This window comes from Mastacembelus armatus, chromosome 4, assembly GCF_900324485.2.
Source record: "Mastacembelus armatus chromosome 4, fMasArm1.2, whole genome shotgun sequence".
In the NCBI taxonomy this organism is placed as follows: Eukaryota; Metazoa; Chordata; class Actinopteri; order Synbranchiformes; family Mastacembelidae; genus Mastacembelus; species Mastacembelus armatus.
Genome location: NC_046636.1, coordinates 11,127,680 through 11,416,037, shown reverse-complemented (window position 1 = coordinate 11,416,037; position 288,358 = coordinate 11,127,680). Strand labels below are relative to the sequence as shown.

General features: G+C 38.2%; 3 protein-coding genes across 5 annotated transcripts; all 3 read left to right on the top strand.

Moving 5' to 3' along the window:
- Positions 1-68,644: 68,644 nt before the first annotated feature.
- On the top strand, positions 68,645-81,081 carry adgrl4 (adhesion G protein-coupled receptor L4). Its single transcript, XM_026322925.1, has 16 exons — positions 68,645-68,735; positions 69,150-69,299; positions 71,403-71,552; positions 72,316-72,465; positions 72,812-72,882; positions 73,697-73,876; positions 74,129-74,312; positions 74,481-74,594; positions 74,860-75,059; positions 76,783-76,962; positions 78,197-78,400; positions 78,747-78,967; positions 79,444-79,510; positions 79,650-79,741; positions 79,930-80,098; positions 80,618-81,081. The coding sequence occupies exons 1-16, from the start codon at positions 68,690-68,692 to the stop codon at positions 80,678-80,680; spliced, it is 2,241 nt and encodes a 746-aa protein (XP_026178710.1). The 5' UTR covers positions 68,645-68,689; the 3' UTR covers positions 80,681-81,081.
- A 4,819-nt stretch (positions 81,082-85,900) lies between these two features.
- vtg3 (vitellogenin 3, phosvitinless) lies at positions 85,901-96,231 on the top strand. Its single transcript, XM_026323366.1, has 28 exons — positions 85,901-85,940; positions 86,229-86,249; positions 86,340-86,491; positions 86,960-87,211; positions 87,347-87,508; positions 87,605-87,753; positions 87,844-87,994; positions 88,298-88,455; positions 90,082-90,247; positions 90,360-90,485; positions 90,586-90,804; positions 91,068-91,285; positions 91,364-91,461; positions 91,539-91,663; positions 91,750-91,851; positions 91,946-92,065; positions 92,178-92,367; positions 92,457-92,544; positions 92,674-92,859; positions 93,337-93,439; positions 93,548-93,716; positions 94,115-94,224; positions 94,316-94,399; positions 94,719-94,925; positions 95,302-95,447; positions 95,628-95,766; positions 95,890-95,999; positions 96,202-96,231. Exons 1-27 carry the CDS (start codon positions 85,901-85,903, stop codon positions 95,992-95,994), a joined length of 3,786 nt encoding a protein of 1,261 aa, XP_026179151.1. The 3' UTR covers positions 95,995-95,999; positions 96,202-96,231.
- Positions 96,232-136,099: 39,868 nt separating this feature from the next.
- negr1 (neuronal growth regulator 1) lies at positions 136,100-271,679 on the top strand. Of its 3 annotated transcripts, XR_003296605.1 has the most exons (9): positions 136,100-136,447; positions 180,640-180,878; positions 203,936-204,061; positions 220,273-220,404; positions 230,846-230,966; positions 234,414-234,562; positions 243,934-243,975; positions 268,575-268,756; positions 269,628-271,679. XR_003296605.1 is itself a non-coding variant. In XM_026323566.1 (8 exons), the coding sequence occupies exons 1-8, from the start codon at positions 136,278-136,280 to the stop codon at positions 268,673-268,675; spliced, it is 1,080 nt and encodes a 359-aa protein (XP_026179351.1). In that variant the 5' UTR covers positions 136,100-136,277; the 3' UTR covers positions 268,676-271,679. The 3 variants fall into 3 exon arrangements, 2 of the variants coding, with proteins under 2 accessions (XP_026179351.1, XP_026179352.1); XM_026323566.1 differs by having other exon boundaries at positions 268,575-271,679; XM_026323567.1 differs by lacking the exon at positions 243,934-243,975 and having other exon boundaries at positions 268,575-271,679.
- Positions 271,680-288,358: the final 16,679 nt, after the last annotated feature.

The following is a 288,358-nucleotide window of genomic DNA, read 5'->3' as shown; positions in this document are numbered from 1 at the left end:
CTTTCCTCACTTTTTCAGCTCACTAGCAACTGCGAAGCTAGCAAGAGTCAGTGTTAAAATTATGTCACTATCCTGTATTCATCCATTCATTATCTATACCGGCTTATTCCTAACCAGGGTCACGGGGATCTGCTGGAGCCTATCCCAGCTCTCTTTGGGTGAAAGGCTGGGGTACACCCTGGACAGGTCATCCTGAATTTATATTGTTATCCTATAACTGAAGCCTTCATATCTAGCTACTTATTCTACTTATGAAAGTTATATCTTGTTCCATGTATTTATTTTATTGGATATAAAACAAATGTTTTTATTTTTTTTTAACTTGGGACTCTGTGGCCATTGAAAATATTTAATTTTTCAAGTAGATCATCTCACCTTTATCATATTATTATATATGTTAAGTTCCAAGAAACTCCTAGCTTTCAGATATTTCATTAACTGGAAACAGCACTGACAAGTTACAAATTTATACTTTGATGAATGGTAATTTTCCATTATAATTTGGGTCACATGTATTCTAATTAGAGGCATTATTCAGTAATTCCACTAATACATTTGAACAAGTGTTTTGTAGCTGTGTTACAGTGTTGGTTCAGCATCTGCACTCACATTCCACTCACTTGTCCAGGAATCTCTGCCTGAAGCAGCTCCAAATCGAGTAGTTTCGCTGTGGCATGAAACATTGAAGACAGGTTTAACAACAATGTCTAGCGAGACATGAAATCACATTGATTTCTCTATGACTGTTTGGTAGTATCTACTTAAGCTTTGAAAACAGAGTCCATATTTCCTGCAAAATCTGAAAAATGTCCTCATTTGGTTAGTCAGATAATGACCGGTCTGACTTCAAAACGATCTATTCTAATTAAAGTCCTGTTACAAGGCAAAGGCACATTCCACGGGCAGTAATCTGATGGAGTGGAATGATTCACATAAAACAGGCAGCATTGCAACAGACTTTGATTACTGAGGTATTCACTGCATGTCAATCATTCAGCATACCTGGTTTAGTCTTTTGATGCATATTTGATATTTGATATTTCTGATGTTTTGCAATATCCATTTGCAGCACACAGTATACCGCAGCACTATTACCATTTGTAGGTAATAAAAGTTTTGAATGACTGTTGATTACTGTCTTTTGGGAAATGACGAGAAAGCACATAATAACTGGGTTTCACCCAAGGCAGTGATACAAAACCAACACTGAAGTCGGTGTGTGTTTGAGGTCAGTTTTATATAATACTATGCATATGTCACGGAAATGTTATGGAGAGTTTGGTCATGGGCCAATGAAATGCTTAGTTTTTGGTGAGAATTGGTACTGAATAACACCCTTGATGTGGACATTTATAAAATACTTTAGTTTTTGGCTTGTAACTCTAATTACTAAGTAACTAATTAAAACTGCAAAATGTGTGTTGGGAATAACTCGCTGGTCATGAGTTGGCCTGTAATTTTGCAGAACATGCACCTTAAACATTTTATGTTATTAAAATAATGTATACTGAACTGTACAACTGACGGCACAGTGGAGCAAGTGGTTGGCACTGTTGCCTCACAACAAGAAGGTTCCATCCCATGTGCCTTTCAGTGGAATATGCATGTTGTCCCTGTGTTTGTGTGGGTTTTCTCTGGGTACTTACTTCCTCCCACAGTCCAAAGATATGCAGATTAGGGTTAGGTTAATTGGTGACTCTGTTTCCCGTAGGTGTGAATGTGAGAGTGAGTATTTGTCTCTGTGTCTGCTCTGTGATAGACTTGTGAGCTGCCCAGGTTGTGCCCTGCCTCTCGCCCACAGTCAGCTGGGATTGACTTCAGCACTACTGCGACCCTGAAAGGATAAGCAGTAGATAATGGATAGATTGAGCTGTACAGCCTTGGTAGACGTATGCACTCTCTGAATGTTTTTTAGTTCTTAGACTTGTGTCATGCTTCAAAAGTGAATCTGCAGCTACGATACAAGCAAGGCAGTGCAACTTAAGACTAATTTCTATAGTCTGTCTGTCTGCTTCCCACACTAACTGTATCTGCAGACACAGTGGTTAACCTTTTCTTTATACAGGCTTTACATACCCATCATCTTTAGCTTCACGGCAGAGCTATCAAAACATTTTTATACAGTGATGTGAAAAGGTGTTGGTCCCCTTCCTGATTTCTTATTTTTAAGTTAAGTTATTACCCATATAAGTCTGCATTACACCGTAAACACACACCCGGAGCAGTGGGCAGCCATTGCTGCGGCACACAGGGAGCCTTCGGTGCCTTGCTCAAGGGATATAAATGGTGAAAGCATGAAACACTGGATAACCTACCCAGGAGAGGCCGGCCGACCAAAATTACCCCAAGAGCGCAGTGACGATTCATCCAAGAGGTCACAAAAGACCCCACAACAACATTCAAAGAACTGCAGGCCTCACTTGCCTCAGTTAAGGTGGCATGACTCCACGATTAGAAAGAGACTGGGCAAAAATGATCGCAGAGTTCCAAGACGAAAACCGCTGCTGAGCAAAAAGAACATAAAGGCTCGTCTCAGTTTTGCCAGAAAACATCTTGATGATTCCCAAGACTTTTGGGAAAATACTCTGTGGACTGTCGAGACAAAAGTTGGAAGGTGTGTGTCCCATTACGTCTGGCGTAAAAGTAACACCGCATTTCAGAAAAAGAACATCATACCAACAGTAAAATAATGGTGGTGATAGTGTGATGGTCTGGGGTTGTTTCGCTGCTTCAGGACCTGGAAGACTTGCTGTGATAAATGGAACCATGAATTCTGCTGTCTACTAAAAAATCCTGAAGGAGAATGTCTGGCCATCTGTTCGTGACCTTAAGCTGAAGCAAACTTGGGTTCTGCAGCACAATCCGATTGAGATGCTGTGGCATGACCTTAAAAAGACGGTTCATGTTCGAAAACCCTCCAATGTGGCTGAATTACAACAATTCTGCAAAGATGAGTGGGCCAAAATTCCTCCACAGCGCTGTAACAGACTCATTGCAAGTTATCGCAAACGCTTGATTGCAGTTGTTGCTGCTACGGGTGGCCCAACCAGTTATTAGGTTTAGGGGGCAAACACTTTTCACACAGGGCCATGTAGTTTTGGATTTTGCTTTCCCTTAATAATAAAAACCTTAATTTAAAAACTGCATGATGGGTTTAGTTGTGTTATCTTTGACAAATATTTAAATTTATTTGATGATCTGAAACATTAAAGTGTGACAAACATGCAAAAAAATAAGAAATCAGGAAGGGGGCCAACACTTTTTCACACCACTGTAAATGGGCAGTTAAGGTTCTTAACAGCTTCACACCACATGTTAAGATGTTTGCAACATAATTATATACTGTAGTATTTTGAAAATAGAAGCATACACCAAAATTATGATTTTTATCGCATATCCCCTCCACTTCTCAGTATGCCATCCAGTTCAAAGAAATAATTTGAAAACTCCAAAAAGAAAAACAACCTACTGTGAGCCATTATCAACCAAAAGTGATGCCAGAATTGCTTTTTACAGCACATAAAAACAGTACTTTCAGTTATCCTATCTGCATTCACACACACACATACCCACACATGCACTGGTCTTCTGCTCAGCACACTGAAAAGAATACGTTTCTGATTGATCTGAAGAAAATATAAGTTTCTGGAAATAAAGCAAACTTAAATGTGTCCATTATGTATCCTACCCTAATCTGAAACGTTAACTTCCGCATAATACATTTTGTTGGATTTCAATGAAACTGTTAAAAGGTTAGCACAGTGGGTGAGTGGTTAGCATTGGCATTAGCACTGGGTTCGTAACCCGGCCTTTTTGTGTGGAGTTTGCATGTTCTCCCTGTGCTTGTGTGGGTTTACTCCGGGTACTCTGGTTTCCTCCCACAGTCCAAAAAACATGCATGTTAAGTTGATTGGTGACTCTAAATTGCCCATAGGAATGAGTGTGAATGTGTGTGGTTGTTTGTCTATATGTGGCCCTGTGATGGACTGTTGGCCTGTCCAGGGTGCACCCCTGCCTTCCACCCGAAAGAGAGCTGGGATAGGCTCCAGCAGATCCCTGTGACCCTGGTTAAGGAATAAGCAGGTATACATAATGGATGGATGGATGGATGTCACAAGGTATGCAATTATTTAGTTTGTGACTCACTATTGTTCTTGGTGGACATAAAAATATGAACTGGCCAAAGCACGCAGTTGGCACACATTTATGACATACATTATAAATCAACCTAATTTCCATGTTTGTGTACCTGAATGTATCTGCACAATTGCCTAATAGAAATTGTGAACCAAGTCACTAGGTTAATGTTATCCTCAGACACAGGAGGGACGTGTAAAGTGGAGTTACAAAGTCCATGAGTTTGAGACCAGGTTTAGTGTCCACGTCTGGCTTGTCAGATTAAAAGCAGAAATTTTTTCAGAAAGTAATTAAGATTTGTCCCTTACTTTAACCCATTTTATAAAGTACATTACATCTCTGAAATATTACTGACAACCTAGGACTATTACCATTACTGAAACATTCGAATATTGCACAATTACTACTTTATTTTACAGCTGTCTTCTTCCTGTGTTACTTATGAATTACTGTATCACTGGTAATGCTAATGCTGACTTAATAACACTTATTGCATATTGAGGGATGCCTCTTGAATCTGGGTTTGGTAGTATTTTATTGAATTTGAATCCAGTTCTGAATCTGCTTATCAAACCAGAATCATTTCTTCTGAATCTGTTCAAGTAGTTTCTTTGTAAAAATATGATGCTTTTATTTCAGTCAGCAGAATAAAAATAAATAAATTTGTTGGGCAGAACAATCTAACTCAACATTTCAGAATCAAGTGTTTTCTAATCATATTAATAACATGATTTAAGAACAATGACCTGACAATCATGGCACTGACACTAATATAAACTATGGTAATTAGTTGTCAAAGCTAAACCATGGTCATGCTACTGTGCTGAAGGATTGTAGGGCTTTCACCACACGTTAGTCACTGTTCCATGGCATTCATTAACTCTGTCCTTAGACATTTTCCTTCTGCAGTTAAACAGTGTTTGCTTATCACTAAGGAATTGATTTGCAGCTGCAAAACTTGCAGGAACTAAAGAAGAAACAACACAAAATAATTATTCTAATGTATCATGCAGTGAATATCTAATATATTTGATGTTTTGCACACAGTGCACTTAACATTAACTGAAGGTGAACTCATTACACTTATGTACATTATAAAATATACTGCAAGGCTGGCAAGCTGAGCATCAAAAATAGCCCAAAGCTCCTAGTTTATCACTGGACAGCAGATAAATGACACGTGTTAACTTCACAACATTTAAGCTCATTCCTAATGATTTCCCAGTGAAAAAACAACTCTTTCTCTTCTCAATTGAAACAATGTTCACACCACACAATTTGGCGATTGTACTTGTTGTGGCAGGTTATGTCAAATCTTGCCTTTTTATAAGTATTTTAATCAGCCGTGGCAAAACTTTCAAGATGTGTTAGCAAGTGAAGTGTGAAAATACTTGCCACTGGGTTTTGATTAATTTTGATATATGAAAACAGAAACCACAGTGTGAAACACATCTCTTGCAGTACACTCTGCTTCTGTTTTGAAAAGATTTTACTGGCACTGTCAACTTGTGCCACCTGACAAGCCAAACCACATTTCTGTGTTGCAGCCACTCCAACCATCATAAATGTTCTGTACAAATGGAGATATTTTATTAATACAAGTAAACAACAACCCCAGCTTTACTACTTAACCAATAACTACTGAGTGCAGGGTTGTCTCTTTGTTCACAAAGGTGCTAATGATGCCTCCTGATTCTGTCAGGATTCCAAAGTACCATACCTATACTGGAATTGATCTGAAATAATGATATGTGTAATATTACGGTACATGTTCATAATATGAGCAGGTAATGGACTATAGTTACAGCAACCCACACAGTTCATTATTTTTAATTAGCCCCACCTTTTTAGTCCATTAACACCAGCTGTCCCAATATGTGTTCAACTTCCAAACCAACCTTTTATGCTGCTGATTAAAATTACATAAAGACCATTATGTTTTCTGTTTTTTTATCGAACATTCCATTCTGAATAGTTTGCCAGAACATTGAGAAATTCATAGACAGTCTCCACTTTCCCTCATTCGTTCTTGTAATATAGAAAGAAAACCAGTGATCCTATGCTACATTTCAGATGGGAAATACTGATGTTTATGCACAATTTAAAAGCTAACACAATGGCATCCCTCCATACCACAAAGTTCTGTAACTAAAACATATATGTATAGCTATTTTATTTCAGTCACTTTAGAATTCCCTTTTATTCACACATTCATACACTGGCAGCAGCTAACAGGCAATGTACGGTACTGGCCTAACCCTAAGTAAGAGTCAAGGTTCAGTGTTGTGCTCAAGAACACTTTGAGATAAGTCTACATGAGGGAAACGAAGAACTGAATAACCAACTCTGCTGAACAGCCAGAGTGAACTCCAAGCAGGAAATTTTTCAGAGTACAGTCTTTCATGGAATGAAATTTAAGTTTTAAAAACAAGTGCCACCTGTAAAAGTAACAACACCTGTAAATATTCATTGTCAGAAGTGCCATGCTTGCGCAGCACAATAATGTGACTTCTGCTGTGTGTCTGGGCTAAAAAGCCGAGGGCACTGGAACTACACTCACCACAAAAAAAGACCTGTCATTTTATGCAGCACTGTTGTTTTAATAGCAATTAGCTCCACTGGATAGCTCCACTGAAGCTAATGTATTCGGCATAGAGCAGGTGACAGTCATTTTAAGGAAAGTGTTAGACATGTTTCTGTGGTGTTAAATGGAATATTTCCCCCAAACCAATAGCCATTCCTCATACTAAGTAGGATCATCTACAGTACATGGTTTAAGAGCTACAAAAAAAGTTTAGAAAGACCACAGCAAATTATATAATCAGGTTTCTTTTTTCTTATGCAATCTGTACTAGAATATTTAATTATTGCTGAAAACATAAAAAATATTTAATGTCCTATTTGGTCCTGTTCAATTAATCTAAAACATTTTTAGGTCCACCCATTTTTTCATCCTTGTAAACCCCACAGGGAGATGTCCGTCTACTTTTGACCTCTCTCTAATATGGAAAATATTTCTACGTAGAGGCCTAACTAAGAAAACACTGTATTTGTTCTCCAATGGGAGATAACTTGAACCTGCATAATTTCCTGAATGTGTGTTTTTTTTTTTTTTTGTCTGGATGATGAATTGGGAAACATGTTGTTGCTCATACCTGCCCAACTGTAGCTCATCCTTCTTCCTGTTACCTTGGGCCTAATTTAATAACCTAAAACTCACTCAGCCAACTGTGATCCTACTGTGCACCCTGATGGCAGAAATATGTGTAAACACCTGCACTAATTACCTTCTCAGGCAGATTATTTATGAAATGCATTAAAGCATGTGTAAAACGATTCATTGGTCAGAATTCAGGGCAATTTTTCAGTCGACCATCCAAATATCATCCAGCCCAAGGGAAGCAGAGCATGTTCTCACTGAAACTAAACAGTATTATCTCTTTGTGACTGTTCATTTTCAGGACTGTTTGTTCGCAAGGGGACTAAACAAGATTATCACTTAGATAATAGATGGCTATTCCTGTGTTCTCTAAATCAGTCCATAATATTTATGTTTGATGCAATCTACTTAATGTGTTTATCGTCCTGTGAACATTCCAGTTTTTCATGAATTTCCCTAAATAAAATGATGACAATACCTATTCCTCAAAATGGTCTCTCTTGTGAATAACCCATGCAAAGATATGTCATAAATATTTTCTTGTTATACAGTTTGAGAGAGAGCGCACTGACTGCACTGCAGGTGCTGACGAGAGGACAAAATTAGCAAGGCACTCAGCCTCGAGGGTTCAGGAGGACTAATTGAGTCAAAACTTCTCAGAGATAGACATCTCTGATTACATTACATCAGTGAAATATTCTTGTTTCACAAGTGTGCTGACACTGGAACGACAATGAACAAGACAAACTTCCACCATGATTAACAGCGGGTAATAATTTCTCATATCTACTAATTATCCATGTTTGGTTATCTTGTACCAGAAGTTACTGGGAGGGAGCCAAATTGATCACAAAATTTGTATTAATTTTCAACCATAATGACAAATGAATATAATTTCAAGAGTCAAGTCAAATCCATTGCAACCTCATCAGTGAAAATGACAGCAGAGACAATAGATTTTCCGCATTCAATTACGTAAAAGTTTAGGGCTGCACCTACTGATCATTTTTGGAGTCGAGTATTCTACTGAATAGTTCAGCGATTACTCAAGTAATCGGATAAAATTGGCTTTTGCAATTTAAACAATAATACTATTGTATAAATGACAGGTTACCTTGAAGTGACATTACCTTGTGTCAGCTCCGCTGGGTGAGCAGGTTTGATTCACAACCAGATGCTTTCTGTTCAGATGTTGAAGCATTGACTAAGTGTTGTTGTGGTTCTCCAGTTCTACTTTACAATACATGTATTGCACCGTGTTGTCAACTTTTTTAAGTTTGAAATAATCCCAGACTTTGGACATTTCCTGCCTTTTACGGACGGTTTCGTTCTCTGCCATAGCGCCAATTTTTGAACAATGATCCCTAGGGGGAGCAGGTCCGATAACGCATGGGATAATAATTAAACGAATACTCGAGGCAAAGAATTTATAAAAAAAAAAAACACACACACTCAAATGTAAGAAAGTCGAGACAGTGGTTCAATTCATTACCTTCAATTCTGAGTTAAACTATCAATGGGTGAAGGAAGGAGGAGGAGAATTATTATAATTTGTCTTATTTACCTGTGACAAAACCTCACATCAGCCAGAACTCCAGGAGTCTACTGTTCTTATTTAAGTTGCATTAAGTTTTCAATCAGTGTGTTTCTTGTGTGTTAAAATGAAATAAATTTCAATGTATTTTTATAAGTGCTCACACCAAGCAATTTGTGTTTCTAATTTTGCACTGATGTCACACATTTCTTGGTAACATGCTGAGAATCTGTCATGAGAATTCTGATATAATAACTATCCAGAAATGCAATCTTCAATCATTCAAAAAAAATATATTTTTTTTTTCATGCACATGCTAGTTTTGCACAATATTGTGCCAATGTATGGAAGGAAAGGTCCAACTCAGAGCCAATATGTACTGTGGACATGCAAACACAAAATCTATGGAGAAGTTAAATTTCAAACCATTTACACTGAATGTCTTGGGAGTGACCGTGGGAGTAACAGGATGGCAAATGAAACACTGATCAATAATGTGCCACACCAGCAAACATCTTCAATTAATTTAAGTAGAGAGAATCACAAAATGCCCAGATACTGACAGACTGAATAATCTGAGATGTTCAGAACCAACCTGCAAAATCACACCCACGGCTGATCCTGCAATTTTGTTCTTGAAATCGATAGTATCTTCTATCAGCTAGCTCACTTCACTATTTTTTGCTGTGCCAATTGGCAAAAGCACACTGCTGCACACCCTTGGAAACACTGGAGCCACACTGCACTGTGAGGGAGCGAACTGTGGAATGCGCAAACAAACAAACAGCAGCCAGCAGCTTCAGGTAATGATAAGACAGCATGCACCAGAAACCTAGGTGAGCAAAGCCACATTGAGCTTAAAGAAATTTGTGTAACATCTTTTCAGATTTGAGTATTTTGACCATGGTGGGGTTGATCAGAGGCTGTCAAGGCTCCGGTGACAAAAGAACTCCAATGGTGCCCTACAAGCATAATTAAATTGTTTTAGTAATTTTAATGATGATTAAGTGTTTGCATACTGCTGTATGCAAAAAGGGTTGGATTAGGGTCGGTGTTGGCAAATACGCAATAATAAAGAATTCTGGTCAGTCGGGGCATCACTAGAATTTTATTTTCAAGACCACACCAGCAATGTATGCTGCCCCCCTATACCCCACCCCCAGTTTACGCTACTATTTGAACATTGTAGCACTTTCTGCTACAGCCAGCAGTTACTGAAATGCAAAACATAAAATGTGCATACTTTTACTGCATTTATTAGTTAGGTGCAGCCATACTCTAGTAGACGACAGCTAGTCAGAGTGCTATATTGTCCCTCAGACAGTCTCCCCCAATCTCAGAAAGATTGGGGGAAAGGTACATCATGAGAGGATGATGTGTTTGAATTATTGATACATTCTCAAGGTTGAGTGCATCATGCTTTTTAAGGAGCCCTGAAAGCTACGAAAAAGATTATACAAAAAAGGAGCACATTCAAGTCTAAAATCCAACAATTAGGCTGATATAAGAACACAAGAGCTACAAAATAATAACCCCATCTAGGCACAGGAAGACTAAGAGCTGCAGCTCTCAATGACCACATAGGGCTTTGGGTTTCTGAAGACAGAGACTTGTGACAGATGCTTATATATTTTCACTGCCGTAATAACATTTGATCCCTGTACACTGAGGAGCATGAAGGGAGAATTTGTTATAATTAACTTTGAGGAGTGAATATATCCTACGTAGATTATACTAATTACTTGAGCTATCTTGGCAGTCCACTATAGGATCAGAGCACTCCATGTGTATTTATGTGTCATTAGGTTCTCTAGGAAAAACAAACCTATGTTGTTTGTTTTCTATTAAGGTAATAGTGGAGTACTAAAAAACTCAGGAATGGAAAACTGCTAGCAACTATTTCAACAGCGATAGTTTATTTGTCGTTTGTTTTAATGCAATAGCTAAATTTGCAGGGAAAAGGTAATTATTAATTGTTTCTGAGCCTTCTGTCATAAGGACTAGTTTTTTTTGCTTTATGAAAAAAAAAACATTGTAATTGTTCCTTTAATAATTTACACTGTATTTTTAGTACTTAACCCAATCATCACTCGATACCCACCTGCCCTGCCCTGTAGCTAGCCCCCAGGCAAGAAGCTATTTGAAAAATTATTTGAAATTTTGTGAACTTATCCTTGAAAGTGACTCTTCATATTGAAGTCACAACAACTCAGAGTTGCAAGCATAATGTGTCTGTGTTGTCAGCCATATTAACAAAGTGAACACACCATTAAACAATGTCATTAACTACCGACTCATGCTAATGTCTTCCTTTAACTATCAATGACGCTTAGCTTACTGGTCTGAAAGGGAAATCTGTTTTCTGGATTATTAGTCCAAAATAGAAAGTCACTGAGCACTTCGAATGTTGTTGTGGTGCTTGTAAGGGTGGGGCACTGCAGTTAAATTGAATTGAAATAATTCAAATGGCAAGGATGGGCAGTGTAGGACTACTCATGATTGTTTTTATTGATGTATTTGTGAGTGGTTAACACAGAGTCAATGAATTTGATGTTGCTTTTATATTGTGTTCTGTGCAATATCCCATTTAACATACCCATTTAAATGCTAATAAGATGAAAGCTGTTTTAAAATTGCTCAGTATAACTGTTGTGGTAATTCACTGATTGCTAACTAACTGTAACTTTGTGGCAACTTACATTCGACATGACGCCTCAAATTCTCACAAAACCACTTTGTCAAGCCACTTATTTTTCTAGAAAATATCAAAAATCACTTTTGCATTCTAGGCCTGGAGCCCTTTTCTCATGTTTTGATTTTCATCATACTGATCGATTCTGACCAAACTTTGGTCATTTATCGCTGTATAGATCTACGCACACCTTTCTTGTCAGGGTGAGCGTCTCTCAAATACAATCCTGTTGATGCCACAGCATACTTAACAAATATGACCCTGAAAGCACCCAACGCAGATTTTTTTCACAACACATTTTTTGCTTGCTCTGCAATGAGACATGACAGTATGACATGGAGTCAAGCCATTCTTGATGCCACCTGGGTGAAAGCCTGACATCACGGTGTTTGGAGTGAGGCTTTAATTACATCTACCACTTTAAGAAATATTGTAGTCCATGCCTGTGACTTTGGTTCCTTTGTGACATTGTTGTTCCATGGCTGTATTAATCAGCCTCGGCCCGTAGGCCCAAACAGATGGCTTTGATAACTTGCCTAAAGCAGTCCAAAACTCCACAGATAGCGCTACAGTAAACTAGACATCCATCTTTGGCTCTATTTGTTCCATTCCCCATGCAAACAGAGTCATTATACACTTGGCTTAAGGGAGAGATTCCCTGTTATACAGCCTAACCCTCTCCTCTCAAGGATTTGGATCCCTGTCATCTGTATTTCTAAAACCAGTCAACTGATACTAACATTAAGTGAGTGTAACTGGTTTCAGCCACCTTGAACATTCTGACATTTCTTTTTTCTCATCAGTTCAAAGTGACATTCTGTATGCAAACTTTTTGTAATAAATAGGACCTGTGTATCAGGCGTGAGCTTTGACACTTAGTCATTCTGCAAAATTAATGCATCAAATAAGGTACATTTTTTAAATATACCATCAAATAAGATACTTTTTAAAATATGTCCCACTGAAAGGTTATAGATGCCTTATTGGAAAATACTATAATAGGATCTTTAAAAAGGGTAGCCAGCAATGGGAAGCAAAACACAGGAGAATATGGTTTCTTTAAACACTAGATAAATGTAAGTGTACAAGATACTGTCACTGCATTAAACAAGCTAAAGCTTTATTCAAGTCACAGACAGTTTCATACCAAAATGATTATCTGGCATGAATAGTAGAATAATTTTTACCTGAAGTCAAAATAGGGACTTGCAGTAAGCTCCAAACTCATTTAGAGAGTCACTGTAAAGACGTGTGTTCTTATTTCTTTGGTGTTCATGACTTTAGTGATCAGACAGTTGGATTTAATTTAATGCTATGTTCATCCATTACAGAAGAACAATTATACATTTCCAGCACTTTTAAAGATAGTTATATCATTTCAAGGTGACTCAAGCATTTGAAAAGTATTTAATATAGCTTTGCAAATGGCACTTCCATATCACAAAAATGTATGCTGTGACTTGAGTCTGCAACACTCATTCACCATGAAGTATATCTTATTTTCAGGTGGCCCTAGAATTAAGGACAGCATCTCTTTGCAACTGGTTGAGCACAATGCTTTATACTATTTTCTGTTTATTTTATTCCAGTGTGATACAGAACTAATGAACCCTAAAAGTAAACATCTGTGATACCAAGTTTGCTCAAAACCACAGAATTAACACGTTTTAAGACACTAATCAAATAGACAGTGATTTTCCTGCACTTAACAGACTTGAGACTGGCTAGACATGTGTCAGCCTTAAGGCTTCCATATGTTGTCAGTGTAGTACGTTTATCTGTCATGTAGCATCTCAGTGTTTTCATATAGATAATGCAGTCATTACAACCTGATAATCAGACTGAATTGATATTTTGTACAAACTGGGAATGTGTGCAGTCATTCAGTACTCTGGAGCCAAGCCTCACGTAGTACAGATTGATGCTGATCAGTATTGAATGCAGGCAAAAACAGCATCACAAATAACATATATATTGGGGTATTTAGGACCGGACTCAAGGTCCATTTATACTACTACTATTACTATGCCTACTATTATATACTTGTATCTTAGTCACTACTTACTTTTGTCCTACATTCTGCTTGTGTGTCTAATTATTTGCAGATTCATTTCAATACAAATGCCACCATATCTAATCATATTCATGCATAAAACCTTGAACAGGCCAACATACATGCTTGCGTGCAAACTGGAAATCGTGATTTATTTATTTCTTCTACTTCTGTTATATTGTATTTTTGTATCCTTTGCTTTCTGTAAAGCACTCTGCAACAAAACACAATATAAATAACTCTGGCTCAAAAGGAATTGACCCAGGAAGGGTCTAGAAACAGATTTAGGACACGATAAAAGGCACCTAAAAATTCTATGAAATGTAAGTAAAAGAAATTAATAGACTACTGAAAATCAATAAAGTATTATAGCAACTGAGCACCGGCATTCACTTTTAATAGAGCTTAAATTAAAGCAATTTCAACTGTCATGCTGTGAAAAAATGTATGTACGTCAATGCACGGTTACCTCAAAGCAGAAAACATCACATTCTAATAAATACTGTTTTGACTATTTCAACAGTCACACATTATGTATCATCAAGCGGTATGGGTTGGTTTTCTGGAGTGTGTTCGCTCAAATGTAATATATGTGATGCCAATTTTCAAATTAAGTAAGGAGAAAAACATACATTTGGGAAATTTTGCACTAGAGTAGACGACACCCTTGCACTAATATACCCAGAAATAACCAAGTGAGCACTCAATCCTACTCCTTGCTGATAAATAAATGATTTTAGATGGACGCTTTATAGCTAAAAAAGTCATTATTTCTTTGGCTAGCAAAATAAGTAGCTTAGTGCATATGCTGACTGACCTGACTGATTTATGGGAACAGGCTTTCACAAAGGCAGTAAAAAGTAGCAGAGAGTCAACAAGCAGTATGTAAAATTACCTGACCATGATTCAAATGCTCTAGTGGTACAATTTTTTAATCTGTACTACTACTTCTCAAACTCTGCTATACAATAGCACTATCCTTCAGACAAACACTTACAATGATATGATGCCAGTGGAATCAAAATCAGGGTTTTGAGCAAGCTAAAAGCCATAAAAATGACTTCAGAGATTTCCTTAGGTTTTCTTTTTTGATTAAACTATCAAAGATCTGGCTTTATATACAAATCCTTTTAGTCTGTTCAGTGTTATGGTTGCACCCAAATAATACAACTGCAGCTAGACCTATAGATTAAAATACATTTTATGACTCCAATTTATTTTTCATGGCAAAAGCTGTTAGGCCAGTGTTCAAATCAGACATTTGCCAAAAATATATTTCTCTCAACAGACATTTTAGTTGCTTTTTTAGACCTAGCTATATACAATGATTACAAACACAAATGGCACATAGCTTCATGAAATCCCGAAAACTGAACAGTGTGACTAGTGGGCAGATGGGCAGTGGATAAAGTCTTTTATTTCCACCATTGCGCAGCTCCACACCTTCGATAATAGGAGCCAATTGAGTTCAGCCCATAAAGAGGTTTATCAGTTCCTGTCAGCGTGCCCTGCAGGGGTGATGCTACAAATAACAAGGTAGTGAAAAAGAAAAGTGGTAGGAATCCAGCTCCCTAACCTGTTTCCCCTCTGCCAGTGGCCATCTGCATTTTCAAAAAAACACTCATTTCCGCTTATGACTCAAGATAGGAGATAGGAGAGCTCAAAGTCGAAGTCACATGATTCAAATATACTGCACATCTCAAACGTCACAAAATGTCAAGCACTGCATAGGCTCCCTACTGAAAGATTACATCACCTACAGTAGTCACATCTCACAAGATAGTTTATCTTTAAAAAATCCACACTATTGTTGGATACTTCTAATAATTTTTGCAATAAATAACAACACTCTAGCATCAAGGGTATTTTTACTTCTATCATAAGGTACCTAAAATGTCTTATGAGCAATTGCTTTTAGGTCAGAGAGTCTTCAGTATTTCAGAATGTCTATTTCTGGTAAAAAGTCCCTATTTAAGTGCTAGAGAATGAACAAACCATGTCAAATTACAGCCCTCAGCCCTGATTCGACAGGCTTGTCAGATCCAAACTACATTTCTGTCTCATACCTAAATATATATTTAAAAAAGTGACTATCTCCTGAATGAAACCTCTGTAGTTGCTGTCAAAATAATAAGTTATATTGTTGAAAATGGTTATACTATTGCACATTTACTGAGACAGATTTAAGGAATAACTACACTTCTCTCATTAAAAAACTGATTTTTTTTTTCTCAACTATTAATGAAATTTCATTAGAAACACCTTCACTGATATTTGATGAGGAGAAGCAGAACACAAGATGATGTGTGGTGGTGTGGTGTTCTAAGTCCTAAGCATGCTTCATGTGCCGTACTAACCTGCATCACAGTGGCTAATATAATTTTCCAGGCATTAAAAAAAAGAAATGGAATGAGGGAACATTTTAACACTATGTCCAGTGCAAACATATGTATATATATATATATATATATATATATATATATATATATATATATGTATATATATTCCCCATCATTTTCAAAGTGTTGGAGACAAAATAGAGAGAGCTCCTCCACTGAGTTTGCCTTGTGCTTGGTAGAATAAATTGGTACCATATGGCATCATGACAGGATCACTCAATCTTCTGTGTACCTGAACACCACATTAATCATTTTTGGGGGATATTCTTTCCCTTTTTTTGGGGGATATTCTTTCCCTTTCATCACACAGGAATTTCCAAATAGCCCCTGCCTTTATTTTTCTCACACATGTAGTGAATTTACATACATAGGCTACACTCTGCCTTTGTTAGGAGCCAGACCATTTGACCAAGTTCAAACTGGAGCAAAACAAAATGTTGAGGTTATGTGTCAGGTGAGACTTCCTTCCTGCTCAACATGTTGACTTACTTTCATTTTAATGTGGAACTTGGAACATGTTTCAAATGAAGTAACAATAATATTTAATAAAAAATATATACATTTTATATAATAACCACAAATTTCTCGGCATTGTGAATCAGTCCTGTATTTAAAACACATAATAATGAAATGACTGAACATAAAAATATTACCCAAAAATTTACTGTGCAAATATATCACATAAGTAATAGCAAATAAGAGGAAAAACAACAGCTAATCTAAATGTCTAGTGATTATATTTGCACCTACCTTTATTAAGGGGTTATGTTGCAGTTCCATAGGTATATGTGTTGACATAAAACTCCTTCCAGTAATTCAGGCTAACAGTTTTTAGGCAGAGAAAGGTGAACAGAGTAAAAAATGGGTGAAGTGGCCCATAGGTGAGAGTGAGAGTGAGATAAATAGAGAGAGAAAGAGAAAGGGTAAAATGGGACAAAGGAGAAAGAGTGGTCTTTATAGCAATGTCTGCTTGATGAATCAGACATGTCTTATTTGTTGGCCCCACTGCCAGGGAATTTGCATTGATTATTTTCCCCTCAACAGATACATTTAAATCAATGTGGCACAGCGCAGCCAGAAGAGTGTGAGAAAATGTGCGAGGCACACAGTGAAGCCCGGAGCAGTAACCTTGACAGGAGGAGCCACAGCTCCCCCTTCATGCCAAACAGATGAGATCAGGACTAAAAGCAAGTCTGAGGACAGCACCATCTCTGATCTCCCCATGAAAAAACAATCCCCTCCCTACACCCGTAATAATGTTTCTATGGGCTAATATGTCTTCATTACTCTGCAATTTTTCATATGCAGATGTACCAAGTAGTGTTTTCCCTAAAAAAGAGGCAGAATATTGCCTAATGTTTTCCTTTTGTTGTTTTTATGCAAAGTTCCAAGAGCTTTTTCTTAAAGAAAAAAAAGTATTTTTGTTTCATACTGAATGTCTTTAAGGGATACAAAGCTCAAGGTACCATGCAGAACTTTCAGTTGTTAGAGTATAAGTAGGTAAATCTAAATCTGATTTTTACGTTTTCAGTCTAGCTCCATATTTCAATTCTAAAGATGAATTTAAAAAAAATATCTGCTTTAGTTTTACATCTAATTATATAAATATAGTTTGAAAGAATGGTCTTATTAAGCATTTCCATTTATAAGCATCTTTTCTAAAGTCTAAAATGAACGTTCAGTCAACTAGGCTATATAAAAATATTTTTGCATGTTATATTTGATCTGCATTATCTTTTTTTTTATACAAACCAAGCACGAAGGCTTACAATATTTTCATATCTCATTCATAACAGAAACAGTAGTATGTCAACACTGTTTGAAACACAAGATCAAAAATGTACTTTAATTTGCAAAAACTGGCTACTCCTGTTTTCAATGAATAGATAAACAAGAATTGCATCATCATTTCACCATCCAGTGATGACAAATAATCCATGTTGCTGAAAAGAAATATGTTTGATCATCTGATATTTGCCAGTGAAAAGTAGGTTAGATTATTATTTATACTGTGACAGATCCACTGGCTTTTACGCAGACCGAGTTCAGAGCTGGCTCACTGCTAATGTTTCATCACAGGGTTTAGCTCTAAATGAAGCTTTCAAAGAAGTTGAGCAGTTAGAGGTCTTTGTCTCATCTAATGAAGTCCTGTACTGCCCTCTTGCATACACTCAAGGCTCAAGGTTTGCAGAGTGCCACTTCTATTGTATGTTTTTAATTTAAAGCACTGAATAGCAAATAATAACTTTTTTTTACAAATAATGATTTTTTTTAAACATTCGCCCAAACTCATAAGCCTTGGGCACTAAAATAATAAATGTCTAATATTGAATTAGATTGACAATTTTTAATACCTGCACTACAAATGCATAAAGTACACTACACCACCATGCACCACTCCCACCTACTCTCTTTTCCTGTCTCTCTCTCTCTCTTGTTTCCCTCGTCTCATTGATAATTTCTCCTGGAGCTTCAGCCTCTCACAGTAAGATCAAAGTGGTTGTCACACACACTGCCAGTGGAGGACGGTTCAGGAGCATCTCCTACAATATATTATTCCTCTACGGATGATGAAAGAGTGTATACCGGGGGTGGGGCTGACGCTGTTACAAGTCAAATGCAGCAGGGGGCATAACATTAAATAAGCATAAGAGATTGGTTTACGGGACAGAAGAAGTAACAAATGGTTTATGTTTGGGCTGTCCTGCACATCTTACCACTGCAGGGCTGATCGTTGAATTAGTACTCAAAGTTAAAATTAACCTTATGTCAAAGGTGTGTTAGTGGCACATAATCTGATGTCAGTACACACACACACACACACACACACACACACACACACTTCTATGATAAGGTGATTCATCAAAAAAAGTGTAAGTCCTATTTTGAATTAATTTTGACTATGGTTTCACTTTTGTATATGGCATAAAAAGGAGCAAAAAATTATGCTAAGTTTGCTTACTACCTTCCTTTGTATGCAGTTGTCTTTCCTCTGCAGAGAGAGAAAAAAAAAGATGCTTTCCGATATCTCCTGTCTCTTTTCTCTGAAAGGCACATCTTAAGGCTGAATAAAGCGTACACTCGTCTCTCCCCTAGGGTGCAGTGGCAGCGGTGCAGAAAAAGTGAACTGCTGAGGACCCCACTGTTTAGCAAACACTCCTACAGAGGGGAGGAATTAATTATTCAGAGCCAAGGACCAAGGCAGCACCATTTGATTGCACCACAAAAGAAAGGTCATAGCTTTGTAAGGAACCTCCTGGTTCTGCAACCCTGTCAGCTAAGGAAATGTGTAGAAGGCTGAACGGCAGTCTGACTAACAGCTCTATTAAACGGACAAGGATTTCTCGTTGAGGATGCGTTCACAAGACTGATTAGCAGCTGGGAAGAAATTTGGGTATTGTGGAAGCAATTCCGTGAACTCCATAGGAGCTGAAGATCTGTAAAATTGAGAGATGTCTAGAAAGAATCAAGATAAGATGACAATGATTTAAATCTTATGGCCACTGTAAACAGTTTTTGTTCAAATCTGATGAAATGATATCATTCCCTCTCTAAGTTAGCAAAATGTCTACTACAATAGGTAGTAATCGAATTTATCAAACAAATAACATTATTTTATCTGGGTAAAATTGGTTCCTAAAGCCCAGATCATTAGGTTAATTATTATTCCACAGATACATTATGGAATTTTGTGGCAGTTGGAGAAAGTTTGGTGTCAGACTTCATTCCCCTTAGTGTGATCAACTGCATACTGGAATACTATCAAATTTCACAGTGAAAGGCCAAAGCTTTTGTTTCCAGACATGGTGAAAATGCCTGATTTTCATCAAGTCCTTTCTCTGAGCTCACAATGCCTACTTCACAGAACAGATGATGAACATTAGCACAGTAGCAGTGGAACCAAATCCAGCTACGGAATCCTCTGGGTGTATGTCTACCATTACAGTGGAATACTGTTGAGGCCTCACAGCATAGTGGTCTGTTACTGTAGGTCATAATCTCTAAAAACTGCAGACTAGCGAGCCCCAGCAGGGCTGAAGATGGAGCCAGGAGAGCAAACTCTACAACTGCGCAACAGGGGGTGCTTCTTCACTCACTATTGGTACGCGTGCACTCCACACATAAAGCCTAGTGATTCTATTGGCTCTTTCCAGTGCTCTGTAAGCCAATCATCTATGGCCCAGCTCTACCATTCCATAGAAACCAGGCCAGCACCAGTAATGACATCAACTACATCTTCATTGAGCTCCAGTCTTCCCCCAGTAACTCAAACTACAGTTTGAGTATATTTACAAAAGGTCCACAAATTTATTGACAATAAATGTAAAACAATAGAATGAACATCCATATAATTGTAAAACATTTATTGCTAATTTCAAACAGTAATCACATTTAAAAATTATGAGAAACTCATTAAGCCTAAAAAAATTAAAAAAATTACAAAATGTAACTTCTAACATAATGTAACTTCTACTAAACTATAATCGCAGGTAATCGATCATTATGTTGTGTTTGCAAACTGTGCTGTCTTCACCTTAACAGTATGAATTAGTTTACTGATTTATGTTCCTGAAGCAGTACGGCTGAATACACAGATACAGATAAGAAAGGGGATAGGTCCTTTCTAGGATGATTTCTTGCAGATGGTTTAGTCTCTCATATCATTAATTTCCCAGGTAATAAAGCCGTGTGTTGTTAGCAGGTCCCCTTATACCCCATGCCGCAGGATGCAGCAGGGTGTAGCATGTGAGCAGTTGCCAAATGGAGATGACAGTTTGCTCTACTGTTCATCAGTGAAACCATGGAGCCATGCTGAGTCTATAGCACATGAATGAAAAATTAAACTCAACACCAAAAAATTAACGTACTATAATACAGCCTGTTATTTGTCCCCACAGAGATTCGTATCACTGCTTCAGGTCTGCTTCAAATGCACTCAGTACGGTCTGACAGATATATATTTGAGTTTTTGCAGAGATATTTAAATTGAAATCCATAATAGACAATATTTTGTATTGACATTCACTATATTGCATTATTTTAAAAAAGCACAGAAAAAAGCCATTAGATAATAAATAATGTTAAATGTGAAACCTGCATTTTAAAATGTAAATAGAAACAGAATTTTCTTAATTTCAGTAAATCATGAGATAACGGAGATGCAAATAATCTGCAGTGTTTTTTTGTTTCTTTGTTTTTGGGTTAAAGTGAAAAGTGATGTTTCCAATGTCCAGAACGGTTGTGGTCAGAGAGGAATTTCTATTGAAATTTCTATCCATTACCATTATCGGGAGATGGGTGTCTTAAAGCAAACAATTGGCAGCACTAATTCTCCAGTCAGTGCCATAAAATTACTGCACAAGCTGAGGCCAAAAAGGGATTGTGTTATTAAAAGTGCACCTTTCAAACCTTAAATGAACAAAAACAATGTGCAAAACATGATTTATGTGGAACTGACGTTTGTTTCATGTATTAATTTGAAGCTTGTTACTGTCTACACAGATCTAATGTTTTAGTATATTGCAAATTTTTGTCTCTTCTATGGAGTGGATGTGCTTGACTTAAGTTACTTTAGTGATAAAAGCAAAATACAACACTCAGATATTTAATTTTATTTTTTATTTTTTATGCACAAATTGAAAATGCGCATAAAAGCAAGTGGATGGAAATATAAACGAGTTTTCCTACTGTTATAGGCTTACTAAATTCTGTATGTATTATGATACAGTTCATGTTTTTTACACAGATGTAGTGCAGTAAAGAGGCAAAAGTGAGAATTATTCAAGACAGCCCAGGTATTATCCGTAATAGTGAATGAGTATGGCCCTTGTGAACTTTGAAGTGAGGCAAAAGGCATGGAAACACGAACGCTTCTCTTTCTGATAGCACAAGGATATACTGTACTATTGGCTACTCACAGCTCTCCAAATCCAAAGACTATCTGCTGTGGACAAAAATAAAAAAACAAAAAACAACCTAACCTTGATTGTCAAACACTTCAGTGTTGTGCCAGCCTCATGAACTTCTATGAGGCAAAACAGCAGCACAGTCTTCCCACTCATAACACATGCGAGGATCTCTGGAGCAATAAACGGATTCTGAGAGCTCTCATCAATCTTTAATCCTTCCTCAGGCTCAGTGGGGCCACAGTGAGTAAAAACCTCCCTGCAAAACTAGAACAAAGTCTGAATTCAGCGCATTCAAGGTTCAAGCAAAGGCCTAGAAGACTTGTTGACAGTCAGTGGTACCAAATCAAATGAGGAGACCTTTTAACTTTCTACCCAATAGCTAGGACATGTGCCAATGCCCATCTTCTGGCTGAAGCAAAGGTTTATCGTAAGACCATTTAGAGTTTTGTTACATATAATATATTGCAGGTTTTAAAGGAACAGTGTGCTCAATTTAGCCTTGGTTGTGTTCTACAATTCAAAGGAGGTAAGAGAAATTTGAAATCTGTATTTTACACATTCAATATATTTGAAATGGAGTTTTGATAATGTGCTCAAAAGGGCAAATACTTTCCATTTTGTAGTTTTATTTGTTTTGCTTTTTGGTAGACATTAAAAGTGTTACGCCCCAGCCTAGGGGTTGCCGGAGCGTAACACGATTGTGGAGTTTTCCTCCAAACCTCTTCCACTCTCAACTTACACGAACTAGACGAACTACAATTAACAAGAATATTTATTCTGTCTAAACACAGAATACAATACAGAATGTACAACACAAACAAAACGCTAATTTAGCCCTACTCAAAACAAAACGCTCCGTGAGCCCTACAATATCAAACAAACGAAAATCAATAACAGAAACGCTACAATAGCCCTACGATCTCAATCAAACAAAAGATCAAATAACAAAAACGCTAAACAGCCCTATAATAGCAATCAAAAGAAACAACACAAAATCACAGGTCGCTAGCCTGGAAACTCCTAAAACAAACAGGAGAAAACAAAAAAACAAACGTAGCCTAAATCTCTAAATATTTCTAATCTAAATAACGAAAATACTATCAATACACTACCTACAAAACCTAATATCTAACTAACTAACTAACTCGAAGTCGAAATCTCTATCAAAATAGCTGGGAATGGCAAAGGTGGGAGAATAGCTCTCCTGAGCAGCAGTCCGTGGGCTTCTTATCTTCCTTCCGGGAAGTGTTGGACCAATCCCGGAAGTCCAATCCACGGTCCTCGAGTCCACGCCCACTCCAGCATCCGATACACACACACACTCGAAATGGGGAGGGGAGAGCCCACAACACAAATAATGACCCCTAGGGTCATAACAAAAGAAAAACTTGTTACCAATAAAACGCAATGGAACATTTGATTTTAAAACTAAAGCTTCCTGGTATTGGGTGGGCCAAGCATCCAAATGCCAAAGACATACACTAAGCTGCTACAACAGAGGACAATCTAAATCAAACTATCTGTATCAACATACCAAAGTCACAAACATAGCACCTGGGTATAGCTTGTGAGTTGTTGCCAAACAGATATGACAGTTTGCTCTACTGCAGATCAGTGAAACCATAGAGCTTCGCTGAGTCTAGAGCACAGTGATGAAAAATTAATTCAGACACAAAAAAAATTAAGTGCCCCAGGAAGTGTGTGTAGTCTGTCCCCAGAGATCGGTCTCTCGGCATTGAGGTCTCCTTTAAATGTGTCTACTCCAAGCGGAACCCGGCAGCCTGTAATGCGACCTAAGTAACTGTCTGCTGAATGATAGTCTGCGCCTTAGTCCCACCATATGTTTTCTCACCAGCATATCACAACTCAGTAAATTCAGGCAAATTATAACATTGCAAACAAAGAGTAGCAAGGTGGCCTAAGAGTGAGAACAGCTTGGAGGGTCTGGTGAAATATGTGCATCTATATCTGTCTCAGAGAAAAAAAAAAAAAAGCCCTATTTACACTGGCTACGGTAACTTAGGAGGGCTGAAAAAATGCTGGCTCTGTGCTGTTTTAAAAGTACAGCTACTCAGTGTGTGGGCTTTGGCACTACCATCTACAATCCCTACGTCAAGGACACAACCTAACAGGATATGGCAGGGGCCAGTCTAACCATCTGCATTAGCAAGCTCAAGCCACAAACACACATATCAGTTTACTTTTAATATTAGATGAAAACTACTAAATTCTTAGGAGTCAAGCCAGACAACCTCCACTGACCTTTTTAGCTAATTTATATCAAAATTTTCCTTGCCCCTGAATAGTTGAATTGCTTTGTTAAAGCTTGTTTTATAAAAATATTACAAGTTGGACTGGGGAGACGGCAGTGGGAGGGATCTACACAAATTATCTACTGCAAAAGCAAAGCAGGTGGCCAGGTTGATGACAATGAACAGACAGCATTGGTGGCCTAATTTCTTCATGTCAGACAACACCATATGGCTCCTCTGCTTCCTTCTACCTATTTAGAAACTGCGTCCACATAAGTATGCAAGCATCATAGTCTTCACAATTAATTAAAAAGAGGTGGAAAGAGGATGCACTTCATTCTATATACTGTAGAAAAGGGTACTCTTAAGGAGAAAAAACATATCCCCCAAGGTATTTATGTGTTATGTATGGCATGTCCTTGAAAGCAGCACGATTTCAATAGACAGTGCACTTATTTCTCTCGAAACATCCTCAACTTTAGTATAAAACAGGCAAGAGCTTTCACTTTTGATATTAAGAATTGGAACATATTCAAAGAATCCTTCTGACCTTTAGTGAACGTTTCAAACAATAAAAATAAAACCTTGCTTACCTGTTTTTTGCACACCCAAATTGGTATCAGTGTACACAAAAATTGTTAAAGTGTATTGTTTTAGACATTGTAATGATATTTATTAATTTTGATGGATAAGCCAACCTATCCAGGGTGTACCCCTGCCTTTCACCCGAGGAAAGCTGGGATAGGTCCCAGCAAATCCCTGTGACCCTGATTAGGAACAAGTGGGTATAGATAATGGATAGATGCATGGATAAGCCAACCTCTTCAAAGTGTTTTTACTGATAACAGTTCATGCTACCATGATATCTTTGTTATGGCTGTCACTTGTCAAGCTAAATTACAACAATGATGCAAAACTAAAAAATAAAACAGTTACAAGGAAAGCATTAAATCTCAGGCCATTGATTGTTTCTAAAAATGAAACTTAAAAGTGTTTTGTGACAGCTTGCCTGCACACCACCCAGAGAAATGAACGGTTCAAAGTGTTACCACCGAAATTTATTCGTGACTCATGACAATGACTGCTGACACGAAGCCTCTCAAAGCTGAGGCGGTGACAGTTAACAGGGTAAACTATATGCAGTATGAAGACAGCCCAATCCCTTCTGTGGCCGCAAAAGAATATGGCACCATATGGCTCATATGGTAAACACAACACTGGAAACTAGAACACGTGATTTATTACTGTTCATATTAAATGGAAATTGTTTCGATTGCAATATGATTTTTGCTGATGATTTTTTTGGGTCAAATCAATTATACATCCATCCATTTACTATACCTGCTTATTCCTTAACCAGGGTCACAGGGATCTGCTGGAGCCTATCCCAGCTCTCTTTCGGGTGGAAGGAAGGGGTACACCCTGGACAGGTCACCAGTCCATCACAGGGCCACATCAATTAAAAGTTTTTAAAATAACATTAATTGGGGTAATAAGTCTGACTTCCTTTTAAAGTATTTTTTAAGTACAGATTTATTCCATTCCTAGGGTGTTTTTCAAATATCTAATAAATGATTCCATTTACAGCTTTTCTAAAATACATTCCTTTATTCGAAGCTGAGCGTAAAAAATTGTGAAAATTTAATGAGGGACATGATCAAAACATACTTGAAGTTGTAATAGTCATTATGCCTGCTATGATTATAGCATTTAATCCAGTTAATATGAATTCCATTTATGTCAAAACCCCTGGGATTATTCCCAGGTGTCATATTAACACAGAAATAAGACCACAGACAACAACAAAAAGTTTTCAGTGAGAAAGTGGTGAAGGGCTCTTGTCACGCCTCCCCGAATGGGTTCCCAGTAACATCATGCAGCGGGAGACGAATAAAGCGGAAAATAGGTCTGTGCAGCATACAATAGCATGCAGATAACAAGAAGGACAAGTATTGAAAATGTCCTATGGGGACGAGTTTGCAGAAATGCCTTGTTTTTTTGTGAAAGTGTGGAATGCTGAGCTCTTAATGGTGCACTAGTGGGGGTCACCATTAAGTGACAAAACAATATCAGTGGGGAAACATTTGCATTGCGGTGTACAAATATGCAAGTTGTCAGGCATAGCAAACCTGGCCTTTTCAATGTGACAGCAATCCCTTTAGGTGTAAGGCGAGTGCAGCTCAGTGGCGCAGGGGACGGCAAGAGATTTGGTGGTGAGGGACCGGTGGGACTGCGGAAGTTGCATGCAGTGAGGTGTGTGTCAGGGCACCAGAGACAAAGCAATGATTACACACAATAAGGAGTGCAGAGCGCATGTTGACACTAATGCAGTCCAAGGGGAGACACGAGACAGAGCATTTGTGACAACTGTGAGAAGGGCGTCACACCTCTGACATTATGGGTACCAAATAAAGCAAATGCTGTCTTTTTTTTCTTCGGAATACATTCTGATAATTTAAGTTAACAATAAATAACCCTCAAATGGTGCAAATATTTAAAGATAATACAAGAATTTATCATATACATACCTTACTATTTGGTGCTCTCAGCACCACAGCCCGGGTTCGATTCCCGGTCAGGGAAACCTTACTATTTCTATTCTGCTCGTCAAAATAAGCTTGTGAATGTTTTTATTTCTAGGTATGTTTATTTTTTGTTTCACCATTTATACATTAAGGCAGCAGGTTTCTACATATATGTGATCAAAAAAATATAAATAGAGTTCTTGTTACATCAAACAGCTAGAATCCTAGTTCAATTCCTCCCTCAGCCTATACTGTAATTTCATGTTTGTAGAAGCTGGTGGTTCTATTCACAACAAAAGCTTTTTTACAGCTTTTTCAAAGAGAAACTTATCAAATAGGTTTCAGTTACTCAGGTTCCCAGAAATGTAGATACTGTACAGACATACAGGCAATGTTTAGTTTGTTTATTATGACCTGTCTGAGATTCTTTACACTCTCAGAAATGTAATATAAGACATACTTGTAATTAAAAAAAAGAGTTTCTTAAGCTTTGAATAGGCAGTTCCAATATCACTATAGCCTTGAATGTTTTGATCAAAGGAAGTGTGTGGTGAAGCCTTTACAACTTCTAATTAAATCTGATTGGGAACAAATGAGGATGTTGCACCATTATGAAGCCTGACAACACATTACACATGCAAAGAGAGCATTATTATTGATTTTGCTCAGTCTACCTGTGTGACTTCCTCAGGGCCAGCCTCCATCCTTTTATGACAGATGGGGTATCCTGATGCGTTCCTGACTGCATCTCACTTAAGGAATGTGCTTAGCACATGCTGTTTGTTAAGACAACACCAGTCTACATCTGTGTGTGTGTGTGTGTGTGTGTGTGTGTGTGTGTGTGTGTGTGCGCGCGCGTGCGTGTGTGTGTGTGTGTGTGTGCGTGAGGGTGTGTGTGTGTGTGTGTGTGTGTGAACTATTGTATACTTCTACACAAAATCACCATATACGACACTGGTGCAACTGAAACTTTGTCATTTTTGTTCCAAGTAGTCACCTAATTACATTATTAATCAACACACAAATATCAACGATTTGGAAATAATATATGCAACAGAAGTTTGAACAGATATGTAAGTGTGTGAACTGAATATTCAGATTACAGATACATTGCAGTGAATAATTAGCTCACGCCCTAAAACCCTAAAACTGGTATTACAAATCCAACATACTACCAACACATAGCCTTCTTTCTATCCTTAACATCTGATCTTACAATGAAGAATTACAAGAGATGATATCAGACTTATGCACTTCATCGACATTAAAAAGGGCTTGGCAGAGAGGTGCAGCTGAAACTAAGGTGGCCACTCAAGAGTATCTGGCTTAAATTCTCCAGACTCATTGGTACAACATAAGAGATAAAACAAAAATTATTAAATGTCTTTTTGCTCTTTTCTTCTGTGTTGAACACAAAAATGCCATCAGCAATGATAACTCGGCTCAAAAACACTGTATACATTCAATAAAACAAACACATAGAGGACAAAAAGTATTTGGATTTTAGACAAGCCCCCATCTATCTATGAGTCACATGCTGGCATACTAAAAACAACAGTAGATCACAGAAACTGCACTGAAAAATCTCATGGATATTAAAATGCATTGTAGAAATAACTCTAGTCTATGCAGGTACAGCTGGACACGCATGCTCATCCTTGGATGGAGGGAATTTAACTTTCAAAAGCACAACTTTACTCTCCAGAGTTTATGTTACTGTTTATATGATAATCAAAATATTCAGAAACTCTACGGTTCCACACATTAATCACTTTTCAAATTTTAAACGACAAGCAACATCTTCTGAACACCTTGCATCTTCTTGTGTGGGTTACTGATTGCCTACCGCATTCCTTAAGGAAAGTTTAATATATTTACAAATACTGTCATACAGTAAGCCCAAAGGCAACAATGTCACACTGAGGAGAGGAATTACCTCTGCAAATGACAGAGAATTCCTATCAAAACGTAATGATATTCTTTATTTTAAAACACCCATAAAGCTTCAAGAATGGACTACCTCTCCCTGATTGCCAGTCAAGGTGTCACTGTAAGCTCTGCTCTCTTATGACTCCTGACTGGGAGACACATTTGGGAAAATCAACAAAGGAGAACTCTTCATCATCTTGGCAGGTAGGTCTCTTCACAAATTACCTTTTCCCCTCCATCCGTCACACAGGGGAGTTCACCTGCATCTGTAGCACAATGCTCTGCTGTTCACTTTTTTCACATCCCACTTCTCCACAGCTCATCTCATAAAATATTGCTTCATTATGTCTTAAAAGAATGTCACAAATGCTCAGAATTTTAAATAATGTGCAAAAATGTTAGCTGACACACTTAGAGCTGTCACTGGGGAGAAATGAGATTGGCTTTCTTGCTTGCTTGAGAATTAATATAATGAATGTCAAAGCAATAGCCCTCTTGTATTTAACAGGGTTTCCTAAATATTTCTTCAAACCAGTGACCTATTAAATTGCATTAAGAGCGGTTTTAATAGACGCTCAAAGCAGCTGTTGAAGTTACCAGAGGTTACCACACTTTGGTTTCATTTGCACTTGAAAGGAGGCCTGTGTGAACGCTCTGCCAGGTTGCTCTGCACCTCATTCACGTACTGCATCCAATGATTAAGCCAATGTGAAACACTAATAAGCAGCAAGCATCACCCAGTGGACTCACCTAATTGGGTCAATCAAACATGATCTACAGAGAATCACAGCAGGGAGAGAGCGAAAGCTTTCACTATGCAGCAGATTTGCAAGTCTGCAGACCACTGCAAATGAACAGGCAGAGGCTTGTGGACAATATGATCGGAGCCTTTGATTAGAAAGAAAGAGTCTCCAGATAGCCTGGCAGTGACATTGCATATCTCGTTCCCCCCCCCTTATATTTTTAGAATCTGACATCTCTTTACACAATTCCTTTTTCTCCATGCTCTGAGCAAAAGAATGATTTAGTTAAAATGTGAGAAAGGTACTTGCTGGTCCACAACCCTTCTGTAAGGAGTCCCATAAGACTTGTGATTCTAGAGCGTCTTGTCCAATGCTTTGCATACTAATGGGTGGAGGCGTGCAGCTGCCATTCGAGAAGCACAGTATACAGTGATGTATTCGTTTTTCATTAGGTTTTATCTGGCTTCTGCAAGATGAAATATTGCATCAGTATTTCACTCACACTTTTATTTTTAAAACCCTTCCTGCCACTTACAATTGACCTCCATAAATTTCAATCCGAGCACCCAAGGCAGGGTGTAGTGTCAGTGTATGATGACTATAACATGACAGAAATCACTGTTTGGTTATTTAAATATCTGAGGTTTATCTATAGTAAGGCTAATTGGCAAGGGTTAATATACTCTGCTAGCCGGCAGCATAATAGATTAAAACTCAATTATGTTATAAGATGGATACATGTACACACGAATCACATGTAAATTCCTATGAAAGTGTTAGCCTCCCTTAAAATTTAGGATATAACAACAGTAAAATCTATTATTACAGAATTAACTAAAGTAGATATAAATATAAAAAACAGCTGCAAGTAATTACTCTAACAAGTCAATATTTAATAAAGGCACTGCTGGAAGCAATTATAGGCTGAAATTATATGAAGTGTTCTGCCACAAATTTGTGTTAGGGCAAAGTCTTCACTATGGCTTGGCTACCTTAGGACATTTAAAGTTTGTGTTTCTAACCCATTCCTAATGTCTGGAATTTTTGCAAATAGACTTTCTCACTGCAGCTAGTTTCCCTCCAGGATTTCACTGTATTTTGCATTTACCTTCTCAACTCTTCCTGGACCTGCTGCAGAGAAGCATCCAACAGTAGCATTTACCACAACATAATGCTTCCATCACTATGCCACTATGGAAAATGCTAACACAAAGTGACATATGTTTTATAGAATTAAACAGGATGGATACAAATTCATTTGGCTACTAGGCACCACAAACAGACAGGAAAACATCTGATCTAATGTAAGGTAATGTGAGTGATCACCTCTGAGAAAGAGCACATTCCATGAAATGAAAACAGACAATAGACAAGTCAGGCAACTACATCCAGCTTGGGCCAAGTTTAGTTTAGAAACGTGAAACTGAAGCACAGGTGCCATCCGTAAAAACACGACAACACAGATGGTCCTCCTGTCCACAGGGGAAACATCATCCAGACTGTACTGGGTTTAAATATAGTATACATGATTATATTCACAAAGTAGGAAGCCATTAATTACTCCAGAACTGTACAAGGAAATATACTTTATGCTTCATACAATGCAGCCAATTAAATGGCATTTATGTAGCATAAAACCTCAATAATTCCATTCCTTAATGCCTGAAGAAAGACAGTTGATACTAAGAATCAGATCATAGAAACTCTCAGTTTGATCATGAAAAGCAAAGGTTTTAAAGAGATTAATTGGTTATTAATTATAATAAAGGTTTACTAATTACAAAACCCAAAATGACCAATGTGGTTAACAGAAAAGGTAGTCAATACCAATCTAATTCCAGTAAAGTCAGAATGTTTTAATGCACTTTGACAGTGATCTCGCTCTTACATTACCACAAACATATGTCTATCTACATTATTGTATTTCGCACATATGTTTTTTGAATTTGAGAAAAAAGATACTTCACAACATGTATGGCGAGTGCCAATACAGCCCTTTGCACTGACTAGGTTTAATAGATGTACTGCCATTGTCTGTGTAACAACTCACATCTGTCACAACTCTCACATTACAAATCTTCAAGCACACTAACAAGTACAGTTTTCAAACCTATATTACAATCCAACAATAACAACATATAGATTATACAATTCAATTTACTGAGGTAAAACATGCAAAACAGTGATAGCTGCTAGTTACAAAGAAATACCAAAAAAAAACAAAAAAAAAAAAAAAAAGACACGTGCAGTAATAAATATGGATACTGAAATTAATGATTTAAATAAATTAAGCTATACTTAACACTATAATACAACACAGGTTTTACCACAACACAGTAACATTAAAAGATGTGCACCAATATTATGTCAAGTAATATAAATCATTGGTTGTTGTATACTAAAGACTACGAACAGCTTGTTTGGACTACGAAAACAACACTGAATTGCTGCACAACACAGAGGAGTAAAATGCGCTTGTGCAAATTTTCAAAGAAATGTGCAGTACTGTCACATATGACCTGTCAGTATGCCAAAAAGAATGTTTAAATTAATGAAATCATCCATGTAACATGTTTAAATCTGTTTAAAGATGTGTGTACAGTAAACTCCATGAACCAATCCCCTCCCATACAAGTCAATACAAAACAATTTGTAGTGAAGAAATACAAGGCTTAAAATCCTTTGTGTGAACTTGGAAAAATGTTGAATGTAAAATTGTATTAGACAGGCCAGTCTTAATCTCTGCAAAGCTAGCATATAAAATTCCAAAACTCCACATAAGAATCTTCATGTGTAAATTATTTGTAATTGTATTGTAGATGTGTATGTAAGTACTATATGAATTTCATGTGGAGCTACGTACACAGTCTGCAGGAGTGATTGAACTGTCTCGACATCTGACTACAACTGTCAGCCACAAGGATGTTAAATTTTTAACCACACCTTTTGTACTCCAAACCAGTAAAAAATTAATCACTACTTGAATGTTTTTTTTTTTTTTTTTTTTTGCTTTGGCTGTGGCCATTAAAAGCAAATTCACCATTGCCCAGACAGCGTGTAATTCTTTTTGACTTTCCCTTCCATTTGCCTGGAGGATAGAGCAGTTTAAAAACATTTCTGCACACAGAAGCATGGATAACAGGTAATCTATCTAATTGTGGCAAGGGAGGGGTTCCCTTGTAAATTATCTGAGCTTCCATAACCTCTGTTTCACCCTCCCTGTATACAAACCTCTGAAAGAGACACACTAGCTATGTGCTGAAGCTTGGAGCCATTTCAAAGCCCAGAAGGCAATAAGGGAACTTTTAATAGCCCATTAATCACATAAAATAATGAAATTACAGGGGAAAGTGAAGTAACAGGAACACCTTTTGATGTAACGCAATCAAATAAAACAGCCTGGCAGTACAGTTTTGATAGCTGATGATTTAACTCTATAACAATTCTTGGGGACACATTTTCTGTTGTCATTGGACAGCATTGCACTGTGATGAGTTTCTGTCATTCTATTCGTCTTCAGTAAGTTCAAGGGCCGGAGAGCACATCTGCTTGTCTCTGAAAAAAATGTGTCTAGTGAAAGTGAATTTTTGTGGCCAAGTATGGTGACCCATACTCAGAATTTGTGCTCTGCATTTAACCCATCCCGAAGTGCACACACACACCGTGAACACACACCCAGAGCAGTGGGCAGCCATTGCTGCAACGCCCGGGGAGCAGTTGGGGGTCCGGTGCCTTGCTCAAGGGTCTCACCTCGGTCATGGTATTGAAGGTGGACAGGGCGCTCACTTCACAACTTTCGATTTACAAGTCCGACTGCCTATCCATTAGGCCACAACTGCCCCATATGTCCCGTGCAGGGATACTGTTTTCAATTAAAGGGCCACTGTTAACTCAGGGTATCTGCAGGTTTCTAAGAGCTAGATTTAAGACCTTTTAAGACCTTTTTAGTACCACGCTGAATGAAATTTAAGACCAATTTTGTAGAAATAAAATAAAACATCCCACAATACAACCAATTACCATAACACACTGTTTATTGATATAAACTGTTTACACACCGTTTGATTTATTAAAACAAAAATAAAATGCCAGGTGTTTTCCGACAGGTTTCCGCAGCCGCTTTGTGTTATTCACACCGCATGTGGGTCTCCAAAGCTTTCCTACCCATTGTCAGGAGTTTTACATTTTTTTGCACAGCCTGCACCGGGCCTCGAACACGTTGCCACTAACTGGACTTAACCACGGCGCAAAATTAGGGTAACCAATTGTCATTAAATTTACATTTACACATGGCAAAAGACTAATGCTGAAACTTTCCCGCAGTTCACGCAGCTGCCGGAAAGCATGTGTTAAATGAACTCCCCTCAAACGCGTATTTTAGTTGGTTCCGCCTATTTCGTTCTGCGTAACAAATACGCGAAAGGCTTTCAAATTGATTTCAAGATGAAAATAAAATCTTCTTTATGGGGTTGGTTAGATTTCATTTTAAGACCTTTGAAACGCGAATTTAAGACATTTTAATGCTAATTAAGGCCTTAGTTTTATAATATGGAATTTAAGACTTTTTAAGACTTTTTAAGGATCCACGGACACCCTGTAACTGTCAAGAGTTCTTTTCTCTCTCCTCTATCCACTCACCCCAACCGGTCGAGGCAGATAGCCGCCAAAACTGAGCCCAGTTCTGCTGGAGGTTTTTTCTTCCGTTAAAGGGAGTTTTTCCTCTCCACTGTCACCAAGTGCTTGCTCATAAGGGATTTGTTGGGTTTTTTGTTTTTGTAAAGTGCCTTGAGATGATTTGTATTGTGATTTGGTGCTATACAAATAAAATTGAATTGTAATTTTGTAATTTTTGTAAAAAGAAGTTTTGGAAACAAAGTCACAGGTGTTATGTCTGTATGCAGTCTCTATAGATGTCTGAGGTCCAACAATACCCCATGGTCTACATTAAAAAAAGTCCGAGCCAAAAAAGTATTTGGTTTAAATTCCTAAAATAATCCATATAATGGATTATTAGTTAGTACTTACAGTAAAGTTTGGATAGTTAAAGTAATTCTAAAACAAATTGTTGTATTACTGCAACAGGACAAATTTAAGGAATGCTAACTTTAGACTAACACGTACAAACTATTAAATTCCACATCTTTGGGTGTCCAGGTACATAATAATACATAATACAATACATTGACACAGAATTGCATAAAATGAACAAATCTTATTTTCATTCAACCTATGTGACTTCAGTGACTGGGCAAGTACATTAATGTTGAATCATAGCAGCTTTTAACATAAGCTAAACTGTTCCTGTACTATATTTGTATTTGAAACCTGAATTAACATCAATTTGACACAAAGAAAGCACTGACATTTAGTAATGTAAACACCTATAGTTAGGTGTTGATATTTGCTGGAAAGATCACAGTGGAAATTATGTATATGTGTGTGTGCGTGTGTGTGTTTTCAGTCTTAACAAGAGCTCGCTTTGTAGTAACACAAATAGCAATAGACAACTTGCAAAAAATGCTGGTATATTTCTCTTCCCTCGAGCAAGGCCACCTGTCATGATGTGTAATCACTCTGAAAAGAAACTATTAACTTTCTGTGAAATCACATGACACTATTGTTCTACTATGACTTGTTAACAAGCTCCTATAATGATGAGACACCAATTATTTCTATATTCTTAATATATGAAGACATTGCAGCTGTCACATCTACAGTATGCCAAATGTTCTCAAAATACATAGATAAAGTGATATTACTTTATTTTTTGTTTTGGTCTCACACTAGAATGCAATGAATAGATTTTTTTTATTGCACTGGCACGTGCATATAGTATTGTTTTCTGTTTTGCCATAGCAATGACTAAACTGTATTTTCCTCAATCCCAGTTATTTCTGCTGGAGGAGGAGCAGGTTTGATGGGGTGATGCTAGGGTTCAGATCAGATGTAAGTATTTGACCATGCACAATGGGAGTCTTCCTTCCTAAGATAAATGGGGATGACCTTGTATCAGTAGGTCATGTGTAATAAGCATTCATGATTAATGTCTTTAAAGAAGAATTACCTAAGGGACACTTTAAGCTGATCAGGAAACCAAGCTATGATATGATGAATGCTCACTTTTGAGTAAAAATACACACTCTGAATCTTTTGGCACATGGGAAAATCTTCTTGGTTGCTTAATTACCTCAGCATACAAAGATGATTCATTTGATCTTTCTGAAATGTTTTTAACATTAATGTATCTACAAATACACATTTCATATAAACTTTGAGCTTTTTGTTTTATTATTTTTGACCAGTATTGATGTCTGATGTTTACTAATGAAAATAGAATGACTATATGTGTATATTTATGCTATATGAGTTTTGTAACATCGTTTTACACAGCTAAAAGATTATGAAGCAGTCAAAAAACTGCAATTACCTCCGGCAATCTGCCGAGGGTTTGGGTTTTTTTGTCTTTATGTAAACCACAACGGCTCATTCATTCTGGTTCCAAGTCATTCCTCAGGCTCAGTGTGGCATGGCACAAACTCATACATCATCCACAGAGCTCAACCACTCTAAATACCTCTTTGGTGGTGCACCTTTCATAATGAGCAAAACTCAAGCTCCCCAATCAAATGTTAATGTTAATGTCCCCAATCCAAGCGATAGTCAGTGAGAAGAAATAGGGAGATTATCTCTGAAAGCCAACATTCACTTTTCTGAAGCGTGAGCTATGTGTTAATACAGAACAAGACATATGGATGGATGATTTATGAAGCTTTCTATGTATAGTGAAGTCATACTGAAAAGATAGTTGACTAACCCTATCTCCTAAAAAATATCTTCATATATACGACTTATCTGTAACAGTAAATACCATGTTGATCTGAAAGTAAGACACTATTTTTTCTGAAAATATGTCATTTTAGGAGGAAAGTGATTCATAATAACAGAGTTTCTAAAACCTTTTTTAATCCACCTTGAATAGAACTGACACCCATAATGGCAAAAAAAATTAAGGATACAAAGTCAAATGTGCTAAGTAATCATGGTGAATATAAACAAGTTACATCACAAATATTTAGACTCTAGTTAGTTACATCCTGGTTTGAAACCCGGCAGAGGCCTTCCAGTGTGGAGTTTGCATGTTCTCCCCTGGGTTTCAGTGGGTTTGTAGATTTACTACAGCATGACAAACAAGAACTGATAGGAGAAGCTACAAGAAAATGAAACCAATGTACAGTGCTATGATACACCATTGCCTAAACATTTTTAGTACATTTTTTCAGGCCTAAAATTCAGATTAGCGCACTTCAAATTTTTTAAAGACCTGCAGAAACCCAAGAAAACTATATCAACACGTCTTCCAAGTCAAGTTGTCAAGTTCAATTCAATTCAATTTTATTTGTATAGCGCCAAATCACAATACAAATTATCTCAAGGCACTTTACAAAAACTAAAAACCCAACAAATCCCTCATGAGCAAGCACTTGGCGACAGTGGAGAGGAAAAACTCCCTTTAATGGAAGAAAAAAACTCCAGCAGAACTGGGCTCAGTTTGGGCGGCCATCTGCCTCGACCGGTTGGGGTGAGTGGATAGAGGAGAGAATAAAGAACAGCAAACAACAAATAAACACTGAAGGTTGGTGGGGCCAGTAACTGCACATCAGCGATATACTGGTCCAGGACCGGGGACACCTGCAGAAGGTACAGAGAGAGAACAGAGAGAGAGGGAGAGAGCACAAACTAGGGGAGAGAGAGAGCACTGGGTTAGTGACATTCAATGGTGGAATATACATGTGAGGGTGGAGGAGAGGAAGAGAGGGGATGGGAAGGGAGGGGAGGGGTAGGGGAGCTCAGTGCACCAATGGTCCTCGGGCAGTCTAGGCCTATAGCAGTATAACTAAGGGATGGTTCAGGGTTGCCTGAAGCCAGCCCTAACTATACGCTTTGTCAAAGAGGAAGGTTTTAAGTCTAGCCTTAAAAGTACAGAGAGTATCTGCCTCCTGAACCCAGACTGGGAGCTGGCTCCACAGGAGAGGAGCTTGATAGCTAAACGCTCTGCCTCCCATTCTGCTTTTGGAAACTCTGGGAACCACAAGTAGACCTGCACTCTGAGAGCAAAGTGGTCTATTGGGATAATATGGTACTATGAAGTCTTTAAGGTATGAAGGAGCTTGATCATGAAGGAATCTGTATGTGAGAAGAAGGATTTTAAATTCTGTATTTTACAGGGAGCCAATGAAGATAAGCTAATATAGGAGAAATACGATCTCTCTTGCTAGTTCCTGTCAGGACTCTGGTTGCATCATTCTGGATTACCTGGAGGCTTTTTATGGGGATACTGGGACATCCAGATAGTAATGAGTTACAGTAATCTAGCCTTGAGGTAACAAATGCATGGACTAGTTTTTCTGGATCATTTTGAGACAGGATGTTCCTAATTTTGGCAATGTTGCACAGGTGAAAGAAGGCAGTTCTAGAGATTTGTTTTATGTGTGAGTTAAAGGACATGTCCTGGTCAAAAATAATTCCAAGGTTTTTCACAGTAGTGCTGGAGGCCAGGGCTATACCATCTAAAGTAGCTATAATTTTAGAAAAGTTATTTCTGAGGTTTTTAGGCCCAAATACAATAACTTCTGTTTTCTCTGAATTTAAAAGTAGAAAGTTACTGGTCATCCAGGCCTTTATGTCAGTTAGACACGCTTGAAGTCTGGTTAACTGGTTTGTGTTAACAGGTTTCATAGATAGATATAACTGAGTGTCATCTGCATAGCAGTGGTAATTAATAGAGTGCTTCCTAATAACACTGCCTAAAGGAAGCATGTACAGGGTGAACAGAATCGATCCTAGCACAGAGCCTTGTGGAACTCCATAACTAACTTTTGTTCGTGTGGAAGGTTCATCATGGACATGAACAAACTGGAATCTGTCCAATAAATAGGATTGGAACCATTTTAATGCTGTTCCTCTGATACCAGTCACATGCTCCAATCTCTGTAATAAGATGTTGTGGTCAATAGTGTCGAATGCAGCAGTAAGGTCTAGGAGAACAAGTATAGAAACAAGTCCATTATCTGAGGCTAAGAGAAGATCGTTAGTGACTTTTAACAGTGCTGTTTCTGTACTATGATGTGCTCTAAATCCTGATTGAAAATCTTCAAATAGTTCATTCCTGTGTAAGTGGTCTGATAGCTGCTTAGCAACAGCTTTTTCAAGAATTTTATAAATAAATGGTAGGCTGGATATTGGTCTATAATTAGCCAAGACTCCTGGATCAAAACTAGGCTTTTTGAGTAGGGGTTTGATTACTACAGTCTTAAAGGCCTGTGGTACGTAGCCTGATACTAGAGATAAACTACTAAGTCCAATAAAGAAGAGTTAATTAATGGCAGGGTGTCTTTAAGCAGTCTAGTTGGGATGGGGTCTAAGAGACATGTTGATGATTTAGATGAAGCAAGTGATGTGAATTCAGAGAGATCTATGGGAGAGAAGCAGTCTAAACATAACTGAGGTTTTACAGATGATTCAAGATCTACTGTAGTAGAAGATTCATGTATTGCAGGTACAGGAAGCATCTGATGAATTTTATCTCTAATAGTTGTGATTTTATTTGTAAAGAAACTCATAAAGTCATCACTGCTGAGAGCTAAGGGAACACTGGGCTCAACAGAGCTGTGACTTTTTGTCAGCCTGTCTACAGTGCTGAAAAGAAACCTGGGATTGTTCTTATTTTCCTCTATTAGTGATGAATAGTATGCAGTTCTGGCTTTACGGAGAGCTTTTTTATATGTTAATAGACTGTTTTTCCAGGCTAGAAAAAATTCCTCTAAATTTGTGGAACGCCACTTCCTTTCCAGCCTTCGTGATGCCTGCTTTAAGGTACGAATATGTAAATTATACCATGGGGCTAATCTCTGATTCACTAACTTCTTTTTCAGAGGGGCCACAGTACCAAGCGTTTCACGCAGTGAGGCTACAGCACTGTCAACAACATGATCAATTTGATAGGGAGTGAGATTGAGGCAGCTGCCCTCCACTGTGTTGGCACATGACATAGATGTAAATAAAGATGGAATCATTTTCTTAAATTTATTAACAGCATTGTCAGATTAACATCTGCTGTAGTTGAATTTTCTTCCAAATGCTGCATGATCCATTATCTTAAATTCAAAAGTTATTAAAGAATGATCTGACAAAATAGGATTTGGGGGGAAAACTATTAAATGTTCAATTTCGATGCCATAGGGGTTTATTAACATTTTGAGTGAAACCAATTGAATCTAATATAGAATTAAATGCAATGCTGAGACTATTATTTTCAACATCTACATGAATGTTAAAATCTCCCACTATAATGATTTTATCTGAACTAAGCACTAAATCAGTTATTCAGAGACAGGTGGACGGTACACAGTGACAAGTAGAACAGGTTTTTGTGTTTTCCAGTTTGGATGTGAGAGACTAAGAGTGAGGCTCTCAAATGAGTTTTAATTGTTCTGAGGATGAAAGTTTAATAAGTTTGAATGCAAGATTGTGTCTACTCCTCCACCTCGACCTGTGCTTTGAGGAACATGAGAGTTTAGTTAGTTTTTAGGTGTGTTAGACTATAGCTAGTCTGTTGCTAATCTGTAGACAAACTATACAACACACACGGCACGACACACTTGCAATAGGAAGTGAATCACTTACCCGGAAACAGTTCCTAGTTCATCGGGTCTGTTCATCGCCTTGTCTTGACAGTGATGATTTTTTGGAACAAAGAGCCTCACCAGGTTACCAGAAACTTTCAAAAAACTGAAAATGCTGTCAAAATTATTCTAAGAGTCTAATGGGACAGTGTAAGAATGTGACAAGTTACACAAACAATGTGGGGTTTAAGTATTCCACACTTTACTTTAAGAAGCTTCAAGTATGAAAACTGCTTAAACTCCTTAAACTCTATCTCAGGAAAGCTTTTCCAGCAGGAGTAATATGGAGCTGTTTCACATCTTTAAAATCTATTGTTGGAAAAGGGTGTTGTCTTATAATGATAGTCAGGCTACATTTGGGACGAATCACTATATTTTAAAGACCGCCCAGCACTAAATATTTTTTCTTATGCGTATACTCCATAAATATAAACAAACACGTTCACATTCCTCTGTTGAAACAGATGTCTATTTGCCCATGTATATTTAAGATTTCAAGGAAAAAACAACATTTATGACACCACTAATCTGAAAGCCAATCGTGATTTACCATGCAAGTATATGCATATTTCAGGAGTTGCAGTACAAAACCTGAAACCTCTGGCCTCAGAGCTGCCAGAACAAACTTTTCAGCAACCTGAGCAAAAGTTTTGTTCTATTGACAACAAATGTGGCAGTGCACAGTTTTTGGATGTAAACCAGACCCTGGAGCCTCTTTCTTCCCATTTTTTTAATGCTGAACCAAAATCACAATATTTCCCCATAAGATTAACCACAAGTATTGTAGTATCTTAAATCTTAACGCGTAAGAATGAGAATGAAAATTCTGGTGCTGGAGTCCTGTACATTATACTCCTAACACCTGATGCCAACAACTTCTGTGGACCACAACATGCCAATTCCGTAACTCGAAAAAGCTCCCTATGAATATAATGCGGGCATGGATTACATTATAGTATATTGCAAAAAAATAAATAAATAAAAGTTAATAATAAATAAATGTAATTTGTAGGAAACCAGTTTTAATGTACATTGCTGGAAAAATAACTTAGCAGTCATGCCTAGAGAGTTCATGCCTCATAAAAAAGGACCACATGCAAAAGAAGTGAAGAGACGTGTGCAAGCAGGTTGGAACGGGAGGAGGAAAGTGTCAAGTGTGATGTGTGACAAAAGAGTGTCTGCAAGAATGAAAGGAAAGGTGTACAAGACAGTGGTGAGACCAGCAATGTTGTATGGTTTAGAGACAGTGGCACTGAGAAAAAGACAGGAGGAAGTGCTGGAGGTAGCAGGGCCGAGGTTAGAGGATGGATAGGATCACGAATGAGTATATCAGAGGGACAGCTCATGTTAGATGTTTTGGAGAAAAGCCAGGGAAGCCAGATTGAAATGGTTTGGACAAAGGAGGGACAGTGAATATATTGGTAAAAGGATGCTAAGGTTAGAGCTGCCAGGAAGAAGGCCTAGAGGAAGACCAAAGAGGAGGTTCTTGGATGTAGTGAAGGAGGACATGAAGATAGTTGGTGTGGATGAGGAGGATACAGAGGATAGGGTTGAATGGAGGCGGATGATTCGCTGTGGCGACCCCTGAAGGGAGCAGCCGAAAGGAAAAGAAGAAGAAAAAAGGACCGCATGCAAATGCAAGTCTGTAGAAATATAGAACTATTATTACTTCCCCTGTCCTATGCACAAATTCAGCAAATTCTGTTCCATCTATTTCAAATAACACTTATATCTCTCTCTGTGTGTGTCTCTACCTCTCTTTTCTTTAAAAAAATTAATAAATAAAAAAGAACAAGATGTATTGTTTGCACATCTATTCCCATTTCTCAAAATGCTCGGCCTCCTGTTGGTTTGAGGGCTGGGGTTCTTTGACCACCGCCATGGCTGCAATTCCTCCCACACAGGAGAGAATGGTATGACATTTACAGAGCTGGAAGGCAGTAATACATTTTTTTTTTTAAATGGCAAGGCTGGAATATACAAGGCTGAAAGGACCCATGCTGGGCCCCACTGGGACTCCTTCACACTAGCCCGCTAAGCCCATTCAGATGGGGGCAGTAATTACAGGCAGGGAGGCAAAGCTGAACTAATTCATACAAGGTGTAAAGCATTCGCAGACCAAATGTCGTTCACTTCACTGTTGGAACAATGTTGTATTAAACCATAACTATTATGGCTGAGATGTTTGTGACAGTGTCACTGATTTACAGTGCCTACAATAACCTCTCTTCAAAATGATCAATCTCATAATGAATTCATCACCACCGATTTAATTTGATGTGATTAATTACACATATTTATATACACCATAGACCTTATGATTCCATTCAACAGTAGAAAAAGTTTTATCAGTTCATCTCTACTGCATTACAAAACTAACAGATTCACAATTGCAACTACACACTCATCTTTGAAGAACATACAGAGTTGAAATGAGGCCTGCCATCAGAGTCATAAACACAAAGCCACGTAATTTAGCTAAGACAGTGAGGTGTATTTATTTCCATCGACAGACATTTGTCCATGAAAATATAGTTATCAGAAAACCACTGGGAGCAGTAACCTCAAGCTCAAAAGCCATATTTTTTTATTTTTAATTGGCTGACTTCACAGTAGCAAGGAGAGAGGTCTCTACTGCAATACAAAGCAGAAATATAAGTATACCACTGCCCTTTCAATATTCCCATAAACACTACAATTGTTCTACAATAGCATGAGACCTTGTATAATACCACACACACACTAATTGAAGTTAGGTTTGAAAGGTAACTAATTAAGAGATTTGTTTTACTCCTTTGGCTGCTGTCTGGAATGTCTGTCATCTGACAGTTCATTTTGTTGTTTAAACAATTTCAAACGTCTGAGACAGCAACCAAAAACATCATCTCAGTAGGGCGGCACTGGAGCAGTCATAATCAAAATTACATCTCAGCATCTTTGATATGAAAGCTGACCCCCCTGTGAACATGGAAATCAATCTCCTTGACTGGCACAGAGCCGTTTTCTTTTTTTATTATACAAGTATAAAAACATTATTTTCCCAAGGACCTTCCTTCATTCTTGCCAATTTTTTTTTTGTTCCATTTCAGAGAACCAACAATTTGTGTTTTTTCTTTGACACACTAATTTAGTAGCACAAGCTACTAAGCAAGAATGCAGGTATGTGTGAGAAAGTATGCATCGGCCAATATGAAAGACAGCAAGTGATCAAATGAAAGACTAATGACACAATCAAGCAAGCGAGGAAAGAAAAAGATTTTCTTACAGTTGCAAGTATTTTGATAAAAACTCAGATCTTGTCAGTTTTATCCAAAGCCTGTGGTAACTGTGGTATCATGCAGTGGTGGAAGAAATACTCAGATGTGTTACTTAAGTTAAAGCCGCAATTCCACAATACTCATCTGTTATAAGTAAAAGGCCTGTATTCAAAATGTGATTTTGAATGTAAAGAAGGGCCCCTTTAAATCAATTCTGCAACTGACCGGTAACGAATGAAAACAGGTTATGAGAGTGATCTTGTCGATTTCTATTTGTTAAAAGTCAAGCAGCATTGTTTTGTTCTAAATAGAATGATCTTTTGCTTACCCCTGAAAACAGCAAATTGCAATGCACAGCAAAATAAAAGCACATATGACTTTCTAAAAATATACCCCAGAATGTAAGATCTTGATTTTAGAGATTATCCTCAGTTGGAGGAAGCATGACTGTGAAACCTTTAACAGTTAGTTGTCACTACAACAGTAACTGTCAAAAACTACACACAGATTTCTATCGATATGACATTAGCTGACAGGGGGCCACAGGCTGTAGGAAAGCCTTGGACGCTTAAGATCGGAGACATAAGATAACTGTTAGTCTAGCCAGCTGTCTTCAGTTTTTAACAAAATATGTGTCAGCTGCATATAAATGGTAGTGAATGCTGTGTTTGCTAATATTGTGACATGGAAGCTTCAAAAGAATAAAAAACAAGGTAAAGGATATATCTTGGGAGTACCACAGGTCAGAGGAGCCACAGATTAAGAAATATCAGCAAACCCAAAAAAGGATGTCCTTTTTGATAAATTCAATCTAAACCAATCTGAGGCAGTATCCCTAAGGGCAATCAATTTTTGAAGAGGGTCAAACAAAACAGACTTAAAACCAAAGTGAAATTAGCTCAGAACACGTGGTTGCATCAGCTATTAATAAGAGAGCTCTAATGAGAGCTGTTGTATGCTATGGTGAGTAGGAAAACCTCTTGGAAATATTAAACTATCGAACTATCGAAAGATGCCAGTAGTAATAGAGCTACTTACAATGAATAAAATAAAAGAGTCAGCACTGTTATAGCATCTAAAAGACTGAAAGATTTAGCTCTTGAAAGTGAAAGCTGGAACATTTAACTGAGTGTAAAAGTGTAAAAGATAGCTACAGTTGTAACTATGGTTCTCAAATACATACAAAGTACAATATTTTCTTATGTTATGTAGCAGAGCGAAAGGATTAAGGTGAAAGACCCCTCACGACAGTACTAAAGTACTCTACTCAACTAAATGTACTAACTTAGCTACTTATCTTTCTTGTGGTGACCTGCAGTAAAACTTCTGACTTTGCGAGAGTCGCCAAAGAAAAATATTAAATTTTACATGACACTGGAAATTAGACACAAGTCTAACCCTGACACTGATCCTCTGCTGACAAATATAATCCTGTCAGTTCATTCAGTCGAGTTGTTATCCATGCTAAGTTATGCACTTAATGGCTATGGTACTGAGTTTCAAGTTCCTGTTGTTGCGGAGGTTGGAGGCCTTTAAAAACCACCATGAGCTAGTTATTCAGCACTAATCCCTCCCTGGCTGTAATGAATCTTACCATGGGACTTCTCTGGACAGTAACCCAAAACATGGTGGCTTCACAAGGAGTAAAGACAAAACCATCTCTTGTCATGGCATCACTGTGTCTGAAGAGCAATAAAAGTGAAATAAAACTGATAAATAACTACTTTATGTTGTGGTGATGATAACTGGCACATGTCAGAAAGAAAAGAGAGTATACTGGGTATATACATTTACATTACACCTTGAATGATTAGTTGGCAAACTGATTAATTGAGCAATGAAAAAACACTGACAATGCAAGTGATCAATTCATTTTTAAAGCAACAATTTTAAACATTTTCCGGTTCCAGGTGTCAAATGTAAAGACTTTCAGCTTTTCTGTGGATTATATAACTGGGCTTTGAACTATTGGTCTGACAAAACATATGAAAATTTCACTATGGACACCTTGGATCTTCAGACCACATTTATTACATTACATACATACGTTCTCTAGACCAGAAAACCTAAAAACTATATGGAAACTTTATATATATGGAAACTTTTAAAAAATTATTAGTTGGTGTCTTCATTTAAAGGTTTGTTCAGAACTACTTAGAATTTATTCATGATGCTTGTTGCTTTTTATCTGAACAATGTGCCATTCAATCTATTATAGTGGATCTATTTAGTATTTAATATCCATGTTATCCAGACTATATAAATGTACTTAAAAATACTACTGACCTATTGTTAAGCAATATACAATGTGGTACAATTGTTAATTCACCATATGGCTCCCAAACACTACAAATTTCAGAAAAATATGTAGTTCTAACCATCTTAATGTCTTATAAGTTTGCTGAAAGCAGAAAAATACCTCAAAATTTTAATGAAAGCTGTGTATCACATAACACCAGATACTGATAATCATGATTAAGTGTATATGAGTCCTTTTGGATGCAGTATGAATCAAATATAATGAGCAATAAAAAATTTATTCTGTCACAAAAATCTTTTAGCATTAAGACTAGAACTGCAGCATAAGATAATCCATAAAAACACATGAAATGTTAATAGATTTTAATGATTGATGCAAAGATAATTGGAATGTCAGAAATGAATAAGAGTAGAAGAGCAGAGGTGTTTTGGAGTATAATGGTTCAGCTGGTTGAAGAGATGAAATCACATATAGACACAGCAAAACATATGCAGAAATGACTCCTTTTGATAAAACCAAATGATGAAACACTGAAAACTACAATTAAATTATTTTTTATCTTTCTTTACCCTGAAGCAACTACATAAAAAATGAATGACGGATGGCTACTATGAGATATTGTATCTCACTGCATTGTAAATGCCATAAAAATTAAATGTTAGCAACTATTACTCAGGTTTTAGAACAGTCCAGACACTTGAGTAGATGATTTTACTCTCAATAATAAATGAATGTTTAGGTATTCAAGAAGGTTCCAACTACAAAAAAAATCTTGCTAAAAATCACTGTTAATCACTACAACTGCATTAAAACAGGATGTTGTCAACAACCTCTAATACAAAAGCAGAGAAACGACTTTTATGCACAAAACCTTGGGAAATACTGTGTGAAAACAGGTATAAAAATGCAGCATACTATAGTTATAGAACAGAGTGTATGTGCTGCAAAACGAGCCTTCTGATGCTGCTAAGACTACTGGCAGATATTTCTATGAGAACAAAGAGCCACAGCTCCAAGGCCTACTCAATCGTCCAAGGTGAAACAAACATCACCTCTCCAGTATTTAAGTTAGCTTTACTTCTTTACTCAGTGTAATGCAATAAAAACTACAGTATTTTCGATGAAACTACAGTATTTTAAAAAATCCCAACGGTTGTTGGAGTAGCTCTGGTTTATATGGCAGTCACCAGTGGTCACCCAAAAAAGTTATAAATAAATCTATTTACTAACTTACTGTGGTCACAACTTAATGAAAACCCAGGCCTGAAAAGCTTATGACCTGCTCGAGCTTTGAACAGACTTACAACAGGGCAGAGGTTCTAAGATTGGACTAAGTGGAGGATTGAATCAATAAACATATACCTATTCACTAAACCTGTAAAGACCCTGAAAAGCAGTTTTCTCTATATGCTTCTTAAAGAGAATTCTTAAAGATAAATGGGTTTGTACAAGAACACACCATGACATGTTATGTCACAAATGTTTGTGCTCATTGGTTTAAAATGGGTAGGAAAAGGAAAGGTGATGTCATTTAACTCCGTCCGCAAATGAAATTTTGAGCATTATATTTTTCAATTTGAGCATTATATTTTTCAAAAGAGATTTAAAAGTAAACATCAAATTCATGTTAGACATATTAATGGAAATGTCTCATACAAAGGTTCACACTTTGGTCTGTTGTTTTTCAGTTTGCCTGAGTTACTGGTTAGAGGCTCCTTTATTAACATAAGAACACGGCAGACAAAACCTGACCTTAAGAAATTCCCCTAAAAACTTGGTAGATGCCCTGCGAAGAGCACGCACAAACATGCAGCAGTATACTTAATAAGAAGTTACTGTCAGTCACATAGCAAAGTGCCTCCTTGAACAAATTGCTATTCTTGTCACGTCACGCTTTTTGTACTGTACAATAACACTGCAGAGCAGAGCGGCAGGCTGCACAGTCTGTCCTACTTTAATAAATGAGCAGAAGCTTATATTGCAAAGAAGTCACTTGCTCCAGAGCATCAGAACTGCAATTTTCCTTATGTAACTACACAATGTTATGACAAAGTCAATTTGAAGCACATTAGCAGGTTCAAGGTAGTAGGATTATGAGGCATAATTGCTGAATTACCTTAATATTTTCTGCATATACTGTAGTTTACTCAGGGGTACACCAAAACTGTCTTCAAGTGTTTTCCTCACAGAAGTTCCTAAACACTAATTATTTTTAGCACAAGTACAAATTCAGGAATATCAACACTGAGTTCAAGGAGGAACTGAGTGAGATGTAGTTCCTTCCCATGCTTACAATATTGACTCATGTGTCTCTATATCTAAATTTAGTTAATAACGTTTACATTAACCTGCAATGTGTAGGGGCAGCATAGCAGATGCTCTAATGGAAATTGATGATTGGTTTAGGAGTCATTAGTAACAATGCTGTATGGTAGCAGAAGTGCTAAAGTGCAGCCCTGCGAGGGTGATCTGCTATATTGGCTGTCTTTGAATCTCCTGGAAACAAAATGTGGCAGGGACCTTCAGTGAAACGCAGCATAAAGCCATCGATATGTGGTAATTGTCTGCACTGCCAGTTCAGAAGATAGTATGATCAGTGCTGGTTGTTGAGCAGTATTTTCACTATGCCAAAACTATTAGAGTCATTAGTGGCTCTGCTGCAGTGCAATCTTTAGTCTATCCGGAGGGTGACCATTTGGGAAATGCAGTAACACAGCTAAGCTGTAAAATTACATGCCATATATTTGCTTAGATATTGTCTTGATTCAAAGCTGAATTGCTTTGTGGAAGAGTTTCCACTGACAATAACAATTACTTTTTACAGTTGAGCTGTTCAGAGATTTGTTGTTATGTTTCCTTGACTGTTTTAAAGACTTCACTTGATGTTATAGCTCCATTCAAGAGACATTTTGTTGAAGGACTTTATGGCCCTCTAAGCAAACAATCGTTTAAATTCAATTAAGACTATGAAATGGTACATTTGAAAACAGTCCTTTAAAAGCTTTGTTTGTGTGCAGTTGTGACCTCTGTGCAATGACTATATCCAGTATAGTATACATATTGCACATGATACTAGGTAAACTCTTCAGTGTATGTGCTGTGAATAAAATGGAATCATTAGCACAAACCTCAACATAATGAGGAATAAACAATAATGGGGTGAACCCACTGTGCTTCTGCCCATCAGAGAATTTCATAATTAGCAATTAGTGGTCATTGTATTATAGTTGGTGGAACTAAAATCTGGCTGAAGTGTCTACACTCACTTACCTATCCTGAGGCATTGCAAATAAAATATCCCACTGGATTCAGACATGATTAATATCTGTCACAAGAAGGTCTGCAATGGCAGATTAGGCATGATTATGAGTGGGCTCATTTATTTTCAACATGTCATTATCTTTTACTACATTGACTAAGCAAATGGCCAGAGTGTATTTATGAGTATGAACGTAAGCATTTCCTGATCATTAGTAATTTGCCAAAAAAAGTTGACGTTAAGAAATGAGACAAGAAAAGCTATGTTACACACACATACAATAAAATGTGTAAATATTTATTAAATAGTAAGTTGAAATTTAAAAGTAATTTAACTATTCTGCTAAAAGCTTTTGTTATCAAATTAAACCTGTACATTGTTATTAGAAAATGATATATCACAAAGTGATAAAAGCCAGAAAGCCCGGATAATATAAAATGCTACACAAGAAAGGTTAAATAAAATAAATAGAGATATGGCAAAAAAAAAACCAAACAAAAAAAAAACAGACTTAAGGAAAAAGTGATTAAATAAATTAAATAAATGATCACCATCATGACATAAAAAATAACATATTTTAGATGAAAAAAAAAAATTACAATTCTAATTGTATTCTATACTGTATTTGCTAAAATTACCTAGTGATCATTCTCACACATCATTTCTCCTTGTTTATTACATCCCTGATCCAACAATATTATTTAACATTGTGCATCTTGTCTTCATTAATTCTTTCATGTTGTCTTAAAAAACTTAATGAAAACAAAAATGTTCAACAGCTTTTTTTCCTGTATTACGGATGTCTTATCATTTGATTATTATGATAAATTTTGATGAGCCTATTGAGCAAATGTGAATTATTGATAACTGTTTTCCAATAGCTTGATTGTCAAAAACCAAGACAAATAGAGTGAAATAGAATCATAAAATATTCAATAGAGCGTTGAAAATATATTAATACCAAAGTAATTTTTTATGTGTCCTCATCCAGACAAGGTAACTTGACCATGAACTCTAAGAGACAACAAATAATAAGTGCACTGAGAAATTTTTCTCTGACCACATGCGTTCTGGCTGGTGTTTGCTGATCAGATACTATCAAGGCATCCAGGCCTTTGAATGTACTGCAAGAAACAGATTCATAGAAGTCTTCAGGTAAAGGTTCAAAGATTATTATTTCAAACAATTACAAACCTCCACTCTGTCCCTGGCATGTCTTCTGGTAGTTGCTGCAACATGTTTTACATTCATCATATTTTGATGCAGTTGTAAAACCCTCAGCAGCCTGTCTTGTGAGTATCTCACATTTAACAACAAACAATAAGCTTTCAGCTGAAATGAACATCAACTTCATAACAAAAATAGATTCACGGTTCCTCCCAAATTGTATCAGGCTGATCTGATAATAGTTTTTTTCTTTCTTTTTGCAAATAAGCACTGGTCTTCAATGTACCCATTTCTGGATATGCAAGTCTGAAATACAACAATAGTGTAGAAATTATTTCATCCCATGGATTTGGATGGCCAGATTTCTTTGCTTTCTTTCCCCCCAATTATTCATGGTGGAACTGGATTTAAAATAATTGTTGAATTAAATCTCACCCACTACATCACAACGACTTGGTGCCATCTACTGTTAATACAGAGATCATAACAACTGAGAACTTGACAGCAGAGGAAATAGAGAATAACTATTTAAATGCACTCTTAATTGATTCTTATTTTGTTTAATGTGTATTTTTACACTAGTCCAACACAAATTACTAACCATATCATGATAAAAAAAAAATGTATGATCAATTTTTACACAAAAACACATATATACATTTTACACTTTTGCTGAACAAGATTAGGGTCATACCTGATGTACAGGCCGACAGAATAAATATAATATGTATCAACAATCCATCCTGAGAATTTCAACATGTCACCTCCTCCCCACGAGAGTGTGTTGCCACCATGGACAAGTTGTATTGTGGGCGTTAGGTGTTCATTAGCATATCAGTGACACAGATTAACACACATTAACATACATTATGGCTGAATTAATCATGGCATGTAGTAGAACTTGGAGAGGCATCTGAAAACAGTCTGCTCTGAAGTTGATTCAAAAAGAAAGCTCAGTGTTCTTGCATAGTAATCTTGCAGCTCAAATAGGCTCATATAGCATGTACGTTAGCAGTCTATGATATCTGGGCTATTGGATCCAGCATCATTGATTTTTCATATTCAGCGTATTCTATTTCCTTGTTGTGGCTGGTTTTCTCATTAGTGAAGAATTTAGTTGTAATGCAGTCTTAAATTATTCCAATGGAGTTTATATTGATTTATGATTCTACTTTAAGCTGCAGTATGGCGGTGTGTACCATTTATTACAAAAAAAGTCTTTAGAAAATGGAGGCACATCTCAAAATTCACATACAGAAATAGTTATTCAAGTGAGGTTTCTCAAAATAGAAAAATAACAGGCCAAAGTCTCAAATGTCCATCCTTTCCCTTGGGGGGCAAAAAAGCTATAAACACAGAATTAGGACATATTTTATATGAATAACATATCAATCAAGATGACACCTGCAGCCACAAATCCAAACCGCTCTCAGCCAAGGTGGGGGAAAAAAAACACAAAATTAATAGATAAATAATGTGAGGAAATCTCAAAGTGAAAACTGGGGGATTAAACGAACACATCAAAAGTCACTGATTCCATTATCAGTATTTTGGTCATGGCTACTTTTGTGGTTTGCTATCTTAATGGAACACACAGCTGGGACCCTATCTAGGTAGGAACACAGATTGTGCCTTGGGCACAGGTAGCACATTATGTGGCAGCGCTCTCGGAGATGAACAGTAACCAGATAATGTCATTCCTTCCAATACTCATCATTAACTTCTGACTGCCAGGCATATTGTTACAGCCCTTATTTAGGCAAGGCCATATCAATGGTAGTATGACCTGAACGCCTGTTCAACTCAGCTAAGAGTAATAGAGTCTCCTTTTAAACACTATTTAAACAATCCTCAAACTGCTCTTAAAATTGTAATGTAATGAAAAGTGCCCCACACGAAACTGGAATGCAAATGCCTCAAAGGCTAGTGTCACTTGAAAAGGGCCATTTAAAATGCAAGCTCTAGTACTTGATGGACAATTTCTTCTCTGTGTTGCAATGTGGAAAGTAGCTGACAACTCAAATTATATGGATATTACCTCAGTCCAAGGTGACTGTATGGACCTGCTGACACCTTCACAATAAACATGACCAATCAAACAGCCAAGCTTTTTACCAGTCAAGAGCATGGGCATAACAAAAACAGCCCTAACTTTACTTTACTCTACTGTAAGTAATCACACTATCATACTATCAACCTCATTTCATATGCACCAGCAAAAGCAGGACATATTGATTTGGCATAAGGAATGTCGGGTTAAAGTATATATAAGTCAGCCAAACAGATAAACCTGCTTCAGTTCGTACCACTGTAATCAGAAAACATAAAAAATAACATACTAACATACAAATGCTTTTCCACGCCAGCTTGATTTACAATCTCTTGAGGAAAGTCAACACTTCAAGCAAATAAACTTCCTTGTAACAGGCTTCCAACTGCTGAACTTATTCTTGTGTGTTTCTGAGAAATGCAACAAACATTAAAATGAGTTTGTTTTAATGTTTCACATATTATAATACTCTTCTAAAATAATACTAATTAGGAGGAAACATACAAAATAAGGGCAGAAAATAGTGATAGACATTTCTTACAGCACCTTCAAAGTGTGGATTCCCCTAGTCTGCTTAAATGCCTATGTAGGATAATTAACATAGGAAAATAAAAAAAAGTACACAAAATTGCTTGAAGACATTAGAACAGAGTGGACAATGTCCCTCTAATCCCTCTCATGCTCACTAAATAATTCTCAAACCCTAGTGTAATTGGAGGTTTTAAAATCATTATTTATAATAATAATTGATGACCTGAGGGGCCATGTCTCATACTATTAGCCAGGTCAATTCAAACACCTTTGCTGCCTGGCACAGTGTACCATTAAAGACCATTTATATATTCCTGCAAGCAGCAAAAGCTTAAATATCTCATTCAGAAACAACACTCTTAAAAAAAAGATTATTTAGATTATTTTCTGAAGGGAGTTGCAACTCATTGCATGAGTTGACTTGAGATAATGAATTTTCTTTGTCTTTTTTGCCACATGAGATACAGACATTTTGGAGCAGAACCATTCATTTCATTATTCAGATCTAAGTCCAGATAGAACAGCTAATCAGTGACATACAGAGAATCAAAGTATTCCTCTTTATAAATGTACCCTGTTGTTTAAAACGTGGAAAAGCCACCCCCCCAAAAAAAAAGCTGGATTTCCTATTTTTTATTGAAGTACTTGGCCCTTCAGTAGGCTCTGCGTGTCCCTGTTGAGATGAGTTTATTAGTTTTACTCTGGGCTACTGGACAAAACATTAATAATTCATTATACTATACACATTACTCACATTATATATAACTGAATAAAACAATAATATAATGACTGTGAAAATCAGAGGATTGTATGAATATGCTAATTTTCCTAATGATTTGACTGGAAACATAGCAGACAATAACTTCTACTACACTATACAGTTTTGTTACTGAAAGTGTGTATTGAGTAGTTGTGTATCTCAGTATTGAGAATTTTGGTGATATTTGGAATGAATGACTCTTTTCTGAGATACTATAATTCAATGTCACCTACCTACCTACCACCTACCTCAATACATCTCAGCAAATCTTTTCATTAAATTTTGGAAAATATGCATTTTGGTAGAGCCTGATGGGTTCACGTTGAACATGGTGAATGGAATCTATGGTGTTTTGAGTAACAGCACATCCTTAGGGAAACAATTTATACATCACACAATGCCAGAACTAGGAAAAAAACTGACAGCCTTAAGAAATGAGAATGTCAGATATCTGAGTGAGGTTTTATGCCAGTTTTCTGGTTGTACTGAGTTCTGTGGTTAGGACCAGGGAATACTGAAGCCTTAGGGAGATTCAACACAGACATTTTGCTGATGTTCTCAGAGATGGTCTGGTTGACATTTTGACACCACTTCCATTAGTTTTGTCTACTTCCACCACTGGCATGTCAGTCAAAATCAGAGAGATACTGGAACCTCAGGTTTGAATATCTAATAACGGTTGATTAATCATGTGTGAAGGTCCGTCAATTTATCATCTGACTATGGACCTTCATAAATACCTAATTTTCCTAAAAAGTGTAGGGCCTAAATGAATAATGTTTACATGTTAGCCACGGTTGCTTAGAATTGACATTTAAGTTAAACAGTCTTAGACAAGCAAGTAAATAGTATTATGTGAGTAAGAAGGCAATAAGTGGCTTATTGTTGTACTACAACTACACTTTAAGGGATGGTGCCACAGAAAATTGAGTTGTAGCTAGATTACCACATTGGTCGATCATTGGTAGATTCCTGTCACAACATCTAAAATGACTCAAATGTCAAAAATAGTCTCCTTATATTATCCAGTGATTTCCCAAAGGCCTGAGAAGTAAAAAAGTCTTCTAAACACTCTCGCACAACGTAAAATGCAGCCTTACTCATGTGATGTCACTACAGTACATGCCTCTGTAGAACAACCCTGTGGTCTCTAAAAGCCAGGACAGGAGATGGGGGAACATCCCCTTGATTGTTCATATTGACTGAAATTACATGCAAGGCCACAATTCTGCAGCATTTAACAAAGTGGCCATCCAGAAGCATTGCATGGCATTGAAAGGACAGGCTTGTCCTTGCATTGTTTCACATGTCACAAGATGGCAAAGCAGTATCTCTTTAGTTCCTACAGGTCACAGAGGATGGATGCCCCACTAATCTCTGACACTCACTCTGGGATGGCAGAGGAAATCGACACAAACTGGGGCTTTAGATAAGTTTGCTATCCACCAGTGACCTCAAATGTGGAGACATCTCTGGGCCCACTGTGCTCTGTCAACCAAATCCTTCTTACTGCTTGGTGACTTCAGACAAGGAGACATATCCTGCCCCACAAGGATAAATCCCAGCCAAGACTATATATTAATCTGATATTGTTCTTTTAGTGTTTGGGGAATAATGCAGTGGAAAGCAATGACTGATTGGAGAGCTTGAGAGACATTTATATTGTCAAATCAGTCCATTTAGAGATCAGTGGATGTTTCTCCAGAGGACATGATCTCACAAATCTGAATAACTATAGTGGCATCATGTACGACTGTTAGAGTGTTTCCTGACAGCTCTAAACAATAAGAAGCACATACAATAAAATCAGAAATTATTGTTTATGAATATTGGAAAAATGGTGGTAAATATGCAAATTTGGATATTAAGTACAGTTCACAAGCTGGGCTTACAAACCTCTCCAGCATAGACTCTCACTAAAGGATAAATAGTACCCCAATTATATCTGCCACTGTACCCCAAGAGGGAATATTATCAGTAAGGTTTGTGGTTTCATTGATTTCAAGGCCAGAATCACTCCCATCTGATGTAGTGGGCTGAGGGGTGGATAAGTGAGGCTCCAGAGTCTGTGGCTATGCTCTGTTTGATCATAGGACAAGTTTGACTTTACTTAAGGAAACATTCTACCACATAAGTTTAATTTGTTATTTATTGTAATCACCAAGTTTCAAATCATTGCCAATTTTGTTACAAAAAAAAAAACTGTCTAAAACTGTGCCTAACAAAATGTGAGGTAGAAACTTGCCCTAGATGCCACTACTTGGTCTATTTATTTGCTCTTTATCACAAAATTTATACATTTTGTTTGTTTTTTTAGTGGTTTCCAGAATTGGTTCTTTAGTTCTGCTTTAAATTGGTTTATATTTTCTTTTCTGCATTTGTCCAACAGCGCACAATTGCAGGATGACCCCATTTTAATACTCTTCAGCAAAAAACTGCATGAAGTACAAAACATCTCTAATGGCCCTCAATGGAAATTATCTCTGTACAAGTCTCTAATGGTGCTGTCAGGAGTGAGTTTCAAACCATTAAGCAATTTGCGGTGAATCAGGGCACACGGAAATAAATTGAATTCACACTTGCTGTGTTTGAAAGTTCGCAAGACAGATGGAGAAGAATATGCTTGCACTGTTGAAAGAAAAGGCTCATGGAAAACCAAAGCACTACCATATTTGGTTTTATAAAGGCTTAATGAATGATGATGTTAACTTCAGTGCCCTTTCCTCTTTTTAATCTGCCATGACAGCATAGACATTTCAATCGACTATGCGAATCCAAAAAGAAAAAGAAGGAAAAAAAATCCATTGTCTCTTTTCATCCTTCATTCATCATGTGCGTATTTAGGTTTTGGGTCAAATTAAATGCAGAAAATATGCCACAGAAGCCCTCAAAATGTTTGGCGCCTTGATATTTCTATGATTACAGGAAGTGTGTGTGTATACGTGTGTGTGTGTGTGTGTGTGTGTGTGTATATAAAGAGCGAGAGAAAGAGAGAAACAGAGAGAGAGAGGTCATAAGACATCCACTATGAAATAAACATGATGAATTAATCAGCAATGCTTTAAATGGTATATATTTATGGAACTGAATTCTTAAGCTTACTACATCTGTGTGCTGTGTCGTGCCACACCTTAATTCACAAACCCCTGGGAACAATGGAGAGGATCCTTGTTTGTCTCCTTCAGTATTGCTCATTATTATTATTACTTTTTGTCACTGGCACAAAAAGGAAAAATCTCTGAAACTTCTCCATGGCATTTTCCTCCATGAACATAATTACATTAAATATTACCTAAAGGTATATTACCTAAAGGTGATCACACAAAAATATTAAATTTATTAAATCACACATGAGGGACAAGTTTTGTTTCCCAATGAAGGTTTTACTTAAATACCTTTTCCCTAAAACTGGGGTAGTCTATCAACATTACTACTAGTTGTCCTATTCTCAGATATCACATTAAATGTTGGTGACCAAAATATATTATTAACAACAAAATACATTATTAACAATACAAAATATAACAAGTTAACCAGCAAAAGTTAAAGTTGCATTATTTAATTGCATTATTTAACACAAATATAAGTTTATTATGAAAATATCTCAACAATGTAGGTTTTTCCTTGATGTGTCTTTTTATTGGGATTATTTCTAAATTGTTACATCCATCCATCCATTCATCCATCCATCCATCTTCTATACCCGCTTATTCTTTAACCAGGGTCACAGGGATCTGCTGGAGCCTATCCCAGCTCTCTTTCGGGTGGAAGGCAGGGGTACATCCTGGACAAGTCACCAGTCCATCACAGGGCCACATATAGACACACAAAGACAACCACACACACTCCTATGGGCAATTTAGAGCCACCAATCAACCTAACATGCATGGTTTTGGACTGTGGGAGTAAACCGGATTACCGGGAATAAGCCACGCAAGCATGGAGAGAACCACACAGAAAGGCCGGGTTGCGAACCCACGACCTTCTTGCTGTGAGAACAGTGTTAACCACTCAGCCACCATTCTGCCCTATTGTTACATTATATTAGACCTTTAAAACAATTAGATGAAGTTTTAGCTTTTGCTCTGGAAATGTTTCAGTAACACTCCCTGAGGAAATAGATTAAATTCTTTAACTTTTAGCTTCAGTTTTTCTTAATTAGCCTAATGAGAAAGCATATTATACAAGAAAAAAAAGCCAGAGAATACTATACACATGAAACATTTTTCTGGCAAGAAATATTATGTCAAGGTGCCCATCCCTCTACCAAAACCACACACATGCACGTACGCATGCATGCACGTACGCATGCATGCACGGCACACACGGACGCACACTTGCTACAGTTACAGAGCATTCACATTTCACCACCATCACACTCAACATCACAGTATCGTAAAAGCAACCCAAACATCCTGCCTGCATTTTATCATTGTATTAAGACCCTGCAAGCAGCTCCTCACTAGTAATGAACTTCTTAAACTAACAGTAGTCACCCAGCTTAGTGACAATATCACCAGTCAACAGAAACAATCAATCGCATCTGCTGCAATAACATTGAGAGGAAGTGCCTCCAATTTATCTTCATTAAATCAATAGGGATTTGATAGCCTTACCTGCAGTAGAGTGCTTTGCCTGGTGCTGGAGCTGTAAGTGTCTAGTGCATTGGGACAGGGGGAGATCTCTGGTTCACTTGGTGTTTGTCGGGGATGGGGTAGTTTGCTGTGTGGCTGGAAGCGACACTCCTAAGGGCCCACTGTGAATAGAGGTCAGGATAATAGACACAGTCACACAACAAAGACTGATAATCCTGTCTCGCCCCACAGCTCCCGTGTTGCAATCAGACATTTTAAGGGCAGTTAAGTTGCAGCGAGGGGTGGCTGAATGAACTGCGGTTAGGAAAGACTCCCAAGCTCCCATTATGGACAGTAACCGGTGTCAATTCACTGCAATTAGACCACTCAGATGTGTCAGTAGACAGGCCTCAAATTAATAAATAAATAACGTCGACCACAAGTGCTCACTGATATAGCCTTTTGAGTCGTTTGAGGCTCCCAGTGGTCTATTTCAGAGCAGAACACTTAGTCCTTCAAAAAAGTGACGCGGTGCACTGCCTCCTCCCCACTTATCCTGGATGACCTTTGAGTGAAAATAGTCCTCAGTGAGCAAGTTGCTGAAATCTGCTTCCACTGGTCATCAGAAACATTTTGTTGGCATGGTACAGATACTTTAATGTTAGTTCATTATCAGTTCAAGCTGCTGAGATAAACAAAACAGTAAGCAAGAGAATACCTGCAACATTTAGTCAAATCTGACATGAGCCATAATTTGAAGACCTTCAGAAAACAAGAAGTGAAGGCAGTTGATTCATATATCTCCCTGCTGATATTAAAAGTTGTTGAAATGTAGGTTGATGCTTCAGGCTTTGGAGTAAGGAGGAGAAAGAGTAGCCTGAGGCTCACCACTTTACCTATAAAAAGTGTTTTTCTGAAGACCACCACAGTCTGGGGAATGTAACCCCAAAGTTAGACCTGAGTGTTTGTGTCACTTTTCATTTCTTGTGAGGTCCTGTAAAACAAACACAATATGGGCAAGTTATTTCTGCAAGTCTGTATTACAAATCTCCACTCCTCTTGAACAATTTGGTAGGGAGAAAATTATTTTAACGAATTTTTGTTAAAACATGCTCTGATAAGAAATGTAATGACATACTGAAGATAATTAATTTTTTGAAAATACACAATATTTTTTCTCAGGGCCTTTTACACAGTTATAAAGCCAAAGAAAAGAAGGCAGAGCCTCTGAGTTTGACTTGGACCATTCAATCAAGAGGAAGGCATTACTATACAATAAAGTGTTGCTATTCTTTGTTGTCTGACTACAACTGAATATCCCACCCTACAACAATGCATAAATAATGTGCCAACTGTCTTTCATCTGTGGGAGGTGATAATTTCACAAGCATGTGGACACCTTCCTGATAGAAGAGGCTCTGCCCTGTCTAAATATGTGTTAACAAGCATCACTCGGTCACTCTGATTTCAGGAGATTAAGATGGTGACATGAAACTAGAATCTCTGCACTTTTGCTTTCTTTTGCTGCATATACTGCTTATTGCCACTGTTACTGAATCTGCTTATTTTCTTGATTAATGTTTTGGTTAAAATGTCAGGAAACAGTAAATGTCTATCACAATGTTGCTGAAATATCCAAAGGTTTTATATGACCCACAGTAATATATCCAAAGGTAATCAGTTCACATTTACATCAGACCATAACAACTAACAAAAATTGACATTTCACACACCAGTAAATTGTCACTAAAAATTGGCATAAACAATTACTTGTTACTGAATTAACAAAATTTTAAATTATTTTGATGCATGTAAGATGGAGTAGACTGCTTTTTCTGTTAACACAAATAATGTTAATGACAGCTGTCAGTGCCTTTTCAGTCCCCACACACAAAAAAAAGAAAGGTCTGTAAAAGCCTGACTTTCAGCAGGCCTGCTCTACTCAGTGTGCCCAAATCATGTGAAATGAAGGGTCACCATGTAATAATGGAAATATTAAAAAACGTTGTAATTGCCTCTCATTTCCATTTCATATTTAAGCTGCAAAAGTATAACCAGTAATGACCTAGCCCTCACTGAGTCATTTTATTTCATCCGTATTCACCGCTGTGAAGTGGTGAGTAGAGCGAACACGGACACTGCAAGAGACAGTTTTGAACTTCTGAAATGTTTGCTTCATACATTCTTTTTTCCATATTTTATGATATAAATACTCAATTTTTAAAGTCCAAACTTATGCAGCAGAATATTTAGCATGAATGACGCTGAAAACAGGTTGGGTTTAGCCCAGGGAATTTATTAATAGAGCCTCCCTAATGGGTGAACTTCCAGGAAAAAAGGAAGAGAGGCTCCTTTTCTTCAGAGTTGGCTCTAATGCCATGAGCATCCTCTGCTGGTAAAGAAACACTTCAAACACGAAGCCTCTAATGAAACACTCCAGAGAGGCAATATCCTAATTAATACACAACCTGCATGAATAACTCATATGTGAATAGTCAGTGTTACATTATAATCTTATCTTACATTGCAGATTACACTAATGAGCACATACATGAACTGTCAGGAAGAGTTGGTTGAACGGCACTCAATGCCAGAATGTGCAGTGTTTGCAGATGACAGTGTGTAATATCTGCCTATTTTTATGCAACTTTCAAATAATAACAGGGGAAATTAAGCTAGGCATAATGTATGAGCCCTTCAGTTTGAATGTGCTAAGTAAACAGCGAAGTACATGTACATCAATCAATCTAAAATTATAGCAGACTTCTTTAATTTATTACAGTTGTTATTTGGAGTCAAGACCTAAAAATGATTTGACCAGACTGACATTTTCGTGTCATAGACATGTCCAGGGAGTACCAAGAAACTGTAGAACAGAAACAAAATGTTTTAGAAATAGCATCTACATTGTACTGTTTGGCCACTAGAGGACACTAAGACGTTTTTTAAAACTGAAAAATCTCCCATTCAGCACATATCTCTCAAATTTAAGGTATTCTTATCTAAAATGTTCATATGTTTAAATATCAGCCCATAAAACTGGCAAACACTGATGTCATTATTGCCCACAAAAATCCAATATTTATCAGGATTTCACCCAACATATGCGGCAACTAGAGTGCAGTAATTCCAGGCAGATAGTGGTTTGCTTTTCTTATAAAACAAATGCTTTGCCCAAAAACTATTCAAATTCAATGTCTACTTCCAGCTCACAACAGCTTTGAAAAATGTCATCACTTTGCCAAAATGATATTCCCAAAACAATCCTGTTCTACTGCCAGCAAACAGTTCCAAAACTTTTATCAGCTGAAGGTTTTTGAGCAAACATTAGATAATGTATACCTGTATACCAAAATGAGAACAAGAATCACTTCCAGTCTTGCAGCTGTCATCACATGTACTATAGTCACAATTCCAGGATCCATGAAAGAAAAGTTGTTTGAGCCATAATATAGATTGCTGGCCTATGACAAACCACTATGAGGGTACAATAATAAGTCATTGTTCACAGATACAAAGCTTGTAACAGTAATCTTCAGATCTCCTCAGTGGGAAAATATAGATATTTTTCAAAGCACTGAAGGGATTAGACAGGGTTTTCGACCTCCTGCGGTACATGGCCTGAGTCATGCTGCGAGCACCAGGAGCTCTATGGAAGTATGTTAAGGACAGAGAGGATTTGACCTAGCTACTGCATTATTCGGATGTGACCCAAACAAAGCCATCGGCATGAGACCAGTGTAGGGGGTACTGTCTGTCTCTTGTCCTCACTCGTCTCAATGAAGATGAATATATAAACAGAATTAAAAACAAACCTTAGTCACATAAAATAAAGTCAGAATGAGAATAAAACAACATTGTTATGTGAACAATTAACATATTATAAAGTACTCTTATGCTATTATACACATCATCAATAATACACTAAGGCATGTACTAAAAAGGCACACAAAATGAGACCATTATTTTAAAAAAATGTACAGGTCTTTTGCACAGGTTCAAACCTATTACTTCACATTCCTGATGTACACATACTGCTATTAACCCTCTCAGTGATTCCCCTGAGTTAATTCCTAATGAAAAATAAATTGAGTTGCTCCCTACACTTTCATAATATTTCCTCCTCAGAATAAATGGGCACCTTTATGAGGAAAGACACACTGTTGTTAATGATTTTATAAGCAGGGAGCCCACCTGACATCCTGTTTTCTATTACTGTTCTTTATTCAATTTGCAGGGCACGCTGCAGGTGACCTAACCTATAAAAGGGCACTCCAAATTAAATTATCAGAGCTCCTTGAAATTTTATAAATTCTGAATTGGCCTCACAGAAGGATCTCATAGAAGAAACTAATGGCTTCACCTTTAGCTTTGGAAAAATCAATTGCACCAAAGGTTAGAACACATCATGTCAGGATATATAAATGCACTTTTTAACATCATAACATGTAGTCATTTTGGAAGTGTGAATGGTAGGTTTATGTGGTCATATGTGAGAAATGTAGTGTTTGTATGCTCTTGCATATATATATATATTTATATGCATTGTATGGATGTACATACTTTCAAAGACTAAATCAGATAGAAAATAATTGTTTTAGTTTATATAGATAGATAGATAGATAGATAGATAGATAGATAGATAGATAGATAGATAGATAGATAGATAGATAGAAAATACATTTTTTAGTAAAAAAGGAGGATATAATATTGTTGCACTGATCCCTTACTGTGATTAGTAAGTAATTAATTCTATTTGACTGCAGTTGAGAAGTTTATATATAAGCAATATGGATCGTTTTATTTAGTGCTGTTGTGAAAAGTGGCTGTGTAAAGCTATATCACCTCAGCAGGACCCACTTTATCCTTGAAAGAACATGAGCTCCTTCCAGTGTCATTTTGTTCCAGTCAGCAGCCTAACAAGAAGTTGGTGACAGAAAAAAAGGACCAATCAGTAACACTTGTTGCACCTGAGAACATGGAAATTTTGGACTTCTGTGTTTGAGAAAATGGAAAACATATGGAATATGGATAGGATCATTCAACTGTGTTCAATCTGAGTCAGGACAAATGCTTTTATGAAGCAGTCAAGCGTAAAGGAAATTCATTTGTAAATTGCACCACATCTTTGGAGAAATTGCTTCTTTTTCAAATTCAAGTCCAGATGCAGGATTGACAGAGAACAAAGTCTATTTCATATAGTCTTTTTCATGTACTGTACAGCTATGTTAGTGCAATGTGCACTAACTAATCTATTTAAACATTAGCATTTCACCTGAGTAGTCTCACACTGTATTATTTATTATTATCGGTGTGATAGCTGAAATTAGTTGGATAAATAAAAAGACCAGAGGAATACAGATAGCTCCAGGGGTCACATATTATAGAAAGCGAAATGGATATGTAAGTCCATATACAAAAATCATTTTTAAAAAAATCTGACAAAAAATATTTGAGTGCAAAGAGACAAGAAAAATGAAACATATTGTACAACAGCCTTAACTTAATACTTTTTCTTCTACCAACAAACTTAGATTTCAGAGTGACATACTGTTGAACAGCAGCCAGATAAAAAGTGTATAGTTGGTAACTGAGCATCATTAATTCCCATTAAGAAGTTATGTACATTGATGTTTAAACTTAGAGAAAATCAGGGTGTGATTATTTTTTCCCACCCCTAGTTAAAGAAGGTATTTAATCAGTCGGGATCCATCCAATTCCCATGAAAATTAAGCAACTAATGACAGATATTGGGGGAGAGAGTTTAACTTTCCCTGCCTTGTACATTGAAGCAGAGATGTCCCCAAATTTCTCTGGTGATAATGCAGTCCACCTCAGGTACATTTAATTGCAGATAATTTGGCATTTGAAACATATTTAGCTAGAGGTGAATCTTGTCACCCTCTGATTTGGAATATCAGAGAACTAGCAGCTAAAAAAAATCAGAACTGATCATAAATGCTCATTGCATAACTGTGACTTGCAAAACCAACCAGTGTACTTTACTCTATACTGACTTGAATTTGACCATGTCAAATAAAAGGTAGAATATATCATACAAGGTAAGAAAAATTATGTTTTTGTAAATGAACTGCAGTCAACCTTCAGACTAAGTTAAATAAAGCACCTTTTCAATTTGGTCTTTGTGTTAGACAGTTGACAGAATATTAAATGCCCAAACTGCAGACCAAGGTAACTGATCCGATTTCATTTCAAAATTAAACACAAGAACTTTGATCTGGCAATCCATTCAATTACTTTACGAGTACACCAAGTAGTTTCAAGTGTGTCATTGAAATCTGTCTGTCTATTTTCAGACATCCACTTTGACTCTAGGAACAATTTAGCATCTAATACTGGCCTTCAGCGCTTTTACACAACAAATAAAAATGTGTGGTCTCAAAAACCTTGCATCTCTTAAACCTAACTTGGTTGTATACTGGCTGTTTGACACATTCCCTGGATGAGCAGGAAAATGCCTTCTGCCGATCCATTGCAATTGTACGGAATGTGAAAGGAACGAGAACCTAACCTGGCTCCTGACCACCATGCCTGAAGCCAAGGCACAACCCTTGTTTTTCCACTACATCTCTAAATGTATGGGAACAATACAGCATGTGGGTGGCAAAGACACACTTTTGTTCAAACGTATCTGACTATTATTCAGTCATTATTCTGGATTTGATGTCTGTCCTGAATTATATAGGGCAGAAGCTTTCACACTGCAAATATTGACAATTATATATTTGATATTTGTAATACAGCCTCAATTTCTGTATTTTGCTGTATTCATGCAATATTAGCAGAATGAAAATAACCATGTTAGCCCTAGTGCTAATCTTGTAGTCACATCAAATACACTGCCTAAATTAGCTACTTCTGTTGCTACCTATTGTCGTAGTTCATTATCGTTTGACATTTACAAAACAGTGTATAGTTCTTATAAAATTTGCTGAATCAACCATATGTTAGCATTCACACTGTAAGCTTTATCACTAGCGTTAGCATTGTTTTCACATGCAATGGGTGAACACAAAATTAGCTAGCTAGTTATTGTTCTAAGCAGAATAGATAGTTTTGGTATATCAACCTAAATATGTGTGGGTGAAAATATGGCAATATTGGGCTGACAGCTGGTTTCTGCTGTCCTTGTGTGAAGGAAAAAAAAAGCAGTTTTAACTAGTGTTAGTAGCTAAGATTTAACACATGATTAATTGTAGCTTATTTTTACATCACAAAATTAACAGCAATAAACCATTAACATTATATTTAGCTATGTGACTAGTCATATTATTTAGCTAAATAAAAAACAAACACGCTAGCCTAGTGTCTTAAAAGAAAAATGCCTGTTAGCTAGCTAGTGTTTTAGTCTTACCGTTTCCTAGCATTACCTTGGCTGCTTGCAAACTGCTCTGTCTGGTTATTTTTTCTCTTCCCATTTGTTATTACCTGTAGGAGAGAAACATAAACCAGCAAAAAAAAAAAAAAAAAAAAACGTGTCATGTGTTCATAGGTGCCGTTAACACTGTGAACTCACAAAATAAAATGGCACAGCAATATTCATCAGGGAACAAGCAATGCTATACTCTTGATGACGACTTACTCGGCTAACTAACGTTAACTAACGTTAGCTTAGCTAGTTCAATTAGGTAAGGTAACTGACGTGCTAGCCGAAAACATGCTAGTATTAGCCAGTCACTCAAGCTAACATTTCATGTGTTTTATTTATTTATTGGTTCTGGCCTGTTTACTCCGGCTGGCATTTTGCTCTCAGGAATGTAACGTTACATTTTTAAAATTATGACCAAATGAAATTAGAAAAAGATACTCCAAGCTTGCTATCTAATTCGCTAGGGTTACTCAGCGTTAGCTATAGCTAGCTACGTTAAGTTACTGTTAATTTACCATCAACTCCCGTGTGCAAACCTTCATCTTCCCTCGCTTGTGGTGTGATTTTTACTCCACCGAGAACAAAAAGATTAAGTAAAAATATAGGTTACAAGCCAAAAAGCTCAAATGGCTTCCAGTGTTGACTCCTGGTGTCCACCCTGGTTGAAATACATTAAATCCACTGTTTGCAATACGTTCTGTCACAAAATGTCAAGATTTAAATGCTTGTTAACCCCCATCAGACAGCTTGCTGTCTAGCTTTGGTGCTAGTTATTTTTGGAAAACTGCCTTTTAGAAGTAATATTAGACACAATGTGGGGCTAATTTATAATTTTATGTTTCTGTAGCTGATATGTTCAGGGAAACCCTCACAGTATGTACTGGGCGTGTACATCCAGTTGTTTTTACATATGCTGGTACACTATCTTCTAGTTTCTGGCAGTTTTCAAAGGAGTGTACATATTTGCTAAACACCTTCTATTTGTGTGCTATTTTCACTTTCTCATTTAGTAGTAATGTTTATTTTCATGTTACATAAAATAAGTTATATATGTATGGAGGAGTGTGATGAACTGGTGACCTGTCCAGGGTGTAAGGGAATAAGTGGGTATAGAGAATGGATGGATGGATACAGGAGATGGTTTTTGATCTCCAAAAGTAGGGTTTTGAAACAGGCTAACAAAATAGATTTTACTCCTTCTTTACTGATCAGCCAAATGGCTTGTAAAAGACTTTTGAAACTGTGGTGAGTTGTTGACTTTATAAGAGGATATTCCTGATCCTCTTATCCTGGCCAAATGCTGACAAACAAAAATGACAAAATCTCACTTTCAACTGAAATTAAAGACAGTAAGCCTTTTATTCTTGTAATGCTTGACAGGTGTTATTTGAGTTTCAGAATGGATGTTCCATCTGAAAGAAGTGGAAGCTGCTTTGTTGAAGTTGCACCACCTATATTAAGTGTAATGTAACGGCTGTAGCTCTCCACAGAAGTAACAGCTGGAATCTTTGAATCCAAGCAGAAAGTGTACTCTGTCTCTTCAACCTTGTGTACTGAAATATTCAAGAGCTCCAAGTTCATGAGACAGTTACTGCCATCTGTGCTGTGGTGTTTGGTCCTCCTATCATGGCTAAATATAAGGCCAACATCAGAACAAATATATGTGAGAAATGTCAAAATAGATTCTCCAGTGAACTCTGTATTGCAAATCTCAATATCGCCTGAATAGCATAAACAACGCTGTTCATTTGTTTGCATACCATACATACCCACACACAAACCCACGCAAAACTCTGCTAGTGCAGAGTCAAAATTTCCATATCCATGAGAGGGGAAAGGAAAAGAGGAAACATTTACACAAGAGTGCCTCCAGACAGTTGAAGAGATCTTTTCTTTTAGGTGTCTTTTTTACAATGTCATTGTGGAGCAAGCAAGCTCCTGGGAGAGCTTTACGAATTTCTCCCTAAATGAGAGATTTCCTGAGTCAAAAAAGCGGAGGAGGAAGGGTGCAATCAGTCCAGGTTTGTTCTAGACAACATCACTTCCTTCCTTACCGTTAGGAGAGTGTCAGAGCGAGACATTCATATGTGGTTTTCACCAAGCACTTTCCCAGGACAGTAATGCAGAGCAATTCTAATGGTGTCATTCAAAGCAGCTGCCTTTCTCAGCAATAAACTGAACGCCTTGCCTAAGCAATTCAAACCGCCTCCACAGATTGCAATACAGTCAACAAAGAACTTATCTTCCAAGTGAAACTATTCATCAGTGAATGTGTTTGTGTGCCAAAAAGTAGATGGCAGTTTGAAAAGACCTCAGTTACACCTGAATGGCTGCTTCTCTTTTTTGACTATTGTCACTGTTTCACATTTGACATCACCTGTTGCCTAACTTCTATGACCAGTTAAATTCTGCCTTAAAATAGAGGATTGATATTCATAGGTGTGGTGGAAAAGTGAAACTGTAAATATCGGCACTTGAAATGTTTGGTAGTGGCTTTTAGTAAAGATGGAACATTTAGATCTGGCATGTGCCAATAGGAAAGCAGTAGTTTGTCTTGTGTGGGTCAGTAACCCATCAGTAAAAACTAAATAAAACCCAGACCTGCTCATTTCCCTCACAGAGAATGGGGCCATTAGTCCATGACAGGTGTCAAAGTGCCAGCAATAAGATGTGTTGTGTTAACGCTTATCTTCAAAGGCACACTGGCTGCAGCACAAAGGGACTTATATATCTGTTTATATAGCTATTTTTATAGAACACAGTTATTACTTCAGTCCTGCTGATAGAAGTGTGCTGTCTTTTAAGGCATTATGTGAACAGAAATGTGAACAATAGTAAGCTGCATGATATTTCAACACGTTTATAAATGCCTGCTCTATGTCTTCTGTAGATCACTTTTTCAGAGGAAATAGGACATTTGAATGCTTCAGCAACAAGAATCTCTGCCTGAAGAACCTGTTCACTTGAAGACGCACAGTGCTGGAATGTGTCTGTGAATTTGTCTATGGTTCACTGCGGAAGGGAGTGGGGTCGTCCTTCAGTGAAGTTACTCATAGTTGTTTTGGCCTGTGTTACACAGTGCGGTATGTGTTCCAGTGAGAACAATGGAGGCTTTTTCAAAATGGCGACATAACTCATAGTATCAACAACACTACATAAGAGAGGGGGGAAAAAAACAATGCTGCTAAAACTCTTTAATATTTGGTGTAAGGCGCAGCCAAATTAAAGAAAAAAAATGTGTTGGGTGCCTTATGTGAGAATAGTTGGTGAAGGGGCCAGGCTGCTTGTTTTTGAAAGCAGATTAAAGATCAAGACAGGAAGGGCCAGGTTTAGGGAAACAGGAAAACTGATGCAAGGAAATGAACTACGTCACCAGCCAGCCCACTACAGTCTGTGCTAAAAGTAAAATCCAGACCAAGCGCAAGTATGGAGTCTTTTCTCAAGTCGCCCATGAAACTTGTACTTTTGACAGGTATGTGCGCTTACGCTTATCTAAACTACAGCAGGAATCTGTTGTGGATGACAGTTGTAGATGTGTTTGTATTTACGGGGGTGTCCATAGCTATGATAGGGATAGGCTACATAACATGGACAGTTGAGCTTCATATAAGATTTCAAAATTATAATTGTTTATCTTTTTAATATTTTTTAATTTACAGAAGATCTTTTGTATTAGATGTATTAGACATAAGATGTATTAGATTATGTCATTAGCGTTGTTCCTGTGTTATGTGAGTAGTACAGTAGGTTGATGCTTCTACAGATAATGGTACAGTTCTTAAAGTCTTAAAAAACAGCAGTGGCATCACAAATTGGTGTGTATTATTATTGTCATGGTTTATGTTAAACTTACACACTCTTGTGTCTTGTACTTATATCTACACAGCATGGCTCTCCAGTCTGATGGACCCATGCAGCCTCTCTGACATTTGTGATTCTTGTCACAGTCTTGCAACATGCAAGATTTTGAATGGATCAAACAATGCCTGTTTCTGTAACCATGGATATACCGGAGATGGAACAACATTTTGCAATGGTGAATATAGATGCATAAATCCACAAATATATTACAGAGTATTTATAATGATGCAATAGCATGCCCAACCTTGTGGGTAGCTTCCATGAAAGTCTAGTAAACTAGAACTAACTGACTATGAGTTAGTTCAAGTAAGATCTCCGTAAGAGAGGTCTCTGTTTTCATGTCTCTGTGTTTTTGGGGCACAGTTAGTTTAAATTGTGGTGGTATAAACATTTGGTATTGCTTACAACCTACCTGTCATCTCCCCTCACTGGGAGTTAACACAGAGCAAATGCTGTAATGTGAAAGAATATCGCCATAATACAACTTTGCTGTAGCATCATTAGGAACATGCATTTCAGTCAGCACTGTTAAATCCTGTTATGTTTTTATGCTGTTTAGAATTCCTGGAACGTTTTTTGTTTCCTGACCAAACTTGATCACAATCACAGCACAGAATACATATTTCAAAACCAAAAGTAGACCAGAATATGAGGAATATAAACACTACAGTGAATGACAAAACAAAAAAGCATAATTACAGTACGTTCAGAGTTTATAGAGTTCCTTTATATTTAAAAATAGTTTTGCTTATCTGATAAAGTAAAAAATGTTAAATGAAGTCTATCTGGGCTAAAACAGAAGTGATTACCAGTACATTTTTACTGATTGTTAAATTAGGTCAAAATTCATTTACTTGATTGTGTATGATCTGACCGTTTATAACCAAATTTCTTGATAAAGTTACTCAATGACAAAATATCCATTCCATGGCCCATATACTGCAGTGATTTTAACATAATCTTAACAGACAAATGCAGTATTAACTGTCATACATACATACAGATGGGTGTGAAATGTTTGTTTCAACAATGATAGTTCAAGGGTCCTGCAAGTTATGGAGATATTTCCCCTTTGAATCAAGTTACCTCCCTCATCAGGGCAGAGGATTTCCCTTCCAGGATAGCTTTTGTGCAAAAAGGTACAGAGGAGAGGAAGAGCAAGGCGTTCATCATGCCTCGGCAAGTGAAAACAACAGAGGAAAGTCTTACCAGGTTATTTCCAATAAACTGGGAGACCAGAGACGGAAGGTGTTTTTGAAAAACATAGCTGTAACAGCAGTTTCTATAATGAGTAGACCAAAGCAGCATCTGCAGAAAACTGCTCTGTATCTAGTGTTTTGTAAACCTGGGCAACAAAATGAAAAATATTTGAAGTAATTTGAGTTCCTTGAAATCAACAGAGGAAAACAACTACTCAGCAATCACAAATGTGAACAATAAAAACTGCATGTAAGTCTGAGTCTGCCAGGGCTTTAACTAAGACTAGACCATAACTGAGCTTCAAGTTCAATCTACAGCATTTCCCAGTATAAGGATCAAATGTCGGTATTCTTAAATGGTAGTCTAATTGTGGTTAACAGGTTAAGTCAATATCTGTGTGAACATGAATTTGGAAACATGCTCTATGGTGATAATACGAAAGTCATATTTTGGACATCATGACATGGATTAATAATTCACATTGTTACTCTAGAAATAATTCCACCAAATCATTGCTCATGAACTGATGGCTAAAACTTGCATCACAAGTTTGAGAACTAGCTGTAATTTCTATTATTTATTATAAGAAATAACATCAGGAAGGGAAGCTGAGATAACTTACTGCAATATTTTACTTAAACCTAAAGGATTCTGCAAGTTCAGATTAGTCCAGTAATAATATTCGGTGGTCAAAGGGAAAGAAATTCATTGTAGAGCAGTTTCTACAGACCATAATTCTACTCAATCAGCAGCTTTCTGAATCAGAAAATAAACACATTTAATTCATCAACTGTATGCTTTATCATTACCAAGTAAAATTTATATCTCCAAAAGTAAAGCTACATCATACACGCTCAGGCATTTCTCTAGGGTGTGTTAAAAGGTATTTTGGTAAGTGCAGGAAATAAAGTAAGAAGCCAAACTAGGCACCGTGAAGGGGTATGGAGGAATAACTCTGCATAGTTGAATGACTTGTTCTGTTCCTGCTTTAATCACAACAACATAAAACATAAATCTACAAAGATGCTGCATTTTCAAATAGGACAGTTTACGCTCTATCCTCCTCTTCTCACGATAGATGACAATGAGTGCCAGAATGTGACTGATATCTGTGGGGACAGAGGGACTTGCACCAACATACCGGGCAGTTACTACTGTACATGCATATCTGGATACAAGTCGACAGGACAGGACAAGTTCCAGCCCAATGATGGCACTGAATGCATCGGTAATGTCATCACTCTGTATCCTACATGTGCAAAATATTGTCTTGGTGACACAATGATCAGTAAAAATTATTTAAATTTTACTGACAAAGGCCATCACATACAAGTGGACAGGAACTCATGCAGCCTATACAGTGTCAGTGCATGTGGAAGCAGTTCCTACACAACTGTGGGGGCATCAGGATTGTATGTGTGCAAACTGTTTTCTCTTTGACTTACTGAAAAAGAAGAACATGTTGGAGGTGATTTCTTCCACAGCCCTTTACTTGCTTCTCATCTGCTATTCTCATAAACCATGTGAGATCTTTTCCTGCATTTGCACTAGAAGAACATCTTCATCCTCAGATGAAGCACTCATAGATTTACAATCGATTACCTCACACCTTGTTAATGTAATGTAGAAGCATGTCGCTGATTTTCATAGCTGATTTATGATTATTCACGTATAACATGCATACGAGAATTACGGGTCCTCTACCAAAAGCTGTTATACAGCATATTAAATGTAATGAGTAGTATATCCTCTGCCAGATTATAAATTTGCTTAAAGAAAAACATTAACATCACTTCATCTTCCAGTAGTTTCCAGTAGAGATATAGACTTCTGCAAATAGAAAAAGTGTAGTGATTGTGTCAACCAAGAATTTAGATTATCAAATGAAAAATGCATCCTAACATATATATTTATTGGCTATTTATTTTGCTACTGGTGATTAAATTATGTTTATCATTACTGCAGCTGAGCCCTTCATTTGCATCTTTCAGATACTGATGAGTGCAGGACAGAACAGGTCTGTGGACCAAACTCACACTGCCATAATACAAATGGATCTTTCTATTGCACCTGTCAGCGTGATTACATCCCAACTTCAGGCAGTAAGCACTTTCAACCAGAGAGAGGTGTAAGCTGTAAAGGTCGGTATGAGGAGGAGTGCAGCTGCACACACGGCGCACACCACACACACACAGACACACACTGGTACTTACATCCAAGGACATACATCTTTCTTCATCTTTTTTGTAAAACTTTCATGCATGCTCACAGAACAGAGAACCACCCATTTTAAGCATTTTTTGAGCGCATGTATTATGCAATACATCAAAAACACAGTGCAATATTAGATTTTTTGATGTTTTAAACAATATATATAATAAGAGATTTGATGTTATGCCTTGTGCAGCTCTTATATTTCAGTTGATTATTCTGCTGAAACCATGGAAATAAACTCAGCACTCAGAGATGCTAATTGCTGTTTTTCAGAGCACCCCCAAAAACACTGCCATGACAACACTGGATGCATCACACAGGCTGTCAACAAAACACTTGAATATGTAAGTAACCCTTCTCCAAATAAGACAAAAAAAAATTATAATATAATACTGCCCTCTGTTGGAGAGAAAGACAAACATGAAATGAAACAAGATGAAACTATACTGTATTGTAAGAAGGACACAGCACCTGGTACTGTCAACCAACTGCTTCCACTACAGTTCTGCCACCTACAGGCAAGAAAAAATATAGCATGCAACAATGTAGGACTGACATTTCAGTGTATGCCATCTAAAGGCAAAGAAAGTAATAGTTTTTGCATCCTTCATACACAGAAAAGTAAAAAATATGAATTTTTAACATGAATATGTGATTTTCAGAATGTTTCTGTAGAAGGAAGTAACCTTTTGTATAGCCAAATGTACACTAACTGCCGTAAAACTGAACGTTACACTCAGTATTTAATGACACTCAGTACATATTATTGAAGAACGATTAGTATGTCATATCATATTATTATATTATTTTATCAAAAAAATATATATATGCAAAACACACCAACAAAACAGCGCTTGTCGAAAAGAATGTCCAAAAGCAGTCACCCTTGCGGGTAATTGCCAACTTCTTAAATATGAATTGTGTGCATGTGTAAGTTTGTGAGTGAGCTACACACCAGTTTTATCTAAAGGAAAATGTTAGCATTGGCGCAACGTTTGGTCATATCACAGTCAGGATTCAACAAAAATATATGTATATCAGCAATTTTTAAGTTGTCATAAGGGATTACATGTAATACGAGGACAAATCTGAGGTCATTCTATAATCTTACTCTTTGAAAAATACTTGAATACAAATACGTTTTTTTCCTGTACCTAGATGAGCAACCTCACAGAGCCCCAGAGTCTACTGAAGGAAATTGCTAAGCAGACGTCCGGTGAACTCACCTCAGTGGAAGTGATTGCATATGTTGAAGCCTTGTGTCATTCTGCATCAGCCCTGACTGCAGGAGAAAAGGATTACACTGTCAAACCCTCCATCATCAACTCAACTCTTTCAGTAATCTTTGTTTACCATTCTTGTTTCTCATACAACATTTGGAGTTCTGTCTGTGCTACAGTTATGCTTTGAACTGATTTTGTGTGGTCTGGTCTAGTCTTTGCATACAGTTCAGTTCCTTACTGCCTACTATTCAATTCTGCAAATTTAGAGACCTTAACATTTTTCAATTGAAAGTTTAGGCTGATTATATTTTGTTATTTTGTTACAACTTATTTACATTTCACACTAAAACAATCTTCTTGTCAACAGAAATTAGTAAAAGCAGTAAACAACCTAGTGGAGAAGGAGGAACTGGTGGCTTGGAGCAGGATAAAAGAAGAGCGTCGGGAATACACTATCACCAAGCTGCTACATACTGTTGAAGAAAGTGCTCTGACATTGGCTAACAGCTACCGAACTCCAACTGAGCTCGAAATTAAAGCCTCAGAAATGGGTGAGAGAATTATTAACATAGAGAGCTCTTAGGACACTTAAATTATTATAAATGAAATTGTCCTGCCATTTTTTCTGCACCTGTGAGGAGAAATTGAGGATGTGTCATTTTCATACTTTTAATTTCTTGATCTCCTTTTCTTTTCTTTTTTTTTAAATCCTCCACCAGAGTTAAAACTTTTCATCTTTGATGCTCGGCATGTAAAACCTAAACTATCTGCTTCCATGGGAGGAGATCACATAAACCTTACTCCAAAACTGAGGCCACATGAGGAAATAAATGGTAAGATAACCTAGTTTAAACAGAGAAATGAAAAATGTAACCATCTGGATGATCAGGTGTATAGGGAGTATGTGTAAGCTACAGTATGTATTGCTATTAGGCACATATGTTACTAAATTGTGTCTATTTATTCACTATTTTTGCTGAGTGCATTTCAAGATATATTTTAAATTTTGTCCAACACACTGGCATTACTAAAAGCTTGATTAGAAATGCAGTAACTTTGACTCCATCCTGTCTTTGTTAAACTTTTTTTGCCCATCAGGAAGTGTGTCAGTGGTGTTTGTGAGATATGACAGCATTGGTGACATCCTGAAGCCGAGCACCGACCCAGGTGTCACTGACTACTCGCGGTATGCAGGAACAGGGGAAATCACTGTCAACTCCCAAGTCATAGCAGCAGCCGTCAAACCTGCTGACATTTACCAACTTGACCATGTCACCTTCACTCTGAGACACAATGAGGTAAACGACCGTACAGAGTGCACCGTGCATACATCAAAGTGTATGCTGCTCATGGTGTTAGTGTTAATGTTTTTTTTTTTTTGTTTGTTTTTTTTAAATGTGATTGTGGATCTTCTGCATTATTTAGTCTGTTTTCTGAAACAAGCACATTTTACATTATATAAATTTTATATATAATTATATGTAATATATTTTTTACATTATATGAATATATATTTCTCTTAATTTGTTAAGGGTGCATTTTAAAACAACAGATATATTTTATTTTAAATGTTTTTCTGCTATTTGAGAGATCTGAACATAGTTTAGAAGCAGTTTTTTCTTCACTTTCTCTGTATTATATCTGATTCATTTATCAACTTAAGCTTCCAATAGGATCTTGTTCAGTTTGAAACATCAACACCCCCATCCTTGTCATATATCATTGTCAGACTGGAGCCATCTGTTACAGTTGTGAAGAATAGCTTCCTTATTCCCAGATTGACTCTGACGGTAACTTGATAACTGCCAGAGTTTCCATTAAAGTCAAATTTAAACTAACTCACATGGGAAGAATGGTTAGTGTGAAGTTTTATGAAATTTTATGATTTTGCTCCATGTATTTCTGCAATGACCTCTCAGTTAAAGGGAAATGGAAGAGGAAAGGTGAATAGATGATGAAGGAAAACAGGTAATGAGGGAAATAACCCTAAAAGTTAATGTACTGGTATTTTCTGTTTAGATAATGAAAATGTATGAGAAAGTGAAATCATTATTTTTGTAGGACCCTTGAGGTTTAAACCTAATAAAGGGGGTGCTGATTTATGTTGAGCTGTGAAAATTCTCAGTAAATTGCCTTTAAAGAGCAACAATCAATAATTTGGACTCCATTGTTATGCAGACACTTTCTGCTAGTCAAGTGGTATTTTCCCATAGGTTTTTTTCTTGTTGGCACCTCTTCAGGACATATTATTTATTTGAGGAAAAACTCCAAGTAGTTATTGAAATACAATACAAGTTCAGATGCAAATTAATAATTAGTACACTCAAATATTAAAAAAGATACGCCAAATATATTACAACTATAACAAACACTAAACTTCAGTATATACTAGGCTGCTCAACCTATTGTTTTATTTTTTTAACAATTAATTATTAATAATATAATCAATTAATTACTGCTGCAAATGTGAATATTATATGGATCATTGCAATTTATCTATGGAAAATAGGCTGACCTCCATTTTCAATATATTAATATGAATTTTAAAGAAAAAAAAGCATATCTGGATTGCTAAATATTTGTACATCCTAATACAATCCCTCCCTGAAGAAAATACATGCAATGAGCTGTGACTGCAATGGCAAATTGTACCGTGTGTCATTGATTTTGACCTAAAGTCATGTATGATAGCTATCTGGCATTTTAGGTTTCTAGCAGCAAGTCATAAAGTCAAATAGTTTACAAGTTTAAAATTAGAAAATCCAATGCAAACACAACAATAAGGAAAGAACCTGTAAAATTGGAAGCTAAACACCAGCAAATTATAAATTTTATTCAAACAATACCTCATACACTCCGAGGTTAGATGGACCATAATTAATTTTCACTGCTATTTTGATGAAGCCTGCAAAATCAGTTTTTAAACCCCTGGTGATGTGGTAGCACAAAGCGGCACAGAACAAAAACTAATAAAAACAGCAGCATCCATAGTTAACAGCATATTTGTTCTGTCTTCTAAAGCCCATAGACACTAAAGCTGATGTGACGAAATGCGCCTTTTGGGAATACAAGCCGGACAGCCTGCAGGGCCATTGGGCCACTCACGGCTGCAAGACCATCCACATCAACAGCAATGCAACCACCTGCTCCTGCAATCACCTCACACACTTCGCTATTCTCATGTCCTCTGGAAGAGCCAATGTGAGTGGTCATACATTAAAAAAATACAACTATACCAGTGCAAATATGCTAAAGGTTGAGCCTGTGGATTTATCTTATGAAAATAATTAATTCGTTTAAATATTGAGCCTTGGATCTCATATTAACTATACTTCTTTTAAAATAAAACCATTGTTAAATGAAAAAACTGTGGGCATACGTTTCACTTTTTTTAGTAAGCTATTTGTCATCATTGTCTTGTGTAAACCATCTCCAAAATATATGCCCTTTTTTCAGATAATCTGACTGCTTTTTCAGTTGGTTTACTTAGCTGTATAAGTTTGACAGTGTTCTCAGCCTTTGAATTATAGTTGAATTCCTCTAAAAAACTCAATATCACCAAAATCAGATATATATTTTTTATTATAATTGTTATATAATTAACACCTACCTGCTCCCAAATCTGATCGTTGCCCCGGAGCTGACTGTTGATGTGAGCTGGGAGAAAAATGAGCACTGAATGGTACCCCACAGATTCAGACTTGTTTTCTAGGAGTAAATAGTTTTGAAGTTGAATGTGTTTGTCAATTTTATGCCAGTTACAGTATAGTAACTTTTTCAGTCACTTTTAAAGCCAAGACTATTATGTTACACCGAGGATAATATTATTGATACTTTGTAAGACAGCAGTTCTTGCAGCATAAAATGTCCCTACTGAAATGAAAAAAATAAAATAAAAAAATGAAACTCTGGGTCAACAGACGCCCTACAGACAAGATGAATCACTACACATATTGAATTGCAAAGAAACTGTGGGATCTGTCCACCCACAGCTTTTAAAAATACACTCTTTATTGTTTTATAGCACTCAACACTATCCCCAAATTGCTCATTTTTCTCCCAGCTCACATCAACAGTCAGCTCCGGGGCAATGATCAGATTTGGGAGCAGTGCTTTAACAAAATCAGGGAGTGTACTTATACATGAAGAATTATTTTACCATCAAATTAATAATTAAGTTAATTAAGATAAATCACACACAAAATAAAATAAAAAAAGATTCTGGTCTTTTATGTAACAATAACCCTTACTGGATGATATTTAATAGAGTGGGACCAGAATAGACTTGGTGTTTTCTACAAGGCAACACATCGGTGTGGCCCCAGCCTATGTCCATGTTAGATCAAATGTTTCCAAGCAGACAACAAAACAAATTACTACCTCAGCTTACCATGAAACTGTGAATGAGACACCTTCTTTTCCATTTGCTTCTCAGCTGGTGGCTCACTATACCATCCTTACTCGGATCACCCAGCTGGGGATGATCATCTCCCTCATCTGTCTGTTCATGTGCATCTTCACGTTCTGGTTCTTCAGTGAGATCCAGAGCACCAGAACCACCATCCACAAGAACTTGTGCTGCAGCCTCTTCATGGCTGAATTCATCTTCCTGGTGGGGATCAACATGAACACACATAAGGTGAAACCTCCTGTTTGTGTGTGTACACCTGACCCGCTGTTGTATCATTTGACTTCAAAATCACCCCTGTCTGAATTGTATGTTACTGATTAGCTTTCTGCTAGTATGTTATATAGAACACTTAATTTTCCCCACTATGTCCCTTGATTGGTATTCATTTAAACATTCTCAGTTATTTTAGGCCATGCAAATGCTTCTTTCACATGAAAATTTCCAAAAATAAAATAGCACATTATACCTCCTTACAAAATGGGCTAAACACCATAGAGAATGCAAGTGACAATTCTTACTGTACATATTACGATGCTATTGTAAAAATTTCTTCTTTTGTCTTTTTTCTTGGCAGCTTTTCTGCTCTGTTATTGCAGGGCTGCTGCACTATTTCTTCCTCGCAGCCTTTGCCTGGATGTGCATCGAGGGCATCCATCTGTACTTAATAGTGGTTGGTGTCATCTACAACAAAGGCTTCCTGCACCGTAACTTTTACATTTTTGGCTATGGAAGCCCAGCAGTGGTGGTGGCCATCTCAGCAACACTTGGCTCTAAATATTATGGCACTGATAAAGTGTAAGTACAAAAGAACAGAGCTGTTTTTTTGTTTTTTGAAATGAGCAAGAAGGGATGAAAAAAAAACAGTACAATAACATTTTATAAAACTCATTCAACATATTTCACATCAGCAAGACAAAATTACATTGATTACAAATACAAGAGGACTGAGGTTAAATCTGGCCTACAGGGATATAAAAAAGTCAAAGTTGGTTAAAGTGCTTGGCAGAAAATAAGTTAACTACATTTTTAAAAAATTCTGAGGGGTTTGGCTACCATTGCAGAAAGTTTGAATTGAAATCTATAAATTGCTATAAATAGCTCTGTCCCACTATTCATTTTTGTAATGCAGGATAAAGAGAGTTTGTTCAAGCTCATATGACACTGTCATAATTAAGATTAGAGAAAGCTAATTCGCAACAGGAGGTGTTATTGCAACAAATGGAACTCAAAACACACAATCAGTCAATGTGTTTGTTTATTTTATATTATAGGTGTTGGTTAAGCACAGAAAACCACTTCATATGGAGTTTCATTGGGCCTGCATGTTTGATCATCCTGGTAAGATCAGACATTTTTGTAACATACTGAAAATGACTGTTAAGAGTATCATCATCATCAAACAGAAATTGTTCCAAACATAAATATTAATTTGATCATGTTTGTGTTTTATGTTTGTCTTGTACTGTCTCCACTAAAGGTTAATCTCTTGGCTTTTGGGGTAATCATGTACAAAGTGTACCGGCATACTGCTGTGAAAAAGCCTGAAATCAGTCACTATGAAAACATCAGGTAGGATTATATGTACTCATGTTGAATAGGTAAAATATTGAAAATCAAGCCATAAGTTTCTTATCTGGGGGATTATTGTGGTGTACTTGGAGGTATTAAATCATAATTTGAAACCTCAAAAAAAAAAAAAAAAAAAAAAAATTGTTGTGTTCACCCACACTGTTGAAGTCAGCGTGATCTCCCCTCAGGTCCTGTGCCCGCGGTGCCTTGGCTCTGCTGTTTGTTCTGGGAGCCACTTGGACCTTTGGAGTACTGCACATCCTCCATGAGACCACCCTCACTGCCTATCTGTTCACCATCACCAACACTTTCCAGGGAATGTTCATCTTCATCTTCCTCTGTGTGCTGTCCAGAAAGGTAAAATCACTTGAGAAGTGGCATTATCATATTATATTATATTAACTCATCTATTAAGTACCAGCTTGACTATGCGACCTAAGTACTCAGTATAATAATTATGCAAAATAGGCTGCATTCAGGGTGTTATATTTATCATATTACTTTATTGTTACTGGATTTGAATATTACTACTACCTCACTGAGTTAAGTGTAAGCAGCACTTTAATGTTGTCAAAGTGGATTTAATTTTATAAAATGTTGTTTTAGAGTAGGAATTTTAAAAACTGTAAAATCATTTACAAACTGAAAATACTTTTAAATATAAATCCTCACTCTGAAAATTAACTATTAGCTATAGCTGTGAAATAATTATAATGGAGTATGGAGTATAGTATTTCCGGTTGAAATAAAGTAAAAAAAAAAGTCAAAAAAGAGAAATACTTACATAAAAGTACCTCAAAACTGTATATAAATAATTGTAGTTAGTTCTATTACAACACTTACATTTCTCTAAATTCATCATTTTTGTTGTTCCAGATTCAGGAGGAGTACTACAGGCTTTTCAAAAATGTTCCATGCTGTTTTGAATGCCTGAGATGAATTATCACAGCCAAAGCCTGATCATCAGCCCTTGTACAGTAATCATTGACACTTACAGCTTTGCAATATCCTGTGACTCATGCTTTCAGATTTAGAAAACACTGTGGGAGGAATTGTTTAGTACAGATGCCTAATAAATAAGAACATTTAGCACTTGTAATTTCCAAACATCTTGTTTCCCCGTTAAAAGACTGAAATCATCTATAGAGCATGTTTGTTTTATAATCAGAAACTTGTTGTTCAACAAAAAAAAAAAGCATACAACTTCAACATTTCACAAATGTTGAACAAAAAAAAAACATCTCAAAGTGATACTGGAAAATCTTTAACATATTTTCAGTTACCTGCATTACATTACATTCATAACCTACACACACACACACACTTATCTTTTTTTCCTTTTTTGTGTTTGAAGTTCATTTGTAAATTATTAAAATTAATGTGGCAAACAAACACATATCTCTGCTTTTATTGGCAAAAATCAATGGTTGAGGTCTGTTTTCTTCCTCTCACGCATGGCAGTCAGTAGGTAGGCCAATGGCCCCATCTACTGGACATCTTAGAAAACACACATCCAACTATAAGACTTGATACACAAGCTCATAGGTGGTACCGTGACGTGACCACACAAATGCTCCACTTTGTTCATCTTTGCTTGTTTTTTATATTTGTTTGTGGCATGTTTGTTTGTATCATGTACAGATGATGCGTGGTGTAGCAATCCTCAGCAGTCTGGCCACTGGGCTGCTGGATAAGTTTAAGAAGCATCTGCCTGGGTTTGTACAATAAATTGAATTAATCAAATGCCTGACATTACAGGTCTCTTCCCAGCTACCATAAGTGTGCTTGTACTGTTACTTCACTAAATAAATTACCTGTCTCCCAAGAACTTAAACCAATTAAACCACACTACAACAACTAAGTTACTAGTAAACACAATAGAATGTGCCAAGAAACAGACGAGCCTTCATATGGAAGAGACCTATTTAGACTCCCCCGTCATGTGGCCCCAAAGAGGGAGGGGTTATCAGTCCATGCCATCATAAATCTTCAAGTCCCCATGACAAGATTGTGCTCCAACCCTCCCTATCCTAAACCTGGTCCCATAATATATCCCATGTTGCTTTTGGCCGTCTATACACTAATCTACTAATGCTATCGCTTTCATTACTTCAAAATACACAAACCCCATAGAGCCTCAGCGTGGGTGTGAGAGTGCAGTCAAGTCCAGGGCCTCAAGGGTATGGTGGCCGGCAAGGCCAAAACACCGCAACAGCCAAAACACATGCAAAAGAGAAATGCTGCAACAACGAAAACACATGCAAGAGAGAAAACACAACGGAAGTGTGCCAGGCCTATAGGGGGACCCCGAACTGAGGGATGCTATGAACAAAGTTTGGATAACTTTTTCATATTGGACACTTTATTGATCAGCAAGGGGACAAGAGGAAAATCAGAGAGAGGTGAAACGGATAGCAAAGAAGGTATGTAAAAAGAAATCTAGGGAGAGGTGCCAAAATAAGAAAAATCGAGATGACAAACCGAGTGCACAGGGCAGGGAGATGACAAGGAAAGAGAAAAGGGGTGAAAAAAGGAGACTGCGAAGAAGAACAACAAAGGAAATCACAAGAAGCAGAGAAAGAACATTAAGACCAAATGGGAAGGTGTTAAATAGAAGTGAATAGAGCATTAGGTATGCTCAAGCAGAAATAAAAAGCAGATAAAGGTGACAAGTAAAACAACGCACAAAAAATGACCTATTCCTCTGATGTAGCCTTTGACTTTATTTAGCGTTGATTACTATTCATGTCATTTTCAGTTGAGTTCACTAAATTTGGATTCATCGTGTCATTGTCTATCTTTCCAGGCTGCCATGTTTTGCCCTTTCTGTGAGCAGGATCTGGAGACAGTACAAGTGTTCTGTAGCTCATGTGGCAAAAATGTACAGTTCTTGGCACAAGCTGAAGACAACAGTAGTCTTGATTGTATGTGTATTTATTTGCAGATAATGAGGGTTCAACACACCACACTTTACAAGACAATTATTGTTGGGATTGCTGTTGAGCAAACAGCAAGCCCAACATATGTTCTTCGTTTTTTCTCTTTATTATTATTCTTTTTCCACCGCTTTTCGGTCGCTATTTAGTCCTACACCGTTCGATGTAGAAACGTCATTCAAACACCGTCGCCTTCAGCTCGATGAGGAGAGTGTTGCTTCTACTTTTTCGGCGATATCTTTTATATTTTCCGAGATGTTCCAGCTTTTGTCTGGAAATTTTCCCATACAAATGAATGGGGGGAATGTTCAAATCCTCTTCAACTTTGTCCTCTTTCAGCTTTAACTGTGTCAGCATACTTTCAGCTAGAAACATCATTTTAAATGGGCCAGAAGGCATTAATCTATATTCAGCTTTTTGGTATCTATTACAGTTTTTCTTCGCATTTTACATTTTATGGGTTTTTTTTAGGCTTTTTCTGAATTTTACATTGGTGTGTATGGTCTTCAGCTTTTTTCAACCTTTTTGTTTCTTTTCTTCTCTTCTTGTGTCAACTTTCAGGTATATAAACAATTTATATATCAAAGTAGTAGAAATTTTTGTCTTCTTTCAGGTAATGCTGTTCTCATTTTGATAGGACCTATGGTTTTTCCACCAGATGGCCAAACCCACAGAGTGACTGCTCAATCTCTCATTCACTCCCATTATAAAAGAGCTCACCACCAATCCTTCATTTTTTAAATATCTTCACAAAAAGTGGATCACTCTCTTTGTTGAAGCCTCCCACAGTAAACTAAGAAAAACTCAGGATTCCAGGTTTCTGCTCTGAAGTGTCAATAAACTTTAGGTAACTTAACAGCCTTCATGCCACTGCACTAAATAAAATCTTACCTTCCACATTCAGAAGGCAAATAGGCCTAAATTGTCCTATCTTAATGGAGTCTTTCTTCTTAGGGATAAATATCCCTCCTGCTCACTTCAATGACTTAGGAATAAGCTGTTTTCTTCATGCTACTCTAAGAAACCTCCATAGAAACAATTGATGTTACATCTGGAACATATCTGTGCAGCTTGTAGGGCACACCATTAGGCCCAGGCGCTGATTCTGACCAAACTACCAATTCCACCTCTTAATATTAGTGCTTTTACAATTATAAGGTGTTCGACTGATTCAGTGGGGCATATCTAACTTCCTGTCCTTGTCTTTATCTGCATGCATTTTTTCTAAATGTGCCTCCAGTTTCTCTCTTACACACTCTCTCACGTTTAATGTGGCACTTTTCTCCTTGTTGAAAAGAGTCTTGATGAACTTATATGGGTCCTTGTAAAAATTTCATAGCTTGTTCCTTTTTTCGCCTAGCTTTAGACTTGAGTTAACATTCGCCCAGTGTGCTGTTCTCACTATCTTCATTGATTTTGATGAGAACTTAAATCAACCAAAAAGCCATGAGCATCTCTAACGGGAAACACCATGCAATGTAGTAATTTGTTCTTGAATGAATGAGGCACTGAGATCCTACAATAATCCTAGAAAGAAAGTAGCCAGAAAGCAGAATGTGCTCATGTGGTGCTATATGTAATTTCAGCTCACAAGATCAGCCTTGACACTGTTGTTTTAGTGGACAGATTTGAAGCCTTTAGGCTCTGACTAACAGTCTTTATCTTAAATATGTTTTTTCTGTGTATGCGTTTGCACAAAAGCATGTCAAATGTGCACTAATTTAAAGTCTGGGTGATAATTTGTTGGATGCTGAAAGATTTAGTAGAGTTTCAGAGTTTCTCAGTTTAGTATATTTTGAGATTAACTACTAAAATTAAAATGAACTTTTAAAAAAAGTTTCATCATATCTCAGTACTGTAAAACATGGGAATTTACTATAAATATGCAAAAGCTTTGACTGATAAAAGTCACATTATGACATGACCCAATAGAACACAAAGGGTGACAGAGCCTTTGCTGTAAGGGTACAAAGAATCTGGAATGAGTTGCCCCTGGAAATTAGGCAGGCAGAGTCACTGTTTTCTTTTAAGTCTTTGTTAAAATCATACTTTTACAGAATTACCTTTTCTGATTTTATCTGAAACCACTTATATTGTTTTATGTCTATGTTTATTTTATGATATTTTATTCTTTAATGTGTACACTTTGTAAGAAAAGTGCTTTATAAATAAATATTTATTATTATTATTATGTTCAAGAGTGTTCTTCATTCTTTTTTTTTCTTACTGTTTTTCCTATAATATTCAAAACTATTCAAGTTTCTAATCATTTATCCAAATGTAGTAGAAATATATGGAGACCTCTGCTGGCTGTTGCTGAAATTTCTAAAAGCAGATGAGGTGAATTAAAGCAAGAAAAGTGGTATGATGGCTCAGAGGATCCTTAAGTACGATTACACAAGTGACTGTCATGTTGTGCAATCTGAATATAACACTCAAAGGCAGCCAGAACAGGCACGTAGACTGATTGCTGCTTGATGTCATCACCCTCAAACTGCATGTATAAACTGTTCTGTTTGTGGAGCCCTTTAGGGTATGGCAGATTCTTAAATTTGGCTAGAAGGGCAGTGATTAACAACAGTATTTGACTTTGTTCTATCCAGGAAGAGAACTTAATGATGCCAAGGGACAATGGATAAAGTGTAAGAGCAGGTGCACAAGTATTCAATATGTAAAAGTGCAAAACCCACCAACATGTTCTCTTTCTACACGGCATGTGTCTGACCTTCACTGAGGGAATGGATGTGGTTCTCACTGAGTTCATCTATAAATCTCGTTTTTTGTCCATTTTCTAAGTAATTAAAAATGAGGCACCAGCTTTAATATACAGTATTTCAAATATTCGAACCATGTAACAAAAAGCATAACATAAACATAAATTTCATCCATAATGTATATAAATCAATTTTTGGCAATATTTTTTTTAAGCAGTCAAAAGGCCATTATGGAGTTCATTTTAGTTTTACATAACTATCAAAACTGCTCACTCTTTTTTCTACAAAAAACTGTTGAAACAGTTATCTTACTCAGGTCACTGTGACAATGTCACAGGACAACATGGCTCTGGTGCAGAGAGCACATGTTTACTTTAAATCGGTCAGTTGTTTAAACCAGACTTTTGGCCTGTTTACAAGAATTAATGCAACCAGTTTTCCCAGTGAGCATCCACACTGGTATATAAAGGACAAATCTGAAATGTTAGCTCCCAGACCTTGGTTTCATCATGCGGGGGATCCTCCTCACCTGCCTCGTGGCCCTGGCCAGTAAGTCTTTCTTCGATTTTTTTCATGTTACTTTACTTCAGCTTATCACAATTCATATCAAATGACTCCAAATGCTAATATTTTTTTATGGCGCATTCAATAATTAAGATACTGTTAAATGGATTTTTGCAAAGGTAAATAAATGAGTCGATTTGCAGTTGATCATTGAAGAGTTAAAAAAAAAAAGAAATGTCCTGTGAATTAGAAGAGCCATAAAGAAACCAAATGAAATAAAAAAAAAATACCCATACATTCACAAAATTTCTAATACTGACTTTTTTTTCCTAGCATGCCAAAGTGTCCATTACGGTGAGTCTTTTATCTTCATTGTTACATTAAAAGAGATGTATCAAAACCTTTCATTACAGAACATGATGTAATTTTGGAAACATTTTCCAGAGTTCAGCCTGAATCCTAAGAAGACATACGAATACAAATATGAAGGACAAGTGACTTTTGGGCTTGGCATGCCGCACCATGCTGAGTCTGGTGTGAGAATGATGTGCAAGGTCAAAATCATTGGTGTGTCCGAACAAACATTCGCTCTTCAGGTATGAGACAGCAGAGGTGCCAAGTTAATTAGTTATTTTTATGTCTGATTCATAAAACAGGCATTTGGAAGTTGATTTAATAAACATTATTTGAAAGGTTATATGGGTTTTTGAAGCATATAACCTTATCTTTGTAAATTATTCATACTTTGAAACTTTTGAGATTTTTTTATGAAATAAATTGTTCTGCAATACTGTATATGTTGCAGAACTCAAAAAAAGTATAAAAAAATCTCAAAGCTTCTTTTGAGTTCTTTTTGGTCATAAACAGAGGCTGTGTTCTAACTCTGTTGGAATGTGGTGTAAATATAATAAACAAGGCTTTAACAATGCATTAAACTAGTGCTGACAAATAGAATAGTGTTTCATCTGACATGAGTTCAAGCATATTTATGTTTTCAATGTACAAATTGTTAGAAATGTGGCACCAGAACAATGAAACTGCCCGTTTTCATGTCTGGTTTAAAGGTTTCTGATGTGTCCTTTGATGAATACAATGGCTTTCCGGGGAAAAGTGGCTTTACCAATGCCCCAAAGCTCACCCAGCGTATTGCAGCCCAGCTTGTCAAACCCTTCACATTTGACTACGCCAATGACCAAGTGGCTGACATCCATGCCGCTGCAGAGGTTTCTGACACTGTTGTCAACATTGTGAGAGGGATACTAGGCTTTTTCCATGTCACTGTTAAGACCACAGACAGGATCTATGAGCTGGAAGAGGTAAATTACTGGCTTATAAATAAACTGTTCCATTCTGCACAATCTTCATTTATTCTACATCAGTACAATCATGCATCAGTAAAACTGTAATAAATGTTCAGTAAAAAAGTAAAAAAGTAACATTTTTTTGTGCAGGTTGGCATCCATGGCATGTGTCACAGTGTCTATGCTATCAAAGCAAATGGTGAAGCAAAGGACATAACCATCACTCAGACTGTAGATGTCAGTAACTGCAGGGAGGGAGCAGTGAACTCCAGTGGACTGGCTGCTGCTGTGCTGGACAAAGTATCCAGACAGGTTTGTTATTTTCACTGCAGATGCTTCAGATTCCACAATGCTAAATTAAACAGACCAAAGACTGATCTACTTCTGTTTCTGTGGCCTCCAATCTAGAGAGGGGAATCTGTTGCCTCAACAGTGACATATGTTTACACAGTTACACCAACAGCACAAGGGGGTCTCATTACCAGGGCTTACGGCCTGGAGCGACAGCACTTCACTCCTTTCAATGTGAAGGGTGGCAGTTTCAAGATGCAAGCAATGTAAGACAAGAAAATATCTACACATTGTGCCTACTCATCCCTAGTGCTTGTCTTCAATACAAATCAGTTGCTTTAAATAACCTCCCACAGGAAGGAGCTGGTGTTGCTCGATGTGAGTGACACAAAGAGTGCCATAACATTTGAGCAAATGGGAAGCAGGGGCAACATTGTGTACAAGTTTGTCGGTGCTCATACTAATGTTCCAATCATGATGCAGAATCTGGAAGACCCTGTACCAAAGGTAATAATAACACACTGGTTACATAAAATTAATATCTTCTCACAACTTCACTTCAGAGCTAAAACTAAAATAAATACAGAAACAATGGAAAACAGTCCAGTGAAATTCATGAAATTCCTGGTTTTTATGAAAACATATATTTATATATATATATATATATAATATATATATTTACATTTTTCAAATCAGCTGAAATGAAAAGTATTTGTATTTGCACTGAAGACCTAATACCAGAGTGGCATTCTCTCTAAGATTCTTTTTTTTTTTTTTTGTCACCTATGTACCCTCTAATTTTCTTTACAGGCTATTGAATTAATTAAGCACCTGGCTGAGGCTAATAAATACCATATTGACAATGCAGTGACTGAGGATACTATAAAACTGTATCAGCTGCTGCGAATGATACCTTATGAAGGATTAGATGTTATGTGGAAGCAATTTGCAGGAAATGAAGAACATAGGTAAGTATGTAAGAGAGGAGATTATGCTTCTCTGTGTTGCAACATAATGTGCATAGGATATGTTTGCTTGGCGGTTCTGGCAGGAGGTGAAAGAAATGATCGACTTGCTTGATGTGCAGGTCTTCAAGACACATTGTGTAGAGTTGTGGGGCATTCACATTGGCTACTCTGTGAACCTCTGTGACATCCAATTACTCATGACATCCTGCATGCATATTTTGTTTTTAACAGTCTAGCCATGCTTGCAGGTCTATGAGGCTGAGGTCTTTTGAGCTGAATGCTTGCTTCAGTATGCTAACAATGACAATGCAAACATAATGCTGTTAAATGTGTAATGTTTGCCACTTTAATGTTAGCACGCTAACATTAATTATCACTACAGTAAACAGAAAGTGCAACAAAGGCTGATGGATGAGTAATTAGTTTTACAAGGTATTTAATCATACATAAAAGGATTAGTCTTGAGCAGGAGTGGGCAAGTCCAAGGCCCAGTATCAGATGAGGGTGGAGTCTGGGAAAACAAAGTGAACTGGTATCTTCCAGCTTCTGCTAGACTAAACAAACTGACCCAGGTAATCAGCAGTGGGTAGGGCTGGGACAGTCGGAAAACAATCTGGACAGTGACCATTGATGGATAGTGACAGTATAACCAACAAGATTACAACTCATCTTGAGGGAAACATGATTGTCTTTAGCAAATTGTATGTTAGACATGTCAGTGCAAAGCACATAGTGGTGCTAAAGTAAAGGGAGCACCAATTTTTAGGGTTCATCATCTGAGAACCTCGAATGTCTGTATCAAATTTGGTTCCCAGTCATTTAAGTTATTGCATCCAGAAGTAGAAATGTTTCAGTTCAGACTTGTATTCAGAGATGGTGCCAGCATGGACAGAAAATGCACACTAGCAGCCATGACGGGACCTTGAACTGGACTGCCTTGTCACACTGCACATCACATTTATACATACATTTATACATTATATCTGAAGTTATGCATATACATTAAGAATGCTCAATTGCAATTTTCAGTTCAACAAGTAAAAACATAGTGATACTGAATGTGCACTTAATGGCTTTAAACATTTGGTCTTTCAGTGGCCTCATTAGTTAAATTAAGTATTTATCCCACCAAGTTATAAACTCAAAGGTTGCACAGTTGCAGTTTTTGAATCCACTGAGATCATTATACTTATGTTTGAACTCAAAGTGAAAATTCTTCCAAAATAACCTTTCATCAAGCTTTTCATTACAGTATTATAGGATGTCATTTAAAATAGTCCAAGGCCACCTTTAAAATCTGATACTGATCCACTTCAGCTGATTAGGTAATTGAAACATATCCTCCCATTTAGTTCAAGAAGGCTTTAGTCTGGCACATTTCCAGTGATGAATGATTTATTATCATATAAGGCATGATGACAGAAAGGTGATGCCCAAAAGACAGCTTTCCCTGCTCATTGAGAAGACACCTTGTATTTCATATCTTACAAGTGCAATTAAATGGGACACCTGACCTTGTCTTCCACACGTTTACCTTTTACTTTTCTTCTTTTTCATTACTTGAAAGATAATCCTTATCTTAAGTGTAGTCTGATTAATCCACTTTCTCTTCTTTCTCCTCTCCAGACGTTGGTTTTTGGGTATGATTGTTGAGGTCACTGATGCCAGAGTTTTGAAGTTCTTGGAGATGAGGTTTGGGGCTAGAGACATTTCTGTGGCTGAAGCCCTGCAAACTCTCTTGCTGGCAATGAATCATCTCCAGGCTGTTCCCGACCTGGTTGAGATGGCTAAAGTGAGTTAATGCTAAAGATGTAGAAAAGATGTTTGCATGTCCAATAATGTTACTGTGCAAATTTTAACAAAAGTGTTTCTCAAGATCATGTTCATCTCTCTGTCTTTCGAAGATGTTCTTGAGCATGCCCTTCAGCAAATCCAATATCCACCTGTGGCACACTGTGGTGCTTTCCTATGGCTCTCTGGTGTACAAGCACTGTGCAATTTATACACCGTGCCCAGTAACTGCTGTTCAGGTAATTAAAACCAAGAAATGAATCAATTTACCTTGTTGAATGCTTGAGAAACCTTTTCCAAACAAAAACATTTACAGTAACTATACCATAACTGCGCTAGCCTCTGCTGGACATGGCTTTGGATGGTCTGAAGAAAAGCAATGAGGCAGACATGATCATCGCTCTGAAAGCTCTGGGGAATGCAGGTCATCCAGGCAGCATTAAAACCATCATGTATTTCCTCCCTGGTGTTGCTGCCACCCCTGTGGACCTGCCACCTCGTGTGCTGAGTGCTGCTGTGCAGTCTATGAGACTCATAGCTGCCAGAGACCCTCACACTGTAAGAAAACCATATGACACATAAGTAGACAACTTTTTAGCTTCTCACTGATCATAGCTAAATGATAAAGTTTTATATAAAACATGTTTATAATAACTGTATGCAGTGTGTTTCATAGTCAAGATAAGAATTTTTTTTTTTTAAAAAGTATTATTACTCTTTAGAGTATAATACTGTACAGTACTGTTCTGGTCGTGGAAAGTGTATTAAATATCCTTCCCTTTCTGAACTCCTATAACTCATTATAATATTTTTGCTTTCAGGTGCAAGATATTGCCATGAGCATGTTTCTGCAGAAGGACCTTCTCGCTGAAATACGTATGCAAGCCTTTATGATCCTGTTTGACACTAAGCCATCAATGGCTCTGGTGTCCGCAGTGACTGCTCATCTAGAAGAGGAAAAAGACCTTCAAGTTGTTAGCTTTGCATTTTCCTACCTGAAAAGTTTGGCCATATCCAGAACTCCAGACAATCACTTCCTGTGAGCGTAACAATGAAAAATGCATTATTTTATTGTTTATACTGTACAACTAATGCTGTTTCCTGGTCTCTGCAATAGCTCGACTGCCTGCAGTGTAGCTGTGAAAATCCTGGCCCCTAAGTTTGGTCGTCTCAGCTATCACTACAGCAGAGCATGGCGCATGGACTGGTTTAATGGTATGATCAAATAATGTAGTGAAGTGCTGGTGTTCTCTAAAAAGATTATATATCAATTTCCTATTGCATCTATGCAGATGATTTCCTAAGTGGCATAGCAGCAGAAGTCTACATGCTAAGAGGTGCGACAGATATCTTACCCACTGAAATCCTGATCAAAAGAAAATTACATGTTATTGGTAGAATTCTGCAGCTTTTAGAGGTACAGCATCATATCTTACTATTTAAACTTTAACTAAAGATAAAAGTCATTGCATTGAAATAATTTTCTCTTTTTTCATTTTAAAGTGTGGTGTCCGTGCTGAGGGAATTAAAGAGCTGTTTGGCACCAACATCCCAGGATTTAAAGGAGATCTAAGTTGGAGTGACATCCACGCTATTTTCAGTGTGGTGAGATGTATAACTGGAACATTAAGGCAAACTGATCACACTATGATGTGTCCGTTTGTTTGTTTGGGTGACAGTTATACTGTGTCATTTTCAGTTAAAAAACTGGGAAAACCTACCCGACAACAGGCCTATCCTTTCTGTCTTCTCACGCCTCTTTGGACAAGAGTGGTTCTTTGCTGATATCAATAAAGATTGGGCTCAGACCATCATCAAGGTGAGAGAATAATTGAACAAAAACCTGAATTAGAATTTATGCCAAACTCTTTGCAGTCAGCAACAGTACTCGTGTTATGTTATACACTGGCCTCCTGTGATCCTTCATGCAGGCTGTCAGATCTACTGCAGGGAAAGAAAGTCCTGTGTGGGGGATGATTGAGAATTTACAGAAGGGTCTTTCCTGGCATTGGACCAAGCCATTCTTCATCGTTGAGGCTCGCTACTCTCAAGCTACCACCCTGGGTCTCCCAGTGGAGATCAGCAAATTTTATCACACAGTCACTGGGATAACTGTCAATGGTGAGGAGAGAAATGATAGAGGACAGCTGTTTTACAAATCAAATGGGTCTTGAATAATGACAAAACATATATTAAACTCATTTATGCAGCCAAAGGTACAGTAAATCCACCACCAACTGACCATCTTGGACAGCTCTGGAATTCTGAAATTTCAGTGGAGACTGATGGTTTTTTTGGGTAAGGATATTTTATGTTTATTTTGTGGCATTTATCTTATCTTTGCCAGAGTGCTTTTCTATTTCTAAACCATTTCTATTCATACAGTGCATGTACAATATACAAAATTTTGCCTATTCTTTTTTTAAGCTTCACAAAGGATTTTTGGATTTTCCATGGGATCAGCACAGAACTGTTCCAGTGTGGCTCTGAGCTAAAGAGCAAAATGCCTCTTGCTGTCCCATGGAAGTTTGCTGCAACGATCAATGTCCAAGAGAAGAAATTTGAACTCAATTTCCCTCCATGCAAAAATGAGCTTCAACTCTTTGCGGTCAGGTATGTTCGAAGGTGTTACAGCCCAGGACATATAATACTGTGCTTGCTTTGTGCCGTTTGGCGTGTTTGTGTTTTTGTGTGCGAAAGCTCTATATTCCAAACCTCTCTGAGAAATTTATGAATTCTGATTCTTCTACAATTGTGAATTAAATCACAAATCATTAAAATGTATTACTGTACGCTAGTGATAATTCTGCATTATACTGCTTTGCTAATAAACTGACTTTAGGCCAAACTCCATTACTGTTTGTTCAGTCAGACAATGACCTTCATCCAGACTATTTGAATGAATGGTTTAGCATGGATTGGGCACCTACAATTGAAATTACATCTGAACTCTGCGAATAAGTACAATACCTACTACAGTTTGTACAGTGGTTATGTGATAGGGTACTATTATACTTTAAGCTTTATACTTGCCATTCAAAACGTAGCCAGAATACTTATTAAACAGTTATTGTTTTTTTCAACCAACAGATCCAATGTGTATGCAGTCTCCAGAAACACTGAAGATCCAGCTTCAGCTAAAATGACCCCAATTATGCCAGACACTATTGACTACAATGCTGAAGTTAACTGGGTACAGTGAACAGCTGTACAAGATTAATGTAATAGTAAAACAAACTTTGTGGGATTTACAGAACTCAAAGGGGATTAATGTCCTTGTGTTTGTTTTCTAATCGAACAGACCATGCCACCAAACACCTGGCATCCAAGATCCAAAATGTGTGCTGAGAGTAACGTTTATGGGGCAGGCGTCTGTGTGGAAACTGAGTTGAGGAGAGCATATTACAATGAAGAATATCCCCTGTACTACGTCCTAGGGTACACCAACTTTGCAGTAAAAGTAGTCCCAGGTATACACAGCAAATCCAATGTTTTACATCATACAGTTCTGTGCAGTCCAAAACAACATCACAAACCACAGTGGCAACAGTGTATTAATGTACATTGAAATGCATATATACATAAAAATTAACTCTAAAAGGCAGCCAAAACAAAACATTTGTGGATATGTTAAGTTAAGAATTAATAGTTTACTTATATTTTGGGGGTGGTGTGTTTGGGTGCAACTAAGAGATTCTGTCATTTTTCTCTGATATAGAGTTGAATCAAATAATTCTTGAGAGTGTCCATGAACATCTCAATAGCTGTTGCAAAGCTGTAGTATTGGACTGAATTGCTAGTTTTCATTGTATTGGTTCTGCCCAGCTTTCTCAAAGTTCAGCTAACATAGCCTGTGCACTTTTATTAGCCCAGGCCATCAAGGCCATTAACAAAATCCACTTGGAGCTAAATGCTGGCCAAAGCAAACATCCTATGAGCATACGCCAACTGCTTGCGACTCTGAGGAGGCTTTCCGAGGTATTTGGCTACTGTTGCAATCTTATCACCTCCACACCTGCTCTGGTGTTTTATTCATTCACATCCTTCTGTTCCTAAATTGTGTTTACAGGAAGCTACCCAGAGAGTACGTCTGTCCTCTGATTCAGACTCAAGTATCAGAGGAGCTTATAACAGGCAACATGACAAAATAATGGTAATGTGCTACACCTGCTCCACAGTCACCCAAAATTAGTCTATACCGAGCATTCTCAATGTAAAATGTTTTAGAGTTTAAAATTCATAACTTCACCATCACCATGAAAAACATGTTTAGACTTGAGTGCAAAAAAAACAGTGTATGCAGTGTGTTTCATCAGACGTTGTGAATACAGATTGCAAAAAAGATTTTACCAACAATCACACTGATGTATATTCACTTAATCCAGACATGACCCAAGATTATCAATGCTACACATGGACATGCACGCAACACCCTTACAATATAATGGACTGCATTCTGTCTCATTCCTTAGGGTTTGGACACAACTCCTGAAGCTGTGTTCAATCTGAAAGTGTTGGCCATTAGCGGCAACCAGAAGCCTGAGGGATATGACACTACCATGTACTGCACACCTGAGACAAACGTTCAGAACACTCAACTGATTGTGTCCCAGGTTGGAGAGGCCACCAACTGGAAGATGTGCATTGACACCATCCTGAATACCGAAGCCGAGGCAAGGGTAAATATGAAACACACAGAAATGGCACATGAGTTAGTGATATTTATCCGGTTGTATAAAATCATTGAAATGATTGTTAATGACTAGTGCTATAAAATCCCAAATAATCACAATCTGGTGCTGTTGTTATAGAGACTGTAAATTCCTACTGCACAGTATTAATCTGTGTGTTAATTTGGGAGTCAGAGCATGTCATAATTTAGTGTTAACCTTTTTAGTTTATATTATCACTGACCACTGTCATTTTATCATCAATGTCTGTAACAAAATAGCTTTATAATTCCATGTCTAGCTTTATAAGGAACCACCCATTTGCATTATCATCATAGTGGGGCAGTTGTTTTCCTTCATTATTGGTCTCTTGTGTTTCATCTAGGCACACATCAGATGGGGAGCTGAATGCCAGTCCTATGAAATGTCAATTAGAGCTGCAGCTGCACATGTACCTGGTTCAAAGCCAGTATATGAGGCCAAAGCACACTGGACCAGGATCCCAGAAACCATGGCAGATTGGGGCAGAAGGTGAGCATCTGTTAAAAAAATTTACAATTTACACCAAGAAACATAAAATGTAAGTAGAGCAGGACTTCCATTCACATTACTGAGGAAACAGCTGTGTAGAGCATGGTAGAAACATTTTCAGTGTGATGACACATACTGACGTGCATTATTTAAGGAACTTTTGTTTTTTTAACTTCCCAGAATTGAAAGCTACATCCCAGGCATGGCTTTGCTTCTCGGCTGGTACCAGCAACACAAGAGTAATACCATGCAGGAGGTTTCTGCAGCAGTTATTGCTGCCTCAGCAGGCAGTGCTGATGTGATGATTAAATTCCCAGAGGTGCTGGAGGAAACATTCACTTCTTACTGTTTTATGCAAACCATCTAAAGTCTTGCATTGCACATAACTAATCTTGACTGCTGTGTTTACACTGATATGTCATTTCTTCTCTCTTGTCATTAGTATACAGTCTGCTACAATGGTATTCCAATTCCACTGCCACCTGCCAGTTTTCTGAATTTTCACCCTGATGCCCAAAATGCAACGAATGGATACGGATGTGCATAAAACCTGTGAGCCACGTAAATCAGTTCTACTGAGCTTAACTGAATTTTACACAAATTTTGTGTCTTTTGGAATACAGTGTTTTTGTGTGTGTGTGAGTGCATAACAGTGGATTGTTTTGACATATGTCTTTGTAAAGCAGATCAGCAAAAACAAGGAAGGAATCTGTGCCATTTTTGGTTGCTTTATATAATATGTTTTGTGCTGCAGGAAGATGACAAAGCCCAGATGGGAGCCAGATGCCTCTTTTCAAAGTGGTAATGTTGCAACCACAATCTCACCGCAGTGATGAAAGTGAGGATCATAAAAGATGTATCAATAATCCCTCAGATGTCACCAGTTTGGAAATGACCTGTAAAGGTCCTGATTTATTAATTTAAAAACACGTGAATATTTGAACAACCTCCTTTGAAAAATTAAGGTGTAAATATGTGCTTATGTCCCAGAATATTGTATCTTAATAATACTGGATTGACCAAATAAGTATTTCAGCAGGTATTGTGTTTTATTCTGTCACTATAAATCCTAGGTTTATCCATCAATGTCTGTAACATTGTCTGTACTGAAAACATATATCCCATAATTAAAATACAGAGGAACCAGGTTCTTTCTTTTTCTTTACCTTTGAAACATTTAATGATTCTACTCCAAAAACTACTTGTTAATGCACTTGAAAGCTGGACTGTAGTTACAATATAATTTAGAACCAAATTAATGATGCATGCTATTATGCTATTTAGGGTACAGCGTAAGCTCATTAATAAATATCATACGCTATTGTAAAGTCAGTAATGATCAGCAGTACTGATGAAATCCCTGGAAATCCTGATTCACATCAGGTTTAAAATTAATTTAACAGTAAGAACCCTGTCTGATGCAAACATTTCAGCAGTCTTTGCTTTTGTTCAAAAAGAAAGCAATTTACATAACATTATATTTCCCTAATCTGATTGTCCTTGCAATATGTAAGAGGCAAAGTGGAAGTGCACAAAAAAAAAAACCAAAACATTCCAAATGGCTGGCAGGTTTGCCTACTCCAGCAGCCAATTTGGCATAACAACTGCCTTTGCTAACAGGTCGTGTTATACTCTATAGATAGATATCATTTTTACTGTTGGATTTAGGAAATTGCAACATAAATGTTCTTTTTGAAGCATTTCTATTGACAGAGACGCTTGTTTACAAAGTCTATATGACCTGCTCTGTTTGGTTGGTCAACTGACCCAACAGTACTGTTTGCAGATATCAGCACACAATATTAACATGCATGCCCTTATAGTTCACTGCCTCTGCCACACAAAGCACACTGTGCCCTTTGGTTAAAAAAAAATCCAGTGTTCCTTAAAAGGTTGTAATACATCATGCAATATTAAATATATTTAGGCCTTTAAAAGAAGGCTCTCACATTAGAGTTAATATGAGTAAAAGATCTGATGAATATTAGCTCCTGAACTGGGCCCAGGTCTCAAGTTTGAATCATAACAAGTAGGTTGTGTCACTCGCCAAAGATAATGATTGCATCTTAACCAAAGACTGCTTGTCCTAACTGCTCCTGGCACTGCTTCTCCTGCCTACTCTGATTTAGCCAGATGGCGTTGAATTACTGAGAAAAGGCATCGCCATCAAAGGCTCAACAGGATGAGCACAATTATAATAGCATCATTATGTTTCATTTACATCTCTAATATCCTGCAGGCTTTCAAGTGCTGGTTGACAGGCAGATAGCTGATCTGGTGTGCCTATGTCAACATCCACATCACCTGGTGTTGAATAGAAGCTCAGGATGCCCTGACCTTGTGTTGACATGACTTCACGAGTTGAAATCAGCTGGTTAGAAAGCATTAGTGAAAGATTGATCAGGTCATTTGGAGGAGGAGGAATAAGCCATCCCCTCCTTTTTATTGCTGCTCGCTCTGTAATCGAGATGTGCCTCATTAGGCAGACTATACCAGCCCAGCTAATAGCCATCTTAGAGTAGCTGATAATAAAACCATGGTTACACACATTTATGTCCAATTGGAGCTATTATTCCATGCCATGTTTTTTTCCATTTCTAGAGGCACAAAAAGTCAATGCTGCTGAAGAATTTTGTTACAAACCGTACAAGTTCAACAAGTGACATTTGAGGGAGTTAGTGGCCTTTATAAATTAGCAGCATTTATGTGGATGAAGTTTTAAAGAGCCCCTTATAGTCATAGTAGCCTTACCGTATTACATAATCCCTCCAAGTCCTGTTCCCTACAAAAGAAAAAAAAGAAAAAAGATGCAAACAGGGGCATAATCTTGTGAAATTCATGTGTGTGTGTGTTGTGCCTAGTGTGAGCACTAGAGGACAGTGTTTACCAGACATTAAAATATGCCTGGCACAGTGCTAAAAGCTTGGCACCAGTATTTGTTCAGTTCACAGAGAGGACTACGCGGTGGATGTTGACAATTTGAGGATAAATAAACATATGACTTGGCACAGTCAAAGTGCTGCTGCAACTACGTCAGCTTGCATAGAGAGGACACAGATTAAAAATACAAAATACACAAAATACAGATTAAAACACAGTAATACAGTATCATATATTTGAGTAATGTTTCATTAGTAACATAGAGATAATGGGGGTCTGTTGCTAAAATGTCTTTTCAAGTGTTTTAACATACACAGAAATAAAATTTATATGCAAGGAAAAATGAGAGTAGGCTAGACTGGTTATATCATTGACATTATCAAGAGTGCACACCTAATCACGGACCCCTCAGGACTCTTCCAAAGGGCTTGAAATCTGGGGTTGCTCCTGCTGTTAGACCTCCACCGAGCTCACATCATTCCACCCAATAATTTCACCATCACTCCCTCCAAATCAGGTTGTTGCCATGTTCCGCCAATCTTGTTGCTCCGCTCTCAAATACCTGTGCCATGTTTTAGGGGAAAGATTTAAAAAAGATAATTTGTTTTCAGACCTTACTCTTGAGAAGTTTACAACACAGGTCTTCATTTCACATTACTGTCATCTTAGGAGTATGTTTTTGATAAGAATAATGACACATTATGGTCTGTTATGCCAATATTAGCATATGATTTCCATAATTTGTTACTGCTGAGCATATCTAAGCAACACCAGACATTGCAGCTTTTTTTGGGGCTTTTGTTAAAACAAAACTGCCAACTGAGGTCAGCTGGCTGAAGTGAGATCTTCATGCCACAGGCCATAAGAGCTGCACCCATGGCTGAAAAGAAGAGGTTGAATCAGTGCAGAACCTGATCATTTGAGGTGCTGTAAGCTTATAAAGTGTGTAATACCAGCCTTAAGGCTTTACAGAAATATATTTCCACAGTAAGTAGGACATTCAATCATAATGCTAAATTTAAGACCCCACATTAGTCAGCAGTGAATATTTAATTCTGTGTGTTTTTTAGCTTTTCCTGTTTCCATTTCGCTGACTGAAGATGAATGCTGCAGTGTTTTTTGCTTTTTTTCCAGATGACACACAGAAACTACACTACTTTTGAACCAAGCTTCCAAAAAGAGTTGTGCTGATAGAGTTGCGCAGTGTTTTTACTTAGTTACTTTGTTTACAGTTAATTAAGCTAAGTTGTTTATTGTTAACTACACAATTAGGAATAGTTCTTGGTGCATGTGTCAAATTAGCGATCTTTGTGGTTTTCCCTAAGCTGTCAAAGGTGCAGCAACTGCAACTGTTTTTAATTTAGGGTGTTTGTTATTTGCTTGCTGGAATAGGCTACACACCCCTGTTAAACTGAAGAGTATAAGCTTTCTAATCACATGATGTAGAAAATGATTCTAGATACCTGAGTTTTCTGTATTTGCTATATTGAGGCAATAGTGGTCCGAGATTATTCCCTGCCATAACCAACTATAGTCATACTAATTAGCATGTATATTTCTAGCATATATAGCAAGCTGATTTAGTGTTTAGTTTCTGTCAAAATGCAGACAGACAAGACTTACAGTGAAATGACCATCAGGGGGCACTGTTGGTCTTACCAGTAATGTCAGGAGTCTTTACTTGCGGAGCTTTATATTCTATTTTTACTTGTGAAAATTTTGTCTTCCTGTACAGATCAGTGCAATTCTCCTGTTCCATCCATCTGACCAAGAAATTTAAATACACACAACAAAATGAGTGTCATGTCACAGAATGATGCAAATCTTAAATCATACTTCACAATGGATTGCAAACAGATTATATGTTATAGAAACATATCTAACATTTCTGAACTTTGTATATGAAGCGTTTTACAGACAACATAGCTCATCAGAGACCGGCCCATTGTACACTTTCTTCAGGCTCCTGCAAACTCCCTATGATGAAGATTTTTTTGTCATAAATTTTAGACAAAAGAAAAAAGAAGCTAGGTGAAAATCCCGCCCATTGCCAAAGTATGTAACTCAGTTTCCTTCATTCTCTTCTGAAACACTGTGATTCTGCCAAGAAATCATTGATAACTGAGCAACCAAAATTACACAGTGAAAGAGTGATGCAGGAGCATTCAGCAGCCAAGAATACAGTAATTCTTCATGTGCAGTTGCACAGGGTCGGCACTGCATCTACCGCAAAAAGAAGGCCACTGATCCTCCTGCCTGTGAGAGTGGTTGCCATGGCAACTTTACAGTTTATAGTTTATCAAGGTTAAAGCAAGGGAAAGAAGGCAAGCGTGTTGTTGTGCTAACATACATGTAATTTGCAATAACATACAAACACTCACATACAGATACATTGTTAGATAGCATGACCACATTATGCGGTGTGATGGATTTAGTTGGGATCTAGTTTTGATCATTAAACAGCCCATATGCTGGAGCAGCATAAATAATTCTACCAGGCAGCTTATATTGTAGTTAGTAAACATATACATACTGGGGTGAGCAGGTGGCAGGGTGACAGGGTGATTAGAGATTAGTTGCATGACCGGAGGCTTGCAGGTTTTATCCCTGCAAAGACCAGAATTAACACTGTGTAATACACTGATGCTGTGGGTCATTCAACCATACCGTAACAAGATGCAATTAAGATGCAATTTCTTACAACAGGAATGGTTAACACATCTGAACCAAAAGCTCACTGTACAAAAACTACACATGGACCAGATTAGAAATCTCATAATTCAATATAAATCAATAGAACATTTGAGCTCAGTCACAGTTATATTGAAATGGTTAAAATTGGATGTACAGTTTAAATATGCTTAATTATGCCAGTCAACACCTCTTCAGTACATACAGTATGTGTAAAAGCCCCTCACCCCCATGCAAAGGCTGAGACACAAAACATAAACAAACAATGTAATGGAACTGTTTTTTTAATATTTCTGTCAATGTGTTGAGTTTCCCTGTAGTTTTTTCTTTTTTTTTGTCTCTTTATAGATGATTTGAGTCTCTTTGTAGTAGAGTTGCATATTTTTTATTGTTTTTGTTTTGTCATATTTGCTATAAGAAATGTTAATTTCAAACAGAGGTTCTGGCCCCTCAGCCAGTGCCCAATAGACCTATTTAATAATCCATCCATAAAGGTAGTATAAAATGTGATGATACTGCAACTGTTGCCCATATTTTTACATGCAAAACAGGACAGCGATTTTTGTCAACTTCACTTCAGTTCAGACCCTTATTGTCCTACTAGAGGAAATTCTTTTGCTGCATAGAAACAAAAACAGATAAACATAGCCCTCAATACAAATACACTTTTTGCCTGCAGTTGTCTAGACAGTCATTGCCCTCCTGTCATCCCACATTGACTCCAAATGATTACAATGAAACTCTGCCTCGGTTTTGTCCTTGAATCGCAGTTTTGTCTTTTTTTTTTAAATTGCAGATCTAGTCCATTTTTTATTGTCTCCGTGTAAACAATGCAAGAAAGCCCTCCGCCACCTCTTCAGTTCATGTCTCACTGATCATGAGAGAAAAGGTTTGGCGTTTGGACAGATGTTTGCATGTTTTGTTGATACAGTAGTGTCCACACAAAAACAGACCGTAGAGACTGTATTATCCAGCTCATTAACAACCATTAGCAGTCTTTTTAAGGACTTACCAGTGAGTGCCTTCCAGGCAGGCTTTAGTATGTTCTGGTGAGATGAATAACATTATGGTCAGATGATCCAAGTGGTAGGAAAGCTACAGATTGGTGTACATTTTGAAAATGTTTCCTCATATTGTGGGGCAGGTGATAGAAATTTCATGGTTTTGAGGGAGGTGATTAATATCACCATGTATAAAATTGGGCAAGTCAGGATAGGTGGAGTGGACCTCTTGAATAATTTTGTAAAGATGTATCAATGTGAGCAGCACAGTGGATGAGTGGTTAGCACTGTTGCCTCAGAAGAAGAAGGACCTTTCTGTGTGGAGTTACATGTCCCTGTGCTTGCATGGGTTTAGTACAAGTTCTCAGGTTTCCTCCCATAGTCCAAAAGCATGCATGTTAGGTTGATTGGTGACTCTAAATTGCCCATAGGAGTGAGTGTGAGTGGCCCTCTATGTGGCCCTGTGATGGACTGGTGACCTGTCTAGGGATGGGATAGGCTCCAGCAGATGCCTGTGACCCTGATTAGGAATAAGTGGGTGTAGATAATGGATCAATGTATCAATGTTGTTCTTTGCATTGGCATTAGGCATCTAAATCATTAGAAATGACAGTGTTTTTAAGCTCACTACAGGTTTGAAAATGCTTAAACTTTAGACCATTATATTGTTTTATTGGTGGCCAGTGTTGGCTGGCTACAGGTTGTATGTCACTCTATTATCACCATGACAAGCATGACAAACTAATAGGTACATTCAGTGTGACACAAGAGTTCACTTCGCTGTAATTGATTAGCTCAGCTAATTAGTGGAGTAAGATCTTAGATCAGAAAACACACTCAGGGAGATATTTTTAAACGTGCATGAAGAAGTTACCTGCCTCCCTAAAAGCCGTTGAGACCCAATGGCACTTTCCTGTCTTGTTACTGAGTCTTGCATCAACTCCATGTAATATGAAACTGAGCTAAAATGGCCATTGTTGAAAGACTTCACTCGTTTGATCTCGTCAGATCCACACATTGGCATCTCCACTTTGAGATAATGGCCAAACACTATAGTGTTTTTAGGCTCATTAGATGGTCTAATGCTTGAAACTTGTTTTGTTGCTGTGTTTAATAGCAGCTATTAGATTCTTTGTCAGGTAAAAGGTGTTGATGGACAACACCCTATTCGAGTGGACGCAGCGTTTTGTTCCATTGATGGTTAATATTGACTGGCCACAGGATGCATTTCACCTTAATCCTTTCAATAAATATATCAAATGTAAATTGATAGAGAAAGCATGATACTATGTGGTTGCTATTTACAAACTCTTACAATCCAGACACAATATTGTGAAATGATGGAACTACGATTGTGCTCTACCAGTCATCTACATTTGACACACTGTTAATGAGAAGTAGCATAATAAATTATTGTGTCACCATGTAAAATAAATGAGAGATTTTTCCAACTACCAAACAATTTTAGACACCCTGAAAGATGTTCCTAATCTGCACTGTACGTGACATTTTACTGCAGATCGGCTGTCATGGTTGCTCTCGGTGAGGCAGAATGATTAAAGTAACAGCAAAGTAACACCACAACAGCTTGACAAGTTGACTGTGGCTTCACTGCCTCAGACATAAATAGGTATAATCTGAAAAGCACACACCAGTACATCTGTTGAACCTCACATGAAATAAATGTCACAATCTAACATAATTGCCTTGAAAAACTTTCCAATGACATGGCTAAAGTGTGCCAGTACCAGGTGTCAGATAAAAATTCATCATAGTACAGCAAATACTTTCTGTTGACAGGTTGCTTTTCTCATCTTACATATTTTACAGTGCATCCTATTTCTACATCCTGGTGTGACAAAACCAAGCAGATTGCATCAATGTGATAAATAGATTCAGTAACACCTCTTACTGAAATGACAGAATTTGGACAATAATTTTTACCATTTTTAACTACACTAGTAACCTGAACCCATGGATTTACCACTTTTAGACACCCTTAGACACCCACCACTTTGATCCAGTCTGAAACAACTACTGGATGAAATGCAACGAAATTTAGTACAAATATTCATAGACCAAAGAAGAAAACGTTTAATGACTGATCCTCTGATTTTTCCTCTAATGCCACAAGCAAATCCAGTGAAATATCTACCAGATGAATTTTGGTTGAACTGCCATTAAATTTAGTTAAGACATTAATTTCCAACAGGATCAAATGTCTACTCACGAACTATACATTTTCCATAAATTTTATAATGGTGTTCATTTGCCATACATTTGCGCTGAAAATGTTCATTTTCCATAAACATGTATTGGAAATTACATCCAGCAGACTCGTATTGTCCAAAACACTGACCAATGATCTGCAAGCTAGTATATTTTGTACTAGTAGGTTAATAATGTCAGCTAACACAATAAACTAAGATGATCATGGCAAAGATTATACCTACTGAATGTCAGCATTGTAATTTTGTTTTCAGGATTTAGCATTTAGCTCAACAATGGTCCAGTGGTCCAAAGTATAGCCTTATAGAGACACTAGCATGGCTGTGGACGTAAAGTCTTGTTTAACAGTTAAAACGGACCACTTCAATCTTTATGCAAACGTTACCACAAATGAACAGAAAGTGGCTGCTGAAAGTAACATAACATTGTAAATGTAACATTTGAGGTCACTGGTGTCTAAAACTATTTCAGTGCTTTGCCAAACAAGCAAATCATACAAACGAAGACATTTGGTTGGATTACAATGCAAACAATTTTTGGCACAGGACAGTAAAAATAATACCAACAAACCAAACCTCAGCAATGGGACTTTCTTGCTGAACTCTTTAAAAAAACTTTTACCTGACCGGTCTTAAGCTTCTAGTTACTACATACAGTGGTGTGGAAAAGTGTTGTCCCCCTTCCTGATTTCTTGCTTTTTTGCATGTTTGTTACACTTTAATGTTTCAGATCATCAAACAAATTTAAATATTAGTCAAAGATAACACAAGTAAACACATCATGCAGTTTTTAAATGAAGGTTATTAAGGGAAAACAAAATCCAAAATTACGTGGCCCTGGGGGAGAAAATGTGTTTGCCCCCCCTGTTAAAACATAACTTAACTGTGGTTTATCACACCTGAGTTCCATTCTTCTAGCCACACCCAGGCCTGATTACTGCCACACCTGTTTGCAATCAAGAAATCACTTAAATAGGACCTGCCTGACAAAGTGAAGTAGACCAAAAGATCCTCAAAAGCTAGATATCATGCTGAGATCCAAAGAAATTCAAAAACACATGAGTAAGAAAGTAAGTGAGATCTATCAGTCTGGAAAAGGTTATAAAGCCATTTCTAAAGCTTTGGGACTGCAACGAACCACAGTGAGAGCCATTATCTACAAATGGCGAAAACATGGAACAGTGGAGAACCTTCCCAGGAGAGTCCGGCCGACCAAAATTACCCCAAGAGTGCAGTGACGACGCATCCAAGAGGTCACAAAAGACCGCACAACAACATTCAAAGAACTGCAGGCCTCACTTGCCTCAGTTAAGGTCACCGTTCATGACTCCACCATAAGAAAGAGACTGGGCAAAAATGGTCTGCATGGCAGAATTCCAAGACAAAAAACCGCTGCTGAGCAAAAAGAACATAAAGGCTCGTCTCAGTTTTGCCAGACTTTTGGGAAAATACTCTGTGGACTGTCGAGACAAAAGTTTAACTTTTTGGAAGGTGTGTGTCCCATTACGTCTGGCATAAAAGTAACACTGCATTTCAGAAAAAGAACATCATACCAACAGTAAAATAATGGTGGTGGTAGTGTGATGGTCTGGGGCTGTTTTGCTGCTTCAGGACCTGGAAGACTTGCTGTGATAAATGGAACCATGAATTCTGCTGTCTACCAAAAAATCCTGAAGGAGAATGTCCGGCCATCTGTTCGTGACCTCAAGCTGAAGCGAACTTGGGTTCTGCAGCAGGACAATGATCGAAAACACACCAGCAAGTCCACCTCTAAATGGCTGAAGAAAAACAAAATGAAGACTTTGGAGTGGCCTAGTCAAAGTCCTGACCTGAATCCGATTGAGATGCTGTGGCATGAACTTAAAAAGGTGGTTCATGCTCGAAAACCCTCCAATGTGGCTGAATTACAACAATTCTGCAAAGATGAGTGGGCCAAAATTCCTCCACAGCGCTGTAACAGATTCATTGCAAGTTATCACAAACGCTTGATTGCAGTTGTTGCTGCTAATGGTGGCCCAACCAGTTATTAGGTTTATGGGGCAAACACAGGGCCATGTAGTTTTGGATTTTATTTTCCCTTAATAATAAAAAACTACATTTAAAAACTGCATGATGTGTTTACTTGTATTATATTTAAATTTATTTGATGATCTGAAACATTAAAGTGTGACAAACATGCAAAAAAGCAAGAAATCAGGAAGGGGGCCAACACTTTTTCACACCACTATATTGTATAGTCAAAACCTATGACATATTTCATAAACAGTATGCATGAAAAACTGAAGACATAAAAGCAGATAAATGGCTATAATTATGGTGTGCAGTCATGCATGGATTAATTGGCTTGTTACGACAAAACTTGGCTGAGAAGCTCCCTATCTGGTTGTCTTCATTCAAAGGGCTTTAAGGCCAACATAATATCCATGCAATGAATCCTCTAAGATATTTCAAGTAATATGTGTGTGTGTGTGTGTGTGTGTGTATGCAAGTCTTAACTAAATAATTGAATGTTTACCCCTTCATCCACTATTCTAATCCAAACATTTCATGAACTACATCCCTTGTGTGTTTGGTTTCAAGCTTTTAGCACTTGTGTTACTGTCATTATAATTTAAGGCATATGCTCTTGAGGCGATGTTTAGATGGATCTGTTGTGTTTGCAGATTTCCCAGTACATTTCTTTAATTACAGGATGAATAAAAATAAATAAATTAAATGAGCAATACATGCTGTGCCACTTACAGTCACTTTCCTTTAGTTTTTGCATTGAAATATACTTGTAATTTGATTTAGTAGTCTTTATTTGAGCTAGCAGTGTGGTTCTATTGGTTGATCAGCCCATCCCCTAAATAGCTTTCTGACTAAAAAAGCTCAGCAATATTTAAATGGATTGCAATCAGATTCTGTCTATATATTTGAGCTATCATGAGTTGTACATTTCTGGTTGCATTGAAATGTCTCAACAACTGGCATCTTCAGGATAAATGGTGATACCCAAATTTAATCTAACAGCTATATCACCAGTATTTAAGTACTGTAGGTGTGCTCATGAAAAGCATAACCCAAGGTAGCGAAACCCAAGACAAACTGAACAAGCTCTTGTAAATATATGTGATTGGTTAACAACATCTGAAAATATTTTTCCTGAATAAGTAGAATTACAGTGTTCAAGTACAGTAGCTGGACATTTAGGCAAGTTAAACGATCCTTGTGTATGTTACTGTACGTTAAGTCATATCTCCCATGATCCTACACATTCTATGTCCATTTTAGCATTCATTTACTGTTGTATACGACACATTCTCTAGATAATGTGAAATATGATGTATGCCTGAGGATGCCAAAGTATAATTTGACAGTGGATTTTGAGGAAAATTGGATATATAATCTATATAAATTAGTAGCAGTGGGTCAAAAAATATGCATATGCCTAACTACTAAGAAGCATTTTAGCATTAACATGATAAAAATCTAAATTGTGTTCATATTTAATACACTCCACAAACTGAATTTGGCAACCAAATTGAATTTGGTTGCTGTCAGACATTTTCTGTGAGAATTCTTTGGTCTGATGTTAAATATCATTCAGTGCCTTAAACTACAAACAGATGTGGCCCCACAAGCAGAAGAAAATTAACAAAGTGATTCAAGAGAAAATATTCCTAGATACAGTACAGGCCAAACATGTTAAAGTTTAATTGATTTGCTGCCCCTGTACGTTGTGATATTTAACACTGCACCTGGTACCACTGCTGCAGATACAGTGGCTTAGAAAACCTACCTGTCAGGAGGCAGGTAGACCAACATTCACTGGTAATTATTGCTGCCTATTTATAGAGTTTTCCAGGGCTTTTAATACTGTTGATCACAATATTCTCTGACGGAGATTGCTTGGCACAGAAGCTGTGGTTTGTAAATGATGACAGGCTCAGTTTAATGTTTTTGCTTCCTAGTTTTTTATCTGTCATCAAAGGAGCTTGACAGTTCTGTACTTCTTTTTAACCACTTATAATATTATATCTGTGTCACAATGTAACAAATGTTAATATTTGACAGTAAACCAGTGATGCAGTTATTTAGCCTTGCTAATGACGTTGATGCTATTTAAACTTTCTAAGCCTCTTTTAATTCTCTATAAGCCTCTCTGTCTCACTTCAGACTTGTTTTCATTGCTTCATTGCAGGAAACTTAATGTTTTCTGTATAGTTGACTATGGAAGATATTTGGGAAATTTAATCCAGGGGTGGTTTACCTATCAAGATACTTATTGTACTCACCGTTGAAGATCATTTGTTTAAAATCATTTTCACAGTATATGCAATATAGGTATTTCCACAATCATGTTCCACAAATATGTTTATTATGTTGTGTTCTGGGTTTACTGTCTGTTATGTTATCATTTTGGTTTGAAATAGAAGAAACAGAAAACAAATAAACCAATGACTGTGGAAGACACAGCAAGAAGGAGTTTGTTTAATCAATAAACTTTGACCCTATGAACCTGCTCTTTCTGTATTGATTCAATGGACTTTGACTTTGGATTTTAAGATACTTTCTTGTAAATATATATATATATTGTTTTGCTTGACTTTATGTTAACCTTGTTGTCATACAGTGTTTTATCATTTTGTAAAAGTTGTGTGCTTTTATTTATTTATTTTGCTGCTGCTTTTTTTGGAAAGGAGTCCCTTATAAAGATATTTCTGACATGGAACTGCCTGGGATCATTTATCCATTCATCCATCTTCTTCCGCTTATCCAGGGCTGGGTCGTGGGGGCAGTAGCCTAAGCAGGGAGACCCAGACTTCCTTTTCCCTGGACACTTCCTCCAGCTCTTCTGGGGGGACACCGAGGTGTTCCCAGGCCAATCGAGAGTCATAGTCCCTCCAGCGTGTCCTGGGTCTTCCCTGGGGCCTCTGTGGGGGTTGAAAGTTTGCTTGACCCTTTCATGGTATGTGGTTCTGTCAGTTTATTGGTTTAGTGTTTTAGGGTAGAAGGTTGTAAATGACTGCCAACAATTTGTTTCTTTGATGGTAAGAAGACTGAAAATAGTACCTGAACAAACAATGTGGGGGTCTGTTCAGGATTAGTCCAAAGTACGGTATATAAACTGCTCTTGTAACACAGACGGGAGAGGATTTCCTCTCCGGGCCCGTGATTAAACCTGAGATGATTCATTACACTTGTGGTTGTTTTCTGAGAATTAGCAACTCTCAAACTTAAAGAAATTTCTACCACACCTCCTCCCGGTGGGATATGCCCGGAACACATCCCCAGGGAGGCACCCGTGAGGCATCCGGAAGAGATGCTCGAGCAACCTCAGCTGGCTCCTCTCGATGTGGAGGAGCAGCGGCTCTACTCCGAGCTCCTCCCGGATGACTGAGCTCCTCACCCTATCTCTAAGGGAGCGCCCGGCCACCCTACGAAGGAAGTTCATTTCAGCCGCTTGTATCCGAGACCTTGTCGTTTCGGTCATGACCCAAAGCTCATGACCATAGGTGAGAGTAGGAACATAGATTGACTGGAAAATCAACTCAGCTCCTTCTTCACCACGACAGACCGGTACACCGACCACATTACTGCTGTTGATGCCCCAATCCGTCTGTCAATCTCGTGTTCCATCTTTCCCTCACTTGTGAACAAGATCCCAAGATACTTAAACTCCTCCACCCGAGGCAGGATCTCTTCCCTGGCCTGGAGATGGCAAGCCACCTTTTTCCGGTTAAGAACCATGGCCTCGGACTTGGAGTTGCTGATTCTCATCCCAGCCATTTCACACTCGGTTGCAAACCGCCCCAATGCACGCTGGAGGTCCTGGCTCGATGGAGCCAACAGGACAACATCATCTGCAAAAAGAAGAGATGAGATCCTATGGTCCTCAAACTGGACTCCCTCCGGCCCCTGGATGTGCCTAGAAATTCTGTCCATAAAAATAATGAACAGAACCGGTGACAAAGGGCAGCCCTGCTGGAGTCCAACATGCACTGGAAACAGGTCTGACTTACTGTTGGCCATGTGAACCAAGCTTCTGCTCCGTTTGTACAGAGACCGGATAGCCCTCAGCAAAGGGCCCTGGACCCGATACTCCTGGAGCACCTCCCACAGGTTGTTGCGAGGGACCTGGTCGAATGCCTTCAAGTCCCCAAAGCACATGTGAACTGGTTGGGCAAACTCCCATGAACTCTCGAGGACCCTTGAGAGGATATAGAGCTGGTCTAGTGTTCCATGACCAGGATGAAAACCACATTGTTCCTCCTGGATCCGAGGTTCGACGACCGGCGGATCCTCCTCTCCAAAACCCTGACATAGACCTTCCCAGGGAGGCTGAGGAGTGTGATCCCTCTGTAGTTGGATCACACCTTCCGGTCCCCCACCACCCCGGTCTGCCAATCCAGGGGTACTGTTCCCGATTGCCATGCGATGTTGCACAGGCGTGTCAGGCATGACAGTCCAACAACATCCAGAGACTTGAGGTACTCGGGGTGGATCTCATCCACCCCCGGTGCTTTACCACCGAGGAGCTGCTGAACTACCTCAGTGACCTCGGCTTGGGTGATGGATGGCTCAGCCTCCGAATCCCCAGTCCCTGCTTCCTTTATGGAAGACATGTCAGCGGGGTTAAGGAGATCTTCGAAGTATTCCTTGCACCGTCCGACAATATCCCCAGTCGAGGTCAGCAGCTCCCCTCCTCCACTGTAAACGGTGTTGGCAGAGCACTGCTTCCCCATCCTGAGGCGACAGACGGTTAGCCATATTCTTTTCGGGACCGACCGGCAGTCCTTGTCGAAGTTTATTTTCCCCGTATATGCTCCTGGGTTAGTTTGCTTTGCACCTGGCCTTCTCCATGGCCTCACCGAACTCCTCCCATACCCAAGTTTTTGCCTCCGTCAGCTGCCTCAGGAGTCCCACAAGCCAACCAGGCTCAGTAGGATTTCTTCTTCAGCTCGATGGCATCCCTTACCTCCGGTGTCCACCACCGGGTTCAGGGATTGCCACTACGACAGGCACCTGAGACCTTATGGCCACAGCTCCTAGCTGCTGCGTCGACAATGGAGGTGGAAAACATAGTCCATTCGGACTCAATGTCCCCAGCCTCCCTCGGGATCTGGTTGAAGCTCTCTCAGAGGTGGGCGTTTAAGACCTCTCTGACAGAGGGTTCAGAGATTTGGGCCTGCCAAGATTTTCCCGCTTCCACCTCCGCCAGTGGATCCAACTCACCACCAGGTGGTGATCAGTTGACAGCTCTGCCCTCTCTTCACCCGAGTGTCCAAGACATACGGCCGAAGGTCAAATGACACAACTACAAAGTCGATCGACCTCTGGCCTAGGGTGTCCTGGTGCCATGTGCGCTGATGGACACCCATATGATTGAACATGGTGTTCGTTATGGACAAACTGTGACTAGCAGAGAAGTCCAATAACAGAACACCACTCGGGTTCAGATCCGGGGAGGCCGTTCCTCCCAATCACGCCCCTCCAGGTTTCACTGTCACTGCCCATGTGAGCACTGAAGTCCACCAACAGAATGATGGAGTCCCCAGTAGGAGCACCTTTCAGCACCCCCCCAAGAGACTCCAAAAAGGCCGGGTACTCTGACCTGGCCCCAACCCAAAGGCACAGGGAAATGACCCTTTCATTCAGGGGGGAAAACTCCAACACATGGCGGGTAAGTTGGGGAGCTATGAGTAAGCCTACACCAGCTCGCCACCTCTCTCTGTGAGCAACTCCAGGGTAGAAGAGAGTCCAGCCCTTCTCAAGGAGTTGGATTCCAGAGCCCAGGCTGTGTGTGGAGGCGAGCCTGGCGAGCCTTAGATACACTAAGTAAAGGAGTCAATGTGGAATTTGCATGTTTGCCCCTTGTCTGTGTGCATTTTCTTCAGGTACTCCAGTTTCCTCCTACAGTCCAAAGAGAAGCATTTTAGGGTTAGGTTAATTGGTGGCTTTAAATTTCCCATAGGTCTGAATGTGAGTGTGAGTGTTTGTCTACGTGTTAGCACTGTGATACACCGGTTCCAGGTGTACCCCTCCTCCTGCCCAGTGTCAGCTGGGATTGGCTCCAGCCCCCACAGTGATCCTGGATGTATCAGAATAAGCAGTAGATAATGGATGGACGGATGGATGCATAATCATCTACATCCTAGCCTGAGACTTCATAAAGCTAAACTCTAAACTCTAAACTGTTATAGTGCTAGAAATAGCACTATAACATTTTTTTCACAAGTCCTAACCTCAAATCTGAAAGGAACATATTAAAATGCATCCGTGATCAAAATTTTTTTTTTTTACGTATTTTCATATTCAGGTTAAGTCCTAAATGAAGCAATAAAAACATAACCTTAAAACAAAAGATCAACTCCACTGACTAGTGGTCTGTTTAATAAAATGTTAAGGATTTGTCCTGTCAATCAGACATCACTTCCCTTTTAAGGGGTGATAATGCTGATCAAGGCCAATTGCCGAATCAAATTAGATTTTTCCATTACTGCTGATGCAAATTCAAATAATTTAAGTTTATTTTCCCCGTATATGCTCCTGGGTTAGTTTGCTTTGCACCTGGCCTTCTTCAAACGTAATTCTGTTCCTTGTAAATGCTTGTACAGCACACCACCCCTTTGTTCTCTGTGAAATGATACTTGCTATTGCAGTGCTAATCTATAGAGACAGATTTTAAATTTTTTTTCCCCCTTTGATCTAATGTTTTCATTGTGATGCAACATGGAAATTTCTGTGCAACATCTGAGATTTTATATGGGAAAATCGCCAGGAGGGAGGAGAAAAATGTGATTATTTGGACCATTTTCTGTGTTTCTGTGAGGGTATTGCTCCTGGGTACAAAAAATGAGGATGATGTGCTTTAACTGTAGGGTACCAAACTTACTGCTGCATCACAATTAATGCACAAAGATTTGAAGCCTATAGTTTTAGATTGATGAATAAGGCTGCATCCACCTGACATCAAATATTCAAATGCTTAAGAAGATTTTCCTCATTATATTCCAGTGGAACATTACTACCATTGACCTCCATTTAACATAGCAGTGCAGTTACCATACATTACGATCCAGCCTGTGCAGAATCTCAGAACATCACTCTGTCTTTTCCCTACCATTTCAAGAGAGCAAAAACAAGAAAAAAAAGGCTGCAATGAAATTTTGGTGTACTTGTGTCCTTCCTGAGAGGCTAAATATTTGGTGGATAAAAAAGTGGTGAAAATGGATTAATTACTGCGGTCACTTTCCACTTGCAGCCCGGGGGATTCGCTGCTGGACCGAAAGATTCACCTAGTCTCCCACTGCTCCTTCCATCTGCCATGTCACACCTACAGTTCACGGCCAGTGCACTGCAGCTCTTCAAGCCCACAGGGCAGAGGGGCAGATTAGCAAAACCTGACTTGGCACAGGATGCTAAAAAACTCTGGGAACAAAACAAAGGTTAGGGTTAAGGGTTACATGCTGTGAGGATGAGGTTAAAGTGGCTTGACAAGAGCTTTGAAGCCTACCAAAGAGTTTCTGTTAACTGCTTCTTGTGAAAGCACCACAGGGTGTGCCATATCTCTGGCAGTGATTGTTCGTGTGGCAATGCAGTGTCCTCCTGCCTCTCTGAGGCTTGTCATTCACACAGTGGGCTTTTTTTCCCACCGATAACACACTTCAGTCTCTTTTTTTTTCTTTGGTTCTACAGGGGTTTTCAACACATCTCTGTAGTGACTGAAGCATAATGATGGACATTCAGGTGTTGTCACACCAATGCCTCCACAGTGTCCCACAATGGCACTGACCTGAATTGTGAGAAGAGCACCTGGCAATGTGACCAATACTGTCAGAATTCAGCACATCATAGCCTTGACTTGCTCTACAGCCACATGAAATCCTCAGTGGAACCCAATCACTACTTTGTAAATGATTATACTTTACAGTACAAAAGATACTGGGACATTATGTAACCTGTAAGTTGGCCAACCCTGTCACCTATATGATACTTATGGGCCTTGCCTCATGTGCTGCGGTCGAAATTGTAATCGATGCATGAATAATGTTCACCGTCACTGTCAACATTTTTCCAGGCCAGAAAGTGTTCCTGCACATACATGGTTGAATTGCCCTATTAAGTGGCCCCAGGGAGAAAAAAAAAAGAAAAGAAAAACTGATGTATCCAAAATTATGGTTTTTCTTCACACTTTCTGTGGCCCAATATCTTTCTGTATTTTGATTAAAGACAAATTATTGCATATTATGCTACTTGTTAGCTACAATCTGACATCACAATGGCTACTTTTTGACACAAAAGCCTCTTCAAAACAAGACCACAAGCTTAGATAATAAAAAAGTGCACACTTTAAGGCTCTTATCATGTTGTGAAATTGCAGCTTTGAGTAGCATATTTATCTCTATGGATTTAACTTTGCAATTACATTAGCACCAGTTGGTCCCCTCAACTTATGGGACCCTGAGGCACTTGCCCATTTTGCCCAGTTGGTTCAGCCTTGCATGTGTGGTTTAGGATAGGGAATAGGTTATGGTTAGAAGATATTGTCAATATTAAACTAACACAAAAACATATACCAGTTGTATATGAACATATTTTCTAGGAGACAGGATTAATGTGATTCATCTGATCTGTACCAAGGAATAACAGGCTCATTAACAGGCATCTGGAATGAATCATGTTGGACTGAAAAAAAAAACCAATTAATAAAGTCAGATCTCCAAAATAAAGGTGAGTGAGCTATTGAGGAAAGTTACCAATTAAAATAATAAGTGTAACTTATCACAGCCGAAAATACTTTAATAATACTATGTTCCTTTGTATTACTGCATTGTCCTCCAGGAGTGTGTTCCCCATGCATGAAAAAGAGCAAAAAGGTCATAATGTCATAATTCAAAGGTAGAAGGTTGTAAATCACAAATCTATAAACCCCTTATAGATATTCTACTTATTATGGTAATTCCAGTGGGATGGTAAAAATCTCACTTGATGTACTTTTAACAACTGCATATACACTGTATAGATGCAGTACATGACTGTGTGGGTGGCTTTGTTTCTGACTCCAAGGGTGAGAAAAGAATGACTTTGGTGGCAGATCAATATTAACTCTGGTGTGCATTTCATGGTGTTTTATGCACTGCAAACGTAAAATTCTCCATCATGTCCTCACTGAGATAAAGTTCCCCCTTTCTGAGGAAGTCTCAAAATGGAGCCTCCAGGCAGACTTTGTCAATCGAGCTGTTTGAGTGTTGGCCTCTCCGCAGGCTGAAATCAACTCTGACACTCTGGCTGCAGCACTGGCTCTGCTCCACAAAAATGTTTGTGGCTGACAGCAAAAGTCTTTGGATCACTGGCCCATCATATTATAGAGAAAGACATGGCAAGTTGTTTGTCTAGCAGCAAAGCTGTGATTTCACTATGATACTACAAAAGTAGTACTGCCTAGGACTGTGACCCTGGGAACTATAGATTTATTGATAGTTGTTAATGCAACAACTCCAATTACTAAAGCCCTGAATAAAACAATCTGCACACTAATCTGACATGATAAATTAAAGGAAAGATCATGTCAAAACCACAAATGAACTTTCGTACAATATTAATCTTTTTAATTTTTACATAAATGCTAAACCATGGTAGTGTTATTTCCCTTGGGTTCAGCATTTGTTTTTAAGAGGACATTGTATTTGTTTGTATTGCATTTGTTTAATCTGTTGTCCTGCAAATATGAGCTGAAGTCACAACATCTCCAACAGCAGATTTAATCAGATGCAGCAAATAAATGTTTATTCTTCTGTCAGTATGCCAAAAAAAAAACCCCAAAACACAAAATGAAACATTGCTGTGTTCCAATATTATGCTGTAACTATCTTAATTTAAACTATCTTTGTAGAATAGCATTATTTGTAGTTTTTAAATGTGCTATATAAATAATTTGACTTGACATGATTGCATGAAAACTGAGCTAAGCAGCTGTAGTATAGCAGTAGTCAAAATCTCCCAAATAAACCTTTAGCAAAGCACACCACAATATTGCCAATATTTATAAGCTTAAGTAAGGCCAGAAAACCAGCTTGATCTCAGACTTAGAGTAGGTGTAACATAACCCCAGGAGCCAAAGTGAGGATGGAGAGCTTTGAACATTAGCATTTAGGGGCTCTAAGATGTTTTTTGCTTTAACATTGTCACATGTGATTTAATTACTAATTGTAGATTTAAATATCATCAGGATTATTTTTGAGAATAATTTCTAATCTGAAGCTGACCACAGCAGCATATCTCTGTAATGCAGAGGGATAAACCAGGTTCTGACTGTTCATGGTGGCATAAGCAAACTGTATGAGTCATGTTTAAACTGAATTATAGAACAAATGCTTAATCTAAACTTAAAAATGATGATGACCAAAATACCATCAAATACCATATACCATATATCAACTTTCAAAAATCACTGTTATGGTAGTTGCAAATTCTAGATGATAACAATATCTGACATATAGTGTTTTCTTCTGTATATGTATCTAAATCATTTGAAAAAGGTAACACTTAACAACAACATGTATGAGTGGATAGTTGTTGGTGGATCGATGGATGACTTACTGGATTATGAGGCTTTTTCTAAATTGAGCACAGTGTCTTAAAATGCAAATACATCCTTCATGAAAAGTGAGATGAATACATTTTCCCACCATGAAAGGATTACTTGAAAGAAACATTGTTAGAAACAGGCCACCGTTTGTCATTTAAATGCAGTACAGAGGAAAAGAAGAAAATTGTGATTCAGGTTGTGCAATGGTCAGATAAGTTTTCAACCATAAAAACAGTTTGTAACTTTCAAAGTTTTAGAAAGCTGGCCTGTTTTATAAAATGTATTAGTCTTCTTATTATGAAATACTATCAAATACTTTTTGTAACAGTGTATTTGATTTTGTTTAGCCATGTATGACAGTTAACCATGTCATGAGGACACTGATGTGGTGATATAATGTAGAAATGAAAAAATACCACAAACCTATAATGCTATTATTAACCTGTATACTTAGTACAGTTTTAAAGATATATAATATAATTCATATTTTTCAAAAAACCCCAAAATAAAAATTGAGAACAGGAAGAATTGGATGAACAAGACTAATTTCCACATAAGCCATACTAGCTGATATGTGACTCACTGTTTAGCATTGTATTGCTGTGAAAATGTTTTTTAAAGCATCTCATGGGGAAAAGTTGTTATTGTAGCAGGGTCCTGTAAATGTACTTTTGGGACGGTGAACATAAACGCATCAATATTTTTGAAAAAAATGGATTTTGATATGTTAATGTGCAGAAGTGCCTTCTCCGTTTTGAAATAACCCTCTGAAGATCTGGAAACAGTTTGAGTGATCATGGGGTGATACAGATAATGCTGTCTCAGCTATCATAAAAATGTGTTGGGTTGGTTGTTTGGGAAAAATACTGTATGCTGTATTGCTGGAGTGCACCACTGCATCCATATCAGAGCTCTATCCTCCAAGCACAATAAAGTAAAGTATTATTCAGCCTAATGTATGCTAAAAGATGTCCCTGCTTATAGGATATTCATGGCTGTGAAGTATAAAACTGTTACACTAAGGAACTCTCAGCACTACATTAAATTACAGTTTACATTTTACAGCTCAGATGGCAAATATTGCTTACATATAGGCGGTTCCACTCTAGTGTGATGGGTAGATATCTTAAAGAAACCTCTATACTGACCGCAAACACAAACACTTGAGCTAAAAATATCACAAACAGTGAATGTGACATTTGAAGAGATGAGGGAGAGAAAGAGAGGAGAAGGGACAGAAAGACAGGGTAGATTTAAGAAACTGTCTCTCGGATAATAGCTGTACATACTGTGTTAACATCCATATCATCCTTACAGTGAACCTAAAGAGCTAAAACGCCATTACAGAGGAAATCTGTTCTGCATAAATACGTGGATGTCAAAATATGCTGCTGTAGCTGTTCTTGGCAGAAACAGAGGGTCGGGTAGATACACTCTCCTCAAAAGCCCCTGTGTGTGTTGATTTCAGGGAGCAGTCACCTCTTTATGCTGCAGCTGCAGAAGAAACTGAACCTTTATTTTCCTATCTATGCACCCTGTGGCAGTGTTAAATTCGATGTTTCCGCTCTCATACCCTGTGTCTGGCAGGAGCAAGGTTTGTTTTGAAAGATTGGGTCAAGACAGGAACAGCTTAAGAACCCCTCTGCTTAAACAAGGGGTCTAAGCACTTTCCAGACAAATCCCACCCCTGGGTAAATGATCTGTACCAGTAGTACTGTGCTTTCTGCATAAATATTGGCCCTTGTCAGCCACTTTTACAGTCCCAATCTTGCACTTGTCAGATTTGGCACAGTTTGATTAAACTTGTCAACACACCTCGTCTCCTTGGCTTCCGACTGGTGGTGAATGCAGTCACCCCAGGATGCACCCTCGGATACTGATCCCTGCCACTCACTTCAGGTCACTCTCTCAGCAATGTGCTTTGTTCCTTCCCTGCCATACAGGTAACCTCAGCAGCACTGGAAATATAGCATTATCATATTATTTATGAGGACTGGCCTTCTGGGATGCAACTCTAGCAGGAATACAAATTGAGCTCTCCTGCTGTCCTTCTCCCAGACCTGCCTCCCAGATTAAGCACTTGCACTTCTCCTTCCTGGATAGAGTGTTATCTTCAAGCTGAGGTTCAGATACTGTGTCTATACTGTAGGTGCCTTTGTCAGAGCCCTAGATTAGCAACTCAGAGGGCAACAAACCATGAATCTGATTCTTGTGTTTGAGATTGCTCTGTGTCTGATGATTCCCAGTTAGTTTGCGTTAATATGAGGATTTGGTTAATACGCCTGAGCTCCACTGTAGCTCCCTAGTGGCAACACAAGAATATGATCTACTGTCTGCCTTGACAACAGACAATCTGCCAATCTGTTCACTGGGATGTGAAACACAGAGCCTTTCCCAGTGTTTGGACTGACAGATTAGGTTGTTAGCAGAAAGTCATTATTTCCAGAAAGCACACTAATCTGCAATAGCTGCCAGGAGCTGAGATCTTTACTCCCCTTCCAGCCACTAAATATAGTTTCAGAACTCACGTTCTGAAAGGAAGTAACAGAGGTGACTTTTCTCCTGTACAATAAAGAGTCCATATGTCGATTGTGAGCAGGTTATTACAGCCAAGAGGAATGTGATAGTTGGACAATAGCAGAGCAGGAACTTTGGTGATGTAGCCCAGAAAGTGACAAAGTCTGTGTTAACAGAAGGTTGGGCACAAAACAAAACAAAACAAAACACACAAAACTAGACCGTCCAAGAAGATACTAGCATTTTTGTGTAAGATATATATTTTTTGATATCTAGTTGTTCCACAACTTTAAATTGTGTTTTTATTATTGTTACCATAACAACAATTGCTGTTTTAACCAAACCTCTGATCTTTTGTAATTTTTGGCCCCAAACCTAATGAAACTGTGATGATTCCATAATTTTAACCATAAGTTTATGATTGTTTCCCGCAAGACACGTCTGGTACACACTGGTGGAGCGGCTGCATAGACTATATAGATATATATGTTACCATGACAACAAAGGTCTGCTGGAAGTGTTGTTGGAAGGGTCATATTGTAAAGTAGGTGCAAACAATGGATTCTGCTGTTTTGGCTGGAGGACTTGTTGAATTCCAGTGACGTTAATATCTGAATCCCATCTAATAGGATAACTTCAGTATTAACAGTCAATAATACTTCCTGGCTCTTTGGACATAGCTGAGCAGTTTGGGGTTACATTATTATTATTATTATTATTTCTGCTGTAACAACTGATCACATTTCCTCTTCTCCCAAATATTTTAGTGCTGAGCTTATTAGTATCTAACACCACTAATTACAAATATAGCACTGAATTTGTCACGAATATGAAAACATATATATATATATATATATATATATATAAATGTATTCACTGTGTCTCAGCAAGCTAACAGTAACCTGCAGTATTGTACAGCAAATCAGAAAAATATCCCAAATTTTAAAATATCCAGAGTTTCTTCTGTTTTTCTTTTGTCACTGAGGCTCAGTGTGTTCCTTAAATAACTTGACTGAATTAAATTTCACCTAATCTGCTTGGCATACTCCATTGGTATCTCTCAGACTGATTGCACATGCTCCTTGAGAAGAAGGCTTTGAGTGTGTTCCTTTGCATGACAAAGAATTGGCCAAATCTGAAACATTTACAGGGCTGAACAGTCAAAGTGAAAGGGACTCCTGGCATTATTTGCCGACAAAAAGAGAATGAATTAATTTTCTTCACCGTATGAACTTGTACTGAGTTAAGTCGGGCAAGCAATATTATTTTTTGGGAGGACTATAAAGCATCAACATTTGCCTTTTGTAAAGATTTAAATCAAACTGGATTAATTAACACAATAAGGAAAGAACTGGATAGCTGTTATCATTTAACAAATATTGACTCCACAGTGATACTCACTCCTGTTCCCCTGCCCAATCTTGTATGTATCATGTGTGGGCTGTTATACTACATGCCACCCAGGAATGATACCGTAAATGTGTTCCCAACATATTGCACAAATTGCCTCACATTCCTGTGAGATTTTTTTCTTACTGTCCTCCACCAGAAAACACAGAGAAGGAAAAGATTGCGGGGTGGGGGAACAGCATCATGGGAGCACACTGGCATCTAGCAGCACATCTCCTTTCATGCCTCATTCATTCACTTTATCACCTCATTAGATGAATGCGAAGGTGTGGGGGAGAAGACTTGTCACCCTGAGACAGAAAGGGAGGAGCCCTCTTCCGTCTTCTCCTCCCCTGGCTCAGCTACTCGCTAGTTGCATGCGTAGCTAACATTGCTCTGGGGGGGTGGGGGTGCATGGTGCCATATGAACATACTTCATCAGGTGACATGCAGCACACTCTGGAGATTCACAGATGAGGAGGCAGTGTGAAAATGCAGAATTTCTCTTATTTTAATGGTCTTGTTTTAATTGCCTATAAAACAATTGCCAGCAAATGTTGCCCATCTCTGATACCATAATCTACCTAATACTGTAGGAATACAGTAATAAATTGTAAAAATGTAATATTATGATTTTACTATTATTATTTCTGCCTATTATCTATTAACCTATTATCCATTATCCAGCTTTTACCTGCCTGTCCATCCAGTGTGTATGTGTGTGTGTGTGTGTGTGTGTGTGTGTGGGTGTATAGTGCCTCATCTTAATTGATGATCTGAAGATAGAAGGAATGAAGTCCTGCATTGTAAAGCTAATTTGTGATTTGTGACTTTAGGCTATATAAATAACTCTTAGTAAATTCGCTTTAATTCCTGTGGCATCTAAAAACAGCAATTTGGTTTTATTTCTTTTGTATGTTTAATTTATTCATTGCAGTCAAACTGGTGTATTTGTTTTGCCTCACTTTATTTCCTTTTCACATTACATTGGTTTTATTACACTACTTCATCCATTTTGTTAATTTACTTGATAAAGGTTACAGTGCAGTATGATCTGTCAGAAATTCCCTTAACACTGATCACTGTTTATAAAATTTTTGTATTCAGTATATATGATTTTTTTTTTTTTTTTGGTATGATTGAAAGAGTCTTGCTCCCAAAATCTAAGCTTAAGGCAACTTCTATCAAAACATTTGGCCGTGCCTTTAAAAAACAAAAGTCATTATTTGCATGTAAGAATACATGTACTTTCCCAACTGCCAACTGTAGTGCCAAGCTCCCTCTGTTGCCAAATTAGCAAATCCCAAAAAGTAATAGTGGTTGTGTGAATCATGGAGATGGAAAAAAAACTGCACCTATTTCCTGATATACACGAGAACATTGGTCAGAGCAGAGCTGCCTTGGACACATAACCCAGAAGAAACCAGAGAAACACACATGTACACACACATCCCAAAACAGAAAAACCTCCAATTCTTCATTTTATAGGGATAACTAAAATAAATATGTCGTGACCAGATATGACATTAATCACAAATATAATCCACGCTGATTTGGGAGAGGTAAGAGGACAAATCATTGTCTTCACTGTACCACAGTTTTGCAGTGCAGAATACAAATGGAACTTTTCATCTCATGTGTCAGGGTCTCACACTCTCAGGGAGAGACAGTGGTGTAATGTAAGAGTTTTGAGGAGCTCTATCATTATGCTCAGCCTTTTTATTGATTTCCTCTGGCCTTATGTTGTCTTGAATCCCCCCTGTACAAATTGCCTTCATTTTATAGGGATATAGCCACAACACAGGCTATTCCACGATTACTTATTAGATGCATACTTGGCTCAAATTGCTTTTTGCCCAGAATAAACAATAAGTACCTCTGATCCCCTTTGATGTTTGAGCTGCAGCCTTTATGTACCTTGGGCTTTATGTACAAATAAATCCACAGAAATCAAATCCTCAAAGGTGAGCTACCCTGTGTGAGTATATTATGTATGTCCTGAAGAGAAATGAGAAATTAGGACTTTTAACTTATAAGTGTTGAGGTCAGGTGCCAATATATTTGAAACTATCTTAAACATTTTCAGTTGATTTGAGCATCACCAGACTGCCATAACACAATTCCTTTTCTCCAAATACTTTAACGCAGACTTTATTAGACACTCTAAAATCTCAGCATGGTTTGAAGCTGTCTGAATCTAAATAGATTTTGGGTCTTGACAAGGTGTATGTAGAATAATTTTTTTTTCTGTCAGTGCCTACTGTATAGGTTTTAGTTGTTTACTAATATGACACTTTTTAAAAACTTAAAAACTAGCGTGTGACACGCCAAATAGTAATAGAGATGTAGAAACTAGATGACAGGCTACTTTGAATTCATAAACTGTCAAGGCCCAAACATGGCTCAGTGAAAGCTTTTCCTTTAGAAGCATTTATACTGAACCATAACTTCATCTTGAAGATGAAATGTTTGAATAATTCATCATGGGCATTCATGTTTGGTTTATAAAGAAGAAAAGAAACATCCAGCTTTTATGCAGTTTAATATTTACAGTGTGGAACAAACATACAACATGTGAGAAGCTTGTTGCAGTGTACAGTCACACTGGCTTTGGCAATCTATTTTTCATTTTTTCTTTTTTCTTTTTACTTCTATTTAATCTCAGCAATTTAATGTTGTTAGCTCATTGATTTTTAGTGATAATCAAATCAAATGGCAGCTTCGTTTTAAGAAAACAAAGCTGCCATTAAAAACATTAATGTAGGTAACGACATCACTGTAGCTAATGAAAATAACATTATTTACTTGCATGCTCCCACATGGCCTGCTTGTAATTGGCTTAGTTTTTACTTATTGTAATAACAACCACCACAGGAATCCAGCTGAAGGGCGCAGAAGAAAGAAAGGAATGAAATAAAGAGGGAGTCATACTTGGTAAAGGTCAAAATGGGATTTAAACTCATGATTTCAGTAGTAAATGGAACATACCAGGTCAGCAAGCTGAATGCAGTTAGAGACAAAGTTAAAGCCACTCAATCCCCACCAGCTCCAAAGGTGATGTTATGTAGCTGCTGACCTCTGACCACTCAGTGAAGTAGAAAAAGTGAAGGGAACAAATACTTTATTACAACAAAGTGACAATTGCAGCCCTTTATCCAGGATGCTCTGTATTAAAACTGGATATTCATGCAAGGGATTCATTTGGATTGGAGCTGCTAAAGTTACTGAATATATTTAAAGATTACCCTACTTTAGTGGCAAAACTTCTCTTTAGCTTTAAAAGTTACTTTTCAGCAGTCGTAGTCCTAGTTTAAAATGATGGATATGAAGTGCCTTAACCTTAGAATTTGTCCTCATTAAAACTAGCAACAACAGATATTTCCACAAAACTATTTTTTAGTATTTTACAGCCATCAGAACAGGTGGTTGGGTAATTTTGAGAGTGTCTTTATGTGCATGAAAGAGTTCAAAAATATCTATTAAATTGCAAATAATGTTATATGATTAGGAAAAGGTGTCCAATTAAACACTGAACAGGTTCAATTAACGTTATAATTGCCTTAGGCAACAAAAAAGGCTGACAGTAAGGAGAGGAAGATTAGGAAAAAAAATGGTATCAAGAAACAGCTTGAGCATTCAGAAAAGGAGCCTCCTCATTTCAGCAATCATGTGTGTGGTCAGACTGCAAAACTGTAACTGTCCAGTTGAGGAAGAAAATAGGAGCTTTTGACTATTCTCAGAATAGAGAATAACTTCAATGTGAAATGCTGGCATTTACTCCTACAGACACACTGATATCACAACATTACTACTAGTATAAGTGCTGTATTTTATATTAACTGAATTGTTCATTTCAGGTAATGATTTAAAAAATGCATTAGCACGACTTCAGAAATGTTCTCTTCAAGAGAAATGTGTGAAATGGCAAATGTGTGTCTCCATAAGTTGTGCGTGTGAATACTGATGGCCTTTATGTAGAGTGTGATTATGCAATAACCAACTCTTGGTAGATCTTTCTTTCATTGTAAATTATAAAATGACTCGCATATTCATCATTTAGTGGGTGCTTTTATCTGAAACAAAGAAAAGCATGTTACATTTTTAATGCATTACATTTTGCTATACCCCAATTCAACAGTGATTGTCCAATCACATCATAGCAACAGTAACCAGACATTACAGCTTTAGATGTTGCCACATGCCAAAGGGGTACGATAAGAGCAGACCCCCAGCATTTAAAATGTTTGGAGGATGGTGCCTCTTTAGGCTTTCGAAAACAACACATGCAAAACTTTTAAGAGTACATCAAACACTGTTTGTGTGCTATTTGGTTGGACATAATGTCTGTATTAAAGTGCAGTAAGTATTCAAGTGCAGTACATACTGTACCATACCACTTCAGAGTACTTGTTTTTAATGTTTTTGTCAGCTGGAGAGAATAAAAAGGCATGTAGAGACACTATTTTTAACCATTTCTTGGAGTTAGAAATAGCTTAATAAGCAAACTAAATACAACTGGTAAAATCAGTGACATCAGCTGGTAAACTTGATAACCATTGACTAGACAGGCCTATGACACACTTAATTTTATTTGCCTTTGTCTGAAATCAAAGACCCATTTGCCAGTGAGCGCAGTGATGTGGTGGTTAGCACTGTCACCCCACACCATAAAGGTTCTGGGCTAAAAGCGGTCCTTCTGTGTGGAGCTTGCATGTTCTCGCTGAATCTGTGTGGGTTTTCTTCCTCCCACAATCCAAACACATGCCCAAAGGTGTGAATGTGAACATTTGTCTGTCTTTATGTGTCAGCCCTGCGACAGACTGGTAACCAGTGTCAACTAGGACTAGCTCCAGCCCTCTCTCCCAAACTCCCCTTTAATCCCTAAAAGCGTAAGTGGTTTGGATAGAAATTTACAACTGTAATCATTACAATCCACCCATGTTGTGAGAGAAAGTACAGTCTGACAGATGCAGCAGCACTAACTCACTAACAATTGTTGCCCTCTCTCTGACAGTGTTGGTGCCATGTTACACCCACTGAGCTTCGGGGCCACATGACAGGTCAACGTTGAAGCATCTCTGACTCAGTGAATAAAAATATCTTGAATCTCTGAACTTGAATATTGCAAGTATCAGGTGGGAGAAGCTTCAGTATATCTGATGAAGAAAAAAAACCTATTAAAATTTGTTTCACCAGGAGTGATGATTTCAGTCATTTACCAACCTCATTAAATCTCACCGTCTACTCTCATGGAGCTTGACGTTCATTTTATGAACCTGCCAAGCATTGTTTCCAGCAAATACAATATGTTCGCACAGGATCTCTCAGTCATATTCTTCATGGATTAGGCCTCATCTACTATCAGTGATCGTGGATTAGCAATCTAATCTTTTGTTCAATCGCAAAGACAGATTAGTTAACTACGCTTGAGCAGTCTTTTCCAAGTGCAATGACATGATTTCACTCCACGGTCAAATGTCCATGTTTTCACACAGGCTGCCTAACAAATCCATGTACACCACAGTGTTATTTCTCCTTGAGTGGTGGGCCACGTAGAGTAGGGACCTCCCTCGGGAGATAGAGAGCATTTCATTTCACACTGACACGTTCACCTCTATCCCCACCATCCCGCTGAGGGTTGCTGGGGTTGTCAACCGTAGGGAAATGAAAAAGAACTCGAGCCTTTGCCAGAGTCAAAACAACGTGAAAACTACATTTGTGACCACAGAGTAAAGCTGGTAACAACATCGCTTGTTGGGAAAGTTATTCAAGTTGTTGTATCATTTGCTCAGTTTTTCTGGAAAATATGTGTGCAGAATTATGACACCCTTGAGTATGGGGGGGGGGTATAAAAAGATAGTTTTTTTATATAAGAGGAGAAAACTCTAATGGCTTATTTTGTTTACCTCTGTATTTCGATGCAAGGGGTGAACAATATACTGTAGCTTTGTTTGTCTTTGGTCAAGTCAGGGTCAGTCTTCCAATAAAGCACACATGGGGGCTGGTAGCAGTCAAATAAATTGGATTTTATATGCTTGCTGTGAATATAGGGCTCATCCAATCTCAAGACTGCTCTGCACTTTTTAGAGCATTTATAATACCCTCAGGCTTTTCATCTCTGGCAAATCTTTGGCATATCACTTCTCATTATTTCTTGCTGAATATTCCAATCTAGCCAATTCGAAGTGAAATACGACACATCCGTTGTTCTCCTGAGGTTGAATTTGCAAGGAACACTGGGCAAGGAAAAAAATGTCAAAGCATTAGGTTTGTTTCCTGAGCTATTTATTCACATCATTGTTTCTTTCCTTATTATCCTCAGCATTCACTCAGCTGTTAATGAGCAGAGAGCTGATAGCCCTTTGTAATTCTGGGTACACAAGGTAATAGCTTTTTTTATTCAATTACAGACTTTTTACAGTCACAGATATTTTTGCTTGTTTATTCACATCTGTTAGTACAAGTTAGTACAGTATAATCTACTGAAATATCATTTGCTTCCCGTGGATGATGATTTCATTAATAAATGTCCACTGAATTCTTGCGAGGAAAAGTCTCTTTTCTGTTGTTGAAATGTGTGAAAAAGCAGGAGATGAACCCACAAAATAAACAATTTTGCACCATGTGTAGTGTGTTTTTCAGTTGAACACACAGAAGAGTTCTTCTGCTTATTCTGATATGATTACCAATTGTTCAGCCAAACACAACCTCATCCAATAATCAGATGGACTTGTTTTTGAAGAACACAGATGAACCTCATTGTTTTTCATATTGATAAAATACAAAATACCTCTAATGATGTACACAAAGCTACTAATGAGCATCCAGTCAGATGTCCTTTTTGGTATGCATAAAGCAATGCACATAGTTAGAGCAGAGGCTCTGGAGGTGTGGTAGGTAATCTATTTCTCTGAGCCAGAAGGTCAGACAGATTAAACCCTGCTATGAAGATCCCAGTTTTCCATGACAGCTGTCTGCAGGGGAGCTGCACAGCTTTAAAACCGAACTCTCAATGAGATGTAAAATTAACTTCCCATCCTCTGGTGTGAAGGTCATGCTTTTGTACCAAAAAGAACAGCCGGTTGATGCTCTCTCACTGTATCCAATACATTTTTCAAGGTCCAAATTCAAAGGGGTGAGACTGAAGCCAGAAGGTTGAGTGAATTATAAAACCAGTCAATGGCACATCACTTCACGAAGTGTACATTCACATTTATCAAGGATTTGATCTATCTCGAACTAAATTCACACTTGTTGTCATTCTAATATAAAATAAGGTCTCTTTAAAAAAAATGAATTTCAGAACCATACATGGTATATTTCCAGCTTCACCCTGAGCTCTATTATGCAAGTTATCTTTTGCTGTCTGGTTGTGAATGAGGAAAATCACCCTTTAGTGATAATATGTTCTCTCCCTCATTTCACTCACTGCACATACTGTATTTAAACTTAGCTCCTCTTATCATTGCCATTACTCACTGGAATAATCACAGATACAGTAAAAGTGACTTCCACTGACATTATTATGAGTATTAATCTTATTTTTGTTCTGATGGTTTTCAAAGAGGTCCTTTTCATTATATTAACATTATCGCTGTGATAATAATACCCAAGAACTCAATACAACCACTCTGACCTTTGATGTTTGGTGATTCCACCTTAAACTAGACACATCCTTAGAAGGGCTCAGTATTAAGTGATTAGCTTGAATGACCTTGGTTGTTGTTTAAAATACCTTAAAAGGTCACATCTATCAAGGCATTAATTCCAAACTAATTCATTTTCCTGGTGACATTTAAGGTATTATACTGCACACACTACTATTTAAAACACTTCAACTTTAGACATATGTAATGTAAAAAGTTTTAGTAGTTTTACTTTAAATTTTTGCATTTAAATATTATGACATGCAAAAGAATGGCTACATTAGGCATGGGAGTATTGACATCACCATAATGATTTGCAAATAGGTTTCTTTAAAGTTATTTGATTGTCCTTAGATTAATTTTGTGAGAAACCTCCAGAAGAAATTTTAAACAAAAATTGCTTAAAGGTGCCTGAAGGGCAAAAGCAAACACACATGTACAGTAAATTCTGCACATTAATTGTTCCACAAAGTTTAAGTGTAAGACAACAATTTAAGCCACAGTGAGAATAAAAACAGATCACAGTTCACAGGTGCTATCCTCCACTGACTGAAGTCTCATATGCTTCGCCAACTGCACAAAGGTGTTTGAGATAAGTCAGAAAAAATAAAGCAGAGCTACTCAGGAAGCAGTAAAGACAGGTACAAAGTTTTTCCATAAAAGAATCATCTGCTGCTAGGGTTGCTACTGTATGTGCAATATGAACACTGCCTCCGGGCTCAACATGCTTCAGTCAAAGAAATCTCAGCTGGAGCAGACAGCAACAATAAAGGTGATTGTGATGTTATGCTGCTGTTATACTCACAGACAAGGTCAGGAAAGTATTAGAAATAGAGAGGATAATGAAAAATGAAGATTAAAAGCTAGTGAGTGACAATCAAATCAGCTCTAGAGTACATCCCCTAGTCACAGATCACCCTTGTGTCTATACCTTTCTCAGCTGCAACCTAAAATAATAATGTGTACAAAACGTATGTTACAAGGATATAGTCTGAATGAATAAAAAGGGGGTTGGGCTTGCATTTGTTGGTCACATGAAATCTTGGTAGGTAGTGTTAGGATTTAAATTTGCACTCATCATGCGGACACATCAAATGACATCCATCAGCAATAAATCTCCAGTAAACTGCTACATATACACATATATATATAAATATAAATTTTGATTACACAATGCGCCTTGCTTCCAGCCTGGATGTTTCATTTGGTAATCTAAAAGGGCCCTCTTTCCTGTAATAATGACTACAATGGTGACACAAAAGGCACCAAACAAGGGTGGGTTGAGTATGCTGGCAGTATAATAACAGTAAAAAATGTCACCTAAGTTATTATAGCTATAAATCAGTTGCAAATACATGCACTGTCTGAAAAGTGCTCTCCAAAGTTCATCAGCATCCATTTAGAGACATTCAACTGCAACCAATATAACTTGAAAAACTGAAGAGTACTTTATAGGTGATTGCTCAGCTGAAACCTCCTCTTGTATGAGTACCTTTTTCATTCAGGCATTCTGCTAAAAGCAGCTTGATAGATGACTAAAATATTTGTTTCCAAAAGGAAATGAATCAGGTCAGGTTTTCTACATTGCAGCCCTTTAAGGGTTGCTTGAAGTCATTTATGATTTGAATCGACCTTGAATCTGTAAGAGAGGATTTGTGACAACACAAACAGGTCTCTGGCAGAGCTTACAGTAGCCTCTGAGGGACAGGCATACAATATAAATCATATCTTCTTGATAGGGGTGAAGTGGCTAATTGGAGCAGAAACTAAGATCAATGTCAAATAGGGAAGAGATATAATGCAAACAATATTGCCATAACCACTGAAGTTGTGGTTATAACTTCTGAAAAGCCACAGGCAAGTCAGATCCATTTCTGAAAAGTTCACATTGCTTTAAAATCAGATTATTAAGCATACGACAACACTGACTTTATCATGACATGAATCTTTCTTCGAAGAATGAGTGGTTCAAAGTGTTGAGTCTTGGAGAAGACACTGAACATTTAGCCAGTGTAACAAAAAGTTTTTGGTAGATGCAGAGGGGTACTTTGCTATGCTAGCTCACACAATCAAAGAAAACAAACAGGAGCTGCTGCTTTGCCTGTGGCTGGTGTTTGAGCGGAGCATAAAAAAAGAAAACCTAGGGAGCAGAAAGGCAGCGTTTCTTTCCCACACAGTGCGGTTTGTAGATGACTTACACTGCTATGCAAACATAGAACTTTGTTTATTACAATAAATAAACACATTTTGACTGAAGAAAACAGAAATATACATTTATATGGGAATAAAGGTGACAAAATTTGATTGAAAAATCAAATTTTTTATGTCTATCAGACATTATGTCAGTTTATGCCCTATTTTAATTTGCACTAATTCATTTTTCTGACAGTAATCCATCCATTAATCCATCCATCCATTTTCTATACTCGCTTATCCCTTAACCAGGGTCACGTGGATCTGCTGGAGCCTATCCCAGCTCTCTGTCAGGTCACTAAGTCCATCGCAGGGCCACATTTAGACACACAGAGACAAACAAGCACACACACTCAAATTCACTCCTATGGGCAATTTAGAATCACCAATCAACCTAACATGCATGTTTTTGGACTGTGGGAGTAAACCCACGCAAGCACAGGGGGAACATGCAAACTGCACACAGAAAGGCCGTGGCCATGACCTTCTGGCAACATTAGGTATAAAGTGAGGCAACAGTGCTAACCACTCAGCCACCATGCTGCCCCCTGACAGTAATAATAGTTCAAATAGTCATATATAATGTTAAGCACTTGTTGTGGGACACCCTCACAGGATCACAATCACAATATTTTGGATCATTGTTTCATTTTTTGAGACCCAAATCTACTCTCATCAACCTTGTCTCCAGCAGCAGAAACAACTATTTTCAGAAAAAAAAAGCTCAGATAAACCCATAGCATAAATGAGCAGATGGACAAAGTTAGAGACTACAGTAGCTGCATGGTGAACATAAGGGAGCACTTAGCAGTAAAAATGTCTGACATTTTTTTCAGGGGTTGGTGGAGACAGAAAACGCCATATTGGAGCAACATATCGGACATTCACCAGGTGGTCAAATCCAACACTTCAAATCAGTTCTACTGTAATTTTGCTCCATGTTTGCTGTATGTGTAAACAGTCTAAGTGTTTGCTAACAAGTTTGCCATAACAGCTTTGTAGGGTGATAGTAGATCAGTTTGTGTTTCACTACCCCTCCAAGTTGCCAAACATTTATTGCAGCTTTAAACAAAGCTTCTCACTAACCCAACAGTAGGCAAAGACTTTAGATTCAGCCTACTGTCTAACTCAATGGCTTTGGTGTAAATCTCTAGAGCAGCCAATCATCATGATTGACCCTGATTCTTAAAGTTTCTTGACAAATACATCTTGAATTAAATAAATGAACGCGTCCTTTAGCTAAGCTGAACATAGAGGGACATAGTTGGCCACTTTTTTTCCATTGTCTAGTTCATCACAATTGGGCTTCAGTATTTGTCTGCCTTACAGTTGTATAGTACAACATAATTCTTGTTTACTGACTAATCATATTAAAGGTACAAATTGTTATATAATTCTCTCAGAAATAAAACATCCTGATGGCTTATAATCAGTAAATTATCAGCTTAGTGTTACGAAGGTTTCATCTGTTTCATCCACTAGTGGTTCCCAGAGTCTCATTATTATGTAGCCTAAAGCATGTTTGATACACCACGGACCACTCTGCATCTTGCCAACTGGGCACTCAACTGCTCCAGACAGTTGCTGCACATTTAAGTGATGCGAGTTAACAAGAAACTACATTATTGTATGTACTACAAAGATGTCAGCAACATCTCAACTCTATACCTACTCTCCACGTATTTTTTGACAAGATGAACCTTTCCCCTACTCCCTCTTTTAATTTTACTTGGCTGACTGTGCAGCACATCCTGGAGAAAAGCCTTTGTAAACTCTAAAGGATCAGTTTCTTGCTATATTTAATGACTCAAGAGAGCATTTTGAACTGTCCACCCTATATGAAATGTAGTAGGTGCTGTCTGAAAGTACAAATCAGTTATGACTCATAAGTGCTGTAGGTTTTATTTCACAGAGGCAGTGCAGCAAAAGCAAAAAAAGGAAAGGCTGAAAATAAATCACTGCTTGAGGGCTACATATATCAAACTCCAAAGTTCATTCAAAATGTGTTTTGTCCACTATATCTATGTTATAAATGTGCATTTGGACTTTGACAGTAAGGTCCAGTTTGAGAAATGTAATACATTATTCTCTACTCAGACAAGTGGCAGTTGTTGAACTATACCATAATGGAATTTCTTATGTGAAGAACTCAGGGAAAAAAGAAAGGCATGAAGGTTTCCTTGTTTCGTATTTCCTGGAAAAAGAGGTCAGCCTTTTTTAAAATCTGAATGTGATAGCTGTGATGGTGCAGGTTTTGAATTTGCAGGTGGACACGTCAGCTTTTTACTGCATTTCTCTGCCTTTACAGGATTGCTAACAGGCAAAAGAGCATACAAAAACTTAAAACTATCAAACACAGCATTATACACTACACTCTCAATAGCTTATCAGACCATGTGTTACATTTTAACATATTTGGCTCTCCTTTATTGAAATGTCTGTAAAAATACAATTCATTTTTGTTTTATGTATGACTATGTCAAGTGGTGTTAATCATTCTTTTAAATGAATGGGGCTCCACTGGAGTCTGGTTTGCCTTCATTTTCAGTGGTATGAAAGAAGAAGAGACTCTCTGCACTTCAACCATGGCACCAGCAGTGGTTGCTGATAATAAGTTGTGGAAGAGTTTCAATGCCCTCCGTTTCACTTCTATGAGGGAATATTGATGTTAATCATTTTTTACCTTATGTTAGGTTGAAGTCTGGAAATGCCGAAGTTGTCCATCTAAAATCCTGATGTGTTAAACCGGAAGATGTCAAAAAATGTGAATGAATAATTCATAGGGGTAGTGAATTTGGGTAGTGGCAGAGACAGTAAATTAACGCATTACTTTCTCTCCTTTGAAAAGCACACAGGTCAGTGATGCCAATTTAGCAGGTAAAAATGAATGCGACAATTTAAATTTTAAAACTGACTGTTGAAGGGTAGATCCATATTAAGATCTGTGTGTATTTCACTGATTAAAATAAAGGAAAGTAAAGTAAATTTGGGATTAAATCATAGATCCTTTGAATGTGAGATCAATGATCTCTACAATTTTCCTCATGGATCTTTCTTATGTCCTGTAAACCCGGGCTTCAGGCATGCATTTAATAGAATTGCTCAGCATTTGTGTTTCGATGTTTGTTGTGATCGATAGGCACACTTCCCTGCAGGATGCCATCCATTATCATAATAGCCAACCAAATCACTATTACAAAAAAATGACATGCATTTAACTACTTCAGGAAACAATGGCTTTCAATATGCTGCATTACTCATGTTAAATTAGGCCCATAAAATGAGCTTGGTATGGTGTGCAAAGCCAAATATACCTCAGAAAAGACTGTGGCAACATGTATAAGACAAAAACAAAGTAATAAAGGATGTTTGCTGAGGGTTTTTGGTTCAGACTTATCATTCACTCAGAACAGTCAAAATAAGGCAGCATATGCTTCAGTGGGTTTTGCCTCATCGTTAGCATACAATTAAGACAATAACTGCAGTTTTAATGCTGCAGATAGTCTCCATTACCACTAAAACAGACACACAAACAAGTCCATTCTTCAAGGCTTTTATGCTTTACTTTTAGAGATGCCGATAACATTATGAAGTAAAATATATTTATGGTCAATTTTTTATGCGTAAGTCCATTCATTCACTATTACAGGAAATTGCATGCATTGATTTCCGTCTGTGTTTAAAAAGATGATTGGTTATGAAAACTCACAAGAAATGTCGGAGGTATCTATTACTCAGAACAGCTGAGACACTGTGATAGTCCAGTACCTGATCTCTTTCATCTTGTTCATAATTCCTGAGATTATTATGAGTTGAATATTAGAGGCTGCCACTCTTCTCCACCTCTCCACAGTGCACTAACACTAAATGGAATCAGTGTAATTATAACTTTAATGCTTTCATGCATGGGGAGGTACATTTTTTTAGGTAATTTGATGGGCTCAAAGAAAAGAAAAGAAAAAGTCAACAGTGTGGTATGAGAAGGACGGAAAATATCTTACTGTTTAAGCCCAAAACACCTGTCACAAAACCAGCATTTGTGTTGATGGTATTATCACAGCTATTAACAGTAGAGGGAGCTTCAGTTATGCAAATTAGAATTGTGTTTGTGACAAGATGAACTTTTCACTGCCCTTTTTGTTTTTAATGCCGCTTGTCATGGAACATTGGGTGTTGACTCATTTCCAACACGGTGAAATGTCCCATGTAACCTCTTGAAACCAGTTTTCTAGCTCTCTGTCATAGCAAGACTCAGAAAAATGTGTCCCAGCTCCTACTCTCTCATGCTGCTGCGAAGCATAGTTTACCTCCTCAGATAAATATTAACAAAAGATGGAAAGGCAACTCCCACCATAACCCAGACTGAATTTATGGAAGATTGATGCTCTTTTACTATTTTAAACCAAAGAAAAGGCAATAGTCTAAAGCTTGTTTCAGAGTGAAAACTGAAGACAATCTTTCAGGGGTTCACAGTCACTCACTCCATTTAATTCCAATGGAGCAGCTCAAGACAGTGCATCTTGATAACTTCACACACTGCAATCATGGCTCTGTGGTCTGTGAGATAAGATTTTAAGATATTATTAAACTATATTGATCTCCTTGGGGAAATTAATAAAAAAAGTATAAGATTTCTGAAAGGAAAAGTTTCATATAGGATACAGAAGAAAAGGATACTTTTAAAATCAAATTTAAACTTGAAACTAAAACCTGCAATACAACAAAAAAAAACACTGATGCAATAAGGGTGCATGGATGAAAAATCGCAATAGATTAATAGCTGTTGCTTGAAGATTTTACTTGAATACCGGTTACCAAATTACTACTACTAACCCCCCCCCCAAAAAAAAATCATAAATCTTTAATCATTTAAGCATGTGACTTATTAAAGAGCGTTGAAGTGCTAAACACTGTGATCATAACAAATCATGTGTCATCTGCAGTAATTTAGTGGCATCATGTCAGCGTCTCACCTCAGAAATGTATGTCATTTCTATGGTCACAGCCTTGCAATCTGTTAAGGCTATCAAAAGGCAGAGGGCTGTTGCTCTAAAACAAACTTTCTTTGTATATGTTTACAATCTCACATATGTTTGCTGCAGTTTGCTAATATCATTCTAACATTTCCCCGATGTTTCCTTATGTTTGCATGCATAGATGGCTTTTGAAATCATGCTCCTTTATACATTAGTTTTCTGAAATATAGCTTCTTTTCCTATGGGATGCACCTGCCTCACCATCACTGAGAACCATAAATGCTCAGTTTGTTCATTTCCTTATGGGGATTAAATAGGGGGTGGTTCTCCGGTTGATACCTTTAATTGCTCCTGGATTGTGTCAATACCTTCCGGTTTTACTGCTCCATCACGAGCCACTGGGAACGGGTTGCCCGGGAAACGGCCGCATGGCAACAGGATCAGAGCCTGGGGGTTGTCTGCTTCTAGGTCTGCTCCCATTTTACATCGCATTTCCTCACTAGATGGTGTGCAAGCCACTGGAGACTATACTTCCCCGCACAGTAGTGGGCTTTACATCCAGCGAAAACAAACCTGGGAAACTGTACAGCGGACCATTTCTTGCCGGGGCTGCGAGGAGAAAAGTGTTGGAAATAAAGCGTCGTCAGTGTCAAGGTTTTCTCTCTTTTTTTAAGCTAACCCCCTCGTTTTAGTAACTAGAAGACTTGGGAAAAGCGACAACAAAACACAGCTGTGATGGACATAATGATTGCGGTGCAGGATGCTTGTGTCTCCGGTCAGTGGCTTACTGCGATAATTCTCAGCCTGTGCTGCTTTCTGCCGTCCTGTTTGCCTGCTGGACAAACTGTGGACTATTCCTCGGTGGAAAGTGTGGTCAGCAGACAAGGCGACACGGCTCTGCTGAGGTAAAACCAGCAAACACAACTTCACTTTCTCCCCGCTCACACTCTCGTTCTCTGCGGGAGTTACCCGACACAAACACACTCTTTGACATGGGTTTAGAGATATGTGGTAACTACTTTTCGACAAGGGGTTGTCATTCAGAGCCTGCGGTACACGCACAATAGGTCGTTTTCCCTCCATGTCGTTGTTTTCGACTACCGGGGGGCAGTCGGTGCAGCGGCCGCAACGCAGGACGTTGCTCTTGCGAAAAGTGTAGTTAGCTCGGGCTGGTAATGCCAAAGTTTTCCAAGAGACTTTTCCCTTGGTTGCACACCAGCTAACGGAGGTGATGCGTTATTTTGGGGTCGTGATTGATTTTTATAGCTGATGGTAAATGAGACGTTACCCTACCACAGCCTTTCCTTTACGTAATTTGATTACATTACACTCGTTTATTCCCACAGCTGCAAACGCCATGAGCGCCAAAAGGAGAGCTTAACGCTCAAAACAAAGCCCTGCTTGTTATTTTGAGTGCTGTTCATCAGTTTTTGCTGAATGCACAATGTGATGTCGCAGTTTGAAAACGAGGATGAAGAGAGTATGTGTGGTCGCTGTTGATCAGAGATCGAGTTATGGCAATGACGCGCTATCCCCCCCCCCCCAATCCTCCATCCAGCACGTAGGATGCGATGCCAGCTGCACAGGTAGAGCTGCCCATTAAGGACTAAATTTAGTGGTATGGGCGTGGGTTTCTCCAGTGTAGAGTTTGTAACATTACATTCTTTATTTCAACAATCATCAAATCACAAATCATTAAAACAGTTTTTGAAGCATCTGTGATAGCACCAGTATTTGTTACAATTTGATGTATAAGTTCTGATACTCTTGCAGTTATCTTTTGGATATAATTACAAATAACTATGTGCAGTCTATTTCAGAGTTTCATGACATTCAAAACTCTGGGTTTGCGCAAAACCAGGAATGAGAGATTCAAAATCTTTGCTTTGATAAAATCTTGTTCTACCAATATCAAATATCCGCTTTGATGGCTATGAGGAAAAACTGAAGGGGCAGGCCTGCCCCATTTCAATATGAATTCTGTGGATGTTGACTCTGAGAGATGCTGGGTGTGGACCCGAATACAGAGTAGTTAACTGTGTAAAGTTCCACTCAGCTTGGCTTTTTGTCATTGTTATCTGCTACTTAATTGTTGAAGCGCTGAACTGTTTCTGTGACATAATGTCACCATCTGTGGCTGTATGAAGATGAGTGTCTTATTTTGAGGAGGGTTAAAATGTGTTGATACCCTTGACAATATTACCCTGGCAACAGCTAAGGGGTGCTCACTATTTTTACCATTTTCTCTCCATACCCAAGGGCTGTCCTGTCAAAGAGACTTATACCTCTGTCTCTTTAGAGAAGGCGTCTAATTCTCTGGTGTGAATCTGGGTTGGCTGTGATCAGTGGTAGAAGCTTTGCCTGAATCCTGATGGTTTATTGGACCAGAGATTATCTCTGAGCTATGAATCAGCTCAAGAAATAAGTTGCCTACCACCCCTTGAATACGGCAACACTTTTCACAAGCAGGTCATGGCCTCAGTAAATACTCTGTAGAAATCTAGGAAATGGATAGGGAAAACATTTTCAAGATGCTTTCATTGTTGGGCTCTTATAGTTATTAATGGGTTATTCAGCACCTGCTGTAGCCATTCATTGGCTTATTTTCACTCATGTGAAGTTATTACTGTAGTCCTTGCACTTATTGACCTAACAGAGATTGCACACCTCCTCAGCTGCTGTACTTGCCTCTCTGGAAGCATTTAATTGCAAAAGACAGTCGTCACCAGTTGATGATAAATGCCTTCTCTGTCTTGGTATGGTCATTTTCTCAAACTACAAGGACCCATGGATTTCTTTTTTTTTTCCAGACTTCAAAGTATGAACCATTTCTTTTAGGAACCAAGTGTGGAAAACAGTGCCTGTTTGTTGAGATTCTCTATTGTCAAGAACCCTGGCTATTAGAGGGCAATTTTGCTGTGCCCCAAAGCTGATTGCTGGCTAAAAAATGTGAGCTTTCTCAAATACTGACAAACCCAGAAGCATGCAATTAGTCACTGCCTCTGGATTATGGAGTAGCTCCCAAGAGGTGCATCCGCTGTCATATGTTCATTTTCCTCACCTCTTCAATCCTTAGCACTGCATTACTGCCGTCCTCGTTAATATAGGACAGTGGGTCCACATCAATTAAGTGATTTGAGCTTCTTGAAGATGAGGAATGGTCCACATGTGTATCATCACCCTTTTAATCTTGTTTGATTACCTAAAAGCTCAGCCATTTTCAGCCACTAACAAAGGCCCTTGTATTTCAAATGAGTTGTGCTGCTACTTCAAAGCTTTCCACATGAATGCATTCAAGCACATATGCTGCATTTTTTTACATACTGCAAATCTGTGAGCTTCCATAGGGAGCACATTGTTTAGAGGAGCTCCACACCCCCTTTCTTCCCCATCTTTTTACTGATTTTTATGTCATGTGGATTCAGTTGAATAAACTCTTGACTTTTCCCAGTAAATAACTCATCTCGTTATGAATGGGGGTTGGGGGGAGCCAGATGAAAAGACACTTCCCTGTGCTGTCAGGAAAGACATGGTATCCGTGGCAGCCTCTTTCACATGGATAAGCAACTGTAATCAACAGCAAAGGACGAGTGTCTGTAAATTTAGTCAGAGCAGATTTAAATTGTAAGGATAGGCTGCTATCATACAGTTATAATACTGTTCCTATAGTATGTCTCTTTTTTTATCTTGATGTTCTGTGCTTTGGCTATCAACTACTATATTTTGATGTTCCCAGTTAAATACTTGTAATATGGTAAGAAATAAACAAAAGGTAGACTGATGACACTTTAAAAGCTATATTGTACATTCTTTAAAGGTAGAAAGTAGGAACAAGGCAAATAAACAAGAGGAAGATGTACACAGCAAGAACAAGAAATGAGCTTAGCTTATTTTTATTTAGTTCGGCAGTTGGCCATCAGCACCAAAATAACGCCTGCACCACAGGCCTTAGTCTCTGTAATGGTGCAAAATTGACCTGTCACCACTTTGAAAATCTCGTATTCATATAAATCTAAAATCATTGCCTTATGTCAACAGACCAGTTGATGAAAGTCTTTCCTGGCTGTCCATGAGTGTCCCCGGAGCTGTGTTTTCTAGTCTTATCCAGGGCAAAAACTGTGCCATGTATCATTTTACTCAACTGTGTCATTATTATGTCTCTGAAAGGTCTTGACATTTACTATAAGCACTTGTGCCAGAGACAGCATCTAGTTTAAATGGCTTGGTGTCCCCATGCCAGTACAGATGCTGGTAAGACAGACTGGAGGAATATTAAGTGACTATTCAGTTGAAACAGGACACAGTTCAAAGGAGGAATCTACCTCCTTAATGGAGACCATAACAATGGTTGAGAAGCACCCTCTCCATTTACTGCATTTCAGCACATTTTTTTAATTAGGCCACAGCCAGTTCTCTTAAAAACTATAAGCAGGGGTACTTTATCTCCAACAGCTTGGTTGGAGATGTAGCAGCTATAGCAGGCTCTCAACACATCAGTTAGATGCCAAATATCTACAGTTCTATGCACTCATTTGTGGAAAAACCTGGTTTACCTCTTATGACACATCTGGGAGCACACCTGAGTCTGTCACTGTTAATTAAATGCCCAAATGCTCTTGCATGTTTGCTGCACCACATGTTTAATGCAATCAGTGTTGCCGTCAGCTAAATGTTCCTCTCTTTCATAGTCCGTATGTTCATCATGGTTTCCACATGTCAAAGATCAAGTGTTAGGCACATAATTTGACCCTATTTTTTAGCTAATAAATAGATACTATGATGGAAAACAGCAGGCGTCAAGCGGCGGTTTGTTGGGGAGAAGCTCCCAGATGGAGCTATCCATGCACAGATATTGCAGTGATATAATGGTGAGAGCTCATACTGTCTTATGTCAAAAAATGTGACCTTTCCTTTTTAACAGTAGAAAGCAGCATATTGCTCATTTTGGGGTTTATCTCCTGTTGCCCAGGGGAAACTGGCTATAGTAAAGTATTCATCAGATTCATTACTCTGGCATCCATTTGCAGCAGATGTGCTTCAGTACAGATGGAAATCGGCCGATAAGATGACATGCTAGAGAAATGCCTAGGAAGGCTTTCAACATAGCTGCCTTCTTTAAGACATCTAGTTAACCACCTTCACAATATCCAATTGAAACTCAGACTGTTATGACTTTTTTAAAATTGTCATTTAGCTTTTTGTTGAAAAAAAAAAAAAAAAATCTCTTTTAGGTGAAAATTTGGAAAGCTATCTATGGAAATAAACATTATCCAGAACTATCCTGTAGTCAATTTTACTATCAAGGCTTGTAATAAAAGCTCCCCTGAAAATGATAGGCTGCTTATTTGTCACCCAGTGATAGAAATCATCTCTAGTATGTGCACCTTGTAGTGTCAAGTGCTACATATCCAATCAGTTTAGTTAAACACTACTCATTAGGTAAACCAAATGCTCTTTATAGTTTTTTTTGGCTCATATTGTGACTACGGCTAACATGCATTAAAAGCCAAATTTGCACACTGTAAACCATTTATAAATGGATTGTATTTACGGTCATCATTTGTCAGGCAATTCAAATCATTGTAGTTTCTACAAATTAGGCATTTCTATTTCTAATATCTTTCAATTAGCACTAGAGTGATTGAGTGCCCTGGTAAATTAAAGCCCAAATGAAAATGCTTTCTCAAGGTAAATCCTTTGAGGGAAATAGATGCTATGTGAGGTTTTAAAGCATCTTTCTAATATTCTTATAATCACTACAATTATAGGGGATAGGGAAAATGATTTGGGGTGGAAAATGGAGCTTTTACCCATTCCCAACAGTGATCATCCACATAATTGTAATAATTCTACAGGAAAAATCCCAGAGGACTGTTTTTGTGTTGTGAGAAAGCTATAAGCCTCAAAATTAAACTTGACAGACAGTGACTAGAAAAGCAATAATAGGTTATCTTTTGGGCAATTTTAAAGTGAAGTTACTTGAAACAGAATTTTTCTACAGAGCATGTGTATTGTACTGGAAGACTTGTCTTTCTTTACATCACTGTTTGTTTGACTTGGAGACAGTTTATTTAAATTGAGCATTAGGCTGGGAGTTGTTCACTTGCTGTTGACAAGTGTATTCATTACATGAGTGTGAATACTTTCAATCAAATCTTCAGAATTTTTACAGACTACTAAAGCATATTGTCAACATGTGATTGTACTTAACAGTACTAGGCTCTATCAGAAATAACACTGCTTCTGTGCAGTTTTTCGTGCTATATATAGTCCTTCTGTGCTGAAGATTAAGCTACTGTCTCTGACAGCTATTTCAGACAAAATTTGTTTTTACCAACTCTTTTGTTGAAGAATGTACAGCTTTTTCTGCCCCAAATCTTATGCCAACACTGAGTCTTTCATCACAGAGTGCTGAAACGATTCCTCAGAGCCCTTTCAATTAAAATCCATAATCAATCAGCTGGCATCTCCTTGTGTTTCATGATAATTAGTTGTGTTACTCTGACAAAATTGCATAATGTCATCTGGCTCCTCAGCTGAGCCAAGTTATATACTAGCAAGCTTTGGTATGCCTCTCATGTCAGCAGGTTATAGACAAAACTTGCTGACATCAGAGTTTGAAGCCTGAGTGATGAGGATGCTTTGAAACAAAGTGTGCAGGCACAGGGGTGGTACACTTTACTTTGTATGCTAAGCATTGAAAACACCTCGACCTTTAGCAAGCTTCTGGGAAATCTGAAATTTTACTGCATAGAAAGCTGTGTGGCAGGTATAGCCATACAGTATATCACTGAATTCAACTTATGTATCTCACCAAGATAATCTATTTCTGAATGATTTAAGCATAAGAATTTTAGTTGCATACCGTACATGAGCCTGAATCATCATCATGGGAGATATTCCCCTAGGATAGAGCAATTGATGTCATTATCTTCTATGCAGAGGCCTTATGTGTGAGCATGGGTTGAGGCTGAAGGGACTACAGGTAAACATTAGTTTGATCCTACGGGAATAATAAATCAGAAGTGTTGACACATGGTTATCTTAGCGATACCCTTCAGTGAATTAAACCAATCCAGAGGGATTTTAGCTCCTGCAGGATGTATTTTTTGCCCTTTAATGAATTTCTCCTTCTTATTACTCTTTATTTTAGGTTTATACTAGTAGACATTTCTATCAGGACAGGCATGAATTTGTGTCCCGGGATGACAACGATTTCAGAATTAGGAATCCATTTATCAGGTCAGTGTCACTTTCAAATTAATGCTTATTTTCATCACATCTGGGGATGCCAGAATTCATCAGATTGACAAAATATCAGCATCTCGTGTGAGTCAGATATAATTCACTAATCCAATCTAATCTTAAAGAAATTCTCCAAATTATTAAAGAAATATTGATTGTACGGTAGTCTGTATTTTAGCACTCCATTTAGATCACTCATATATTCATGACGGCTTGTCTCACAATTGATTAGAAACTCCAGCAGCTAAAGGAGGTATGTATTGTCATAATTTATTTGATTCTATGTTGGCACAGCTAAAGAATTTTAATTGGAGTTGCTCTGAGGAGGTTTTGGTTTTTGTTTTTTTCTGTCATCTGCATAATGAGTGTGTGGATTTCAGACTGCTGTAAATGTTGGAGCTGAGTAATTGGAGAGTCTGCATTGGTAATTATTAGTAAATGGAGAAAGAAGCAGTCGAGCAAATCAGTATCACTGAGAATAGTGCTACCTTTTGTTTTCAGTGAGGTCTAGAGTTAAGGTAACAGAAGCATCATGTTGTAGAGAGATTTAGAAAAGTCTTGTTTGTGAGACTGATTGATTAATATTGTCCAGTAGGTCTAAATCTCTGTACTACATGATTTTTCAATACAGATAAATACTAAATATTTTTGCTAAAAATCTTTTCATTTTGAAGTTGATAAAACATGACAAATTCCCATATTTGATATCTGCTGAATAACTGTATATTCATGACAGTAGATTAAAGCCGCTATTTTGCAAAGATGGCACAAAAGGTTTGTTAACAGAGTGATCCAGTTAAACAATACAAAATCTGAACTTGCTTAAATGGAAATTAAACAGTCCCCTCAGCACTTGACTTATTATGTCAAGACAGAACACAAAGGTGTGTTATTGAAATAGACTCAGATTTTCATTGTCTGAAAGTGTGTTTAGCAGTAATATATATTCAGGATTTAGTGTGACTGTCCCCTATGAAAGGATCCTGTTTTTCATTGAAAAGATCAAATTCTTCCAATTTTAGCCAGAATAAGACACATAGTTTTTGAAATAAAGATTTAAACTAAACAGGCTGTTGAGCTTTGTTCCAGCCACACCATGGCAGAGAGCTTGACTCAGCCTGTGCTAATGTTAAATGGTGAATTCATCAATTGCCACTCATTAGAATTCTAATTTTAGAGTTAAGGGGCACGTTCGCTATTCATAAGGAAACTTTGATTTCTCCATACTTTTCTGACTTTCTCTCTCTCTCTGCATCTCTTCGTTCTTTAATTGCATTTCATGGTAATCAAACAAGGCAAATGTAGCAATCAGTTACTGCCTAGTAATGGCTTGGTTGTCCGGTATCCTCTGTTGCCATGCCAGACTTTGTTTAGTTCATAGTCAGTGTTTTGGTCTGCTCAATTATATCAAGGTAGCTTAGTGGTGTTTTGTTGTGTGTGATATTCAGCAGTCAACTTGACTGTAAAATAAAAAGAATGATCAGCAGCCAAGGCCCATATCAGTCCCACTTGAGGGAGAGACGAGAGATTGTTATTTATATTTGTCGTAGGGGTCAAAAAGTTAAGTTCTTCAGTGTACCTAAAGACAGCTGTACGATAGTGGAACTGTTCTCATTATCTCTAAAATCAGAGTCTCTAGGCACAGACAATAGTTTTTTAAAATCTTTTTACTCTTAGTTACTCTGGTCAATTTTGATATAGTAAAAAATCAAACTATGATCATAGTCTGTGATGTTGAGATGCTTTGAAGGTTGTTTGGTAAAATGCACAGTAGAAGGTTTTTGCTGTTTGCTAAAGGTTTGTTATTTGTCCAAACTGAAATAGGCACCTGTCAAATGCGTCTCTTCATTTTATCAACTCATTGTGAATATTTCTCTTTTAGCAAATCTAAAAACATCCCCATTGACAAAACAACAATTTGGACACATCATGCTACAACAAGCTACAAAAAGCTTTAAAAGTGATACTTTATGCAACTAAGCTCCTCTTAGATATGATAAAATAAATGTTTTAAGAACTACATGACTAATTCGGAAGCTTTTGCATCAGGAAATGAATTTGTATTTATCTTGTGAGATAGCGTAACTATTATCTTTAAGTCCCTCAAACTTACAAGCTTTACAAAGCAACATGGAATTTCATTATCCTACTTATTATATCCAGTTCTGAAAAGGTGGATTACAGCAGTGAGTTAATTAACATCCAGCAGCTACAAGAAATGTATTTCTAGATGATACAGTGTATGTAGTTCCCATACCTCTGCCAAGTTAAAATGGGCGTGCCCACTGTTGGATTTAACAAATAGACTGTTTCATCTTACTGTATTTTGTGAGACACAGTCAGGTGCCACAATATTACTTCCCTGAGGCATGCAATCAGTTCTGCAATCTCTGAAACAGCTAGCTGTCTTCAGTGGAAGTGTGAGTACACTGTCTTTCTGCCACAAACCTCAATTCAGGCACCTTCTTTGATTCCAACACAGTGCTGCCCCCACCTTCCTCTCCGTGCTGTATGTCACTTTCATTTCAGAATATTCACTGTCATTTTTGCCCATGCAGTTACTAATGGGTAGTCTTTTCAAAGCCTGGAGAGGATAATCCCATCATCTTTGTTTTCATGGTCACCTCAGGGCCATTCAAAAAGTTCAAAAGAAAAAATCTGCAGAGCAGTGTTTGTGAGACTCATTCTCACAGTTGTGCTTCATCACTGGGAGAGCTACATGTGGAAACAGCTGTTGTGCTGAACGACTTCTATTGCATGTACTTGCTCACCTAACAGAATATTTGAGCCAAATGCTTTATTATGCCATGTACCACAACACAACAATACAGGGGTGAGGGGTGGTTCTTGAAACAGCTGCAACACTGGAAATGGCTGCTTGCACAATGAACCCATTTTTTCAGTGACAGGTCAATGTGGCCATTCAAAGATGATTCAATTTCCAGTTTTTTTGGCTGCCACTGATTTCTCTGATTTCCAGTCTATTGTATTGGCTGGGTATTTCTTACTTAAGAACAAAATGATTCATCTTCAGGAAGCAGCAGTGTTTGATTTGATTATAAGTACTGTGGGAGAAGAGCATCTTATGCACTCCTGTGATGAGGAGATATTTTCAGGTACTGTACTACAGATCATTGTAAGAAAGAGGCTCTAGAGTCAGAAGTGTTTGCATCTAAGCAAAACAAAGGTTTCCTCACATGTCCCAGTACATGACAAGAACAGTGACACTGACTAAAAGAAATGTGACAGTCTGAGACAAAGTGATATCAGAACTTTGGATATATTTTTATGACACACAGAGTTGTTCACATTTTATCATGGGTCCTGTCATTACTGTACTGCATATGAACAAGGATACAAGTTAGTTAGTGAGCCAAGATTTGACATGGACATAATTTATCAGGAAAAGTGAATCTGTAATGAATAAATTCAGTTCAGTGAGTTAAATAATAATGAAATATCCTCCAAAAATAATTGTACCAGGGTTACAACAAAATGTTCAAGTGTTCAAATAAATAGTGTATTATAACATGTTTTAGTTGAATAAGCCATAAATAGTTTTAACAGTGCATTCACACATATGGATTGAAGATGGTCTTCATTGGAGAAAACCAAACAACACTTAACCGGACAATGGCCCAGAACAGGAAGTGCAGCTCCTCTGAACCACAGCAGTGTAAAGGACACAAGGCACTCATTTGAAGACAGTGATATACATATTTTGGGCAGAGAAGATAGATGGTTTGAGAGAAGAGTCAGAGAAGCCATACATTTTCAGGTGGAAAAACCCTCCCTTAACAGGGGTGGGGGACTCAGAGATAACTTATCTTCAATCTACAAGGCTACCCTTTCATCTGTTCCCAGGAATTTAAGGAACACATCACATGTCCTTCAATGAGGACACACTCTACACCCAGTTTGTGAATCAAAGGGCTCACAAAAGTTGACCATTAGGTCCTAAAGACCCTCACCTATTCTCACTTCTATTGTTTACCTAACGAGCCTATTCAGGCCAGGTGTGAAGTTAAACCGGCACAGGAGTGTGGGTCTAATGACTCTCCTCCCATTTAGATAGTTCACCTAATAAGCCTATTTAGGCTAGGGGTGGAGTGAATCCAACCTGAAAGATATTGTGAGTTTCGACCTAAAAAACTAGAGGTCCAGTTGCCGTGACTCTATATAACTTCACCTGGATGACTGAGAATCTTCACAGACATAGCAGTATGTAGAACAGCAGATATATCAGAAACCAAAAGTCCATTGGAGCAGAGTATGTAAATTATGAGCTCAACAACACACTACCAGAACTACAAATTCACTGACAGAGATACTGTACAGCAGATACTTGGTATTCAAGTGTGTGAATACACCATCAGGGCATTCAACAGAAAGGAACATTCTCTGAACAGTGAAGGACCATATGTGGCAATGCCTTTAGACCCAGGATATCAGCTGTATTAATGACATTTATTTTGAGATGAAATTAGGACAGTATTGCTGCGGTTCAAGGTTGCCACTAACTGCAAGAAATTGTAGTTTGTGCAAGACATATGGTGTAGTGTTTCCTAAAACTCTTTCTGTAAAAATAGTGGGAAAATGAAATTGTGCAATAACAGAAATATTTCATTCAGAAAGAACAGAGCTGACATCATTATATCTACTGAACTACAAGTGAAACAGCTTTCTATTAAGAAATATTTTGTTGATAGGTGGAATCAAATTTGACTTACAATTTACCTAATGAATTGTTTCACCACAGTAATAATGTAGTTGTGCAAACGGTTTAGTTAGAGTTTGATAGTGAAATAGTCTAAAAATAAGAGAGGACAATGTGTTGAGATATAGATAAGTGGCCATGATATTATGCTCAGTCAATAAGGGAGCAATTTCCCCAACTCATGGTTATACTTAGTCTAGGAAATGTGTATCAAGAAAAACCTTGTTTTGCATGGGAGTCGAATATGTTTTCATTTAGAACTCTTTAGAAAAGAAGAATTTCTTACGTACTGCAAATGGAAATTCATGCAATAAAACATATTTTCATATGTATGGACTAAGACGGAGACTAAGACTAAGACGATTACAAGTCTCTTGTAATCCACAAAACTTAATTTTGACCTAGTCCTGTACACTTGACACAAAATTTGAGATGACAGGAGATGTTTGTTGGCTGTTAGATCTATTGACTGGATGACCTGCTATGTAATATCCTGTTTCTTGAATATTAAAAATATGGATAAAGCTTTTACAAAAGTATGAAAGGTATTGGGTCAAAATATCCTTGAGTAACTGGGTCAGGGTATGTGTGCATCTTAGAGAGAAAGCATCTTAAATACGGTACTGGGTGTTTTGTTTCGACAGTATACTACAATTGTAGTATTTTCAACGATATAGTGACAGGCATCTAGACTAGACATTTAACTGTACTACATCTGACAGCAAGGAAACCTTCCCTGTCAGTGAATGTTCAGAGCAGTCCATATGAACACTTGCCAGTTCCTCCAAATTGATTTTTATTTTCTCCTATCAGATTGAATGTGCACTTCTTGTGTATCAACTCAGCTGCAGCTTTCCTGGCTAAATTATTCCACAGATAGATATATTTTTTATCTCACAGTTAATAATGGGGGGTGGGGGGTGGGGTGGAGGGGGTGATGCTGGCATTCCTTTGTAGAGATTAAAAACAGAATGAGAATTATTCATGCTCTGAGCTTACATAAATGCTTTTAGAAACAGCTAATCAGATAGCAAGCCAGTCTAAGGCAAGCCTCTGAGTTCGTCCTCAGAAGTAGCTGTTTAAGCCCAGATGAGAGCCAGCCAGAGAGTAAATTCAAAAGCTTGTGTACATACCGTCTCCACCTCGTCCTCAATCTATATTCTAATGATTCTCTCCTGGATATGACACACTGAAACCTCTCTTGGTTTACTATTGCACTGAGAAAGTGACAGATTCTAATTATACAGTGTGGGCCCAGAAACATTTTTACATTAACTGTTATGTAGGGATAAAACCAGAAGATAAAAATCAAATCAAATGTATTTATATAGCACAACATCCAGTTTACCAAAGTAATTTACATAGACAGAATGAGATCAATAAATATATAAAGTACAATTAAAATAAGTACTTTGTAATATAAACAACATATAATTGTTAAAAAGATTAAAAAGAAAGTATCAGAATCTATGAGTTAAAAGCAATGGAAAATAAAAACGCTTTAAGCAAAGATTTAAAAGAAGCCAAATCTGTAGCTGGTAGAGTATAAAGTAGTCACCCCATCTGGTCTTTGGGACCTCTAGAAGGTACTGACTTGATGATGTAAGAGATCTAGTCGGTTTGTGCCACTGCTCAAGATCAATGAGGTAGGAGGGAGCCAAACTATTTACGGCCTTAAAAATAAAAAACAATCACTTAAACTCATTCCTAAAATGAACTGGGAGCCAGTGAAGAGAGGCTAAATCTGGAGATATATGCTCAAATTTACATGTATTTGTTAAAAGTCAAGCAGCTGCCCATCTGGAGATGAGATAGGGACAACTGATTGACACTAGAGTATAGGGCATTGCAGTAATCAAGTCCAGAAGTAATAAATGCATGAATCACTATTTCAAAGTCTTTGTAAGAGAGAAATTACTGATTAGCAACCTCAGGTGGAAGAAGCTTGATTTCACAACTGAATTAATATGCTTATCAAATATCAACTCACTATCAGATATCACCGTCAGGTTTTTTATGGTCATCATCAGGTGAGAAGTCAAAGAGGAGAAACCATGGTCAATAGTACAGAGCAGTTGATCACCAAACAGCACACACTTGGTTTTGTTTTCATTGAAATATGAAAAATTACACGCCAGCCAAGAGGACAGTAAGGTGAAGAAAATAAAAGGAAAGAGAAAAGGATTTTAAAACCAAAAAATAATCATTTTGTAGGGTTAGCTGATAAAGCGGGAAATAGATTGAGTTTGTATAAAGCAAAATGACTAATGGTTCTTTCGACTTGTTTCGATATCATAATCTGATTTAGAGCCACATCATGTATATTTATTCAGGAGGGTTTTTTACATAATACTCTTTGTGCTCACCAATTGCACAGATCAGTCATGCATCTCTGCACAGCAACAATTTCTCAGCCCCTAAGCTGAACCTTTGTCCTTCATTGAAAACCAGAGAACATACAGCACGACTGTTATTAGATGTCTTTCCAACCATATGGTTCGCAAGCTTAGTAATTGCCTGTGCCTGCGTTACAGAACATTGTGGATGAATTCATGATCTGAACATGTCGTGCTGTTTAGCAAACAGTTCTAAAGGACACTGGCCTTCTGTTTACTCCAGTGTAACCCTCTGAGCTCTAAATGGATTAATGATCCTGCGGTTGTCAGTTCAAACACAGGCGCCGAGAATATTGCTGATGTGTCCTTGAGCGAGGCACTTAATCTAAATTGTGTTAATATCCATCCTCATAAATACATTACACACATATCATAGGTTATATAAGTCACCCCCAGTGAGAAACAAACAATGCTAACCCCAGATAGCCCCTTGGCCCACAGTCCAGTGGAATATCAAGTGACGGTTTTCTGGATTGCCATGCTTTGAAATTGTTTGGAGTCTCTATCATAATTTATTCCGTACATGCATGGAGGCCATTTTTTTGAAGGTGGATATAAATAGTTCCAGTGTTTGAATGGGATACACATTGGTTCTCATCTTCTGTCAATAGTTTGGCTTATGGGAAAACATATTGGTATCTGGTAAATGTGCACAACACAGGGCGAGCCACTGAAATACTAGGGGCCATGTGGACAGTGCTTAATCAGAACAATATAGCTCACACACTTCTCTGAGTGGGTGGTTTGCTCAGACCCCACACACACAAGGAAGGGGGAGTGTGCAGGTTTGCCCAATTAGTGCTGAAAAGTGTAGTAGTGTGAGAGTGCGTCAGCAGGGAAGTGTGCACCAGAGGAGGTGTGTCATCAATCATCACTCCAGCTCCAGGCTTGCTGTAACCCTTATCCCTATCTACACAGAAGGAGAAAGGAGAGGAGAGAACGACAGTGGCGAGGCTATTCCAGGAATGACAGCAGAATGCACTGGAACTGACTGTATTAAAGAATGGATCAGGGCAACAACTAAGCGCAATTTGTTTTTATTTTTATTGCTTGTTTTCATTGTTGTATTTCCTCAGACACTGAGAAGCGATTCATAAAATATGTATGTTGCTAAAGTATCAATCTGGTGATAATCTACATTTTTATTTTTTTCTGTCAACAAACTATGATAAGGCCAAAGCCAACACTTTTGTCTGAATAGCCAAAGCCTTATTCCTAAAATGATTAAAAACATGTAACTCACAATGTTGCAGACATGCTGACACATTCCTTTGTGATGATGAATTGTATTTTATTGTAGTTTGACTCAACCTCACATCCACTATTTGCTGTCAAATGCTCTTTAGCTCAACAAATCCGCACTGAAAATAGCTACTAACAGATGTGTTTTTTTAGTTCTGAGTAACATTTGTCAAAAATTGTTACCCAGCTGTTTTAGAAGTTGTTTACTTAAAATGTAGATGTATTTTTGTAAACAGTTTTTAAAGATTCAGACAAGTGGGCTAATAGAACTACTTAACTTGGTCTGGATATAAATTATATATGACACAACTTGAAATGTTACTAATTGCATTTTATGTGTGGTCATTGATTCCCATCACCAAACACTCAGGGTATGCAACCACATGCGCCATGACCTCTGACAAATATTTTATATTCAGCGTGTCAGATGTTTACACTGCTTCCCTCCAGTGACAGCCTTGAATAAACCAACTGTTCCTCCTTGGCTTTAATACTGACATATCGTGTGACTCTGAGATTTGTAACATTTCCAAAAATGGGTACTTAGCTCTCTATAGAGGGTATAATGATAATGACATTTCATCATCATATAAAATGCCTCTCATGTAGGGAATCGTCTTGCTGCTTTGTCACTGTCTTGACAGTGTCAGTACCAGCAAATTAAAGCTTAAAAAATCTTCTCTGAATATTATCGTTGACACATTTTTTCATGTATGAAACTTTTAAAAGTCTCATACACTAAAATTAAAATGATCATTATATTTCCTGGCATGACTCATTTTGTTAATTTTATGCCCTCCACTCTATAGCAGAAAACATCCATATGGAAAATGCTTAAAGATAATCTCTCCTTAGGGAGATGCACAGTAATATAATACAGAATATAACAGAAACTGCCTTTACATGATGCAGTGAGACAAAGGTGTGATAGGGAGAATTTAACTAGATGATAATGCATTTGTAGTTATGGCTTAATTCAACCTTTCAAAATTTCTACAAACTCAAATTGGTCATTTTGGACAGTAGTATCATGTCCAGGTTTGCCAACATGCCCTGTGGCTTACTGTCTGACATCCAACCTTCATAAAAGAGTCATCAACAGTAGCTGAATTGTGTAATTAAGTTTTTGTCCCTCCATTAGAGCAATATTTCATCACTCAAAAATTATCCTCGACAACATTATCTTAGTGTTAATGTCCATATGGCATTTGTGATGACTGTAGCACTGTCACTGGCAGGGGTATAAAATGTTATAGCACCAGTGGAGATTTTCCTTGATTAGGGTAAAGCAAATTATGTGACATCATAATATCTCTGGGGCTAGCAAGTTTTTTTTTTTTTTTTTTTTTTTTTTTCTGTAGGGTTGGAGTTCAGCCTCCTTGGTTGTGTTCAGAGACCATGACTTTAAAGCAGCATGTGCTTTTCTTACTCAGGTGGGAGAAGCATGCTGTTTTAGACATAAAGCGTATGTGGGAGAGTAGAGCTCGGATCTACTGGTAATAACCTCTTCTTTTAACTGGCACTCATGAAAGGCAGGGCTGACCTACATGCTGTAAGGAGGATTCTCTCTCTCTTGTTAGTGTGTACTGGTGGGGAATTGAGGTCTTTTCTGTCAGGAGGTGATATGTTGAAGCTTCAGACTATCTCGGCAAAGCCCAGGGAAAAAAGTGGGAGCGAGAGATAGAGAACGTAAGCTTTGCTAGGAGTCAAATAGTATTCAGTTCATTTGTGTGTATGTGCACATATATGATTGTGTAATGTGTTTGTGGGCAAGTGTATATCTTTCTTTGTGTCTATACAGTGTGCATTTCTATATGTTTATATTAATCGTCTGTGAGAGACACAGAGGGAGCTCTAGAATGACAGCCCAGACGCCCACAGTACTATGGAGCTCCATACATTTAATAGCTGACAAAAATGAACATTCTGTTGTATCCTGTAAAGGCAAAAAGACCATACTGTCAGCTTCTCCCTGTTGTAATGCCATGTGTGTGTCTGTGTGTCCATTACACACTAGGTGTAGGAGAGGCTTCACTACCAGCTTGAGTTTTTGACCTGTGTGTTTGGTTCAGTGCCACTGTGATGGATAACATAGTTATCAGAATCTCGCCTTCAGGATGGGGGCTGTCCTATCTTGCTGTCAAGGTCAATGATTACTAGGCTTATAACAGAGTAGTAACCCAGCAGGTTTACTGAAAGAGACCTTTTAATATATTGAACATCAAATCATTTGGCAGACTGTGTGCATGTGCAAGTCAAATGGCAGCTTGGTTGCAGCTTGATTGGGACAAATGTTGATTCTAGGAATTAGCCTCTCCTATTAGTCCATGGGAAGTTGATAACAGATTGCAGGCTTTAATACTAAAATAGCCTTACCAGAAATAAGCATATACTGTAGCTTGGACTGCACAATCCACTTATTCCATTGCCACATTGTAAACAGAGTAGTCAGTCAGTTGTGAGATCAAAAGCAGCGTCAAAAGAACAACCACGCATTTAGCTGGACAAATCAAAAATCATGTATTTTTTTCCCAAAATTGCTGTTTTGTAGAACCAAATCTGTCTGTGAAATAGTTGTGGTTACACAGAAGCACTTACTTACATTATGAGTTATAGCAACAAGGTGGACTTGTAAAAACTACGTTAAAATATTTTTTGCCTTATTTTGCTTTTTTAATACCTCTGTGGGCTTGTTCTGCCAGACTAAGCTCATGCCTTTTTTTTTACACAATTCTGCAAAGTTTGAATTTTCTCAGCTAACCTGCTGATCACATTTTGGTTGATTGCTTTCCAAAGGAGCTGCTACAGCTACTTTGAATCTCATGGGCTGGTAAGATTACTGTCCATAATTCAGCAGTTTCTTTCAGGCTCTCTTACAAGTGATTGCCCTGCTGTGCCAGAGCAGGTGTGTTCACAGTTTTCCTAATGAAGGGCATTGTTCTGTCTCTGGCCAAGTAAAGTTCTAATAAAGTTTATATATTATACAAATATTTAGGTCATGTTTCTTGCACACATCTGTACAGGAAAAGGACAGGGAGCTAATAACAATGGCTCTAACCTGAAACTATCAGGAGTAGTGCATATTGGTTTGTCTTGCGGTCTATTAAGGGGGGTCACTTTTTATGACTGTCATAAATCATGAAATAAAGCAATAAAAAACGACATCACGCTCTTCTCCTACCGGGCGGCGCTATTTCCTATTGGACGTGATGTTGTTTGTGGGATGCGGCGTGCTGACGTGAATACCGTTACGTCTGTGTGTACCATGTGTCAGGGGCATTTAAATACCTGCAACAAGCGCAAGGCTGCCTTTTCTACCGCTTGTTTATTAGTAAAAACAAACATGGTGATCTTTCCTTCAGGGACGTGTGTGCTTTGTTCATCGATTTAATAGTGAGTATATGAGATCGTCTGCATTGAATACGTTGTATTTCAAAATAGCGTGACTCCATCAGGTGGCGTGACCATTTCGTTGGTGGATAAGGATTCTCCACCCCCATCAGCTGCTGGAGGTATGTATTCTTCTTTTATAATGTTTTTTATACAGTATTTTATTTCGGGGTGTGGCTGATACTGATGTGGATCTAACGGGAAATGTGGGCCGCTCAACAGGCTCCAGCGCTGTGGGCCGCTCTGAACCAGATAAATCGGACATTGCATACCTGCGTGATAAAGGCAAGAGTTATTCTAGTATGTATTTGTGCTTAAAGTAGGGTTATTGCTTAATGCTAACAGGAACTCCTGATTTTTTACAAATTGTTGGTGTGCTTTGCAGAAAATCCTGGAGGGCCGCAAAGAGGCCGTCTGTCTTTAAAGAGACGCAGAGAGCGCACAATTTTAACAGAAATAAACAGTCAGGGTGAGTATGCATATGGTGGTAGGTTTATAATAAAAAAAGATGAAGTACTATTTTAACGGTGGGGGTGTAGCTGATCATCTTTTATACAATCTGGTAATGCAGGCTGTGCCGAGAGTGCAGTGAGCGGACGGTCGGGAGGAAGCTCCAGCATATCGGTGCGTGCCGGCTGCTCAACGCCCCCCAGAGTCTCCGTGCGAGCGGCGAGCCCCGACGGTCTGCTGAGGAAGGAAGAGCTCGCCGGACCGGCGAATCTCCGTCAGGAGCTTGTGATAACTCTGCGCATACAATTCTGTGATTACGATAGCGAGGGTACGAAATTGATAAAAATTGCATCTCAACACATTTAAATAAACTGGCTGTTTATAACCGCGTTTTAAATACTTTTTTTTTTTTTATAAAACGGTTTGTCTGCGTTTATATCTAGATGATTTTCATCCAGCTAAGAGGCTGAGAGCCGCCCCTGCAAGAGCTGCAAGGAAGAAGAAGGAGGAGCAACAGCAGCAGCAGAAGAAGAAGAAGGATACCGATATTGGTGTTGCAGCGACACCGCAGGTCGATAAGGAGATCGACCTGTGGGCTTCAGAATGGGCTGCAGAGCCTGCAGCCGCAACACACTTCCTGGAGCAGCAGGGGGAGCTACAGTTTCCGCGTGATCAGGAGGATGGACACAGCGTGCTCAGGAGGAATCCGTTGCAGCTGATTCAACTCGATGGTGATGTGGCTGTATGTTTTCCTACCATAAACTTTGCCGATCTGTTATCCAGCCAGGGCCCGACACAACTGAGGTGGTGTGTGAGAGGTCGGTGTTGCATACGCCCAATGTCACTCATCCTCCTGTTGATCTGGTCTGGAAGGGCGGCAAACACTAGTTACTAGCTAGTGCTGCATACACGAGTGCCTCAGAGACTTCTTCCTCATCAGTCAGATAGTGAGTCAGACAGTGATGACTGTTATTCTGCAGCTTCAGAGATTAGTGGTGTGTCAGCCCTAGATATTGGTTCTGTAGATGTGACACCTGCTGGTACAGCAGATGTTTCTACACAGACTAGTGGTGATAACACATTCCTTGTAAATCAGAACGCTGCAGAACTATTGCCAACCTCTGTGCAGCGCTGACAGAGGTGTGCAGTGAGGTGAGGCGGCTTGACAGAAAACACACGTGTTTAGAAGCGTATGTATCGCATGCAGTAGCAGAGTTAACCGACTACGTAACAGATGCACAAAATCAGTTTTCCACCTCTTTAGACAAAAATGGCAGGGTGTGATAACCGGAATACCTGCTGTGCTGATAATGGTTGATTCAGGAATGCAATGTCATATGTTGAATTCTCACGCTGGGCTGTTGAGATGCGTGCAAAAAATACTCAGTTCATGAAGATGTTGAACACTCATCCTCCACCAAAAACAGAATATCTCAATGCGTCATTAAGTACTGCAGATTTCGACAGATGGTCTGAAAACACACGCCGAAAGTTTGTACAGCTCAAGAGAAGAATTATCCTTCCTTCCACAGGGTGGCGTGGCTGAATGCCCCGCTCTGTCACCTAATGTCCCCGGGGTTGCTGTAGTTGAGCATGCAAATGACCAGAGGACTGTATGTGATGTTGCAGATGATGACGAAGTTGTTGTTGGTGGGGCTGCAGCTGCTCATTCAGAGCCTACCTGTCTGATGCATGTCACTAGTCCTCCATACGATCAGGGTCAGGAGACCCTGATACCTTCTGATGATCATTGTATGCTATGTAATGATGAAGTTGTTGCTGGTGGTGCTGCTGGTGCTGATTCAGAGCCTCCTCACCTGCTGCAGGGCAGCCATGTGGTTGGTTCACTGATTTCAGATCCACCTCTGACTGATGGGTCTACAGATAACATTCCCCCCTGCCCTAGTGGTCTCCAGCATGGGGCAGGTTTAATTACTGTCAGGGATATTCCAGCATTTGATGCAATAGGGTTGAGACAACCTATTCATTTCAGTGATGTTGACAATGTTACCAACCCTGAACAGATTCCTGCGCTTGTTAGGGAACGTCTAACCACTGTAATGACGACTCGTTGTCAGATGGGGACCTTGAGTTTGTGGTGAGTGTGGCACAAGAGGGCAGGGGCGGCGGCACACGGCTCAAGCTTGGGAGTGTGCCTTATAGTGAAATTTTGTCTCGAAAGGGAAAGCAATTGTATGATCCCGATAATGATACCTCAGACAACAATTCATGTTTCAGCATGTGTATTATCAGAGCAGAAAACCCCTCACTGGGGGCTCTGGAAATATTACACAGAGCTAAAAAACTACAGGAATCTGTAGGTCTTTCCCCTACACAGCAGGTTGGTTTTAGTGATGTCACTAGATTTGAGAAGGAAATAGATGCAAAGATAATCATTTTTCATCATGGTGGTGGCGGTGGTGGTAGAAAACGCCCAATCTGCTTCCAAACACACGGATCCCCGCACCTCTGCACCATCTGGATCTATCTACATGCTGAGCACTATTACCTGATAACTAACCCTAAAGGTTTTTTTGGTGGCTCATATGTCTGTGATTTTTGTTACAACACCTACGAGACACCCTTACTGCATAATTGCATACACCGGTGTAATGTCTGCTTCACCATGTGCGAGCAACATTCTGGCCCCACAGTCAAATGTGATTGAGTGCAAGCGTATTTGTAAATCTATGCAGTGTTTCCAGGACCACAAACTGCCTGACCCTAAACACAATATGATTCCTTGTGCTACTGTTAAATATTGTGAGGAGTGTGGAAAAATTTACAGGACTTGTAAACAGAGCCCTAAACACAGATGTGCAGCCCCCCGGTGCAGACACTGCGGGGCACTTAGAGGAGGTATGGTGCATCAGTGCTACATACAGCCTCCACCGCTTAAAGAGGTACAAGAGGAACCCCACAATAATTACATTCTGTACGACTTTGAGACCAGGTACCGTGATGGGAGGCATGAAGCGAATTATGTTTGTGCTATGGAGATGAGTGAAAAGGGTAACCCTTACCCATTTTGTTACACTGGTGTTGATTGTGTGGCCGCATTTATCAGACGGTTTAGACGCAAGAAGTACAGGGGATACACGTTCATAGCTCATAACGCAGCCAGGTTTGACAGTTATATCATCCTCGAGTGTCTTGTGAGACAGTGTATCAGCCCCCCTTCTCATTATGAAAGGGAGTCGCGTGATCATGATGTACGATGACGACTACAGACAGCGCTGGATCGATTCGAATTTACCGCTCAGTGTTCATGCAGTGTACGGAGACTGACCCTTTTGCGTTCATGACTCTGGCATCAAGTTGTATGGGTGTTTTTAAGAAGCTCTTCCTGCCTAACGAAACTCTGGCTCTCCCATATGATGGGATGTACCTGGAATGTAATAAAGCATTCTCAGATGTGTCTGTGCAATGGCTCGAATACTTGGCCTATTCTGAAAAGAGGGTGATCAGACATGCCCAACATACCTTCGTGGGCTTCATAGTCCTAGACATACTTCTACTTTTCCTCTTCTGTTTTGACATTTTTTGAGTACCCTGAGGCCTCCTGTTTACATTTCAAAAATGTTTTAACATATTCCCGAAATAATTTGTTAGTCTTTTTCGGAAAATGCCACACTTCATCAATACGCACAACCCTTCTCAACAGCTTTTTCAAGCTCAAAAGGAAACCCATGTCCCCGTCAGCTGTCTCTCGCAGTCACTGTGATTACACTCACTGACCTGATTCAGCTCCTCGCAACATGTCAGGCAGAGGGGGAACATGAGCTTATGGTGACACCTGTATGGCAAAACAGGATGGTACAGACCTCTAGGGGACAAAACAGTGCATTTGACAAGACCAAAATAATTTTCAATGCTGTCAAAATTGCCTAAAATTATTTCGGGATGCCCAATCGGATAATCTTTCTTAGCCTGCACAGTAGGATACAAGCTTGTGAAATCGAAATAATGCACTTTTTCTCCCTCTGCACACTCTGTCCCATGCAAGAACTTCATTGCATTTGTCCTACCGCCGAATAGTGCATCCCTAGGATTCAGACCCTCAGGCTTCTTGTAGTCTACAAGAAATGCCTTGACAGCTGGATCTGTCTGTTTTATCAGATTCCACTCACACTCCCACATAACATGTGACACACTGACACCGTGACGGAGCCGTAGAGCTTCAACTTTGTTGTTAAACTGTGCGTAAAGCCCTACATTATTCTTGGTAGTGGATTCTGGGAAGCATTTTATACAGCGGTGATAACAGCAGCCTGCAAATTCAAAACAGGTGTTTGAGGCTGCATCAAATCCATCAACACAGTAGGACCTCACCTTGTGTTCACCACCTCCTAGGGCATGTCTGATCACCCTCTTTTCAGAATAGGCCAAGTATTCGAGCCATTGCACAGACACATCTGAGAATGCTTTATTACATTCCAGGTACATCCCATCATATGGGAGAGCCAGAGTTTCGTTAGGCAGGAAGAGCTTCTTAAAAACACCCATACAACTTGATGCCAGAGTCATGAACGCAAAAGGGTCAGTCTCCGTACACTGCATGAACACTGAGCGGTAAATTCGAATCGATCCAGCGCTGTCTGTAGTCGTCATCGTACATCATGATCACGCGACTCCCTTTCATAATGAGAAGGGGGGCTGATACACTGTCTCACAAGACACTCGAGGATGATATAACTGTCAAACCTGGCTGCGTTATGAGCTATGAACGTGTATCCCCTGTACTTCTTGCGTCTAAACCGTCTGATAAATGCGGCCACACAATCAACACCAGTGTAACAAAATGGGTAAGGGTTACCCTTTTCACTCATCTCCATAGCACAAACATAATTCGCTTCATGCCTCCCATCACGGTACCTGGTCTCAAAGTCGTACAGAATGTAATTATTGTGGGGTTCCTCTTGTACCTCTTTAAGCGGTGGAGGCTGTATGTAGCACTGATGCACCATACCTCCTCTAAGTGCCCCGCAGTGTCTGCACCGGGGGGCTGCACATCTGTGTTTAGGGCTCTGTTTACAAGTCCTGTAAATTTTTCCACACTCCTCACAATATTTAACAGTAGCACAAGGAATCATATTGTGTTTAGGGTCAGGCAGTTTGTGGTCCTGGAAACACTGCATAGATTTACAAATACGCTTGCACTCAATCACATTTGACTGTGGGGCCAGAATGTTGCTCGCACATGGTGAAGCAGACATTACACCGGTGTATGCAATTATGCAGTAAGGGTGTCTCGTAGGTGTTGTAACAAAAATCACAGACATATGAGCCACCAAAAAAACCTTTAGGGTTAGTTATCAGGTAATAGTGCTCAGCATGTAGATAGATCCAGATGGTGCGGAGGTGCGGGGATCCGTGTGTTTGGAAGCAGATTGGGCGTTTTCTACCACCACCGCCACCACCATGATGAAAAATGATTATCTTTGCATCTATTTCCTTCTCAAATCTAGTGACATCACTAAAACCAACCTGCTGTGTAGGGGAAAGACCTACAGATTCCTGTAGTTTTTTAGCTCTGTGTAATATTTCCAGAGCCCCCAGTGAGGGGTTTTCTGCTCTGATAATACACATGCTGAAACATGAATTGTTGTCTGAGGTATCATTATCGGGATCATACAATTGCTTTCCCTTTCGAGACAAAATTTCACTATAAGGCACACTCCCAAGCTTGAGCCGTGTGCCGCCGCCCCTGCCCTCTTGTGCCACACTCACCACAAACTCAAGGTCCCCATCTGACAACGAGTCGTCATTACAGTGGTTAGACGTTCCCTAACAAGCGCAGGAATCTGTTCAGGGTTGGTAACATTGTCAACATCACTGAAATGAATAGGTTGTCTCAACCCTATTGCATCAAATGCTGGAATATCCCTGACAGTAATTAAACCTGCCCCATGCTGGAGACCACTAGGGCAGGGGGGAATGTTATCTGTAGACCCATCAGTCAGAGGTGGATCTGAAATCAGTGAACCAACCACATGGCTGCCCTGCAGCAGGTGAGGAGGCTCTGAATCAGCACCAGCAGCACCACCAGCAACAACTTCATTACATAGCATACAATGATCATCAGAAGGTATCAGGGTCTCCTGACCCTGATCGTATGGAGGACTAGTGACATGCATCAGACAGGTAGGCTCTGAATGAGCAGCTGCAGCCCCACCAACAACAACTTCGTCATCATCTGCAACATCACATACAGTCCTCTGGTCATTTGCATGCTCAACTACAGCAACCCCGGGGACATTAGGTGACAGAGCGGGGCATTCAGCCACGCCACCCTGTGGAAGGAAGGATAATTCTTCTCTTGAGCTGTACAAACTTTCGGCGTGTGTTTTCAGACCATCTGTCGAAATCTGCAGTACTTAATGACGCATTGAGATATTCTGTTTTTGGTGGAGGATGAGTGTTCAACATCTTCATGAACTGAGTATTTTTTGCACGCATCTCAACAGCCCAGCGTGAGAATTCAACATATGACATTGCATTCCTGAATCAACCATTATCAGCACAGCAGGTATTCCGGTTATCACACCCTGCCATTTTTGTCTAAAGAGGTGGAAAACTGATTTTGTGCGTCTGTTACGTAGTCGGTTAACTCTGCTACTGCATGCGATACATACGCTTCTAAACACGTGTGTTTTCTGTCAAGCCGCCTCACCTCACTGCACACCTCTGTCAGCGCTGCACAGAGGTTTGGCAATAGTTCTGCAGCGTTCTGATTTACAAGGAATGTGTTATCACCACTAGTCTGTGTAGAAACATCTGCTGTACCAGCAGGTGTCACATCTACAGAACCAATATCTAGGGCTGACACACCACTAATCTCTGAAGCTGCAGAATAACAGTCATCACTGTCTGACTCACTATCTGACTGATGAGGAAAAAGTCTCTGAGGCACTCGTGTATGCAGCAATAGCTAGTAACTAGTGTTTGCCGCCCTTCCAGACCAGATCAACAGGAGGATGAGTGACATTGGGCGTATGCAACACCGACCTCTCACACACCACCTCAGTTGTGTCGGGCCCTGGCTGGATAACAGATCGGCAAAGTTTATGGTAGGAAAACATACAGCCACATCACCATCGAGTTGAATCAGCTGCAACGGATTCCTCCTGAGCACGCTGTGTCCATCCTCCTGATCACGCGGAAACTGTAGCTCCCCCTGCTGCTCCAGGAAGTGTGTTGCGGCTGCAGTCTCTGCAGCCCATTCTGAAGCCCACAGGTCGATCTCCTTATCGACCTGCGGTGTCGCTGCAACACCAATATCGGTATCCTTCTTCTTCTTCTGCTGCTGCTGTTGCTCCTCCTTCTTCTTCCTTGCAGCTCTTGCAGGGGCGGCTCTCAGCCTCTTAGCTGGATGAAAATCATCTAGATATAAACGCAGACAAACCGTTTTATAAAAAAAAAAAAGTATTTAAAACGCGGTTATAAACAGCCAGTTTATTTAAATGTGTTGAGATGCAATTTTTATCAATTTCGTACCCTCGCTATCGTAATCACAGAATTGTATGCGCAGAGTTATCACAAGCTCCTGACGGAGATTCGCCGGTCCGGCGAGCTCTTCCTTCCTCAGCAGACCGTCGGGGCTCGCCGCTCGCAACGGAGACTCTGGGGGGCGTTGAGCAGCCGGCACGCACCGATATGCTGGAGCTTCCTCCCGACCGTCCGCTCACTGCACTCTCGGCACAGCCTGCATTACCAGATTGTATAAAAGATGATCAGCTACACCCCCACCGTTAAAATAGTACTTCATCTTTTTTTATTATAAACCTACCACCATATGCATACTCACCCTGACTGTTTATTTCTGTTAAAATTGTGCGCTCTCTGCGTCTCTTTAAAGACAGACGGCCTCTTTGCGGCCCTCCAGGATTTTCTGCAAAGCACACCAACAATTTGTAAAAAATCAGGAGTTCCTGTTAGCATTAAGCAATAACCCTACTTTAAGCACAAATACATACTAGAATAACTCTTACCTTTATCACGCAGGTATGCAATGTCCGATTTATCTGGTTCAGAGCGGCCCACAGCGCTGGAGCCTGTTGAGCGGCCCACATTTCCCGTTAGATCCACATCAGTAACAGTCACACCCCGAAATAAAATACTGTATAAAAAACATTATAAAAGAAGAATACATACCTCCAGCAGCTGATGGGGGTGGAGAATCCTTATCCACCAACGAAATGGTCACGCCACCTGATGGAGTCACGCTATTTTGAAATACAACGTATTCAATGCAGACGATCTCATATACTCACTATTAAACCGATGAACAAAGCACACACGTCCCTGAAGGAAAGATCACCATGTTTGTTTTTACTAATAAACAAGCAGTAGAAAAGGCAGCCTTGCGCTTGTTGCAGGTATTTAAATGCCCCTGACACATGGTACACACAGACGTAACGGTATTCACGTCAGCACGCCGCATCCCACAAACAACGTCACGTCCAATAGGAAATAGCGCCGCCCGGTGGGAGGAGAGCGTGATGTCGTTTTTTATTGCTTTATTTCATGATTTATGACAGTCATAAAAAGTGACCCCGCCTTAATAGACCGCAAGACAAACCAATATACACTACTATCAGGAAGACTGGTACAGGAACTGGATACCAAACTCTAAGAAGCTACCCTTTTATCTGAGTAAAATGTCAACACCAAGCTCATAAGCTAGTTATGTTTTTTTCCTGTCTGATTTGTTTATGCAGCTTATAACACACTGCACATACACACTTGTGTTCCTCTCCCTGGTTGCAACTGTTTGAGGTGTTCTGTCAGCTGTGTAACACATTTCTTTTATAAGAGTGGTCTGTGAGGATATGCTTTTGGATCAAATTTTTTTTTACTACATTATCATTATTGGCCACTAGGGAAAATTGGCAACAACACTGGCTGACTGTGCCATATCTAGCTTTCCTAATACATTCACAGAGGTTATGCAGTTACAAGGAGTTACTGTAGTTAGTCATTGAAAGGCTGTAATTGTGAGACAGCAACAACAACTCTTTGTAACGGCACCACCAAATAGAGCAGATAAAATCACTGAGGTTGCTACCATTAATGTTCCCTGATTGTTAAAAAAAGTGTGATCTGAAATAAGAAGTGAAAATGGGTAATGAGCTTAACCCCACAATAAGCGTGTATGGTCTGTAGTACTGTAGTAATGTGATAACCATCCTGACCCAAGCATTTATTGACTGTGCATAGAGTTGGGGTAAAAAACCAGAATGAAAGCAATGCCTGTATCTTAAGCTGAGCAGGCTTTTTTTTCTGAAAAACATGTGTGGATGCATTGCAGTGTTAAACAAATTAAAATACTTGTAGAAAACAGGCATCATGAAGAATTGTTATTATATATGTTGTATATATATATATATATATATATATATATATATGTGCTGTGGAGCACTGGGTTCTTTCATAACATAGCCAAACCCTTAGATGATGGAAACAAACAGCAACAAGAGCTCTGTTCAACCACGGTATGCTAAGTTGTGTTTAAAAATAGATCCCATTATGCCCCGATTTTCACAGTGTTGATATTACTTGCTTCCCACTGTATAGGGTGAGTGATTGCAATAACTCTTACAAAATATTTTCTCCATTCAGACTCTTGAGTAGAATGCTTGCTAGATTGCCTTTGGGTTCTTAAGACACACTTGCTGCCAGATGTTTATAGTTATATGAACAATGTACAGTAGTTTCAGCATTTAGGTAGTATTATATTCATAAATTATGGAATAAATACCTCCCATCCATCTCAAGGTGTCCAAGACCTGAATTAAGAGCGAGTAAGACATTTTCTCCCATCAAATAGGAAGCATGTCAGTGGAAAAACCCATTACGTTTGCCTTTAGGCCCTTTCCTATTTAACACTGTTCTCTTTAATGGGGTTATTCAGTAAACCTTGCGGCCATCTTCAACTAATTGCATGTTTCTTACACTGATAAGAAAAAAAAATCATACAGGTTACAGGCTGCTGCCAATACATCTTATTTAGATTCCTGCACTTCTGTAACCATCCAATTCAGGAGCTTAGCTGACGTTACTTCTTATCAGCCATTTTTACCCTTAGCTGAAATTACATACTCTGTAAACTGTTTTTTGGGAGAGCTAGAGTTAGTGTATACCCCATAGTAGGAAAGCTAGTATCCCAATTGTTTGCTTGATGAAAAGAAATGTGTCTGAATCACACAATCAGTTTAGTGTTGTGTTTCTTGTCAGTTTTGGATGAAGTGAGTTTGTTGTATCTTGTACAGAATCATCAGTCCATCACCTCAAACCCCACAGTGTACAGTACTGTGTGTTTGTGTGCATGCTCATTTGCCATTGGCTCATTTGAATGTGTGCAATGTCAGTAATGAGCAGTCTGCACTGGTGAGGCATAATAATACCCAAGGAAGCGATGAGATGGATTTGGTTTCTCTTTTACCATTATTATCCTAGTTGCCAAGATGCTAAAGTCCAGGATGCCGCAGCAATTTACATGGGCTTAATGAACCTGTTCACTTAGACATGCTTTCTCCTGTTATACTGTACCCCTGCACTACTGGCACATGGCTACAGACGAATCAGGCCCAAATCCATCATTTAATAGGCTTTGGATAACAACATCGTGATGGTTAATATGCATTTGTTCCAATCTGGTGTTGCTTTTGGGGCTGTGTCATTACCTCTGCACATGTTTCAGTGACTTAACGCAACTGATTGGGTGTGCTAAAGCAAAAGGAGCAATTTTCTCCTGGAGTTTTGATTGGTTTTGCCATTAAGGAGATTAATGGTAAGAATAACAAATAATCAGGATGCTGGTGGGTTATTGAATTAAACCAAATTGTGATGTGTGTGCTGCTGCACTTGGATGATTTTTTTTGTATTTTAATAAGTTAGAAGATTATTGTCACTAGTGCAAAACTTATTGTATAATTTGGTTTCCTGCTTGCTGCCAATAAACCTTTTTTTCTCAATTCAGATGTGGGTTGTCCGCAGAACGTTTCCAAAGAAAAAGAGCAATTTCTTCTTCAAAACAACAGTGTTCTCGTTTAGCACCAACTAATTATGCATAACAAGGACATGTGGTAACAGGAAACTGTTACAAACCTGACAATGGGGGTTCTGGGCACAGCCCCATGCCCTGATGCAAAATGGAATGCTATTTAGACCAAAATTATATAACTTTGCTTTTCCTTTTATTTTGTTTAGTTATTTGTCACCATCATTAACATATCTCTGTTTGTGTTATAGTATTCAGATAGAAGCAATGTTTCTACTCTGTTAATCATATGGGATGGGAGAAATATGCAGCAATTCATTTGAATTCAATTCAGTTTTATATGTATAGCGCCAAATTACAATACAAAAATAATAATAAAAAAAAACAAAAAAACCCAACAGCACGAGTGTTTTGAGAAAATATCTTTCTTCATACATGTATGATAAGACGTTGAGCAGAGATTTTGTAATAAAAATTTTAAATAAAAATACCCTACATTTTAACACAGTGGGCAGCTAACAAACATCCATCTATTATCTATGCCCGCTTATTCTTAACCAGGGTCACGGGAATCTGCTGGAGCTCTCTTTGGGTGAAAGGCAGGTGCGTGCCACATAGACACACAGAAACAAACAACCTCTCACACTCACACTCCAGCCTATAGGCAATTTTAGAGTCACCAATCAACTTAATATGCATGTTTTTTGGACTGTGGGAGGAAACCGGAGTACCCGGAGTAAATCCATGCACGGGGAGAACATGCACACAGAAAGGCCCCAGACGGGTTGCGGTCTTGGGACCTTCTTGCTGTGAGGCAACAGTGCTAACCACTCAGACACCGTGCTGCCCCCAACTAACAAACAACATAGGTAAATATTAGTTTGTTGCAAATACAGCAATTGTAATTGTCAGACCTGTTTTGGCATTGGGCAATATCACTGTTACCAGTTTCTTGTTACCCTAATGGACAGGACATGCATATTAATCACATTATTAATTTGCAAGTGCACTTAATTAATTAATTGCACCACTTAAATGCAATACATATGGTACACAAAACGAGGACCAACCAAATAGAACATGCAGAAAACTAAAGATAAGCCTAGTAACCCACTAATCTCTTTTAAACAAGAGGAGGAACCAACTAGAAAAACTTTGATTCTTGGTCTACATGTCACACCACTTGTCCACCACTGCTCTTTGAAGTTAATCTAGCTGGCAAGTAAACAAGAGAAAAAAACTCAACCAGGAAGCAGGGAACTTAAAAACTATCGTCTGCTCATCATTTAAGCCAAATTGTTTGGTCCAGCTTAACTTGCACGCACCGGCCAGGGCTTTGGATTGTCTGGCTGCCTCTTTAAAACTGTATACCTGTGTTGACACTCCTGGAGGAATTGGATTGTTTTTCACCCTGCTGACCACCACTTCAGTGAGTTAAGTGCAGCAGGCTCTGTGCTTTGATGGAGTGAAGTAAATAAGTGCCTCTTCAATCCACATTGTGCCCCCTGTTGGCTGTCATCAGAAGTATTGTTTTGGTTTTCTGACTGTCCTCAAGTCAACCCAACTTAAAACCACACATACTCTGGAAGCATATTGATTTCTTTAAATGCTTTAAAAGTATTTTACTGATGTCTTCATATTGAGATGTTATGGTGATTAAAGTAATTTCAGAATGGAGTATTGCTCTATCAATAAAATTACTTACTCAGTCACTGTTATGAATCCAAAACCCTGTTCATGGGACAAACCCTCGGCTGAGCGTAATCCTTGCCAAATGGACTGGTGATTAGCTTAACTAAGGACTTTTTGGTCCCTGCCAACACACAAGCACTGCATTTTAAGCAGAGAAGCATTCATTGAATTTCAGTATTCATCCAACCTTCTGCCATGTCCTGCCATACAAACAGACATGCATGCATACAGATACACAAAGAAAAATATAAATGCTGAAAAAAAGCACTCTTCAGTATTCAAGCACTGCCTTTAATTGATGTGTAGGAAATGATGTATAGGAAACTTCAACACAATGCAGTATTCTTGTCTGGCATTAAGAAATCTGCTGTATTCCATTAGGATAATTAACACACTAACTCTATAGGCTTCAGGCATTGCGTCAGACAACTGTAGTCTACGTTCCCCAATTCTGATATTAGTAGGGGATTTGGATGAAGCATTTCCTAATGCTTCATAGTAAAAGCAGGATGTTGAAACTGCTCGTGCTGTACAACCCAGTTCTTTCACCCACTCTCTAAGGAATGGAGAAAGCTATGCATGTACTTCATACATGCGTAATACTGCGAGATAGATAGAAAAAAGACTGCCCTAAAGCAGGCTAGTAAGCACAAATAGGGCATGCAAAATCTCACTATGCCCAGAGGGGCTGCTCCTCTGCTCAATGTATTTATTCCAATATTTGCAGATGACTGAAACCAGTTAAGTGCTGTGGCAATTGCTTAGTTCCTTTTGTCAGGATGATGAATGTGGTCGCACCTATTGGACTGTGCAGGGGTTCCAATGTCCTCTGACACTGAAGGATTGTCCATTTATGCCATGGAAAGAGCACATCAAAAACAGTGGCTGAAACCCTGCTGGAGAGCAATAACAAACACTCCCTCGTTACTGTCATTGTTTATGAAGGAGAGATTTTAAAGCATGGCATTTTTTTGATGTCTTGTGCATACTCTGAAGACCTGACACCAGCTGACCTGCAGTTATTTGTTTGCACAAATAACTGTTATCTATCTATCAATGTTTAGTTAAAAGAGCTATGTCAGCAGGGGATTTAGCAAATACCAGATGTCAATATAAATACCTCCACTTTGTAACTGAAAGCATTTTAGAAGGCACCTACAGTGTGTTCAAAGTTTTATAGGTTGTTTTAATACAGACTAGGGTTCTACAAGACTGAACCTGTTTTTAAGACCTAATCACACAGTTTATATGGGCTATAAATGCTAACTTGAAATGAAAGCTGAATGAGAATGAGAGTTATGCTGTCAAAATTCAACATCTAAAGATATAATCATGAATCTGATCAGATTTCATGCCCATAATGGCAAACCTCCAATAATGTCTAACTGTATATATACATTTCTGCACACATCATGACCTCACCTCAACTTACTTTTCTCAACCTGATCAATATATCATCAATACATAATCAATACTCTGGCCTGAACAATGACATAATTTCTTCTGAAAAAGATGTTTGTTTTTTTTTCGTTTCTTGCAGACATTTCAACTGAAATGTTTCACAATATCAGTTAAGCCCTTTGCAGTGTTAGGTTGTTTGGCATTTAAATTATGGCAAATGTTGATGTCTCTGTGTTAAAAAGGCTTAGACACCATTTCACCTCAGCTGCTACTGCCTGCAAAGATGCCAGAGCTGGCTTTGTGACTGCACCAGTGTCTGCTACCAAAGTGCTCATCCACTATCCTCTTTGGTGTGAATACACGTAGTTACAGATGGACTCATCAGTTTTCATCTTAACTTCATTATGATTGTAATTAACTTAAAGACTCTCCAAACTGTTTTTTTTATCAAACTGTACAACTGTACAATCAACAGAATGAGAAAAGACGACTCATAGTCTTTTGTTTTTCTAAAGTTGAACAGAACTAGTGTAGTGTTCTTGATCATTTAGCAAAAAGTCCTGACTGAATTTGAAGCCACTGATTTTGCTGTCAGTGTAGACTTGTGTCAGTGATTCATAGAGTGAAAAAATGTTTGTTCTGAAAACAGGAACAATTATTCTAATACAGTTTTAAACAATTTTGGAGTTACATACTGTAAAACCACATGTGGGTGAAGGGACTTCGTAGATGTCCATTGTCTATTGCAAACAGATAGTTCATTAACAAGGTAGAAAAAAATCTTTTAAATACATTAAAGATGGCATGACAGATGAGTTATCTTAGTGAGGACAGACTAATAAAACTGAAGGAGATGTTGGTACATATCAATAAACATATTACAGCTAATACGATATTTCATGCAGATAATCAACTGGTATCAGGTCAAATTTAAAAATGTGCTGTGAAAGTGTTGCAGAGTCGGGCATATAAAACACAATTCCTGTTTTCGTCTTTGTATTTTCTGAATTACACTGCAATCACTACTGTCCAATTTAAGCCATTTCTTCTTCCCTAAAAGTAAACAGCAGACTGTACATTAGTCTACTAGGTGCATGGTCACTATGTTTTCATCTCTTTTTTTCTGTTATTGTCAGGAACAGAATAAATGTTAAAAATGTTAAATGTTGATGTTAAAAAAGCACTACTTTGATGCTCACCATTATATTGCAGAAAAATGTTACAGCGTGGTGATGATGGAAAAGAAATAAACCCAGCAGAAGTCTAATGCTTTTGCATCTGGTGTATTAACAATGAAGCTGCCCCTGAGATCCAAAGTCATTTTAAAGTTTGAAGTTACAGTAATTCTCAGCGAAAAAGATTCAGTACGTGCCCCCTCCCCTTCCCTAAAGCAGTCATCTGCGGTGACATTTAAAAACACAACAAACAGAGTTCCTTGCCATCTCAGGAGTGCTCACACAGTCTAGACATTACACAAACAGACTTGTTTGAGGTTTGTCTGATTTAACTTGGGGTTTAAGCTCTGATATTGAGGCCTGTAAACTCATCTGTACACCCTGGCAGTTCCAGGCTAACATGCAGTGGTGGTTCTATCCCCCACCCAGCTTTGACCTATGCCTCTGACTCCACTTCCCTCTCTCTCCCTGGCGCACTGCCATCCCTGACCTGTCACTTGGGCGGTGAACGCTGTGGGTAGGCTGCATGGCAGCAGAATACCCAACCAGGCACATACTCATAGACGGAATCACCTCATAAACACATCAAAGCACAAACAAATGATGCAGAGGAGTGGACCAGGATAAGAATCAGTCCATTAAGGAAAAAAAAAAAGTATTTTTAAGTGTACCATTAATAAGCGATGTTCAAAAATATATTTATTTATATAACCTTTTTTCCTGCTTTTTATTTCTTTGAAGTCTCCATAGTTAATTTTCTCAGAGCACATCTTGTCAGCTCAATAAAACATCACACTCTTAAAAGCCACAGCATGCTGACCCACTTTTTTCTGATATGAAGTACAGCTGTCATTTCATAACTGATGTGAATGTCTTAAGTTCTTTGCATGGATTGAGGGTCTGTGGGTGCATAAGTGCTATATGTTCATATATATGTTGCGTGTGTTCAAAGTAGTATATGTAAAATCTAGAGAGAGATGACTGAGAAATGAAAGGGAGAGAAAAGGTTGACAGAGAGAGAAGGATTAGGAGGTCCTGGGCACAGATGGCTGTGGGAGGCAGATGTCCCTGCTGAGCTGTTCAGGGTAGTCCCTGCCAGCTCAGAAATGCTAGCTGAAGTACGCCGAGCAAATAGGCTACCTCAGAACGGGTGGCTAGATTTGGGAAAGCAGATGCTAAAAAATGCGTTCCATGCTTGGAAATGTCACCATGAACGCTACAACTCAGGAACTCAGCAGCACTCTTAAGAATTTGCTGAAAGTTTTAAATCCCCACCAAAACATTCACTAAAATGGGGAAATAACATTTTGGATGCACTCAACTTGACAGAATTTTTATGTTTGTCTTTCAAGCAGTTCCATATTTTTGTGAAAAATCCAGTACTTATTTATTTTGAAATGGTTTCAGCATCACAACACTACGAATGTCCACGTCTATGTCTAGTATTGTGGCAGCTACTATATATATGGTTTTGTATTGAACTGTAAATTAAGATGAAAAAGTATTTTCCCTAATGGTCTGGATTTATAAGCTGTGCACCAAATACTGATAGTAATAACACAGCAGCTCTGTAATGAAACATTTTGCTGCTTGTGTCAGAGCACTGAAAATGGGCATGTGGCCAGCTGGTTTATAGCTGCCCTCTTTTATATATATTTCTCTTTTAATAATCAGTCACATCCAGTGATGCTGTATGACCTGACAGCTGTCACTCTCTCTTGTAATTGTTATGATAAAGGTAGTGGTGCTGTGGTCTACTTTAACTGGCTTCACTTCACTGGCATTACTGGTTGGTGTGAATAATTATTCCTCTTACCCATTCAACTCCAGCAGTTTCTTACCATATTTTGTGTGTGTGTGTGTGTGTGTTTTTTTTTTTTTGAGAATTAGGTAATTAAGTAAATAATTAAATTATTTCATTAATTTGCATTTTTCAAGCAAAAATGCCACACATTTTCTACTTACAGTTTTTTGACAGTATTTTCTCTATTTTATATGCTATATATATAGCAACTGAATAATACTGGCTTTTGGACAGTTGGTTGGCAGGCATTTCAAAGCTGTTATCATGCACTTTAGGAAACTGTCTTTAGAAAATTTGTGATTTGTGCAATGAAGATAATAATCAGTCACAAACCAGTAACCGTAAAATCACCCTTTTTTGCAGCCTAGATGAATGTCTCCATTCATGGAGAAGATCCATAGTGCATTATTTGGTGCACTGTTTCTGTCCACACATAATGCAATGAAATGAAATGAAATGAAGCATAATTAAAATGCTCCCAGGGCCCAGGCAATATTACCACCCTGAACTCCAGAGTGCTTGTCTGGGGTTTGTCAACCACCCACTGCTCGTCTCCGTTTGATCTCTGGGTCTCTGCTAAACAACAGAAATGCAGTAATCTGTCATATTTGCATTCTTCTCTCCTTCCCAGATATTGCATGTAACCCCTCCCTTCTTTCCATAGGGGAGGAATTACACAAAGATGTATTCACAGTGAATGTCAAATATCAGTCAATCAAGTACACAATTGGTGCATTAATAAGAAACTGCATCTGTTTTTTGGCAGACAGCAGCTTAGTTTCCAAGATGACCCAAACGTGCCACTTAGTGAGATGTTTTTTTTATAACTGGAACCACGGGGGAGGTGGCAGTGTGCGGTCTTGAGCCATCAGTTTTGAAGGGTAATTTGATTTGTGGGATACAGTATTGGAGGTTCCTGCATCCACAAGTAAGCACTGTCACCAGACAGGTTTCTAAAGGTCCAAAGCAGTGTGCCTTTTAGTTCCCACTCTCATATTAGTGAGGCATTGACGAAATACCCACAGAGCTCTCTGCCATGAGCCCTCAAGGCTGTGTTAAAAGTAAAACACAAGGTTGAAGTTTGGTTAATTGCACAAGGTAAAGGCTCATTTACTCTACTGAATTCAATAACAGCTCTTATTGGCATTTGACACTTGAAGGTAGGCGAGCCCCTGAAAAAGATGGACAAATAATCTCATTAATGTAAGAATGATGATCAGAGAAAACTTGTTGGAGGCTACTGATACTCCCTTCTGGCTTATCTACATGGACATTGACTACATAGTGTGGATCACATCACTTAGAACCTTCTCACCTGAAAGCAGAGATGATGTAGGTCAAATTACATTTGAAACCTTTTAAAATGATTAAAATTGCTTGGTGTGAAGAAGTGTATTGTGTTGTTCAAGGAGGCAAACTGTGCCTGCCTTTGCACTGCAGGAGGCCCAGGGCAAACTAAAACAAGTGAAGTGATTTAAAATGTGTCTTAAGCCTGCAGCATGCTTCCGTTTCATCAAGGAAATATAGACTCATTCATCTCCTAAGTGTTTATCACTGTGAGTCATTGCTTAAATGAGAAGTGTTTGCCAGTAAATCTTTTTAGGCTGTGTGCTCCTGTCCTTTGGATCTTTTTTAAAATGGCTGAATGTAAGAAAAGCAAATGCCGGTGAGACAAAGGTGCTAGAATAGACTGAAGTAATCCTAAACATTCTACTGTATAGTTAAATAGCAGTGACTGTGATTCACTGGCTCTGAATTTCTGGCCCTGTGTAGTGTTCACAGAAATGCTATGTGACAGTGATATTGAATAACTGGATAGTTTGCCTCAGGAAGAAGATTCCCAGATAATATAGCCTACTATTTGTTTAACAGATAATGGCACTGGAGACAGCTTAAATGTTTAATCATGCTTTGTATGGCTGCATTTTGAACGTGACATTTAACAATATCTGGGTGTTCACTGGACTCAGTTTTGATATAAATGTATTACACCGATTTACAGTATAAGGAGGAATTGTCTCAGGTGGAAAAATATACAGCCATTATGACTCAGCGAAGACCACTCTTCAGTACTCAACATTTATTCTACTGCAAATTTGTAAGCCCCATGCATTTTTATTTTATTTAATTTATTCAATGCCGGTGTTTAAAAAGGAAATTGATCAAATGAATTAATTGATTGCTCATGTAGGACATATGATTTTCAGGAATCAGGAATTAGTTTTAGTGGAAAGACTGGTGTTGACTTCTACTCATACTGTAATAAACTGCTTGTGAAATCTTGCAGATGTGAGGAGACAAGCAGGTAAAAGGCATTACAGTTCAAACACAGCCTTTCACTACTGTACACATGAGAGATTACTTTTTCCTAGTTACATGCTGCTGCAAGTTACGTTTAGTCAGCTGCATCCATGCCTGCGAAACAAGACAAAACCATTCAACCAAGGCCATTCAAACACGGGCCACTTCATTTGTATGCACTGGTAGGGAGGACAGATGCACCTTAAGGGGGGGCTGAACAGGAGGGTACAAGATGATATTGTACAGAGTTTGTTGTAATAACTGCTGTGGTAACAACAGGCTGGGGACATTGATTTTATATGTTGTCAGGGGTCTGACAATTCCTTGCCGCTCCCTCAGTCAGACTCCATCTCAGTGTCAGTTCAGACAAAAATGATACTGTAACGAAATGATGAAAAAAAAGAACTCATAACAGATAAACTTCAAAGTCTTCTCACTTGTGAGAAGTGAGATTTTGGAGTTTCTAATGGATGTGAGATTGGTTTTGTACTGTTCTCTGTGTCTGTGATGTTAGATGTTGGTTTCAGCATTGGCTCTGCGTGGATTATAGCTGGAAGGCTTCAGATGTGTCCCAGCAGCCACAGTCGAAAGGATTATTTTAGGGATTAAGAGCCTGGTGCTGTACCTTAGTTGCACAACACTACAATATGGCCTCATTCTCCCTTATTCTCTGCAACAACTCCACACCCTCACCCCCGAAAATCCCCAACCTCAGCAACCAGACACACACCGACACCTATGGTCAAAGGATAAGCAAACGCCACCACTACACAGGAAAGTATCAATAAAAAAATATGAATGGAATAGGCAAGTTTATGTGTAATATTTATATTGCATAAACCATAATTGTCATACATTATATAGAGTATGGATTAGATTGTAAAGATTATGTTCTTGATTAGTCTGGTGAGTAGTTTTCACCAGAAAAAGTTTCACAACTATAATATCTAAATATCAGAAATTTTCACAGTTTTCACCAGATAATGACACAAATTTTCAGATGTGCTTATGGTGGTTTTTATTTTTTAATATAACAAATAAACCAAGTACCTTAACTATCTAAAAAACACACACTCTGTTAGAAAGGCCTTCAGATTTCACGTTGATCACATCTAGTTTACTTTCACTAGTGGTTCAACCTCCAGTCAGTCAGTGTGAAATGCGTTTTCTCAATTGAGCATTCATTGGACAGTTGAGCTCTGTTGAGAGCAGTGAGTCGTTGTAAAGCTTGCGGAGCATACAGTGCAGGTATAGTCATCGCAGCATCTCTCGCTTTATGTGTGAAATGTTTAAAATGGAATGAAACATCTGTTCCTGACTTCATTATGAAAGGGTTTTTCTCATACATTTTTATGGCTGTATCACACTCCCTCATTATGCTCTTGAAAACACTTATTTCATTCAAGCGGGTTAAGAGGGTGTCGCTATTAACAGAAACATAAAAGCATTGTCTTTAAGCAGATGTTCCACTACAATGATACTGTGCTAATTTTCTGACTTATACCCATTTAACACAGACTAAAAAGTGAAATATTCCAGGTGGCCTTCTCAGACTCTGAAGTTGAATTTATACTCCAGTCATCAAGTGTCATTCAGCATGTTGGACAACATGCAATTATACCGGGCTGACTATTTTAAGAGATTTGAATGTTGAGTGTTGCTTTTTTAGTAATCACAGATGTGATCATATGTGTCACTCAAGGTGCGAAAGCGATTTGTTTTTCCCCAGTTTTACTGTTACGACAAATGATCCATCCATTTTATGATCCTCCTCTTTTTGACAAAATTAAAAATTTTTCCATTTCTAAAATATTCAAAACCTTTTTGTTTTGCAGAAACCTATACCAATAGCATCATGGGAAAAATCTCTGTAAACTGATAAATTGGCCTTTACTGTCCTTAATATGTCAACTATATCTAGCAATAATCTATTATTACGCAATAATCCAGTGATATGTGATGTGATGTGATGATATGTTAAAGCTGCACTGATCAAGATCAAACAAGTAACTATAATGTAAAATTGGTTGGTTCTAGTGATGCTCTATAAAGTGTTTTACCATATTTCAGCTCACTTTTTGTTTTACAGCCTACAGTTTTATTGTTTTGATTCAGCTCTGGCCTTTTCCTTAATATAATATAATAAAGTCATAATATTGTTTCTTGTCAGCTTGAATTCTAAATAATTCACTATTACGTTCATGACAGTTGGGACAATTAGTCAGTTAATCAATTTGCCAATCAGAAGAAACTTCATCATTTATTACAGTCAACAACAATTGTATTGCAGCTTAAATATATATTAAGCGAAACAATGCAGTGTTATTGATCGAGGTGTAAAGAAACAAGAAAAATGTAATGGTTCTTACATGGGGCCTCCATGACTTAAAGTTTAAATGTCCTTTTTATTATATAACTGTTACACAACAACAGATCTCAGACTACAGATGGAGAAGTGTAGTCATTTCTTTTGCCAAATGTAAAAAAGAAAAAAAAACTGCTGAATCTGAGCTAGTAGACTGTGAAACACTGAAATATGTTTGTAAGACAATATCTGTGGAGTTGGTGCCAGAATAGAAGAATATTTACAGTCGAGGAACCTGAGAAACTATTTTATAAAGCAAATAAGAATCTAGATCAGAAAATGACCTAAAGTTAATTATGGCAACCATTCAAAGGGCTTGAATGAGTTCGGCTAAATGGATTACAATCTGCTTCTCTTACCAGCTGCCATACTGTAATTAATGGTTTGTCATCATTTTCCATTCATGTGATGTGCTCAAACACCAGCTTATCACTTTCCTTTTTTCCACATTGTGCATAATCACTGGGGTTTGAACTGAACTCTGTTATTTGTGAGCCAAAATCCAAAAAAAGCTTCTAATGAGCCTGGTTCTTCTGCAGTCACTTGTCAGAAGCAGGGATAAATAAAAGTATCAATTAGTGCATGTTTAGGTGTCAAAACTGCTTCAGATGGGATGCTATAAAGTCTGTTGAATAATTTCCTGAGCTTTGTATAAACCATGGGAAGCCTGTATCCTGGTGGGTTCCTAGAGAACAGGGTCTTGATGAAAGCAAAGTCCACCTTGCTATTGTCTGTTATGTGCTGCTATGCTGCACTGTAGGGATAAACAAGGGAAATGTGGTAGAAGAAAGACCCCAGTTTAGTACTTTAGATTTTAGTACATGCAAGCTGGTTTTATTGGAAAATGTCCAAAGTACAGACAAAAATATTTATTACTCTCTAGGAAATGAAATGAGACAATGCAAACCTAGTAAAACCAACTACTTAAAATATTATTTAAAACATTGTAATTACTATGATGCTTACTCTACACTGGGATTAAACAAGATCTGTCCTGACACACCTGTCTAGTAAAACAAAAAACTAGTGACAAGTAAAACAAAAGTTACCTCGTGATCTGAGCAGATTGTACTTAAAGGTGCAATGCGTAAAATGTGATAGATTTAGCAGCATCTGGTGGTGAGATTTGAAAGGTGAGTAAGGGTATGATGGCTGTCACCTTTAAAACTAAATGCAGTTCCTTGAATAGAGCCAGTGTTTGGTTTGTCTATTCAGGGCTACTGTAGAAGCATGGTGGTGCCCTAAGATTAGGAAGAGATAATGGTTGGTGTTTTCTGGTGATTACACACTGACAAAATATTTATGAATAATATATTTCATTTCTGCTAATAGATTGAAATAAATATTACACATTGAACCTTTAGTAAACTTGTAATGAATCTCTGGTGTTGGATGATTGCAGATACACATAGGGTTTAGGTCACTGTAAATTACTAGTTGTATCACAATGATGCAAACATGTATGTCTTCTGTATCAAGTCTTTTTTTTTTTGTACTCAAATTAGTTGGTACTCAACTACTTTTGTACTCAAATTAGTTGGTATCACAGACCTAACAATCCACCATATGTGAATGCCAATTTACATTTTTTTAAATGAGTTTCCATGAAGGTCCTATTCAAGATAGCAGCAACAGAAGAAGCAGCCACAGCAAACAACAACACCTGAGACAACGTGCTAATGTAAAAATGGCTTGTTTTGTTTGACACACAGCTTTGTGAGAAGGTGTATAAATATAAGCATCCGTATGACTTCTTGGTGTGAGATTACAAAGACAGTGAGATAACCATAATCATTTCTGGAGGGAGTGTGCAAAGGCACTCAGTAGTGATAAGCAAACTGCAAAAACAGCGAAAGAACATTAAGGACTGGTTCATCAAGATGAAGAATAATGTCAAGAGTCCAAGTAGAGCTCCTGGCTGGGTGAAGTGTCCTCCAGCCATACTTCTGGCACTGTGGCTTTGCTAAAGTGATACTTCAGCCCAAATCTCTCCTTGAAATGTGCTGTTAAAAGTTTTTCACAAAGAATAAAAGCTGTGGTCAGCAGTTCATGTAATAACATTATTGCAAGTATAAGAGTTGTGGACAAACTAATCATATGAACGGACAGCATAGAAACAGGATCTGCAAAAGATGAGTTTTGAGAACCTTTGATAGTTTTTCGAGCAATGAAAACCATTTAAGTACACTTTACCTGAAATGTATACAAGCTGACCACAGCTTCTGATCTCCTTTAAAAAAGTAAATTGTTTTAACAGCCACATTTTAAACTTACATGGAGGGAATGATTATGACATTTTATAATAGCAGCTAGACTTGGGAATATATTTTGTTTGCTTTCCCTGATTTGCAGGGGTATAATGACATAAGACCAGCAAGCTGTTGGCAGGTTATTCACATTAGTGGTTGTGGGCTGCACAGAGGTGCATTGTGCATTAATGTTCAGGCCTGGTACCCTCAGCCGTCCCTGTGTTAAATAATTACTCAAGGCCTGTGGTCACAGACATAGGTAGCTATAACACATTGAACTGTTTCTCTCTAAAGCAAAACATTTATTCACAATTAGTTTTATTTATGTAATTTAAATGTTTTATATAGGTCATGATTTTGAAGTCTCAAAATCATAAGAGCCGAATTTGCACTTAAACGTCAAATCTACCATTATGTAGAAAAAAATGATAATACATAATCTGCACCCTTAAATTCTTTAAGATCAAGGGCATACCTTTACGACAACAGAAAACAAGGTAAACTTGTGTTGGGGCTTCTTCAGTTAATTTTGCCAAAGGGCCAGGATAACCATGGTTCAGGTGGTCAATAGGCTAACTAACTGACAGGTCCATGTTGACTCTCAAAGTACCTGGACTTCTCTGTTGTGTTGTTTCTATTACAATCCACTCTCAATTGCCACTTATTTGTAACAGTGCTTTCTCCAGGGGAGACCAACCTGGACTAAACCATTGTCCTTTACCTGCTTTCCTGACAGACATTTTCTTGGCATGGAGGGTAAAGAGCTTTGTGGTTAGTGCCAAATGGATTTCCTCAGTGGCTTTACTACTGGTGCTGGCAGTCTACATGGCATGTTGACAACAGCTAAAGAGCCAAACTTGATTGCCTCTTTTCCTACTCATTATTACAGTATTTGTCACAGAATATGATGTGATTTTCTAAGTCCAAACATTGCTGGAATGATGAGTAAAACAACTGCTTTCTGACATGTGCAGTTTACCCACCCTTTGTCTTTGTAACTAAGCTTTCACATGTAATTATGCTGGTGTCTGCAATTCTCACACAGGAGTCACAGTCCTAGAATACAGCCTATTCAGAGCCTGGGATATTTGGACTGATGGCCTGTCCTTTACTTGGTACAACATATGTTTGTACATAAATCTCAGGCATTGAAAAACTAGACACACATGCACATGTTAGATTTTAACTTTCCGGTAGCCAAAAAAGGAGGTAGAAATGTATTTATTTGGCTCTTTAAATATATATTTCCATGCCTAGTATGCAATATCTTTTGTCAGTGTCAAATAATGTCAGTGAAAATAATGAGAAAGAATTGTACTTTTGCCAGATGATTTTTTTCCCCAGCATTTTTTTGGCAACAGAGCAGCCCTCCTAATCCACAAGAGTTACTTATGGCTCCAGCTATTTCAGTCTTGATTCAATTTGAGTCAATTAAAACAGCTGTAACAGGTTGAATCATACCCTGCAGATGCTGAGATTTTTAAAGCTCTTTTTGTGGAAGTTTACTTGTTTGTATCTGTAACTAAAATGCGATACTTCCTTTCTTCCTAAAAGAACATAATTTGTTGATCTTTGTAGTGGATGAAATAGTTTTATAGACAGTAAACACAGTGACTGAATGTTTACAATATTCATTTGATCTAACTGAAGTCTCCCCTGTCATTGTAGGTGCTACCTGTTGGATGGGATCTCTAAAGGAGCCTGGCTGAACCGCTCAAGCATCATTTTTGCAGGGAACGACAAGTGGTCTGTAGACCCGCGTGTGTCCATCGTGTCCAGCGTCGGCGACAAACATGAATACAGCCTTCAGATACAGAAAGTGGATGTAACTGACGACGGCCAATACACATGTTCCATTCAGAGTGAGCGCAACCCACGGCCAAAGCTCCTCAACCTTATTGTTAAAGGTGCGTATACAGTAGTTAGTCCCTGTTGTTTTGTACATACACTTGTCTGTGTGTGTGTGAGTCTGTCTGTTGTTTTCTTTTTGTGTGCATATGTGAACTAGTAATAAATTGTTATTTTGAGGATTTACCACTAGTAGCTTGTGATTGTTTGATTGGTGGGTATAATATTTTGAGGGATAATGCATCCTTGCCCATTCATCTAACACCTCCTTTGCTACTGATTATTTAGCGAGCAGAATGTCCATAGCAAATCTGATCAAATCTGATTTTTCTTGTGTTGTCCATGTACTTTGGGGTCATGGACAACACATGTATCTGACACTGGTCATGTTGTGAAAATTGTCATTCTCTTATATTGCAAGTAAGAGCAAGCACCTGAGCTACTTTGCTTTGTGTAAAATAATAAACTGAAATCTTTTAAGCTAAGACTTTCTTCTATGGAGACTAACTGACAATGTAGGGCACATTTTGTGCCTGTAGGCTATGCAACACAAAGTAGAAGCTTGTGGGTTTAAATGACTGGAGGCAGACTGTGTAGCTTTAATCAAATCTCCCTGGGTTTGGTCTCAGCAGGTAACAAAATAAGATGTAATTCTCAGAACTCTTAGCAGTATCCTGTCTTGTTGACAGCAACTTTAACCACTGCATTGGTTAACAGGTGTTAACGCTTTGAATCTCAATGAAACTACCATTGAACCCTTGATAGCCTGCAAATTGTGCTCCATCTTGAGTATATAATGAGGTCAGTAGGTGTATTTGCGTTTTATGGGACGTTAAGTAGCCCATTGTGGCCACAGAGAGCTAATTGATGACAGTATCCTAATTGTTACTTGTTGGAGCAATAGGGTGGCAGCTGAGGTTTTATGCTGTTCCCTCTGACTGTTGGTTAGCAGCTAAAAAGGAAATCTGCCCCACTGAAAATCCATCTTCTATTTCTTTAATAGGCTTATGCAAATATTTACTGAATGTATGGTCCACTTGACTCTGAATATGTTTAGGTAGGAATATTAATGAGGATGTTATCAGACATGCTGTCACTCTTGTTGTAGCCCTAAGCAGGAATCAGATGGTTTTGAGGTCCATACCAAATTTTTATTCTGTTTTCAAGCCAAGGTTGCATGGAACATAATGCTGGACTATGCATAATTCCACACACACAGCACAGTATTAATAGAAGAGGTAAGGGTCAGGCACACTCACAAATACAGACTTGTAGAAGTGTGAGCTGTGATATGTGAAATGTGTAAGTGGAAGCAGCTCTCCAGCTGGCGTTGCTGTTATGACATATGGAGGCAGTTTGGAAAAAATATTATAGGGTGTGATTATACCTGCAGTTTGTTTTGTTTGGCTAAACCATATCTTAAAGTATTTGTTTTGTCGTTACCCACATGGAGCTGGTACAAAAACACTAGCGTTTGTACAAAACAGGCATCAATTCAGAAACAGCCTGCACATCGTTGTAGTCAACTGTCATTCTGAGGTTGAGGTTTCACTGGAGATGAACAAAATAGTGAAAACAAATCATAATTTTCCTTTTTAGGTGTTTGTGCGTTTTAAGAAAACATCAAGAAATCCTAGAAAGCACAGATCCTAGAAAGCAGTGTGCCCTCAGGTTTTTATGTTATTGTAGATTTTCTAAGCTGTACAATATGATATGTCAACATCTGTCTTCATACACTAATGCTTATTTAACTGTACGGGTAAAGGGTTGTGCTGTGTGTGAGCATGTCCTAAAGTGTCATTTGAATTTCTGTGGTTGTTTAATATACTGTGAGTCATTCCCTTTGAAAATGGCCCACTAGTTAATAAACTTTTCCCATTATCAGAGATTCAAAAATTAAAAACCTCTGTAATTCATACGTATTGAGTATGAATACCTGCTTAAATATTATTTCTTGATGTTGATATACAGAAGTATAAAGCAATACTCTATCAGCACTTGTTAGTGTAGTGACAATTTCATGGAAGATGAACAATCAGACTCAAGTGTCTTGTGTGTTTTATTGTTGAGAGAGCCAGTGGTTCACACACCATTAAAAGTGTGCAGAGACAGCAAATACAGCATATCATATATGGTGAAGGTACAAGAACCATCTACAGCCTAAGGTTTCCTGGAACAGGTTGACATCTGGTCGACCTTTAACTGTTTTACCTTCACAGTCACAGAACTTATAAACTTATAAAGGAGGAAGCTCGGCTCCTGGGTGCAGACATACTTGTCTTACAGTTTTGCAAGATAAGCAATAATATGTTTAAATGATAAACAATTCCTTCATAGCTCATGACAGCATAACATTTCTTTACAGTTAGTGTTTGTCTTGTAGCTGTAGTTTATCTTCGTGTTTCCTTCTGGTGAGCAGTTACATCACTCTTTTAAGACTCTTTTAGACTTTAGAAAAAATTTTAGAATATTGGCCAGATGTGACAGACCTACAAGGAATAATTCATTTTCTATCAAGCTCTGTTTTGAGGCATCCCATAAACAAACTAACTTTAGGTTTTATGGCATTTAACAAACATTAGTAGAACATCTCAGGGTACAACAAAAATAGTTATAATTAATAGCTAATCGAACAATGTTGGCAATATAAAGCCCATCCATGTCCATGTATGTTTGTTTTAATTCATTCAGTGTAGTAGTTGGGTTTTATTTAATGAAATAACCTTTGTTTCAACAATAGTTTACAGGTGTAGTATGTCTTTAAATATCATGTCATACACTTCAGTCACACTCTTGGCCAGCAGTAATGATCACTACAGGACCATCATGTTTTTGTAGATGTTGGCTTTCTGAAGATCATTCTGTAATGGGAATATTACCAGGGGTGTTTTGGGTCGCAGCAACTCCTCACCACTGGCCCTATGGCTACAGTCAGACTGAAGCTAATGTGCCAGCTGTCAGCTGTATAATACGTTTTTGCAATGCTCAGAATTCCTGATGGATGTAACCTAGTGGCTAGGGTTTGGCAAGAGTTTGACCTACAAATACCAGTTGTTGTTCTGCAGTTCACAAATCTAACGTGTTGGTAATTTTAGTCAGTGATATCTACCAGTCGCACTCTGCATTTAATTTAGAAGTAATGCTTTGCTTTGTAACATCTGATCAACTGCAGGCCTGCTTGTGTCTTGCTCATGCCTGGGAAAGATGATCTCCAAACACCCAACTCCTCCTCCCCTTTGACTTTTGGTAACAGGCCACTTTTAAAGTTTACTGAATGTGTGGAGGCATTAGCTAGATCTTCAATTTTGGCCTTACAGTAGCATGACATTCTAAACCATTTGTTTTCATTATAGGGAAGGAAAGTAAAATTGTTTTCGATGACTCTGTCAAGAAAAATTAGGAAGACAACTGTACCAGTGTTCCCTAGATGTCAGTGGTCCTGACCAACAGTGTACTTACAACTTCAAACTAGGAGTCTTGAAACCGGATGAGCAGTTGGACAGTGTTAGAAGAAAACAGACATATCTCAGTCTGACAGAAAGGCCAGTATCTCTTTGCTTGACGTGATGATTGGACAATATAACATTATGAATAAAAGTAAATCATATTGCTCCATAAATATGCACTGTTCTTGTTACGTTTACTGTTATCGGCTATTAGGAAAACTTGATGGTGTTATGATTGTGTTATCTAAATCTGCTACTGTTGAGAAAAATGGGTCACCAGGCGTTGAAATAGAGCTGTTTATCCAAGTGTGAGCTGAAGACAGGAAGTACGGTAAAATAAAAATGACTCACTCCAGCTGATAAATGTCTATGGGTGCGTCTCTGACAAGGCACTCAAGGTAGTTAAAAATTTGGTCCATTATATTGCCAGCCACTCTGTCATTTCTTTATTTATACCCGCCTACAACATATGTGTGCTGCTATGGCCCCTCCATAAGTTTGCACCATATTGTACTTTTGTTTATTCGCTTTGTCAAAACTCTGCGTGTTGTGAATCATTACCTGTCACTGTGCTGTACTTGTGTACACATGCTTAAGCCCACTCATGGAGAACAGAGGGATTTCTTTACAGATGAGATGTAGCAGGGGAGCAGCTCTGTCATGTTGCAGAGGCTTCTGGGAGCATGTTGTTTTTTCATCTGCTGAAAGCGAAAGAGAAGACTTGCAAAGAAAAAAGCAGACACTTTAATCTGGGCTTTTCAGTCCTAGCATACAACATTTATTAATGCTTTAACACGAATGTTACAGTTGAAGTAAAAGGATTTCATGGCATTGGATTTTTTGGCACTTTTGCTTTGCTAGACAGAACTCCATGAGAAGTAACAGAAAATAGGCGCACGATGGGATTATTGTAGGCTATATGTGTGAAAATATGCAATGGTCTCAACCCATTTCAGGTGCATGGTAGGGTCCTTGACTGGCTGATCCACCAAACAATTATTCTGAGCTTCATATTTATGTCACCGTGCTGGGCGTCTTTCTTGTATTTGGTTGTGTCACTACAGTTTTGGCAAATATTTTAATATTTATATCAGTGTACAGGCCATTAATTGATGATGAGGATGAAAATATACTTTATAAATATGTAAAACTATACGTTTATAGAATACGTGTTTCACTTTTTTATCCCCTTTCCATGTGTTGTCAACCCAATGGCAGCAACAACTTACCAACTAAATGTCAATGATAAATAGCCATTCACTTTTCATTATGGAGCCACTCATTGACATTGTTTCCCCTTATATGAACATTAAACACTTTTACAGCAGCAGGAATCTCTACTTATTGTCACACTTCTTAACGCATGAATCACATCCTCTTGCATTAAACGCAGGGGCTTAGACATGGCTGTGACTACTCCTTCATCTTTCAAAATCATTTAATCTCTGTGTGACATTTATCCCCCTCAGAGACCTCATGTCACCTCAACAAATTAGATGTTTGCATCTGTACAGTACCTCTCCCCCATCCCTTCAGTGCCATTAAACACAGCCTGTGAGAAGTGAGAAAACTGGAATTTTAAATACACTATTGTAGAGGTCGACCGATATGGGTTTTCTCTGTCCGATGCCGATATTTAGAAATCAGGGCAGCCGATGGCCGATATATGATACCGATTCTTTTGGCCGATTTTAATTTTCCCACTTCATGTCTTTCCTGTGTGTGTCTAACGCACCGACACATTTATTGAAGAAAGTTATCCTGCGTGTTTTAGCAAGAATATTCATCTGAATTGCACGCATTTCTACTTTCAGATTTGTTGCACACATGATAAGCATGGTCAGCGTCAATTTTAATACGCAATGTAAACAGGGCATGGCTACAGTGTGTGCGTTGCTCCGTCTCTCACGCAGAGGGAGAGAAACTCTCAGGTACAGAAACAGAATGAATAACATATGAGTTTATCCATACAACGCATGCTACTATAATAATTTAGCCGCTGGGCTTTTTAGCATGTTTTGGTACCCATGCCTATGGCCTAAACTACAGCTTGCTAACAATACTGACCCAAAAAGTTACTCGCAATTGCTCTCCAAAAGTAGCTTCATATTTAACCAATGAAATGTATATGGGTAAATTAAAAACGAAAGATAAGTACTTTCTTACCACTTTTGGACACTTTTCAGCAGACGGGAACATCAGCTCACTGAACACCGGTGGTAACAGCCTGCTTGTCTCAAGAGGGGTCCTCATGTGTTCCACAACAACGCTTAGCTGGTCGCAGATGTGCCTGCCTATAAATCGGCCTAACGTGCAGCTTAATGGGCCGATGCCGATTAATTAAAATGTGTAAAAAAAACGGCCGATTAATCGGCCAGTTGCACAGTCACTTGAAGTAAAAGGCTTTCACATAATATACAGTTTGTCTATTTCATTCTTACGCAAATGAAAGAAATGTGAAGCTCCATATGCTGATGGCAAAAAATAACTTGAAATATGTCAGTAAGATACAGCAGTATATTTAGAGAATCCTGTGTTACAATTATAATGTTATAATGTTCTGAACACTGATGCTAAGATATTTAGCAGTGGCTATTGCAAAAATGATGCTGCCGCATGTCGCAAATATTTCTTGGGAATTAAAATGTTTTAACACACTAAACTTCAGGTCTACAAGTGGATCGCTCACATAATCTCAGCCAAAAGCAACGCTCTTCAGCACTGTTATGGTCTGCTGTATTACTAAAAGGGTCCAGTGTTTTCCTTCAGGTACATTTGGCACAGGTAACACCTAAGCAGTTAAACCCTTTAAATACTTGACTTAACAAGATCAAATTAAATGGGTTATACCTTACAGCTATGAACTGATTATTGAGTAAAACTGAAATATCAGTGACATTGCTGATAATCTGTACTATGACCATTAACTGCTCCTTCTCTACATTGTCCTGGCTGTTATTTCTGCACTCTCCAGCTGCATATCCTCATCTCTGCCATACATACACTGACCTATTTACAGTCTACCCTGACCATAATCTGATTTAGGTTACAGAAGAATGAGAGATTGGTATCAGGCCCAGCCTGCCCTTCTATACATCACATGACTATCTTCCTCCTCAGCTGCTTTTCTTTTCTTCCCTTTCTGTTAATTAAGATTGTAGTTCTGATAATGTATTAAATATGCACAGCACCTCTCATCTAAGAATATTTTGTCACAGCGACAGAGGCACACTTCCTTTTAGCAGTAACTGCTCGCATGGGCATTGATAATATGTTTTAACATTTCATCATTCAGAACCTAAAACTGTAGGTTTTGACTTCATTCGGAAGAATCCTGGTGACATTTTGTAGTCTGGATCATTTTTTGTATCTTCACACTGCCTGCCACTGCATTTTCCACCAAATTAACACAGGATCGTGCACTATGGTACCACATGAGTGTGGTGTTTCATAGGGTTAATGTTTTTAAAAATGTGAGCCATAATTCTGTACATGCTGAAAATGTTGTGGTCATTAATATGAATCTGAGCAAGTTCACACTGAAAACTTTTCACCCACAGCCATGGAGAGAGTAAGTATGGGAAGAGTGTTTCTGAGCAAGTGAAATGGAGGGTTAAACCTCTAGGTCATCACTCTTCTCTTTGATGTCAGGACAGAGATAGAGTATAATTACAGACTAGGGCAGAAATAGATCCAGAAAACCACAGTTTATTCCTAATATATAATGATTTTGTCATTAATTACCAAGTGCATTTAAAATTTGATTTTTTTTTTTATGACTCGAGTCCAAAAATACAGTCCTGTCAACTACAGTTTATGACAACTCTTTGAATAAATCCACTGAATTAACACCTAACATTAACATCTCTTCCTTATTTAATGACAAATTTGGATTGCTCTTCAGGATCAGCTATATTAATACTATAATCTTTAAGCATAATTGCAACCTAGCTATACCTTGCTTTTTGCTCAATTAAAAATAGACTGCATTGTGTGAACCTATTGGTTAAACAATTTCCCATTAAAACTTGATGTTAAGTGACTTGAAAAGTTTAATGTTAAGTTCCCCATGTTTCATTGAGACTGAAGCAAAGCCAAAGGTGAAACTTAATGCTACTATTAGATTGGAAATTAACTATAATAGCCTATAAGAGTGGTAAAAAATGAACAGCTGAAAAGCTGGTCAGTCTTGAGCTGGTCAGCTGGTCAGTAAATTAAGGACCCACTCTCAGGTATGCAGAATTTATTGTTTTTTAAAAATGATATGGTTACTGTTCATCCCTTCAACTTGAAAGCTACCTAATACTTCTTTCTATCCTTATGTCACATATATACAGTTCATGCACTTTTAAGTTTGAAATGTTCAGAATGGTCCCTTTTCCCGGTGCTATTTTACTATATATACTCAGTTGGCAGTTTATCAAGCAACCAAATTACAACCAATGCAGTAAATGCAGCAGTGCTGTAATAAATTCTACATTTATGATAAACTGTCAACTGAGTCTGTATATTAGATTATTGGAAAATTATTGCCTATGCATTAACACATTAAGAACATTTTAATGTTACAGCTTGTGATACTAATTTGAAGTACTTCATATGGTTGGTTAGGTTATTCTGTAGCCCTATATCATTTTGTATGAGCTGAATGTATTTAATTGTAAAATCTTAGTCTGCAAAGTAAATAATAACTAGAGTTGTCAGATAAATCAAACATCAAGTAGCATTATTTTACTACCTAAATAAAGTACTTGTTTTAAAATTATTTTTTGGGCAGTTTTTGCTGTTTTGATAGGACAGTGGAGAGAGGAAATTAGGGGAGAGAGTGAGGGAAGACCTGCAGGTAACGGACAGCTCGGGAGTCGAGCCGGCATCCCCTGCGTATATGGACGGGCGCGCTACTGCTACACCACCAGTGCCCCCCCCCCTAAATAAAGTACTTTCATTGAGTAAATGTTCTAAGTGATTTTCCACCATGACAATGTGTTGTCTCATAAATAATGTAAAGCAATTCTGACAACATAACAGTTCTTTGGTGCTCTTTGAGTCAGATTAACAAAAAGAAATTAATATCAGTTGAATGCAGAAAGCTGATATTCCTTTATCCTGTCAACCCCGCATGTACTGTGACATTGCTCCACTTATATTTGCTGAAACATATGACTCAACCAGCATTATAGCCATGATTAAAGCAATGTTTGTGTAAATTTTCTTTAAACCTTGTTTAATTTGCGCATTTTCAGCCTGAATATGAATATAATTGAAGAGTGATAATGATGTTGACATTATGAAGATTTCTATCGATTAGCATTAAATTTAAAAAAAAATCAGAAATTGTTGTGCAATATATGTAAAATATAAGTAAAAAGAAAAAAAAAACAGGTAAATGTCCTGTACTGTAATTCAGTAGTTCCTCAAGACTGTATGCGTGATATTGCGCCATGAGAAGAGGATAGTGAATCAGCGTTAATGTCTCCAGCTGTAATAACTATGTATCAAAAGTCTCAGTAGTATAATAATGCATTAAAACAACATGGCCTTACATTGATATTGCAGGAAATGTGCAGAGAGAATATGAATGTGTCTAAAGGAACAGATTTGCCATTATGGCCCCTGACATTTAGTTAGCCACTAATCATTGTCATTTGCGTGCGCTTGTGTGTGTGTGTGTGAGGGTGTGTGTGTGTGTGTGTGAGAGTTTGTGAATCCCTATCTTAGCCTCTGTAAATTTCTGTACTCTACCATGTGTTTGCACAATCATGCATCATTATATCTCTCTGTGTATGTGTGTAGGTGACTGTGTGTTTGTGCAGCCACCCTAATGTTACTCCTCATCATAGAAATAGCCAATATTAGCTATGGTTAATTAAAAAGAAAAAGGACAAAGGTCAGCCACGTAGCTCTCACAACTCTCTTGAGGGAGAGGGAATAGATGCAGCGTGAGAGGATAGTAACTTGGGCATTATTATTTTTATTTGAATGGTCTTTACAGGTAGAGGAGCTTGACGTAAAGATGGAATTCACATTGTCACCCTCCACATTTATTCTGCCACAATTGCTTTAACCAGCACAGCTCAAAATGGCTTTTGACATGTTTCTACCATGGGAAGCTTGATTGATCTCTACAATTCTGGACCTATTTTAGTCACAGTGAATAACAGAGCGATGTTTTGTAGTCTTTGTACTTTGAAATCCATGTTTACAATTGTACTTCAAAATGAACTTCACATTAGTAGCAGAATAACATCTACATTTTCTTGGACAACGTCCCACTTCAATTATCCCTCCTTTTCCAACTTCTCTACATGTCTGTACCTGTTGATCACATTAGATTAACAAGCAAGACAAATTCATCTTTGTTGTCTCTCATTTTGACAATAATAAGTGTTTGGTGTAACACATCAAACTGTCATGGTGCACGAGAGGCATTCTAACAATAATAATCATCATAATTATTATTGCTTTTTCTAAACATTTTTAAATTAATAACATAATAGAAAACTAAATAAAACCTCTCATCCTACCTTAATTTAAGGCCTAAAAAATTACATATCCATACTCAAGCACTTTGGCATATTGTTGTTTCCACCTACAAAGCTCTGGTTGGGCTGGTCATTTTTAAACTAGGAAAATAGCCATCAGTGTGCACAAAACCAGATCTAGTTCAGTTGCTGAAATCACAAAAGTAATAAGATGTGAAAACAATGAAAAAATCAAAACTCTGTAATTCCAGCCTTCTTTCTGATTCTAGCTGTGAATATTTACTTTGTAGGGTAATGCAATAATAAAGTATCTTTCCAAAACTTTGATGGAACTGTTCCACTATTTTCTCATGTGTTTTGTCCAAATCATTGATCAATTAGACAAAGAAGTGATTGGTAGATTCATTGATAACGAAACTAATAAATTGATCATGTTTGATCAAAGCCCAGAATATTTTTTTTTCCATATGCAGCATATTTCAGTGTCATAGAGGAGGCAAGTGAACATAAACACAGACTTTCATTAGCCCTTCTACTTTTGTAAATGTCAGTGTGGTATGGAGAGAAAATTTAATAAACACTATTTACTTTCTAAAATTATTTTTGTTGAATTCTAGACATGCAGGAGACTCTGAGCCCATGAAAGATGAGACAGACTGAGTGTGAGAACAATCTAAATTGAGAATTTTCACCAATCAGTGGTGTTAGCCCATGACTTTTGTGGTGTTAAACAGTTGGTTCTCAGTGATGTAAATCACAACAGGGACATGGGTTCCCTCACCTTTGTGTGGATCCAAGGACAGTCGGTGCCCTAGGCAGTGTTTATTATACAATACAACCTTCATCAACAGTTGGATAGCAATGAAACTGATTTTCTGGGATGGGGTTGACACACTGGCAGACATCTCAGTGATACATTGGCCTTAATTAGGCAGATAAATATCACAGGCTGCACTCCTTGGCCCTATAGCACTGCTACATACATCACACTGAATGCAGACTGACCACCAGCAGTGGGGTGCCGCCCGCCTGTCTCATCCCTGAAATTCATCTGCTGCCCAAAGTGCAATTAAAGAGCAGAGAGAGATTTCCTCCTTCAGTCTGCTTCCTTTACTTGTAGCTCTATCTGCCTTATTTGCTTACAGCACTATCTTGAACCAAAACGAGGCCCAGTGGGATGAAATAATTGTCTACAGTGCTGCCTCACTGTTGCTTTTCCAAATCCTACCTCGTCCAAAAGAAAGAAACCTTACAGAGGTCATACCTTACACCATATTCCCAAAGATCATTTGTTTCCACTGTGAAATGATTAACATCCATCCATCCATCCATCCATCCGCCCATCCATCCATTATCTATACCAGCTTACTCCTAACCTGGAGCCTATCCCAGGTCTCTTTTGGCTGAAAGGCAGGGGTACACCCTGGTCAGGTTACCAGTCGGTCACAGGGTGAAATGATTAACAAAACAGTTCAAATGGTAACCATTTGAACTTAAGATATTAGATTACTACTGATGAACTAGGCTATCCATATGGCTAGCGAATTAGGTTAGCTGGCCAGGATAACTAAAAAGCTATACAGGCGTATGTAGGAGATACAGAAGATCTTTTATCCCCATTGCCATCAGGTGTAACCTGACTAATGGCAGATGACAAACCAACATTAACTGGGCTCTTACTGACTATTCTTACTACATAACTACTATAACTTTTGCTGCAAGACTACCTGAATTTCCCTTTCCATTGGCCATGAATATAATTTATCTTATGTCAAATAATTTGATGTTGCAATTAAAAGTGGCACTGAAAAAGCAAAAATCCTCATTTCGCGGTTGACCTTGGTTAAATCTAGTCTGAGCCACCTTGAGAGGCAAACAGGGTCGGAATATCAGGTGTTGCAGCCTCATTTCTGCAGGACATCAACGACAGGCCAGCTGATTTGAAAAACCTTCGTCTCGCTATCATGGGTTCAGTATCTCCCAGGGAGATAGCAAACCAGCAGACCCTGACATGAGGAAAATACTGAAAAGAGAAAAAATTGCAAAGCAGAAAGTCAATACAACTGAATGTAGCCTGTTTTTAGAATGTCTTTGGAGACTGATCTTGTAGGATTTGTTTAAATTCTTCAGATTAACCTGGTTAGCTGACATCGTCTTGCCGGTAGCCTGCTCTTAAAACAGAATGAAGAGGGGACCCTTGACTGTTTATGATAACCATTGTTAAGATGGACTTAGTTAAGCACAAAATTATAAAATAGTAACATTAATTTTATACTGACATTGCCATGATGACTAATTCCTGTTCCACCCACTCTGCCAGTGTTGGGAAACTTCCAGTTTGTGATTGTACCCCCTAGTCTCATTTTCAACATGGATGCGAATGCCCTCAAATGCCATCTTGTTTTGTAAGAGAATACACTGGTCATCATTATTTATAGACTCACTGGACAGCGTAGCAAATTAGAGAAGGGACACAGCTGTATTAAAATCATAGGCACTGATGTTCTTTATGAAAATTATTATTATTATTTGAACAATCAGCGCTCAAGAGTAAAGCAGTAAACAAATAGAACTGACATCTGTATTCTGCAAAGAACAAGCTCAGGGTTTTAATAATGAGCACTTTTATTGAATATTCATGACTTTGGCCTTTCCAAGGCCCTCAGTGGGTATGAATTGCTCTGTATTACCTACGTGTTGTTTAGTCCAAATCTTCTGCTAGAAGCCCGCGGGGCAGATCGTGAAGAAAAGCAGTCAATACTGGGCACCATCAGAGAATGAATGTGGCAGTTGAAACACGCCAACATCCATTCTGTGTGCACACACCTTCATTGTTTGTGGGTGTGTACAGAGGCACATACCGCACACACATCCACTTACACACACAAATACACGCATTGAAAATAATCACAAATCCTCTTCAGCACTTGAACCTTGAATTGTTTGGCAGCCAGTGCTATTTATCATGGACTTATATGACTCACCAATGAGAGAAATAAATCAGGACAGTGAGAAATGGTTAAACAGAGGGAAAAAAGAAAAACTTCAATCCATAGATGTTCAGACCTTCATTCCACATAACTTCTTTGTTCCCAAAAAAAATCACTGTGGATTCTCAAAAATGATGCTTCTTTTCTACCAGAAGATCCAGTCAGACACATATTAATATTTCAAGGTAATAGCTTAATTTCATTACAAATGGATGAACAAAGACAGGGCATTGCACATGCTCTGATGATGATGGATCCTCAAGAACCCCAAACTAGGATATTTTAAAAAGAGACATCATAACTTTCAAGGGCACTTTGAGAAGTATGACAGTTAACAGTTTCTATCCCAAAAAGGCTTGCCCCAGCAGCAACTGAGGAGTCTCAATAAAACAGTACCTCCAAAAATGCAGATGCAGGCTTTATACATGTGTAATGGTGTATAAAACAGTGATTCAACATTTTGGCAGTGTCTTTTATTGTCTCTCGAATTGTCACACTGAATTGTGGTAGAGATTGATAATGTGAGCCTAACTACAGTGACACTGGCTTCAAAAGTCTTTAGTCTGTCTTGACTCTGTACATATCTTGAGTATGGAGCAAAGAGACAGGAAAGAGTAGATCTAAACACCCACTGAGCTGAATTGCTTTTCTGTGACTGGGTGCAGTGTGTCTCTGGTAGCTGCCAAATGCTCTCTCCCCATTAATCACGACCCGGGTTCTAAAGTTTGAACCTTGACCTTTAGCGCTGCATCAAGGCCCAGTGACAGATGGAGACAGAGCTTTGTGTCCTCACATCAGATCATCCATTTCACACACATACACAAACACTCTGCTCACACATAGATCACCCATAGCAACGGTCGTTTGGTCACTGGCTGATATTTCACTGTTGGAAAGCAGTAGGCCCTCTGACAGCATCAGTGTTTTGTTTTGACAAACTATGTGGAATAAGCCTTGTGCATGGCCCCACTTACAGTATCAAAAACATTTTGTAGCCACGCAGCTAATGGAAAAAACAGTGATCATCCTTGGCAGTGAAAGCAGAATGACCCATGCACAGGAATTTTGTTTATCATAAGCAAGATGCTGAGGCTGAAAGACACTGATTAGCATGAATAAATTAGAAACAATTTCAATAAGTGGGTTCAAGCTTATCTTTGAATTACATGCCCAGTGCAGCTCTCCCTCTGAAGATTAATAGCCTCTCACAAGGTATTTCGAAAAGTTCATTTTCATCAATTGATTTCCCTTAATTCATGAATTTCCCAGAAGTGCATGAAATTTGTAACAAGCTCTTCATAATCACGCTTTCTGCATCGTTAACCTCATTGGCAATTACTCATCATATGTATCTGTTGTGACATTTGCGGAAGCATGTTATTTTTGCACCATTAGGTCATGACAGGAATATTATCATAAACTAATGGTTAATTGCAAATTAAACAAAAATGGTTTTCTTAGTTTCCTTTAGATTTCTGCAAGGAGCAAAGCTTGTTTCCATGTTTAATAGTGAAACATTTTATTGTTTTTATTGTTTATCAGCCTGATCAATTTATAGTCAATATAATTACTTACAGACAATGAGTGTGACCAATACTTACACATGCAGCACGTGTAACATAGACTCCGTTTTATGACAGTATCACCTGTTCCGACAAATAAGCAAGAACATGGACACAGTGAAAAGTACGAGTCTGGTAACTAATGTATGTTGCAGGTACATTTTAGACGCTCAAGGTAGACCTGTCCAGTGTTTTCTTTTTCTCCGAGGCTATCATCACCTCACCAGAACATTATTGTTACCACAGTATTGGGGTCATTTCTGTTTCAGTCAGAGGCAGAAATGCTGCCTTGAAGCAGAAAAAGTGGGCCACTGAAATGAATTGAGAGAAGAATATAACTTCAGGGTTACATCTGAAGTAATGGGCATAGATTTTACTGTAGGAATTTATGCCAGGTGCATTTACAGTGATACAGTGAGATGCAGGCACTTATTGAGAAATACTAACAGAAATATTTACTAGGTTGCATCTACACAAAAAGAGGACTCCTGTGTTAAAGACATCAATTTGCATTTAAATTACAATATATGGCATACATTTTTATCTCAAAAACACCAATGTCTGATCTGTTGCACTAGAAGATTATGCAGCTGCTGACATAAAGTATGCCATCATACTGTACTGTTCCCACACTACTGCACACCATCGTTAGAACCTCAGGCGAATTTCAGCAGTATATTAATAGAGGAACTCACTGAATTCATAATATCTAATGATACCATTACAAAGTAAAGTTCATTAGCTAATGTGTAGTTGCTGGGAATCTATTTGTGTCTTTATACTTTTGATGGTACTTCTCAAATTCATATATTCTTTATTAACCTACCAAACATCTTAGCCACAAGGAGATCTTAGAAGATGAAGAGATGCCAAAAACAGACACGCAATAAGGGCTGATGAGGTTTTATGTCTTGGCCTGGCTATTTCAGCACTTAGTCCAACTCTTCTGTTGCTGCTGGGCTCAAATAAATGGAAAGAAAAGAAAACATAGCTTTTACCCCCCCCAACATTTTTATTGCTTTTTATTATTGGCGTATGGTTGTGTGTGTTTTTCTGGTGAAAATGATTGAGATTGATATGTTTAATAACACTATGGGAGAGCAGCAGGTGATATTGGAGGTAAAGCTAGAATGACTTTCAAAGTTTATGGGCTGGGAGTCAAGTGCTGTATGTATGTTATTTGTTTCAAAGCGCACACTGCAGGCACATGTGCATGCACACAGAAACACACACCATGCAGTCAGTGTCCCTGGAACACATTTTATATCCAATAAATCAGCCTTCTTCCTCTACCATCACACATAAGTTTGAAGATTTTGTACAGTACATTAAAAGTGAACTTATTTAGCCTGAGGGCCATGAAATAATGGTGTGACAAGCAAAGACAGCTATCGTTAAATCAAAAAAATGGATAAATTGGATGACCAAGGATTTTCTAGCCACTGAGGTTAAATGTTTTTGTCACCAGCAGTAAAAAAAACTTGAATGACAGATTTTTCTTTCAATTCAGATGAACTTTTTACAAAGTTAAGCACAAAAAATTATCTATGCCTGCTATATGACACTGCAAATGGAGCTAATCCCTTTGAGTAATATAATCTGTCACTGTTTATGTTTAGTTTTTGTGTCTGACACCTAATTAACGGATTGGAAGTTGGTTCTTTTTTGCTGCCTGGAGTCAGGAAAGGGAATTGAAAACCTTCAGGGATAGCTTTGTGGGAACTGTCTCATTACTGAAGTGTATATTATGTCCTAGAAATGCAGGTATATTTTACAGGTATATTATAATCCATCTGTATCAATGTCATCACTAACAACCTTCGGTTTTGGGAAGCTTTGGAGAGGTAATTTTAGAATTACAAGTACCCATGTAAAGATCTCCTAACGATTTCTTCACCGAAAGCTGAAAGTAAAACTCAAATTTGCCCCTAATTCAATTTCCAAGTGCTGCCTGTCTTTGATTAAAGATGATCTGTCCTTAGATCAGTAAGCATCTGTGTTTTAATAAGACCAGTACATCGTAGTGTTTGGGCAGGAAATACGCTTGAGGCAAGTACTACACCTTTGTTCATTTCTGCGGTGCAATGATGACAAATGAAGGAGTTGAATTACAGAAAATGAAGGAATTTCTTACTTTTTCTATCTCCCTCCCTCCCTTCCTCTCAGCTCTGCGTGACATCTCTACCTCCCCAGCACCTATACAGCTGTCCATTATAACAAGTGGCCAGTCTTCCCCTCTATGCTCTAATTGGAAAGCTGGATGGCAGTAGGTTTAGCCAGTAATGGGGTTCTGCAATTTGGTAGCAGAAGTCATTCTGTAGAAGCCTGTCAGATTTCATAGAAGAGCCCAGTTGTGTGCATGAGTTCCAGAAGAAAACCCCTGCATTTTAATAGTGCAGCTGTAAGCATTTCCGTAATTCAAGGTGGCGTCATTAGAGTCTTATTTATTCACCCGAAGCGTCTGCCAGAAGGGAGATGACGCCGCCCAGATCAGCTGTGGCAGCTCACTCTCAGTACCTCCTGCAGGGCTGGAGAAGGGGAAATTAGAGAGGAATGGGCAAACATGACAATCATGGCATCGTTAATGAATTAGCACGCAAAGAAAACAACAAGCTGTGTGCGTAGGTATGGAGGGAAGGGTTATGGTCTTCTGTTACTGAAGGGGGAAAACAGTCACGACCGTCACTGATGTGTCAAGAGGTGTAAAAGGGAAAGTATAGAGCAGTCAGAGAGAAGCACCCTAGAAAAACATTATAGTAATGGACTTTTCAGGCTTTCAAGGTAATGTGGTAACCAAGAATTTTGTAGTGGAGGATTCCAACAACAACATTGCAGAAAACCTTTTCGCAAGAATGAATATCCATATGAATAATTTGCATTTTATATGTGACCACAGTGTTTTTTGAAAATGCTCTACCCAAGTAGTTGCTTTTCTCTGCTCTAAGTCCATACAGCACCTTAACGCATTTGCTATAACGACTATCAATAGCTAAAAAAATTAGTTGCCTAAACTGGAAAATATTGAACTATGTGTATATGGCATACTGATGGGTCCAGGATTTCCCAGGCTACGGAGAATTTCATTACATCAATACTGTTAGATCTTTTTTTAGCTTTTGAATATATTGATCTTCATTGCATCATAGAGTTTCAGACCCAGCATCAGTGCTTGACTGAGTGTCAGTGTTACAGGAAAAATCATTGTACCTGTCAAAGAAAAATGAAAATGTACATATGAGTCACACACTTCTCAGGATAGACTTAGTCAAAGAATTTCCTAAGTTGCTTTTTGAAGTGTGGGACTAACGTTCTTTTAACGGTCTTAAACCACCCACTTCACATATACTGTCTGCCACATCCATGGTATCAATTAAACTAAGAGAGAAACGCTGGCATCACTGACGCTGCCTTTAGATACAGTTTAATTTTCATCGAATCCAGGTGGATTTTTCTATTACAGAAGGAAATTAAAGACAAAATGTTGAATTCGATGTGCAAATGATTTACATTTATGCACAGAGTCTGCATCATAGCAGTGTGAAATAGCTTCAGCGCTTTCAGGTACGATAATGGTAAAGCAATCTTTGCCAACATTCACTGCTATTATCCTTGCTATAAGGTTAAGATTGTACCATTTCTGCTGTGTTGACAGAACATTACAATGCTATTCACACTGCCACTCACTTATTGAAAGCCAAGTGGGTCGTGATTTGTCTTATTTTGTCCACCTTTCAGTGTTTTATACCTATTTCAACATAATTTGATGTCATAGCAGGTGTTAAAGGCATTAATAAAAGCACTTTGCATTTGTGAATGGTGCTTCATGTGCCTACACATGTTTGCAAGCACTGGGACCCATGTTCTGAATAGCCATTTATTCTTTCGTGGATATGAACACCATGATGACCAACCACCTGTCCGCATGTGCTTACCTCTGTGAAACTGGTGTAATGTAATTAAATAAAGTCACTCCCATCTTCTTGCATAAAAGATAACAAATATATACAAATACATATACATTTTCTGATTTGACTGGCATAAGTAAGACTCAGACTTGTGGGTTTGTCACTGTACAGGATGCCGTTTATATAAAAAGCAAGGAATTAATAGCTGTAGCACAGGTCCCAGCATGCCCTGTGCTGGCACATGTGCACAGGCGTATGGAGCTGTGCCCGCTGATGTATTAAACTAAATACATACATACTGAACAGTGGAGAAAATGACATAAATCATAACCCATTTGGTTTTAAGTAGACACATACACAAATAATTACTTTTCTAATCAACATGTATATTACCAACTATTATAATTAATTCAGAAATTACCCTGTAAGCAGGTGCCACCACGCAAAAAAGTAACACTTGCAGGAATTTAATAACTTGATTTTCTCATCAGTGGATTTGGAATTTCAAATAGATTTCAGTCTTTGGTTGCCAAATGGAAATCCCCTTCAGCCTTCAATATCAAGTGTCCATCCTATAGCCCCTCAGCAACAAAGCTTTCAGTGTCTCCACACTGTAACCTAGCAACGAGGCTCCCACTTATGTAAGATTTTGTCTAAGATGCTTTATTTATTTTAACTTAGTAACAACAGATGGCAGAATCATATTTTGTTTATTCATTATATTTGTCCAAAGTCATTCTATCAGTTTGTCATTATTCCTTGCACAATATATATTCTTGCTTTTCAAGGATACACATGAATTTTCATCATAATTGACAGTTACATTGTGAAGTTACTGTCTTGTCTGGACTATAAATCTTTTTTTTAGCACTCTGGCTTTTTGTGCGACTTATACAGTGAAACAACTTATATGTGTTAATTTACTGTCATTCTGTCGATTAGTCCTTAGCATTAAATTACATTCTTGGCACTCTTGACGCAACTGAATATAATACCGTACCGCCGAAAAAGTAAAAACATTTATCTAGAGGTTGACTCATGGCAACTGGACTTCTAGTTTTTAAGTCAAAATGTTTCACTACTCATCCGAGTAACTTGTTGTTGTTATGCCTGGCCTTCGTTCTTCATAGGCTACTTTACACTATAATTGGTAACATTTTAAATGCGACTTATACACCAAAGCGACTTATATGTGTTTTTTTCTGTTCATATTATGACTAATATTCCAGTGTGACTTATAGTCCAGAAAATATGGTAATATTCAGGTACAGCTGTTGTCTAACTGTTTTTTTTTAAGCTAAAACAGTTTTAATTAGTCTTTATTTGCAGTAATTTTCAATGGTTGCTAGGAATTTACCTGCTAGGGTAACATTCAACACAAAGAACAGAAATAAACAAACAAAAGAAAATTAACATAAAGTTCTATAAATTAAAAGATAAGCCAAAACCAAACTTAAAGTACTAAAGGGTTACAATTCATTTACCTTAAAATGGTAAAATACAACAGATCTTACAAATACTGAAAGAAAACTATACTCTGACAATATAAATATTCTTTAAAATGTCAAGGTTTATGTAGCATAACTCACATTGCCTCAGGTAGTGAGATAGTGTGTAAGTTGTGTCTGAAGGTGATAAAAGTTTGTGCCATTTTATTTTAAGTTTGAATGTTTTGTATTAATCTTTTATTCTGTTTATTTCACTCACTCGTTATACTCAGCTAGAGCGAGCAGTGTTCAACAGTAAAACAATTGAGCTACAGTAGCCCTCAACTGAAAAACGAAGGACTCTTCATTGGAACCTTTGAAAACCTCTTCGTCCCTGCCAAGGAGAGATAAGATCGGTAGACAATCCCAAGATTTTCAATTTTGTGCTATCAGACACTGAGGAGATGTGTCAACACTGGGGTCCTACAGCAAGTAAACACAGGACTCTGACAAGCAATAACCTCAATTCAACATCGCCTTTGGTCCTCTCCCACTGAAGGTCTGCCACTTTCATCTCATTTAGATCCAGATCTGTTGATCAAAAATGCTGCCTATCCCCCTACAAAATAGAAAACTCCAGTGCTGAGAATGTTTTCTTTGGTATTCCCTCATATCAATGTGGATTGTGCCAGTCCCTGGCTGGTTCAGTACATGTCGGATTGGTACCATTTCTGAATCAAAGGAGATTTTTTCAAGACCCACAGAAGCTGCAGTTATATGAGTATGCATTTAATGTTGCATTATCCTGTATTTGATAGGATACATCTACACTATATCGCTTATAATATGCAATAAGTTCTCACAAGTGCATTCCAGTTATAACACAATGTTTATGACCTTAATGTTGATGATCGATTCAGAGTTTTTATAGTAGTGCATTTTATAGTGTCCAGACCACATATGTTTAATTTACTTGTACAGTGCAGTAAACATTGTTTCCTATGTACTTTGTTTTGCTTGATTTACAGTATTTGAGGAAGGAAGACAAGCAAGAATTTGGATCTAATTATGTTATTTTGATACATTATGTTCTTAGTAACACTTTCTGTATTGTAGTCAAAATTAAGTGAAAAAGAGCAAGTGTGACTTCAAAAGAGGTTTGGGTGGGTTTAAAGAGAAACTTCTGAAATTGTCAAATCAACTTTTCCTTTGTTATTTGTTAGCAGGCATCAGGAGGGATCAGAGGGTGGAATAGGTGGAAGACTCAGACAACTGAGAAGCCATTACTGTGTAACACAGTCCACTGCAGAAAAGCTCCCTCAGAGATTTAAATCTTCCCGATTAAAATTGTGTCTTATAAGCCTGTATGTGTGTGTGTGCACAAGGGCCTACATGTGTGCTTATTTGAATGTTTAACTGCCTTTGTGGGTGGCTGCATGTGTGTCTGTGTGTGTTTTGAGCAGCCTAAATACCAAAGCTTTTAACATCAAAGCTCCAAGAGGATTTAAATGGCCAGAAACTTGCCAATTACGACTGTAAGTGATGTCCAGCGGGGACTGTTGATGAGCTGCCCTCAATAAAAAAGAACCTCACTTTTCTTCTATATAAAAAAATGTTTTGGGGGACTTTTTTAAGACTACCTTTATTTAACTAGGTAAATCCAATTGAGGTTACCAACCTATTTTTCAAGGAAGACTTGGCCAAGACAGCATGTCTTACTTGGATTTATGATGCGCAGCCTCCAAACCACCTAAAATGTAGTCTGGCTCCTGACATATGAATCACTGCCCACATTTCAATTTTTGTTACATGTCTTCTAAAGGTCTGGTTTTGTTCTTGTGAATAGCTATTTGAGAAACAACTAAGCCGACTGATGCCTTTGTGGGTGGGACTAACCGACTCTGCCAAGCTCTGTCAGGAAATATTAAACATAGTTACAGTCAACAGCTTAATCACTGCTCATAATAAATTTAACTAACTGGAAAAAAAAACAAATTAAATATATTTATGACTTCATTGTTTTAAAACGACATTGGTTTATCATGCACAGCAGACACAGACTTAGCTCTTACGTCAACAGTGTTATTGTATAAGAGCTAATTTATAAATATTTTGATTTTGTTGTGGATGAACATCCCACTTTTGAGGAGGGTATTAATTATTCAGTTAATTCATCAGCTTAAGAACAACTACAATGTAGAGCCTTGTGTGAAGCAGAATTTAGCCAAAAATCCATGTACTGTTATGTTCAGTTTCATTACCATTGCTCATATAACCTGGCAGGTTTACTGGTCTCCCTAAAAAAAGAGTTTATCATTTAGGTAACAGTGAAGATGAAGTCCATTTCATGTTTTATTGCTCATTATACAATGATTTAAGGGTGATGTTTTCTAGTAAAATGTCCTTTTCTGATGAGTTCTTCTGGGTGAATGATTATAAGAAATTTGAGCTGTGTTTTAGGAAATCTTTTGCATGGCTGGTTTTATGTGGGACAGAAGTGACTGATGTAATGTAAGCTGTTTGTCAGCTTTATTCCTGAAAAATGTTTCAACACAGCAGGTCCATGGGGAACAGAGATTTTTGTATGTGCATGACACAATAAACTATAAGTGACTGACCATTCAATGCAGCCTGGTTATCTTGACAGGCTAATGTTTACTTGTAAGAAAACAAGGCTTATTATGAGTTCAGGCTGAGCAGGAAGGCTGAATCCAGTCAGAGGTCAAAAACATGTAATCAGTCCAAGCTCAGCAATAAGCCCAAAGGAGAAATACAAAAAAGTCTAAGTCAAAAATCCAAGATGTGTCCTAAATAGCTATCCAAACACCAGAGAAGCACAAGGAACAGTATGAAAAATTGCTGAAACACTAAGGTGCAAAGGCTCAATAGACAACCTGGCAAATAGCAAAGGAAAACTGGCTGGTATAAGTAATTGGGTGCTAATGAGGGAAGCAAAAACGTGCGAGCAGGTGAGCAGAGTCAGGTGACAGGAAAGGGGGGCAAGGGAAGTAAGTGAAAGATATCTAGAGACCCGATGAGAAACTGACAGTTTATAGGTTTAACAAAGGAAATAACAACAGCCAAAACACAGAGAAAAGACCGGAACTTTGACACACTCTGACTGTATCTAAAGTGATGGGTTAATTGAGTAGCGCATATATTTTCAAACTCAAAACTACAACACACAGTCCGGTATCTGGCTCTATATGTATAATGTAATATTATATATAGATTATCCTGGTGGATGTTGCAGATTTGAAATGCTAACCTTGTTTCTGTATATTTCTTTAATTCTTGTTTCTAGTTCCTCCCAAGATATATGACATTTCCTCTGACATCACAGTAAATGAGGGCAGCAATGTGTCGCTCATCTGTACAGCCAGTGGGAAACCTGAGCCAACCATTTCCTGGAGACACATAACCCCATTAGGTGAGTTCACTTCACCTCTCACAGACCTATGCTAATGAATGGGTGGATGGATAAATGGATGAATGAACGAATGGAAGGATGAATAGGGAGAGGAAATGAGGAAGCATTGATGGGACCATTAGGTGATAGAAAAAGAAGAAAAGAGGTTGTATGGAGAAGGAGAGGGATAATAAGTGAACACACAGTACAGTACAATATTGCGGATACCTGACTACAACTGGCTAGTTACGCAGCTACCCTGTGTCTGGTAAATTTTATGATCTTTTTTTTTTTTTACTCTATCTGCTGAAATCTCAGTGTTTTATTATTACACTAGAGTTTTACATTTTTACAGCAGTGTTGCTACTGTCAGCCTGTCAATTGTCAGTTCCACACCACATTCGTGGCCAGAAAAATACACAAGAACACAAATGAAAGACCATTACTACCCACAGCTTGTTTATGGGCTCCAGTCCTATAGATGCAGGCTCATTTATAAGCCCCTATCGCACCCACCTGTCTCCTTTATGCCTCCTATCTCCAAGCCATCCAGCTGTGAGAGCTGTCTCTGCTTGAGTGAAAAGATCAGTAAACGGTTTATCTTTTGAACAAAATTTGTAATAACAAAACTAAGTCCATGCTAAAAAATAATCAAATGTGAAGTCTGTGGAACTCCCAACTTTAAAATCAGCAGACAATCTACAGAACACAGCCTGGTTATACTGACTGATATTTTCTAGAAAGCTACATTAACCATGTTAAGATACATTAATCATGTTAAGATATTTGATCTAAGGTTAACAATATATACAAAACAATGCTTTCTTCTTCTGTAGTCTTATCCACCTCTGTGACTTTTCTAATTCTTTAGATCTCTATTAATATATCTATGAGTTATTAGAATAACTTTCAAGTATTAATATTAAAAAATTAAACATATTCCTGAAATGTTACTACTTCTCACTTCTTTGCTTCTACACTTTAAAAATTAGACTTTCAAAACTTTTAAAAGATACTCCAAGCCATGGATTTTGTTATTTGCTTATAAAACAGTAGTCACATTGTAACAATCAATATAACATGATGTTGAGTACTGAGGATTTCTCATTACTTCAGGTAGACCTCCCCTTTGCTTTGGCAGCTTGTAAACTAAATCATTAAGGTGCCTTAACGATGAATATCTTTATTATTGTCATTATAATTTATTTAGGTAGCAGCTAGTCTGGGCACACATACACCATTAAGTGCTTTGAATTCTGAATGCTCCCTTTGAAAACTCATTCCAAAGCATTTAACTGGTATTGCAAAGCCACCACCTAGCCAATTCTAGGCCTCCTTCATTTTCATATTAATGGATTAGAGCATGCTGTGCTTATCTGATAGCTCAGAGGATGACTGCATTTATCTTATGGCTGTCAAATCCTCCACTCTGGTGTGCTTGCCCTGATTGTGTTAGGGGAGTTTTCAGAAGATGATCAAAAGCTCCATCCTCAGAGTCCGAGTGGCAGTCACTCATTCTACTTTGAAGTGCCCACACTTTGAAGTATGCCAGGGAGTAAATGATATGCTGGTCAAATGAAAGGACCTGGGACTAAGTATAATCACAGACTGTCTCCCTGCACATCAGAAAAGAAGCCATTTGCCACTGGATCTTTTAGCAGGTTATTGTAGTGAGGGTGATTTGTCCAAAGAACATGGCATAACTGAAGAGCTGTAATAGGATGTAATTCCATTAGATCTGTTGGATATGCAGAGTAATCTGTTCCAGCGAGTGCAAAGGCAACCTGATTATGCAATCACAGCATATGGAAACATGGAAATTTATCACAGGTGTGAATAACCCCTTCAAATAGAAGCTGACATTCAACAAACTATTGTTGGACAAAACATAAGACTACTATCCATCCTTCCATTTTCTATACCCACTTATTCCTTAACCAGGGTCACAGGGATCTGCTGGAGCCTATCCCATCTCTCTTTTGGGTGGAAGGCAGGGGTACATCCTGGACATATTATCATAGTTAGGATGTTTATAAAATCTAACTCCTAAGATTGATAGGGGTTTTTGGAAAGATTCATTATCTTTGATATATCAGTGTTTTAAAAGTTATTGTCACAATGTCATGTTTTCTTTGGAAAGTGGTGTTTGTAACCAATCTAAATATTCGCAAAATGTTATACTTTTCTGGTTTTATACCATACATGCCTTAAAGAAATATGCTGCAAATAATAATTCTGCAATATAATTCTGCAATTCGAACACAACAGAAATTCTCGAGGGTTACAAAACACTGATAACCAGTCATCAGATCGAATCTTGTTAAAATGGCAAATGTGCTTTGTCTGTTTGTGATATTTTTATTCTAGACGTTAAGTTGTGAATATACTCTGTTTGTGTTTTCATTATATGCATGCATTTTCTTATGTTGAAGTTTAATTTTGAACACAATCTGTAAGAAAAACTGCTGTATTAAAAATAGCAATTTTTGTGTGGGTTTTGTATCATAAACCATATTGAAACATGACCCGATTAACACTCCAAGCAGAGTTTTTTCCAATTTGTATTTGGTAGGCATAATAATTTTCATTGATGAGGCCAAGCAGGTAGCTGCAAAGTGACAAACATGTCTACATGACTTATATTATTTGCTAGCCTCACTCTCTTCAACACTCAGCCATTTTGGCTTAGGGCTGAAGATTTTTCGCACTGTAGATAGCACTGTACAGCAGCAGTCCGTGAAGTTTGACAGAATGATAAATTGCCCTAACTGATTGTCAAGTTTCTATTCCCACTCTGTTTTGTGTTTGGTTTTTTTCCTTCTCTTTTCCTCCTGCCAACCAGCAAACTGCCAGCTAATAATAAACTTTGCGCATCCAGTGAAGTGTGGCTATGAGCTATTTATTGAGATAATTATTTTGCTCAATATGTGTGCATATGAAGTCAATGCATATTCTTCAATTAGAGAAATGCAAACTGAAGTACTTGTAATACATGGATAATCTTTGTTGACATCGTGCCAAGAAAGGGAATGGCAGTAGCATACGTCTTGAGCTTAATGTGCTTAAAGAGTCACTGCTGTCTTGTGTAACAGTTTAATTAACCATGTAAAAAATTTTGCTTGACAGTGAAGGCCTCAGGAGTTTGGGGTGATTGTAGCAGGATAAGGTTGCTTATGATTGAAAAGCTTACTTGAGTCCTCTTATCAGCCAGTGAAATCTGGCTGTGCAAAGTTATTGTTTCATGCTCTCCCTTCCCTTATCAACCGTTGCTGATGTTCCCTTGAGCAAGGATTCTACCTCTGATTCTTCCAGTCAGTTCAAAACAATTCAAGAGAAGCTGCCTAGTTTGTGTGCATCAAGGCAATCATTTTTGATACTGCAGCTCCTTCCCCAGGCTTTTCATGCCAATAAAACATTTTCTGAATCAACTTGTATGGTTAAACAAAAACTAAATTTAAATGAGAGATGCTAATATATATATACATTGAAGTACATTTGTAATACCCCCAGAAGCCACTTTTTAATTCTTATTTAGCACTTAACATCCCTACTTATTCTGCTAATAGTTATGATGACATGTTGCATAGCTGACACCATACCATTGCCTATGCATGAAGCACTGTGCTATGGTTCCTCATCACCTTTCCTGGGGTCATAGAGAGGGGGATGAAATATCCTTTAACATAGTCTCTTTCACTCTGGTTTGGTTAGGTGGATGTGGGCAAAATTGCTTTGCTAATGCTTTGATAAGCTTTTCTTATTGAGGTTTGAATCCATGGGATGGGAATTGTGACCTTTAAATAGGCTGACTAGAATACACATTTGATTGTTTCCTGTGATAGCACAGAGCTCATACATATTTTCCCTCTTTTCACACAGCTATTTTACATTTACCAACTACATACTGTACTGTGTATGTTTTCTTTTGCCTTTTGCCTTTAAGTGCATGAGACATGTCCTCACCAAAACACACCCAGAGGAAACCGACAGGAGCATTCTCTGGCAACTCATTACAGCATGTGTACTGCAGCTTACGTATATAGCTGAGTCCAACAGAACCTGCTTGGTCCTCAACTAAGTGGCGATAGCAATGCATACCTGCACTAGCTCAGTTTGTTTCTGTGTGAAAGGTGCTATGAATTATTCAAACTGGACTTCATATCAGTGTTTCATACTTTGAGTTGTGCCTGCTGTGTTGCGCTAGAATCTGGCAGCTGTTTAGGAGATGTGAAGCAAGTTTTTGGTGGTCTCTTCACTATGAATCTCTCATTCAGCACGGGGTTCCTTTTCTCATAGTCTGTAATGAACTGATTCGCAGTTTAGTGGCTGACACTTGAGCGTGCTTTAAACACAATGGGAGGTGAAAGATAAAGAGTTAGGCTAGGCATTTAAAATTTCAGATATCAACAGCAGGAGCCGTGTCTAACACTTCCCTATTCAGCTGTTGAACTGAGTATTGCTAAGTAAAGAGGTGCTCAATGGGCATATGCTTTATTGGACTGTCTGTAACATGATGAATAGCAGACCTTTTTTAACTCAAATGTGATATTGAGTTACTGCCATGGTACACATATTTAATGGCAGTTGGCAGCCATAGATGATTCCTTTCCAGGCAGCCTTTCTTTCCCCAGTGTCTTTTAGAGGAGTTCCTAAATTAAAATGATGAAGATTTTCAAGAATTTACGGGTCACTACTAAGTTTTTATTGATATTATTTTTCAAAATTGATTAATCTGTTGAGTATTTTCTCAAATGATAGGTAAGTCATTTCTATATAAAATGTCAGATTTGGCTGACTAGTCCACAGTGCAAGTATATTCAGTTTACAATTATAGAGGATTATTCGGGATAATCAATTATAAGAATAGATGTAATACTGTAGATTAATCAAGTAACCAAATATTTGTTGCAACAGTACAGGATTTTTTTTACTTTGGGCAATCAGACCACTTTTGTATCTGGAGTGAAAAAGACAGCAGTCTGACGTATTTATATATATACATGTTCATATTTAACTTTTCTAAGTACTAACAAAAATGTCCACAAAATACTTCCTTCCCATTTTGTGCAAAAGTGGGTGGTAAAATTTAGTTATTGTATTTGTGATATTGTTCTAAAATGTTCTACATCATTATAATACTTCCTTCATAGCTATGATTCTGAATGCATTCAGTAAGTAAAATACAATTACTATAATATCTGTTTTATGTTCTTGTAGTCACCTACATATTTCAGTGTATTCGTATGTTGGCTCAACAAGCTCAACAGATTGATTCAATTCCGTGCACTGTGGTGGCCAAGACACTTAATTAAACACTGCGCACAGTTGAGCTGTGTTATTGAGTAAATTTTGTTCAGTTGTTACATAAAGTATGTTCCAGCATTATGGTAAAATAAATTTTTCATATTTCGATTTAAATCATCAGAGATAGACAACTTTAGTGTCTAGTGGTACCCATTTTATGTAGCACTTATTCATTACATCTTCAACTCCATATCTACCACTTCAGTGTTTGTAAATTAAACAATACAACTTTTAAGTTTACAAATGAAATCTCTCTTGTTGACATAATGGTTTAATTTTACTGGAATCAGTCAAACTGTTTTATACATAAATTCTAATACACGAAACAAAACAAACTTGTTAAGCTTGTGCTAAGTACTCTGTGCTGTTCGCAGTCCTGTCTTGACTAGTTTTCCAATCATACAGTCACATAGATCTCTGAAATTGTATTTGCCTCTCAACATGCATTGCTAAATATGTCAGCACAGAAAGTAATAGTGAGGTAATTCCATGGGTGGCAGAGGTGGCAACACATCCGATGAGACATAACTTAAGGTTCCTTTGGCTCAGTTCCATTTTCTGGATGTTAGTGGCTTGGGACTGACAGCCAGGGAGCAGGGTTGGGGTTATGTATCAAGTCAGGCTAACAGCCGGTGTTTTAGACAGGCCCTGCACACAGTCTGAATCTACCCCTGGCTCTGGCCTACACCTTGAGTTTGGGCCAGCAGCAGCGCACAATGAAGTAGCGTGGGTTGTTCTCCATTTTCAGGAGTTAAAAGGATAGATTGATGTAGAAAATGCTGCTCTATGCTATAATGGATTCTTTGCGATGCCTGCCCTATCTGTGTATTGCAGCCCTGAAGGAAGTGTACTCACAGCTTCCCTACACAAAGAGGGAAATTGCTTACTGCGGCGGCACTTAGCCAGCATTGGCACTGAATGCAAAATTAACCTTGCTGTGATTTTTTTAATTTGCTTGGAGTGACATCTCCCTCAGGTAAGAGAAGCCTCTGAGTTTCTCAAATATCTCTCAGCATGCACTCACACACAACTCATCTTAAGCCCCTTGGTAGTTTTACATTACACCAGCCATGGAGGTTTCCTTCCCTGAGACATGCATCTTTTATTTTTCATATTTTCCAAGATACATAATTTTATGTCTGTTTTTGTTTACTGTAATGTCAAAGTTGATCACTCAGGATATAATGTTCTTGAAAGTATACAGCAAAGATGGGGTTCTTGTTTAATGGCTTGTGTGACCTTTAAAAAGCCTCCTTCCTTCTGTAATCAATAGGAATACCATTTGCAGCCTGGGCAGGATGATGCAACGAGATCCTGCATGAAAAAAAATATTGGCTTTTATTTATCAAGAAAGACTGCAGCCTAATTTGATTTTTCAAATGGAAACGTGACAATTTTTTAAAGATATGTATTTATACATTTGTTCAAACATAAGCCCACATCTGCTGAGGAAAACACTCAATTACAAAGTAAATGGAATAGTATAAGACTTTACAAAAAACAGTACATCTTGTATTACTTTTTTTACACCTGATACTTTGTGTGTGTGTGTGTGTGTGTGCGTGTGTGTACAAAACATACCTACATATTTTAGGATCAACACAACAGTCCCTCTAGCTTCACATTTAGCAAACTAAATCTCTGTTTATTTGCCTTTATTCTGTTTTTTCTGTCTTTTTTAAATCTTTTTTAGTTTTTTATCCTATACAATATATCCAGTCTTCACTTCATATAGGAAGGACTGTTTTTGTGTTTTCTGGATGTCTTTATTCCAGCTTAGAAACAGTATTTGGCTGTGGTGCAAAAATTAATTTGGCAGCGAAAATACAAAAACTGTGAGTAAGCCATGTCTTTACAATGTTCTCTCCGATCGTAATCACAACTCAGTGGGAAGACAAGTCCTCTCTGTACCTGCCTACAATGTGCTCTGCTTGATTGATTTATGCTTCTTGCTGATGCCAGACATTGCAGAATGTAGCTAAAGATATTTTTCTGATTTTCTGCCTGCATGCACTTATACACAGACTTGCATGGTAACAGTTAATCATCTACCTCCTTAAATTTACTGCCTAACGTGTATGAACTGCTATTAGTAAAGATCATCTGATAATGCTAGTTGGTGTATTGTGAGCTTGATAGAATTGATGTAATGATGGTGATGATGTTATCACCCACACATTTCATTCATTTTGAATAATCTTAAGCCTTAACAAATGTTTGACCATTTTAACAGTGCCACTTCAAGATATGTTCATGCTGAATCACCAGTGTGGTGCTCTTTCACGTTCTCCACGTGTGTGAGCACTTGCAAACTGGAATATTTAGCTCTGTGATGTTAATTGGAAGCCTGCATGCCATGTGTGGGTATCACTGAAGGATACTGTTTAACATAGGAGTCATTATTGCTCACACCTGTTTTTTAGGATTGTGCCAGTTACAATGAGCCTCACATTTATATGAATGATAACATTAGCAATGGCTGCAAATTATTTAGAAATACCAGTTCTAAGGTCCTGGAATTGTGCACGCAGGCTTACAAGGATATAAATTTGATCAAACTTGTTAATTATACCTGTACTTCATCTGCTATGACAAGTCAAAAATTTCAGCCATGACATAAAGCTTATCAGTAATCCGTGCAGATGAACCTAGTATGTATGCTCCCATTGGGAATTTTTGATGAAAGAAAATGAAAAGTGTCTATTAACATTGTGTATTGTGCATAATTAAGTCATAGACAGCTAATTTACTCGCTGTTTCAATTGTATTTTATACTTAGAAATACATTGAAATGAATGAATGAATGGGGAACACATGCACAATATCAGTATATATTTAACCATTCTGTTCACTGATGTCGAGCTCTCTCTGGCAGTTATGTTCTGGCTGCCAATATTGAATCAAGTGCAGGGTTCACATTTTGAAACCAGTTACTGGAAGCACCAAAAAGATGCTGCTTTATACTGTACTATATGGTCAACCAAGCATATTGTAGGTAACATATTTTGCATGCAATTTTTTTCCATTAAAGCTACACTTGTTAGTAGCATTAATGAACTCACTGCAGTTTCCATGTATTGGTCCTTGAGCTTTACAGTTCCTGATGTTTCCTCACTTTGTAACAGTCATGCTATATATACGGCTTGTTGTTACCTGAAAATTAAAAAAAACATTTTAAAATGGAATGAAATGAAATAAAATTATTTTAGTTCATTACCACTATACGATGGAATGTGCCAAAAAAATGGATGAGCATTTCTATGGAAGCTGCAGATCTAGATTAAATGTTGCTTGACCTCTTATGTGGCCCCAAACAAAGGTATGAGGTCATGCTGTCACAAATCTTCAAAACAAGCACTACCACTCTCCAACTCAATCATAAACTGCACATGCAGTGACATCACCAGAACCACTGCAGAATGTGGGTACAATGCCGGCCATCCCATTAGCTAAAGTCCACTGGTATGGTTAAATATACTCAGGGGTAACAAGATAGCTCAAGCCCCCTGTAACTAAGATGAGTATCAGCATTATCATTGTTCACACACTTTCTTTCGTCACCTTACTATACTACTAATATTACTAGAAGAAAAAATATCAATAGCAATTCCTCCGGACTAAATTAGGAAACCCTGTGCAGCTTCTGTGTGGGTGTGAGACTTCAGGCAAGCTAACAGGGTCATCAGGTTGGCACCCTCTCTGCAATGGTGTTTTGTTGAGCTGGGTCCATGATGCAAAAAAGGGTCAACAGTGTGTCCTAGAATCACCACCCTTGTGACCACCCCAAACCAATCAGCTAGTCGTATTGTTAGCAAACAATAACTAGGCCATGGCAAACACTAACTAATTCACTTGTTACATTCTTCCCTAGCCACCAGACATTTCAATAACCTCATAAGACTAACACAATCTCATGTTAGCTTGTTTCTGCTATCACTAAACAATGATATCTCAAAACTAGTGGACCACAAGCCTGCCTCAAGCAACAAACACTTGCTACCAACCATGTCCTCATTATCTAATGAGTCACCTTCTGAACATACATTGCAGCTCTTCCTCTTTAAAGCTTACTGGCAGATGCTGACCAAAATTTATGGTGCATTAACGCTAATGACCAGATTGGAGTGTGGATCGCTGGATTTCCTAAAACACTATTTTCTGATATATGTTGCAGTTTACAGCTCGATCCTCTTTACTAGTTCTACACTTACCTATCCTTGCACCAGTTACATAGCTTTCCTCTTCTCCCTAGTCATTCACTGGAGCTGGCTGTCCTGTCCTATTTTCCACTGCTTGCTTTAGGCTCCTCCCTTTCATTGCATTCAATAAAAAATAAAAATAAAAATAATGACTTGAAGACAAACCCTCTACATCCAGCCTCCACTTGGCAGCCTTTAACTTTCCAGCCATGCTTCTCTGCTTCCATAACCGGTTTTGTATGTCTAAGCATTTTCATCTTGAAGGCCATTTCTACAAGGTCCTCCTAGGGAACTGTAAGTTTCACAAAATACTGATAGTATTTAGATCTCCAAAATGGCATCTTTCCACAGTATAAACAGCTTGAAACCACAGGGAAAACACTGTCTGGTTAGTGTTGTTGTACAACTGCAGATCAGGAGTGGCAGCATCAGACCACTGGCCTTGAAAACCAGAAAAAATAAAATCAGGCAGTATCAGGTGAAACAGATATGTCCAGTAGAGTGAAGTTGTGTTCTGCTGGCAAAGATAAGATTTCGAATTTGAGTTTTTGCCATTTAAAATAAAATGCAGAAATAGCCTGGTGCTAGTGTTTGTCTGAAGATTTAACTAAAAATGCTATTTAATTTATGTATCTTTACTCTTTTACATTAGAGGTGTTTTAGATAGGAGTTTTCAATCAACTGAAGAAGGACTTATGTGAAAATTAATATTAAATTGAAATGTAAAACTCCAGTTAAAAACTCAGGTAAACCACTGGATTTTTTAATTTGGAGAGGTGTATGAGGTCTTTACCTTTACACAACATGAGTCATACAGTGCAAAGTATATTTCATATATAGTACAATTTTTATTTAATGTTTATTGATCAGCTGAATGCTTGAACATGACCTGTATAACCAACTGATTAATTGTGTTTCCTAGGCTGTGACACCAAGTTCTGCTTCTGCTTTTCTGCATTTGCACTAGTTGTGTGGTAAATGGTATTGGAAGCGCCAAGCACACTTAGTGTCATGGGTCAGTACTTTTGATTTCATGCCCCTGGTAAAAGACACACAGTGAATTTCCACATACTCAGTGTCATTATTCCCTATTAGAGTGAAATACAATGAAGCTGTGCATTAAGAGTACTGTATAGGTCAACAGTGTAGTGCAACTATCCCATTTCTATCCTTGGATCCTATCCCACCTTGGTGGGTGGGATAGGATCCACATAAGGCACTAAGACATTAAGTTCTATGAAAGTCTGCACTTCTATTATAATCCATAAATAGGTAAATAAAATGTTGTTATAAAGCATCTTTCAAGAGCAGTCATTACTAGGTGTTTTACAATAAAACACTGGTGCATGTGCTGTGATTTGTAGAACTGGTTATTATCTACAGTAAGCCAGCTGGAGAATACTATAGTCACTAATGGTTCATAAAAATCCATAAATGCTGTTTTAGCAATAGGCAGACATTCATGCATCCATCCAATATCTATACATGCTTTATTCCTAATTAGCCTAATTAGCCTATCCCAGTTCTCTTTGGGTGAAAGGCAGGGGTACACCCTGGACAGGTCACCAGTCCATCACACGCAGACATTCATTAAAATAAATATATCTCATTTCAAATGTATCATGTACAGTGGACACAAAGGTCCTACTGGCACACACAGCAGCTACATGTGCACTTCCTGCTTCTCTCTATAAATCAGTGGTGCATTATGAAATACAAAGTCATGGTAGTGATATGCATGGATAGCACAACTTTCAAAATAGTTGCAGAATGTGGTATCTGTAGGCATTGTCATGATTTATGGCGACTTCCTGTTTATGAGTTTTATTTTGATATATTTCCCCTTTTGTTTTGTCCTCTGTTTCCAACATTGCCAGGCTCTTTATATGCTCTGATTGCCTCACCTGTTTTCCATTACTCCTCTGCAATTAAACCACCTACTCACCTTCACTAGTTGTAAGTTCTACTCCAGTGCTTGTCTAGTGCTCATGTGCTCTGTATGCAAGGCATATCCAGCTATTTTTAACCAGTTTTCTAACTAGTAATCAGCTTCAGCATCATGTTTCTACTGTTTTGTGTTTTTAATTTTTTTGCGGTTTTTTCAAAACTTTACATCTTACTAGCCTGTGTCAATGTCTTGCATTTTTCATTCTCAGACATTTTGTTAAGAAATGTTACAGGTCTATAATGGCTGGAGTCTGTCCTATTCCAGTAACACTAGATATTAATCCCTTTTAGAGGACAAACACTACACAGTGCAACAAATAGCAAACCAAAGTCATTTGCCACATCTGTGACCTTTAATCTTAATGGTCTACATGATGTTTTCAGATGTCACCTGTAAAGGCGCAAATATAAGAAACATTTCAAATATCAGTGGCAAATTTTCAATACCCCAGTGCAGATGGAACTGATGTTGTCTTAAGTCATAATATATATATAATGCCTGGTGCTGAAATTATACCTCAACAGTTAAATAACAGATGGTAAGTAAGACCATCTCATTTTAATTAAACTGTGCTGTATCTTTTTATTTCAAATCCACATTTAATTCTGCCTATGACTTAACCAAAAGTGATTTACTTCTTTATTTACTTCTTGCAAACACAACTGACAATTAGATTACATTATTAATTTAACATTTTTAATTTATAATAAGTTGTTGCAAGACAGACGACAGGCTGGTATGATAAACACAGACTTCTGTCTTCGATCTTCTTAAAAAAAATCCTTCTCCACTCAGCTGCACAATTGTGACAAAGAAGTGATGTCTTCTATTAAAACTAAAGGTGCAAGCTTTGGTAACCTATATTAGCAAGAGACCTGCTTATTTAGTATAACAGATAATCTCCAATCCATCTGTTTCTGTTTTAACTTTAGCTCTGGGTTTATTACTGAGGCTATATACAGTGGGTACGGAAAGTATTCAGACCCCTTTAAATTTTTCACTCTTTGTGTCATTGCAGCCATTTGCCAAAATCAAAAAAGTTCATTTTATTTCTCATTAATGTACACTCAGCACCCCATCTTGACAGAAAAAAACAGAAATGTAGAAATTTTTGCAAATTTATTAAAAAAGAAAAACTGAAATATCACATGGTCATAAGTATTCAGACCCTTTGCAGTGACACTCATATTTAACTCACATGCTGTCCATTTCTTCTGATCCTCCTTGAGATGGTTCTGCTCCTTCATTGGAGTCCAGCTGTGTTTAATTAAACTGATTGGACTTGATTAGGAAAGGCACACACCTGTCTATATAAGACCTTACAGCTCACAGTGCATGTCAGAGCAAATGAGAATCATGAGGTCGAAGGAACTGCCCAAGGAGCTCAGAGACAGAATTGTGGAAAGGCACGATCTGGCCAAGGTTACAAAAGAATTTCTGCAGCACTCAAGGTTCCTAAGAGCACAGTGGCCTCCATAATCCTCAAATGGAAAAAGTTTGGGACGACCAGAACTCTTCCTAGACCTGGCCGTCCAGCCAAACTGAGCAATCGTGGGAGAAGAGCCTTGGTGAGAGAGGTAAAGAAGAACCCAAAGATCACTGTGGCTGAGCTCCAGAGATGCAGTAGGGAGATGGGAGAAAGTTCCACAAAGTCAACTATCACTGCAGCCCTCCACCAGTCGGGGCTTTATGGCAGAGTGGCCCGACGGAAGCCTCTCCTCAGTGCAAGACACATGAAAGCCTGCATAGAGTTTGCCAATAAACACATGAAGGACTCCCAGACTATAAGAAATAAGATTCTCTGGTCTGATGAGACCAAGATTGAACTTTTTGGCGTTAATTCTAAGCGGTATGTGTGGAGAAAACCAGGCACTGCTCATCACCTGCCCAATACAATCCCTACAGTGAAACATGGTGGTGGGAGCATCATGTTGTGGGGGTGTTTTTCAGCTGCAGGGACAGGACGACTGGTTGCAATTGAAGGACAGATGAATGCGGCCAAGTACAGAGATATCCTGGAAGAAAACCTCTTCCAGAGTGCTCAGGACCTCAGACTGGGCCGAAAGTTCACCTTTCAACAGGACAATGACCCTAAGCACACAGCTAAAATAACAAAGGAGTGGCTTCGGAACAACTCTGTGACCGTTCTTGACTGGCCCAGTAAGAGCCCTGACCTAAACCCAATTGAGCATCTCTGGAGAGACCTGAAAATGGCTGTCCACCAACGTTCACCATCCAACCTGACAGAACTGGAGAGGATCTGCAAGGAAGAATGGCAGAGGATCCCCAAATCCAGGTGTGAAAAACTTGTTGCATCATTCCCAAGAAGACTCATGGCTGTACTAGCTCAAAAAGGTGCTTCTACTCAATACTGAGCACAGGGTCTGAATACTTATGACCATGTGATATTTCAGTTTTTCTTTTTTAATAAATTTGCAAAAATTTCTACATTTCTGTTTTTTTCTGTCAAGATGGGGTGCTGAGTGTACATTAATGAGAAATAAAATGAACTTTTTTGATTTTGGCAAATGGCTGCAATGACACAAAGAGTGAAAAATTTAAAGGGGTCTGAATACTTTCCGTACCCACTGTATCTCAGCAAGGGGTACTATGCAGGCAGTCACCTGAACTAAACTCACAGCAAGAATAAGTCACACTTAAACCAACCAGTTTAAGTCAAAATAGAATAAAACTCTATGAACTAGTTTTCTATTAAATTTAGTGCTGAAAAACTGTTCCTTAGTACCTCTTGTCCTCTATAAAGGTGGTTCACGTTTTGCCAGATGTTGACAGTAAGTACTGTGGCATATCAGCTGTATCTTTCAATCTAGACCTCACTTACTTCATAGCAGCTCAGAAAATATAACAGTCAAAAGTCAAAGTCTGTTTATACAGACATCACCTAGGTAAAGTCATAGATACAAGGTTGAATGTTACTGTGGATTGCAACCCTCTTAAACTTAGTCTAAACAAATGCCGGTCTTTTTTTTTTTTACATCCAACTTGCACTGCAGTATTTGATTTGATTGCTAGGGTGACACACTGTACTCTACATTCCTTGCCACATCAGTGGAATAAAGTTTTAAACGCAATCTGTGTTCAGCCAGTAAAATCTGCCTTTTCAGTGGTGCAAAGCCCAGCCATGTGCCATGCACCGTAACAAAAATAGAGCCTTTTGTGTTATGTCTGTCCCTGAGCACTCTTGGCATATAAACAGGTCTGTTTTTCAGACTCATCCGGTGCTTGTTTATGGATCAGTTTTTCAAACATTTTCTTTCTTTTGCTGTTGTTTGTGTAGCCACCAGTATCTTTGCCAAGACTTTTGGACTCCATTTTTGCCACCATGTCAGTGTGAGAAGAGATGGGAAAGCTCATTATCAACAATGCTTTGAGTTTCACATTTTGGCATAGTAGTTAGCAGATTTAAAAAAAAAAAAAAACAAAAACGCTGGGGTTGCAGAGTAAGGAGGTAGCATTATATAAGAATTCAGCTCACTTACAGGGGAGAGTGGCAGCACAGAATGGCAGTATTTCCACTCCTGACACACGGATTGTCTTGATTCTGGCTCCTCTTTTATGAGATATTGCTGACTCAGGACGGATTCACTCTGACTTTCTGAACAGTATGTTGAACTCAGTTTTGCTTGATTGTGCACTCTGCTTGATCCCTATGCCTTCCAAATCCATCCCAAAAGTTATATGATAGATTTCACAATGAGCAGCACTGGGTTGGAATCAGTCACTGTAATACAAACAAGGAGCTGACCACTGTGGTCCTATAACCAGTTAATATTATCATTAACTATATATCTCATAATAAATATTATAATTAACATCATTAATGAATACTGATGCATAATATTTGTGATTATTGCAGGTGGCTTATTGGTTTTTATTACTAAAACTGGGACTGGGCTGAACACATTTGTTTTGTCTCTGTGTGGTAAGCTTTAATATGGGGTTCATAAAGTATTTTTTGCAATATGGATTAATCTTTACAAATATAAGACATTACTAAAATTGTGAAAAGACCATTATAATACAGTGTATTAAAAAAAGCTTGTTTCTGAAACTTATATACTTAGATATTCAGTTTATTGTTTTAAATGAGAAGTTGGGACCAGGGAGTACTTGATGAATGACTGGAATGATTCATTCTTGTTATTGCTTCTTTTCAGAGATTATACTTTCAGTTCTTCTTAGCAATGCATGTTCATCTATCACCTGTAACTATCCTAGTTAGAGTGGACATATTTGTGTGAATTTGTGAGCCCACCAGCTTTTTAAGTGTATCACTCTTTTGCTATGCCAGTCATTCTGCTGTGAAGCTCCTACCTTTGGCAATATTAACTAAGGATAAACCACTGACATGTGCAATGAACCACTGATTGTGTCTGTCTTCTTGGAAATAGCTCTAACGTGGTCTGGAGTTGAGCAAATAATGAGCAGATGACTGGAAATACACCATTGTTTTATTTCCTGCCACCTAATCAGTATGAATGAATGGATGCACTGCTAATCTGCTGCTATTTTAGGATGCAGAGAAAGTAATTAGGAATTCAGCACAATACCTGATCACATTGCATCTTCTACTGAGGCTTAAACTTGAAAGCTGTTTATTACAGATGAGGGCTTTCCTCACACTAACCTTACTAGAGAAATATATATTGTATATATTGCTGCTTCTATATGTATGTAGAAAGTGTGTGTATGTGTGTGAAGAGTTCTGTATTCTTTATAGACATGGTGTAAGTACTTTGACTCCATCTTTCTATTTTCAGCCAGGAAGTATGACAGTGGCGAATATCTTAACATCACTGGCATCACAAGGGACCAGGCTGGAGACTATGAATGCAGCGCTTTAAATGACATCGCCTCTCCTGACACCAAAACAGTAAAAGTCACAGTCAACTGTAAGTATCTCTTTCTTCCCTCTTGCTTCCCTTTTTTTCATCACTAGCCTTGCAGACACATGAAAGACATCAGAGCAGTCTTCAATGATACTAGTGTCATGTCCCTGACGGTGCACTTCAAGAAAGTACACCTTCTAGAAGTTTAAAAAAGTGAAAGCTAGAGCTTGAAGTTTCTTAATATTTAATGTGAGAATTCCCTTTTTGTCTGTGTGTGTAGGTGATTAATTCACACTAAGAAAAGGTCTGACTGTTCTAAGCACTATTCCATTATGCAGGTAATGAGTCTTTCAAGAGTGTGAGGAGACAGTAATGAGGAGCCAGGGCATTAATGAATGATATTGGGCTTTAGCTGTCGTAGCCACATGGAAATCACCACTTACAAGTATGAGCTGGAATGGGTGCATGACAATTATTGCCATTCCTTCTCTTTTAAAAAGTGCTTCTTTACTTCACTGTTATTCATGGAGGTTTCTGCATAGATGCCCTTTGCTAAATCTCACTTTTGGTAAAGCTTATCATGCAGTTGAGTACAGAGCCAGTGGGGAGGAATAGTGGAAGGAGAAAAGGCTCCCCCTGGCTGGTTTGAGTCATATCCTGAAAGCTAATCATGCAAGTTCTCAACTTTTAAGAAATTGTTATTTTTATGTCTATATTTAACTGTATTTTTGTGATTTGAGTCCAATAATGCATGTACATTATTTCTACCAGTCTGTGTTGAGATAGCTTTCATTCTGGCTTCATTATAAAACCCAGTCTTGTGGCCATTATTTCTGTGTAATGCCAGACTCTAATGAGCTAGGCCGGAGTGGAGTTTTAGAGGCCAGTTATTTATAGCTCCACTGAGACATGGGTTCAAAGATAAAAAGTGCTTTGACTGGTACCGTCTTTATGTTACACAACAAAGGAGATATTCACCTTGATTGATAAGGCATGTCATAGTCAGACACCATATTTTAAGCTAGGCAGCTGGGATAGGTTTAGTATCCAAACTCAGTGAATTGATTAGGAAGACTTTCCTTTACTGTCAGTCACCTCAGCAGCTCTGAGCACCAGAGCGATACATTGGGTGGGAGTGTGCTGCGGTTGGTCAAGTGTTGAGGCAGTATTTGCCCACTGCTCAGAGTTATCTGAAGCTCACAGAACGACAAGACTGTTCCTGTCATTGACCAGTTACTTACTCTTTATTTATCCATACCACAGTGAATTGTCCTGATATCTTTTGTAGACTGCTTCAATGACTTTAATGGTTTATAATTGGTTTCTGAAAGCTGTATGTTGTTTCTATTTAATGTGATATTTTTCATAATCTTCTCAGAACAGCAGAGACCTAATTTATTTCTTTACTACAAAAACTGAAAAATGTCTTTACTACCAGTGGTGTTTAGAAGTACTGAGATGCTTATAAATACCACAGTGTAATAGTAATCAGTTACAAGTAAAAGTCCACAAATTTACTTAGGTGAAAGTCCAAAAGTATTAGTAACCAAATATACATGAAGTAAAGGTAAAAGTACTCATTGACCCATCTAATACATTTTATATTAATGTTTTCTATTTATTGATGCATTATTGTGTTAATCAATTTAATGTTGCAGCTGGTTAAGGTGAAGTTAATGTTAATTAACACATGCTTTTAATTTGAGTTACTTTATATAGTCCTATTTATCAATAGATTATACAGAAGACATAATATACTTTTGTATACCTGATTCCAAAAATTATTCACTAAATAAAGTTATAAAATACATGTATTGGAGTAAAAGTACAATATTTTCCTCTTAAATATAGTAAAGTCAAAATATAAAGTAACAGAAAATGGAGATACATAAGTAAAGTACAGATACCTCAAAATTGTACTTAAATATAGTACTTAAGAAAATGTACTTAGTTATGGTTTACCACTGTTTACTACAATGAATGTAACTGTCTAACTGTCTGCTTTCTGGACAGAAAAAATAAGGTTCTATGTCACACCGAGTTTAACTGCAACATATCACAGGCCTTTGATGGAAATGCTATGGATTAATGTATAAAACATTGAGAATTTGTTGAACACTATCACTGTTACTGGCACTGTTAAAGCAGCAGCAGTATGCTGAGTGAATACTTTGAAATGGGACTTTTAGAGCAGATGATCACAGAAAACGATTAACTCCAAACAGTTTTATTTCAGGAACAAAGTAAAACAGCCTTTTGTAAGATCAACAGCAAAAATTTTCTGATATAATCCGTTTGGTTTAAAAAAGATGATTCTGTGATTCTTAGAGATAGTCCACAAACCAACATGTAGTTCTTAAATTTATGTGAAATCATTATTAAATATGGGGATAATGTATATGGTGTAATCAGACAGTGTTAATGGGTAGACAAAAATCTCTCTATAGTAGCAGTCCTGTGACACATACTTACGCTATGTCTCTCTGACAGGTCTTTATTCAAAATTTGTAGTCATTATTTTAGCCGAGGTGATGGGGCTACCTGGATCTGCACAAAATGTTAATCTTCAACACTTCCCCTTTAGTAATAAATATTTCACAATTCCTGACATACTGTTTGAGGAATAGCCAACACGTAGCACCATAGAGTGCGATTTTTCTGGCTTCACAGGCACCTCGTACATGAAAGGTCCTGTGTTTTATTGCGGCCATTTAGCATTCAAAGTGCTGTGCAACTATGAGACCTGAATAAACAAAACGTGTCACTGATGTGCAGCAAACAGCAACTTTGGTTGTCGACACAACAAATGTCAGCAAGACATCTAATTTTCAGTTCTTCGTGTCATGAAGTTTTAAAGTGTCTTGTTTTTCAAAATGTTTCGAAAATGTGTGTATTTTTTATTTATTTATTTTTTACTGAAAGTTGTCTTGTCCCTCTTTTTCCTAAAATGGTGACTTGTGGAACTTGTGCTCATTTACTAAGATAAGGGGGCAGAATAAATGGATTGAAGTTGTTCATTGGAGCGGCTGATGCGGCCACAGCAGGCAGAGCCTGAGCCAGCTGGTGGCCACTCTTCACTGGCTTCTCTCCACCCTGGCGCAATTCTCCCTCTGTGAAGGAAAAAAAGAAGCATTTGGATTATATCCCAATCTACTGTATCATTCATGCCCCACTGTCACACATGAGGCTATATTCAGCAGGTGTCCACGAGTGAGGGGTATGGGTGAGGGCTCGTTATGCCAGATTCTAAATAAAGATGAAGATGTCAGCAGACATCACAACACAAACAAGGAAGAATAATTGCATAGCAAGAAGCAAGAAATAAACTTTATTTAAAACACAGACACTGTACAGCTCTTACAGATGTTGTACTTAGCTGACAAAATCACTCAGCTTTTTAAAGGTTCTCCTGAGAGTTTCTGCAGATGTAATTTTTATTCTGTCAACACTTTGAAATGTGCCATTAAAGTAAATAACCTTTTTACAATAGTGTAATGTCAGAAAATGGGACTATTAAGTCTTTTTTTTGTCCCAGGTTAGTGTTTATTTTCATTTTGAGGTCTTGGGTGGTGTGCACCGGTGCATCAAGAGTATCAGTATTGATCCACTCAGACTATCCTTCTTGTTAATGGCAGTTCAATTAAGTCATAAACATCAGTGAGTCATGTCTGCACTATTTCTCTACACTTTTATCATTATAATACAACATAGGAGTGAGTGACACTGACATTTCATGGGTTACCAGTCTAATTAAATACATGTTCAAACAATTTCTCTGCTTTCAAAACAATCCCTTTTTTAAGCTGAGAGTATAGTTCACCTCTGGGCTAATTGCAGATTAAGGACATAATTAAAATAAGCAAACCAACATAATGAAAACAAAAATTAAGCTCTAGCATGTTTGGAGTTTTAATAACACTAGGCCTTCTAGAACACTAAGCCTGCCATTTGGCTTTCCATGATATGATGAGGCATTGTAAATGCACAGTTCTTTCCAAGTGTTAAGTTCATTACATGTAACCTTGGCTTGATTTTTTTCTGATGTTCTAACGTAATCAGACAGCATTAATTAAATTATTAGCCTGCCTCTGCCGCTTGTCTTCATAGTTCTGGTAATGAATGAATGGCAACTGCATACTTTTATCAGCTAAACCTGAAAGATGGCAGTCATCCAGAAGGTCACAGTGGAATCAGATTGGCTAAAAAGCCCTACTTGGAGAAAGGATATTACACCCGTGATTTTACCTGATGAAATTTGATCTCTGACCTACTTTTCAAATTTACATATTCATCTTCACTGCAGGTGGGTTCAGTTATTGGCTGAAATTCTCACAGCACAGTGTGACTCAAAGGCATAAATATCACATCATGGTGGCTGAGTCAGTGCAGTGAATGAGAAGGAAACCACCATGGAAAACCTCCGCCTGAGATAAAAAGCCATCGTTTGATTAATTAATGAAGCCTGGTAGTTGTAGAGCGAAGGCATCCGTTACAAACTACATACAGATAAAACAATAACATAAACCTGTTTCTCTATCATGCTAAAAAATCAAAGGTGTCTGACCTTCCTTTTTGTTTTAGAAGGATCTCTCCCAGAGAGAGCTGTCTGCTCTTGTTCCATATTGAATAAATGACACTACAGCGTTTGAACACCATCATGTTGAAAGATGGGATTTGACAGTTTGTACAAACTTTAGACACATGGAAAGAACACAGACAACCGTCTTGTTGTGCTACATTTTATTCGCTCGTCAATGTTTCAGATGCTTTAACTAAAGCTGTTTGAAACCATACCAGATGTTATGATTGTCTCTCACAGTCAATGTGATAATCACAAAACTAAAGTCAATTTGCAGGCTATAAATGTGTAAAGAAAACAGGTCAGTTGATGCGATGTTAAAACCGCAGCTGTTTGAATTATTAATGTGGAGTAGAGGGAAGATCCTAGCTTTTTTGGCATACTTGTCTCTCTTATATTTATGTTGATGTCACTGGTTATGCAAGAACCACATCACACAGAAGATAGAAATACTGGCACACTCCTGAAAGTTCAACAATAGCTTGTTCTTTGACACATATCTGGAGGTTTAATTGGCTACGTCTGATACCTACGGTCTAACTTGTCTAATTGTTTATTATTATTATTATTATTATTGTTTGTATGATGTGGTCCCTTCCTGCCTTGATGTAGGGTTCAAGTTTGAACCAGGTGTCTGTCTCGCTCTCTCTTCAACATCACTTGTTTCCCTTCATGGCAAGATTTCACTTGCTTTGCAGAGTGAAGCTGTGCCCTATGTGCTTCCGAGTTTACCAGTCATTTGTACGCCTCCTTCCTCCTCCGTACCCTGCAGCTGTGAATTCTGCTCACATATTCACCATGGCCATGTTTATAAAAAGAAGAGCACCTCACTTTCTATCCTGCTTACAGTAATTGGCTAACAAAACTGTGATCATTTTTAATTAATTATGAGCTTGCGCATTAGAATTGATGTAAGCAATTACCTACTGTATTGATAGATTTCTGAGCATAACTGAAATGCAGGGGCTTAATGTGATTTCTTCAAATTCTTTACATCACCTTGTCTTTTTGTTTGCTCTGATCCTGCCTTTCCCTCTAAAACCCCAGTGATCCAGGCATGTTTGGAATTCAGACCCTGCTCTGGTAGATACACCCACAACATGCTCATCTGACTCCCCTGACAGAGTTGTTCAGGGGAGTCATGACCATCTCGAATAAATAAGAGGCTAAAGCTGTTTACTTATGGTGAAGAAACACATCTTCACGAGCAGCCCTTATTACAATGTCAAGTAATGATGACAAAGTAAACAAGTCTTAGAGGAGTGTGAGAATATTTGCAGGGTACTAGAATTTTTTTTTTTTTCATTTTGTTAACTTACATTTTGTGTGAGTATGTGTGTGTCCAGATCAATCTCAGTGTAGTGGTGGATTGCACTGCTGGATCAAAGGTAGAATAAATGTTCATTCCACTGTTCAAAATCTGTTACTGGGAGTATTTTAACATCAGGCACAAAGTCTCTTCTAAGCATTTGTTCGACAGTTTGTGGTATCTATTGAAATACTGTGGCTTACAATTCAAAAGAGAAGGCTTCCTCGAATTGGATTCTGATCCAGTCCTAAGTAGAGTTAAAGCCAGTACCCTCAAGCTGTTTGGATGTAAATCCATCTCTCTACATCTCTTCACAGCTCTCATCTTGATTGCTATTTGGCTTCTTTGGTGAATGCAGAGCATGAATAAATGAGCAGAATCTTGATCTTCTGCAGAATAAATGTTCTTGCTAGTGCCACTTCAAAATAGATTGACACACTGTGACTTTATCTTTTAGCCTGGTCTGTTTTTTGCAACTAATCAAAATAACTGTACCTTTGATAACAGGCGAGTCACTACACGCTTACACCAAACTGCATTTAGTAAGACAGGTAGGGATTTGTGTACCTTGGTGTTAAACACTGACAAAAGATTGAATTCCTCAATACCTGGTGCTGTCGAACCACACTGTCCTGTTCACTAAGCCAGTTATTTATATGCATTGCATTGTATAAAAAGAAGGAACACAATGTTCCCTAGCTGTTCTGAATAGAAATCTTAATGAATTAATAAATCTTGGCAGCAGAACCATCCCTGACTGACAAAAACGCAGGACAATGAAGCCCACAGATGGCAGTGGGGAACAGTGTCTCTGTGTGTAAGCTGATAAGTCATGCACTGATGAGTCCATTTCTTAATTGCAATGAAAACTCATTTTCAAATCTGGCTGAAGAGGTAGGGTTATTAATTGATCTTTTAATTAAAAAGCCTGCGTTCTGCGGGTTCTCTTGGCAAACAATTGATTGTAGCTAAATAAATCATGTTCGGTCTTGAAGCACACCAATTAATCATTAATAGTCATATGAGGAATGCTTAAAGCAAATGACTCAGTGAAGCCCTGTACATTAAGGTGCAGTGCTTTCTGAACAAACCGTGTCCATTAATACGATGTGGAGAGAAGGTCAAATATTTTATACATCATTACCATGTTTGTATTCATGCAGATGTATATTCATGAGTTGTACAATGAGAGACATGTAATGGAACTTTGTTTGTGATCGATCCACAACTGGCTTTTTTTTTTTTTTTTAAACCTGTGCCTGTGCTTTTCCTAGACACAACCCCTCACCCTAATCTGGTGAAGTTGCTATAACTCCAGGCATGATTTACAGCACCACCACAGCATTCTCTAGACATTAAATTACCTGAATTATTGGGCCTTCGTGATTTTTAGTGCAGTACTTTGCATTACTCTCCAATGGTGATGGTGTATTGCACAATATATGATGATATAGGACATGCCAGCAAGTTGAAATTGGAGTTATTGGATTGGACTAAATTTTATGACTGTGATCTGTCTTAACAGATCTTAGTGCCAAGATCCAAGTTGGAAGGACTTGATATTATTAATATGCATATAAAATTATAGCATTTTGGACCCCCTTCAAAATTATGGGGGATATTTTTTAGTTACTTGCACATTTGCAGAAAATAAAGCTAGTCTTTGTGAACTTTTATGAGCAGTGCACTTCATGGATTATTGGTCTGACACCAGATCATTTAAGGAGAAATTTATAATTTGTAGTTATTGTTACTATTCTTCAGTTACACCTCAGAAATAACAGCTTCAACAGCTCAGTGGTCAAAAACATTTCTTTTTTCTAATCTAATTTTACTTGCCAGGATTTCAACCAAATGCTGAGAGGATAGCAATCCAAGTTCCAATTTTGATTCTAATGAAGAAAGCACTGTGGTCTTTTTGGCAAGTGTCTACTCCAGTTGGTAATAAATAAAAGGGAATGCATTAAAGTCGTCTGTCTTTCAAAAAGAAAATACAACAGCTAAATGAAAGGAGCAAATGTAGACAGTTTGCAGTGGTTTGTGTTCAGTTTTAGCATGAAAGACAGTGTGTGTTCAAGTGTTGACACAAATACGTTGGACACCACTACTGTCCTAGAAACTGTACAGTGCGACAGACAGGTCACCCTGGTGCTGTTAGAGGCTTCAGATAATCAATGGCCCTGCACAATGACACCAATGGAGGATTACAAGGATACACTAAGCCTCTGTCGGTCAGCGTACTGCATTGATTTTGTCATACTTGTTATTGGCTTATATTTCTATGCTGTAGAGCACTCTTAAGATGTTTTCTCCTTGTTCACTTACTTTTTTTAAGTATTGTACCTGTACAGCTCTTCTCTGGTGCATATTGTCAAATGTGAAACACTAATGCTACACAGACTTTAACTTATTCTTTGCTGCAAGTCATAATAGTGCTTCTGCAAAGATGCTATTGGGACCTGTGACCTTTTGCATACAGATACAGATCTGAAGTCAATCTTAATACTTGTGGATATTTCAAAGACATAAATATACATAAAGACCATCCATCCATTTTCTATACCCGCATATTCCTTAACCAGGGTCACGGGGATCTGCTGGAGCCTATCCCAGCTCTCTTTCGGGTGGAAGGCAGGGGTACACCCTGGAGAAAACAGGGTACTCCAGGTCACCAGTCCATCACAGGGCCACATATGGACAAACAACCACACAAATTCACACTCACTCCTATGGGCAATTTAGAGTCACCAATCAACCTGACATACATGTTTTTGGACTGTGGGAGGAAACCAGAGTACAGTACACAGAACATGCAAACTCCACACAGAAAGGCCAGGCTGCGAACCCACGACCTTCTTGCTGTGAGGCAACAGTGCTAACCACTCATCCACCATGCTGCTTACATAAAGACCCACAGCATGTATACACACAGAGATGCAGCAAGCACAGATATCCAGTCAAGGTCTACTAATATCTCCCAGCGTAGGCATTCAACATTTCACACAGTGATAAATGAACAAGAAAAGCCCTAGCATAACCTATCAGTCGATTCACTGTCATTATTCAGTCCAGCCCCATAAGGGAAAATCATAGTATAATTGGCACACATATACAAGGACAGAAAATCTACATACACCTGTCATATGAATATGGTCATGAGGATGCAGGAAAAGGTTGGTGAAGAGTACCCATCATCATAGTGCACACTGTCACCTCACTGTGCCTGCACACCACCACAGAAATGGATATGCTGTCACAGTGAAGCATGCTGCTGCATTTGAATACCTAAATTGTACATCAGAACTACTGTATGAATATTGTAGGAACAGACTATTTGGATGGATTAATTTGACTAATTTCTCATTGGTTGGGAGTTCTGTCTTTTGGGGTTAATATACCAAAAAAAAGCTGTTGCAGTCTGTACTGAGGTCATTGTTTAGGAACACCTCCAAATGCAGCTGAAAGTAAAAAGGGTTGCAGGCGCTTGGCCAAGCCCTTACACTGGACACAGACTACAGTTCTGACTGACAGTTTATTCTTAAAGGCTTATTGTCAGAAATATAATTAGTCCACATCTCACATTCAGACATGACTGGGCAATTTACTGCTAGTTCCAGGGCTGACTTTAAGATTATGTGTTTCTCTGTATCATATGCACACTTTTTTTTTTTTTTTTTATCAGAACCTGTATAAAGAAAAAAATTTAGCTTGTATTATGTGTCACATGGCAAGGCATCTGATTGTGTGTTTAGAACACTTTTGTTATTTGTCAGGCTTTATAGAGTCAGAGCCAGACCAAGGTTATACATACATACCTATGCAGTGTCAGATTGTCTTTTTGTCTTTGTTTCCAAGGTTCTGTTAATGGAGAAGCAATGAGTAAAAATAGTACTATTGATATGATCCACTGTACATAGTGAGTTCTGTATGGAGCAGTGATACTTGCTGAAAGTGTTCCTCGTCCTTGGTCATGTTTTTCACCCTACACAATTTGGCCAATAATTGCAAATGTAACAAGTAAAACACTTGTCCCATTATGTGGAAAATGTGTCAAATTTTTTTTGTGTGGCAGGTTATGTCCATCATGGTAATTCTATATAACTTTGATTCATTAATTTAATTTCTTTCAAAGCTGTGTTATTCTAAAGGGGGTAAATATTTGAAGTGCTAAAGGACTGGGCGGCTTTAGAATCCATCCAAATGTAAAGCAGCCTTCATGATACTGGCTAAGAGATTTACACCACATTTCAGCGCATGAAAGAAGACTCATTTTGCATTCACAGAACCTGCCTATGCCATTGAGTCTTTGAACTTCCATTAAGCCATTTATCACCATGCAGTGCAATTCAGTTCATTTTCCCAACACTGAGGATGGATGCCCTCTCCCCTCCCCAACTCCGCCTCTGTAGACTCTGAGTGTTGAGTTTACAATGTGTAATGTGTGCAGTGACCAGGATGTCATATGTTGTAATTTTTAAATTCAACAACCCTCATTCCTGAGTGCTCTGAGCATAACTGTCATTTAAACCTTTTCCTTTAGATTGATCTTATGCTTTTTTTATTCTTCTGACTGGCATTCTTTTTCTGCTAACATTTTTTCTCTCTGTTTTCTCCAGTTGCTCCGGCTATCCATGAAATGAAAAGCCACGGAGTTAGTCTGGGGCGCACGGCTCTGCTAAGGTGTGAGGCAGCTGCTGTGCCTTCTCCAACATTCGAGTGGTATAAGGGAGAGAAAAGGTGAGTACAGTTTTATTGTATTAGCTCTCCTGACAAGGTGTGTTCACAGTATTACCTCAAATGTCAGTTTGTGTATATATACAGTATTGTGCAAAGAAATTAAATGTGATCCACAATAATGCTGTGAATAGTCTTATTTTTCAGTTAACTTCTTAAAAAGTTCAGTAAACAGAAAAAAAGCTGAATCAAATCAATATTTGGTGTGGCCACCATTTGACTTTACAACAGTACCAATTCTCAGGAGTATACTTGTACATTGTTTTTCAAGGTACTTGACACAAAGGTAGCTGCAAGCATCTTGCCATAGGTCTTTTGTGGATTTCAGCTGTCTCAATTGCCTCTGTCTCTTCATGTAATCCCAGACTTACTTGAGATCAGGCCTCTGTGGAGGCCATGCCATCTGTTGTTCTTTCTGTTGCTGAAGATGGGTCTTTATGACTCTGGTTGTATGTTTTAGTGCATTGTCATGCTGCAGAATGATCTAAGGACCAATCAGATGCTTCTCTGATGGCAATGCATTATTGATAATAATGTTTGCATCCAAAGTATCTAAAATATTTGCACAGTATTGTATTTCCTGAAAAGTATCCATAACTTGTGCAGAAGTGTAATATTCCTTCTCCCACTTCATACTTTTCAGAAGTGAAATAAACTAATTGGCTTATTTCAAATTGGTTTTGCTGCTTGAAAGTGAAGTCACAACAAATAAAAATCCTCGAGATCAAAATCATTTAACACCAGTGTGCCAAAACATGACCATGAATGAAGATGGCTCTATATATATATATATATATATATATATATATATAGAGAGAGAGAGAGAGAGAGAGAGAGAGCCATATATATTTATATTTATATTTATATATATATATTAGTCAATTCTTATAGTAAGCATGTTGTTGGGTGAAGGACAAAGCCTAATGATTTTGACAGTGGCCAAATCATGGCTAGATGACTGTTCAGAAAATCTCCAAATGGAATGCTCCCAGTCAGCATGCCTATCAACAGTAGTCAGAGGAGTCTGATCCACCTCACAGTTTACAGGACTTAAATGCTCTGCTGCTGAGATTTTTGTGCCAGATGCCACAGGACACCTTCAGTTGTCTTGCTGAGTCTATGCTTTGGCTAAGCAAAGCTGTTTTGGTGGCATGCTGTGGGCCAGCCACATATTAGGCAAGGGTGGTCGTGGTGTTTTGGCTCTTCAGTGTACTTTGAAAGTAATTGTAATACTTCAGACATGTAAGTTGGTCCAGCAAAAATAGAACTGATGTTTAAAGATAGCAAAGCTCCATCAGACATTGCCACACCAGCTAGAATGGCAGCAGATCCTCTCTAGAAGCAACAAAAGAAACTACATCCAGTGAATACGGAGGGTTAGTACATTAATTTAAATATGAATGGATAATCTTAAAAGTGCCATAAAGTTTAACCAGTCCTTGGAAAGTGTTTCAAATTTTGAGGGTGACAGAAAGCAAATCGTCTTGATGCAGTGTGACCCACCAAACCCATATAGACCTTTTCCCAGCAGAACTTTTGGCATACCATAGCAGAAAAACACAGGTGTAAATGATTATACTAAAACGGCTGCTTTGCACTGAGGTGAACTAGCTTCAGGACCCTTCCACATAATTGTATATGCAGGCTCACTATCATGGCTTAGAGAAACTTTGTGGAACCGAGCCAGCGTTAACAATTTGTTTTTCCTGTGTTTTCTGCTATGACAAGTCAAAATATCAGCAGTGAGAAACATCTATTGGAAGGGCATATCTGTAAATAATTATTGTTTACAAATACTGGTACAAGGAGGTCCACAGGACAGTCTAAAGATTGTGTTTGAAGTTGTGTTTTAAATTGTAATCTTTTATGTTGACAATAATGGTTGTGCTATTACACTAGGTCATACCTTTACTTGTTTTGGTTTGTTTGCTTTTTCCCAGAGACGATGCATGTTTGTGTTCTCCCTTTTGTTCGGCACCTTGGAGAGAGCCCACAGAAATGTTCCAGCGAGTCATTTGTGCCTTGTCCTCACCTTGCATCCTAATAAAATGTTTGCTGGCAACTGGTTTAAATCATTCACTGCACATACATCAATCAGTCTAGATTCAAGTGTCAGTTCTTGAATTTAAAAACCAAATTACCCCCATTACCCATCATTTACCCACTCCTGGTGAGCACAATTTCAATCATCAGCTCATACTGTGCTAATTGTAATTATGGGGTGGATTCAATTTATTCAAATTGCTAAGGAGCCAAGTTGGCATGATTCTAGTCTTTACTTAATTCAAGGACTTGTTCTTTCTGTGACTTCTGGCTAAATGGTGATTTCTTCATTTACACCTTGTCATGAAGAAGACATTAGTTTAAGGACAAAAGCACGTAACGTGTATGCTTCTGTATAACATTAACTCCAGCTATGACTGATTCATTGCCCAGTTTCTATATGAAATGTGGGCCACTTCTCATTTTGGCTCTGTACTGATGCATCCATACTGCGAGTGCAGTACTGCTACTAGTTTGTCTCTATATAAAGTAGTGTGACAGTTGACAAGCAACTTTTTCTCTGAAAGTGTCACTGCTTCTGTTCGTGAATGGAAGTGAGCTTTAGTGTCTATACGCCGGGGTTGGGAAGGTTTCTTTAACTTTGACTGTGTGGGGGAACCATTTACCAGTTTAATGTTGAACTTGTGAAGAGGCAAGACACTTACCAAGATTATCACTTAATGTTCAGCTAACATTTGAGGATGTCGCTGTGGGAGAGGAAACAACAGCTTTGCGGATATTTGCTGGACATAAGGTCACACATAGTGTTTCAACTCAGAGTGCCTCTTAGAACAACTTAGCCAAGCTAGAGATCATGGGGAGCTGCAGTAAGGCCAAGATCGAAACATGTCTCCTCCCTGGAGGCTTTACAGTTTCTAATGCCAAATATGAAACTGTAGCAGTAACAGAAACCAGACAGATGAAAACAAACTCAGTAATAGTATGTGCAGTAATCCTGCAGTCTGGATGCACAGTTTATGCCATCTCAGAGTAAATTTTAATCTCTACAGGCTGCTAAAAATCACATCATGGCAAACAAAGTAAAGATTCAGTCAATATACACATTCACAATTGGAACGGGTTTTATTGTTATCGCGCCTACCCCCTCCCGGCCACCCACCCCCACATTTACAACAAAACGATGAACAACATGTCAAGGTGCACCCAGCTGGTTCTCCTCGTTTCTCTCTCTTCTCAGTCCTTCAATGCATCTCTCCAGGACAGACGTGACAGACCAAGGAATATATAGATCTGTTGAAGAGGGGTGGAAGTACTGTACAATCTAAAGATCCACTAAAGGATGACAAACATTTATACCATTCTTGACTCATGCTGCTTCGCCCCTGACAGTTTATGTGTCGGTGTGAAATAAAAGCTTTATTTGTTGTGATTGTGTTCTGTTTTCAGGATTATCAAGGGTCAGGGCATTGATATCAAGAGCCTCAGCTCCAGATCAGTACTCACAGTGACCAACATGACAGAGGATCGTTATGGGAACTACACATGTGTTGCCTCCAACAAGCTAGGGACGGCTAATGCCAGCGTGCCTCTCATTCGTAAGTTGCCATTCTACCTGTTTGTGGTGAAGAATCAGAGGGCTGAAAGAGTGTTGTGGGTGTCTGGGGTTTTATGCCTTGAGAAATGTTTTCATTTTTGCTGCAGCATTCTTGATGTACGATTAAAGCCAAATTTATACCCAGTGTTGCAACTGGGAGGCCACATTTCATCAGGACAGGTGGTTCAGTGGTTTTGTATTTCCTAGTCATCAGTTTTGTGAATGTTGGTTGTCTTGTTTTTATTGCAAAGTCTGTATGTATGTGGGTGGGCATGGGATGGTGTGTGTCTACTTTTAAAGTCTATGTCTGCATGTGTGCTGGGCAAAAACACCACCTGTAACAGAAACATTGCTTTGAGGTAACAGCATTGCAATTACAAATGCAGCTACACGGGTCAGTCATGCTAAGTTGAATGCCAAGTAGCAGCGTGACTCATATTTTAAAGAGGTCTGAGAGTCAGCCTTTTCATTGTTTTCGCAGTGCCATGAGGCCTCTATCTGACTTTATGAGGAGGTTAAATAATCACAGGCCAAACTGCTGGAGCATCACTGATAGGCTGCAGAATTATTTAATATAGTTGGGACACATTCTTGCATACGTTAAGGTAACTCAAAAAGTACACGTCAGGATATTTGCTAAACACCATGAAACTAAAACAGCAAAGCACAAAACAGGTACAAGCACAAACACCTCCACAGCAAAAACCCAGGGTCAGTCTACAGATAGCAAGAAGTGATCACAGGTGGATCATATCCATGTTACTACACTATTTACTCTTTGTAATTGGCTGGAAGGGTCTGGCTTTATTAGTGAACATTCACAATAAAAATAATCCTGTCTTTAAAGCGGTGGCTACATTGGTGCGCAAATGTGTGACTAGCAGATATGTGATATGTGATACCTATCAAATGACAAAACTGTGGTTATTGTTTTAACTTTTGTGATAAGCTAAAAAACACAGAGAGCATGAATTGTCATATTAGATTGTTCATTCAGCACTTTTCTGGAATAAATTTGCAGATACTTGACCCGGGATCAGCTTGTTTGCTTGATGACCCTATGTTGTTTTTGTAGCAGCAGTGCTGTTATCTGGTTAAACACAGTCAGACTTTCCCAGTGAAGTCTGGGGACTCCACCAGACATGTGGCTACCTACTCTCCCTCTAGGCCCACAGTAGGGTAAGCCCTCATGATGATTGCAATACAATGGGACTTGACCAGTGGGGAGACACAGAGGGCGAAAACCAGAAATGGGACTAAAACGGTGCAATATGAGCTTCACAAAGTTATTGCAATTATTGGATCTATCATTCAGAAAAAGCTAGTTAGTAAAGCTGTCCTTCAAAAGCCTATGCCCTTGTATGAGTAGGTCATAATACGGCAGAGCTTTCAAATGGGCTTGATTTTAAAAAGCCTTTAAACAACAGTACACACTGCTAACTGCTGAACACTATAAGTCACTATACTTCAATGGCTAATTAAAGTTTTTCATTGATCATTAAAGTATAATTATATCATTGTGCAAGGAACACTCTAAACAGAAATAAGGCACAAAAATAACTCTGAAATTTCCTAAGGCTTTTCTTATTGTTGTTCTCATCAACACAAGGGTCTATGGATCAGTTCAAATGTTTTTATTTTTCAAGAAGATTAATCTGTGTTCTCTCAAATTCCAGACTGATTTTGTCTGTAGTCTTTATTAGTTTGTCTGTAGCTGTTGTCTACTGTCTGTAGTCAACAGCCACTCCACTCACTGGTTATGCAATTTATGGGGAAGTGGCTATCAACCACTTTCATTCCTCAAATAGGCTATTATTTCATCTTGACAAGTTTCAGTCGCCATGTCCATACTATACAATCTCAATGTTATTCACAAGCTCTCTGCAGACTCTATGGTATGTACCAGATTTTCTACACTACATTAGGCATTTCTGTAATTCTGTCCAGAAAAAAGCAGTGACAGTGAGGGGGCTGGGAAACATATTTCTCCCAATGTTTTAGAGTGAGCATGAGTAAAAAATTCCATTTAATGTATTCAGTGATGAAATATGAGCAGGTGAATTAAATTATTCACCAGTTTGCTCTGCACCCTCTGATGACAACATTGTCCCTAGCAGGCCAGATATTCAGAATACAAAAGAATATTTCTGTAGAGTTGGCAATTGTCAAAGGAGCACTCAACTCTCCTGTTTGTGTATGCACAAAGAACATCAAAGGCTTGTCTCAGATTCGCAAATGAATGATCTTAGTGTGACACTAGCGAGGCCTCAAAGGCAGAGCAGCAAAGAAACCCTCAGAATACAAGCAGCTTCCTGTGCTGCCGCCCCCAACTTCTCTGTCTTCAATTCCCTCTCTTTATCTATTTGTCTGTCTTCCTATCATGGCTTTGTTTATCCGATTCTCTTATCTCACTTTCTAACTCTCATTCTTTTGTCCTCTCTTTCCCCTTGTCTTTCATTCTTTCCCTCTATCATTCTTTCTCTCTCACACGCAGTGTCTCTTTCTCTCTCATGATCTCCACTAATGGAACAGAGGCCAATTCTACTGTCACTCTTAATGAAAAATGGCAAGCAATCGCCGCAGCACACTTTCACTGGTACACTGATGCAAATAACAAAACCCAGAGGTTAGGTTTCACCACAGGTGACTTTGGATTGCTATTTTAGAACCAGTCAATAGCTATTGATGAGCAAAATGGGAACGGGGAAAGGGGCATGCATATTTGATAGAGCATCATACACTGAGGTAAATTTTAAGTGGCAACACAATATGGGTGGTTTGTGGTGAAGAAACTGTGTGTGTACGCAGGTGTACGCACACACACACACACACACACACACATACACGCACATGCACACGCACACACACATACACATACACACTTATACATATATAAATATATATAGCAACTGTACCTGATTTGAAAAGGTTAAGTAATGGTCAATCCCATTCAGAAACCGTTTTTGAAATACAGTCACTGGGGGAAAGCGTTGAATATATGCATTCAACGCTAAGTCTAATTAGTCTCCTGTCAAGATTCTGAAGTTGAAAGGTCCTTATCCTTTACCAGCATATGCCTTTTTTTTCTTTTTTCTTTTTTTTTGTCTTAAAATAGCAGAGTCACTTTGATTCAGCCCAGGAAAAGACTTCCCTATTGACGCTGATGATATGAACGGTGACTGTGGAAGGCCTTCTCCCAGGCAAAGTAAACACATTTGCCTTTGTGCTCATAGCAGTCAGTGGAACATAGCTTGATTGGTCTCTGCTTTAGATCAAACAGGCATGAAAAACTGAATTTGTATTCTGTCTTTGTGCACATTGTCATGGCAGGTTCTGACTAATTTCTACATTTTTGAACAGAATTGAATAGCCATGTCCTCAGTGTGGTTGGGATTCACTTCTGTCAGTTGTGTTTGACTGTGTGGGTTTTTGTGCTATTAAAAAATTAGTCAGGGATTATGATCTGTTTCAGTCAAGTATGTTAAAAACTGTGGTTAAACACAAACTATGTACTTTGGAGCAGAAAGAAAGAATACAGCCTATGTCACTACATTTTGGAATTACATGCTGTATGTGTGTATGTACTTGTGCTTCTGTCTCTGTGAGGACCATTTTGAGGATCATTCTTTTGGGGTGAAGACATTTTGGTCAGCCCTCACTTTTTCTTTGAAGATTAACAGTTTTAGGGTTAAGGTTAGAATTGGGCTTAGGTTGGGGTTAGGTTAAAGGTTAGGTATTTAGTAAGTAATCACAGTAAGGGTAAGTGGCTAAGGAATACATTATGTCAATGAGTGTCCTCACAAAGATAGAAGTATATGTGTGTATTTGTGCACAGACCTTTTTATACCTGATTGCTTTTTGAATAACACAGTATCTAGTGTCATCGGTGAATGAACAAATAATAAAGTAGAAAGGCACTCGTCGTAATTGCCTGTACTTCTAAACAGTTGTTAAGTTACAGCACAAATGTGTAATGAATGGAATTAGATAATAGGGTTGAATGAAGGCATAGATTTACTCAGAAATAAGTTGGGAGACTTTTTGTGCTTCTATACATGTTTGCAGATGGAATATTTGGATTTAATGTATTACAACTGAACCAGAGCTTGCACAGGTGTAGTTTGTGCCGTGATTTATTTTCTGTCTGTTAGATTTCATTATAAGACACAGACTTCCAATAGCCTGACTGTATTCTTGTCATTACTCTCTCGATCAAATCGAACCTCAAAGTGCATGCCACAGAAAATTAATGAGATATGAAAAATTAGTGTAATCTTTTTTTTTTTTTTTGTCAGTCTGTATTAGCAGCCAAACTGGATCAGAACTGCATTTCTTCTAAAACTGAGATATGCCAGTTTTGTACAAAAAGAGGAAGCACTAACTAATATAGGTTATGTGCTGACTGTTTGCTGATTTACCTATTATTTGACAAGGGCAGTACATAGTAAAAAAGCATTTCCATAAATTTCCTAGAGTTAGTTACTTTTTGTGGGCAGATGTTAAGATCAGCGTGTTTGTTATTATGCAGAATATATTTTTGCTCCTATGATGTATGTGACCAAGTTTATGCACTATTACTGCTGGCTTTGCAAGTTTGTTTGGGAATTACTATAGAATAATCAACAGTATAAACATTTCAGTTGTATTTGATTGTAAAAACTGGAAATTGAATATAGAAATCTATGAAAATTAGAGTAAAGTTGGGTGTTAGGTATCCTGAAAAACATTTTTTTTTTTTTTTCAATTTTGGACAGTGAAGGAATCTGACACAATAGGAGAGAAGTGAAGGTAGGAATGGAAGTTGAAAATAAAGGCACAGTAAAGGCAATAAACCTGCTGCTTCCCCAGCCCAAAAAGTGACAGATGGGGTCGGTAAAATGCTTTTCAACACACTGTGACAAAATGTAGCGATAATGCTGGATAATCTAGTGATTTACATTTGGAGTTAATCGTTTCTGAACATAATCTTTAATTCATGATTAATGATAAAAAAAATAGCCTGTTATTTGTATATGACCCACTAAAAGTAGCACTGCTGAGCTAGCCTCAGTTTGTGTCATTCACATTACTAATACCTCTGAAGGTACAGTATATCCAGGATCTTCAAAGACTCTGAATTGAGGGCTATCATTGTCAAATTAAGTTTTGGGGTTTTCAAAGATTACAGGTTATTTATTATCTTTGTGACTTAATTGTATTGCTAATGATTGAGGCACTGCGGTTGTCTATGGACTTACGTTATATGGTCCAGTAAGTTCTTGCAGTCCAGTATCAGGGCAAAGTGACAGTATACAGTTATTCTTGAAAGTTCATTAACTTTCAAGAATAACTGTTTATTCTTGGTGTACCTGGGGAACCAAAAAAAAAAAGAGACAATTCCAAAATTCCATTTTTTTGCAGGTTTTGTTTCTAACAGGTTCTCCCTGCATATACACATATACACTATGTATACCCCACACACTCACACACACATCTTATGATTTTTGCAGAGGTATAACAATCACCAAACTAACAATTCCTATTTCAACTTCCCATTTCATGTGCTAGATGGAAGTAAACTTTGATGAAAAGACTGAGGCTGTTCACTCCAATTTTCTGAGGACTCCTCCAGCTTAATTGGTCAAGCTCTTATCCCCAGCCCACCTCAGCTTAGCCCTGAAGGAGATTTTCTCTGACTATACCTCTGCCTTCATTTCCTCCTTTCTCCTTTCCCCTCCTCCCCCCTTTGAGCAGTAATCGGAAGAGACTGATGGGGGAGAAACACAGTTACTCTCTCTCTCTCCGTCACTGCTCAGCCTCCCCCAGGCAGGAGAGACACTGTTGGCTAGTTGGTTAATGAACGTCGTGTTCGTTTGTCATGCTTATCAATCACCGCATGTGTATAGGTGTCATTCCGACATGTCTCCCCATCTGCCATTGTTGTTGATGATGATGTTTGTTCCCACACGATGTGAATGTACCTGAGTCATGGAGCAGAGATACTGGAAAATTGGAACTAAAGGTGAAACCTGAAATGTGGACATGTGATGACAGCTTAGAATGCAGAGAAATAATACTGAAGCTATGTGTGAACTGGAAGCCAGTGTATTGTGTTTTAGAAAGATATATTCCTTGTGTGTGAAATGACTCCTTCCTCTATTTATTTCTCTGCCCTGGTCACAAAACATGGCAGTAATCAGCTGTTTTGTGATTATTTTTCAGTGTCAGGATCTTTAAGTTCAACAAAATGAACCATTTGGACATAGTTTTGGGGTGTTTTAATTTTCTCAGTATTCACAGATCAAAATATGCTGAATAAATTAAACATTGTGAGGCTTCAATGGCCTTTCGTTTCCCCGAAAGCATCCTTACAGTGTTGTGCCATTTACCTATCATTTGAATGCCTACATTTCCATATTTAGGCAATCAGAAAAGCCATTAACATTTTCCAGTCACACAGTGCGATGAGGAAATGTTTGGTGCCATAGCCAAGTGTTCATCCTGCAGCCCAGCGGGCAATGGACTTTATACCAACCCACACCCCACCCGCCCGACTCCTATAGGAGAATAGATACACTGCTAGAGACGTGCATCCCTGGATGACTGATCCCAGTGGATGCCCACAGGATAATACACGTTCTGGGCAGCATTAAAAATGACAAAGGATGTATAACTAATTAGCTGACTCACAAAGTAAAACTGTCTTTAACACTGACTATTCCGTACTTATGGAAGAATAAGTAAGGAAAATGTTTTAAAAGTAGCTGAGCAGTCACCCAAAGAATGTGTCTGCATGAACAATAACTTGATAATGCACTCAAATGGAGCAGTGAAGATGAATCAGATGCCTACTATGGCTCAGACTACAGTATCTCCTATAAGAGATAAGTAAGTTTTTTACTGCACTATAGCACCAAATCTGTTTGATAGGCTTGTTGATCAATATTATTGACACAGTAAGCAAGTGATGAGATGATGAAATGGTCTCTATAAATTGAAATTTGACAGACAGTTGTATTGCTTCTGGATCTTTGCATTTATTAGCTTGCTATCTTGTCTTTCCTACTGTGACAAGGTAACTGCAAATCCGTCATGTTTGTAGCGAGTCCAGAGACCTCATTTGATGTGATATTAATGTGTGCAGCTGTACTATTAACTCCTTATTAAGCCTGTGATGAGCTTGTGATGGTTCATACAAATCATGTCAGATAAATCTCTAGCATTATCCAGTCTACAGAGAACAAAGAGAATAACAATCCATGAAATGACATAGCTGTGAAAACGAATGTGTTTTATCTTGCAAGCAAGCAGGCTGTGCAAGAGGTCGACTGCCATATACAGTACGTGAAATGATGCGTTGCTCTACTGCATGGGAGAAACTGTCTAAGTCAATGTGGAGCTATGAGGGAGAGATTGCATGTCAAAAGATATGTTCCACAGTAATGGAGGAGTGCGAGAGCTCATGAAATGATTCACTGGTGAATTCATGCTCAAGTATTAATCAGATAGCACCCGCCTGCCTGTTTGAAGAAGGAACTAAAAAGAAACTGTCTCCACATATCGGCTCCCCCAGGAGTACTTAAAGTGGAAACATTTGTGGAAGAAAAGATGAATTCATCCATTTCTCCACCAGAACACAGAGGGAAAAGGCATATCATTTCACATATGAATACAGATTCCTACAAAATTTTCACTTCAAATAAAATGATGAAACCAAATGTTTTATTGTTAGTATAACAATGCCCTGTTAAGCAGCAATACTGCCATTATGCAGTTGTTGCAACCATTCACAAAAGCGACACAGAGACCACAAACTGAAAGCCTGGTTTGGAAGATGCTGCGCTCTCTTTTTCCACACAACTGGCATCACAATATTGAGTCTTCATGTAAATGGCTTAACATGGAGAGAATAGATTTCTGTACTACTAAGCAGCCTACATACACCATCTCAATGCAACAGCATAAAAGTGTTCTGTTTTTGTGTATGTTAGATGTAATCATGGCCACCATGGTTTCCCTTGTGGCAGATAAACTCCTCCTCTGCCATGAAGCCTTCTGGAAGCAGCTGACTTATACCTTTGTGGGGAGCATAAATATTTAGTTCCAAGTGTAAGTCACATTGTTAGTGTGCCAAAGACTCCAAGCTGAGAAAATCCTGTGAGCCCAACCACTAGATCACTTTGAGTTGAGCTCTCATGGTAAAGAACAGCTTTGCCACATATCCCATGCCCTACTCAGTGAGTCACTGTACAAAGCTTGTCACAGCTTATCTTGAAATAAGTGCTTGTTTATGAAACACAAAGTCATATTATTTATTTGTCTCAAACTTAAGATCAAATGTGCAGAAATGTTTATGTTACAGTGATATCTTCATACCAAACTAGCACTAAATAATGTACACTCTAAAGTGGGTTCAGATGCAACTTTTGAAAGCCAAAGTTAGTTAGCAGTGTTATCAGTAATCTTATTAAGACCCACATGTGTTATGGATATTTGATGGCTATAGTATGTGACAGAAAAATCATGTGTTGCTTTTACAACTCTCTCTGCACATCTGTTCAGTATATTAGGTATAATAAACTAAGCAAAAGCTGCAGGAACATATTCACAGTACTACAAATGTGGCTATGCATAAGATCTACTCAGTGTGACATTTTACACATACACTTCAAAAGTAAAGAATGTGTTTGCTGCCATCCTTTGGTGGACACAGTTCTAGTAGTCAGACACACTACACTGAACATTTATGGATGTCACATTACTCCATCTCCCAAATGCCACCAGTGCCTCAGCATGAAATGAGTTCATAAGGTAATCAGATTGGGACTCTGAGTTCTCTCCTCCGAGGGATCAAAGACAGGCTAAAATTTCCCTTTTTTTCTTCATTCTTGAGTCAGTTCATACAACCTAAAAGGAGGGCGCAATATGGAGAGGAAAAATAAAATTAAACTGAAGTGATTTAGGAACTTTCCAGCAGGTGCAGATTAAATTATGGGTGCTAACTGAGCATGGTGATCTTGCACTGAGTGAAAAGCGGCTAGTTGTTTAGCATACTAGAAGTGCGATGAAAGTTTTTAACCCAATCACAAAATGCCTTCAGGGCTTTGATGCAGCCCCAGTTCCCTGGTTCCCTTAATTTTTTTTTGTAAAAGAAGTGACCCATGCAAATCCAAGGCAACTGGGAGGATAAAACATGTTTATGCACATGTGGAGCTTTCATCTTGCTAAAGAGACACCGGTCCGTAATGCATGGAGAGGATTTGTCTCCATTTTCTGTCCTTTTGTCCTTGCATGCATTTTTCTTTTTTATTTTACGTCTCCATTCTGTTAATAATACATGAATGTCCTCTTTCCCTCCCCCTCCCTCTCCCCCCCCCCTCTCCTCCCCTGTAGCAATTATTGAACCCACCACCACTAGTGCTGTCTCAAGCCCAGGTCAGTATATGTCACCATGCTGTACACCAGCGAAGAGGTCTGTTGCCTCATATTAACCTGACCTGAAATCCTTCCCTCCATCTTGGTTTATTATTTCAGTTGGCTGGGTGGAATGCCTTCTGGGTGTACAGCTTCATTGTGTGTATTTTTATTTCATTGATTTGCATTTAGTGTACATTTTTGTTCAATTTGGGTTAGCTTCTACAGCCTGGCTACATATACTTCCTGCAGCCTGCATCATTACCACCCCCACCCCCCTCCCCCCCACCCACCCCCTTCCAACCCTCCCACCCCACCCACACACACACACAGACCCACGCACACACACACACACATACACACACACACACACACTTTCCTTTCATTAAACCTCCTCCACCACCTCCCCCACGTGGAGCAAACAGTAGCATCATCAAAATGGCTGTTCCATATGCCTCTGAGTCTGATGCTTTTCATAATGGCTGATGGCTTCTTCTCTTTCTGGCTTTCTCACTATCAACACCACAACTCTCCTGCTCCTCAGTGCTAGCTGAATGCAGTGCACATCAAATGCAGGACTCCGTTGGTGGCAAGGGCCCTTAATTTGTTGTTTGCAAGATGGAATCTCTGATGTCTTTTTACTTTTATCACTGCCTTTCTATCTGTCTCTCTTTCTTTTTCTGGGTCTTAATCTTTCTATATTCTGCTCTGTTCTTTCCTCTTTCTACAGCAATCAGCTGGCGCTCTGCCACCCTCTTTAACCCGATCTCCTGCTAGTGCTGTTGTCAGTGCTATGCTGTCAATGTTGCTATTGTCCTATTCCCACCACCATCTCCCCCTGTATTCTGCCGCTTCCACATTCCAGTCCAGTCCAGAGTAATCTCCTCTGGCTGGTCATCTTTTCTCCCTCTCTAATGGTTTTAAGCAAGTCACAGAATGTAATCTCTCATGCTGGTTGTATTATTTTTGCTTAATACTGTACAGACACTCAGAATCATGCAGACACACACTTGCTTAAAAGATTCCACTTGGCACACACACAAGACACACTGAAATGAAAACATGCTGAAATATTAAAACACGCTCAAATACACCTGCGCACACAATGCACTCAAAATCATATGAGAGGATTCATATGGCCTAATCTGCCAAGTATATTTGTGACTTTTACTCAGCTCTGTGGAAAGGTGCCGTAGTTTTCCTCTTCGTTTTTATGGAGGCATAGGCCTGGATTAGCACATGCTCACCCGCATTCTCTACCTGTGTATATGAGCCAAATATAATTATCCATGGAGATTCTGTCAGATAACAAGTTAAAATAAGCTCAGCAGCAATGAGCAGTCCTGGCGTAGCCCTGAACTCTCATTTGATGTAACGCTTGCCGAACAAATGACAATTTCATGGTCCAGAGGAACACCAGTGGTTTCAATCGTAGAGATAAACTCACTCAGCGACCCACTGTTCTTTTTTTGTTCCAAGTTGTATTTGACGTTAATTTTTTGATGGTGCCCTCGCTAAGTGGCTTTGCAAAGGGAGTTATTTCAGATCCCTGTTTGTCCCAACCATTGTTTAATCACATTTAAGAATTAATTTAACATGTTATTATCTGCTTTTATTTCCCCAGTGAATGAACTTGGGAATATTTGCACCTCACATAACTTATGAAATAATAGTCTGCAAAATAACTAGATCCGAGGGGATCAGAAGTGGAAAAATTGCTCATCCTCCTGAGTACTTGCAATTGATAAAGGGCAAATGACAAAAAGAAAAAAAAAATCTAAGACAAAACAAAGTTAATAGACAACATCCATCATTGTGCTCTTATTGCTACCTTCCTGTGTCAGTATTACTATAAAATAAATCAGTTCAGATGAGCCAAAATGTCAACATGCAGGTTAATTAGATCCTATTAATAGGTTAGATATTAGACTGTTTTTAGACTCGGTGTGGCTATACTGATTATTCAAGATACAACTGTGAACATTACTGTGGTAAAGGATTGTTTTCACCATGGTCCCAACTGTATTACCACCCAGCACTAACAATTAATTCAAACATATTCTAAGCAAGTTTCAGTACATGGCATACTGAAATAAATGGAATTCAGTAGCTGACTGAAAGAGGGGAAATTAGTCCAGAGAAGTGAAACTTCTTTAAAAATTTAAAAGCTAAAATAAGTAGTAGTAGAAGTGTATGCAAATTAAAACTGATTTGCTAAAATATGCAAAACCATCAATATCACTTTATAAGTTAATCTAATTTTCTGATAATGTAATATACATATTCTAAGTTAGCTAAATATTGAACTGCACATTGAACCTGACCAAGTGAAACAGGAGCACAGCTAACTGTGTGAATAAATACAGTATTTATTGCCTCATAAAAACATTTATGCGTTATGAAGTATATGGTCCCGACAAGCCTGTATGAAGCTTTATTTATCGCATACAGTAACAACTGTAACAGCTGTAGATGGCAGTGTAAATCTTTTCAAATTTAATGTATGCACAAAAAGAATCCCAACAACTTTAAGCTGTTATCAACAAAAGAGGTAAAGTAGAAAGTCCTCTGCCCCAAGTGTCACTCGTACAGGCCATTGAAGAAAAAAATGGATTGGTCACACAATGCAATTTTCTTCTGAAAAAGCCATAGCAGAAAGTTGTTCTGAGGAAGACAAAATCCTTCCATGTGTGCTATAGACTATTGAAAGCCAGCAGCAGCCATTGAACTGTTGGCTATAGTGTGTTGTGGAGGCAGCATTGATGCTAATGATGCCAACTCAATAAACTGGTAGTGAAGGCCAGCTCTGTGGCTCTGTGGCTCGGCTGAAACTGGACAGTCTGGAGGCAGTAGCAGAGATGAGGATGGCAGACATGATGAACACCATCCTGGATTACCCCTCCCACTCCCTATGTGATGAACTGTGGCAGATAACCAGGGCATGGAACCACATGTTGCAACAGAAACTGTGACCACAGCCAAAACCAGCTGTGACCCCCCACAAAAAAACCAGCTCCAAATTACCTGTCACACTCACTACTCCAGCATCTAGACTGAAATATTATCCATTAACTATTTTTAACATATCCACCTATTATTTTTTTGTAGATATTAATATTATTAGTAATAATAGCACAGTTTGGGGAATAATTAGGGGAAATTGATTAGTTGCATTCTTGCTCAGAGTCTAATGAGAACATCAATACAACTCATGTCTGTTCATGAAATATGTATGTATAAGCAGGAGATGGCTTAGTTTAGCATAAATAGTCTATTTTAAACAGGAGAAACATCAAGTCTGGTACTATGCAAAAGCACAAAAAGATATCTAGCTCACCCCCTAAAGCTCACTAATTAACAGCATGTCCTCCAACCACATAATTATATAGATTGTTTGTCTCTATTCTTTGATGCAACCATAGGGGTTTTTCTTGAACAAAGCACCCTTCTGGCTGCAGGAGATACTGAAACTACAAAATTAAGGTATTTTCAAAACCTGCAGTTCATTTGCACTAGTTCGAATGAGGGGATCACTTTGTAAACTTGGTCTGTGTTCCCCTTGGTGTGATTTTCATACAGAGAAAAACCCAATCAAACTGAAATGCATCACTTCAAGTCACACGAGAACATTACCTCTGTTCTGAGTTTAGGGTGGGAACAAGAACGCAAACACACAAGAAAAAGATGTGTATTTTGTGTTAGTGAACTGGCTTTGCAGAAACAGCACATGTGGCATTTACTCATAAATTTGATAGATATTGTCATCTAGTTCAATATCAAAATGGCAGCACGCCTTGTTGATATTCCAGATAAGACTAAGATTCTTGGTCCTTGCCTGCTGTTAGTGCCAGATGTTTCAGCTGTCGTTGCTCAGCCGCATAAAACAAGATAAACTTCATTAATCCATGAAGGGAAATTCAGGGATCATCCCAACATTCCAACATGCAAAGTGCACCTGACTACCGGAGCAGCTCAGCTCAAGCATGCAGAAAGAGTACTCTTTCTAGTTGATCCAGATTGACATTGGTCCAGAGTTTGTTTGGGACCACACCAAGACCATTAATACAGGCTCTCAAAGTGCCTGTATTACCGGTTAAATATCTCAAAGTGCACTTGTTTTGGACTACGCCTGAGCGCGACTGCTGCAGACACCTTAAAGATCACCACAGAGTGGGTTTAACCCTGAAGATAATAAAATTGTATCATTTTTTAACCTTATTCTTTCTTAGCAGTTTCTTTTACACATCATACTAGTACTTGTCAAACAGTGACAGACACGAATAGAAGCCATCTGTCACATGTATTTGATGGATTTATTTTTTTCTCCTTCACATAAACGTTTACACTGCATATGTAGTAATATACAACATTTTGTTGGCAATAACCATTGTAATCTTGTTTTATCTTCAACATATGAATTTGTATGTATTTACCTAAACATAAAGGATTGCTCCAATACTCCCAAGCAGCTGGCTCTGTGCCATCCTGTCATCACAATGAAATGTAGATCTGTGATAATAGCATATGCTCCCACAGGCTTTGACTTATGTTTATTCCTGTAAATCACTTGATAGTAGAAAAACAATGTTCATAACATTGTATGGAGCCACATTTCTTGTCTTTGTAGGCACTGTGTATAGTACTGCTGGTTCAAGTGAGTATTACATGCATTATACATAATGTGTGTGACTCCCTTATTCCCATGTGTCATGTTAACACCCAAATAAACAATATTCAGGAACCCTGAGTGTAGTTAAGTGAAGATGATCCCCATTCTGTTTCACTCCCCTATTAATCCTGTTCTTAGCCCTCATTTTTCACACTGGCTGATTATTTTTTTTATAATTTTTTTTTTTTTTCCAATATCTGGTAGAATCAGCGCTAATTACAGAGGAGGTAACAGTAATGCTATCATATATCTTGGAAGCATGGCATGTGAAGCATTTATTTGACCCTCCCCCCGACCCAGAATGAAACAGCAGCAGATAGTAGAAAGAGATTAATGAGTCCATGAAGGTTTATGTGTCTTGGTAATATCGTGGTATAGGCCATAAACCACAGATCTGCGGTGTGATGAGCTGTCCATGTTAGAGCAACCTTTAAGAATTATTAAGTTTTAATTCACAATGGTGCCCTGCATTTGTGTATCCATTTTAGTTAGAAAGGGTCAAATTGGTTTCTTTATATAGATTTTTTGAAATCAAGAACATTTTCTGATTGAATTAGAGCTGTTGGTTGGTCGCATATTGTTCTTTCTTCGAGGTCCAGGGCACGCCATCAAAGAGATTATCTACATTATTTTGTATTCATAATACATTATTATGTATTCATAATTCAGAAGTCACTGTCTCAAGTCCCTAAGTTCTGGGAGCTGTGTTAATCAAATTATTTTACTAAGCATGTAAAGGTTCTGTAATCAAAGAATAGCTGGTTAAGTTATGTCTGAAACTGGGATAATGTTGTCTTTGACATATGACTTTAAACAAGGTTAGGTTATGCTTTCCCTCTTTGAGTTTTGCATTTTGTAATCTGATGTTGGTACAACTTAGACCCTGAGGCAAATTTTGTTGATATTAGACTGTCTGCTGCCTTCTTAATAAACAAACAACTTGGCACTTTCTCTTAAGTTCTAAATTAATATTCTCTCTTGGCCATTAGTTTGCAAATATTAGACTAACCATTGCTGGAAAAAGCTTATAAGGACATTTAGTCTGTGTTTTAAACTATGGGTAGCTATGTCTGAAATATTTATGGGTAACTATGGGTGTTACTTTGCTTTACACCTCAATGCCAGTGCCAAAAACAGATAAACTGTTTCTTATATCCATGAATACACTGCAAATTATTTTACACATTGAATCAAAAACAGCAAATGATGTAAATATGTAATGTTTTTTTCCTTTACATGTGATTAGCGGGCCGAGTATTCCAGCTCTTGGCCCATGCAGCTGTGCTCACTAAGTTACTGCAATATAAAGTGCTCTGTAACATATGCTTCAACATATGTTGCATATCCACATGGACTACTGGAATACTGATTATTATTGATAACCTTAATACTGTGTCATGCTGAATAAACTGGTATATCCAGTGAAATATTCACAAAAGTCAGGGTAGGAAGTCTAAAATAAATATTAAAGGTATCTTAAGTGGCGCAGTATTTATAACACAGTATGTTTTTGCTACCACAGTATGTCTTTAATTAAAATCAGGATTATTTCTGACATTAAACACAGGTTATTAAAGATTGATATTGGAGTCATTGAATGAGGTAGATAGACCTGACTGTCCAGTGTTTCATACCAGACACAGTCAATCACAAATGAATGTGAATTTACATCAAGCAGATAAGATTCATCTGTGTTGCATTAAATAGAGTGAAAATGAAATAGAACCAGATATCAGATTTTTTGAAAGTGCTCTCACTCGTAGGACACTAAATGTGTTTTACCTACAACAGTAAAAAAAAGAGCACTTTTAACAATATTATTCATTTACACTTATGTAGCCAAAAGCAAAAGGCAGCAGTGCCAAAGTTGAGCTGTGTCAAGTGCCAATCTAGTTGCCAATGTGACTACTGACTACTTAAGCTGTGAGTCACTCACAGATAATGGCAGTATAAATACACTGCACTTATGAAATATTCAGCAGGAATATCTCCCACTGATAAGTTGGTACTGTAAATCTTAGAGGACAAGAACTGTCGAAACTACAGTGTTAAACTGCTCAAGGAGCCTTTACAGTAAACAGACCTGCCTCTATTTACCCAGTATGCCTGGTGTCAGACACACTGAGCTACCCACAGATAATCCTTTTGGGCACTGCATTTTCTGCCGGCCTTATCAGTTTTTTGGTAGCAAGATCAAGAGCCATGCAAACCCTTTCTGCACCCACATCTCACCGCCACACTGCCACCCCAACTCCTGTCTCGTACGGCTTGTTTTGAGGTGATATGCTGACCTTCATTTTTACAAAGTGCTAACTCCTCCAATCACCTCTGGAAAGCCCTGATAAGCAGATGGCATGTCATCTATCATACTTGACCCCTAGAATCCTGGACAACATAAATACACAATAGATTTTGTCCTGTAAAGCCAGAAGCTTGTGTGTTTCCTCACTTTAAAACCTGTTTAAAGGCCAATAAGGTGTGCTGATGAAATGAAACATGTATTTCCTTCTTTTCTCCTGCTCAAATGTGCATTATATATCTAACGAAAAGAAAATAGGAAAACAAAATCGAATCCAATTAATGCAAATACACAACTCCTCACAATCCACAGAACATATCCAGTATTTAACACAGTGGTTCCCAAAGTGTGTGTGTTTTCAGACAATTAAAGCCATTACTTTGTATATATACTATAGTAGCATGTAAAAAGATTGGTGTATGATCTTCTGTTTTCTGTTTGTATGTTAACCAAGGGAAGTGTTATTTTTGCTTTTTGGCTGATTGGTAATCACTTGTTTGTGTAGATATTAGTCACTACAGGTTAAGTGTCTTACTGTGGCTCCCCAGGCTTTTTATTGCAGTGCCGTAAAACACATTCTGAGTGCTAATACTGATTAGTTAAATGTGGGTGATATTGACAATGAAATTGACTTTGGGTTTTACTGTGCTGGGAAGGGTGCTCTAAAACAAAGTGATGTCTCTTTGCCCTCATCTGCTTCAGATTATTAATTATGAAACACTTAAGATATGCTTCAAAAGAGAAAACTTTTTAAAAGCACAGGAAAAAACAACAAAATATTGATAGAACCAGTGTAGGAAGCACTCTGCCCAACAAATTGCTAAGCAAATTGAAATAGTGAAGAGGGGAAATATTTAGCAGCATCTAGTGGTGAGATTACAGAATGCAAACTTTTGAGCACCCCCAACCCCCATTGAAGCTTCTCATATACAATCCATATTTGACATAGCAGTGATTTTAGTATGCAAAGTGTACTGTCTTGAACTTCACCATAAAGCAGATAATGCTTCTTTGGAGGGGTGCTAATCTGAAATGCGGTTAAGTGCTAGCTAGCCATGTTATTTTCTGTTTGAGAGCCAAGGCAGGTATTATTGTGCAGTGCCATGGGTGATCTTCAGGGTAAATCAAAGGCTAGAAACTACATATGAACTCATTAAACCAAATCAACTGAAGGCAGATTATGCAGACATTGTAGAAAGCAGGGATTTTACATTCATCATTAAACATGTTATCACTGAGCATATTACAGGTTGTGAAGAACCATCCAATATTGTATCTTAGGAGCTGCAGCACTTTATATCATTTCATTTGTACTAGTTAACAAATGTTAAAGCTCTTCACAAGTAGTCTTCTTTAGATGTAATGTAGTATATCCTGTCATGCAGCTCTGAATCCAGCTGCTCATGGAGTATTCAGAACAGATTTTGGACTCCCACAAAGACCCACTTACCTCTCCCCCCTCCAGTTTAACTACATAAACAGATTATTATCCATATTTCATGGGTCTTAGACTTTACTGTTCCTCTGTGCCCCCCTGCAAAGAGTCATTTCCAGGGCTGCTTTTTACATGTTTTCTATCAGTCTCTGATATAAATGGCCATGCTGCCCTTCCCCCCAGCAGCAGATTATTCTACTTACCCCACATCTCTCTTACCGAGTCTCTGTCTGTGCCTCTCACTTTCCCGCTCTGTCTTCTCCACATGTACCGCTCTACCTCTGATTATCTCTCCCACTTCGCATCTCTTCAGTAGTGCTGGCCATTAAACACAAACCTGGTTGTGCTGTCAGTCCTACGCTCACACAGGTGACACACAGCAGTGCTCACAGAAACCATAATAACTGTCTTCAGAAGAACAAGAAAAGTATTTCACAGACTTCACATTTCTCCTTTCTTCATCTTTCATGGATATTTCTCAATGTTTGGATGGGTAATATTGCTGGTGGGTATTAAAACTGAGACCTGTCAGAACCCTTCCATTCTTTAAATTGTGCCAAACAATCTTCTTTCTTTTATGTGTTTATTCCCACCTTTTATTTGAACTCTTGTTGCAGGCAGTGCTTTTATTCCTGTCTCTGTCACTCTTATGTTTTTCTCTAACATAAATTTTCAGATTTTGCAGATCACTAAATCTCACACATCTATGACTGTACCCAGAAGATCAAAGCACATTATGCATTGTAGCGCTTTCTGGTCTATGGCGTCCTTCCCCATTTTTGATGTTGTATTTACATCTGTTCTTCAAAGCCTGAATACTTGCTCTTCAGCTGGAAGTTCTGCAAATAAGAAGAAAGGAACACAAAAGAGAAGTCACTGTTAAGCTGAGGAAAATGCTTTTTTGTCAATTCAGATCTTTTTCCAACTTTAATTGGCAGCCTAGCCACAGCAGTCAGGGTGATTAATAAGACAATTCAGTTGGAAAGATGAGTTTTGGTGCTCCCAACAGCAGACAGGACTTCACAGTTGCTGTGTGAGAGCTGGAGCAGAAAATGGAGAGTCATTTCCTTTTATGGCCATGAAAGACTGCTGTAGAAATTTAGTTTTGGTCTATAATTGAGACACCAGGGTATATTCTGTTTCTGGACAGACTCTAATGGTTAGTGCATTAAGGAGGATGATTGAAGAAAGCCACACACTTACAGTAGAGGTCGCGGTAAATCAGAAAAGATGGCTTTTTGGCCAATTTGTAGATTGCAGTGAGTTCACACTGTGCAGTGCTTTAGGTCTTCCCTCTCTCTCATCTCTGGTGAGAGCACTCCTCAGCAGAGTTAAATGGGTGTAATTTTGAGGTAAAAGAGAATACTTTTAGCAGTAATGGAAAGAAGGCTGTGGACATGTTGTCATTGCCCTTGGAAATACAGTAAATGCACTCTTCAGGCCCCACTCAGTTGTTAGGAGGCTCTTCTGCGTCATTCTCAGGTTTTGTATTCAACTCATGAGGAATAAGGAACTGAGGCGGTAGCTGTTATTAAGACATCAACTGGACTGTGCATTTTCACAGAGCTGCAGGCTCAAGAAATCATGCATAACACATAGTCCTGCCATATGCAGTGAACTGTAATGAAGATTTTGTCTGTCATGTTTTAACAATTTATTCATTGTTAAATTTAGCATCATTTCAGTCAATAAAAACTGTGAACTCACAGATGTTACTATCACTGACATGTATGTTTACCATTATGACTGGTGTGCTATTGCAAGGTTAGCAGAAAGGTGCTGATTACTTGTTTTTACCAGACAATGGTCACCACACTGTGCCTGTGCCACTGTTCAGTAAAATAAGTCACTCCCCTGGGTAAATACACTTGTCATTTTTAAACTCTGGCTTTTTGAACTTTTTTTCTTCCCGTAACTGATACTCTTATGTCTGATGGGTCACAGATTTCAATAGCATCAATCACTCACTGTCACTCTTGCTGACTTAGTGCAGCTACCTGTCGTCTTCGCTGCATACACTGCACTGTATTCACTCACTTCTTCACAATACTATTTACAGTCTGAGTTTAACTGGAAACAAGCACCAGCAGAATTCAGTAACATTGATATTCATTCATACATCAACATTTACTGTCATTATCCTTTATTATTAACAATAGCTTAAATTTTAAGTTATATCAGTATCCTGGCCTTTATGTGTTTGCGTGCCTCCCAACTGTTTTGTGTAATTTTATGTGGAATTAGAGATTCATTTAGTGCTGTTTTATGGCAGAAGATATTGTTTTACTTATCAAGACAACAGGTGATTCTGCAGATGCATGCAGGTCAGACAACAAGACTATCATTCATTCATTTCATTTTTGTTCTTATCTGTTGCTCTTCATTTAGTGCTACTATTGTTTTCATTTGGGGATAAAAGGTTGTAAAATATTTCGCATAATTGTTTTTGAAAAACAATATGGAAAATTAGTTTTACTGCTTCTGTTGGGAAACTCACATTTACAACCATTTCCTGCAAGTGTAATTTGTAGGGTTTTATATATATATATATATATATATATATATATATATATATATATATATATATTCATATATGACAGCTTGCTAGCAGCAGATTACTGGTCTTTCATGTGCTTGTGCCACTGGGGGTTGTGTCTTTGCCAACTATTTTGTTAATACTTAAACTTTAGGAATTATAACCACCCATGACATGTCATCTCCCCATGTGTTTGAGTTTTGGAGGGATGGGGGCCTATATGTCACCACATGATAAATTTTGCGACTTACACAGTAATTAGTGTGCCCATTCTAAACAAACCCCAAATGACACTGACAGCAGAAATGGCCTCAGGAGTGAAGATACTGTGCCCACTGCCTCCAAAAGCAACCTCTGCTAACCCCTTGCCTACCAAATTTGCATAGAAATTATTATTCCAGGATTTGTTTCACTGTATAAATCAAACACATGGATGTAATTATATGGAAATGCAGAAAAACTGCTGTTATTATTCAAGTTAGTTTTCTTCTAAATTCTGCAAGCAAAGTATTGACACTGAAGGGTAATGTGTTTATAAAGATTTAAATATACAGTACATTAACTATATTTTTCTAATTTATGCTATTTTGATACAGGGTAAAAGAACCAAATCTTTGACCGACATCATTAAATACTTGCTGCAAATCAGTTTTAGGGGAGTGATAGTAATGATATACTCACCAAAGTTTGTGTAATCAGATTTGTATATTTACAATATGATTAAGTACTCAATTCTGAAAATTTGCCAAAAAAATGACATTTATACTGTATCTGGTTATTTTATCCTTTTAAACAGTTTCATGATGGAATTTACAGAAATGTTTTCATCTAAATTTTATATTGTGATAGATAATTTATCTATATATTGGCAATCTTGGTTGGTTACTGTGCTAAATATTATTTACCTTTCTCCATCAAACCATATAATGGCAGCTTTAATTTAAGTCCCCTCACCCTGCACTGTATACGTATTTCCTAAATGGCTTATAACTCTATGATATGCATATATGTGTTTATTGATATATTGATCAACAATTACAACTCCATCTGGAATCAACAAAAAGAGCAGCTGCAGCATGATTAAATAATGACTGACAATATAATACAAATACTCTACCTAAACACTAAAATGTACTAGTAGCTGCTTTACAAGTACATATTATTATAAACCATTTATTATGAGTTTGTAAATTGTTTATAAATGAAAAAGGGTGGCTAAAAGTAATATCACCAACCATTTCACAATATTTCAAATGAGATCAATTATGCTCCACATATAAAAGATGAATATAAATACAATAAAATGGAGATGAGTCAAAAAGAGCCAATTGAAGCTGACGTGATGTCTTACTGGTTTTTATCAGATCAATGCACTGTACTATAGCACATTTCACTGAAATCTACTGTATCCTTAACATACACCATCACTTGAATTTTAATTCCTAGTTACAATACTTACCTTGAAAAATCCTGCCAGTCGGTCGAGATGTGACTGTATTGACCAGTGAATTGGCTGAAGCAAAATTCAAGCATCTCTTACTCAAAACAGCTTCTTAAGGAAACAGAGTCTTAAGGACAGGCTCATTAGAGCTGTTAGGTGGTGTTTTCCATGCTTTCCTATCTTAGTCTATTGAGAAACGTTTTTTAATAGATCCTCTTGACTACAGTCGTTTCTACTACCTGTTATCGATTATGTGGATTCATACGTTCTGTATGTCACAGCAAAGATTTTTGTCTTTCGTATTTCTCCAACCACAGCCCAAAACCTCTCACTCTCTTTTTCTTTAGTTCCTTCTTAACTTTTGTCCCAATTTTGATGTCTTCTCCTTCACACCTCCTCCCTGTCAGGATGAAATCTGTGCTTTGTGCAGGAGCGCTCCTGCACAGTTTTGTTTTACTCTGGCAGACAATTATCTGCAAGAGGCCTGGACTCAAAGAGCTGCTCTTCATGACAATTTCCCCTGCCTCAAATGAATCCATGCAGCACATGACCCACTAAATGCCACACACTCTTAAATCACTCTCATACACACAGATATCCCCACCGCATTTTCTCACTTTCCACGACTTTTGTATTTATGTTATTAAAATTGTGTGCATTTACACTAAAGTTCAACTAGCACACACACACACACATGCACGCACACACCACTTCAATCACTCAGTGTCATGAGCTGCAGGAAAAACCTCTCAATCAGCCTAACAACAGATGACAGTATTAAACCACCCATTAAAAGCTGAGCATATGCATTGCCTTTCTGTCTGTTTACTGCTACTCAACAGTCTTCAAAATCTTTTTATTGACAAACCACACCTTGAAGACCTTGGAGGTTTTTAAATGTGGTCGGAAAAGGTCATGACATTCAGAAATGGCATTCTCTTTGGGGAAATGGCTTGGATGTCTGGCTGTTAAATAAGGTTAGCTTTATCGGCTCGATTTCCAAGCTGTTTGGTGTCTTCAGCATCACTAAAGACTGACTGGCCCACTGCCTATACTGAAGGCTCTCAGTTCCAAGTCGGAGTGGTGTCACCGTGTGTGATATACTTCCCTAGGGGCTAATAAAGAGCACAGGACACACACACACACACACACACATACACATGCAAACACACTGTATAAGCACTTACATCCTGAGTATGTTCCCATTGGATGTTGGTGGTGTGTGTATGGATGGGTGCATTAATGATGGATGGCTAGCAGTTAATGATACATTTCTTTGTGTTCATTCACACACACACACACACACTCACAGAAAAACAACCCCCTCACACACACACCCACATTCAATGTGCATCCTACACAGCTCAGTGCTATCTCCGTTCCCCTCTCCCCTAATCAGTTCTTCTCATGCAACAGAGGAATTTAAATGAAATTGCTTAAGGATGAAGCCTAGAAGGCCACCAACAGAAACCATTAACCCTTAGTATTCCCCAGGCCTTGCACCTGATCCAAGGCTTTTGCAAGGATTCACCTTTTTTACATTTACTAATGATGAAAAAAGGTCAGTGAACATGCTGACAGATGCCTTTGGCAAAATAATCTTGGGACTCAATACACCAAGGCTGCTTTGGCCTCTGAAGTGATAAACGGCCCTTTTTTAATCAAAGTCCCTCCCTTCCTGTTGAATTACTGTAATGTGTTTGAAACAATCAATGGACTGAGCTCCTCACAAGCCAGAGTCCTGTCACTATTGACACTGTTAATTAGCACGGAAGAATCCCAGGAGCTTTTGTCTGAGCACATGTGAAGGCAGAATTAGACTGTTTTGCTTTAAATTTGTTATTCCTAATGCCATCCAGCACAGGGAGATGGCTCCCAGTGGCCCCCAGCCACAGATCTGCATCCCAGCATGAAACAGCAGACAATGACTGGAAAGAGGCCAATGTGCCTTTCACCAGCACAGTAAGCAAACCTAACACGGATCAAAAGAAGAATATTCCCAGTTTTCCTGATTCTTTATTTGCATTGCTTTTTCATTTCCACCACTAGTGTCATTTAACTTGTTTGTTAAGGTTTGGCTGATTTATCTGTGTTTTGAAGTGAGTGGCAACTCTCTTCTTGGCTACAAATCAAACCAAGCTTTAATTTACTCTGAACTTGAGTAGAAAGGAGAAACCACCAAAAATTTACTCTTGTGGCATTTATCAACCACCTAAATATATTCTTTAGAAATGTGCACAGCTAATCTGCGCTGAGCCAACTGGGGGGTATTGTTACAAATCTTTTCTTTAGTGTATTTTACAATGTTTTGTCCACCTCAGCGTGCCAGTTTTGCAGTGATTCTCTCCTAGCAAGGCTCTGCAGCACTCACTGCATAGTCAAATAAAATTTGTGAATGTAAATATATCTGTGCACAATGGCATGAGTGATTTCTGACCACACTAGCAATAAACACAGACTTGTTAAACTGCAACAGTAACTCTCTTTCTTACTAGCAAAGAACAATATAGAAAACATTCAGCTAGCGTCTTCTCCATAACCAACCATTAAAACAACCAGCATATAGCTGTTGCTAAAACTGTTAACTCTGTTTATAACGTGATAACAGGCCTACATTAAATGTGTTTAGTGTGTGGTAAGCTGCTGATTGCACAACATCTTTGTCAGGAGTCAAATTATTCCAGTTAAATTAAACTCTCATTCATGTCATATCAATAATTTAAGCTTACCAGCTTCATAGTTTTCAATCAAAACCTTCAGTATTCGGATCAAGTAGGTCGTCAAAAATAAGGTGTGCCAAATTACAAGTCTACATCTATAATTTCAGTGTAGATGTAGGTACATTTAGGTAAACAGAAATATTTTAATTAGTTAAAGAACTATCATAGAACTCAGAGGCAAAAAAACCTCCCTAATGACCTTTGCGTTTGATTTGTGAATTAAACAAATGTGTCTCCATAAAGGGCCACAGCATATGTTTTTTTTTTTTGTTTGTTTTTTTTTTTTTTTTAAGTAGCCTCATTTTGAATTAATCTTTCTCTTTCCATATGTTGAGTTTGTGTTTAAATGATAATATAGTTTTTATTGTCAGCCAATCCCTGTGCCCATATGTCCATGTGTGCAAAGCCTGATAAAGCTTATTCCTCTTATTAAAACATATCAGTGAGACACACCATTGCTCTGGCTGATACAGTATGTGCCTTCACTATGAGGAATATGAGTGCTGTCATTTATTTTGAGTCAGTCATGCATACACCTTCACTAGTATGGAAATATGTGTTATTATATTATGTTGTTAATTTTCCCAACATATGCCCTTTTTACTCCTTTTGATTAAAAAAATACAATGGCCACTTTAAACCTTAAACCTTTTTAAAAATAAAGCTAGATTAATGAGCTGTGTTGAAAAATGCACATTATCAGTAGGATTGAATGGATTTGGGGCTGAGTGCCACAGACAGCCTTGGGAGAAGGGAAAAGAAAAGGAGTGACACCTTGTTTTGGTGTTTTCATGGGATTTGTTGACAGTAACAATAATATAGAATTTCACCAGGCTTACCCTGGATATAGAGCTGGCTTAGAGAGAATTGAGATCCAAAGATTTCTAGAGATGGTGTATACAACACTTCAGATAGACTAATTGTGGTCTTAAGCTGAAAGATCATTCCATTACAGTGTACATCTACTCTATTGCTGTTGGACTGAAGCTCCACAAAGCATAACAGTATTGGATTGACATCATATTTGTTCATTAAACACAATAAACATATTGTGACATCAGTTGTGTGTTGCTTGGATTTGAAACAGTGGAAATGTTTTTTTTTTTAACAACACACTGTTGGACATGAAACGATTCATATTCAGGTTCACACGTTATACAGGACAAATGAACATTGATAGTGGAGCTCAGTAATTGGATTCTGGGTCTTATTAACCCATAAAGCAGCATTTTTTAAATTGCTGGTGGAACTTTGATCATTATTTTCTAGACAGGTGGCATTAGCCCTTTTAATATGGCTACTTTGTGACCCTCTACATTTTGCCATAATTGCCCTTAATTATTTGAATGCAATATAATTGAACTGACATTTCCCATACGCACATTCACTGTCGCAAGAGCAGTGAGTCAACCTGATGCTGAATACTGCTATGTAAATGTGAATCCATCTGCTCTGTTTTTGTCTGCAAAGGGAGGTGTGTGTATTTTACCAGGTATATTGATATTTGCTGCTCTTGGTACCCAGCTGAGTTGAACCAGGGGTCAATCCACCAGTCCAATTTGTCGGTAAACGCGTACTCATTCCCCTCAGTGATTCCAGTCAATAATGTTTGACCTCATGTGAAAAACAGGAACACAAAGGCAGAGAGAGTGGTACTCACAGACTTGGGAGCTGCAGCCACCGAGCACAGTCCCACATCAAAGGCAAAGAGCATGTGTCCCCATCATCGGTTCTGGTATTTATGCAACCATGAAAGTTGCACATCGATAGTGTCAGTGTGGGAGAGAGGATAAGCCTACAGAGGAAAGACTGAAGTGGATTTGGAGTAAGGAGGGGTGTGTGTGGAGCAGCAGATAAGAGTTAAGAGCTTTTTTTTAGGATCTGACACATTTTAGTGCGAGGTGATATTGTCTGCCTTTTATTCATATAACTGAAACATCCAGGAGTGTTCCACAGTTATTGTCATTGTAGAGAGAGAACACAACTCAGCACTTCTAAATAACAGTGAAAAGCCTGGAACACACTCAAATTGGATGTGCGTCACACGTTACTTTCAGATGCACCCATTGTTTTCATTTGACAGCGTTTTGTAGTGCATCAAACCACCTTGACTTGTTTACTGTTAAACAGTTTTGATTTTCTTAGGCATTTAAAAAGCAGCCAGAGCTATGGAGCTAAGCTGAAACATACTTAGAAGGATGTTGCCTTGGTAAGGTGGAGACAATTTTGAGGTTTATGTATTTTACTTATATGTTTCCACTAGCAAATATACTTAGAGATATATACAAATATACATACTTTTTGCCCCATTAGACTCATCTAATAGTTTCCAGACACTTTTCAAATTAGAATGTTACTTAAAAAAGTTAAGCTTAACATATAATGTGTTGTTAAACCATGAAACCTGTGTGTATTTCATAGTTCCAGGTGTCTGTTGGCTTGATCTGAATGCTAAATATACTTATTATACCTATTGTCTGTGTTGTGTGTGGAAGTGTAAAAGAAATGACTACACAGTGTTATGCAATTCTGAATTTAGTAATTTAGTAAATAAGTATTATGTTGAATTTTTATGCTTCATTCCTCTAGACTGCAGTGAGCCGGTTGCGATGTCAGAATTCATGTCAAGTTCACTCTTAACTTCTGCCTTCCCAGATTAACTGCATCTGCCATTAGTGACTTAGTTTTTAGCTTTTTTAGTGAAACAGCCTGAATCTATTAAGAAAGAACAGCACCACAATTACTCTTCTAGATTCTGCATAAAAGAGATTCATTTTTTATTCCAGTCTATATTTTTCCAAAGCTACACGTGTCATGACGGTCATACAAGTAGCATTAGAGCTCTGTTTGGGTTTGTTTGTTTCATAGTCCACAAAGCTGCGGTAGACACTGCGGCAAGGAAGGTTAGGAATGTTTAGATCTAGTTCCTCAACTTATGAGATCACTCAGCATGTGAATTAGAATGAATGTAATGATTAAATTGATTTTGGTATTGTGTGCCTGTAGTGTCTCAAACTGCTGTATAAAAAAAACCCACTGAATCTATGGTGCTCACTTCAGGACTCTGTAGCTTTTATCTGAACCTCCTGCAGGCAGTCAGCAACAAGGTGGGGAGAAGAGACTGGAGTGTATACACTGCCTCAGGTTCTGTCTTGGCAATAAAGGAATATTTTATGTGTGACACACGCGCAGCCTATGGGCGTACACTATCTAAAGCAGACTTTGAGCTAGCAATAATTAACATAAACATATGGCGTGTGCATATGTTGAATTGTGCCTCTTCTTGTGCTTCAGGTCTCAGCTAAAAGCACCTCGGCTAGACATAATCCACTGCACATGCTAATCACTTGGCAATTGACTTGGCCCTTTTTGGTCCAACAGCTCCTGTAAACTACCAAATTGATCTGAATGAAATCAATTAACAGCTCGAGGTAGGTAAATATGAACAAAAACATGGATTGCTATACATGCAGTATGGCCATCTGAGCAAATTCTGGCTGCAGCTCATGTAATTGTGCAGAGATGCTCAGGGTGAGCAAATTCCAGTCAGGTTCGACTAGCCCCAGGTGAACTGTGATAACCAGACAGTCTGCAGTGATAAAGTTATCTTATATCCATCAAGAAGAAAATGCACTTAACCCTCTACATTCAGCAGTGCTGTGTTATCAGAACCATAATGGAAGTTGATAAAAAAAGAGAACTGTCTTATCATAATCCCACATACATAACAGCAGGGAATTGCTATTTTTGGAGGCTATAGGCGAAGGAGATGAGCAGAGCGCAAGGCAGGAAGAGAGGGTTGCCTCTTGGTTGGAGTTCAGATGTTATCTGGTTGTATTGATGGAGCAGTTCATGGGGATGCAAATAGCACTGTTTTGTTGTATAAGACATTCTTCATAACCGGCCAGATTGTCACTGTCATCACAGGGGTGCGGGAGCAAAGCAGGGGCTGACTCAGCAAAATCCTTGGTCCTGCAGCAGGACTCACACAGAAATAAAACCCTGATAAGCATTAAAAAGCGAGGGAGAGATGAGGGGCAGAGGGGATTATTAGAGAGAGCGGCAGTGAGAGACCCATATATGAGAGGGAGATTATTACAGACTGTGAGGGTAAGAGAGTGGGAGAGAAAAAAGTGGGGTTTCATGAACGCGCTACATGCTGACACCATTTGTTTGTGTCCCTGTGCATTTTATTAAGCCCCAAACATTAAACAGACTTACTAAGAGCAGCCAAAGTCATTGAGCAATTATGCTTTTGGAAATGCTGATTAAAACACTTGCTCAAAGTATCAATACACACTGTACTGCATTTTTTGTTTTTGTTTATTCCCAGAACATGCTGATGTAGATTTACCCTGTAGACTTAAAAAAAAAAAACCTGAAGAGGAAAATTCATAAAACATTTTAAAAATGGAGATTTATCAATCAGACTTGCATATAAAGTGCATCATTTGCAAGCTCACTGATTTCCTGCCTAAAGCATGTCCTTGAATTGATAGCTCCAATAAACATAGGTGTAGGTCACTCTGAATTTTGGGGTTTTTTTTAATGCCAGAACCATAACTTGGATATTCCATTCAAATAAAAGGCATACACATATACTTTCAGTTTGAGGAGGCGGGGGAAAGAGAGACCATAAGACAGAGATTGATTAGTAATGAAAAGGAACGGTGTCATTGTGGAGAAAGCTGGAAATGTCTTCTCTGTCAGGATTCCTTCCTCCAGCTCACACTGTGCTGAGGGCTCTCTCATGTGTCCAGATATCCCACTGAGGCATTGATTAAGTCAAGCTGAAGGCCAAAGCCTGCCTGCAATCGAGAGCCCCCAGCTCAGTCACTAAGGTATCAGGTGACCCATCTCCCTCGCTCATTCACTCTCCAGTCCTATACTGATGGTGAGAGGAGCTATTAGAGCTTGGGCTCCACCCCCAAAAAGCATTCTGCTGGGTGTTGATAACCAGCAGGTACAAGGATGTGGGGAGAGGGAGGGAGTGTGGTGGAAAAGAAGTGAGGTTAAGGCAGCACAGGGAGGCGGAGGAGTCTAAATGATCTCTGAAGGCCATCTTATTAATGGAGCCTTTTCATTACTAACACTATTGCAAATGATTGGAGGGGCTAATGAGCTCGAAGGTCCATGTGAACGAGGGCTCTGTGGAGCAGCACTGTGTGATGATCATAGCGGGAGGCGAAGGTGATGAGTTTTGAACAATATATTTGGTTATGATGAGCATTCAGGAGGCATCGAGAGAGAAATGGATGAATGAGTTGATGGGTTGGCAAGTCAATTGTGCACCAAGTCAATATGGCAGGCTGCTACAGGGTAGAAGATGAATGTTAGAGGGGACGAGTGTATTTCACCGTCAGTGGATTGAAGTGAGGTAAAGCATGGAAAACGTCTTGATCGCCTTCTTTAAAGTTCTCAGACACTTTCATTGTGCAAGAACTTTAAAGACGATGAAGCGTGGCACATTCTTTGAAAGCGCTGGATCCTCTCATCAAATCTCATGAGTATTGCATTATATTCCATGTATATGCTTTACAGAACACCAGAAAGGGGCCGCCTTAAAAAAAATACATACTATATTCTGTAGTGTTAAAGACACTCTTAGTGGCTGCTGTGAACCTTGCATGTAGAGGGATTTAGCCTGATTTACAGCATGGTGTGTATAGGATCAGTTGTGGCTCAGGAGTGTCTCATGTGGGCTCTCTCAGACACGAGAAGCTGGGGGAGGACCAGAGGCCACTGATTGATGGTCAAGGACACTGAACCCCTCCCACCCTCAGAAGAGCCCATCTCTGTAGCCATGTCCTCAGGGGGATTGGGATGCTGCTTGGCTGGCTGCTGTCTGTGTGTCGTCCGTGACAGCCTGCTTGCAGGATAAGACCAACTCAAGGGATGAATCACCCACTAAATGACAAATGAATTGGTATCTTAATCCAATACAAAAACATGAGATTTGTTTTTTTTTTTTTTTTTTATCCTTCATTCCTGGTGTAGGTTTATGTGCCTGTTATGGAATATGTGTGAAGCTCATGGCAGGAAAACACTGGATTGTGGATTTCTGAACTGAGCACACATTTTCACATCGCTTACAAAAGCCACTGTGTGTGATGTGCTAAAAAGAGGAATGGAAAGTGGCTCATGCCATCACTTAATGAATGATGTTCCAGTGTGTAACATCTGAAATGGTACTCAACACAAACACTGCACCAAGCATCACCGTTGCATTTTTCAGTGTGATTCATTATACGTGTCTTTCATGAGTGAAGCTCAAGGCCTTAGCATTTGCTGTGCATATGATATGTGGTGACAAAACTGCTGTCGATGGAGATTTGGGAGGGATAAGGGGGACAGAAGAAGGACGATGGAGGGAGAGAGAGAGAGTAGCTCTCATAGTCCCAGCACACTATGTAAAGATAATGGCTCCTGTCCAAAAGCAGAGGAGTGTACCAGGCATTGTTACTTTCATGTGACTCTGGCTAGTGCTGGGGAGGGTTTAGTTTTTCATTTCAATTCTTGTTGCAAAACAGTAATTGAAGCGTATTGCTTTCATCTTCACTTATCTCCTCTGCTCCTCTCCCTTTGGAGCGTGCCGCTTGTATTCCCAGCGTTTGCGCATCTTGACACTGTTGGTTTCTCTATGATATATTGTCAGGGATTCTGGTACTTCATTGTAGCTCACTGCTGATGTACATGGCAATTAAATTCAAACCCCAAAGAGGTAGAGCTCAGTCAGAACCCCCCACCCAACCACCCCCGCTTTTCCTCTCTCTCCTGTCCGCCACTGCTGCAGCCTCGCTCTCGCACCCTTTTCAATCACTGTCTTTTTTCCCAGCTCGCTCTTCCTTTGATTTCCCTTCTTCTCCCCCGTATCTGCTTTTCTTTAGCACTCTTTTTCTGTCTGTGTCTGTCTCTTTCCTCTTCTATTCCCTTCATGTTAATAAGCAGAGTAATGGTGTTGCAGGCAGTTCCTGGTTGGGGAGTTAATTAAAATGGCAAGTTACAAACCACACAGTCAAAATAATCGAGGCCCCTGCTTTTCGCAGCAACACAAGGAGATATTAAACAAGCCCAGAATGAAATACTGTGAAGACGCAAGAACCCAGCAACACAGACTATACCCCAACCTCACTTAACACTTCCCCTCCTGGAGTACCAGTGGGTTTATTGTTACACTCTTCAGCCTACTCAACACTAGTCATATCACAGATACAGTAATTACCTTGCAGAGCCCCTGAACTGCTGCATGAAAAGCAGTTGTGTACAAGATATTAATGTGATTACTGCAGCATTTACTGAGCCAGGAAGTACACCAACACTAATCAGATGAGAAACTCGGGAAAGGAAACAGTGACATCTGCCTATTCCCCACCCACCACCACCTCACGCACACACACACACACACACACACACACACACACACACGCATGCCCCAAATGATTTTGCTAGCGTGGTTACCACAATGCAACACACTCGGGCTTCGGCAACACTGGGCCGGCTGAGCAGGACAGGAGCTGTTGCTATGGTTACCATTTCTCAGCTCGCTCTCACAGCCCAGGAAAACTGTGTCATTATCCTGTACTTTGGATAGGAGAAGAGAGGGGGGGGGGGGGTACAAAAAGACAGAATGAGATAGGAAGGGGAGACACATAGAAAGGCAAGGAGACAGAAGAGTGGGGCTTCAATTCACACAGGCCATCCATGCATCTCAGACACACATCATCAAAATTTGCACCCATTTGTGTTCCTCTAGTCATTATTTTTCCCTTTTTTTTCCCTCCCCCTGTCTGTCAGAAGAGCTATAGTTTTCGCTCTAATAGGTAAACAACTTCAGTGCCAACAAATAATGCTTGAAAATATTAGGTAAAAGCTGTGCAGTGTCAGGTGATAATGGGATATGTGTCTTTTTTTTTTTTTTTTGCTCCCGCTCTCTCTGGCATCTCCTGTGAAAATTGTCACCAACGAGCTATTATGTTGATAAAAAAAGATCAATCTCTGCATCGTGTTTATTTTAACACACCAACAGCCATATGCCTCTCTAATGACAACCAGCACAGGTTCTTACTGAATAAATGCTCAGTCCACAGCACAGTGAGACAATAATCCCTGTTCTGCAAAAGGTGCAAGAACGAGCTGTTTCTAACCTGAGATGAGGAAAAGGATTTTATATGTTCCTGATTGCATCTGTATGTGTACAGTATGTGTGTGGTTACGCTGTTGTTCACGTTGTTTGGTGTGTTTGTGCAACGCGAGGTCCACATCACAGGAGTTACACTGTGAACTAATTACATGGCCGTGTAAATAGAGGCGCCCTGCTGATATGGGCTGTGCACCACATGATTTCCCCTGGTAGAGCTGAGCCTGTTTGCACTGCCTTGATGTGCTGTGTGTGTATTTTTGTGTGTGTGCAGGCATGCATGTGACCTGTACAGTACACGCAGCTTTAGGGCTGGGTGTGTGTACACAGGGAGAGCAGGTTTTGTAACCTGTGAGGTGTGCTTTATTGAGCTACAAGCTAAAAGAGTGTGTCTGTTTTGGGGAGGCAGAGTAGCCCCTCCGAATGAAATGCTGCCCTCTCACTCTCTGTCCGTCTGACACAGCTCTCCAGAGAGACCTGTACATATTACTGTGACTGTCTGCCGGTCAGAAAAATGCAAACAAAACAAAGAAGGAATGTGAAGAAAGGAAGTTTTGCAACTTTCATTTATTCTCCTTTCTCTGGTGATGGCTTTTTGTACCAGTAATATGAGAGAGGGGCAGTGGGAATAGATGTTTGAACACCCAATTAGAAAACGACAAGAAGAAAAAACATATTTTAAAATATTTCTGAGCAAAGAAGACTACTAAAACAGACTAGTTTTCAATCAAGTACTGAACTTACTGTAAGTAAAGTTTTAAGATCCCTTTAGTTGGGTCTTTCCATTTAATGCAATGACAATGTGTAAGTTTTGCATCCAAGTGTTCATGTAATCATATTATATTATAAATAACACATGTAATCCATGTGTTCATCCAGCTTCTCCCACAGTCCCAACACATGCATGTTAGGTTAACTGGTGAGTCCAGGTTGCTTTTAGATGTGGATGTGACTGATTGTCTTTATGTATCAGCCCATGTGATAGACTACTGACCTCCTCTCACCCAGTCTTAACTGGGATCAGCTCCTAGAGGATAAGCTAGACTGGGAATGGGTATTTATATGCCATTTGGATTTTAAGTGCAGAATTTCTACTTGTAATTTTTTCATTTTGGTACTTGTGCTTTTACTCAAGGAAAGGATCTGAGTTCTCCCACTACTGTATAGAATATACAGTAGCACCAGTGATGTATGAGTTTCTCTTACAAAAGAGCCCAGCCGAGAAACCAGCTCAAATCAGATGCAGTGGTACAATAATTGTATTTTTTACAGTCTCATTTGGAAGCACCATACCAGGCTGACTGCGGGTTTGCAAATCGTGGGTGCAGTGGAGTGAAAGTGCAATCACAACTAATCAGAGCTTTTCTTCTTTCCTGCCCACAGCGCCCAACACTGCACCCTATGGGAGCACAGGGAGCGCGCACGTCCCGCTGGCCTGCCAATACCTGGTCCTGGCTCTTTCCTCCTTCATCAGCGTGTACTAGCAGAGTCCAGCCCAGACACAATGACTGTCGAGAGCATTTATGAATCCTTTCTGACATTGCTGATGGCCGGAATTCAATCTGGTACAGTTTGTTGAAAAGCCGCGAAGGGAAAATAATCCACATTATTTCGTGTGGGGAATTTTTTTTTCTTTGCTTTTTTTTGGTGAAATTTCTGTCATGTAAATATGATTTTTTTTATTATTATTATTATTATTATTTCCTCTCTCCAATGTTTATTTTTCTTTTCTGATTGATTGACTACATTGTTAATCAGTGCTCACCCCCGGCCCCACTTCACCTCCAATCATATCAAAAGCCCCCAAACCTCCCAAATGAATTACTTTCATGCCTGTTTCTGTGGGAGGAGAAGGTGCAAAATTGATATTTTCATCCATTTTTGTACATGACTTTAAAAAAAGTGGCAGAATTGTGCCAAGTCTCTCAGTACACAGAATAACCATACCAATATTTTACTGAACGTATTATGGTTTGATGGACACAAGAAATACATTTAGATTGCTAATAATACAAATTTAAATAATGGCGTGTGCATAAAAATACAGAACAAAAAAAAAACAGAAAAAACAAAAGAACAAAAAAGGCAGGGCGTTTTCAGGACCTGTTATTGTCATGATTACTCAGTAGATGGACGAACAGTGTCGAAGGTGTGCTTTGTTGTATTTTGAAATGGGTCCTTCTGTAACTATGCCTGCCCAACAGCTTTGATCAGGCAGCCGTCAAAGTAGCAAATTATACTGTATTGTATATTTATATTTTAATATAGTGTAGGCTTTTGTTTTAAAGTGGGACCAGCTGTTCTCATTTGACCAAGAAAATTAACACAGTTCATGACTTTGTACAGTATGAAGGGAGGACCATTGCTGCCCTATGTTTACATTTTTTGTAAAAATATAAATACTACAGTATATTCTCCATACTTTTTTTTTTCCAGTGAGTCCACAGACGTGAATGTTGCAGTAGAGAAGAAGAAGCAGAGCAGTTGTTTCAAGCTTTTCTCTTAAAGATGCAGTTCTTTGAAACATGCCACCTCCAGTAGGTCTGAAGAGAACGTTTTGTCTCTGAATCCACTGTGTACCTACTGATCTACTGGCTGAAAACCTACAGCTGCACACCGTAGGTCACATTTGGCTTCAGCTTTTGGCATGACACTTAACAGTAGATGATGGATTCTGGGAAAGCAGCATTCTGGCGCACTGTAGTTTATTCTTCTCCTTTTCTTCACAAAATAACTCAATACTTAAATATGCTACAGTCTATTTTAAAGTAAATATAGCTACTTTGCTGTTGCAGTTAGCAAGTAATGAAAATCCAGAGAGCTAAAGGACACATAACTTTAGATTTCTGGTAAATGTACCAACATATGAGGTTCGGTACACAACCTTAAAAAAAAAAGTACAATCACGAAACCTGCTCTGATTCCAATCTGAGTCCTTTTTACATTGACTATGAGCAACAGAATGCAAAATAGATTATGAACATGCTCATCACTAGAAACATGGCCTAAGGTGCTAACAGATACTCAAAGCTGAGTAAGTTTAAGACAGTGTCCACATGTCCAGTGAACATCCACCAGAGTTCAGGACAAATTAAACCATGAGATCATTTAATAGGAGAAACCTTTTTTCCAGCCAAATCAGCCATATCAAGGCTCAGAAACAGTGTTACTGTTATGTTACGTTGCTTTTTGACAAGAATGTCAGCACGACATAGTCATTCTCAAGTATCTTCAGCCCATGGTGTAAACAGAGATACTGTACTGTAATGCCTTAATAGTGTCATAGACATGAAATTAACCTTCTTTTGAAGGACACTTCCAGAAGCTCTTAATAAAATACAGCTCATTTGTTTGACATATTACTGATGATTGAATGTTCATAAACTGTTAGCTGACTTATCTTTCAAATTAGGTATTATAATGAGTAAAAATCGAATCTCTCAACTTATGGCTCTTGCAGGTATTTTCAAATAAGCCAGTTGCATATGATAAAAATGCAGTATTTGTCATACAGATTAACGTGTTTGCAAGTGTTCCTTGGATTTGGATTGTGTTATTTTTTTTTGCCCTGCGACTGAGGGGCTAACAGTACCCACATTCACGCAGTATTTTCACATGAACTTGTAACTGCAAACCTATAGAGAAATAGCCATGGCAGTTAAAAGACTTAAAGCACAAACACTGTTATTACTTTTATGTTTTGTGGTGATTTGTTTTAAAGTCTGCTAGACATTTTTTTCTTTTGTTTATACTAAAATTATCAGCTTGTTTTAAAAATTATGAAAAAACTGCACCATATGATCTTGTTTAAATATTAAGGTATAATGAAACTGGGTCAGAAATATATTTATTCTCTTCCTTTATGAAAACAATGTATAAAAATACATTTGAAACATGTAAAACTGGATATGTGACATTTATTTGAATGAGGCACAGTATGGCATAGTTTATAATGTTGTCAGGTTCATTTAGATGCCATAACTGTTGATGATTTTTTTTTTCTTTTTTTCTTTTTGTTTTGTCAGATAGGTACATTAAAAAGAACGTTTGCAATCAAATTACCTACTTTTTGAAACAGAGGTGAACCAATATACAGTATTATAGAACAGAATCAATGTGTGTATATTTGGAGAAAATATGATACTTTTGATCTTTAGAGCCAGTGTGTAGTCATAGTTTTCACACACTTGCGTGTTTGACGATGTGCAGAGAGTATGGTTGTGCTGCATGTCAAGTTAACCTGTGTTTTTAAGGTGGCCATTTTACAGATATTCATACTTTTTATGAAAGGAACCAGTTTTTTCCAAATTTTGGTTCCTAAACCTGGTCTAAAAATGCATACCTCCTATAGATCACCAGGCTATGTTTGTTTGTGATTTATTTGGATCAACTTTGCTGATAAACTAAAACAACTGCTATTCAGAGTCATGATAATTATTGTGGCACATTGATGACAGTCTGAAGTTATGTTGGTTGCTTGTCTTAGCAGTTAAGACCATGCTAGTATTCCATATGAAATGTACTGGATGTTGATTATTTTGAATAATGGTATTAACCAGTCCCTTTTATCAAATCACTATTATTTGCAATAAAAGTCTTCATGTTATAATATAAACCATATCTCAGTTAATGAGCACTAAAGGGGTTTGTCATTAATACTGCAAGAGGGTGTGAGCAATGATTGAGCGATTGCAACAATATCCTCCTTAACAGATACAGTGGCTTCAGAAAGTGTTCACAGCCCTTCGTCTTCTGCACACTTTACTGCGTTGCAGATTTTGTTTTGCCCAACAATCTACACACAATAACCCATAATGAATTTTTGCATATTTATTCACAATCAAAATGCTCTGGGTCATCCTAATTGCTTTATTTGTCCTTAATATGGGATATATATCCTTGATATATACCAAACTGTCAAATCAAATTTTCAAATGAAAGCCTTTTCATTCATATTTTTTAAAACTATCTACATTTATGTTGCGCATTAACTAAACTATTGAAGATTGATATGTTGACTGTCACTGAATAGACATGCAGTACAAGCTGGTGCTGGTACAGTTGTCCAAAGTTGTTGGAGAGAGAAAAAAATGCACTCTGTACCTTTCTGATTTTTAAAACAGTAGCAAGAATTGCTACTATTTATTTTTACATTCAGTCCAAATGTAGGAACAAGAATCAAACCCTGATGAAACAAAGGATGAACTTTATTTATCAGCCCATTCGTCCATATGATTTTTTAATTCGCTAAAAAGCCTTTTTTTAAAATATAGTTTATATAGTAATCTACAAACAAAACAGGTATCCATCTAATTATTTTAATATTATTTTGTACTACCCCTAGGGTTTGCAGATTTCACAATTTTGTTCATTGCCCTCCTAAAAATGTACTCCTGGAACAGTTTTCCACTCCCTACCCGCCCCGTACAGCCATGGCTCAAAACACTGCTAAGACTGTTCTCCAGGTTGAAGATATGAGAGACATATCATCAAGAATGTACAGTGTAGTTTGAGTTTTTGTATCATCTTAATTGTGCCATATCATGCATATTTGATCCCATCCCCTCTGGCCTCAAACACTATAAATCCTCCTGAGCCCAGATGGCCAGATGCCACAGTACATAGGATTAACCACCGTTTGCACTGTCTCTTCACCATTGACTGGAGTGTGTCACTCAGTGTGTACGATCTGGAGAAATTTACTGGCATAAACTACTTCTCATTGCATCCCACAATGCATATTTTTCCCCCAAAAGCACAGGACTTTTGAATATCCTGTGGCCTGGATATACTCCTGACTAAAACATTAACTGCTGTGTGTGACCTGCCTCATAAAAGTTCAGTTGGAAAAAGTTATATTGATGTACAAGCTGAAAAGAGGCCACAACATCCACCTGCAGGGATCACTGCCTCACTTTGCACTCCCAGCTAGCAGCAAAGTAAAAATAAAGTCTTCTCACTTTTAAAATTAAAATAAGAGGATTTTAAATATTCATGCTAGGGCTTATTATTGCGGCTTCACAGCCCCCACCTTAAATTTTTAAATTGTCCATTTTAAATTGCCCCCTCCTGTTCCCACCATGGATGTATCAGAATCATGCAGTCCTGTCTGAATGCATTTATTACAAGTTCGGATTTGTTGCATTATGAAACAATTAGTCACAATCAGTTTATTCAAACCCTTTCACTGAAACCCAAGCTGCCTTTTTGGTGTGCTAACTTATTGGTGGGAAAAATATAGAAAATGATTGCTCAGTGTTCATGACATTTAGAACAACATAGCATTCAGCATATCACTACAAATATCATACAATTACATGTACTTTGTATTTGTGTTCATTTGAAAACAAGTGGTTTCAGAAAACACATTTAACAATTATTCTGACACATCTAACCCCCAAATAGCATAGAAAATTGAATGAAATATAGTTGAAATATAGAGTCATCATAATAAGTAATTTAATTTGAGTGATGAACAGTTACAGTTCAGTGTAGTCATGTATATTTATTTTGCAGGGTAACAGAAGCAGGGTTCACCTTCATCCTGGATATTAGGTCAGACTGTAAACACAAACTATCCTTACTATTTCTTTCCTTTTAACAATGCACAGGGACAAATCTGGAAGGATATATTTGTTGTTGTTTTTTTTCTAACTGACATACTGTACCTGACGCTATCTACAATTTTCCAGCCACAGTCAAAGGAAAAAAAAAAGAAAGAAACCAACCTCGGAATTTAAACAGCAAGAGTTATATTGCGGCTGATGTGTGACTCTGTATGTCAGTGTAAGAAACGTCATAAGATAGAGACTGTTGTGACACTGTCTAACTGCAGAGCGCACACATTGTGTTGCCAATATGAGCTGCTGCAGGGAGATGAGGCAATATATTGCAAGTGGCATTTACAGTGTTAAAATATTAACACTGACAGTGGGTCAGTTTGTAATACAAATACTAGTATTTATAGTAATTCAATCTATCAGCATATGTTTTCAGCACACAGTGCTTTACAGTGTATTTTGATTTGATCATCCACTGATGGCTGTTTGCAATTTTTACTCTGCAAATGAATGTGCCGTAAAAATAAGGTAGTATATAATATGGAAATGATTAGCATGGTGTCAAAGTGCTTATTGGTTCTTGGTATGGGCCTAAAGGTGACAAAAAGGAGGCTGGAGAAGTTGAGAGAGAGATTTCTCCTGACCCTGTGATTAATGAAACCCTTCCTGTGCCTTTGACAGTTTAAACTGAAAGATTGTGTCATACCACATGCTGGAGCTGCTGCCTGGCTCTCACAGTCACCATCCCACTAACCTGAGCAGCATACTGAGTTGTCAGTATCAAAACAAAAACTCTGTTTCTTGAGTGCTAACATTCAGTTTGGTAGGTACGTTTGTTGCACAGTAGGTAGAAGCTGTCCTTGTTGTCAAAGAAAGAAAAAGAAAAACGTTCTTTCTCTATAACCAGTCTTCGGGCAAGTTTGATTCAGTTCTGAATGGGAAAAAAAAAAATGCTTCCGTTTTTTTGAAATAGGCCCCTTTCTTTCCCCTCAAACATTTCAATCGGTACAAAAACAGTGAGTAATTTCAGACTGGTGTGACTCTCCATTTTCTTTGAAATCTCTCTGATAGTGTGGCAGCTGCCAATGTAGGGGGGACGTGCTATTTTAAAAAGAGGTTGCATCAAGTATTTGTCAACCTGTCCCTCATTACTTCCACTGAACTGGAAAATAAGTTGCCAGCCAATGATGCAGAGCCTAAGATAATGCCTGGGTTTTAAAGAAAGCTATCTAAGCCAGGTCGCTCCATGACAGCAAAGTCTGAATCACACACTGCAAAGTGTTTTTCACGTGACACTCCCAGAAAATTGTCACTTTTCAAGTTCGAACAATTTGCCATAGAGACAATGTCATAATTGGACTGACAGTTCATGTAATCCTATTTCACTGGTTTTCATGCCTCAGAAGGCAGATTACACATTGTTTTATAAACACTGAAGGACACAGCAAATCAGTCCTTTGTAGCACCAGTTGGTCATATGTTTCTTTGGTGATTGTTTAAGCAACGTGATCTCTAGTAGAGTTCAACGTATGAGGTGCAGCATTTTTTTTCTGTTTCTGTAAACTGAATAATTTTACTTATGCCACTTTGTTTTTATTAAACAAAAAATGGGGACCTTATGAGGTTGATGACAACATGCTCAAGTTTTCTGTATTTCTCTTTTTTCTTTGCTCTATTTAAATCTTCGTGCTGAAAAATAATGTGATGAGAAGTCTGGAATGGAAATGTTTACTCAAATGTGTGTGAAGGTTGTTTAGCCACCAGGGATGTAGTTGTACATTTATATAGATCCTCTAGATCACTGGAATGATATATATGGCTTTAAGTGGCATTGATATATCTATACACTATATAATATATATATACATATATATATATATATATATAAATATATATTGATATTTGTCCAGAAATAAGAAAATTCATGTACTTTAATTACTTTAAAGCTTACATTGTGTATAGCACGTATGCAAGTCCATTTTCATCATGTTTGATGTAATTTTGTAGCAGTGGTTTGATACTAATAAATGGCAGTCGATGATGGAATTGTAGATGTGTTTGTGTCGAACTGATGTGACCTTTACAACAGCGACGCTTTGTGCACTGAGCAACACTGTCATGCTTTTATATGCGTTCAAGAGAGGAGGGTTTGACTGAATCTACTCGCTCTGCAGCCACAGTGGAATGGAATCATTTATTCATAACAACATGTTACAGACTAAAAATAACCAAGTCATCCATTTAAAGAGCAGATAATACAGAGAGAATACAGAGTTAATAGAAGGAGCTTCTGTAGATGACAAAAGATAAAAGTTTTTATGTGTTTAAAAAACGCAAAATATGGTTTGATGTTATGAGATGTGAGTTCTTAATGTTTTATTGCATTTTTTATAAAAGTCCCTGACATTTAATAGTAATTACAGAATGTGTTTGGCCTCTGGTGAACAGCAACATAGAAGTATTATACCAATATTTTCAGAGAAAGTGTACCAACAAGAAAAAAAAATACCGACACCTCAATGCCTGTGTTTAGGTTTGCCAGACATGAGAAGTGAGCCATTGTTACGAGACCAGGACTTGCTGTTTCCTATCTTCTGCCCAGAGTCACTGTTCTTTCACCATGGTCTTTTCCTGACCTTAACAAAGAAGCTTGGCAAAACAGTCACGACTCAAGGTCAACCTATGAACTTTTTCCAAGGCTTTCAACTGTATCACATAAGACTGATCATTTGTCAAAGGATGGCTCTGTTGACATGCAAGCTCAGCTGCTCTCATTGTGCGTGGAGGTGACAGCTATGCAGTGATCTTTGATGTCTTCACTGGAAACAATTGTAAAAAGACAAAAATAACAAATTGAGTGATAGAACATTATGAGATGCCATAAATAACAGTTAACCCGGTGATGTAGCATAAGCTACAGCCACAATTACGATTCTCAGAAAGTGTGTCAACATCTCTGTGAACCAATCCAGACACAGTTTGGTAATTTTCCTCCAAATCTACATAACCATGTGATGCATTCTGTTATTAGCTGAAAGCTCAATTCCCATTGATAATACTCCAATAAGGTCTAGATAAAAGATCCCTGCCAATATTTGCCTATCACAGATGGATACTGGACAGTTTAGATTCTTTCGTGCTGGTACAGGCCATAGTGACTCAGATGATGAGATGTGGCACAACTCTACAGAGATGATGAGAGATGTGTATAACTGCCTGAACCATGTATAGAGGAATATGAATCACAGGGTTTCTCCTGCAAATGTCATCACCTGAATGTGGTCAAAACCAAGACACTAAAGTGAATGTAAATGTCCTAAATGTCAGTTGCCAATATGCATGTAATTCATAGCTCTTTTAGGACTTCTTATCCATGTCGGATTAAGAATTAACCATCGATGCCAAATCAAGCAAAAACTTAATCAAGACTGTTTCAGTTTGACTTTGTGATCTGTGTTGCACATGAATCTCCATCCTCACAAATCTGTGCTCTTTTCTTGGCCTTTTCAGCACAAACTGCTCTGCATATAAACAGTAAGCCAGTCGCCAGTTGCAGCCCAGTGTTTATTTTGGTTCAAGAACACCCAACACTCAGCGTTCTTGCAGTATGTGCAGAGTCATCTACCACCAGAGCTGCAGTAATTTGGTGTGTTATCTAGCGTATTTAATTAGTTGCAAACACTGTGAATTTTCATTAGCCATGCTTAACTTTGTATGCGGTGTCACTCATTCAGCCTGTGTAGATGAGGCACTGACAAATTATATTGTCAATGTCAACATGAGGATTCAGATCTGAATTCTTATTTATTGTTTTGGAAGTGTAGAGGAAAAGCTGATCAATTGTCTAACCAAAATCTAGTCTTGCAAATCTATTATTTCCTTAATTATGGAATTATCTGGATACACTGTTACACCATGACAGCCCTCTTTTCCCCAGCCTTTCTAAAAAGCAGTCACACTGGCAGTGGGGAGGTTGATGTGATGACAAATGGTTAAATCCAGGGGCTGAATTATTGACTGGAACCAAAATGTGAGGACCGAAATCCTGTGGGATGAGAGTTGAGTGGAAACTGCTCTACACTCTAATTTCCCCCCGCCCACCTACTCGTTTCTTTTCTGGCAGCCCTGTGTTGAGTGTTACAAAGCACTGATGAACTCTACAACACAATTTAAGTGTTCCAATAATTAATGCCCACAGAGATTGTCAAGATAATGCACCACACAACAATAAGCTGCATTAATTCAAGAGACTTAAACAACAGGTCTGGTCACATTGCTTAATTGCAGTGTCCTCGCAATTGGCATCGCCTGAAATATTTTTTTATGATGGTCTTTCCTCTCACTGGAGGAGACAGCTGAGGCAAGTACTGGCTTTGTGGATCTGGAGAGAATATGCAAATGTGCTGAGACGGAGTTTATGATCCAGAACTACTCTGCTCGAAGATGGAACAATAAGTGACAGCAGTTGAAGTCAGGGAGAAAGAATTTGCGAAGTATTTGTGAAATGAAAGTCAGAATAATGAGACCTGTGTCTCAGCCGGATCCCTGCACTAACATGGCAATTAGGACAACTGTGACAAGCTAGACGGCCATTTGCCTGATGGTATGCCCTCAGATTTTGTCCCTCGATGAGGCAGCTTGTAAGAACAAATCTATGTGGATTGGATTGTTTTCAAATATCTTTGCTGATGACATTTGACCCCCCCCCATCTCACAGAAGTTACACATATATACTACTCATTTCCATTTCATAGGAACATAATGCTTTCTGAATAAGACTTGCTATCTCATAATGAGAGAAATGTTTCTATTGAATGTAGAAACACTATATTGTAGAACTTCAGTGACTACGGTCATGGTCATTACATAGTTTAGAGAAGAGATTATTAGCTTAAAGTAATGTTTAATGTTAATGTTTGTATGCACATACTGCATATATATTGTCACTCTTTGGTTATACACACCCTGCATAAACCAGTCTCTACTAATTCCTGCATAATTGAAAAAACAATTGAACTAAATGTGCTTCTCTGACTCAGGAGTTTATAATGACTGTTAATGATTTGGTGAACACTGCATGGACACCGCTGTTTTTGTGTTCAAAGTCCTGCGCTTCAGCAAAGATAATCCAGGCAGCAATTGTGCTCCCATGAAAACATAATTGGCAAAACAAAGTAATATGTAAACATTGTTTCTGGGAGCCATAAATAGACAAACCTTCACCCAAAATTTCTTTGTCACATCCTCAACTCTTCTTTCTAGACATCTTGATAAAATGACAAATTTGCATTATCTTTATGTTCATTATGTGGCTACCAGCTATTCCGTTGCCATGCTCGAGCCAGGTAAACATGCCAAAGCACAGACATATTGCAGTGTTCTAAACCTACAATAAACATGCAATCAGTACAGACATTTGTGGTTACATCAATATGTAGTAAAATTCAAACACACAGAGTCATGGGCACCTTACATAACCATAAAGCAAGCCTGGCGGGTGCTGTCATCAAAAGTGTGCCTGCAGCCCTCTTCCTGAGATGAAAAACAAATGAAACACTTTGAGGCTGAGCTGATTCCCCTCCTGGTCTGCAGCTCCATCTGTCTCTCCTAGTGACTCTTTCTGAGCAAGAATGCTTTCCTGCATGACCTCCATCACAGCGCACAAGATGAACGAGGTGGGTATGGTCTCTGTCCTCTGTCTTTTCTGTGCCAAGGCAGCAGGGGCACCGAAGCATTGAGAACACCTGCAAACTGAGAGTAATGAGGCAGCGGGCCGCCCCGCTGCCCATCCTCCCTGCACTAATTAATCCAACTATCCATTAAGGAAAACAAGGAGAAAGTTGCAGCTTCATACCCCCATAAACCATTGTCTGCTTCCTGAAAGTGGTCATTGGTAACTTTGATAAGATGGTCACTAGTTTCTTTTTTACACTGCACATCACACTGCCAACTTTCTTGGCTTTTTGAGTCCCCATTATACATTCACTGTCAAAATTCTTTTTGTTCCAAACAAACACTGCTGGGGCTAAAAGCATAGACTCCAGGCCTTAATGTGACCAACAGTCCTCAACTTATTATCTGAATTATTTGTGTACCATGTAAATGCTATGGATTATTATTCAGTATTAGCTCCTCTGTCATTGCAGACGCTCGGCTTTGAGTTAGTTCTTACACCTTTCCCAAAAGATAATTTTTTTCCTGAACACCCTCAAGCAGAGTTTCTCATCTTATTACATGAATAGTGGATGCAAAAAGATGTTTTCATTTCGATTGAAACGGCCATCTTCCCTCTATTCCACCCCTTCAATCTCACTGAGTCGCCTTTTTTGCATTTCCATTCTCCTCCTGCCAGCCTCCAAGACAGGAGCCAGAAATACACTGGAAAAAGACTCGCTGTCACACGGTGCATGTCCCACAAAAATATCATGCCACCGTGTCATTACCCAACCTTGACACTCTCACAGCAATCACATTCAAAGTGTATTTTTCAGGAGCTCTCTCTCCAGCACAACTAGTAAGCATGGCTAATGGAAGTTTAATCAGCAACGAGAGCGGACAGCCGCCATAATGCAACAGATGATAAATAGAAGAAAGATGCAAATTGTATTTTTTTTAGACAGGCCGTGTTGACAAGCCTGATAATGCCTCCTCATGCAGTTTCTCCCTGAAGCTTAATTTTGATGCCTCTGAAGTGGTATGCACCATATTTCACAGCCTATCATTTATGGAATAAATTATGTTATCCATAGAAATGTTTCCTTTTTTTTTTAATGTGTTGCTGGAGCACCATCATGGTAGGCCCAAATTAATAAAGAGCTATGTAAATTGCTGCAGTCATTACAAACCAACAGTACTTTAAAAGTAGAAGAATATGAGGGGCCTTCAAAAATCCTAGCATATAGACATATTTTAAGCAGAAATTGTTCCTTTTGTGCATTCTAGCATTAACAATATTTATAGTTTGCGCCAAAAATTAGATCTGAATGCTCTATAATTTGCACCTGCTAAAGAATTTCTCATGGACTGGTGACCTGTCCAGGGTGTACCCCTGCCTTTCACCCAAAGAGAGCTGGGATAGGCTCCAGCAGATCCCTGTAACCCTAAATAGGAATAAAGACAATGGATGGATGGATATAAAGAATTTCTACATTTTTATTTCTATGAATTGAAATGGCTGCAGAGTTACAGTTTTTCAAATGCACATGTTGTGATGACACATTTAACTGTATGAATCTTGCATATGTAGCCTACACGTGACATAGATTCTGTATGTCAGTTCAACATGAACCCAGTCTGGATTTCAGCGACAGTACAAGAATGTTTCATCAGTCTATCCAGGGACTAAAGCCTGTGTTTCAAAAATCCATTCAAAGTTGGCTTTAGATCATTTTCTTGGTTGGTGACATTTAAAGTTTAATTACAGGTGACATCTAGATGCCAAAAGTAATTTTACTTTAGTGTCAAATGTTCGTCATGACCGCAGCACCCAAAATGAACATGTGATAGAAAGAACTGGAAATGGCAGAGCTTTCTGTGAGAGTTAAGATTAAATGTCTGTTAAAATTATCCCATATCAAGGTCAAATGAGTAGGTGTTCTGGAGCTTTTGATAATGTCACATGATCTTCATCAGCAATTGTAATTGTAGATAATCAAATTTCGATTTGCAATTCTTTAGTCCTGGCCACATTTGGTGGTTTCAACATTACAGCAAACACTTGTTGAACAGCTACTTTGTTGGAAATACAAGAGAAGAACAGATTGGGTATCTGTTCAGCATAACCAAACAAACTCATGTTTTGTTTTGTTTTTTTAATGAAGAAGTCAATTATTAATTAAAGCTGAACCACAGTTATAAAAATGATTGTAGTCTTGTTTTTGCAGATGTTTTTGATGACTAGTTGTGGTTAACACTAGATTCTGTGACAAAGGTTGAGGTTAGCAGTGTGTTTTCTATGACTGCTTCACAATAAAATCCACCACATGATTCACTAATTGAATGAGTTTAATGAGAAACAGGAGTAACCCAGCAGGTGCACATTAAGTGTGTTTCTGTTCACCTGTTTTTAGGAGTATTGCATAAAAAATGAAGCAAACAGAAGTACCATATGCCCATAATGTATTCTGTGTTTTTTCCACCATTTGAGGCTTGACTAGTGCTCTTTTAATTATGTTGATGTTTGTTGTGCCATCCTCTTCTGCAATAGAGTAATGGCACCTGACTGGAGAATTAATGACATCAGCTGTTTATCTTAATGGACTCAGTGCAGAAGCTGGAAATTCATGTGAGTGCACATGTTTTTTCGCTGGTTTTCTGGAAATGTGGTTACAATTTGCACTACATTTGGATGGAAATCTGGCAAAAGCTGCATTTGTTTTTTTCCATCACTTCCAAGTGGGCGAAAAAAATCAGTCACTGCTAATTTAACGACTTCTTGCCCATTTAGTCTAAATAAATTTCTTTAATGTCTCAAGATTCAGAACAGCTACTAACTGGAGAACCTAAATTAATTTGTCAGAAAGTTGTGCTCTTGTATCCACAGGTCATGGAAGTGCAAGCCTAGAGTTAAAAGAAGTCTGTGAAATGTTGGAGATCAAACTGTTGCTTATTCACGAGTTTTATTCTCTACTGGACAAATTGTTCACTGTATAATAAAAGAGCTTCAGTGTGCACACTGAATCAACATGCTTCCACTCTGGTCCAGTAGTTATTCTGTCCTACGGCACAGGTGCATCTGTGCCACACAGTAACACAGTCTGTCATTAGCACTAATATAGCTGTCAAGGGAGCTACAGGACTGTTGCCTGCACTCGAGTGCTGCTGAGCCAGTTTGCTTGTTATGCCTGTTCTTTCCTTAAGTTTCATGTTTTTCTTCAACTGCTTGAATCTGTCTGATAGCTTGCTGTCACTACTGTACAGCTGTACAGAACAGCATCCCTGCAGAGGCATCGCTAATCAAGTCTTGTTTTGGTCCTCAACAGCTAGCTTTTGGACTTCACTGAATATTTTCAGATAATGTCCACACTGTCACACATCTTCATAAACTGGCAGCCCATGAGAGGGAGTCATTAGACAAATCCTGGCTCTACATGCCCAGAGCTTCTATGATTCATGTAGTATCATCCTGAATTGTAAAAGTATTGAATGTAAGGCCTTTCAGTCTGTTGTGCATGCAGTACATAGAGAAAATGAAAGCATTCATTTAGCAACAGCTTCCAGCTCCAGTACAGTACAGGCTGCTGCAGATTACTGTTTTGACAGTGATGTATAATCTCTCATAAACACCTAAGAATTAAAAATAATAAAACACCGCCTCATGCTGGCTCAGAGACATACAATGTCTTCAGCGAGCATCCAGTTTTCTAAATGAAGATGAACTAAGTGGAATCTACTGAGCATATTGGTCTGGGAACAAATTTGACACAGAGGGAGCTTGCTGCACGATGTCCTGCTGAGATAACACAAGTTTTCCTGTCATGATTTTTTTCTTTCATAACAGCAAAATGGCAGAAACAAAACAACCACAGGACTGCATTTCAGCCAGACAACTACAAGTAAACCATATGAGACAATCGCATCATTGATCAAACTAAGCTCTTCGACAACCTAAAGGCTTTGTGCTTAGATCTATCTTCAGTTGTCCTACTTTAAACAAATTCACGAAAGTTGGTAAAAACATGACTTCAGGGGTCAGGCAGCATGGACAGAGTTTGGCTCACAGGGAAACCATGGTGATAATTGTGTTTGTTGGATGATTAAGAGGGTTTCAGAGAACAACTTGTGCCTCTGTGCCTTAGTAGCTTCCTGTTGATTAGAAAACCATCCATTTTAATGGCTTTTCTTCTTCCTTTGTTAACTAGGCACCTCTCTATACAAGAAAATGGCACCCAGATGAATGGCAGGCTATTAAAGGGGAAATAATAGCTCAGCATAGCAAAACAAAGAAAGGGAAAAAACACAGAGGCCAGTGAAGGTTTAAGATATGAGGATTTGTGATCAGCTTAAAGTAAACTAGCTGAAACCGCTATTGTATTAGCAATAAGTTAGCAATAAGGTTGATTTTTATATACATATATTTCTGCACTTACACAGCAGCAGTTTCTGATGAATCAGAATGTTACTTTTTGTTGTACATTCTTAAAGGTTTAATGTGTAATATTTAGAGCAATATAATATATTTATATATATAGATATATATATAATATAAATAAAATATATATATATCTATATATATAAATATGTTGCCATCAGTGTGTAATGACCAAAAAAAAAAAAAAAAACAAACATTGCGTTTTCTTAATCTAGAAATGTGCCTGATGGCAGATGGAGATGGGGGGGTTGGGGTTTGAGGAGGTGCTCAGAAAGTTGCATTCTGCAATCTCACCACTAGATACATATAAATGTTTCACACATTTCACCTTTAAGTGCAACACATGTATTATATGAGTGCAGTCATGTGATGATATATGATAAAATAGAATAAAACTGCTCTGTACTGGGGAGTTCACCTGAGTCAACATTGGGACTATCCACACTGAGGCAGTCTCTCATGATGCATGTCAAGATGCCAGTGAAGTAATTATGATTCAAGGGTTAAAAATTATCTCACAGGTTTTATTTAATCTCACAAGCCAGCCTTCTTCATACAAGCAGGAAAACATATAGATGTTATTTCTGTTTTAATAGATAATAGGTAGTAACAGAAGCAATTTATAATATAATGGTATTGATAGTAAATAATCATTTCTATTATTTTAGCTTTACCTGTTGTAATTTAATGCATGGTCTGAATCGGTTTCTTAATAGTTTTTGATTTAAAAGAGGCAATCTGTGTGGAGACCTGCCTGAGAAAAATAGGGTTGACTCATTTTGTTGAAGGACTGGAAGGACCCACACCTTCTGAACAAATCCATTACCTGCTTTTATCAGATAAAGAGCACAAATGGCTCTCTCAACATAAGAGGCATCCTTGTAACATCCCAAACATTCAGCAAAACCATACAAAATGATTTATAGGCTGTCTAAGTGCAGTGTCTGATCTGACTGATTCAAAACCAGAAACTATTGCTCTTAGTATGCAAATATAACTTTAAAAAATGGCAGCTGACAAGTAATTTTGTGGGTGACAGTTGTGAAGTTTGGGTCTGATTACTGTGACTGGCTGTCCTCCAAGAATTATGAAATCACTTGGTGTGCACTGTTTTATGTGAACTTGAGTTTTATGAATGTAATCATGTTTTATGATGTGTTTTGTGTTTTAGTGATTCCAAGACAAATGAATTTCTCAGGATAATAAATATAATGTTGAACTGAACTACATTTTTAAACAAATAACTGGAATTAAAACCTTTTTTTTTTTTTTTTTTGGTGAAGACAGAAGATATTAACTGATGATCACACACTTCAAAGGTGCTTTTAAGGTGCTGTTATTTTACCTTGGTGGTCAGAGTGGGTGGTTGGTTCATCAAAATGTGTCTTTCACTGATTTCTTTTAAAGTTTTTACAATGTTTTTCTAACCTTTAGCAAACCTTAAGAAAATTAAAGACTGTGGGAAATACGTTTATCTGCTACTGAAAAAAGGGGGAAACATTACATTGATTTTGAATGGACTGAACAAGTAGGATGCAATGTGTTGCTCAATGAGCTTCAGAGGTGCTAGAAGGCAGAATCTATTACCTCTGAACAGAGCCAGGCCAACTATTTGCTCCAGCTATTATGCAAAACTAAAGTGGCAACTAGCTGTTGACTCATATTTACTGGATGGATTCAAGATTGGTACCATATTAATTGTCTCATCTATTGCTCAGTAATAATGCAAACAGCATTTATACTATTCCTTTAAGTTGGTTTACCTTAACTGGTTTATAAAGATAACAGAGCAGAACACACCCAGATGAGTCATTTTAGGACCATCATACAGGTCACATTAACAAGTAACCTTTTTGTCTTTAATGAGGACTTGTTGCACAGACGATGACAGTGTGTACCCAGGGTTTGTGGGAAATATGAATAGCCAACTGATATATTTTTAACTGTAATGCTGTGCCTTGAAATTTCCTTTCATTATGGATCTTGGTGTATCTCAGACACAGAGACCCCACCTTATCTCTGCTGTGTCTCTCTTTACCAAAGATATTAATGGGCTTTTTTTTTTTGCAGCATTTGACTCAGTGGAAATGTGTGGAGCTGGTAGGCTGAAAGGTTTCCTGTACCCTTTCGGAGGTAGAACAATCCCACATGAGAATAGTGTGTCCTCCTCCTCTGTGGTTTCCATCTCAGTACTCGGCCAGTTGTCCCTCCGGAAAAACTTCAGAAAAACCAGGCGATTAGAGAAGCAACCCACAATACAAAATGACTCGCCATGCAGTTTACCTCCAGACAAGAGCTTTTTATACCAGCTGTAACTTTCCACTGTCTCCAACACATACGCCTGCTTGCTTTGTTACAGAACCTGACATCTCAAAGTAATTACAGGTGTTTCTCATTACTGGGCGCCTGAACCGAGGCTATTTTCTGTAGACACTGGAATATGTTTAAAGATAAAGAATCTTTTAATTACTCTGGACTTTCATGTGAAACCTGCAAAATATGTTCATGTTCTAACTTTCCACCTAGACATATGGGTAGTTGTAGTACCTGTGTATAGTGCTAATAGCTCTCACAGCACCAAGAGCTGTTTTCAGCAAGCACATCTCGCCTGGTGCAGATTAGGCATGGTGAATTACAAATCAACCTATCCTAACTTGGATCTCTGTTCTGGCAACAAACTTGCACTGTTTTCATGTTTTGATCTTCTTAGGACTGACTGATAACAGTGCCTGAAACATAAGAGGCTGGCAGGAGGTGCAAAACTTGCATTCAGAACAGCCCCAAAGTTCATATCTCCAGCATCATCACATCAGGTGTCTTTGATGAAATGTCATAGATATGACAGGTGATAATTTACAATGGCATCTGCAGGGCAGAGGACATAGTGCTGGCACAATTTCCATCTATTACATCTGTGTGCGCATCTTTTATGGCACAGATAAGCAAGAGGATGTTGGTTTTAGCACTGTCTTGGTACATGGCGTACATCTTATCTCAGCTTGACAGCCTGTTATGAGCTCTCTCCAAACACGTCATTGACAAGTGTCTTAAGCTGCCTGTGTCTCCTTGAACTGAGGATAAATGACTGTGTCCGTTTGAAAGCTTAGCAATATAAATGATTTATACCACCCAAATGTCCTCTCGATGATTCATAGACCGCTGCATGTATAGCTGTAGCTGGCATTAAAGGCGTAAACAGCTGAGCTAATGCGGTTAGACTGGGGTACAACTCATTGTGAGACCATGCATGTGGGCACCTGCTTGCTTCAGATGAAAAGCTCTCTCTGGCACTAAAGGTGCGATATTTCTGCAGCCTGTGGAGATAAATGAACTCTTCAAACTGGCTATGCATTCAAAAACCTACTGTCAACTTTTATAATATATACATTACTTGAAATCTATGTTGTACAAATGTGCATTTGCATATAGAAATTGTTCAGGTTGATATTTTCCACTCATTAAGGCAGTGCTGTAAGACGCAAACAAAAACTGACAGAGCAACAAATGTTATGTCAGTTATAGTTAACTCATGTGGTTTATTTGCCATGAAATGAAAAAAAAAATTGTTTTGCTATGAGTAGATTGCAGAAGTCAATGCTGCATATTTAGCAAATGTAGCAGCTAAAAAAACATTCATTGTTTCACAATTTGCTGTTAATTTTAAATAAAAGACAATTTTAAGGTCAACTCAATTAGCCTACCCCCCCTTTTTTCAAATTGAAAAGCTTATTTGCATTTGCTTTTCAATAGTCTGAAATCATTAAGCTGTGGAGAATTTGTAATGTGGTCATAGGTGCCAAAGCTTAGATATTTCTTAATTACAACATAATTGATGGCTAATGTTTTGTAGCAGGCAGGAGAGTTGTTGTTAGTGAAGCAGCGGCATGAAAAGGAGAAGTAAAGCTCGACTATGCCTGAATAGCTAAAGTTATTATTTCATTAGCAGTTGGGTTACACGTGTGGTGCTGTGAATTGGGCACCAAGTTATCAGCCTGGAAAATCACACAGAGACTGTCTTTACATGGTAATCTGCATTCAAAGTGCACGGGTCATGATCAGGAGAATTAATCTCATTACCATTATCATTATTTTATTATCTGATAAATTGGCTGGCTTGACAAATGCTCCCTGAGGATACACACACAGTAAATGGCAAAGTGTAACATGCCAAAGTCTCTGAGTGAAAGTGGTTCTGCAGGAGTGATCAAATTAAAACTATCTTGTCAGTGATGCCCAGATGTACACATGGAGCAAAGACAGTATGAAATTAAAAATACAGCATAAATTCAGGGGATCATAATGACACTATGGTAGTTTGTCAGAAATTTAATAAAATAATAATAAAATCCATCCATCCATTAGCTATACCTGCTTATTCCTATTTAGAGTCACAGGGTTCTGGTGGAACCTATCCTGTCTTTGGGTGAAAGGCAGGACAGGTCACCAGTCCATCACAGGGCCATATACAGTCATACATACATGATTGGATCCCATGAAATTCAAGTAAATAATGTGGC

Coding starts and splice junctions, on each gene's coding strand:
- adgrl4 (XM_026322925.1), top strand. CDS start 68,690: ATGGAGTCTTTTCTCAAGTCGCCCATGAAACTTGTACTTTTGACAG. Junction 71,553..72,315: donor TGATGGCACTGAATGCATCG/GTAATGTCATCA, acceptor TGCATCTTTCAG/ATACTGATGAGTGCAGGACA. Junction 78,968..79,443: donor TATTATGGCACTGATAAAGT/GTAAGTACAAAA, acceptor TTTATATTATAG/GTGTTGGTTAAGCACAGAAA.
- vtg3 (XM_026323366.1), top strand. CDS start 85,901: ATGCGGGGGATCCTCCTCACCTGCCTCGTGGCCCTGGCCA. Junction 91,462..91,538: donor GCGCATGGACTGGTTTAATG/GTATGATCAAAT, acceptor GCATCTATGCAG/ATGATTTCCTAAGTGGCATA. Junction 92,860..93,336: donor CTTCAACTCTTTGCGGTCAG/GTATGTTCGAAG, acceptor TTCAACCAACAG/ATCCAATGTGTATGCAGTCT.
- negr1 (XM_026323566.1), top strand. CDS start 136,278: ATGGACATAATGATTGCGGTGCAGGATGCTTGTGTCTCCGGTCAGTGG. Junction 136,448..180,639: donor GGCGACACGGCTCTGCTGAG/GTAAAACCAGCA, acceptor CTGTCATTGTAG/GTGCTACCTGTTGGATGGGA. Junction 180,879..203,935: donor CCTCAACCTTATTGTTAAAG/GTGCGTATACAG, acceptor TCTTGTTTCTAG/TTCCTCCCAAGATATATGAC.